Source organism: Amphiprion ocellaris, chromosome 17, assembly GCF_022539595.1.
Source record: "Amphiprion ocellaris isolate individual 3 ecotype Okinawa chromosome 17, ASM2253959v1, whole genome shotgun sequence".
NCBI lineage: Eukaryota > Metazoa > Chordata > Actinopteri > Pomacentridae > Amphiprion > Amphiprion ocellaris.
The window spans coordinates 9,355,461-9,614,774 of NC_072782.1; the positions used below are offsets into that span (position 1 = coordinate 9,355,461).

General features: G+C 39.5%; 13 protein-coding genes and 2 long non-coding RNA genes across 38 annotated transcripts; 5 read left to right on the forward strand and 10 right to left on the reverse strand.

The window, feature by feature from the left end:
* Positions 1-12,429: 12,429 nt before the first annotated feature.
* On the reverse strand, positions 12,430-25,478 carry fbxw5 (F-box and WD repeat domain containing 5). 2 transcript variants are annotated; one of them, XM_023282802.2, is made up of 10 exons: positions 25,363-25,478; positions 21,260-21,455; positions 21,005-21,162; positions 19,931-20,114; positions 19,513-19,661; positions 19,094-19,432; positions 18,819-19,002; positions 18,519-18,666; positions 16,730-16,942; positions 12,430-14,718 (listed from the first exon to the last, which is right to left on the reverse strand). In XM_023282802.2, the coding sequence occupies exons 2-10, from the start codon at positions 21,444-21,446 to the stop codon at positions 14,433-14,435; spliced, it is 1,848 nt and encodes a 615-aa protein (XP_023138570.2). In that variant the 5' UTR covers positions 21,447-21,455; positions 25,363-25,478; the 3' UTR covers positions 12,430-14,432. The 2 variants fall into 2 exon arrangements, with proteins under 2 accessions (XP_023138570.2, XP_054875456.1); XM_055019481.1 differs by lacking the exon at positions 25,363-25,478 and adding an exon at positions 21,695-21,712.
* Positions 25,479-26,499: 1,021 nt separating this feature from the next.
* LOC118471164 (uncharacterized) lies at positions 26,500-27,480 on the forward strand. Its single transcript, XR_004848393.2, has 3 exons — positions 26,500-26,662; positions 27,002-27,085; positions 27,176-27,480. It is a non-coding gene; the product is annotated as an uncharacterized LOC118471164 (long non-coding RNA).
* Positions 27,481-30,848: 3,368 nt separating this feature from the next.
* Positions 30,849-34,657, reverse strand: prdm12b (PR domain containing 12b). The gene is made up of 5 exons (XM_023282811.3): positions 34,278-34,657; positions 32,637-32,827; positions 32,358-32,513; positions 32,054-32,168; positions 30,849-31,939 (listed from the first exon to the last, which is right to left on the reverse strand). The coding sequence occupies exons 1-5, from the start codon at positions 34,501-34,503 to the stop codon at positions 31,482-31,484; spliced, it is 1,146 nt and encodes a 381-aa protein (XP_023138579.2). The 5' UTR covers positions 34,504-34,657; the 3' UTR covers positions 30,849-31,481.
* Positions 34,658-38,882: 4,225 nt separating this feature from the next.
* Positions 38,883-68,034, reverse strand: fubp3 (far upstream element (FUSE) binding protein 3). The gene is made up of 19 exons (XM_023282801.3): positions 67,874-68,034; positions 61,222-61,333; positions 58,567-58,600; positions 57,913-57,962; positions 57,689-57,760; positions 53,402-53,459; positions 53,013-53,175; positions 50,470-50,568; positions 50,158-50,262; positions 49,941-50,043; positions 49,502-49,602; positions 49,083-49,215; positions 43,939-44,099; positions 43,589-43,662; positions 43,402-43,478; positions 43,011-43,067; positions 42,757-42,807; positions 42,513-42,640; positions 38,883-40,611 (listed from the first exon to the last, which is right to left on the reverse strand). The coding sequence occupies exons 1-19, from the start codon at positions 67,967-67,969 to the stop codon at positions 40,603-40,605; spliced, it is 1,683 nt and encodes a 560-aa protein (XP_023138569.1). The 5' UTR covers positions 67,970-68,034; the 3' UTR covers positions 38,883-40,602.
* A 16,311-nt stretch (positions 68,035-84,345) lies between these two features.
* Positions 84,346-112,092, reverse strand: ass1 (argininosuccinate synthase 1). The gene is made up of 15 exons (XM_023282805.3): positions 111,937-112,092; positions 110,403-110,533; positions 109,292-109,360; positions 108,624-108,812; positions 104,915-104,971; positions 104,357-104,431; positions 103,162-103,232; positions 103,038-103,068; positions 97,849-97,939; positions 94,389-94,473; positions 92,560-92,624; positions 89,667-89,798; positions 88,023-88,179; positions 84,850-84,915; positions 84,346-84,750 (listed from the first exon to the last, which is right to left on the reverse strand). Exons 2-15 carry the CDS (start codon positions 110,502-110,504, stop codon positions 84,702-84,704), a joined length of 1,239 nt encoding a protein of 412 aa, XP_023138573.1. The 5' UTR covers positions 110,505-110,533; positions 111,937-112,092; the 3' UTR covers positions 84,346-84,701.
* A 3,716-nt stretch (positions 112,093-115,808) lies between these two features.
* surf4 (surfeit 4) lies at positions 115,809-124,757 on the reverse strand. Its single transcript, XM_023282800.3, has 6 exons — positions 124,545-124,757; positions 122,023-122,209; positions 120,596-120,672; positions 120,351-120,394; positions 119,302-119,488; positions 115,809-117,197 (listed from the first exon to the last, which is right to left on the reverse strand). The coding sequence occupies exons 1-6, from the start codon at positions 124,590-124,592 to the stop codon at positions 116,931-116,933; spliced, it is 810 nt and encodes a 269-aa protein (XP_023138568.2). The 5' UTR covers positions 124,593-124,757; the 3' UTR covers positions 115,809-116,930.
* A 2,633-nt stretch (positions 124,758-127,390) lies between these two features.
* Positions 127,391-130,267, reverse strand: surf2 (surfeit 2). The gene is made up of 6 exons (XM_023282810.3): positions 130,109-130,267; positions 129,767-129,918; positions 129,501-129,604; positions 128,326-128,511; positions 127,902-128,044; positions 127,391-127,777 (listed from the first exon to the last, which is right to left on the reverse strand). The coding sequence occupies exons 1-6, from the start codon at positions 130,181-130,183 to the stop codon at positions 127,688-127,690; spliced, it is 750 nt and encodes a 249-aa protein (XP_023138578.2). The 5' UTR covers positions 130,184-130,267; the 3' UTR covers positions 127,391-127,687.
* A 634-nt stretch (positions 130,268-130,901) lies between these two features.
* On the forward strand, positions 130,902-133,602 carry bbln (bublin coiled coil protein). The gene is made up of 2 exons (XM_023282808.3): positions 130,902-131,251; positions 132,437-133,602. The coding sequence occupies exons 1-2, from the start codon at positions 131,173-131,175 to the stop codon at positions 132,691-132,693; spliced, it is 336 nt and encodes a 111-aa protein (XP_023138576.1). The 5' UTR covers positions 130,902-131,172; the 3' UTR covers positions 132,694-133,602.
* Positions 133,447-143,810, reverse strand: ciz1a (cdkn1a interacting zinc finger protein 1a). The gene is made up of 16 exons (XM_023282806.3): positions 143,557-143,810; positions 142,836-143,090; positions 141,598-141,725; positions 141,275-141,495; positions 140,358-140,481; positions 140,077-140,164; positions 139,691-139,803; positions 139,464-139,543; positions 139,093-139,299; positions 138,821-138,951; positions 137,829-137,922; positions 137,593-137,697; positions 137,353-137,484; positions 137,148-137,226; positions 136,936-137,057; positions 133,447-136,626 (listed from the first exon to the last, which is right to left on the reverse strand). Exons 2-16 carry the CDS (start codon positions 142,994-142,996, stop codon positions 136,105-136,107), a joined length of 2,307 nt encoding a protein of 768 aa, XP_023138574.2. The 5' UTR covers positions 142,997-143,090; positions 143,557-143,810; the 3' UTR covers positions 133,447-136,104.
* Positions 143,811-145,908: 2,098 nt separating this feature from the next.
* dnm1a (dynamin 1a) lies at positions 145,909-211,663 on the forward strand. Of its 13 annotated transcripts, none has more exons than XM_035954029.2 (23): positions 145,910-146,351; positions 159,010-159,083; positions 161,055-161,204; positions 161,396-161,599; positions 162,252-162,350; positions 165,713-165,873; positions 165,987-166,129; positions 166,198-166,333; positions 168,154-168,221; positions 172,649-172,787; positions 177,031-177,117; positions 179,072-179,142; positions 179,234-179,285; positions 180,644-180,655; positions 184,259-184,372; positions 201,891-202,000; positions 203,031-203,142; positions 203,417-203,431; positions 203,956-204,126; positions 204,264-204,505; positions 205,303-205,506; positions 206,436-206,472; positions 209,020-211,663. In XM_035954029.2, exons 1-22 carry the CDS (start codon positions 146,191-146,193, stop codon positions 206,455-206,457), a joined length of 2,547 nt encoding a protein of 848 aa, XP_035809922.1. In that variant the 5' UTR covers positions 145,910-146,190; the 3' UTR covers positions 206,458-206,472; positions 209,020-211,663. The 13 variants fall into 13 exon arrangements, with proteins under 13 accessions (XP_054875033.1, XP_035809922.1, XP_054875028.1 ...); XM_023282795.3 differs by lacking the exons at positions 172,649-172,787; positions 206,436-206,472 and adding exons at positions 169,893-170,031; positions 183,914-183,943 and having other exon boundaries at positions 145,911-146,351; XM_055019056.1 differs by lacking the exons at positions 172,649-172,787; positions 206,436-206,472 and adding exons at positions 169,893-170,031; positions 205,643-205,679 and having other exon boundaries at positions 145,911-146,351; positions 210,938-211,663.
* On the reverse strand, positions 188,698-190,219 carry LOC118471163 (uncharacterized). The gene is made up of 2 exons (XR_004848392.2): positions 189,881-190,219; positions 188,698-189,249 (listed from the first exon to the last, which is right to left on the reverse strand). It is a non-coding gene; the product is annotated as an uncharacterized LOC118471163 (long non-coding RNA).
* A 2,331-nt stretch (positions 211,664-213,994) lies between the features above and the next one.
* Positions 213,995-234,139, reverse strand: golga2 (golgin A2). Of its 7 annotated transcripts, none has more exons than XM_023287291.3 (28): positions 234,023-234,139; positions 232,495-232,653; positions 230,681-230,749; positions 229,568-229,705; positions 229,208-229,254; positions 228,831-228,894; positions 228,154-228,210; positions 226,651-226,731; positions 226,053-226,091; positions 225,880-225,942; positions 225,386-225,479; positions 225,159-225,265; positions 224,864-224,922; positions 224,528-224,669; positions 224,219-224,308; positions 223,750-223,836; positions 223,567-223,654; positions 222,886-223,028; positions 222,452-222,670; positions 221,970-222,083; positions 221,509-221,733; positions 221,157-221,256; positions 220,652-220,743; positions 220,160-220,388; positions 219,816-219,977; positions 219,596-219,702; positions 218,798-218,990; positions 213,995-217,335 (listed from the first exon to the last, which is right to left on the reverse strand). In XM_023287291.3, the coding sequence occupies exons 1-28, from the start codon at positions 234,068-234,070 to the stop codon at positions 217,067-217,069; spliced, it is 3,285 nt and encodes a 1,094-aa protein (XP_023143059.2). In that variant the 5' UTR covers positions 234,071-234,139; the 3' UTR covers positions 213,995-217,066. The 7 variants fall into 7 exon arrangements, with proteins under 7 accessions (XP_023143059.2, XP_023143058.2, XP_023143057.2 ...); XM_023287290.3 differs by having other exon boundaries at positions 219,816-219,974; positions 223,750-223,857; XM_023287289.3 differs by having other exon boundaries at positions 223,750-223,857.
* Positions 234,140-237,429: 3,290 nt separating this feature from the next.
* Positions 237,430-241,270, forward strand: LOC111579823 (heat shock protein 5). Of its 2 annotated transcripts, none has more exons than XM_055019059.1 (9): positions 237,430-237,576; positions 238,095-238,248; positions 238,362-238,593; positions 238,704-238,841; positions 238,929-239,041; positions 239,145-239,535; positions 239,653-239,890; positions 239,981-240,148; positions 240,260-241,270. In XM_055019059.1, the coding sequence occupies exons 2-9, from the start codon at positions 238,133-238,135 to the stop codon at positions 240,826-240,828; spliced, it is 1,965 nt and encodes a 654-aa protein (XP_054875034.1). In that variant the 5' UTR covers positions 237,430-237,576; positions 238,095-238,132; the 3' UTR covers positions 240,829-241,270. The 2 variants fall into 2 exon arrangements, with proteins under 2 accessions (XP_054875034.1, XP_054875036.1); XM_055019061.1 differs by having other exon boundaries at positions 237,434-237,577; positions 238,111-238,248.
* Positions 241,271-241,435: 165 nt separating this feature from the next.
* On the reverse strand, positions 241,436-245,435 carry rabepk (Rab9 effector protein with kelch motifs). Of its 4 annotated transcripts, none has more exons than XM_023287297.3 (8): positions 245,244-245,435; positions 244,771-244,825; positions 244,532-244,686; positions 243,876-244,031; positions 243,506-243,670; positions 242,566-242,715; positions 241,829-241,978; positions 241,436-241,700 (listed from the first exon to the last, which is right to left on the reverse strand). In XM_023287297.3, the coding sequence occupies exons 2-8, from the start codon at positions 244,821-244,823 to the stop codon at positions 241,474-241,476; spliced, it is 1,056 nt and encodes a 351-aa protein (XP_023143065.2). In that variant the 5' UTR covers positions 244,824-244,825; positions 245,244-245,435; the 3' UTR covers positions 241,436-241,473. The 4 variants fall into 4 exon arrangements, with proteins under 4 accessions (XP_023143065.2, XP_023143066.2, XP_023143067.2 ...); XM_023287298.3 differs by lacking the exon at positions 245,244-245,435 and adding an exon at positions 245,041-245,213; XM_023287299.3 differs by lacking the exon at positions 245,244-245,435 and adding an exon at positions 245,053-245,211.
* A 2,053-nt stretch (positions 245,436-247,488) lies between these two features.
* LOC111579828 (endoplasmic reticulum chaperone BiP-like) lies at positions 247,489-250,485 on the forward strand. The gene is made up of 6 exons (XM_035955857.2): positions 247,489-247,698; positions 247,802-247,914; positions 248,018-248,408; positions 248,508-248,745; positions 248,832-248,999; positions 250,028-250,485. The coding sequence occupies exons 1-6, from the start codon at positions 247,489-247,491 to the stop codon at positions 250,468-250,470; spliced, it is 1,563 nt and encodes a 520-aa protein (XP_035811750.2). The 3' UTR covers positions 250,471-250,485.
* Positions 250,486-259,314: the final 8,829 nt, after the last annotated feature.

Below are 259,314 nucleotides of genomic sequence, written 5' to 3' on the forward strand. Positions count from 1 at the left end.
TGTCCAAAAAACGTCATAGTATAGCATGTTGTCCAACAAACGTCATAGTATAGCATGTCGCTCTAAAAACGTCATAGTATAGCATGTTGCTCTAAAAATGTCATAGTATAGCAGGTCGTCCAAAAAACGTCATAGTATAGCATGTCGCTCTAAAGACGTCATAGTATAGCATGTCGCTCTAAAAACGTCATATTATAGCATCTTGCTCTACAAACGTCATAGTATAGCCTGTCACTCTAAAAACGTCACAGTATAGCATGTCGCTCTAAAAACGTCATAGTATAGCAGGTCGTCCAAAAAACGTCATAGTATAGCATGTCGCCCAAAAAACGTCATTGTGTAGTATGCCGCTCTAAAAACATCATTGTATAGCCTTTGGTCCAAAAAACACCATAGTATAGCATGTTGCTCTTAAAACGTCATAGTATAGCATGCCGCTCTAAAAACATCATAGTATAGCCTGTCACTCTAAAAACGTCATAGTATAGCATGTCGCTCTAAAAACGTCATAGTATAGCAGGTCGTCCAAAAAACGTCATAGTTTAGCATGTCGTCCTAAAAACGTCATAGTATAGCATGTCGTCCAAAAAACGTCATAGTATAGCATGTCGCCCAAAAAACCTCATTGTGTAGCATGCCGCTCTAAAAATGTCATCGTATAGCCTTTGGTCCAAAAAACGTCATAGTATAGTATGCCGCTCTAAAAACATAATAGTGTAGCATGTCGCTCTAAAAACGTCATAGTATAGCAGGTCGTCTAAAAAACGTCATAGTATAGCCTTTGGTCCAAAAAACATCATAGTATAGCATGCCGCTCTAAAAACATAATAGTATAGCGTGTCGCTCTAAAAACGTCATAGTATAGCATGTCACTCAAAAAACATCACAGTATAACACGTTGTCCAAAAAACATCAGAGCATTACATGTCGCTCTAAAAAATGTCACACTATAGCATGTCGTCCAAAAAACATCATAATATAGCATGTCGCTCTAAAAACGTCATAGTATAGTATGTCGCCCAAAAAAAGTCATCGTATAGCATGTCTCTCTAAAATCATCATAGTATAGCATGTCACTCAAAAAACGTCACAGTATAACATGTCGTCCAAAAAACATCAGAGTATGGCATGTCGCTCTAAAAACGTCATAGTTTAGCATGCCGTTCTAAAAACATCATCGTATAGCATGTCGCTCTAAAAACGTCATAGTATAGCATGTCGCCCAAAAAACATCGTATAGCATGTCGCCCAAAAAACGGCATCGTATAGCATGTTGTCCAAAAAACATCATCGTATAGCATGTCGCTCTAAAAACGTGATAGTATAGCATGTCATCCGAAAAACGTCATAGTATAGCATGTTTCTCTAAAATTGTCATAGTATAGCATGTTGCTCTAAAAACGTCATAGTATAGCATGTCGCTCTAAAAACGTCATAGTATAGCATGTCGTATAGCCTTTGGTCCAAAAAATGTCATAGTTTAGCATGCCGCTCTAAAAACGTCATAGTATAGCAGGTCGTCCAAAAAATGTCAGAGTATAACCTTTGGTCCAAAAAACGTCATAGTATAGCAGGTCATCCAAAAAAACGTCATAGTATAGCAGGTCGTCCAAAAAATGTCAGAGTATAGCATGTTGCTCTAAAAATGTCATAGTATAGCCTTTAGTCCACAAAACGTTGTTATGTCCCGGCTGTCTGAAGTAGGTGAGGAGCAACACAAAAACAGTCTAAACGCTAGTTTCCAGAGTGTTAGACGAGTATTTATTTAAAAGTTTACAACAACACAACATGTGAGGGGGTTAAAAGCAAATGGGTGTTAGTAAAATAAAAATAAATAAACAGAACTAAAAGTGAACTTCATGTTGACATTGATGGGCATTCCAACCAGGAACAAAGTAAAAGACAATCAATACGAAAAAAACTCTTCCTGTTCACCTCTTAAAACCCCAAAACACACCGCAGTAGCACCCTAAACTAAAACTACCAATGGGTTCCCTGTTTTCCTTTGTGAACAATTCAAAGGTCCCTCTCTATCTCCCCACACATCCACCAACCACTGGAACACATTTCCAAAGTTCTGCCGGGCCAGCTCAGCTTCCCCTCAGAAGAAGTGCCGCCACCTGCCAGATGAAGGAGCCTTTTGAGAGGCAGCTGGCATCGTGATTGGACTGTACTTTGGTCTGTTCCAATCCAGCTTCAGCTCCAGAGACGGCAGGCGGGACGAGTCAACGGAGGCCGGGTGGACGAAGGCATGCAGCTGAGTACAATCCAGAAAACAACAGAGGAGGAGTGCAGCCGCCCAGGGCCAGAATATACAGAGTAGCATCGTATGTCTCTTAGAAAACATCATAATAATGCCTTTGGTATGAAAAAACGCCATAATATACATTGTATATTGTACAGATAACAAGTCAAAGGAAAGAGACATACACTGTAGAATTGTAGTAACTGTGGGCTGACTGATTTACTGATTATCAGTATTTTATTGTATTTTTTTACTGATTTATGATTTACGGTAATTAATAACTTTAAAAATGGCGCTACTTTGGCTCTGAGCCTTTATCTACTTGTGGTTGCTCTGATTTGATTGGTTATATGTCACAAATAAAACTCCTTTAACTTAACATCTGTAAACAAAACAAAAACGTATCAACAAAGTTTTCTGTTAGAGTTTGTGTTCTTCTAAGTTTAACTCCAAGATTTTAAATACTTCCATTTACTGCAACTGAATATCTACTCCAAATGTCACTAATAATCATTATCAGCCTTATAAACCCACAAAACACCCCTCTATACTCCACCACACTTAGTACAGTCCGGTTCACCCTTCTATAAATCTGCTTGGAATCTTCCACTTCCTGTTTGTCAAAGTGGCCTTCTACCTGGACAGGTTTTGTTGGAGCTCATGCAACAAACATTTTGGGTAACTGTACTTTAATATGGATGGATGACACTGAATTAGAGTCTGTTTTAATGAGACTGAGTTAAGATGTGTAGCTCTGTCATTAAATAGGAAATTATTTCTCAGAATTCACAGAGAAAAGTCTGAAATGTTTGCTAGGTTAGCGTCCCACATGTTCTTTGGCTCAGCTAAAGCTAACTCTCTCCAGCTTGTGGATCTCTTGAGTTGCTTGTTGTTAAAATATCTTGCTAGAGGTGCTGAAGCTCAGAAAGTCTGAGATGTTTGTTCAAAATAAGCTCATTCTCAAGTCTTATCTGAACTGTCCTCTTTTGTTTGAACTTTCCCTAAACTTAGGCGTTAATGACAGAGCAGCACATCCAGACTCAGTCTCATTTATGTAGAGATTAAACTTCAGTGTCATTCATTGATGTTAAAGTGCAGTTTTTCAAATGTTTGTTGCACATGCTCCCAACCAAACCAGTCCAGGTGGAAGACGATGTGAAGAGAAAGCTCCAGAGAATTAATATCACACATTTACATTGGAAATAAATGTTCTTTAATTAGACATTGTCATGCAAAAGTTGGATTTTTCTTTAATGATGTTCAAATCTTTGTTGAATGTTTTGTTGATGTTGGTTTCTAAATGTTTTTGACACTCGGCCCCAAAGATTAAAACCTTTTACGGCTCACAAGCTGCAACAATTCACACATTACCAACTATCTTTCTGACTAAACTAAGATAAAAAGTGAAAAACTGCCTGATTCCTGCATCATGATGTACATCTTTTTGGTTTTTATGACAGTAAACTGAATATATTTGGGTTTGACATTTTATAAACCAAAACAAGAAATGAATTAGTGGAGAAAACAATCAACAGATTAATGGACAAAGAAAATGTGTTTTCCAACATATATGGCTGAATTACTCCAACATTACAAGATACATACAATTTTAATTCAATTTTATTTATATAACGCCAATTACAGGTCAAATTGTCTCAAGACACTTTATTTTTATATTTTTTTGTCATATTTAAAATATGACAAAGTAAGAACTTTAAACCTCTTGACTAATCCAATTTATTATTTGGTTTGTAAGAGACTAATGGACAATTAAAATAACGTTCTCCACTAAAGCTAATAAACATGAGGTCAAATAGAAGGAAGAGTTTTAAATACTGCAGTCCCATGACGACAAGAATAAAGTTTGTCAACAAAAGCTACATCTACTGGTGGATTCCATTAAAGTCCTAATAAAGGATAATAAAGTGTGATATTAAAGGTTTGTGGTGCTAAATATGTCAATGTAAAGATATCAAGTTGAACATCTGGATGGAGGTTGATAAAAGTTTCTCTCCCTTCATTTCTCTGGAGTCGACTCCATGGATTTTATGGATGGTGGTTAAAGACCTGCTCTTCTAGTGGTCTTCCTTCTAGTCGCTGTAAAAAGTCAGTCCATCCTGGCTGACTTCAACACCTCTTCATGACAACTTGTTCTGCCTCTGACCTCGTGGAAACTCCAGAAACTCGGGAAAACCAGTCGAGACTCGAAGAACTCGTGGAGACTCGAAGAACTCGTCGGGCGGGGGAAGGTGTGGTGGGTGGTGGTGGGAGGTGGGGGAGTAGAGGGGGGAGGCCGCCACCCACCTCCCCGCCCACTCTCCGCCCTGACTCCACCCAGACTCCGCCTTGGCTCCACCCATGTGGTGACTTCAGCAACTACGATGTCAAAGGGACGACGAATTTATTTCTTTTTATCTGATCTGTAGCTCAGTGAGTTAAGGATTTGCCTATGGAGCTGCAGGTCGCTGGTTCAAGACCAGACACTTCTTAAGTTTTATCAAAGTCCTGACAAAGACAAAGAAAGAAAAGGCCGGTGGCGGGTCTTGAACCTGCGACCTTCCACTTGGTAGTCTGTCTTCTTATCCCCTGAGCTATTCGCTCAGATACTAATTCTTCTTTTTTTTGCGCATTTATCATCTATTTTTTGTCGTTTTCGACTTTTTTTTTTTTCTCGAGTCTCGACTCGACCGTTTTTTTCAGGGGGTTGGACTTCAGCCTTTGTGCTGGAGGGTTGAACCCTCAGTTCCAAGACTTTCCAAGCCTCCAGACCTCCCGAGTCCTCAGGACCTGAGCTTTCACACAGTCTGAGGGCTGAAATTTTCTAAGTCCCACAGTAGATGTCTGTTAGATTTAACTTTCAGACAGTCCAAGGACTGATATCTTCTGAGTTCCTGAGTAGTTCTCTGTTAGTTTGAGCCTTTAGACAGTCTGAGGACTGAAGTTTTCAAAGTTTGTCAGTACTTCTCTGTTAGTTTGAACCTTTAGACAGTCTGAGGGCTGAAGATTTCAAAGTTTCTCAGTACGTCTCTGTTAGTTTGAACTTTCTGGTTAACAGAAGCCTTAAAACTTGTGACCATGAGTCTTGATTTCACATTTAGACCATCCATCTGAGTTCTTCTCAGACCTTCACCTGTGGGTTTTTTAGAAATCCTCAACAAACTTTGATTCTCGTCACTGAACAGTAAAGTTTGTGGAGATCAGAAGGTAACATTAGTTTGATCGATGCCTTCAACTACTTGTAGACTTTATCTGGAAAGCAGTTTTCTGAAATGAGTTCTTAGTAAATCTATCCACAATCAAACCAAGAACATAGAAAGAGGAAATGTTTGAAGAAACAACTTGATGTTTTCATTTCAGACTAGAAAAGGCTTTAATTCCTTTATCTGTTTTTGCTCTTTTTGTTCGTTTTATTGTTTCTTCTGTTTAATTTGATCTTCTAAAGTCTAACTGGTGTCTTTTCAAATGTTTTGTCTTTAGTTTGATTCTTCTTAAATGTTTAGTTTTGCTCTTTTCTCACCTTTTATTCTTTTCTAATGTCTGATTTGATTTCAAAATGTTTTGTCTTTTTAATGTTTAATTGTTGTCTTTTTCAAACGTTTTATCAGCTTGTTTGAAAAATTTCCTTTTCTTTCCCCGTGTTTAATTTTTTTTCAATTAAATCTTTAAGGTTTTTCTTTTTAAATGTTTTACCACCTTTTAATGTTTAATTTTCTTTTTAAATGCTTCATTTTATTTTCTGTTTAATTCCTATTTAAAGTTTTGTCTTTAAGATTTAATTTTCTAATTAAACATTTAATTTTTTAATTAAATGTTTAATATTCATCTTGTTTAATTGTATTTTTAAATGTTTATCTAAAATATTTCATCTTTAATGTTTAATATTTTTGTTTAAAAATTGTTTAATTTTAAAATTACGTTTTGTATCTTGTTTAATGTTCGAATTAAATATTTTGTCTGTTTAATATAGTTTAATTGTATTTAATGTTTAATTTTCTTTTTAAAAGTTTTATTGTATTAAATGCTTTTTTCCTTTGACTTTATTGCTTTTTTCATGTAGTTTTTTTCTTTAATCTTTTTCTGTCAAGATTTTAACCCCAACCTTAAAAATGAAACAAACATTTACATCACAATGAAAATACTTCTGTTGTCACAATCATGAGTTAGTCAATTATTCAGTTTATCAATTCAACTTTATTTGTTTAGCACCTTTCACACAGATGACAAAACTAAACAAGCAAAGGGAAAAAACTATGCTAAAACTATGATTAAAACTCAAAAACATAAAAAAAAAAAGATTTAACATGGTAATAAAATCTGTTGTGTCCAGGGGATAGAGGGAGTTTATTGAAGTCTTCTTGGGCTCACATGGGAAATCATTTAAAATATAAACTTGATATTCAGTCTAAGGAAACTGGAAACTGCAGTGTGACAGAAGAACCAACAATATCTCCTGTTTTCTCCTTTAATGAGTCGGCTCTTCTTGTGCTTTCAGACCAAAGAACTACAGATTCTTCACAACCTGCTCAAACTCTTGGTACAGGACCTCACCACACGGGTCAAGAAGGTTTCCATCTCATTTCTACTCTGAAGCTCACCTTCTCCTGCTCAAACTGCTGACAAATGTTTCTGCTGCTCTAAAGTCTGGTCTCTAGAACTTCCTAAAAACTCTCAAAGTCTCTTCTGCTGCAGGTTGCTTTGTAGAACTGTTCCAGAAAACCTCACTAAACCACATGGAGGGGCCTCAAGACAGTCGTCCAAATGAAACCGTACAAAAACCAAACTAGCACAACCCAAACGCTAAAGTCTCCTGCAGCCTACCAGAGAACCTCTGAGAACAGAGAATCAGGACAGGAACTCTTACCTTCTGGACAACCAACACTGGTTTACAAACAAGAATACAGAATGTGTCTGACCAGAAACCTCTAAAGACTCACTACAGCCAAGATAAAGACACAGCTGCGCCAAATCCACTAATCACTGCACCATGTGCTGACTGTGGCTAAAGAACCAGATTTACCAAGACAACTATCTGGTACAAAGCCCTAAAACACACCAAGAAACACATTAAAGATGATTTTACTGCTGGAAGCTGCAAGTCAACGCCTAAACAACAAACTAAAGCAATGGAGCCAAACCCGATTCAGTGGTGAAGAGAAACAGAGGAAATGTTTTGCTGCAGCTAAATAAAGCAGGAAGACACTGAGCTGCTCAGGTGTTCCTGATAACACCAAGCAGCCACCTGGACAGCCAATAGGTACACAGCTTACTGGTAGTCCAGAGGGCTGGCTTAGTGAAGGAAACTTAGTTTAAAGTTGAAGCAGAAAGTTAACAAAGAAAGTTGAAAACCACCTTCTGATATCTGAAATCTCTGAGTTTTCACACAAAGAACGCCTGAACATGTCAAACTGGTTCCATAGTAGAACCATCATTGTAAAAACATCATAGTATGGTGTGTTGCTCAAAAAACATTAGGACCCGGCTGTCTAGGGTCGCCGAGGAGCAACACAAAAACAGGACAAACGCTGGTTTCCAGGGGGTTAGGAGGATATTTATTTGAAAGAGGAAGTTTACAACAACACAACATGTGAGCAGAAAAATCACAAAGTCTGTCTTTAGTTCAGCTGAAAACATTAGTTTTTGTCTTTTTTATTGACCAAACTTTTCAGGAAGTAGATGAAGAATAATTAAAGCTCTCATGTAGAAGTCCAACTTATTTTGGATCCTTGGAGAGTTTAATCTTTGAGTTTGTAAAGCTGTTGAGTTTTTAGAGTCACATGGATTGTTTTGACATTTAATAACCGAGTCCTGAAATAAAATTACAGTTGTGGATTTCTGTCATTTAGTCTGGAATAAACAAATAACAGCAGCATAAATCTCAAACGTCATTATGAGGAGTCTGGATTGAGGTTTCTCACTTGATAATGATCAAAACATGAAATTTAGGTTGGTTTAAAGGAATATTCCACCTTAAATCTTTGAATGTTGACCTAAAAGGTTGGTTTCAGGAAGTATTCCACCTACAAGGTCCTCAAACATCCACCTTAAAGGAACATTCCACCAAAAATCCTTGGACATGCACCTAAAATGTTGGTTTAACCGATTATTCCATCCAAAATCCTCAAAGAGACCTGAGGGGCTGGTTAAAAGGAATATTCCACCTAAAACCTTAAATATAGACCCGAAAGGGTGGTTTAGAAAAAATCCTTCAATGTAGACCAAAAAAGTTAGTATGGGGGAATATTCCACCTGAAATGTAGACCTGAGAAGTTGGTTTGGAAGAATATACCATCCTAAACATCCTTACATGTAGACTAAAAGACGGTTTGGAAGAAACTTCCACCTAAAATCCTCCAATGTAGACCTAAAAGGTGAGTTTAATGGTATATTCCACCTAAAATTCACTACTGTACACCTTGGAGGTTGGTCTGATGGTATATTCCACCCAACATCCTTGAACATTTACCTAAAAGGTCAGTTTAATGGTATATTCCCAGAAGAACCCTTGAACATCGGGCTTAATGGTATATTCCACCCAAAATACCAAGAAGTCAGTGTAAAGGAAATGTAGATCTAAAAGGATTGTTTAAAGGAATATTTAAACTATTATTTTCATTATTTAATAATCTTATCAGTCAGAAACCTGGCAAACTTATTTTCATCAGTTTTTTTAGTGGAAGTCACAAATAAAGGAGCTCTTGGTTTTTACCGCCATTACCGAGTCAAAAGCTGCTGTTTCAACACAGACACGTTCACTTACATCCACAAACCTCTCAGCACTCAAACACCCACAGACAGGCAGTCGGCTGGGCCGAGGCTCGGCAGCGTCCTCAGACCCACGAGTCGGGGAGTCGCTGAACTTGTTGGTCTGGTTTGAAGGCCTCCGTGTGGTCCAGTAGAAGTCCACATAGTCGGTGTTGGCTTTGAACCGCAGCGACTGGCCGCCATCAGGTGGACCGGCTCGTCCTCGTAGGGCTCCTCCTGTAGCCTTGAGGGGACCACAGGAACATTCAGTAGCTGTTGGAGTTCTTCCTGTCAGGCTCGTGGTAGAACGGCTCTGAAGAATCTTGTACTTGTCTTATCTGGAACAATCTAACAGCCTAAACTGTTAACAGCCGTGTAAAGAAGCAAACACACAGGCATAGATTAGGACTCAAACTAGATTTATTTTAGAAAACAAATCAGCTTAGAGGCATTTGTTCACACGTGGCTGAATAGGAGGCTGTCCAATCAGATTCGAGGTCTTCACTCTGTAGGTTGTTTGTTGGGTGAGACTCTTGGACCTCCATCAGCTGACGTGGATGTTTGATGGTCTTTCTCTCTAGTGCCAGATGATTCATCCATGAATTCAGCAGCTACAGACTGAAATGAAGCTCATGCTGCTGTGATTGAATTCCTGTTCCAGATCAAATGTTCAGAGCTCACCTTGAATGCAGCCGTCTGCTGTCTGATAGTTTTACTCATTCTAGTCTTCAATAAAGTCTTTTTCCTCATGTCAGGATGTGGTGAGACTCTTTCTCAGTCGCTGCAGACGTCCCTCATTGTGCATCTCCAGAGAAGAAACAGAAAAACTGCTCACTGCTTCAGCATCACAAATGCTCTCCAGCATTGAGAGTGTTTTAGGAACTAATTCATTGTGTTGTGAACTTTGTCGGTTACAGTGACGCCGTGTCGGCAGCTATATCTCGCAATGGGAAATCCTTAACAAATCCGTGGATCCAGACTGTAAGCCGCATCACTGTGAGAATGTAATGAGGTGCTCCTTGTGTCATTTCTGACTTCCCCTGAAAATTTCATCCAAATCTGTTTATCTGTTTCTGAGTAATATTTCAGACAGACAGACGTACACTGATCGTGCATAACTCTGCCGTTCTTTGGCGGAGTAATAAATATCATTACAGGGTCTTAACATGGCAATTAGTTAGGCAAATTTATACAATGAATCTTGCAGGGTCTCAAAATTATCTTGTACATTTGTATAAAAATTATATTTAAGGGTCTTAACCTTAACATTTACACTACTCAAGTATATTTGTATTATACTGTATATATTATGGGCAATTAATGTTTACATGTTAGGTATAACTATTATATATGATGTAGCAAATGTAGGTAAACAGCAAGATAAATGTGTGTGTGTGTACACAGCAGTGATGTCAGTATACAACAAACAGAAAACTGTGTAATATATCTATTTTGCTGATTATACTGTACATAATACTATAGGGACTCAGTCAGGTACACTTGTACTATATATAATATTGTAGTAAATGTGAATGAATTTCATTTGTATCCATCTATATATAAATAAACATTGATAATAATAATAATAGTCATCATTATCACAATCATAATTATTGGCAAATATGTTCAATTCAATTCAATTTATTTATATAGCGCCAATTACAGTCAAATTGTCTCGAGACGCTTTACAGAACCCATATGCCTGACCCCCAGAGCAAGCCAAAAGGCGACAGTGGCAAGGAAAACACCCTTTTAACAGGGAAAAAAACCTCGAGCAGAACCCGGCTCTAATGTGGGGGGAACCATCTGCCTGCTGGCCGGGCGGGTTGAGAGGGACAGAAGAGGTAGAGAGGTAGAGATAGAGGGGTAGAGATAGAGATAGAGGGATACAGATAGAGGGGTAGAGATAGAGAGGTGGGGGGGTGGGACACAAGGACCATAAAACACAGCCACACATCTGAAGCATCCAGCATCCAGCTCTGGGACCAGGGACACTCGGAGAAAGGACACAGAAAGAAACAGAGTGAATGTAATGCAATAATGGTATATATAGTAAATACATAGGTAGTTAGAGAAGGGCTCAGTGCATCCAGAGAGGTTCTCCAGCAGCCTAGGCCTATAGCAGCATAACTAGGGGCAAACTAAAGGGATGTCAAGAGGGGAAGTCAGTTTTGCAAATGAAAACACCAGCTCACCCCGTCAGGGTCACCCAGTCAGCCCTAACTATAAGCTTTGTCAAAAAGGAAGGTTTTAAGCCTGGTCTTAAAAATAGAGAGGGTGTCCGCCTCCCGAACCCAAACTGGGAGCTGGTTCCACAGGAGAGGTGCCTGATAACTGAAGGCTCTGCCTCCCATTCTACTTTTAGAGATTCTAGGAACAACAAGTAAGCCTGCAGTCTGAGAGCGAAGAGTTCTGCTAGGGTAATATGGTACTATCAGGTCTTTAAGATATGATGGAGATTGGTTGTTAAGAGCTTTATATGTCAGAAGAAGGATTTTGAATTCTAATTCAAAATCCTTAAATATGTGTCATTAAGCATTAAAAAAACAAATCACGTGTAATAAATCATGTTAATTTTAAATTGAAAATTAAGGACAGAAAATGTGTTTTCATTTTTATTTATTTACTTCTAATTTTATTGGTTATTTCCTGTCATTGCACAATTTGGCACCCCAGCTGCTGAAACATCTGTCTCTCGCTTGAATTTTTCGTCAAATCAAAGTGAAATTAATGTTACCGATTGAATATTCGCTGTAATAAATATCAGCCGAATGTTCAGTTTTCTGGGTTACCAGTTGCCATGGTGATCTAGCCGGGTAAAAAGAGAGCCACCGTCATGACACTGAAAACTCGTTAGGCTGAACACACCTCACCAACCCACTGATCTTGCTTCATAGTACAGCCTTCTGGTGGTGGGCAGAAATTACTTCTATTAACAAATGGTTCCTGTGCTTGAGAACTAATTGGTTCTCCACCCACTTAAGTGGTTCCTGATTGGACGTTAACTAGTCCAGTGCTGCAGAAAACTCCAACAGTCACCACACCTGGATTAAAACTGCACTTAAAGGCTGTGGCTCTCCTTGTTTTTGCACATTTTGTGTTTGACTGGTTGCACCCATCAGTGGAAACACCCAACTCAGAGGTTTAATAATGTGTGTAATGAGGCATTTATTTTGACAGCCTCCACCTCACCCACACCCAAAGATTACTTGTTATTTTGAGCGGTTTACTTCGCATGTTGGAACAACACCCACACGCCTTACTTTCCTTTTCAGCTTTGCCTCCTTTGTTAATCATATTTAACCAGCAAATAACTGCAAAAAATCAAAAGTACCTGGGCTTTTGTGTTGCTTTTCTTTCCTCTGGCAGAGCTGGGACACAACACCGCAACGAGATCAAAAGTTTTCAAGTACAAAAGAATTTAATGGAACACTTTTTCAGACTTCAGATCTTGCAGGGGCATGCCTTTTATTATTTCCGGGGAGAATGAAAATAACAGCAGAGAATAGGAAGAGGAAACATGATCATCAAGACTGAGCTTAATTGGGAAAAAAAACGCAAAAAAACATTGCGACTGTTGTCAAAGGGAGCCGAGGAGAAAGGTCATGACTTATTACACACATTTCAAAACGTGGAAAACACAGTTCAGTCGGTGAAAGATCTCTTGATGAAGTCACGAACGCACAGAGGTTGACAAACAAGTGATGAGACAATAAGAAAGAAAAAGTAGATTAAAATTGGCCACCGCTTCCCTCGGTAGGGAATTTGCATGGAAATGTAAATATTTTACCAGGTAAAGTACCTGAACCTTCTGATGGTTAAACTGCAACTGAAAACACAGTCAAGGCTGAACGTGCTACTTTTTGTTTTGTTTTTTAAAGATCAGTCAATGAGAACTTAAAAAAGAAAGTCTGATGTGAATGTGCATGCAAACATCTCAACACCGTTTGAAAGTCAGTTTAAATCTAATGTGTGCTGTTCTTTTAAACTAATAAAATTCCAGAATTATTTATTAAACCTAAATTAAAGTATTGGGTGACATTTGTGTAACTTGAAATATTTCTAAAATTCGACTACTTGGTGTATAATTTGTAAAAATGGTGTATAATGTGTTCCTCACATCAAACTGCCCAATTCAATAAATATGTTAATATTATAACACACCAATAATTTAAAACAGTGTCTGTGAGTTAAATCATCAAATTTGTGCCATATTAAAATAATCTTCAACACCATCTTGGGGATTTTAAGTATATAAATAAGTAATGTAACATTGCTTGTTCAACAGAGTGTCCAATGTGCGCATTGTTTAATAGAAAAAATACATCCCAAAACAAACCGTGGAGGACAGCAAGGTGTGACGTAAAATCCTAAATTCACATGACCAGTGAGACAACAGGGAACTAAAAGATGGCTGTAGGTTGTAGAGTGCTCTATATGTCGGGATTTTAGGAAAGTAAACCTTCTATCACGTTTAATTACAGGGAAAGTAACATGTTTTTTAATTTAAAAAACTTCAATTCACCTCCATTTTGGAGATTTTTTTCCTCATGTGGACAGAATTTAAAGGTGCACCTTTGTGCTACTGATGAAGGAAAAGGGTTTAAATACATTTTTACATTATATAGGTCCATTAACAAATAGCTACACAAACAACAGTTTTTGTTCACAGTCATGCTTCACGCTAACTGCTCCTCAACAAATCATCTATATTAAACTGCTCAATAATTCTGCATGTAAGGGGCACAAAAACAAACGGGACGAGATATCATTAAAACCAAGGCAGACCACATTAAATGCAGCTCAAATTCTTTCTTTTTTTGCCCCTTTTGGTTATAAACTGTTTAACAATTATTTGAAATCAGGGTTTATTTAAAGGTTTATACTCAAGACATCAATTGGATATATCCATTAATAAGAAAGAACATTTTTGAAAGGATTCTCAGTTACTGCACTTCGCCCCTGATGAGGAAAACGTGACAAAAGTGCGACCACAAACCTCTGCAGTACATTTACACACATTTACAGGTCCATGAGTCCTGCGTCCGACCCGCTCAGACGCAACATCACGGATAAAAAAACAGACAACAACCATCTCTTGGAGAACAGTTTCGGACATCTGTCTTGTGCATTTAGGTGTCGGCTCTACACTACTTCTATCCGTGGTAACGTTGTATATCTCTCCTGTCAGCAGTAACAGAGTCTGCGTGATTTCTCTTCTTCTTCGTCGGTGCAACAGCGCCCTCTTCTGTCTGAACCTGAGTCTCCTGCCAGCTGAAGACGCCCCATCACTGCTTTAGGCCACAACACCGTGAGTCAAACTGACTGTAACCACACTGTACATATACATGGAGTGTATACATATTCAAACCACCACAGAGGAAAAAGATCAAACTTTCCTCACCCCGCTCCCTCCCTACCGCTCTAAGTGTTTTCCAACCTTGACTCATGGTTTTCCGTTGACGCTGCCGGCAGACGAGGAGTTCTTGTTGCGGCTCAGCCAGGACGGCAGGAGGCTGCGGGGCCTCGGCGGCCGGGCGGGGGCCTGCGCCAGGCGGACCATGCGCGGTGAACGCCACACCTTAATGGTGGAGTCGTCGCTGGCGGACAGCAGCAGCTCCTGGTCGGCGGGGCTGAACGCCACCGAGTTCACCACGTCGTCGTGCGCCAGACGAGCCAGACAGATGTTGTAGTGACGATCCCAGATGTAGCCATGTTTGTCTTCTGCTCCACTACAGATAGGAGATCAGTGGGGAAAGTCAGTGAAGGAAGTTATTCTAACCCTGCTGTCAAAGGACTGGCTTTATTACAGTCACTGTTGATTAATCTGACAATGAATTTCATAATTATTTGTCCATTTATTTGGAATTATTTTAAAAAAGTGACATTTCTAGAGCTAAAACTGATGTCTTGAAAGTTCTTGTTTGGCTGATTAACAGCCCCAATCCTGGAGAAGCTTCCTTTACTATCAAATCAAACAGCAAACATGGGTCATTCTATGTGTCAAAATGATTTTTCAAATATACAGTCATTAACAAAATTCAGCAGCTGTAGTCAATCGTAATCACTCACAAGAAGTTAAGAAGCCATGACATGAATAAAATGTAATAAACACCGCTATCTACATCACTCAAATTGATAATTAACTTTGCTGTATGCAATAAATCTATGAAAGAATTGAAATTGATCGTAGTTTTTTTGTAACAAATAAAATTGGTGCAGTTTTAAGGAGTCCATCAGAAAATTAAGAGTTTATAGTAGTCATTGAAAACTTAATACTGCATGTCTTTACAAATATTTTTAGATTATGGGCACAGTTTTCAGTTTCGGTAAAGCATTTGGTAAAGTTTAGTAAAATTTCTGCATAAAAATACATGAATTATGGAAGAAACTTTCAGGCAAATCAGAGATGTTCGAGCAGAAATTGTTGTAAAAATGTGATGATTTGAGATGGATTGATTCACATTTGTAAAGGTGGAACCAGACTATTTTTTTTTAGCATTTTTTAAAACATTTCACACCACCATGAAAGTTTAACAATGTGAACCCAAAGCTGCACAGAAGGGCTGAATTTGAATTTGAATCTTTATGCTTCATGATTACTTGAAACATGCAGTAAATAATAATAAATATACAAAAAGGCTCCTTCTGAAAAAAGGAGCCTCATCTACACACACTGATGAGTCCAAACACTATGATCTATATTAATATGCAGCTCTCCCTCTATTGATCATTAGTGGTCTGTACAGTGACCCCAAACATTTAGTTATTTCTGAGATGCTTAGACCCAAACAACGGCTGCAATAAATGTCAGTGTCGTCTTTACATCTCCCCATTTTCCTACATGCAACGTAGTTACCATGAGAACAGACTGGTAGCTCTTTAATATATACCGGATCATGCTATAAGGCCGTATTTGCTTCATCTATGACTGGTTTTCTTTATGTTTTGGTTCAATAAACTGTGGATGAATGGTACAGTAGCACTTTGTATCTATTATATTTGCAGTCTTACATTCAAACATATTTGAGTTCTTACTAATCTTACAGGTTGTTTTCCAATACATCATGAATCTTTATTAGGTACTTCTCAAGACACCAACTGCCAGCTGTTGTGACTCATTTGGACATTTTCCTGTTTTCACGGCTAATAAACAGCTGAAAATCCCCCTAGCTTTCATACAACGTGTAATCAATACCCCCCCACAGGGCAAATATTCTTATATCTATGGTGGGTGGATAATAAACAAGACATTTTTGCAGTTGGATCAATTTTACACAGAAACGGTGGAAAATCTTCAGAAATGTGTTCAGTTATGTTTTTCATCTCCTGATGCTGAATCATTTCTCACTGTCTGGTAGGATCGTGTAGTTTCTATCTTCTTGTTTTTCTTTTTCTCACACTTACGACTGAGCAGTTCCTGAGCATTAAGTTAGAAAACCCCTAACTTACACCTCTGTGTCTCAAAGCGCCATCTTTGGTCATATAAGCTAGCATTCGGTTTTGATTTATGTGACCATTCACACATCAACACTGCTGCTAAAAAAAGTACGTCATGCGTGCAAAGACGAGAACTGTGATGCCCATTTCCACAGAATATGCCAGCATAGAAACAGAAATTTCTCTACGTCATGGGCAGTCAAATCACAAATTACAACCTACTGCAGCATCATTTCCATGGTAAAGACTGCATGTGTGAAAGCTGCCACTAAAGAGGTCAAATATGTTGGAAAAAGTACACACCTGGCAACAAAGTCTCTGCTGACATCGAGGAAGATAAAGAAGCACTCATCGTTAGGCGTGAAGGCTCGGTGAGCACGTAGACTTCTTCTCTCCTCCCTCAAACTCTTCAGGTCGATGACGTGCAGGTCTATCTCCTCGGCGATGGGAGGTGGAGCCATGGGGTCGGAGATCACACATCCGGCTGGCCAGGCTCGACTATTCACATACAGGTATCTGAACAACGACAGCACAGGAGGGAAGTTTGAATCATATTATCATATATGATCTGCAGAGTCGATGCATGATCTTAGATCGGCACACAGATACAGTGGTCCCTCACCATATCGCGGCTCACTTCGCAGTCTCACTGTATCATGGATTTTTAAATTGCATTTGGTATCGCAGATTTTTTGCTATATCGCAGGATTTTGCGGTACTCTGTAGCTGGCAGATGCTTTTATTTTGACAGGTGCAGAGAAAATGTGACAGGAAGTCATCAAGCACACTGGGCTTCATACTCAGGGTCCTGACAACTTAACACTTAACCAAACTAACTGGGCTGATTAAACCACAAAAACACAATAAAACACTAATAACACTATAACAAAAACATAAACCACAATAATGACATTTAAACCCCCAACACCCCGAACTCCCATGGTGCATTGCAGCACAACAGTTCAGTCATAGCGACTGGCTCTGCGATCACTAAATTTGTTCAATTATTTTTGCAGTAAAATAATCATTTTCTAGCCTAAAAGTTGAAAACAATATAAAAAATACACAAAAAATAATAATTAAAACATATTAAAAGAATATTTAATGGAAATAACCTGCGTAGCGTACAGCGCTGGGCTCTGATTGGCTCAGCGACAGTAGCATCAGTCTCCTCTGTCTCCTGTGTGTAGCGGCATTCAGCATCTCACTTTGTCCATTTCATACAGACGTCTGATCATAGTGTTGCTCTGTGGTATTATATGGTGTGTGGGGAGGGTTTATAAAGCCTTAAAATATATATAAATAATAAAATAAATATTGCAGATTGTCACCTATCTGTCTGGAACGTAACCCCCACGATAGACAAGGGACCACTGTATCTGTTTTTTTAGCAGTGTAAAGGCCCAAGTACAAGACTTTTTGGGTTCTGGATTTTTAAGGCTGATGCCAACACCAATTTTAGCATGAAAAATCCAGATATGTTGTATATCTTGTGATATTATTTACATAAACATACATGTATATATATTAAACTTTCTACAGACGTGATATGTAGCATTGTTAGCTTCATCAGTCTGTTAAAGTGACAGCATTCTGACATAGTTCACTTCTCCATTAATGCTCTTCACAACTTCTTTCACACACACTCACTACAGTAACAGAGAAAGTCACAGTTTGGATGCAATATTAGTCATTCATATGAGAATGAACAGACTATCTAGTGATCTATAATACATTATCAAACTGTACAAATAACAAAAATATTTATGATTTCCCTAATCATTCTAAATTCTGTCTACATTTGATGACAATCTAACTACTACTTTACAGTTAAAGTGGGCCGCTATCTAACAAATGACACATTTAGACACATGCATATTAATCAGCACTCCAGACACATTTTCAATGACCACAGTTTTGTTTACACTGGTGCTGTGATGTTCATGCAGTGTTTCCAAACCTGTTCGACCACAAAGCTAGATAAACACTGTAGTCTCAAATAGTGCTGTGTATTGTATGAACAACAACCACAAAACACAAAAGCATATGGGCACTGTTGTATGACGTATATTTTGCAACGTGATTTATTTACCTGTGGTCTGGTGAAAGGCCCATACCGATGATATGGCCGTGGATATCAATAACATGGTCGAGGGAATCAAAAAACTCCTCTGAACTCCGCTCTTCTCCGAGTACAGGACCAGACGTGGTCATCTGGTCGGGCTTGATTAGCTTAATACCTAGAAAAGAAGAGCAAACACCACATGAGACACTGGCTTTATTGGATTCTTTGTTGTCTCTCTGATAAATCATTTTAAGGATGCGCTGCTGTATATTTAAGGTCATGTCTGCAAACTCTGGTTTCACTGCAGCACTGTGTTAACAATCATACCTATCTGGTGAGGAGAGTACGTAAGGCTGCCGGTGGTGAAGAGTAAATAAGTTTTGTCCTCTCCTTCACTGGGCTCAGAAGGCTCATTGAAGCTGGGGTCTGGGGCCTTCGTGTGGAGTCTGCCCATCATCTGAGCCACCTGGGTCTCGATCCCCAGCTCCATCTGACCCACATTTTTACAACTCTGAGTGGAAAAAGCACAAAAAAAGTAGAATGAACTAAAGGAATGCCTCAAAAAAACTGAACAAAACGCTGGAGTTTTACACCCAGCTCACATGTAAAACGTGCTCCAGGCCTGAGATGGTGGGTTGAGGGATGCGGGCAGATGTTATGCTGCGGCTCTTCGCTTCCCTCTGACGCTCATCTTCCTCGTCTTCTTCCTCGTCTTCCTCTTCACTCCCGGAGGTCCCCAGGTCAAAGAGGAGAGGCTGGTGCTGCTGCTGCTGGAGCCCTTTCTGCCTTCGAGCCTGAGACTGAGCCTCGTAGTCCAGCAGGAGGTCCGGGTTGTCATGACGACGACAGTGGGCCACCATCACCGTACGAATAGTGCTGGCGTTGATGTTTTGGATCTTGAAAAGGCGCTTGACAACGTTGACGTTCTCCGATTCGATATCCTGTCGGGGAAAAGGAAATACATAAGAGAGAAGATTGGTGTGTATTTAAAATGTGTTTCATTCGTCTAACTGGGTCTCACCTGGAAGGCTTTGTTGAGCCACAGCACAGAGCAGGACGTCATGTTGCCGATCCAGTGCAGGTTCCCAGAGATCAGGTGGGTCTCATTCAGCCAGCAGCCAAACACATCATACGGCTTGTTTCTAACCCGCGACAACAGCGTGTAATTTTCTGTAGTGGGGAATCACATGGGGAAATTAAGACTCATGAAAATACACACATTGATGAAACTCTTAGCTGAAACATTTTAATGGACTCTTGTGAGCCATGGTTGACTGTGTCTATGTGTTTCCAGAGAATAAATACAGTGTAGTAAGTTTAGGTGCATGTTTGTCCTCAATAAAAGTGACTAAAAATGATGATTTACCAACTCTGACATATAATACAGTGGTCCCTCGTCTATCGTGGGGGTTACGTTCCATAGTTTTTTTTATTCTTACCCAGACTAATGACAGCAATTTCCCCAGAAGACGAGTGGTGTGGGCCCAGGTAGACGCCAGACACAAGCAGCAGGCTGTCATCAGCGTTAAACTGGGAGAACTGGGTGTAGCCCCAGTTAAACTGCCGCATGCTGGAGCTGTGCACCAGTGAGATATTACCATCTGGACGCTCAGTGTCCCACAGCTGCACACAAAAAGAAGCGAGAGGACAAGTTTGGAAATGAGTGAGCAGGTGATAAAGAAGGCGACAGCTGTAGGAGGGAAATCAAGGACATTCTATAAAAACGATCTGTTTAACGTCACAAAAATAATCATCAGACCCTAAAAAGGACTTTATAAAAATGCCCCAAGACTTTACCTTTAAGCTGACAAACCTGCTATGGTTACTTCTGATATCACCCTATTTTTGCAGCTATTTTTCGAAAAATTATTGACTGGGCTTAAAATGTTATTATCTGCTTTGCCTGTTTCTGCTGCTTCCCAGAAATAGTACCAAAATAAGATTTAGTATAATAGGTAAGGCACTTAACACAGTTGGAAAAACAGTATATAAGAACAGAAATTGTCAAAAAGAAAATTACTGATTTGGCCCCAAAATATGTGCTTTAAAGCAGGTACATCAACAAATTAAGTTAGTAAGTAAGTAAAATTTATTTATACAGCACCTTTCACAGATATAAAATCGCAAGGTGCTTTACAACAATAACAAAACAAGGATAAAAACAAAAACAATAATGCTAAAGATATTAAACTGTTAAAACAGGGGAGCAGCAGCTAAAATAAAGTGCATCAAAACAATAAACAAAATAAAGCAGGGACGTCAACAACAGGCCTGTCGGAATAAAAACGTTAAAAGCTCCGCAGGAGTCGACTGATCTCAGCTGCAGAGGGAAAGCATTCCACAGGTTTGGTGCAAGAGCTTAGAAAGAACAGTCACCACGGGTTTTATACTGGGAACGAGGGACAGCAAGTAAAGCTGTACTGTTATGCAAGAACTCTATTGAACACAGTCCTCGTCACGCTGGCAGGAAGTCAGAAAATAAGAAGTAGCCTCAGCGATCTTTTGATGTTTACCTTCACAGTGCAGTCTTTGGAGCAGGATGAGAACCGGTGGCCCCTGTGAGAGAAAGCCAGGTGGAGGACCTGGTCGCTGTGTTCCCTCAGCGTCTGCACCTCCACACAGGGGATGCAGTCGAACAGACGCTTGAACTCCCGATACCACGACACAGCCGCTGCACACACAGGCAGATTTGGAGTTTATGTGATAACTAACCGTAAACACTGGCTCTGAATTTCTTCACTGTAAAACACATGACTGTAAATGCTAACCTGGGTGTCGGGGAACGCAGCGTGGGATGCGGTAGTAGCTGTAGAACAGCTCCCGCCACAAGAACTCATCTCTGGAGACAGCGAGCCACTGTCTGCAGGTCTGACCGGCTCTCAGCACGGCATCGTGGGGCAGACGCAGGAAGATCTCCAACACCAGGCTGTCTGGCAGAGCTGGGCCACACTCCATCCTAACATCCTGATGGACACACAAACACACACACACACACACACACACACACACACACACACACACACACACACACTTCAAGAAGAGCGCTAGGAAAAAGCTGTAAAGAATGCTTTCAAGAACAATGTCATGGATGGTGGACCATGCCCATTTATTCTCCACTTATCAGGCTGTTTTGGGAGGAAGTGTCCAAAACTATCTCCAAAGCACTCGGCTTTGAGGTTAATATGTCCGTCCCCACACTATACCTCGGACTTCCCTCAGGGGATCTAAACAAGAATGACACATATTTACTAAAGATCTTTATGGCAGCCGGCAAGAAAATGATCACAAGATGCTGGCTTCAAGAACACACTGGATATCTTTATAAATATTGTGAACCCGTTACATGATAAGATAAGTTTTATTGATCCCACAGTGGGGAAAGTTCACCGCTACAGCAGCACCAAAAGAAAAAACATAAAGACAGTACAAGAATAAATAAGAAAAATAGAATGAATAAGAAAAAAAACACAGTACAAAAATTGTAGCCAGAAAACAGCAAAAAACATAACAGCAGTCTCACCAGCTTTACACCAAAGAATGGATGTGTGCTGGAGCAACGACTGTAGAAAAGGAAACAGTAGAGAAAAGCTAAAAGTGCAAAAAAGTCGCTATATACAAAGAAAGGGGTCAGAGCTGCTGCAACTGGCTGCCACTCAGTCATAATCCGAGGCTACAAAAGGACATAGGGGAAGGATATTTTGAAAAATGGACCCTTTTCTTAGCCGAGTAACTTCAAAAACGCTATCTGCTTTAACCTGCCTAAGCGGGTGTATACAGACACATCTCTACTGTGTACTGTGTGCGTATAAGTGCACAGATATGGATGAGCGCATGTATTTATTTTATTTTAAAAAAAAATGTTTCCTATGCAAGTTGTTACTCCCTGACCTTGTTTTTTGTGTTCTGTATGTTTAATCATGTTTGTAACAAAAAATGAGAGAAAAAATAAAAATTTAAAAAATGTCATGGACAGGGTTTTTTTGTTTCCAAGGAAGGTAGGTTGTTCCAGACTGTCTGTCTCAGTTCTGTCACTCTCTGTTCCTGTTGCTGCTGGATATAGTTCTGATGACTCTGGATGTATTTGGGGATGTTGTCTCAAACTACAAACTGAATGTAGGGCCAATCTAATGGCACTGAAAATTATGGACAACAAAGTCTTAACTCTTATCATTATTGGGATATAATTAAAAAGTCTATTTTTGGCATTTTAAAAATGTTTCGTTTAAAGTAAAGTTGTCACAATCTAGCACCACAGCCTGTCAAACAGTTTATTACGCCATGTAATGACGAATCAAGATTAGTGAGAGCCTCCACTAGAGGGGACTGTTATGTTACATATCAATTTAAAGCATTTGTGCAAGTCTGCTTTTCAGTCAGGCCATTTGGGATATGGAAAGCTTCACTTCTGAGTATGACATAGTACAGGACATTTAAACACCTTAAATACAATTTGAAAACATGCCTGATGAATATTTCAGGTCTGAGGATCTGGTTGTTTAGTGCTGATAAAGTGTCTGGGTTTAGTAGTGTCCGGATTGCTGGTGCTGTGTGTGTTTCTGTTGCTGCTTTAGGTGTCCGTTTTTTTCCCCCAAAGTATACGATTTGCATCTACTACAACTGAATGTTATCTCTTATCTCTTTAACCAACGCATCACCGGTAGCCTCCGCCCAGGGACTACACATGAAAATGAGATTTTAGCTAGCTTTTCAGCTTTTGATGACACCTAGTGCAATACTTGTATTGTGCACTGTCTCTACTAAAAGAAAAAAATTAGTCAAGGAAAAAGAAATTCCACCATTATCTCTTAAGTAGCTTTACACTGTGAAAAAAACTTCAGTTAACAGTTTCCTTAACCCTTGTGTTGTCCTGCGGGTCAAAATTTATCCGTTTTAAAGTTTGAAAATGTGGAAAAATATATATATTTTCACAGTGAAACTTCTGATGTCCACATTTTCAACATTTTTGGGAAATATCTGAACATTTTTTGGTGGAAAAAAAATGTTAAAAATGTTTCTTAAGAACATTCACAAAAAAATCAACCAAAATCCAGCTAATTTCGCTGGATTTTGATAGATTTTTATGCAAATGTTCTTAAAGAAAATATTAACAGTTTTACTGATTGATATATATATATATATATATATATATATATATATATATATATATATATATATATATATATATATATATATATATATATATATATATAAATTAAAAAAATCATTTTAGATATTTTTAGGATTTTTTTGAAAGATTTGAATTTGGGGGATTTTTTAAAAATAAAACTTTTAAGGGAAATTTTTAAGGGATTATTGGAATTTTCTTCCTGAAGGTTTTGCAAATTTTCAGAAATTTGGGGAAATTTTTTTGCAGAATTTTTGGATTTTTTCAGACAAAGAAACAATATTTTTGGGGGCCCGTAAATGAGGACAACAAGAGGGTTAACTACTAACCTGTCTGTTTTGTCTTTTTGTTGTTGTATATAAGCTCCTGAATACTTGAATTTCTCTCAGAATTAATAAAGTATCTATCTATCTATCTATCTATCTATCTATCTATCTATCTATCTATCTATCTATCTATCTATCTATCATTTAAGCAAGTGATATGAAATGCTAAAACTCAAGAGTCTGTGTGTTTGTGGGTGCATTATTTAATCAACCCTAAATTTCAAGATTTCCCCAAATCCATCTTACAACTGTGGTGTCTTTATTACCATTTGAGTCTCCACTAGATAATAAAATACAATCCTTGGAGTTCAAGCCCCACTTGAACATCTAGAGTTTGCAAAAACTGCAACCAACAAGCTGGCATTCAGAAAGGCATCAAAACACACAGTATGTGCACACGCGTGACCCTAAAACCTATTCTGACTTGAGTCACTTGAGACGTGGCTCAAGTCATATGGAGTCTGAAAATGCTCTAAACAGACCATGATACTGTGGCATCAGATTTCGTCCAACCCCAGTTTACTGTCGCAGATGTCAAATAACACATCTGAAACACCCGGCAATTTACTACAGTAGAGCAAATGATCCTAAAATCCTGTCAGTATGCAACATAGTTTAACCCTGTGCACCCATAAATAACTTGAGGCTCCCTCTCTAATGGGACTAATTCGAGGCTAACAGCTGTTACAATGTGCTGTCAGAACAGTCCATTAAAGACACCTTCACTATGTTTAGCATGCCAGTCAATCTGCAACTCCTCTGTTAGTTTAAACGTAGATTAGTTCTGTAGCTGTGAAAGAAAACGGCAGTATGACAAGCAAATGACACATCTGAGTCCTCCTCAGAGTCCCTGCTGGAACAGAGCCATGTTAGCGTGGCAACTCGTGACTTACAGGATAAAAAGTAGGGAAAAAATGAAGAATTTCATGCACATTGAATTCTATAAAATACATTCGTCACCATCGCTAACTCGTGAGTGAATTCACTCAGCTGTTCTTTGCTCAACTGCTCCGTCGTGTGAAGATGACCTAACATGGACATTTTTTTTCCGCTGTGCGTGAAATTCATAACAAGTTGCCTTTTCCCCTGAAAGCACACAGGTTTGGTCTCCACGCAAAAAACAGACACGTTAACTAGTCAAAGACCTGATAATTACTGCACGTTTGTATGTTTGTCAATGAAAACCAATAACGAACTCAGACTACAGATGCGCTACACACAGATATCTATCAAGCTAGCGGTAAGCTAGCTAACTTGTTACCATCCAGCTAGCTGTTAGCTGACATTTGTTTTCAACTTTTAGCTGCACCTGACGACGTTTGAATCTGACAGCGTGCTGTTATTCTCATAAATCATAGCCTTCGTTGCACGAGTTAATTGGCTTGGCTAAGTACAAAGTTGATGACAAACTGTGACCCACCTGCTGGATCAAAGTATGCTGGAGAGAAAAATCCAACTGCTGGCTGGCGCTAACGGCTAGCCACAGAAATATGACAACAATCCCCCAGCAGCAAGGCTCGACCAACAGATGGCAGAATAATCACAGCAAGGCCCACTCAATCGATTCAAGACTTAAAGATTGCTGCTGCTTTTTATGTCTAGCACAAAATATTGCAAGATTAAAGTTAGTTTTCCCTTTTACAGAGAAAATTGCCTGTATATCTACACATATAATATAGAGTAAACTGGAGTCAGCAGCCCTCCTGAACACTAGATATAGTCATTTATCTTTTTTATTTATTTTTTATTTTCTGTTTTCTTTTTATAATGGCCTTGCTACTCTCTGTTCAGGCAAATCAAGGGAGCTGGTTTTAAGGTAAGGTGTAATATTCTGACAGTACATAATAAGCATCTGTGCTGTTTTGTCGTTTGTTTTACAGGAATACACATATACAATCTTTTTTAACAGTTTTTGTGAGAGACATATGGAGGTTTATGCATTACTGCAGGGATCTGCCTCCCTATTGGGGGCCTGATAATGTATATCCTTAAATTTTAGTACATAGACTTTAGGCTAACTTTAGATTTAAGTTAAGGTGAGAGTGCAGGTTAAGTTTACTAGATGGGTCAATATATAATTGAGGGACTTTTGAAGTCCATGGGATATATCTTGCATACACTTTTATTAAAAGCAAAAAACAAAAGTTTTTATGTTCATTGTGATCATGTCTTTACAAATTCCATGGCAATGTTCATTTTCGGCCTGAAAACAGCAAAAATGTCAACTATGATACAAAAAGTCCTGCTATTATATATTGACCCAGGGACAAGGAGTAGTTATAGTTGTGGTGAGTGTAAGTCACCACGAAATTAATAGATGTCCCCATATATGTAACCTATGTGATGTTCTTTGCAGTAATGAATGTGGAAAAAGAAGAAAACCCCACAGCTCTCAGTGGTTGTATCTCATATAGTCTCGACGTCCAGGAAGGAAACACTTAATGTGAAAATTAAGGAAAAAGTCACGCCTCAGTAAAATACTTCTTACAATATGCGTGCAGCGCCTCTGGGTTCAGTCAGTGACACCACAGTGAGCATCACTCAGTGGAGAACTGAAGCCTTCGTGGCTGTAAAATGCTGTGTCATTGGCTGTCATTGTCATCGTCAGTGTCCACATAACGTTGGCTGCTGAGCAGGTACAACGGAGCTGCACCTCACGACTGACCTGTAAAGGAAAAAGAAGAGTTAGCGTGGAACCATGCTGTGACTGATATTCTCTGGTAAGCTCTAAAACTTTCTGAGACATATTCATAGCAAGTCTTTGACAGATAATTTTGTAGTTAACATGTTTCAATGTTGGTCACTTTGTTTAAGTGGATAAAAATGTTTATTTTCCTTCAGACAACCTCATTCTTTTTACAGTATAGATTTTTTTAATATGAAGTAAAGACTTCAAACATGAAAATGCATTGTAGGTTAGTGTGTAAACTTGAGAGTGTTAAACCTGATAGGGATGAGCTCAGGTTACCTGCTCTGCAACATTATCCCAGCAGGAAAGTTTTGGCAGCAGTGTGGCTGATACTAGAAACAGATAACAGAAATATTCCTCCTGCTTTTAGCCTTGTCCAATGCTGCCAGCTGGATAGTTTCCTGCTGTGGCTCCTCGGGGAAGGAGTCATCACAAGAAACATGCAAGTGTAAAGGTGCTCCTCACTGAGGGAAAAGCTTCCATTTTATAATAATAACGTGCAGAGTTCCTATAAATAAGCTGTTTTGTTTTGCTCTCTGTGCAGGGCAGAATGTGTGGACAGTCAATTGTGATGCAGCAACATCCAAACCAAATCCCCCATAAATCCTGTGGACAGAAAAGACGTTTCTCCACCTGGTCGTACTTCATAACTGATCTGATTTCAGCATGTTAACGTCTCAGCTCTGTGCTGCTCTGTGCTTGTTATAATGACGGCTTGTCTGAAAACTCCTCAGTGGGGAGTTGGATAATGTCTGACGGCTGATAAGTGCAGCAGTGGCTCGACTGTATTCAACATTCACTGTAATGTGTTGATCCAGTGCCTTAAATAAACCAACTGATGATCCTTTAGATGTCTGAGTGATGAATTCAATGTCTCTTCAGGGGAGTTTTGAATTGCTGTTACCAAACTTTGTTTTTCTGAGTGTCTGGTGCCATCATGTGGAGGAACAAAGCAACTGCAGGCGACTGATTAACCCTCCTGTGGTCTGAACATCCTGAACAATCCCACTCAAAAATGACCCACTGACCCTCTAAAACAGGGGTGTCAAACATGCGGCCCGCAGTCTAAAACAGGTCCTCCTGAGGGTCCAATCCGGCCACTAGGACAACTTTGTAAAGTGTAAATATTACAGAATATTCAAATTTGTAAAAGTAGAAATTTGAAATGATTCTAGACCTGACAAGTTTTTTAGATCATGAACTAAAATCCTAGAATGCTCATTGCTCTTTTTGTCATTTTGTGTCTCATTTTTGTAATATTTTGTCTTGTTTTTATTGTTTTTTGTCTGACTTTTCTCATTTGCCTCATGTTCTTGTCGTTTTGTTTCTCGCTTTTGTCACTTTGTGTCTCGTTCGTTGATCTTTTGGTTGTTTTGTAACTTTTTTCAGTTTTGTCTCTTTTTTTGTTTTGTTTTGTGTTGTTTGTCTCATTTTCTGTCATTGTGTTTCTCGCTTTTGTCATTTTGTTTTTTTTTTGTCTTGCTTGTGTTGTTTCCCTATTTTTTGTTGTTTTGTTTCTTGCTTTTGTCATGTTTTGTCTTGTTTGTGTCATTTATGTAATGTTTTGTCTGGTTTTTGTCATTTGTCCATTTTTTTGTCGCTTTGTAACTTTTTTGTCTAATTTTTTGTCTGTTTTTTTGTTTTTTTTCATGTCGTTTGTCTCATTTTTTGTCATTTTGTTTCTGGCTTTGTCATTTGTGTCTCATTTTTCTAATATTTTGTCTCATTTTTGTTGTTTTCTTGTCTTTTTTTGTCATTTTGATCATAAAGTAAAAGACTATGTCATTCATTTCCAGATAGCTGTGACTAATTGTTTTGTTCTTTTGTAGACTCTGTAATCTTTAAGTTGTAATGTGTAAATGATTAACTGAGGCATCATTTTCAATTCAGTTTAATTTATGTAGCGCCAGTTACAGGTCAAATTGTCTCAAGATGCTTTACAAAACCCTAGTAATGTTGTTGAAATTGAATTTATTTTTTCTTAAGAAATTTCAGGTTGTTCATGATGTTTTCTAAAAAGATAATTCCATAAATGTGAACAGTTTTGCACTAAAACAAAGGAAAAAATGGGAGTTGTGGTTATTTATACGTTATTTTGCTATTGTTTAACCAGTCCAGCCCACTTGAGTTCATATTGGGCTGAATGTGACCAGTCAACTAAAATGAGTTTGACATCCCTGCTTTAAAATAAAGCAGCTTAATTGAATTTTCAACCCAAAATCTATTTTATATGAAGAAACAACCTGTCATGCATCACTTTGTGAATGTCTGGGTTTTTCCTTCTTCAGAGGGCAGAAAGACTATTTAATCAGTGGACACCACTCGCTTTTATTTTTAAACATTGGAAGTTAAATTAAAACTAGAATAGGCGAATAATAAGTAATACTGCCAAAGATACTGAAGAAATAAAGTATTGTTGCACATAGTGAAATATTAGACATGATACTGAAACTGATATTGATTGAACTGTTCAGTGAAATTTGATATCAGGTGTGTGTAAACTACAATGAAAATCATCTTTGCTGCAGTTAATAATTCAAAATAAGCTCCACTTCAACCAACTGCAACAATAAAATTCTGCCTTTATAGTCATGCATGGGCAATAATAAAGTAATCATATAATATAAAGTAGTGTAACAGTCACTGGAAACATTTTACTGCATTGACTACTTTTCCATTTAAAGTTCATTTTCATGACAATATTTACTTTAGTTAATGCAGGACTATTTTTACAGAGAGGTATTATTAGTTTTACTTAAGGAAAGGACGTGAACACTTCCTCCAGCACAGGTACTGAATAGATAAGATGTTAAATTAAAGGATTTCAAAACAGGGTTTGACTGCGTAGCTAATAATTACAAACTTTATGCGCATGGGATAGATTCTCATTCCCACCGTGGTGCACATTATTCAAAACATCTATTGTACATAAAGTGCTGGCTGGCCTCCTATCAGCAGGCGTGAATTAAACTAGACTAACTGCTAAAGAGGGAAAACACACCTGGAAGGGGAAGAATTTTGTCACAGGATAGAAAAACTCATTAACACCTGCAGCATTTTAGAGCTACCAGTGCACCTGTTACACATGTCCAAAGTTACTGAGAGAACATTAATTTAACCTGGTCTGAACGTACAACAACCGCGTGTTGATACAGTTACAGACTAAGAAGATTTGCAAACTTATATATGATAAATAAATGCATTAACAGACAAGTACACAACTCTTTGGACCTCATCCAGCAGATTCAAACCCACCACTTAACCCACCAAGTGCATTTGCTGCCACCTGTCTAATATACACTGATCTGGCTCAAGCCCTGCAGTATTAGCAGCTACAAAATAGATAAGGTCACTTTTGACCCTCGTGTTGTCCTGCGGGTCAAAATTGACCTGTTTTAAAGTTTGAAAATATGGAAAAAATATATATTTTCACAGTGAAACTTCTGATGTCCACATTTTCAACATTTTTGGGAAATTTTTTTTAACATTTTTTGCTTTCTGGTTAAGTTTCTTAAGAACATTCACAAGAAAAATCAACCAAAATCCAACAAATTTCACTGGATTTTGGTTGATTTTTATGTGAATGTTCTTAAAGAAAATATTAGAAGTTTTACTGAAATATATGTAATCACTTTAGATATTTTTTAGGATTTTTTTGGAAGATTTTTACTAATTTTTTGAAAATATTTACAGGAATTTTCTTGCCAAATTTGGGGAAATTTTTTTTTTTTAAATTAAACTTTTAAGGAATTATTGGAATTTTCTTCCTGAAGGTTCTGCAAATTTTCAGAAATTTGGGGAATTTACTGGCTGAATTTTTGGATTTTTTTCAGACAAGGAAACAATATTTTTTGGTGCCTGTAAATGAAGACAACAGGAGGGTTATTGGTACCTTATTATGATCATTTTGTAAGGACCCAAACAAATCTTGTCTGAAAATTATGAAAACTACTCAACATGTCCGTGTTTGCTGCTTAGTCAGAGGATATTTAGGAGAATCTATTCTACTGGCCCTTTGAGCCTTTATGAGTGCCTTTTCCATAGTTCTTAAAGAGTCTGATTACAAGCAGAAAGATTAGTGTTGGTCCGGATTTCCCTCTTTAATTTTAAATCACATGCAGGCAGATCTCGAGAGGTTATATTAAAATAAACTGAACTCTCCTAGTTTATGTGATTCCTTTGAATGTAACTGACATAATGTCACGCTGAGTGTAATATCATAGCATATCATTTATTTAGAATAGAAGAAAGCACAAATGTATTTACATTCACATGTACAGTAGCATACAATGCAATTTTACAGTCACACAATTCTCCAAAGTACCTGGTCTGTACAAGGTTAAAGTGACAATTTCCGTTTACAGTGTGGAACAAAACGATGAATGAATGCGTTTTTCTATTGACTGTACAAATCTCTGAAGGTACTTTTCACCTGAGCTGGTGAGGACGTGATGCCAAATAAAGACGGATCAAAATATAGAAAATATGTCTGGTCTCACATTTATAGCTATATATATGACATTTGTTAACTTCTTATGATTACACAGAGAAGCACTGATAACAGATGAGGTGAAAAATCTGGATAGAATTGTTCTTTTTTTTAAAGTATATTCCCAAAATACAAACATTAAAACATCTTTATGCTGTAATTTTGACCACATGAAAGCCAAAGATACAAGCAGCACCATTAAGGCGGGAACTTTAAAGGTGTTTCACGTGAACTTTTTCCTTAATGAGAGCTTGTTTCGTGAGGAGCTCCTCCACTACAGCTGGGCTCTAAAGTGCAACTGCGACACAGTCCGTCCGCGCGTCTGTCATCATCATCATCATCATCATCATCATCATCATCATCATAGCACCATGGTGGGGATGTGGTGCACCAGGGGCATCTGGTGGGGCATGGCCGTCATCTGTGGGGGAGGAGGGGGAGGAGGGGACACCTGCGAGGGCACCTCCGCGCCGGACGCCACCGGCTTGTGCCGTGCGCTCTTCTGGTGCGCCCTGAGGCCCGCCAGCTGCGAGTAGGCGCTCTGGCACACGTGGCACTTGTAGGGCCGCTCGCCGGTGTGCAGGCGGACGTGGTTGCGCAGCGTGGACGACTGGCTGAAGCGGCGGTTGCAGAAGCGGCACACGAAGGGCTTGTCCAGGGTGTGGATGCGCATGTGGGAGCGCAGGTTGCTGCGGGAGTTGAAGCCGCGGTGGCAGATGACGCAGCGCATTCGACCGGAGGTGGTGGATGAAGAGGAGGAGGAGGAGGAGGAGGATGAAGGAGAGCAGGAGGTGGCGCCGTCACAGGAGTGGGAGTCATCTGGGGGAAGAAACGAGAGAACGGGGTGTTAAAAACGTCATATGGGTGATGTGTTGCTCAGAAGTTTATCTGTTTTCTTTCTCACCAAACCCGATTAAGTTTAGCTTTACGCACCATTCCTGCTTTTCTTCTGGTGTTCCTCATCTGTTCCAGGAACTCCAGGGATTCCCAGGAACGTGTTGTGGGTGTTTCCATACCAGACAAGAAGCTCCTGGTCTGGTGGGATGGTCTGTGGCGGAGACACAGAGCCCAAAAGTCAATTATTTCAACCTGTCATTTCAAAGCATCCAAACTACAAAACTCGCACATCGCAGTATTCTCTTAACCAGCAGGCGGCGCTGCTCTGCAGAATATTTGCATGCTCCCTCGAGTCCCTCGGCCTGTTCTTTTAAACTTTAAATTCGAAGTGCATTCTCACCTCCACAGCCTTGTAGAAGATGCTGCTGCCGATCTGCACCACCTCCAGGTTTTGCTCCTGCTCGTTCCGGGCGCATTTGATGTAGGTCATCCAGCTGCGTTGGTCCTCCTGACTGGCATCGATGAAATAACGCACTGTGCCGTCTTCATTGAACACCTGCGCGCACACAGCAAAGCAAATAGTATTAACACACAGGTGAAAAAATAACAGAAAGTCAGGATTGTGTGTCACATCATGTCAGAATCTTCTGGTGTTTCCTGCAGACAAACTTCTGCTCACCTCCCACATCAGGTTGTTGTTCTTGAACAGGTCCACGTGTTCAGGGGACAACAGCCTCCCAGTGAAGGGGCCCATCTCGGTTCCAGCTTTGATCCACGTCTTTGAGAAGATTCCTAAACCTTCTCCAGGGATCGAGCTCTGTGCGATGATCACCTCGCTGGGTAGCACCAGGCTGGACAGCTTCTGCACCTCTGCAAACACAAAGAAAGAAAAAAGCGTTAAGAGTGGAGATTAAAATAATGACAAGGAATTTAAGATGACAGAAATAACAACTGCAGTAATAATCTTTAAAGGGTTTTAATGTGAAAGAGTGAGAGAGACTCTGTGGTCAGAGATGTTCAGCAGGGTGAGAGAATGCCAAAGCTGGAAAAAGTCCTGAAAGCAGCAATGAACTGGATCTTATTTTAGTCACGAAATATTAAGCTACACCTTATCCTCCGTTTAATTCGATTATCTGGCTGAATTGAAAGTTTTTGTTGTGCAAAACCCCCTCGGAAAGCATTTTCATCCGCAGCAGAAAGGGGGGAAAAGAAAAGAAGAAGAAAAAATCGTGCGTCTTTAATGTCAGAATCAAAGATTTTTTTTTTTATTTCAGGCTGCGAAAAAGCTCGGCCGAATAGGGGTTAAATGGTCCTCTATTGCTCAGGGTCCAGCAATTTGTCATGCTTCAGATGTGATATTCATTAAAGTTTACTGGAAAAGAAACGGCTAATTCCAAATTCATTATCCTTTTAAGAACTTTGTAGCAATAAATTTGCGCTGAATGAAACGAGGACTTGTTTAAAAGACTCAGGAATTTCTGCAACAAAAAAATGGAAAGGCGATTAGATGGTTGACATGCAATGAATAGCATTAGATTTAGCCTTCACGGTGCATTATGCGAGGAACAGCAAATCTTTTAAGGAGAGAGAAAGAGAAAAGCTCCGGAGCCCCATAGCTGCCAAGAGAGGAAAAGAGACTGCCCGGAGATTGATGAATGCGGGATAAAAACCCGGGACATCTCAAAGAAAGGAAACCTTTCTCTCCTCGAGGTTTAAGTGGAAACTTTCCCAGGTCAAGCACAAAGTTAACCAAATGAATTTAATGGCCTGCGTCGTTCAATCAGCGGCAGTTACACGCCTAACAAGCCTCTAAACGAGAGGTCCTAGAGCTCTGAAAGGGTTAACGCGTTAAATGGCTCGAAATAAACGTAGCAAAAATGAGGGAAAACGCAGAAAAAAAGCGAGGAGTTCGTGGGAGAAACTTTGGGAAATAAATTCCGGAGTAGGCCAGTGGAAGTTCTTTTAGTTTCTTAGAGTTGATCCAAATTGTATGCGCTGGTTTTCCTTGAAAATGCACAAATTTAGTTGTCACATTGGAAGAAAATGGCAATTTCAATGTAAGAATTGCTGGATTTTGTTGGAATAGGTTTACAAAAATTGGATACGGATCCAATATAAATGTCTTGTTAATGGAAAATATTTATTTTCTGTAGCAAATTATGTCATCTAAAGCACTTTTACGCACAGCTGGCACGCACTTTACGCAGCGAAAACTGCAATAAAAACTTCCCAACTCGCACACAGCTGTGATTACACAGTCTAGACTTCAGGATTACATTTAAATAAAATGGTTTTAAAGTAAAGCAGCAGCTCTGCTTACCTCCAGCGAAGGACTGAGCCAGCACCTCGGCGGTGAAGGCGGTCTTGGGGCTGGTGCCGCTGCCGCTCTGACGCTCCTCCGCCAGGTGTTCTCCCAGCACGTTCCTCCACCTGCCGTACAGAAAACTGTGCAGGATGTCCGAGGTGATCACGTCCGACAGCGAGCGGCTCGGGCACTTAAATCCAGACTTTAGTGTCAAAGCGTCGGCTGGTAGCACGGAGCCCATGTTGCAAGACGCACAAGACGAAGAAAAAAAAGCGAGAGAGAGCGAGAAAACCCAGAAACGATATTAGCGGCGCAGCTGCAAGAAGACACGCAGAGCTGCTGTTCAGTCCGTCCTTTCTGCTCCAAACTGTGTGCGTAAAGCTGCCCTGCCTGGCTGTGAGGGTCTCTTTATATAAGTGGCTAGTGTGACCCCTGTCTAATTACTTATTAATGACACACCCCTCGCCGTGTGGACCTGCCTGCTGCACCAGCACACACATTAAAACGCGCAGGAGAGAGAGAGAGGAGGGGGGTTAAGAGTGGACAAAACTTTTTTTTTAATTATCTGCACGTCAAGATGCATAATAAATTAACATTTTGTGCAAAGTTGCGCACGCATGCTTTATTAGAATATAATTTTTATCACAAGTTAATGATAGAAAAGCTTCCAAATTGTTGTGCGTAAAAGTGTTAAAAAGAAATGGGTTGTTGCGCAAATAATTAGGAGCCTGTGAATATTAATTAAAACAATTGCATTTTTCTGAAAATGTGCAACAAGATGATTAAGTGCAAAGAAAAGATGAAAAGACAAAGGAATAGAAATGTGTCAGTTTGAAGTTTCTGTGCGCAGAACTGGGTCATGGAGTCTGGGAGTTGCTCGCCCATTTTTTTCTCAGGCATTTCGTATTCATGTGGTGGTAATATTAATTTTTTTGTGAGGAGTTAGCGCGGGAATAACAAGAATGGAAACAAGCTCGACGTGCTGGTGTTTTTTTTTTTTTTACAGCATTGTTCACATGCAAAAAATGCAAAGCTGCTTTGACGTGGTTCACTTTTTTTTCAAGCCCTTGTTGAGGTAAGCGGTTTAATATTCATGGATGTTCGGAGCCCCCTCGGTATTGTGGCAACGTTTAGATGAGTATATATGGCCCTTTTCTTCTCTATAGTCACAGTCCTCTGTGTTTTTTCCTCTCTTGCCTATTTTTCGGGCTTGATGGACTGGGGCTAAATGGGCAGTTTTCCTTCTTTTCCAGCAGAGAGGACATCTTTATTCCATCCCCGGCTCAGAGGTTTCCTATTCAGCTCCCCTCCAAGTAATGTCAGGGCCCTGAAAAGTGCTGCAAATCAATCTTTCATGGTGTTTTGAGGGCAATTTGACATCCATGCACTCCTCTTTTCACTCCAGCAACTACAAGGGGGATTGTCCGAAAAAAAGGGCAAGTTGTGCTCTCTCTTTCTCTCCTGGACGAATATGGACTATGGCAATGTAATGGGAAAGAAGATATGGCAAGTAAATACAATAGCGGAGAGTTTTTTTGAGCAAGCAGAGATAGTGAAAAGGCAAGGTGAGTGACAGGGCACGAAAAAAGATTACTGTGAAACAGCTGCTTTTTATGAGCGGGCCCCTCCTACATTTGTCTCCTTTTCCCAGATGAAATTTCTCCGCGCTTTCAATGGGATTCTTTCTCATCTAGATTGATTTACATTTATAGCATTCATCGCACAAATCCGAGGTAAATGGCGGGGACAGGGGGGTGGGCCGCTTCTTTATTAAAGAGGAATTAAATGAATTGAATTGGGGTAACGCATGGATTTGATTTGCTTATTTATGCATTAACCTATGGCATTATTTGGAGCTGGTAAAGCCGCGGGCATGTCAGCAATAGCAAATCATCCTGCTTAGCTGTTCCATTGTAAAACAATTTAAGCTTTTATTCTGTCCATTTAAAGCTTATCAATTTAATGTGGATGATTGACAATTATTGCACAAAGAATGCGGTAATTGTTGGATTTCAAAGAGCTGCTGGGAAACCTATCAAAGAAAAGCGTTTGTTTGTGGATAAATAGGAGAGTTGATCCGCAATCTGCCCGGAGAAAAGTGAAGAAAATAGAGTCGAGTTTGTTTTTAAAAAAGATTTAAACATCCAAACATTAAAGGGGATGGTTAAAATAGGAGGGGAATGTTAAATTTGGCACGAAAGGTTGCATTTATTTCATGCGTTTTGCAGGGGGAAAAATGCGTAAAAATCTTTTTCTCTTGCGCAGTTATTCACATTAAGAATAACTGAGTCAGGCCTGCTGCAGGGAAACACACACACACACACACACACACTTTGTGCAAACTGCGGCGGGGAGAGAAAAGGAGCGCAGAGTCTCCCGGGATCCTCCGCAGTGTCATTAAAAACAGATTAAGGTAGCTGCCACAGTGTGCTGGATACTGAAGATCGGCTTATCTGTTGCAAAGGTGAGAGCGGTGCGGTCCCTCCTCTCCCTAAAGAGCTCCGTTTTCCTCCCCCCTCCTCCCTTCTGCTGTTGGACAGGACCGGGGGGGAGTCAGGACACCTGCTGGATGTGGAGGAGGTGGAGAGGTGCGCGCAGCGCCTTCATTTACGCAGCGAGGAAAACGCTTTTTTAAATTGTTTGGCTCGTTCCACGGCTTGTTTTCTAAAATATTAAATTGTAAAAGTGGCTCCACCGTCTGCTCCCACTTAGCTATCACACACTGAAGCAATAATTTAATCATTGTAATCTTATTCAATGTAAACCACAAATCCTTGTATGAATTAGATCATAATATGATACTTTTTAATTAGAAACCAATTACTCTCAAAAGGCCATTTTCCCACTTTCAGGAGTATATTTTGACTTACTTGCAAGTATTTCTACACTGTGGCTGCTATTTTACTTACATAAAAGCCTCAATTACTTCATTAATACTGCTCTTTATTAGCAGGATTTAGAATTAGTGAGAATGCACAAAGAGAGTAAACGAATTAATAAGAAATCCATCAATTGCTGCAGAGATTAGTTAGCCTGGAATGGTGCAAGTATTCAGGGGTTTTTTTGTACTGAGTAAATCATAAAATAGATAAAATATACTTTATTACAAGTCAATGTGCATTTAAAATTGTGCTTCAGTAAAAGTGTATTATTAGATAAATGCTTTGACCCATTCCTGTCCATTTTTACTGCAGTATTTAAATATTGCAGTTAGTTTTTTCTGCTTCGTAATGTTGGACAGTTTTATTTCAAACAATGCATCAATTATATTTTACGTTAATCATATAATTTCTAAGTCTGTTTGCAAAACATGGCAAGTGGAGAAAATAATGACGGGGATCAGTTTGAGTGCAAAGCAGCATAAAATAAGTAAATCAACTAGACTGACAGATGTACAAACCATATAACCATTTAAAATAATCTAAAATGTAAATATTTTCTTTGAAATTATTACTAAAAACAGCTGACAGTCAAACGTGTTTAAACCCACTTATGATCCATTTTAGTTTGAGCTGCACCAGTGAAGAAGAAACAGAAGAGTTCTAACTTTTCCTTTAATCAGTTTGCTTAGTGCTCTTAATAAAACACTTCTTACCCCAAGCTTTTGTTGTATTCAGGAGCAGCTGGTCTTACTGACCTGTAAGCAAGCAAAGAATTAAGTTGTTTTTGAACAAAGCAGAAGACATTTCAGTTTTAGCACAAATCTTAAATGCAGCTTGTTACTCTAAAGTTTGTTTGAAAAACCCCACATTGTGAATAAATACTTGTAATTAGCTGCATTATATTCAAATATGTAATGAAGTTACTTTGATTTTTGACGTTTAAAATGACAAATGGGGTGTATTAGATGTACAGCTGCCCCTGTGTAATAGATTAAAAAAAGCCAATGTATCCAAAAATGGCCAGTATTGATAATAAACATGCTTCTCTAACTCAGCTTTTTTGGTACAACTGTATTACTGGAGCGCTGCGGCCACAAAGGAGCAGCAGGTCCAGAGTGTCCGTGGGGACGGCACGTTAAAGAGGAAGAGGATCAAAATCAAGGGCTGGATTTGGAAACAGCTGCACGGCATCAAAGCAGGGGCCGGTATGAGGACAAGGCAGGGTCCACCGTGGCAGGAGCCTCCCTGCTGGGGGCAAAGATGTGCAGGGACAAAGCTGGAGGGGGGTGGAGGGAAACAGACTGGACAGGAGGGACGAGATGCTGCTGGGTGTGGACAGCAGGGAGAGGAAGGACGGAAATATGGCAGGAAATGTTAGGAGACGTGGAAGTAAAGGGACATTTAAGACTGAGGAAACGGTGTCAAGTTAGGAAGCAAAATTCAGTTCAGGACTAAAAAAAATTCACTTATGACTGACAATTTTCCTCAAGAAGTGGCAAAATTTCAACACTTTTGGATTCCAAAAATGACTGATACAGATGTAAGCTTCACCCACAAAAGAAGCAGCAACTTGTTTTTAATTTAAAACCCAGAAACCACCATGTGTTTTAAAACAGACATGCAGCAGATTTACAATTATGCATTTCTACCGGCAGCTAAGACAGTTTAAACTACATTAAACTGCAGCAGCTGGAAAGAGCGTCGCAGTTACCATTAAGAGTATAACTCAACCACAAGAGAGGCTTGCGGAAAATTTATTTGAATTCGAGAACTGGCAGTAGACTATAGAAAATATAGATTTTCTGCTTATAAAACATGAAAACATACATTTGGCCTATATATCCTCTATCTGTTAGTATATACACACAATAGAGCTCTCAGAACGTGAAACTCAACACTTTAGTACAACAAAAGACATCCAAATGCTTAGAATATTCATCAAACAGAGAATCAGCTTAACAGTACACAATAAAGGTAGTCTGGATGTTTTTAATACATGGTTAACTGTACACATAAAGAAAAAAATAACACCATAATTAGACATTTTTGAAATTATATCCCTTTTCATTAAGAAATGACGTTAATACGAGAATCATTTTCCATAATGATGCATCATTTATATCATTTATATTAGATCACACAAAGAAATAAAAAATTAATTAAAAAGTTATTAGCATTGGACTGAGTCCAGCGCCCCACCGAGTCCACAGCAAAGGGCTCAGTGGGGCGTTGGTGAACTGGGAGGTACCAAATAAGACAGTTTTTTGATCATAAAACATAAAAATACTACATTAATTATTACACAGGTACGAATTACAGAAGCTTAGCAGTCTTGAATAGCTCAGGTACAGAACGGAACATACACGAAAGGGAAAAAAAACAAAACTACCACTTCTTGTTTTTCTTCAGAACAAGATGCAACATCAAATTTCAAATCACACATTCACAATCTTTGAACATTTTCAGTATGAAAACAGGAACAGAAAAAGAGGGACAATTTTCCTGCGACACTGATCACAGGAAAAAAAAATTATATAAGTGTATATATATATATATATATGAAACATATATATTTTAAATTAACAGTCAAATATATGAGCATATATACATAGTTTTACAAGGTAGCAAAGGCAAAAAAGCTATTTGCAACATCCCCCTAAATCCTATCATATCAGATCACTGTAATAAATTATCCATGACATTTCCATTTGAAAAAAGAAAAAAAAAAATCTTAAAACTACAAGTTAAAAGTCTGTCAAAATATTAGAGAACCCATCTTTGTTTCAAAAGTGAAATAAGATATTGCACCTTTTTTTTTCTTTTAAACCAGAGTACAATAAAATGACAATGAAAAACAGCATACAATGCAACAACAGGAATTAAATTAGAACTATTGCCACTGGCTGACATTAATCCATTTTTTTTCTTTAAACCTTGTAACAAAAATACATTTCCTGTAACAAAACATCACAGTTTCATTTCACTGAATTATGTAAAAGGAAAACATTTTTAACACACTCTTTAAACATCTCATGACAAATGACAAAAAAAAAAAAAACGCTATTCAAGACTGCTAAGCACATAATCATGGTTTCATTTCCACATAACTAGAAAAAATAGATCATATTGCCGTTTGAAATGTTACAACTCTTGGGTTCATTTTGGCGATCAAGACAGGAAAATATAGAAAAAAACCCCAAAACAAAACAGCTCTCTCAAGTCCAAAAAGGGATCCCAGATACTGTCTATCCAAAATAACAGTGTACATAAGCATTTAGTAACAAATAAATGTTCCTGATTTTTAGAAATATTACCTTTATCATAGAAGTCATTCTACAGCTAGTGTTTCTCACTAAGAAAAAAAGTCTTCAAGGCGTTGTAAATCTAGAACCCCCTCTGTTAAAAAAGGGTCGTTTTCATCCTTGCAGTGATTCAAGTCTTTAACCTGGGCGACTTCTCTAATGATCCTGCAGAGTAAAAACACATTAACACGTTCAGCACAAATCAGGTGACATTTTATAGCCTGCCTATCATCAGATCAGAAACATGTTAAGCTGCATCACTGCAGTTCAGTGTGGTGAGTAATTCTGAACTGTGTATTAAAAAGTACCTCAAAACGGCCCCCAACAGTATATAGTATGTATAAAACAGCAGGGTTGCCAGGTCTGCAGCTTGTTTGGTCGACTTGTTTCGCAACCAAATTACATAAATAATGTCTAGAAATAAAAATACATGTTTTAAATGTAATAATTTATTAATTTCCAAACAACCTGCCACCTACACATATCGTGCTGGAATTCTCTCCACCGCTACGACTGAACAACCAATCGATTTGAACCACAAATTACATATTGAATGTGTCAAACACTTTAAATAATTTCTACACCATGACAAGTTGTTTTGATCATAAAATACTATGTTCATTGTTCTTTTGTCATTTTGTGTCATTTTTGTAAGATTTTTTCTTGTTTTCGTTGTCTTGTTTTGTCTGACTTTTGCAGTATTTTTTCTTTTTTGGTCTGACTTGACATTTTGTGTCTCATTTTTGTAATAATTTGTCTTTTTTGGTCTGACTTTTGACATTTTGTATCTCATTTTTGTAATATTTTGTCTTGTTTTTGTCTGTTTTCATTTTGATCATAAAGTAAAATACTATATCATTCAGTTCCAGATGACTAAATGCTTTGTGCCTTTGCAGACACTTTGATCTGAAAGTTGTAATGTGTAAATGATAAACTGAGGAATAATATTGTTGAAATTGAATTTATTTTTCTTAAGAAATTTCAGGTTTCTCTTGATGTTTTGTAAAAAGATAATTACTTAAATGTGAACATTTTCAGAATTGTTCCTTCTCGCACTAAAACAAAGGGGAACATTTTGGAATTGTGGTTATTTATAGGTTATTGTGCTCTGATTTTACTGGTCCGGCACACTTTTGATGAAATTGGGCTGAATGTGGCCCCTGAACTAAAATGAGTTTGACATCCCTGCTGAATGCTCCATCAAATAAATTTCTAGAAAAGTAAATTAGAAAGTGAATATTGAGCTAAAGCGTCACTATACAAAATGATGGAGCAAATCCAATTGCAACATATCTCACAAAAATCGTAATTAGATATTTTCTCCAATCTGTCTCCCAATCCTAACTCTGCCGGTTTGTTAAGTATCGTGCTGCTGATGTCACACAAACCTGGCAACCCTGCTGTACAATCAAAATGACGCCTTCAGATCTTTAGTCTACTATCATATAGAAAAGAAGAAACCAGTCTTTATGAGAAGCAATGGTTGGTTTTGTTTATTTTATTTATTTATTTTTTTAGTAAGTCTAATAAAACAATGAATGTTTTTTCAAAATACGTTTGGACTAAATGATCCAACGGCTCATTTTTAGATCCACTCCTCTCAAAGTAACATTCTAATTTACTACAATGACTCAAATTCAAATTGAAGCAATATAGCTGAAGCCCCTTTTCACTACAGTCTGCTATAAATCCTACCTACACGTGTTTAAGGTTTGTTGCATCTGTTACTAATGAGGGTAGATTAACTAAAAAACACAACGCAGTTCAACAGAACCACAAATCTATAATGCAAAATGATCATAATGTTGAATCAGCTCCTTTCTGAGCAAAAACTGAACATTAAAACGTTGATTAAAGCACAATTTGCTGCAGGACTGTATTAAATGGCATTAGCTGGAGTTCATTAGAATCAATTAACCAACTAATGCGTGTCTTCAGCTAAAACAAATGAGCTTTGGATGGATGCCATATCTTGTTATTTTGTCTTTTCATGACGTGTTGACATTAAGATAAACACATGAGCCGTATGCTACATCATCTGCACTGGGAACTAAGGTGGATCTCACCTGAAGGCCCGGGGCTTGTGTCTGCTGAGCGCCCTGGTTGAAGAAGGCCATCGGCTGTCTGTAGAAGTCAACCCAGGCGTTGTAGTCAGGATTAGAGGTCTGCTGAGATCCGGGACCAGCTGTCTGGCCTAAAAAGGAGCGGAAAACACCAGTGAAGAAGAAACAGGAGCACAGAAATCAGGCGCAGAGTTCTAACATATCCTTTAATCTGTTTGTGTTGTGCTTATAATAAAACACTTTTTACCCCAAGCTTTGTTGTATTCAGGAGCAGTACTCTGGGCTTGGTTTTGCGGACCTGTAAGGATGCAAAAAAATGTTTTTTTTAAACAAATCCTAAATGCAGCTTGAATTTTTGAACCCTATTGTAAAGACCTCACATGAATAAACACTTCTATATACCAACATTTCATCAGGTGTGTGTGAACAAACTAATGAGATTTAAATCTGAACTTTGTGAGCTGGACAATAAATATTCTTTTGTTCTCGAGTGACACTTGCCTAACTTCTTATAATACTGCTCCCAGTCCATCTGGCCCGTCTGGGATCCATTGTGACCTGAAACCAGACAGAGATAACACCACCATCAGTTACTGAGAGCGGCTTGTGCTTTTGTGCCTCCTGCTCTCATCTGCAATTCTGCTTCCTAATGATTTCCATTGACGGCGAACGTTAAACTTGTATGTGCAGGAAACACGTGGTTCAGCCGCAGGGAATGCGACCGCCTCATCGCAGCAGACTTTGAATACACTGGAGCAACAGGAAACTCGGCAGCAAAACTCAAATTTCAGTCAACTTTATGGATAATGAAGCAGATAAAGATGAAAATATATTTGTTGCCAACTAGAGCTGTGAATGAATCAGCATTCGTGATCTTGGTTCATTTACTTACTGTGATCCTGTTGGCCTTGAGGTTGCCAGATCTGAAAGGTTGTACCCCATCCTCCTGTCATGAACGTCTGAGGCCCACTTCAAGCAAGACAATTCAATGTGAATCCAACAGACACTGATTATTTTTGACCAGAAACACATAGAAATATATTAAAATGCGACACATGAAGACACAAATGGAGCCTTACTGTTGAGGAGGAGTGGTTGGTCCTTGGTTGTAGGGATTCATACCGAAGCTGCTGCTGCCTCCAATTCCTGGGCCCTGGAGAAGAGAAAGGGGAGAGGAGGTGAGTGAGGGACCACACTTGTGTTTAAAGGGAGCCAACAGGCAAGGTCAGAGGGCAGGGGCGAGCGCTGATGCACTCCATTAAGTCCATTTGATGGATTCTTCATGTTTAACCTCTGGTGACATCCTGCCGGCCACCAGGACCACAGCAGCCCAGCATTGACATGTGCGCTCATGAATATCAGGCCAGACAATAGCAGCTCGGGGCGGGGAGGGGGAGAGTAGCGCGGGGGCCGGAGCCAGACCACCTACCCCAATTCTCTCATCGATCAGCTGGCGAGCCTTTTCCAACTGCTGAGGGGTGCCTCGGATGGAGAAGATGCGCACATTGGGGTCGGTGTTGGGCGGCGGGTTTCTCTGTAGCTCCACGTGGGCACGAGACTGCTCTTTGATGTTCTTTATGGTTTCTCCACCTGGAAAAATATCAAGCAATCACACATATTAGCATTTCAGTGCAGCTTATTCATGATTTTCTAACCTTTTATGGTCTGTTTAGCACTAGGGGCCTACATTACCCAAAATCCAACTCTAGATTCAGGCTCATCATGCTAGTGGCAGATTTTGGAGCCTCAAGCAGAGTTCAGGTGTAACATGTAATTAATAATATTTCTTATTTGCTTTCATTCTCAACTTGTAGACTTTCAATAAAAGCTACGTGCAATCAAGTATCGCTTGAGGTGTTTTATCAGGGTTCCTGCTGGAGAAACAACAGCCTTTACGCAACATTTTCACATGTAAATAGACCGATGAGTAAAATCTGTGGAATTCCCCTTTATGGTGTTTAAACTCATCTGGTTGCTGGTTGGCCAAACCCTCGCCCCACACTTTTCCAACCTCAGAATTGTGGGGGTTGGGGGCAGCTTTGAAACATTTTTGCATGTTTTCCAACAATGACGACGACGTTATGCACAAGTAAAAAGCATGATTTTCTCCCTTCAGCTCAGGAAAAGCTGCCTCTTTAGCAACCATCATGAACACTTCTGCCTTCCGACATGATGACAGTCCAACCTTTATAAGATGCTCGTGTAAAATTAGCTTAACTGTAATCAGTAATGTTTCTGACTTGCAGATAAGGTCCATTTCCAAAGCATGAACACAGCTGAGAAACACTAGATTTTTCTGAACGCTTGTACATCTCCCTCCACGCGACATGAACGCAGCATCAGCCCGGACTTCACGTGATGCTGGTACCTTAGGAAAAATCCGGCATGTGTCTCACCACTTATCTACCATTCTCTTGTAACATCCATGCAAATCAGGAAACAAAAGAAGACATCTCCTGCACGCCACCCCCTCCTCGGCATCAGATGCCAGCTTCGCGACGTGTGGGGAGAGCAATTACACCAGCAGGGAGAAATGAAACATAGCTGGCAGGAGAAAAGGGCCAAAATTGAAGCGTATCCTCCTTCTGGGCTATCGTTTGTCTCTTTTTTTACTCTTTTCATTCTTGACTCTGTGTTGTCCTCTGTGATGAGAGCAGGGGGTGCTGAGGGTGCTTCCCGTGGGGGACACTGGGGCTGTCCCAACATCAATTACACATTTGTTCACTTGTGGCTGACACTCTGATGACCCCGGCTGACCTCCGAATGAAAACGCTCATCAAAAACCTCTCCTCCTCTCGTCGTCTATTCCTGCTGCCAACAGACTGCACATGGGCCATTAACCCATTGTCAACCAAATGAAACTTCTGCCTTAATGAAGCCATTATGAGCTCTTCTAGTCAGACGGCAGAGAGCAATGAAGACCCCGACTATTCATTTCATGGACTGGGCTGTAGTGAGGACAGATAATACGGTCCTTATTAATGAGACTGGTTTAGTGAGCTGGAGAAAAGGAGGGCATACAAAAGTGCAACTGGTGACGGCATTCAGGGCAAAGCCAAGGGACTGGTTAGCTGCTGGTGGCCAAGATAAAAACTCTCAAAGGCGTCAGCAGAAAATAACATTATCCAAAATGAGCTTCATGTGAAACACTACATGGAAAATATAAATGTAAAATGTAAAAAATGTAAAATGGCTGATTAACAAGTACTCGTCACCTTCAAAGAATGAGGGCTTCCTTTGGTTTGTGTCTTAGAAAAAAAACTATTTCCAGCCCTGTTATGATTATTTTTCAACACGATAACTATATGTTCTAGCGCTGAAACAACTGAGCAAAGCAACAATTAATCCAAAATAATACTTGTAATCTATTCTTCTTTTTAAGACAATCATTTACAGATTCAAACTTTGTTTCTTTTTCTCACTTGTTTTTAGTCTTTTGAGGCACAAAACTGAACATTTGTGTCACAAAAATGCTGTGACAAGCATTTTTATGACATTTTATGGTCCAAATGATTATCTAAATAATTGAGAAAATAATTAGCAGATTTGTAAGAAAGATTTGTAATGTTTTGTACTGGTTTTGTTATACATAAAGTTCAAGCTATCACATCCTACCATCTCATACTCTTACCGCATGGAGAGAGTCAAAAAAAATAGGTGATAAAAATCATCACATTGATAGCCAGTTCAATGAAGGTTGCAGTGTTTCATTTACCAAAAGAAAATCCTATTGAAAAATAATGTTTCTAGGGAAGTTTCTGTCTTTGTTAGATAAGATACAATAAAAAGCTGAAAAGGTACCTCTTAAAAACATCCTAACACATGGTGCCCAAGTTAAGCAGAATTTACCTGAAAGCATTTATTTGATCAAATGCGTAAAACAATCTGATTATTAAATATCACAACCAGCTCCAGTGTATTCATCTTCTTTATTTCCCTGAGAAATACTTTGAAGAATAAAACAAAAGGTACAGACTTAAGTATAGAAATATAGCAGTCATTCACTAGCATTTTCTAGAGTTTTATACAAGGCAGATTTCAACTTTAAACCAGACAAACTCCATCTGTTGTACCTCACTCAGAGATGTAATTAAATTGAAAAACTGAGTTTAGATATTTTAAGTTAAAATCTCTGCTCGTTATGCCTTTTGCATTGAATTCATGGCTGTAATAAAGTCTGAGCAGACTGGTGGGTGGCTTGATTCATCAAGCTCTGTGTGACTGTGTGTGTGTGTGTGTGTGTGTGTGTGTGTGTGTGTGTGTGTGTGTGTGTGTGTGTGTGTGTATGGGGTCAAAACAGAGGGGCAATGGGCTGCATATGGCATCGTAAAGATATTAATCACCGCACCCTTTAAGGGATGGCTGACAGCACCCAGACCCACCGCCATCTCCACCATATTGGCCCACTTCATATGCTAATGCCCAGAGAGGGGGACGCAACGCCCAGGTTTATTTGTTTCCCTCGCCCCACTACATGCACAAAAGCCACTTGACATTTCTATTGCCATGTTTTTATCTTAGGTAAAGAGGCCCCCCTTCGACCCGCCCACCGCTGCACACACACTCACTCACACACACACACACACACACACACTAAGGCAACGTGCATGCCAGCATACGGCACACACACACACCTCCTTCCAATGCAATGGTCAATGACTTTTAAATAGCTGGCAATAGAGTGGGCATGAATAGCCAATAAGCTAATTCCTCCTATTCATTCCCTCGCTGCACTCTATTGGGCTGAAAGACCCTCATTAGATGCCAGGCAGCCTTCCACATGATTGAGGGCTGTTATTATGCACCTTTAACAATTAATGTCACATTACACGCATTATCCCCGTCATTAAGCCCTTAGTGAAGCCAATGAATGCCACTTGTGCTGTATACATGAGCCCTGGAGAGAGAATAGGAGGGTGGTCACTCACCCCCCCTTCTTCTCATCAGTTTCACGCAGTGGCACGACACCAAACGGCGTCCAGTTATGAAAAGGCAAACGGCAATGTGGTGAGTTGGATACACTCTGATTAACAGTGTTCTTTTTGATGAATGCGAGCAAATCATGAGCACAATTGTTCTTTAAAGTGCATCAACAGGTGTTTAGCCCTCTGAACCAAAAAAAAACACCAGTAGGTTTGAAACACATGCCGTCTTTACAAAATTGCCATAATAACATAATTAGATTTTGAATAATCCAACAGCTCTTGAACTACTAATCAGTGATGTTGGGAAATTTGACCAAATCCAAGCCTTATTGACTCCACATGACTCATTTAAAAACTTGCAGACTGTGTTTACATAGAGCAGACTTTAGACAAATGTGGAAGCCAATTAAAAATGTAAACAGTTACAAATCTGTAGTATGCAGAGTTATATTTATTTCCAGATCTGGTAACACCTATAGCAGGGGTATTCAGCTAAAATTCAAAGAGGTCCAGTCTGAGAAAATTTATTAAAGCAAAGGTCCAGAACATCATAATGTCTAACTTGAATTAGTGTGATATATGTTGATGTAACGTAGTAGTTTTACTAGCGTCTGCTTCTAATCAATAACTGACTGTTGATTCAAAAAAATTCAGTACGGTTCAAAAACATTTTAAAAACATTTATTAATAAATAACTTTTCATATAACTGTACATCTTAAAATAAAGTGCAGAACTTGAAAAAATAATGACTGAACAACCTCAACCAACTTACTGTATATACATCTTTAACAATACCTAAATCTCAAAAAATGTAAAGAATTGAACACTTTTACATCCTGTCCTCCATCACTCCCCTTATATCCCTGCTGCTTAATAGGAGAACTGAGCTGAGGAGTTCATTGGTGAGTCGGGAACAATATTTAGTTTTGATTATGTTCACAGTTGAGAAAACTGCCTCACAGCTGTACGTTGAGCCATACATGGTCAGCATGTGACCGTGGCCTGTCCTCCTCTCGTCTGTCCCTCGCCTCTCAACTGCTTTCTGAACACAGCTGCAATGTTTAGCGCCTACAATACAGAGACTTTATTGGCTGAGTAACGTCACATGGGATGTCTGAACTCGTACCTAAGCGGTCGGTGTGTTTCCTGAGCTGATAACTAATGCCGAAAACACTGGAAAAGTTGTGCCAGTAAAATAGAAATGACTCGTCAAATTTAAAATCCTGATACAATTTTCTGATTACAGGCCCAGGTCCGTATAAGACGGTGTTTAGGTCTGGATCCGGACTGCAGTCTGTCAGTTAGTGACCCCTGACCTATAGGCACTCGAAAATATGTAGGTTTTTTTTCTCTTTTTGTAAAATAAGCTACAAAATAAATTTAGCTCCGTATATTTCTTTTTATGATTCATGGCATAACTTTAACATATTGCACAGAAGACATTTTTGAGTTCTCTGTTCTTCAAAACATCTGTTTCAATATTGGTTCAAGACTTCACATTGCAGTGAAAAATGAGCCCACAGTGAGTAAAAATGTGACGGGAGCAAAAAAAAAAAAAAAAAAAAAAAACGTCCAGAAATTGTTTGGGGTTCAGAGGGTTAAATCAGTAAGCACAACTAAATCAAAATCATAAAACATGTCCCTTACCTTTGCCAATAACGAGGCCACACTTATCAGCAGGTACCGCATACGTCACCTCCTGCAGTCCTCCAGGCCCTCCCATGTTGCAGTCGCCTCGCCCTCGACGTCCCATTACACCACCACCAAATCCATCTCGCTCCTGTTGGGAGGGAATTCACACAAGAGTCAATTATTTTCACAGAGACTGCTGGAGAGGTCAGGGAAAAGCCTGGCATTTGCTGCCTAAATTGCTTTCAACTTAGAGTTCATCTGACTATTCTCCACTGTTTGTACTTTTAAAAACACCTTAAAGAACTTCGACAAGCTGACAGTTTGATTTCTGGACAAGTGTTTGATGGCATTATCTTCCTTCTGAATTAACACTGTTATTCCAAGCCAAAACAATGACCAAACATAAATACAAGTGGATAAAGCCGAGTACACACCTGAGCCGTCTGAACCAGTTCGTTGATGAGGTGGACTGCATGATGGCAGTGGTCAGGTTGACCCATCACCTGAGCAACACGGTCAGGACTGACTCCATCATCTGGGCAACAAGGACATAAAAGACTTCATACGCATTTTCTGACAAGCGATTTTAAAACAAGTCTTTAAAATGGAGAAAAAGCCTGGTTATGTTTTCTAGTAGCTGCAAGGTTTGGATTTCTATGAGTACTGAGCTTGTAGGAAATGTTCAAACCGACAGAAATCACTGTCCAAGTTTGAGTCCTTCTCAATGGCTGACTTTGTTGGATAAGGATTTTTTTTCCCTCTTCTAACTGTGATTTGTGAATGGACACCATCCCAGCGATTAGTTTGAAAACACAAGATTGAATTATATTATACAGACAACCAACAACATTAGGTTGTATTTATTATTTTTACCTTGTTTGAACTGGATTCTGACGCCGGCATCATTCTGAATCTTCTTGATCATCTCTCCATTCCTGCCGATGATGATGCCAACCGCAAATCTGGGCACAACCACCTGGACAGAGAACATAATTCAGGAACGGTTAGATTTTTCTCTCAGTGAATAAATATATAAATAGGTATTTATTTGGCGGTCCAGCATTTGAAAAACAGAGAACCAGGCTCTTACATCCAGACTGCTCCCCCCCATTTTGGATCCAAAGTCTGCTCTGCCAACCCTGAAGTCTCCCTGGTCTTTGTCCCGGATGAGCTTCACCACAAGCTCACGGGCTTGCTACAAAAAACATTAAAAAACTGACAAAAATCAGCAAAAATCTTTAACAACAATTTGACAATAAAAGCTGCATGTGAAACAAAGCAAGTGTCCAGCTGAGATGGTCAGAAGAAAAGATTTTCAAATGTACACTGAGGGCATAAAATGTGTAAAATTGAGTGTAAACAGGAAATACAGCAGCACACACTGAGCTCTTCGGACGCTGACCTGCACTTTGTGGGGATCCCCAGTGATTCTCAGGGGCTTGTCTGCTCCAGTGGGCATCGGGTCATCCTGAATCATTATCATCTGCACTCCTGTTCTCTCCTGCAGGGGTACAATCAGACAGAGGCAGAAACAACCACCAAAGAGTTACCTGGGGCCCAAAAGAGCATTCACTCCAAAGGGGGGGAAATTTTGTCACATCTCAAAGAACAGGTTTTATTTTCTGTGTGGTACTGGCGACCTATTTGTAGGGAAGAATGTGTGTAGATGATTTTAAAACAATATTTCAAGTAAATTTAATGTTGTTTTTTTTTTCTCCAAGTAATCTGAAATGTTAATCTAATCAAAATGTCATGAAAAATAATTTCTGTCAATTGATATTAAAAAAAGTCTCACTTTTTTTTTAGGCCATTTGTACACAGTAGCGTTGTTTTGAAAAGAAACAGAAGACATATTTTTTGGTTTCTGTTTTACACCTCATAGTAGTTGAATGTTATTTCACCAAAAGGCTACAAGCACAATAAAAGGACTCACTTGAAATAGAATTCATAAATATCTTAACACAACAATCACATCCTGTTTCAGGCTGTAAAGTGATTCATTAGTGGAACAACTAGGAAAGTTGAATTTTAAAGTTCAACCAAAGCCAGTATGTGTCTTTAGCCGTCTGATTCCATCAAACTGCTTCAGAAACCTTTAATTTAACATGAAATTATCTTGATGTTTTTCCCTGGACTGTGTACACCTGTATATGCTTTCACCACAGGAATTACTTGACTGCCAGCATAAAGATATCCACTTGATCTGACTCACTCAGACTGCTGAAACACACCTCAGGTGAACAAAATGAAGTCTGTGGCTTGTGTCTTCTTTTTCTTACAGTGTAGTCCTGCTTTAAATGTATCATTTTAAGGCCAGAGTGTGTAGATAAAACACACAACAGCTAACCCATAATTCAGCGCACATATGGCATCAGTGTTGTACCGAAACAGGTTTGGATGCTTTCAAAGTCCATCCTCTAAATGGACCTGTGATTCTTGACCAGAAATTGTGGGCAAAAAATAAAAAAAAAATAAGCTGTTGATAAAAAAAATGACTATTAAGGCCTCTACACACTGCGATTTTAACAATCTTGTAAGTTCACAATGTGCTACACTGTACGACATGAATCTAATAATGTTTGGGCATGACGTGAAGTTTGCTCTGTGCAGATTGCATGAAGAAAACACAAACTGAATCACAGCCTACGTGAGTCAATGTGAATGCGCAAGAATAAAATGCCATAAGCATGCGCCGCCCACCCATGAAAAATAAACAACCGAAGCATAAACGGAGCACCTAGAATCACAGGGAAACTAGCGAAACATGAACGGAGCCCTCGCCCTTTTGACATTCATATGTTTGGAGAGAAATCCCAAAAAAAGGAGGAGGAGAATATGGATGCTGTCGTGGCCCAGAAAGAGAGGCCAATTTGGGATGCCAATTTTGCAAAGGGAGCTTGAAGTGTTATTCATTCTTTTTTGTCCGGTTGTGATACGAGCTGGAGGACACGTCAAAAAGGCTTCTGCTGCCACAACTCTACTAAGATGTCTTCTTTGTTTAAATCCCACATACTTATTTTGATGCGTTTTGCCATTGTCACTGTAAATCATGTGTTTGGGTTCAGCACCAGTGTCGCGTTGATCAGTACGTCATTTCATACTGCATTTCTATTGGTTAGTTGACGTAGGTCGCAGCTGCAGTCACACTGTGAGATGATCACCCCAAATTTCTGACACTGTCAGAATTTTATCACAGCTTGTCTTTGGTCACAAGACCATGACAACGGCCGTCCTTGAACCTGTCTCACAGTGCGACGTAGGACCATCGATGCAGAGCCAAGACTAAAGATATCGCCACGATTCTTTCACAGTGTTATCTTCCATCTGGGACAGCTGAAAATCGCACAGTGTGTAGTGGCCTTTAGATGCTTAAATCAATGTTTTAGCTTTTCCACTTTTGTCGGAGATAATACCTTAAACAGGTAATCCAGTTCAGGTGACTTGGTGCTTAGTTCATTAGCCACTGGATAATACACAAATGGAGCTGAGACTGTAATATACCTTTAATCTATCTGACCTTTGTATCATTTAAAAAAATTCTGCTCGTATATTTACTTATTATTCAACTACTTAGGTGCATCTTTCTAAATAAAAAATTAGAGATATGCACCTCAAACAGGTTTTGAATATCGAAAATACTGAAGTCAAATAATTTTGCTTAAGGAAATAAGTCCTGCCCAAATGAGGTTTAACATGCATGAGTTTACAATCACAAAATGTTTACTTTTATTACACCCAGGGACCTTTGTAACATGTCAGCGAGCAAAACATCCGTCTTGTCTACTCTCTTTAATATAGTCTGCATTTGCACAACCTCTGCAACGAATGTCAGTAAAATGTCACAACAATAAGAATGATGCCGGACTGCAAATATAAGGCTGTCACATGCATAATTTTACTGTAGTGTAAAATGTGCTGCATTTTCAGACCAGTTGACTACCAGACCTGCAACTGTTTGATGGTCTCTCCTCCCTTGCCGATGACCAGGCCGACTTTGTTAGCGGGGATGAGGATCTGTTGGATGGAACTGTTGCCGTCCATGTCGTTGTGGAAGCCTGGTCCATACCGACACTGCTCCACGATCTCACTCAGCAGCCTCTTCGCCTGCCTGGGAGGTGGAGCGAGAGAAGCATTCATCACCAGAGTCACACAAAACCTGTCTTAGTCACATTTCTCTTTGTCAGATGTGACGGATGTGCTCAGGTGATTCAGTACTGCTCATGAGATGTGAAAAGAGATTCGAGTTCGTGCCCTGTGTCGCAACAATGGGGCACACTTTGCTAATGATCTGAGCAGTTTAAGTAAATCTGTCAAAGTTTAGAGCGGAGACTTACTCAATGTTCTCTGGGCTTCCGGTCAGTGTGCAGGGCCTGTCCAACATGCCTCCGCTGTCTGTAACAAAACAGAACATTAAAGAAACTGCACAGTATTCTCGAAAATGAAATGTGTTGCAAACTGTATATTTAAGTCAGTTTTCTTCATCAGAGAATTAAAATCAGCAAATATATACAAACACATACAAAACAATGTGGGCCAGATAAGACGCCGAACAGCATCCAGGTAATATACTAGTTGTTTTCTCTGTAAATTATGTCTCGGCTGTTGAGTTTAAAATGACACTAAGCAAGCAACAATGGCACAAATCATCTCAAGGGTGATAAATACCTATAAATCGTCCAGATCTAGTGTTGAACATTACATCTCTATGACAACTAAAACAGACTAACTTTGTAAGTTATAAAGTAATACTTAGTTCAGTACTTTTATATAAGATCCCATTGAAACCAATTTCATTTCATTTTACGTATGAAGCACTGCATACCATCATAGAGAGATAAAAGAATATGGACACAGTAACAATAGTAGTAAACTAACTTCAGAAAAACATCTGCAAGAGGTGCAGGACATTATCAACAGCTAAAGTGAAACATCAGTGCAAATATTAAAATCCTGTTCCTAGACTTGAGCTGTTCTTTACTCCTATTATTGTGTGATTACAAAACCTACTTGCAGCCTTCTAGGTATACTCCTGATGACTAATTTCAGAGGAAATAATAGAAATAAAGTAAGAAAATACTCAGGAAGCAACTCAAATTGGGCACAATTTAATCAATAATTGTCTGAAAGAATAATGCGTACATTTAAGAGCCAGTTGAAAGCATTATTAAATACAAAAGCTGCTGAAAAGATTAGCACTTGGGTTGTGCATATGAACATTGCACATCATCTTACAACACATAAGCGCTCACTAATAAAACATCCACATGCCTTTGCTGAATGCGGTTAAGTGGTAATATCCCACAGCCTACACACAACCTGATTTTCATTATTTTTAACATAAAAACATAAGATATTATCTGTGTTACTTTGAACATTGGTTGGTTTGCAAAAGCCAGCTAATGACACGTGACAACATTTTAGAGGGTCAATAAATAATTGTGGGACTTTTTGTAACATAATTGACAGGTATCATAGTTGACATTTTTCTTGTTTTCAGGCCTAAAATCAACATGGCCGCCTATAACCAAACACCACATGGCATTTTTACAGAAAGATTCTTCCAAATATTACGTATACAATAGAGTAAAATTGAAATTGAAAGTTATTTCTAAAGATAATATAGTAAACCTGTTGACATGCCATAAATCCACACTTGACTCACACATTACTTTATATTAAATAACTCAGAAAGCCTTGGAGTCTGGCCAGTCTTTTCTTCAGGAGGAAATGACATCATGTGGAGCAGGTCATGTGATCTGGAATTAACACACTTCCTTGAGAGGTGTTTTTGTAATGGGGAACTTAGTTGAAAGTGATTTCTGGGACATAGATACAATTAGTTTTTACAATTTTTGTTACAACTTTCCATATAAAATTTGATATATTGCCAAAAAAGAAATATCTGTCATGATTATCCCAACTTAATAAAAAGAACACAATCAAAACAATTCTTGAAAAAACTCATTTTGGCCCGCCCCCTGGACGCCTCGCCCAGCCTCCCCACTTTTAATGCACCACATGACACTCAGGGTTACACTATCACGGTGCAGGGATAATGTCTCCAGTCTGGGATCGGGAGACATATTAACAGGGAGTAATGGGGGGATCTCACTAATATGGCCTCACTGGTGGGACCCGGCCCCCTTATAGCTATGGTGTGGCGGGGGTGGACCATCATCCGTGTTGCTGTGGCTGGGGGGTCCCCGGGACCTGGGGGCTGTGGTCGGGGGGGGTTCTCCTGCGTGCCCGACGGGTCCGGGCAGGTGCGATGGCTCTTGGTGGGCTGCGGGGGCTGGATTGGCCGTCCTGGTGGGCGCTGTGGCTGTACTGCGGGCTGGTGGCATGTGGTGACTCTGTCCTGGTGGGTTGTCAGGGCGCATTGCGGGGAGTGGGGGCCCTGGGAGTACTGCGCTCACCTGGGGCCTGGTGCGGGGGGTATGCGGGGTGCCTCCCTGTCGGCGTCGCCGGGCCCCACCACACTGTCCATTTTTACCCTCTGGACTCACATCGGGTCCCGGCTCCGATTTCCTCTGGCCGGCTCCCGGTGGCGGCCTGCCTTGTGATGGGCTGGTTGCCATCCCTTCGGTGGGCCGCTCGGCCCCTGTGTCTGGCTTCCTGGCTGTGTGGGGCCGTTGGCCCCCTTGGGGGGGGGAGGGGGGGGGGGGGGGGGGCGGGGGGGGGGGGGGGGGGGGGGGTGGGGGGGGGGGGGGGGGGGGGGGGGTTGGGGTTTGGGTGGCGGGTGGGTCCTCGTGCCCCGGGCCACCTGGGTCGGTCTGGGCGCGCAGGGGGTGTCAGTAGCTGCTCCCTCTTGTTCTCCGGGTTCGCGTCGTTCACGGTGGCCCCGGTGGCTCTCTGGGGGTGCCGCCCTGTGGCTCCTACGGCCCGGGGGGAGGGATGCCCTGTTGACTTGGCCCTGCCTTGCCGTGACTGCTGTTCTGGGCTTCGGGGTTCTTCACACTTGCATGTTTGATCAGGTCTTGCCAGCTACTGCCGAGTCCCATTTCAGCGATTGATGGGTCCCGCCAGAATGTGCTGAGAATTTCTCCAGTCTCTACCCTAAACTCATTCTCTCTCGCACTAGTATCCTTTTCTGGCCTATTCTATTCTATTCTATACTATCAAGACACCCACAATTATGGTGCTCAGTACCATTTGTTCATTTATTATTGAATCTCTTTTTCTTTTGTGTTGGTTTGGTTTTCTTTTCTTTTTTCAAATTTTTATTTATTTATTTATTTTTTTTTTTTTATTGATGGGCAATTAGTAGTTGGGCATAACACACCACCTTACAATCTTTAATTGCAATAGCAGCGCCTGTTATTTTCTATCCCTGTTCATCCTGTTCGTCCTGTTCGTCCTGTCCAGTCTTTGTTTCCCCCACACATCACTGAGGTGTAGCACTGCCCTCCCTGGCTCATAATAGGGAATTCTAATAAAGAATATCTGCTTAGCTTTCAGGGAGGGCCGGTGATGGTCACACACATGCACTAAATATTAAAATATTTGGCTGCAAGACTAAAATATGCATCAATCTCATAAAATGTTGACTCCCCTTTTGTGGAGTTAAACAATGAGAACAAATGCAGACAAAAAAAAAAAAAAAAAAAAAAAAAAAAAAAAAAAAAAAAAAAAAAAAAAAAAAAAAAAAAAAAAAGAAAAAACTCATTTTTTTAATGGTTGTTTTTAAATTGGGACGGTTATTGAGTTGACATTTTAGTGATATCCAGTCATTTATTTATTAATAAGTGATTGTTTCCATAATAATTATGGAATTTGCAAAGACATGACTATAATAAACTTAAAAAAAACATTAGTTGCTTTACTTTTAATAAAAATATATGCAAGATATATCCCATGGACTTCAAAAGTCTCAATTATATATTGACCCTAGACACAATGGTTAGTTATCGTCAGTGAATGCAAAACCTTACTAATAACCGACTGGTATTTGTGGTGCCGGCTAGCAAGGATAGAAAAATCTCATCCCTTAGTCGAGTAATCATGTACACCCCTACAGCCTACAGGGAGTTTTTTTGTTCAGGGAATCTTTAGTTAGTGCCACAGTTGCTCACTTGAATAATTTTACAGCAAAATAGCTGCCATCATCTCCTATTTACAACAAGTTAAAGGTAAGCAGTTACAAAATCTTACAAGGCTAAACCCATTATCACTTAACTATTTTTGTGGTCTATCAGCCTTTTTTTTAACACTACATGCTGTAAATACTTACAAAGTTAATTATCGATTTGGGCCACAATAAGACACTGATGTTTACTTTTGTTCAGGTTCCGGTATATAGTCCATTATAATACGTAGCATATTTGTGTATACTCACATATAAGCCTCATTAGTTTATGTAATATTTTAAGGGCTTTGCATGACCATTGAGATTTGATAAGCAAGACTTTGCAAAGAAATGTCACAAATTATATTTTTGAAAGGGAAGAGATAAAAACGTTACAAGGTCCTTGTGACAATTTAACAGAATTTATTATTTCCAAACTGGCTGCACACAATGAAGAATACCTGATGTCTTTAAAGGCCTCACTGTCACTGTGTTTTAAGCTTATGTCTTTTGACTCTTCGTTAAAGATGTTTAAGTGTGCTTATCTTAAACTTACCTGAAGCAATCTGGATCTTACAACCTGATTCCAGCTGAATTCTTGAGATCTGCTCGCCCCCTTTTCCAATGACTATGAGGAGAGGAGAGAAAATGTCAGGTTTTAGCCTTTTTGAATTTAGACCAAGGCCCTGAGTGGTGACCCAAAAACTGAGTAGAACGTCAATAATGAGGATTACATGTCAAATATTAATACCAACGACAATGAACTCAAAGGCTACTTACTGAATCCCACCATCTTATCAGGCACTTTGAAGTCTTCTGTTGTAAGAGCCCTGAGAGAGATTAGGACAAGATCAATATCGCTTCAACATCAAATTCTTGTTCGTACAAAAAAAACACAAAAAGAATTATTAGGACTGCAAATAATGATTATTTTCTATATTGATTCATCCATTGAATTATTTATTTTCTTAAACATTTATCCTATCAAATGTCAAAAATCTGTGAAAAACATTTTCGTCGACTTAAAGTCACATAGTCCACCCTCCAAAATGTCATTATTTGTTCCTGTATTTGTTTTCTATCATACTGAAATTTATATTTTTGGGTTTGGGACTCTGGGTACATAAAATATGTGAGCTGTAGTCTCTGAAACTATAACAATCGTTTATAAAAATCCATTTCTGATATCTCAAAAAACTAACAATTACGAAGTTTAACTGAAAAAATTTTTTAAAAATCAGTAATTTAATTTAGTTGAATCCATAATGTATAGAAAACAAAAGCAAAAACTTTGTGATAACTTAACGCTATTGCTCTAGAAGGAAAAAAGAAAAAAAAAACAGCCCTATAACAACTTAACTTGAGCACAGTTTAAATATGAATAATACAGCTAACATGGATTAATATGCAGACTAGCGAGTATGTTCTGCTCACCTTTGATGTACCATTGCACCGAGATGGTTTCCCACTGAGAAAAAAAAGGGGGAAAACAATTAACATGTGACAGATAATCAGAGATCATGGTTAAAAACACATAATATTTTAAACATCTGCTAAAGAGATAGCCAGCGAAGCAGCAAAATGAGAGAGAATGAGTTAGTGCTGGAAGCGGTGGGAGCAGATGGATATGGTCCTGCCAATCCTTCATGTTTGTGTCTGACCCACAGCAGGAGGCTTTCAGCAGCATGGAAATCAGGCCCGCGAATGTATGAGTGAGTGTTTCAATCAGAGCCGCTCAGAAAGAGAGAGGCAGCAGCCGGGTGAGTGGCTGCTGGTCCTGAATTGAATTTTGACAGGTAGCACCGAGCAAGGGTCCTGCAGGGTCACTGGAGGATGTGCTGCCATGGACGTGAACACCTGAGTTGATATCTCGCCGGCTCAATCAATTTTATGGCCGTTTGCTCTGATTTCACTTCTTCTGGAAAGGCACTGGGGTTAACGCTTGAGAACGGAACAGCTATGAATATAAAAAAGGGAGGTGTGCTGGCTTCATACAAGGACGAGACTGGACGATAAAGTGTGAGTGGCTGGAGTATTTGTATACCGTTTGATAATTAAAGACTGAGAGCTGACTGCAGCCCTACACAGATACCATCTCCCGCATATTGTGGGACAACCTTGACTGAGAAAAACTGAGGGCAAATTGTCGCCAACATTCACAGTGCATCAAACAAACACAAACCAGAATTGCATACAATTTTCCTATCCATGCATTCAGGGCTGAACTATCATACAAACAACTGTGACAAGATAAGAGGAAGACAGGATAAATGACTAGTGTTTCCACTTTGTGGATATGTAATGGATCAAGTCCTTGTTTTGTGTGCAAGGAACAGCAAAATAGGATGACATTTCTTTCACCACACCGCAGTGTCAGATACTTAATACTCCACACAAACACAAGAATACAAAAGCACGGCTCTCACTTCACAGATTACAGTCTTTCCTCGTGCATAGCTCTAATGTACACTGCCAGATTGTCAACATCTTCACAGAATCATTCAGAAAAAAATGTAGCAACATGTGAATGAAAAGGTGTCATCATCGCTCAGTGAAGAAGAGTTTGACAGGGAAGAAAAGTTTCTAAACCTACTGATGTGTCACAATGCAAATGATTAAGTCAATATCCAATATACCATGATTTATTTTCCTGCCCTTCATAACATCTTTTTTATAAAATTTTACACTTTCCTGGTTCCAGAGCTCCAATTCACAGCCAACTACAGCTGTAGACAACAGTTATTTTTAGTGATGAACACCCTGTCCAATATATTCTGAATCAATTGATTCGTTGTTTGGTCTATTAAATGACTGCCCCAAATGTCATGTTTTGTCCTTGACACAAAGCTATTCTGTCACCGAATAGGAAAAAAATAACAGCTAATATTCAAATCTATGAATCTGGAATCAGAGGCTTAAACTGATTCATCAGCTTTGGCAATTAATCGATAGCAGACAATTAACTGATTGATCATTGCAGCTGTACTTCCACATGTCTATTTATTTACAATAAGTCTGATGCTATACTAATTAGATGTTTCCCAAGTTGGAAGAACAACCAGAGCTGTGAAGACAAGAGTGCGAATAAATAGGTCATCTTCTTTTGTCAGAGTCCCAAAAATAGTAAAATAAAACGACCTCAATGAAAATTAAGATCCTTCTTTACACATTATTTAAAATTGTAACTGTAAAGTTTTACTTTTAGGCTATTTTTTGGCATTTATTACAATTATTTGGCAACTAGGGCACTCACAATCAATAACAGCTATTATCTGCAGCTTCTTTGTCAGCTGAAAATGTTAGAAGGAGAGACCTGATATTCACTTATGATTGGATAATAAAGAGACACAAATTTTGTCATTGTAGCCCGATTGTGATGGTTGGAGTAAAACCTGACAAAGTTGTGCAAACACTCGCAGGTTGAACAGGCAGAGATAACCATTTTGTGTTACTTCTTTCTACAGTGGCATTGATAAATATTTGGGTCCATATATAATTGAGGGACTTTTGAAGTTCATGGGACATATCTTGCATGCATTTTTATTAAAAGCAAAAATTGCATCTGTGCCCAAGAAACCACTTTCAACTAAGTTACCCATTACAAAAACACCTGTCAAGGAAGTGTGTTAATTCCAGATCACATGACCTGCTCCACATGATGTCATTTCCTCCTGAAGAAAAGACCGGCAAGACTCCAAGGCTTTCTGAGTTATTTAATATAAAGTAGTGTGTGAGTCAAGTGTGGATTTATGGCGCAGGTGTACTACAATATCTTTATAAAAAAACTTTCAATTTAACTCAATTGTATATATAATATTTAGAAGAATCTTTCTGTAAAAATACCATGTGGTGTTTGGTTATAGGAGGCCATGTTGATTTTAGGCCTGAAAACAGCAAAAATGTCAACTATGATACCTGTCAACTATGTCACAAAAAGTCCCACAATTAAATTTGACCCATTTAGAGCCCTTATAAAGCAGCATAATGTGTCAAGGAGGATGTCCATGCACAGGAGAAAAAAAAGAGGCTGTGCAATAAGCTCTAACATGTAATAAAACACAGTAGTATGTGTGTATACTAAAGGCTTACCTCCATTGTCTAGTGAACGTTTTTGCCCTCCGAAGCCATAGAGGGAGGGGTCTATGACTGGAGATGAACTGTTCAGGTTGGGCATCTGGTCTCCTCCCATCTTGGCTGCCATCTGGAGACACAACACAGAAGGACAGATGGAATAAAGGTGAAAAGAGGATAAGTGATGATTTTCTTTGAGCACTCGTCGTTTCCCTTCCAAGACATAATCTTGGACAACCCTCCATGCGACGCTTTCTTTTTTCGTCCTGCCTGCCTAAAAGCATCAAGTTTGCTGTGAAGTTTGGCCTCCGCAAAGCCATCTGTTGTGTAGGGAGTCATCATTTTGACAGCACATGAAAAATGCACTTGCTACAATATCAAAGCAGCTTGAGGCGGTCTGCTACAGCTCATGTTGAGACTACCGATGGTGATGCTTCCCTTGAAACATCTCTGACACGCCGACGTCTCACTGACCAACTTTTTCAGCGACCCAAAACTGAAAGAAAAAAAACACATTTCTAACTTCCTATTTAAGCCGAAAGTGTAATAGTAGTAGGTTAAGTAAATGTGCAAACGTGAGCAGAAGGGAAAAGATAAGGGAAAGCCAAATCACATGTTTATCACGGTTTCAAAGTGTCACTTATCGAAAAATAACTTCATATGAACTTTTTTGTTATTGAATACATGCGCGTGACCATGAGTGTGTTGCAATGACCACTAAAGTCATAATATAAATGAGTTAACAACAAAAAACAGCACTTCACACTACAATTTATTATATCTCTAACATAAATTCCACTTTTGGAAGGTTTCACATTAGGTTTTGTTCAGACTTTGACCAAATACATTCCACTTCAACTATATTTTGCGTAAGGTTTTATATTCAACTGCATTCTGTTTCTGTAAGTTTGGATAAAAATTTGACAGTTTACACAAGATACACAAGGCAATGTCATGTTTAGAACAAAAAACTATTCGCCGATAACTATATGTAGTATAAGTTTAGCATAATATTCCTGTACCGATGTATCAGTAGATATGGTTTACATATATAAACACATCTGTTAAAGTAATTTTGTGATGGGAAAATTATGCTAGATTGCTAAATTACTGCAAGAATCTTTTTCTGCATGTTATGTACTACAAAAAGATCATTTTTTTAAATCGCTGCGTCTCAGACAACACATACAGCTGCCGATATATGTTAGGAAGACCAGTATTATCAGTCAACTATTACCCTAATTTTATACCTTAATGTAAAGAAATACACACAGGTTTTTCTGCAAACTCAAAAGAGACTATAAATGTGGTCATACAACCATCTGTACAAGAATTACATTACAGTCAACACTAAAGAAATGTGATCAAAAATAAAAACATTTCACACAAGCAACTGGTATTTCTTTAACAGTTTGTGCACTGTATGAAAAACATAACGAGGCTGAACACTCACTCCAATCAAGCCATGTAAAACAAAAGGAATATTAAAACATTTGGCCTGTATAATTCTATCCACCTCCGACATCTCTTTTCATCTTTTTCTTGTAGTGAACAAAGTGTTCGACCCATCCATATAACTACAGGACAGTGCGGTTATTTGCATTCTAGCTTAGCTAAAAACTAATCTGTATCTACTTTCAAAATGAGTCACTTGTCGATCTAAAGTAGCTGCTCACGTTCTGCGATGATGGACATTTAAATCTTCAGTTACGCTGCATGAGAGCACCAACAGCGTTTTCCATTCCCCATTAATCTGCCACCTCTCCTTCCATACAAAGTATAGCGTTTCAGAAAATTACACTAAATTGACATCTGTGCCTGACTGGAATTTCTTTTTTTTTTTTCACAATATGAAAATATAGTGATGGAAATTAGAGTCTCCCATCACCTTCAGGGATGATTATCTACTTCAGAGCCCACCGGTGGAAGCGAGAGGGGTGCAATGGAAATAAGGAGGCATAAAAGGAAGCAGGTGTGGAGTTGCTGTTTCCATGACATCGCTGCAGATATGTGCACGTCAAGTGACATGAAAAGCACCGTAGACAAAGCCGATACGTAGGAAAAATGCTCAAACTTAATGTGAAATCAGTGTTTCTCTGAGTTCTTCACTACAGGTATGTGGCATGCATCTTCTAAAATACTTGACTGGTTCATCAGCTGCGATCCTGACAGCATGGCTGTAGGCCGCCATGGTTTTGACAGTATTGACGCACTTAGGTTAGTTCTCAAGTCGATACTGTCTCTACCATATTCAGCATGTGTTGCTTTACAGACAGAGTTCACAGTGGAAGCACCGACTGAAATGCACAATCACATTAATCTGTTTAAGCTCTCCATCTTCACTAAGCTGATGATTTAGCTCACCCAAAAGCTGAGATTTTCCAAAACAATGTCCACAGTGGATAAATGAAAATTCTAAGTTCGTGTTCAAGGTGTTACGTGTAGAGGGTTTAACTTTCTGCCCTCTCTTACTTTCACTCTAAACACTCATTTTAAATGCAGATACGGACAAACAGGTCACACATACTGTCGTTATCGTTAATTTATGTCACTTTGTCTAAAATAAGGATATTATCAGGAGAGCAGATTGAGAGTTGGTTAACTTAAAATGCAATTTAAATCACAATTTCAGATTTTTTTTGAAACAAAAATATGTGAACTACTACATTGTGAAATCAGATGCTTTAAAACAACAGAAAGAAGGGAATGACTTAATGAGAAAATGAATGGGCAAAGAAGAAGAGATTCAGCCGTCTTCTTATTAGTTTCGCTGTAAGTAGAGGTTTCTATGAAAATGATAAAGCAGGCGCACGTTAATTTCATCATTGAAGCCTTTGACAAGGTAACTTTGGGTTGCTGTGGTTCAGTAACATTTATGAGAAATCTCTTAACTTTGCTGCAATAGGCTAAATGAGAGTTTACAGTCATGCAGTCTGAGCGATTTTGTTGCCAACTGTCCAACAGCAGAATGCCCTCAGTGTTAACTTAGGCCACTGAGGAGACACCAGTGTGGGCTGGAGTGGCCCCCAAGACAGTTTTACTTCTTGAATGCAAGGTTGTATACTGTAAGACTTGAAAATGTTCTCCCAATGTCTGATTTATCAAAATCTGACAAATGAGATGGCATGATTTGGTCTCTGAGAAAAAAAAACAGGCTATATTTAGGGTCCAAGAATTGATCAATACTGTTCATGATTCTACTCAGTTATTTCTTGATTTGACAAGAAATGGTGTGTTTATTTTGTATTTCTTTGTGAGGGTCAGTGGTTATATTTAGGATCAAGATGGGTACAATTAGCGACACTGCAACACCGGCAGTTGAGTGGTTTAGACGAGTGATTTAACGGACCTTAACATGATTGTGGGTTTTCCTTTTGATTGCTGATGAGTGTTTAATAAAAAACAAAAAAAAAAAAACAACATAGAGCTGTTAACATCAAATGTACCAAAAAGCAATTTCAGCTTCAACATTTAAATGTCAGTAGCTTTCATGTCAGCGGCTGGTGGTTGAGCAGGGAGAAGCAGGTAAGTGACATAACTGCAGCTGTGGTCATGTCACATGCAACAATGTAAAGAACTACGGTACTAGAACATGGCCTCCACTTCCTACATCTCAGGCTAATGCCACATCAGTGTCATATGATACACACTGAAAACTCACTGGATGACTTCTCTTTTCTAGAGCATATCTGGTGACACTTGCATGCCACGGAGAGTCGCGAATCCACAAGTTAACATCAGATAAAAACAAATGTGGCAGGTATTATGGTTGATTTAGAATGTTGGTATACTTTGTGTTATGCGGCCAACTATTCCTCAGGTGGCAGCGTTTTAATTAAGTGAATAACTTCTAGTGAGCAAGCTGTGAGCAGCCATACAAACAAGGGGACAACAGGGGGTTAACTTCAAATCCTCTAAAGGCATCATGACAGCAGCTGTTGAGCTGTTGTGAAATACACTTGCTGTTATTTGCTTATCTGGGTTCAGTTAAAATTATACCAAGTGTATTTGAAGTTGCACATTTACAGGAAATTAGGACTGCACAACAGTAGGAACAGCATTATGAAAAAACAGAGGAATTTTCTCTGGATGACCTGAAGAATTCAATTTGAAAAGAACTAATCGTTCTAGAATGATTGTGGTTATTTTGTAGGGGCGTGTAGCTGCAACAAAAATAGATCAGAATTTTGAGAAAGCAGGAAACTACGGTTTAGAACTCAGTGTAACACTAATGCAACGGCATCCAAATGTGTTGTTTGCACTGTATGACAATCTGATCTGACTTTGCACTTGTCATACGAGCTTCTGGATGCCAGTTTAATGGTCAACCAACTCAGCTGCCTCGTTTAGCTGCAACACCTGCAAGGCACCACTATCAACTTCATCCTTTCTGTAGCCAAAATACTTCCATTCGACTGACTAAGGCTGTGCAAATATTGCCAAACGCTAATCACCACTATTCTAATCAAGGCCGCGGTTATCCTAAACTTATGCTGAATTTTGACTATCCTGAACTTAGTGCGTCTTTAGTTGCAAAATCGAAATGAAATTGCACCCAAAACGCCTTACTTGCTGCACATCTGCTTATCGACAGACACTAGAATTTACCAAAACAACTCGCATGCAGGCTCCAGTAGAAGCTAGCTATGTGGCTGTGCACAGAGAACCTTTTAGTCTCCAGTTACTGGAGTGCAGCAACTCAAAAAACTACGTTGAAAAGAGTGAAATAATACGTTCTAATGTCAGATTAAGTCGAAACTAGGCTCCCTACACCCTGCCTGCACTCAAAAACAGCCCACCACAAACTGATAATGGAACCCTTTGACCTCCATTGGACTAGTCCGCAACCACCTCGGCCTCTTTTCACCTCCGTCCACACCTGCAGACCTCCCCTGGTGGCTTCAGAGATGAGCTCCTTGGTTTAAAAGCACCCAGACGCAAAACCGGCAGCCTAAAAGAGAGCTGATGACTTCATGTCGGGATGCACAAGGAGGATACTTGGTCTGAGCCGTCCATTCTGAACCTTAACCTCCCAAGTGTGCAGTAGCTTCCCTCTGGTTGCTCTCCATGCTTCTCTGCATTCTCGACTTGTCTGTTTATAGGTGAGGTTATTCCCTTTTTCAGCAATTCATTTTATGTGCAAGTGTCTTTATATGCATTTGTTTTTCCATTGCAAAGATTGAAATTGTTACTTGTGCACCTTAATAAATAAGCTTAAGTGGTTAAATTCCATTCAATTCTCAGAAAATAGGTAATTTAAAAATAATCAATAATAGTTTAAACTCAATTACATCACCTAGCCCCATGCAGCCCTACAGAAAAGCCATTCGTGCACACCTGTAGATTTAGATTATCTATATTCAATTGTATCCACGTGTCTATATGTTCATGTATTTGTGTGTTCATAAGACAACACCTGTTTAAACTGTAACATACTGTAAATAATGCACTTTACTGCTCCTGTTGCACTTCTGGTTTTGATGACAAACTGCATTTTGTTGTCGTACTTGTACCCTGTGCAATGACAATAAATCTAACCTACCACACAAAGCTTTAAACCACGCAAGTGTGCAAGTCACACAGGCGGAAGCGAAAGTGGCAGCAGCTATATGACCAAAGTCCACTTTACATATTAGCAGCTGTTGTCAGTAATATGCTTATCCTCTTCAGCAAAACACACAGCTCTACTTTTGACCAGCTTAATGACAGCTTTAAGCACAATGACATCTCTGCAGAGGCCACAACGTGACACCACAAAATAATATCACTACATACAGAGAGGAGCAGGGAAATGCTGATTGCATTTTTATTGAAATGCATTTTTCAGGTGTTTTCCAGGCAGCAATGGAAAAATCCAAGAGTGCTCGACAGGAGGAGTGGAGGGGGGCTTATTTCAACAGATGACGTTACATTACATGGCCTAACTCCAACGCTGCCTGCGAGGACACACAGTACCACACATGCTAGCTAGCTAACACCAGCTACACTCACTCACTAGTTGTTTTTCTGGGCCACATGCGCCACAGATTTAACACACGAGCTTATTATCAAGTCAAGGAAGAGGAACCGTGTGATATAAGCGTCAGTGCTGCGTGTGTTTGCTCCTAAGCTCTCATGGGTGTCTCTTTAACTGGGGCAACAACCAGTTACACTCAAGCTAACTTGGGGACTTCAAACTAGCCAGCTAGCTTGTGGACAGCGTGTCAGACGCTCCAGCTGCTCGGGCTTCGAGTTCAAACCAAATGTTAGCTCCAGTCATGTTGCGGGTCAACCTGCGGGGCGTCCAACTTGCGCTAGTAAGTCGGCGAGCTAAGCTAACTACAACTTCTGTGAGTTGACAACAGGTTGCAGTGTATCGACTTAACTTACTAAAGTAGCACAAACTTCGACACCAAACGAGGCCTCCGTATCTTGCGTCAGACACGACTTGTGTGGCCGTTTGGACAGTTTTCACGCCGACTTAACGCGTCTTCTGCCCACTGCAAACTCTAATCTGTCCGCTCAAGCTATGCTGTCTCGGGCTATTTAATGTTAGCATGCTAGCTGCATGAGGAGTGTTTATAGTAGGGGGTCTGGCTGCCCCGACCAGAGTCCCGGCCTTGCTCCGCATGCAGACACGCTGTTTGTGGTCCGAAAGCACCGCACTCGTGTCGGCTGAAGAGCGTTTTACCTGTCGGACCCGGCGTATCGTGTCTGCGAAGTCATCTTTCGTTCCGGGCTGAGCCACCGAGGCCTGTCCCTGAACCAGCTCCGCCATCATCATCATCCGCCTCGGCAGCTGAGAGCCACACTTAAAAAAAGAGCAGCACACGTGCCAAGCCGAAGCTCCGCGAGCCGCAGGATCTCGCGAGTTGATCGAGGAAACTCACATGTCATGTTGAACAACAGCAGGCAGGAAAACACCACCATGACTGGGTGGTGCATGTACAGTATGAATATCAGTCAGATGTGGAGACAGGAGGTATGTTTGAGAGGACAAATGTAAACATATTTATCTATACTTATGCAACATTTACTTAATTTTCAAAATCTGAAGCTACTATTACTTTAGCTGCACCATACATGTTAGATGGCATACAAATAAATAATTGTGGTCATTTTTATTAGGTTGCTTGATTATTGCCAATGAATGAAAAACTGCTGGGTCTACTCTGTCTCTAACCCAGTGTCAGCTGGGACAGGGGCCGCCCATTACAACCCCCTGTAGGATAAAGTGGGTTGAACCATTTACTGGGAATAATAATGGATGGATACCAGGATATCCAATCTTTCTAAATCTGAGGGTTACTGCTCAGTAGTAATGCAGAAAATGTTGGTGTTTTTTTTTTTTTACCTTTGCAGTGCCACTAATACTATAATGTTTTTTGCAACGCATTTGCAAAAAACATTTAAAATGAATAATATTAATAAAATGGATAGATAGATAGATAGATAGATAGATAGATAGATAGATAGATAGATAGATAGATAGATAGATAGATAGATAGATAGATAGACAGACTACCAGTCAAAAGTTTGGATTCTGTGGTTTTTATTTAATTATTTTGTACATTGTAGATTAGCACTGAAGACATTAAAACTATGAAATAATACATATGGAATTATCTTGTAAACAAAAACTGTTTATCTTCAGTATTAATACAAATAAATAAAAAACATTCAATGAGAAGTGGTGTATATATATATATATATATATATATATATATATATATATATATATATATATATATATATCAATGTGATATGTCGACAAGAAGTACAAATGAACTAATTTAGAGTGTCTAATTAAATCATAGCGGACAACTTTGGTCTGAAGAAAGAAACAAGTCCCCACTGCACTAGTACTTATGCAGCATTTACTTTATTTTAAATATTTGATGTTGCTACTACTTAAGCTGCAACACAAACATTAGGTAACACATACTGAAATTATTTTTTATAAGTTTTTTATTTTAAGATGACTTGATTATGCCATAGTATTTTTATAAACTGACTTGTAAAGGACAAAATTTTTTATTAACATTTATATTTAAATTCCTTCATATATTCCTTCTTCATATATAAATAATGTAAAATCATTAATAAAGAGGGATAGTTAGCCTACAGTAGTAACGAACTGAAACTTGGTAGCTAGAGCTACACCAAGCTAATATAGCTAATAGGCTTAACATGAAGTCAGCTAGTTAAGCTTTTAGACAGATAATACCACACATTTACTGATAGCTAGCTATTATTTTTGTTGTATTGTATGATGGTGTACATCCAGAGTATTAGAAACTGTTGATGTGCATGGAGGTCTTTCTTTAAAACCCTTTTTTTTAGTCATTCAAATATTACAGAAAATACTTTATTTTGTTCACACCCATGTAAAATCCCTTATATGACATTTCATCTGTTAAAAGACCATCTAAAATAATTAAATTTTATTTGAAGATTAGCAAAACCACTACCATCCAAGAAAGACCATTTTTTTGTTTGTGTGTTTGTTTTACTGTTTACATGAGTGTACTCATGAGTTTAAACAGTTTATTTGTATAATAACTAAGAAGAAGACTATTAAGAGACTATTAAGAGAAGCCACCTATAGCCTGTCGCCATCTAGTACAGCTACACCAACAATAGCTTCCCTGGGTAGCCGAGGAAGACAAGATAAGCATAATCAATGCAGTTGCTGATTCATTTCCTTTCAACAGACCACTCAAGTAATCACCCAATCATTCAGCCTTGAATAGCCTACTTAAATTCAAACTTACATATATATGTCAGTATTTGGTATACTGGAAGACAACTCAACCACAGACTTAATGAGCGTTTCTCTAAAGCGGTTTCAACAAAAGCTGAACTTTATAACCCTTATTATTGTACCATTTACAAGGATACATGAGCTATAGTGAAATATACTGATCTCGCTCTTAGTATATGTAAAATAACTGACTAATTCAGACATAATTAGTCTTATACTACACTGGCTATACTTCTATGTTTAAATGGTGTCACTAAAGTACCATTGAATTTGTGAAACTAAACTGAGCAGATCTCACAATTACCCTTAGCTAACTAAACTAGCTTAATTTCTGTATTTAATGATGGTATTTGAGCAGAAAAAAACAAAGACTTCTAACATACGTCTTCATGCTACAGATCTGGCTTTTGCTATTTACAGTTCTAATATTTCAGTGTCTTTGTCAGAATGAAAAAAATTCCCATCTGACATGACAAACTGAAAACTGAGGATTACTGGTTGTCTCCCATGCTGCACATGTGGAAACATGTATTGTTGCACATCTGGAAAATGCCAGCAGCCAGACAGAAGAAAGTAAAATTGCTGCAAATTTCCAAACTGTTTATGCAAAACAGTTCCTGCTCCATAAATCATATCCAAACCTCAATGAGGAAAGTCGAGCAGCGAGACCTAAAACTAATGTGTGGTCCGGTGGAGCAGAGTTGGACTCAGTTCAGTGCATGTATAAAGCTTTGTTGGTTTGTTTCTTGGTATCTGATGAAGTTCTTGTTTAGAATGAATGCATTAAGATACTTTTCTGCCGAGTTCTGAGTGATATTAAAAGCTGTAATCTGTCAGATCTTTCATGTTTGAAATGATATTTTAGCATATATGAAACAGAGGAAATGAACGGGTCTGAAACTTAAGAATTTGTTAAGGTATGTGCTGGTTCTTAAACACTCAAATATCCGTTTCCCCTGAGGGTTACTGATATGCAACATGCTCTTGCAGCTGCCGGGTGACTTGATGATTGACCTCGAATTTGAGACAAGCAGATTGGCATGCTGCGTCTTACAGACATCCATACATATATCAATTTCTCTTCCTAATCAGCCCCTGGGTATGTTATCACCTCAGAAAAAGCAGCAGAGAAATTAACTGGCAGCTGAGAGCTGTTCCCAGACCAGCAGCTCTAAATGAAGACCTCCAATTTAGCATGACTGAAGTCTGATCCGGCCCGCTAACATATTGCTACCATGTGCTGTCAATGTATTCAGACCTGGAGGTGGCTGGGAAATCATTTTCATCGTCTAGTATCAAAGAGTACGTCAGGTGGTGGTTGTCATATGCAGCCAGATGCATACATGCATGACGAGAGAATGGACACACGCAGAGAAACACAGTTATTATGAATTCAGCCTCCATCTGCTCAGACAGCCTGGAAAGTAAAGGCAGTTAAGGCAGGTGTGGGTCTCTGGAGTCCTGCCAATCAAGCAGTGGGAACTGAGTCAGTGTAGATCGAGTGTGTGTTTGGTGTGTTTGTGCGGCGCTGCGGTTACCATAGCAGGCCGATCAAGTGTCACACACACACACACACACACACACACACACACACACACACACACACACACAGCTTCCTCCCCATCATTGTCTTGCAGAGAATAGATGCTTGTTCCCAGGGTTCACTGTGGTAAAACTGCTGGGTCAGTCGACGGCAGAAAGCATGTGAGCACAAAGTCAGAGAAGCTCTTGGTCTCTCAAGAAGAAGAAAAAAAGAAAAGGTTCAAGAAATCATCAACAGGAGCTGAGTAATTGATCCATTTTCCTTTCATTTTCATTTGAATGAAGTGAAAATGTGATGTTTTTGTGGTCAGGCGAGTGGAATGCATGCCCAGCTGGACAACTGAGCATTTAGAAAGAGGAACATCAATATTGGCACACTTACTCTCTTTAACTACAGAGTTTTTGCCTCCTCCTCTTTTCTCCTCCTCAATCTCAGAAGAACAGGCAATGTGAAACTGTAATTGCTTTATAATTGCCACAGTTCTGCTATGGGCATAAATTTCTAAAGGCAGGATGCAAGAAGCGGTTAGTGTTTCATCCAGAGACCTCTGAGGTATCCCAGCACGCCTTTCATTCAGGAACACATTGTACATATGGAAAGAAGCAGTGAATAAAAACTTGGCTGTGAACAATAATCATTTTCATATCGTAAAAACACAGTGCACAGTTTTTCTGAAAAGATTTTTTCTTTAATTTCTTTTTTGAAATCACTTTTTTTGAATGATCCTCATCATTTTGCTGTTTATTTTGTGGTGTTGTAATCATTGCATATTTTTTTCTCCATTTGTGGTACTTTTACACCTCTGTAGTAGAATAGACAGCACAAAACAAATCAGAAATATCATGTTTTATATCATTCAGTTTCAAAACTGAGCCTACAATTCCCACAATACAACTCAACCACTGACACTGAGGTCCTAGATCCATAGACTGCATATACAGTCTATGTCTAGATCAGGCTTTGAGAAGCATTTAGCATTTGGCATCATTTTGCAGAGCTGAGGATCAGTCTACAGGTGTTTGGTGAGCTTTTAAACACGGCGCCTCCACATTTTCCATTTTCTACCAAACAGTACAACATCACAAAATGCGTTACTCAACTTTTTTCACATCCTACATACAATATACAACAGAAGTCAGTATGCCACTGCACAAAATCATTCCTTCTAAGTAGGGCTGGCACTTTAATGCATTCATTTTGAATAGTTAATTACAGAAAAAATAACGTGTTAAAAAAATACACTTAATTGCACATTTCTCAGTTACCTGATTTCTGGCACACCGGTAACACTGATGCACACTCCAGTCCAGTAGGTGGCGGAAATGAACCTAAAGTCTGTTTGCCAGCTGCGAAGAAGATGCACAGGACACATTTTAGCTTCAGTCTGGCTGCAAACTTTCTCTTATAACACAAACTTCAGCAAAAAGTATTTCTGAATTTGCTGTGCAGTTGCTGAATCCATCCTCGTTTAGGTTCGACAGCTAATTTAGATGTTCAACGAATATTTCGCGATGCGTCAGACCCCCGTTGCCCAACACCAAATTTGCATGAAGCAAAAATGAAACTACTTTATGCAAATTTGTTCCGGGGCAATGCGCGCAATGCAGTTCAAAACACAACCAGCATGCAATGCGATGCGTTTCAAATAGATAATGAATGGGATGCAAGAAACTGACGATCCAGTGCACACATTAGCCCTGGTACCGGAAAACGGTGTAGCAATCCCATAATAGACCACTTTTCAAGACATTGAAAGTGCTTGAGTTTACAAAAAGTCTTAAAATGTTGATTATAATCGCTAAAATTGGACTTGAATTTGTAGTAATCTGTGAATGTAGTAGACAGGTGATAAATGCAGATAAATAGAAATGAAACAAACATTTTTGTTAAGTTCATGGATATGTCTATTCATCGATTCAGTCGTCAACCAAAATTTATCTGAACTGAAAAACTTTGCTTATTGTGTCAAATATTGCTATTTAACAATGCGATTAATCACAATTAATTACAAAGCCTGTAATTAATTAGATTAATTGTTTTAATCGCCTCCCACTACGACTTTTAAGTAGTTAGAGCAGGCAACTTTACTTTGTTGAAAGTCCAGGCCTCAAAGTAAAAACTCAAAGCAACAAAAGTAAATACACTTGTGATCACTGACACGCAAATTAGAAAAAAAACTTCACTGAAACAAAACTAAGCACATCTGTGATTTCCAATTAGCCTTAATGTATGGACGTGGTCTGATTTGAAAGTCAGAACTTTCTCAGTTTTGGACCCATGGACTGTGTATACGTCTGCATCAAAAACAATTGCCAGAGTAACTGAAGACATCTGATGGTGTGACTTCACAAGGGTGAAAAGGGATGCAGAAAGATCAATGACCAACTATAGATGATCCACAGCATCTTATCAGAGTTTCTGTGACAGCTTAGGTAGAGTGAAGAACAATGCATAATAATATCCAAGAATAATACCTTTACTTGCTGTTCGGAACAAAAAGAAGCTTGATGGATTTTGGGAGCACCTTCTTTGTTAAGATGAAACCAAGATAAATTTGTTGGGCTCAGATGGACAACCACAGTGAATGTAGTCCTGACATTGAGGCAGGGGGTTGGAAATGTGTTGATATGGGGCCGAAATGGTGTTGGGGAGGTGACATTTATACTTTCAGGTTTAGGCTTCTGAGGTTTTAGTGTATAGTGTAGCTTTCCACAGCATTGTGCTTCTTCAGAATTGATCCAGAATCACTTAAATCAACTTTCTATTCTGAAGCATAGAGTAGTTTTGCAGTGTTTTAGCTGAGTCATGGGTGAGCTGCAGTGATTGGGGAGTGTTAAATGGCAAAAGAGTTGGGAACTTCATAGTTCTGCATATTCTGAAGGAGGCAATTGTAGATATAAGCTTCTAAACATGGATATGTTTTATGTCATACACAGAGAGGAGTTTTTAGGGGTTGAATTATGACCTGGAGAGGGATTTTAATAAGTTGAAAATTGCTTATAATGTAGCTTTCTATATTGATTTACTGGGCAGCATCTTACACTTTACCCTGGAAGTCAAAGTCCATGTTTTTATACGCTGCTATTTTAGCAAGAAAATTTGCAGATGTGGTGTTTGCTCCATATTTTGCTCACATTGTGTCTTTCAGCATGTAAAAAATTCTACATGGACAAGTTTGAAAGGTAGCAGACTTGATTTTCACTGGAATAAGTATTTTAATCATGTGAACCACCATTTTTATTTACACACAGTCATAGTTTCTATATCTAAGACTACCTGTTGCCTAACTATAACAAGTCTTCATACTAAAAAAGTAATGGTTTATATCACATTTATGTCCACACAACATGAGTAAATAAAAGTCCACACACACATACACATCCTGCGTGTACAATTGTGTCATTTTCCCTTTCCTATATGTTATTCTAGCTTTATAAAGTTGTGCTGTTTATGTGGAAATGTGTTTTTGCAACTTTCAAGAAGCGCCACATAGAAATTTACTAACTCAGTTCGACTTCTTTTCTGTCAGATAAAATATATGAAACCTAAAAAAAACCCAAAGTGCAGCATTATAGTCAAATTATAAAAGATCTACTGTCAACAGACTGAAATTACAAAATGAGAGGAAAAAAGCACGATTACTGTAAAAAGTGAAATACAATTCTGAGCGAGTGGGTGAGAGTGAATAAAAAGAATAGCAAAGCAGGAGTATCATGATGGCAGAGAGAGTGTAGCGTAAAGGACAAACAAAAGAAAATCTCTGACAGGTAACATCCTGTCTTGAAAGAGAAGATTGACAGATGAAAAGGATAAACAGACCGGCTTTGCCCAATAATAGGAGAGGCACACTTCTACCTCCTTGTTTTTTGTTTTTTTTTTTGCCTCTTTTCCATTTTACTTTGCAGCCTCCTCCTCCTCCACCACTTTGCTTTGATTCAGCTCTGTATCTGTATTTTAAATGACTCAATTACACGGAATCCCGCGGTGAAAATTACGGATGTTTTCCACTATTTCTCTCCACTGGGACACCGTGACCCCTCCCTGCCTCCAATAACCCTCCCCCCTTCCTCCCTCTTTTCTCCATCCCTCTCTCCACCTGTCCTATTTTCCTCCTCTTCCCACAGTCGGGCCCCCCTTTTATTTTTCTTGATAAACATTCGCTCTGCTGTGTGTATCGGAGACTGAGAGGAAATAATAGCTAAATGGTCTTGTTTGTGAGCTCTCTGCGCTGTGAGCTGACAAAGAGTGTTTTTGCAGGTAATTCTTCTGCTGTCACCACAAAACAAGCCGCCGAAAAAAAGAGTTTCTTAAAAGATGACACAAGGCGCTGTTCAAACACCAGGCATGACATAAATGAAAGCACATCAGCAGGCAGAGCTGCAGAGATGGACAGAATGCTTTTTTATTCATCCAAAGCAAAGCAGTGTTGTGATTCTTTTCGGCACTTTAAGCCCACAGCTTATGGGGCTCTGAGGCATTTTAAAAGTGGAATCGAGCTTTGATGTACTCTGCTGGTGCTGAATCTACTTTCAAGATAAAACCCTCACCTACTGCTGTGTTGCTCATAGTCACTGAGGTGCAAAGAGGCAAGTAATGCTCAACCAAAGCATGCGGCTGGATCAGCTTTAAGGTGGCCTCAGAAGCAAAACAAGTCTTCCACATTTCATGCATACAAAGGAGCGTACTTCTTCCAGTGCTGCCCAAAAGGCACTCGTCATGCAAAACTTATCACTGTGTTGTGACTTTTTTGATCCAAAATCGGTGCTGCTGTCATTTTTAGCACAACTGGTCACATGCTCTCCTTTATACTGAGCTTACTTCTTCAAAACTTAGACCATAATACAGACAAAACAGCAAAAATTTGTCACTCATATCACCTAACAAAACTATTTAAGATGGCAGCATCACAATGCGCATCACTATTCTCTTTAAAGTAGCTTTAATTCTGTTTTTGCATCAACCAATGAAAAATGCACCTATTCTCTTGCTCCCAGAGATGGGCTAGATTGCATTGTACATGAATTAAATACAATATTTTGCTAAACATAACTAATCCCTCTAATGCAATATGAAAGCCAATGTGTATCAGAATGTCATTTTACGGTCAAATGTCAATAAAGAGCCAATTAACATAAATAAAAAAATTTTTTAAAAGTCATTAAAAAAGAAAAATCTTTCGGCAAATGTCAGAAAAAAAGTCTTAATAAAAAAAAATTATTGAATACTGTAATGTTCAAAAACTGTAAAAATTGTGAGAACAGCAGCAGATATATGCAAAGCAATGTTTGTAAAACAATGTACTTTTATTTACTTTGTTAGATTTTGCTATTTGTTTCATACAGTGAGCATGTAAATTAATATTCTGTGATTTGTCTCCTTAATATAGCCTTTTTCTTTTCAAATAACGACAAATATCTATAAAATAGCATTTTTTTGGTCAGTTTAAGAGCAGAAAAAAGAGTGTCTTTTATGGTCAAATGTCAATAAAGACCCAATTAATATAAATAAAAATACAGATTTCCGATGTGGACATCATTTACAGTTTCGGCCTGTTTTCCACACTTTTTCTGTGATTTTATGAAATGCATGCTGACAAACAGGGAAATCTGTAGAATAACAGTAAATTGTCCATAAAATTGCAGTTAAAAAATTCTGTAAAAACATCAATTTTTTGTATGAATGTGCATCTAAAAAAAATTGCTGGTGGTGGTTGAGTTTGAGATAGAAAACGTTAAATGGGATTGCAACAATATCACTGAATGCATTCCGGGTTTAGTTCACATCAGTTGCTGTAGTGACGACTGTGTGAGGAAAACTCATGAGATGCATGTAAATAAAATTGTAGCTGTGACTTAAAATGACCAGTGAAACAGAAAATCCTTCTGCTTCGACTGCGATTTCAGAACACATTTCCGAGGCTCAGTAATGAAGGCCAGTTAAACACCCAACCCAAACAGCCTGCAGACCCTGTGGTGTAATTCAGGCACCATCGGAAAACATTGCATTACCATCCATCATAACACACGCCACAACAACCGAATAACCTGCACCATTAAACATTTAGATCATCTGGGGGATTCGCTGAGACAAAGCTACCAGCACGGCCACCCTGAACCTGATAGGTCCCCTTGTCTATTCAGCACCTCGCAGAGCTAACAGATCGAAGAACATAAAGAGTGTGTGCTCGCCAACAAACCCCAGCAGCAGACCCCCCGGGAGAGGAGGGGAAGGGGAGAGGCACGACGAGATAAACCTATTGATTTGAGATCAATTGGTGCTGCACCAGGGGGTTCTGGGAAGTGGATGGCGGTGTAATGGTGCCCTTTTTTTCTTATTTTTTGATAACTTTCATAGACTTTGATTCAATGAAACAGAAGTCATGTTTAACATTTATACATATGCAGGACTTTCAGCAGGTCAAAGGCTCTCGGTGGGTTTGGAGGCAACACACAGGGCTGCAGGAATAACCTGTTAGGTAGACATATAATAGATACCGAAGCACCAGATAATGAAAAAAAAGAAGCAATGTGTGCAGAATATATGTAAGAATTAGTAATTAGATCAGCTTAAAGTAACTATGAGGTGACAGAAAAGTAAAAAAAAAAATTATTGAATGTATTTTTAATCAAATCAAATCACTTTCAACTAAGTTATCCATTACAAAAACATCTCTCAAGGAAGTGTGTTAATTCCAGATCACATGACCTGCTCCACATGATGTCATTTCCTCCTGAAGAAAAGACTGGCAAGACTCCAAGGCTTTGAGTTATTTAATGTAGTGTGTGAATCAAGCGTGGATTTATTGCATGTCAACAGGTTTACTACAATATCTTTATAAATAACTTTCAATTTTACCCAATTGTGTATCTATTTTTTTTTAGAAGAATCTTTCTGTAAAAATGCCATGTGGTGTTTGGTTTTAGGCGGCCATGTTGATTTTAGGCCTGAAAACAGCAAAAATGTCAACTATGATACAAAAAGTCCTTGCAATTACAGACTGACCCTCATATTTACCAGACAGATCTGAGTTTATCTTTTTGTATGACTCAGCAAGAAAGCAAGTCTTCAAAAATGTCAAACTATTCTGATCTTAATAAGGATATAACATGTCAGAAGTTAGTCAGATGCATCTCAATACAGGCATGGATTCAGCTACATGAGCAATTATAGCAGGGAAACTTAATCCGGCATTCAAAAAAGGTTATCGATTCTCTTTAGCCCCATAGAGCCTGAAGACTCCAGTCTGGTCAATGTTAGCCGGCAGTTGATCTGCATTTTGTTGTAACAGGAGACAGGGAAGTCCTCACACTCATTAACCCTTTTAGACAGGCAACAGTGAGCAGCAGGCAAAATATTTCTATTTTTCCATCAATATTTCATCACCGGCTCAGGACAAACAAAGCCAGGGGCTTTGACCGTAATGGCCCCATCTGTCTATAGATGTTCAGCACATCACTGTATGGGTGTCCTTTGACACCAGAAAATAGGCTTCGACATCGAGGTAAAAACACCACACACACACACACACACACACACCCACACACACACACACACACACACACACACACACACACACACACACACACACACACACACACACACACACACACACACACACACACACACACACACACACACACACACACACACACACACACACACACACACACACACACACACACACACACTCACACATAAACACAGGAACCATGGATGTTATCCAGCCTAGAAGGCAAAGTGGATCCTGCTTTATTCTGCCGGTTCCTCACAGATGGTCTCTTGATGTTGCAGCAGGAGATCGAGTTTCAGGAGTATGAATGAAGACCACATCTGAGCTATTAGAGCTCACAAGTGGTATTTATGCCCAGTATGTGAGCCACAGAATTCATTAACAAATTAATACAACAGGTGCCAGAAACTTCAGCTCCCCTCTCAGCTGATTCAAAGCGGCCTCTTTGCTTTTTTTCTTGTGTTTTATCACTCACACTCAGCCGTCATATCAAGAAATGTTCACCAAAACAAGTTCACATCCTTGCATCCTACTCCATTAAGCTATTGAATATAAAAAGTCTAAATATAAATAATATATTAATAGTAAGCTGGTAGATTTGGCACAGTTGCCCGGCCTGTAAATCTCCCATTGTTTCTGCAGTAAGAGAGTGACCTCATCATCTTTGCCAGGCCCATTAGCTTTCTGCACAAACCTCCGGGGACCAGTCCATTAACCCCTTACCTGCTATGTAAAGTAGCATTAAGTGAAACATTGAAGCACATGAAGCGATTGGCCATTTACTGAGATGTAACTGAGCGCTCTTAATGCAGGTAGGAATAAAACATGGTGCGACTGGTAAGAAAAGTAAGAGAAAATGAGATGTGAACAGAAAACATGCAGTAATACGAGGTAAAACGGTGAAATTTAATAACCAGAAAAGGATTATTTTTTCTACTACGTCGCCTCTACGCTCCACTGTGTGTTACCCTGGAGGCAGGTAAAGGAAAGACTCAGCAGAGACAGCAGGACAGACACTATCAGAGCCTCCACACGGCCGACTGAGCTTAGGTTACACACAACTATAGTGAAGGAGAGCCACTTTGGCCTCTAATTGGTGGTAATTAACCCTCTATGGTCATTGTTCCCATCTCATTGTGTTTTAAGAGGAGAGGTCAGCGAACATGGGAGCCTTCTCCAGTCTGACAGGTAGATGACGAGCACAGATTAAATGACCACAAAATATTCAGACGGCTAGAAGACAGCAGGCATTCACGTGAGCTTTGTTCGGCTAATTATTTCTTTTTTTGCCCGTAAATGAATATCACTGCTGATGACATGAAAACCTGTCAATTCCAAAATTGCTGGGATATGAGTTTTAAATTTAATTGAAATACTGCACACTTGAGATGTTAAGGAAGCACTTTAAATTAAGGGGAAAGCTGTGTTTGCATTTCCTGAAAAGATGAGAGGAAAACTGCAACAGTAATTCTTATTTGCACTGAGCCTGTTTTAAAATTTCTCTTTGGTTTTTGCCTCACAAGATGCATAATACAGTGAAGCAAAAAGCAAGATAAAAAAAGTTGCTCTTCTATTGAACATATTGTGCTACTAATGAGTTGCTCAAAGCAGTTACTTAAAAGGGGATACTGAACATGACCTCATGACAAAGGAAATATTAGAGATATAGGTAAGTAACTGCAGATTAACACACATAATGGCCAATATAAAGCAAAGATGACATGCCTTGTTAATGGGTTATCAATTATTTATTATTTTTAATATGTATACATCAACTATTAGAAGAAATTTTGTGTTGTGCCAGAAAAGATCTGTTGACTTATTTACAGTGTTTTAAATTTCCACATCTTCTGCCTTGAAAAATAGAGTTTAAACCCTTCCTTAATGACTTTTTAACACTATTAATTATATTTTATTACATAGTAGTGACACCAATGAGCATTTATCAATACATGAAAACATTTGTAGCTAATTTATTACCAAATGACATTCAGCTAAAAAGACTTCTACATTCTGGCACCTCAAGTGTTGGTCTTAGAAAGAGTTTATAATCGCTGTAGTAAGTTTAGTTCATTTAGTTTATATTTTCAGGGACGGCACACATTTAAAAGTGATTGGTCCATAGTTAGCTAGCAGCTAATTACTTTGCCAAGGAACGGCGGAGTTATGTGACGATCGGCGTGCGTTTGTCTGTCTGTCTGTCTGTCTGTGGGCAACATTACTCAAAAGCAGACCAACGAATTTGGATGAAATTTTCAGGGAAGGTCAGAAATGACACAAGGACCAACTGCTTAGATTTTGGCAGTGATATGGCTTATAGTCTGGATCCACGGATTTGTTAAAGATTTTTGTATCATTGTGAGATAGCGGCACGGCGTCACTGTAACTATGACAACACGTGAACACTATGTCAGCTGCCTGCTGACGAACACATGATTGTGATCCAACTACAAATTGACCAAGCCTTATCCATCTGAAATGATACAAGGAACAATTGATTAAATTGTGGGGGTGTTTTCGAGTCCCATCAATTCCCACTGCCCACTACATATTTAGGTTGCACATTCGGTATCCGTACATAACGTACACATGCATAACACACGTCTGTGCTCAGCACAAGGTCATTTTGTTTGTGGGTACATCTATATTAAAAGGCCACATTCTGTGCTGTCATGATTTCTGCCACGACTTCTTTCAAGATTTGAACCGTCGCAAATGATACAACGACTGAGCAGCCTTGGCGGAGCACTGCACTTCTCTTGTTTGCATCTGCTGTGCCTGGGACACATTTACAAATACAGTGGCACCAAAAACTATTTTGTACTTAATTTTCATTTCAAACCTTCCCAAATGATAAATTTCTATCATGGCAGCCTCATTGCCAGCAGCTCTGTGCACTTCAACTCAAGAGGTCACGGACTCTCATCGTGAACAATGGCCTCCTTTGTATGTTGCGCTGTCGGAGAGTGACAAGGACTTGAAGGTTAGTCGACCTGGAGGAGTCGCACAGCAGCGTCCATTAAGGCTCGGTCCTGTGACGCCGCCGACTTTCATGTTGCGCTATTGTTACACAGCTCTCCCCTGAGAGGTCGACACCGAGTGGGTAATGAGGGATAATTGGTTCAGGGTCAAGGATGATTAATTCCCTTGGTCAGGTGTCAGCCAGTTGTCATACCTGGCTGGCTGGACAGGTAGCAGGTAGGCAGGAGGGAGGGGAAGCTGGACGGAATATGAAACGAGGTAGATGAGTGATAAGGCTAAATGGATACACACACGTATACACAACAATGATGTGAAGCCGAGAGTGGAGCTCACGTACAAAGAAGCCATCTTACTATCCCTGAAACAAACACGACAGCTATGACATTGCTAAAAAATTCCACTGGATCGTATCATTCCAGAAACTAAGTTGAAAGGTCACCGCAATCCTCCCCCTCCAACCGCTGAAGCCAGATTGAGATTGATAGCTGTCCCCATCCCTCCTGTCTCCCCTTCAGCTTGACTGACTAATCTGAATACCTCTCCATCCATCCCTCCATTCTAAACCGGGCAATTTTGGACACTGATTATCTTGCAACCTGTGTGTGCAGGACAGTAAATGCAGGGGCTGGCTGGTAATTGACCAGGCAAAGACTGAGACGCCTGCCGTGTAATTGAGTGGGGGCTGAGGGGCTCTCGCAGGACTGAAAGGGTCCGAGTATTTCTCATTGCCCATTAGACCTGACAGGGGGTCTCCTTTGCCTGCGGACTCTAACGGGAGGCCCACAGCATACACTGCACTTGGATGGAGGACTGACACCTTTCAGCAGCAGGGATTGTGGAAAAGGCAGAAAAAACAGCTGTTAAGAATGACATATAGAGTCAAGCATAATGCAGGTGAAATCATTTTAACACCTAAGAATATACAAATCTCCAGCACAGCCTCACTATTCTTAAAGGAGGAGAAAGAAAAGCCCCCATTTGTTTACCGTATTAAGGAGTTGGAACTTGTCCTCAAAACTTTTCGTGTTCAGGGAAACCACTTAAAATTATTCAACTTGAATAATAAAGCAATATTAGTTGGAAAATGAGTGAAAAATTACTTCATGTTCTTTATATTTCAACAAGGCAATTGCTAACTGTGAATTAAAAGCTTCTCATTCCGGGAAATCAAATATTTGCCTTTTCTGCTGCAAGTTACGTAGTGTAATGTTCTTTGAGTACGATGTGCTGAAAGTGAATGATGATGTAATCCTGGCAAATGCTATGTGAATTGATGAGTAGTATATGTATGTGTAGTACTTAAAGTTGAATATCCTAATAACCACCGATGCTTTGATTGTATTGAATGTGTGTGAAAAGAAGGCTTAGAAACTGTGTAAGGATGGCTTGAAGGGTTGATGAAAGATCACAAGGTATAATTTGATGCTTTCTAGGAGATGAAATGTGGAGTGCTCAATACATAATGGTGTATACTTAAGGTATTATAACTTTTAATATATATTGGAATCATAATAACACATACAAGTATATTATGCATGAAATATGTCACAAAATAATGAACATGGGAGGTAAAAGTCTGAACATGTCTGGGTATATTCTCTGTGAAACATGGCCTAATGATAACAACTGTTCTGGTGTATTTATCCATCTTATCAGTTTGACAGCACTTCGGAATGAGTTGTTAGAGTTTCGAGTCTGTTTGTCAATTGCTTTATGGCTGATAAATGTGCAAATTTATGTGCATTTGTTCACATTGTTGGTGGATTTAGAAAAGGTGCTGTTAAGGCGACATACAGCTTGATCAGCATACACAATCCATCTAGATAGTATTAAAGCATTAAGTGCACAATGTTTACCTCTTTCTTCATGACTTTTTAAAAACATCAAGTGCACAAATAAAAAAAAAAAAAGATAGAAATGGATCAAATAATACTTGGTCTTTGTCTTTAAAATGCTTCTGCCTCCCTCCTCTGTTCTCCAAGCACGGAGACCCCATGCTGAGCAGTGAAATATACATATGTGGCCAATTGGTTTTCCTTCCATCTGACTTGTGCCATTCAAGCTCAGAAATGGCCTCATCACTTCCGCTCCAGCGGCCACCAGTGAGCCACTGTGTTCACTTCGGCCTGTGCCAAACCTCCGCGATGCTCCTGCTTCATCTGCATATTGTAAATATGATACAGTGTCCTCGGGGCAGCGGTCCCAAGAGTTAAACAGGCAGGCATTAATAAATCGCCTGTCTGCCAAAGACTGGAACTATTAAACAAATTCATACTGACAACAACTGATGCACATCACAATAGTGTTTGCATATAAACTGATGAAAATCCATCAGTAATAATTAAAAAGCTGAGGAAGAAAAAATATAATTCACTCCTTTTTATTTCCATAACAAACAATTCATATTATTGACCAACATGATCGTGTCAAGCATTCATCCACAGTGTATTTTAGAGTTATCTGTGGACTTTATTCAGATGTGATGTTACATGATGTCATATATTTTCTTCCTCCTCTTTTCATCACCTATGAAATGTTTCAACACCAAGAGTCTAGTGTGCTTTTAAGTGTGTTAGATATCCTGATCCTGCTTATACAACTAACACTAGACAATAAGGCAAAAGGTACACATTGGAGGCACAAAGTTTAAACCAATTACTCTCTAGGATACGGTGGAGCGAGGAGAGAAGAAAGGAAGATGGTTCACATGACTGGAACAATTACTTCTTGGTGCCGGAGAAACCCTGCAAACGGTGGTGCTCCCTTAACCTGCAGAGGAAAAACAACAAGATGAATAAGTAGTAGCCACTTATAACTTAATTTTGTAAAGCTGTTGGCCTTTATTCTTATGATTCACGAGCTGCTAACCTGACAGCATTAATCCTGATGAATCCAGAGGCATCACAAGGGTCGTAGTCGCCCTGCACATCCATGCTGGAGAGAAAAAAGAATCAGGTGAGCCAGCAAAGACCAACCTTCAAATTTGAGGTTTGAGGAAAAGAGAGCTGAAGAGCAACCATGAACTAAGGAGAAAAGCTACAGCATATTCTGGCAACCAACCAATTGAAATGTTTGGCATCATCACAGTAAACACAAGCGATGCACAACATATTCGACTACTGGGATAACTGGATCATTGATAATCTGCTCTTTTGAAATAATGCTCTCATCGATCCTCCTCTGAATGCTCTCCTTTAGCACTGCTCGTCCTGAATGACGGAGAATCAATACAGGAGAATGAAAACGCGCTCGTGTACACAAATGCACAAAAGATGCGCATAACCCATTTAAAAACAATCCCATTATAGCAACTGTGAGCTAAGTGTCGGGATGATTTTGTAATCTGATGTTTGTCTTCTAGTTTATCCACTTCTTCTGGAAAAAAAAAAGTAGTGAATATAAAACTTGTGCCGGTGCGTGTTCGATGTCGAGGCTGCTTGTTGTAAAGACATCTCGTCTCAGTGTGTGCGAGTGCCTCACAAAGAGTGCCCGTGTGCTGTGTAATTACAGCAGTTTCTACCTGCAGTGTTTAATACACTCTCTTACCGAGTTCTCTCCTCCCCGTGACACCCCCAACTCCCAACGTACAGCTTGCACTCATTCTTCAAAAGCACTTAGCAAAAGAGGAAATTGCCAACAAATGATAGGATAAACACTATAAAAAGAAAGGCCGACAACTAAATCATCAACTCTCAATACAAGGCTCCCTGCCCGGCACCTGAACACCATTATGAATGAGTGGCCACAAAGAATATGGCACTTTTTGTGTGTGTGTGTGCGAGCATGTGATTGTGTATTTCTTGAAGAAACCCTGCAGTCTAATTGAGAGTGGAGCCAGCCGAGAGCGAGGAGGGTGACATTTCTGTCTCAGATGGGTGCGGTGACGGGCTGTATTACCACTGTGTTAATGACGCCGTTTACTGTTGCCCGCCGAGAGCCAACAGGATGTCAGCGGGGGTTTCATGCCTAATCTGGTCTGTGTGTGTATGTGTGTGATTGTGGTGGGTTTTCATGTGGTGCGAAGAAAGTGTGTGCGTGAGACTGCTGCCTCCAGGTGTATCAGCGACAGGTACATGTATATGTCAAAGTTAAGATAAACCATGACAAGCCTTTTAACAAAAAATAATAATTATACAACAGTGGATTATCCCACTTATACAATGGGCCTTTATCACCTTTTGAAATGTTTTAATAAGCAATTTTCATCTAGATATTGTGAGGCATAGTGTAAAAATATTGATTCTGATGTACATTTTAGCAGCATCTTTGCCTTATTTGGGGCATTTTATGCATTTTATTAGACAATGGACAGCTGAAAGCTGCCTTGAACTACAAGGGCTTATAAATAATTAAAATAAAATGTGTACTGATGAATTTAAATGTTTTTAATTTGCTAGTATTTGCAGTTTCACTTGCTTTTCTTTTAAAAAATTATGTAAATTTCACTGTTAATACACAGACAGCGAGTCCCAGATTCAATCGTCAGTCATTTCACTTCTCTCTTTCCCCATATTTCCTTTCTCCCTGCACTGCTGCAGACAAACAAAGGTATTAATTAGCCAATTTTTTTTTTAAATTAGACCCTTCTACCAGACATATCTTCATTTACAACTCAGCTAATACAAAAATCTGAGGAATACTTGAGGAACTGAGAATAAATGTCTGTTTTGTATGAAAACAAAATCAGAAATTTTATAACATTGTCTTCATTATTCTTGAATATTAATTTTTGCACTGGCCTCAGAAACTGGTATAGTGGTCAGGTTCGGGTTGGCATTACATTTGAATGTCAAGTCAACAAAAAGACCTAGGAAACTGTGTCTGCATGCAAAACTGAGTGAAGTCATATCTACTATGGAGTTCATTTTAGGCTTTAGTTTTTCAGTCTTTGCCTTATATTAAACAGAACACTCCCCAGATACAAACAACTGAGCACTCTTAGTCCAGGGGCATGTTATAAACTTGTGACTCACTGTGTGTGTGACTGCACTCGAGACCGATTCGTGACAGTATTATTCTTAGATGTTTCGAACGAGCCCCTTATTGAGGAACCATTGTGCCCATCTGTCAGAGGCCCTGAGGACTTTGTGATGCTGCAACACAACACTTTGTCACACAGACGTGCTCTTCCAGCTAAGAAAGTGTCTCTACAAGGAGAAGTGTTGAAATAAGAAAATGTGAATATTTTTAGTGATTTGCTGCTCTTAAAGAGTGTTGAGTTGGAATTTATTTGGAGGTTGACAGAGTTAAAATGCTGAACTGAAAACAGAATATTATTCACAAAAACCGTAACAAACCAATAAGGATTAAAAGAGCTGAATGAGTTCCCTGTCTGAGTACAGTATGATCTTTTTTTTTTTTGCTTTCCTTCCCACGGGCTCAGAGGACAGAATATACACACACCGTATTGATTTTTATCTGGCTTTTTCACTTGCGAAACCAGTCTAAGGAAATGAATGGCTGACTGTGTGAGGCATATTTTTTGTCTCCCTCTTTCTGACCTGCTTAACTAGCATGACACCCCGCTACTTTCCTCTTAAAAGCCCAGTGAAATCACCTCTCTCCTCTGGCTGAAAACACCATTAGCTCTCTGACTCTAGGGTACAACTGGAGTGTGTGTGACTTAAGTGGAGATGGAGAGCCATATGGAGGGGTTTTTACTTTGGTCAGTGCTGAGCCTGCCCAGAGGGCATCAGGGGTCATCCTCCTGAACAAACCCACTGTTACCACAGCTAAGAGGCCACGGGGGTGTGGGGTGGGGTTAGGGTCGGGGGCTGCCCTGCAGGAACTGAGCTTGACACTCCTCTGATGTCTTTGTGTACAGGGTCGGCTTAGTATGCCGATGTGGAGGTCATCAGAGAACTTGGGCAAGCTGACCTGACGACAGGCCGACTGGTGAACATGTGGAATAGCAGCACTGTGCCCAGAGCAGCCGCACACAGCTGTCAAGTCAGAACAAGCACGAGCTTTGATCCACTGACACACGGTTGCTTCTGTTTTACAGCCAAACTGACACAGATTTTAGTTTTTTCTCTGCTTACCTGACCAACTCTTCATTGTACAGAGATTTGGACGACTCTCGTCCCAGGATGTAAACCTGACCCTTGAAGACGGACAGCTGCACTTTGCCCTCCACGTTCTCCTGAGACTTGGCTATGCAGTGTCGTACAAAATCACACTCTGGACTGTCCCAGAAACCTGCAACAAACAGTAAGGCTTGTTTGGAATCAAGATATTAGGTTCCAAAGTGTTTTATTTCCCTATTTAAACACAAAAGAGACAAAACCTCACGTGCTTGCTTTTATTACGTATGTAAAAATGCTATATTTGTTGACAGTCTTACTTACCAAATAGTATTTATACAAATAATTTCACGAAGAGTTTTTACATATCAATTAATTTAATGCAAACTTAAAAACCTAACTAAATCAATATTTGGCATTATCTGCCAGATATTGATTTAAAACTGCACACAGTTTTTCAAGATACCTGGCAGGTCAGTTGTTCCAAGCATCTTGAATAAGTTGCCACAGGATATTTGTGTATTTTGGCTCTCTTTGTGTTATTTCTGACTCCATGATGCTGATATCAAGGCTCTTTTATGATATGAGATTTCTGTGCTTTGGGTCTAATTTCAGTCCCAGGTGAAGTTCATGCACCTCTTTCTTTTTTTCCCCATTTTGCCAACCTGGACCATCAGTCTCTGAGACAGATGGGCGAGGGATGTGTCTATATGTTCAGAGGTCAGGCACGCCCCACTCAGCAGGGGTCCTCATCTCATCAGCGGCTGACCTCCACCTCATCGTCTGGCCATGCTCAGAGACACAATCCTTCCCTGCTTTCACTCCTTCGAAATTGGCACAAGGTGACGGCCAGGACAATTGCACAGGCCACGGCTAGATTTTATTTTGATCTGTATGTCAGTTGCGTCTACATGTCACTTACGTCTGTATCAGTGAATGAGAATTGATCATTTTGTCTATTTCTTCTAAAAACAATGACATATTTGATCTGACAGTGCTGCTCCAGAAATTATTGCTTGCTTGTTTTAGATAAACATTTACTTTAATATACATGATTATTCTGAAGCGAAACCAAAAGATTTCAAAATGCCATTTAATGTATTTTAATTTATTTGACCACCAATCAGCTGTTTACTTTCTACTTGTCAAATTCCTGCTGCGCTTCTCTAAATTGCTGCAACTTCTCTTATAAAAAACTGTTTGGGTGAATGGTGCAGTAAAAAGATGCAGGACAGGTGGGTTGTTAACATAAGCCCCACTGCTCACCGTCTGCTATCTGCAGAGTTATTAATGATTTAAACCCACAATGGGTTTAATCTCTGCCCTGCTTCTGAAGGTAGCACCTTTATGTGTGTGTGTGTGTGTGTGTGTGTGTGTGTGTGTGTGTGTGTGTGTGTGTGTGTGTGTGTGTGTGTGTGTGTGTGTTTGCTTCCTGTCTCTGGAGGGTATAACTGAAGCGGCCTATTAGTCGGTCTGTAATGGCACTGATCCTATTATGTGGATGAAGGTGCAGGGGACTGGAGACGGAGCAGAAGGGAGGATTAAGATACCTGAGCCAAGAAAAGCTCGCGCACGCATGAAGACGTACTGAAAGCACAGGGGCGTATGGACACATGTGGCACCGTTAGTTTTCTCTAAAGCAAAAGTGTAACAAGCGCTCACCGTTGTAGACAAGTTCGGAGAAGCGGATACCGAGTCCCTGCTTGATCCTCCGCACCTCTTTGTCCATGGTAAAGGTCTCGATGTCTAAATGGGCCTTCAGCAGAACTGTGCCTCCTGGGGTTTCATATATTCCTGATGAACACAGCAAAAAGAAATCAACATTAAGCAAATTAACACAACTGCAGAATTTTAAACAGGAGATGACAGATCTTGGAAGAAGCTGCATGCACTTCTACCAGACTGAATTTAATCCATCTTGTTATCTACATGATTTTATATTGTCTAACACCTTTTTGAAACCCAAACAATGGAAAATTTATTGTTAGTAAGACATGCTGCAGAAAAACTGGGTTAGTACACATAAGCTCCTCCAATACATCTTTTATTTTACCGCAACCTGTGGCATCATAATCTTTGAACAACATCCACTGGAGATGAAATGACAAGCCTGCTTCATCTGAACTAACTACAAGGAAAAGGCTCTATTAGCCATCAGCCGTCTGACAGACAGGCCTTCATGGTGCTCACAAAACATGGATGAGTATGTCCTGGGTAAATGACAGGGTAGGAGGCCCCTGCCAGCCTGGAGTCTGGACCAGGGCTCTGCCTACCCTGCAATTTACCCCCTCTGGACAGGGAGGGAGGGGTGAAGGAAGAAAAGATGAGGTAGATGACAGGAGAAATGAAGCTGTCACTTAAATGACAGCTAAAACAAAAGGAGGGCAGGGAAAACTGCTACGAGACAGACCTGACAATAGAAGAAGGGAGCTTTATCAATGACAACCATTTTTGTGAGAGCTGAAATTTGGAGAAATGGTAAGTGCTGTTTCCCTATTCAACACATGGTTCCTCACATCATCTGTCAGTTTGAATGGTAGGTGCACCTTTTTTGATTCGAGCCAGGCTGCCAAGCTGCCAAAGAGACTTTTCACTGCAGCCAACACCAGACTGCCAAATCTCACAGTTTGTCTGGTGTGCTTCAGACTCCAAAACTCTTTCCTGAGATTGAACAGATGAATGCTATTTCATCTTTTCCAATCTGGTGAGCAGAGGAAGTCAAATCCGTGCAACCTCAAACACGGGCCCTGATCTGAAAAATGAGAAGCATTTACTTTGCGCTGGCGGGCAAAAACAAAGATTAGTGATGCTGCTAATTGTCTAAAGCTTGAAAAGGTTTCCACCTGAACTAGAATGGCTTGTGGCTTTTTGATGATCCAGGGCCAAAGAGGGCACGTAGGGACATTTCCGCTGGCTCTATCAGATAAATAACTTAAAACTGCCCTCCAACTCAACTAGGCTTAAGTGCTGCAAAAGAGAGCTAGCTTAACAGAGAGAAGCAAACAATGAAACGCTATCTGGTTGAGCTCCAACAGTGGCAGTTTAGCCGGGCTTAAAGAGACAAAACCCTCAGTGGTTTTTGAGGTTTTAATCTTTTACACAGTTACTGCAGGTATGCTAACCCTGCTGCAGGCCTGCAGGGCTTCAGGACAAGAATCAATTCTTCTTAAGCAGATTCCCTCTAATGATGCAGAATAAACAGGCGACATATGTAAATAAATACAGATAACTATCTTACGATGGATCAAAAAAAAAAAAAAACAACCACAATGAGTAGATTTTAACTTGAAACACTTTGCTATTAGTAGTGGAACATTTTTGTATATAATTTCAGCTGATAAAAATAAACAAGTAAATACATTAAAAATGCTTGTGATGACTATTGTAGTGGAGTTTGGCAGCAGTTTGACAAGAAGCAGCCCGTTCATCAGAAGATGAGGTTGCTTTTGATAGGTGCAGCTCTACTGAGGCCATCACCGGTGCACAGGTCAGAGGCCCTACAGCACTGTGACAGGTGGGAAATGTTTGTCGGGAACACGGGCCGTTGAATGCTTTGTAGCACAGTGACAACATTCTTGACAAACCATTTCAATCCCCTCCGCCTCTGTGACCCCACACAAATAAATATGACCCAACACAAATAAGTATGACACGTCCTCCCATTCGATCCCTCCCATCATCTATTGTGATGGCACAACTGCCATTCCAGAGGAGACCAACGTGTCCACTCAGTGGTAGTTATTCAACCACTTGGGCACCTTGCGCTCCACCTCTTCCTATTGCTTCAGTGGAGGAAACAGCTTTGATCTTTTGTTCAGCCGAGGGGAGAGAAAAGTGGGCTTCCCATTTTCCAATTTCTACCTGCCAAGTTGCGCCACAGCCACAGTCTGCTGGCCAGTCAATTTGCCAATCATAGCACATAGTGTCGTGGGGGAAGAGGAGTGTGTGTATGTCCATGTGAGCGCGTCATGCAAGGCCAGGACAGCACACTGGCTTTGTATATTTACTGCGACAACACATGGAGAGAGCTAACAAAGGAGCTTTTCAAGTTGCCTGTTGATGCCAAAGATAAAGAGACAAAAAACATCCCCGTGTGCAGATATGTGATCGACTGTGTATTTGTGTGTATCCAGTGGAGCATGTGCACCTTTTCCTTATTCACAGTGTGTGTGTTTTCTGTATGTGTGTGCATGCATAAGTGAATGGAAGTAACTTCAGTGTCTATGATTCCAGGTGAACCAGAGGAAAACATTTTCTCTTGAGGAGAGCGCCTTTGCCATCCAGCCCACTTTTATGGAAGCAGAATAGCAAGTGTGACAAAAAAGCACTCATGTAAAATAACTGCAAATTGCATGAAAGCCCTGGCTACTGAAAGGGAGGCTTTTGAACGGCTGCAAAATTAAAATATTGAGAGGTATTTTAGTGCAAGTGCAAATATATCAATCTCGCTGCATTTACAGTATATATCTGAAGATGCCTGTCAGACTAATTTGGCACAAATGGAGAAAATGTCATAACCAAGACAGACAAAACAAGCAACAATTTTTAACTTTACCTCGGGACTTCATGCCGATGAAACGGTTCTCTACGATGTCAATCCGGCCCACTCCATGCTTTCCTCTGAGAGACAAAGACAGGTTCACTGGATGCACTCATACATTATTTGAACACTTTATTAGTTTAACCAACAAGAGGAGGCTTCAAGGTTAAGGGCCCTATTATCATGGCAGCTAAGGAACCAGTTCAAGCATTGCTCTGGCACTTTCTTAATTTCCTGATAATTAAAAACAATGCATGTCTGTGGGGTATTTTGGTGACCACTGCAGAACACTCAGGTGAGCGTTTATTTAAATGAGGCAACACAAAGGGACTTGTTGGTGGAAAATACATGTTAGACTTTGTGCTGGGAATAGATGACCAGGAGACACGTCTGTTTCTCATACAATGTCAATCTGCTGTTACTTTGGTGACAATAGGATTATGCTTAAAATCTAAATAAACTACTTACATAAATACTCCTCAGTCAGTAGATATGTCTACATCAGCATAAAAAATGTAGCTTTATAGTGTTCAAATTAAAATGCCAATGTTATCAGACTGCAAAAATAAGTGATTCTTACAGAACGTGTTGCTCACGGTTATTCTATACTGCACTGAACGCTTCTTCTTCAGTTCATAAAATCCCTGCAGCCATCTCAAGGTAGTAGGACACATACATTGATAAATCTGCAGCCTTCACTCAAGAGGGCTGTAGCAGAGCACAGTGCTATTAAACAGGATATTTCACCATGTTTACCTTAATGAATGGCATGCAAATGACAGCAGGCTGCTACAAAGGAACCCCATTTATTACTACATGCATCAAACTGGTCCTTAATTTTGAACTGGTGTCAATCCTGTGTGTAAGTGCCTTCTTTACAGCTTTCCTTTGAGCAAAACACTTTATTTTTCAAATGCATTAGAGTGCTAAAGCTGTTGTGACATATTTCACTGACCACTTATTAAGTCACGAGAAATATACTTGAAAGAAGAGCTTGACATGATGCATATCAACCACACCTTAATATAGACGCATACATTTACATTTTTTGTTGTTTATTTCTGAAATTAAGGGACCTTTTTATCTTTGTTGAGCTGTTGATCTCATGCATCACAGTGATTGGCATAGTTTTTTTCTGAGCGATTAGACTTGCTGACTTGCTGAGAGTAAATTTATAAACCCTGCACCAATACTAAAAATTCCAATTAATGAATTATGTTTCTCCTCATAATATTTCCACATTTTCATTGATATAGTCAGATTTTACATCGTCTATAAATAGGCTCTTTGATTATCTCTTCTCCTTTATTTTTTTTATAGAAAAGCAGAACAAAAATTTCAGATTCACTTAACAATTCATTCAACACTAATTTTTGTGCTAATTAATTCCAAATTATGCATATTATAAAGAAGCAGCACTAAGTTAAACAGATTTGAGGTTAATGTCTCAAGTTAACAACAATTCCCCTGAAAAATAACTTGAGAAAAAAAATCCTCATGCTCAACATCATGCTCAAAACTCAAAAGCAGCAGAGGAAAATAGATTCTTCTGTGGTATCGGCAGGCTCACCTTTAGTACTTTTCATTTATTTTGACAGTTGGAAAGCAGAGAGGGAAGCAAGAGTGGAGGAGACACGGGAGTAAAAACTGGTGGTATTCGATCCCAGGCCAACAGCGACAAACACTCATCATTCCAGAGGTGGTGAACTTAACCACTGCTCTACCTCTGGGGACTCTTACACACTATTCTGATAGAGAAACTTACTTTCACTGCATTTATCACATTTAACAAGGAACAAGTGAGGGTAAGTTTTTTTTTTTTTAACGAAGCGAAAAATGCTTACCCAATCTCATTGAGGTATGAGAAGATATCCAGCGGAGTGTCTTTAGATGTGCTTTCCTTCACATTGGTCACCCTGACAGGGACTCCTAAAGGAATAACATACATATAAATAACACAATAAGTAGTGATTAGTGGGGATTTTTAATCTTTGATTTAAATGACTTATAATGTATTTGTGACCCATTATCTGGTAATGTTTGATTGCTTTAAAATTAAGCAACGTCACAATCTACTTTGCTGTTTTACGTTGGAGATTCAATAAACTGAACAGCAACTGATGTAACATTTTCTTTTCATAAGAGAAGCACGTTAATCATTTTAAAATGAACTAAAATTATATGTATTACAACAACAGGAGGAAAGTGAACAGCCGTTGAAGTGAATTAAATTACTCTTCATCTTCTTTTCTTATCCTAAAATATATTTGCTCTTGCAGGACATAAACAACAGTGATTTTTAACAGGATGAGAAAAATAATCAACACAGAACACAAGGAACAAGATAAAAATGTAACTTCTGCACAGCGTATATAATCAATAACAACAACAAAAACACAAACACTAATGAAATGATCAATTTCAACGGATTGAATTGGCAAACAACAGCAAAGACTTGATACAATCTGCTGACAAGCACTCATTATCAGTCAGTAAAATCAATAGTCGTCAACTAAAAGTGAAAACCTTCACAAAAGGAGTTGGTGAGAAGGGCTAATAAATTCAAAGGCTCTGCTGATTTGAAAGCTGTGAAATTGTGGGCAGGCCTTTACCTAATTCAATTACACACGCAGCTTTGTTACCCAAACTCTCTTTAGCGCTGAGATTTTTTTTGCGCCACCGAGTGCTTGTGTGTTCATGCGCATGTGCAGGAGACAAAACCACCTGCAGATCCATCACTCATCTATCTGGAACATACTGAGGATTTCTCTTCTATAAAGACACCCACGCTCAGTCCGCACGCTTCCTCTGTGAAGCCACTTAAACCAAGTGCACATCAATCACTGTCACAGACCTGCTTATTCACGGCCTTCAATACGGAACATGGGCCAAAGGTGGAGGCGAGGAAACAAACAGAGACACGGGTGAAAAGGAGTGTGTGTGTGTGTGTGTGTGTGAGAGATGGGAATATAACCTTTTAAAGACTGCACAAGGAGGAAATGAGAAGAAATCTGCTGCACTCTCCATCCCTCCAGTGTTGAGCTCTATACATACTTAAGCATGCTTGCAGTTGTCAGTCAAGCAGCTTTGAAGAGAAGAGCAGCACTTCTAGTCGCCTTTCAGGCAGCGTTTACAAAGCCTTAATAGGAATGACATGTGAGGGACTTGACAAATTTTTTTAGACAAGGGCTTTGTTGATGGTCCATTCTCATATCGCGGGAATCACGGTGGCTCCCATGAGAAGAAGAAAAAAGTACCTCCCAGAGCAGGAGAGGGCAGTAAGGATAGTGCATTCTTAAAACTACGCCCCCTCCCAGATATCTAATAATTAGATTAAAAGTTCAAATAAATTAACTGAGTGTCTGAACGTGGGAGTGTAGGGGCTGGCCTTTCGTCCCTGCGCTCTCTTTCTCCTCGCTCTCTCCATGTTGCGGGTTCTATCATTCACTAAAGGGCTCTTTTTCTACTCATGATCCCTTTCTTCAGTTTTTTGCACCCTAACAGTGCAGACAATGGGAGCGCAGACACAGTTGTAGGAAAAATTACTGCTTTACATTTTTCCTCTCTGTCTCTTTTTCCTCCTCACTTCTTTGGCATGAAAGGAGGGAGGGATGAAATTTTTTTCTTAAAAAAAGGGAGAGGAATGGGGAATAGAGCATTTGACGGGGGAAAAGGTTCCTGTCGTTAAATATTCTTTTTTAATCAGTGAGAAAACTTTGGTGAGAAAGGCAGGGATGAAAAGGTGGGAGGGGGAATGAAATGAAACATTCTTGTGCTGATCTTGTGCTCAGAGGGAGGAGTAGGCTTGGGCCTTTGTGTGGACAACTAAAACAGCTTTTGTCATAGGGCGCTCAATAAAGGCACTGAGAATATGTGTGAAAATGGAGCGCAGGGCCGCAAAGAACCCGCGAAACCAGACTACGCTTTACTAGTGCATCACTGTTTTACAAAAGCACATCTCATCCCCTGACACCAACCAACTTGTTTCATAGTTAAACATTTCTTTGGGAAACTGGTAAAGTGAGATCCCAACACTATTTTGCTGCAGTTCCATTAGGACCTGTGAGGGCCATTTCAATTTACACTTTCCAAAAACACTTTTGGCATGTTTAGTGACTGCAAATATCCCCTGAACTCCTCTTTAATTACATTCACAGCTCATAAAGCCCAGAGAATCTAGTGTCTCTTATCTGATTGATGTTCTTGTACTTCAGCCTCCACCAGTGACCAGGGTTGAAGGGACATCTGTGCCATTTGCCTCAGGCCTGGATGTCTTGCCATTTTCTCTTTGCACAAACATGTGACACTTTCTACCATTCAGTCTGGCGCTCGTGGCCATATATCTAATGAGTGTTTCTCTGGCCCCTTAGGGCTCGGTGTATTAGCTGGAGTTAATGCTTCCGGCCTGTGAGTTTGCCCCCAGGCCAAACGTGGCAGCTTTGGACCAAGTAATGCTGTGAAGGGGTTTAGGATAAATCTGGGTGGTCAGAAGTGGTGATAAAGTGCAGCCGGGTCAGCCTCAGAGCTGTAGGCCTGCGGCTATGACCCTCACTGTTAAGTAATAGGAAGAGGCACGGAGTCAGGAGTGAGTAAAGATGGACAACAACACATGAAGTACAGAGGTTCAGAACTGATATCATTCAGTAAGTTTCCTCTCATGTGGGTAAGCAGCCAAATGCATTGGGGCTTTATGGGTAAAGGGTTTCAAAAACAAAGGTTTGGACTTTTTTAATTTATGGTGCAAAACACTATTTGACTCCTAAAATCTTGACACAATTTGGGGGCAAACAAACAGCAAAGACCACATGGGTGCAAATGACTTAAGCAGTGAGTCCTCAGTTGGTTTCTGGTAAACCAAACCTGACTGCATGTCTTTCCCCTGCTCTGTTTTCCAATATTACCTGCTTGTCTACACTATAATATGTCTAATAATATACAAATTGCAAAAAAATGCAAAAATAAAAAAAAGAAGAAGATCCTGACATGATTGAAGCAGTCATGTCAAAAGACTAATGCAAAATCCATTTCACAAATATGACGGAGAAGATTAATCACATGGCTGAGGTTTTCACATTCATTTCAATTTAAGTGGAAATTAACTGCCGATTATTAATTTTGTTGTATATCATGTGCATGTAATTGAATTTGACTGCATTTTCATTAAATCTAATGCATAAGGTCAAATGAATAAGATCATTTTTGAAATTCGAGACAAATATTTCAATTTTCTTGATAACTTATGCATTTTTATGTCTATATCAAACAATCTTTAGGAGTTATCATCAGGTGACACAACGCACAAACCATTTTTGAACTCTATCTCCAGTACGTCCGGTTCATTGGGAGAATCTTCTGGGTTCTTGGTCATCAGGTACAGGTCAGCAGGAGCATGGCTCTGCAAAACACACAAAATCACACACTCACTGTGGCTATTTCAAATATTTTATCCCCCTCAATGAATAACTTGGACCTTCTGAGACCTCATCAAAGAAACTAAATGAGGGGACTATTGTGTGAGGTGATAACGGACAACCTGAGACATGGCGGGCAGAAGAACGGAGAGACTGATGCGTGAAAAAGAAAAAACCTGAAAACAACATCAGGAGTTGAGTGAAGACAAAAAAAAAAAAATCAATGTTCCATTTTTCTCCTCTATGTGGTTTCATTTTCTCCGTGTGGCCCTTCACCACAGGGGAAGGCGGGGAAAAGCAGGACACAGTGACAAAAAGAGGAAAAGAGCAAAAGAAACAAATGACTCACATCCCTGAGAATGGTGAACACTTGACAAGTCAAAAAAAACACCTGATACTATGACAGAACCTATTTGAGCAACAGTAAGTCTTCAGCCTTATTCTGCTTGTCTGTGAAAATCTCGCATCTGCCGACTCTATCATGTGTCTGCAGTTCCTTAGCCGACTTCTCATCTTCCAGTTTTTCAGCTTTGATTTTCTGAGTGACGTTTCCCTTCTGATTTATTTTCAAATGAAGAATTTTCCTACAACAAAGCCTTCAAGTCCACACCCTGAATTCACTAAAGTTGTCCTGAGTGACAGACATTTGTCGTTTTTCCAGTTGGTGGGAGCCGGGAGTGATTTCAGTAAGTCATGGCTGGGACGTAAAAGAGCGTGGCAGTCCTGATGTGTCCGCCCAGCGATGTGCCCCTCCAACAATTACACAGCATTAGGCCAAGACGATGGCCAATGTCTCCTGAGCTGAGGCAAATTGCAGGGGGACTATGCAAAATAACTACTGGGTGCATTTAAATGGAAAGCTTTACCAGACTCTAAATCATCATACAATAACTAATCGGCATCCGCTTGCCGCCTGTCAGTGAGGAGAAAACGAGCAGCGCAATCACTTTCCTTCCTTTTAACTAAACACCAAAATTGACTGGGAAGGCGTCCGACTCCCTCTCCTTTATTTTCTGCCTCAGTGCCCTGAAAGATGCCAAATGAGAGCGAACAGGAGAGGGACAAAATGACTACCCTAAAAAGCCTTTTGATGCTTACTCTTTGAAGGAGGAATGCATTTTTTGGCTGTCTTTTCAACCTTCAAGTAAAAACACTGTAGAATATAAGAGCCATTAGCTGAAACAATATTTATATGTGGTAGGTTGCTAACTTACAGGAAAACTATAAAAGTATTTACCTTTATTTTACAGATTACATATGAATTAAATCCCATTTGGTTTGAAATTAAGCTAACTTTCTCAGTTTAAAATGTTAATTTTACTCCCTGTATTGGTGTCTTCTTTGACTATAAAATGGTAAAAGCTTAAAGAAAGGCGACAATAATCAATTAAAAACACTACAAAATTTAGCATGCTCCAACATGGAAAGCTCAAACTTATACACTATTGGATACAAAGAGGGGGAAAAAAGGAAATGTAAGGGAATAAGGTTGTTTCCAGTGAGCCAGAGATCAATGCATTTCAATTCAAACCCCCTGCAGGTGGACCTGTCCCAAAGCCGTGGCCCTGAAAGAGAGGAAAAGGTAGAGATAGAGAAGACAGGGGGGCCAGGGCTTATTGGTGGGAAATGGGGCGTGAAGCGCACCATCATGTAGCACAGAGCAGCTCCTTTGGCAGTCTTTGCTTCTGTGATATTGTTGTGCTAAACGTGGCCCATACAGCAAAGAAGGAGGCTGACGCATGAACTTAAAGCAAGTAAATTTCTATCTTTCCACTTATTAGTTGCCTCATTGGTTTTCAATCAAAGCCGGAGGGGCCAAAAGACGTAGAGGTGGCAGGAGGCAGAAGGAAGGGGGAAGGAGGAGGAGGAGGAGAAAAAGGAGAGTTGAACAGAAGAGGATGGTAAAAAACATCTTTGGTGCAGCGGTTTGGAAATGATGCTTAAATCACCATGTTTCAAGTCTGTCCTTCTCTTTAAAATGCAAACATGGCAAATTGAGCCAAGTATAAAACAATATGCATATGATGCGATGGAGAGATATTTATATTCTTAACACCTAAGATGTTTTGGTTAATGTTGGACCGTCAGCTGAATTTAATGAGGACAGCTAAAGCTACGGTGATGCTGAGGTGGACGCAGTGAGCCCTCACTAAGTATTACAGGTCAAACTAATGAGACCTGAGGGCAGCGAGGGCACATGACAAACGCTGACCTCTTTGCTTCAAAGCACACATTCACATGTATACATACACCTATGAGCCCACTTCCTACCCCTACAGGCAGCCTTCTGTCCATCCATCTTCTCCAGCAGGCCATGCGACCAGCAGCAAACAAGCTTTCATTTCCTCTAGGTGAGCTGAGCTTTGCCGTTTCGCTCCTTTACCCCTGGTCAACACGAGCAGTGGCCCGTCGGCTCCCTGATCAAAGAACAAAGTGGGCCCGAGGAAACTCACTGACAGAGGCTATAATTAAGACTGAAGTGATGTTTTAATGACTCGGGACGAGTGTCAGGCTGCCTCAGGGTGGGCTCTGACTGCTCATGTGTGGACAGACGAAGAGAGTGGAGAGAGTGAGGAAACTGGAGGATGCGGAAACATCCAACAACTGGCATATTGTTAAACACATTGGAAGAATGCTACAACATCGGAAATACTAGGTAGTAACAAAAAACTGACCTGTTAATATTAACTAGTGGTTGATATACAGTACTTACAATCTTCTCTGACAGTATTAGACATTTTACATCACAACTACACCATGTACTGTTGTACAGGATAATTGATGACATTCAATTGAGCAAGACTTTAGATTTCATTGTTGTTTTTTTTTTTTTTTTTTTTTTTTTTTAATAGTTTGAATTAATACAAAGCAAACCAAGTAATAAAATCCTGTACATCCAGTACATGCAGTTGTGCAACATTGCATTACTGGTCAAAAAGACGCAAAGCTCTTAAAGGTATGGTCTTTTCAATGTGTAACAGCTCTGAATGAAAAGAGACTTTATAACAACCACTAAGTTAATGCAGTTATGACTTGCATGTCAATAGCAATAAATGTGACTGGATAGATATGCTATCAGCTAGCTGAAGTTGCCCTGAGTGCATGTCTTCACATAGGTTAACGCTCCCAGATGGAGATGAGTAAATGAAAAAGGTCTCCAGGCCATTGTGGTACAGGCTACATGGTTAGGGGTTATCAGGAAGGATATAGTGTTAATCACAGAGTAACCTGAACTCTGCTGACTCTTATCTACAGGAGAACATATGAGCGACCATTTGGACATTTCCTAATCTGACGGCGTTGAGCAGAGAAGGACCATTGTACCACAGGTGGGGGGAGTCGGGGCACTTGAATAGTTGAGGTCCGGCCTAAGCCTTTAGGGCAGTAACTGGAGGAGAGAGAGAGGCTGATACACAGAGAAGATACTTAGAACAAGGTGACTTCTATCAGATGACCTTCGAGGTGGATCAGAATCTGACATGTCAGTTTGAGCATGTGGGGGAGAAATTGACTTTGTTGGTTATTTTTGGAGTTAAATTTGCATTTGTATTCACTACTGGTTAAAAAAAACATTTAAATTAGCATTAAATCTAAACATTATACTTTGATGTTATTGTTGTGATGTAAACCCTGACCTTAATTAACAAACAAACTTAGAAAAAGTCCAATTGCCAGAGGGGTTAAGAGGTTGTGGCTACTGAAAATTACTAAATTATTACAGCTCTTTCAAAGTTCAAAACATCATTTTGTTCCAGGGGTAATGTATTCAAATCCTTTTACCACTTTAGATCTCTGAACCATAAATATTTCATTGTATTTCATGCCATTAATTGATTCAATATTGGAGTAAATGGTCCAACACAAAACCCCCTGAATGAATTCAGTTACACAATACTAACATGATGCATCGCTATGCTATTGAGCTGGTTCATCTCATTCTTCTCAAAACATTTCTCCGCAGGACGACCACTAAAGAGGCAGCAGAGGGGTGGGAAAGGGACAGAGAAAGAGAGTGAGAGATAGAGGTCTGTGAGTTACAGTGGCCCTGCCCCTGCATCTCCACTCCAGCAGTGCGGGACCCCTCGCCTCCTTATGACACCCCGTGCATTGGGGACTCATCTGTCTGGCGCACTGTCTTTGTACTTTACTGTTACTGGTGACATTTTGGTGTCACGGTGTCATGATGAAATGGCTCCCCTCCCACGTCGCAGCCTGCGGCGGCGCAACCAGTGGAACAATGAGGTCCCGAGGAGTTGGGGCTGGAACTCAGGAGGCACCAGCTGGGTGCAACGCCCTAACCCTTCCCCCTCCCCCTCCCAGGCTCCCATGAAATCGGGAATTAGTCGAAGCGTTGCTGACGACAAGTCAGTGTCTGTGTGTCCCAGGCTCTTCCCAGGGCCCGGCGAGGACCCGGGGTGAAGAGAGACACAGACACAGACACAGCAACCAAGGGATGGGAGCTTTGGGGGTCACCGGGGGCAACCTGTATGTACTGCACTGACCTCCGACCCATGCAGAGATCAAACTCTTGTCTCAGCCGTGGCACTGTGAGAGAGTGAGTCGTGTTGTGTCAGATGGAGCTGGCACAGTCAGCAGAAGGACGAGTGGGCTCGCTGCTGTGTCACTCCAAGTGTATGATGCATTTAACTGTACAAAAAGTTAAATGTTTGTCTTTTCACAGCAAGCATAGTATGTGCTTGAGAGGAGGGCAAGGTTCAGTTTCACATGTTAAGAACAGGTACCAATTTGAGAATGGCATCAACTGCGAGATGCACTCTCAGATGCACATTTGATTGTACCTGTGCAAACTGTTGCCTCCTCACCAAATTTTATTTTTACAGCTTCTTGAAAAGTGTTGTCAGTGATTAAAGTTATAAATAAACCCTGATGACAACCAGCACTGGCAGTAAACATGCAATTGTACCAACCAATTTAAGACAAGTAGTTCCGACTAGTGACTTTCCTGGTATTTAACTTGTGCTATTTTATGAAAAGATGATGAAGGGACAATGTGAATAGCCACTGGAATAATATGGCACTTGCCTCTTTTTTGTGGATGTTGACTCAACATTGAAAACTTACCTTGGGATTCTCCAGGATGCCAGACTCATAGCTGTACAGGAATATAGTTTAGAGAATTACATTCTGTTTATTTCTGACTTAAAAGAACATGAATCTGAAATAAGAATGAAAGATTCCTACCCACCTTATATGCATGAGATTGGCGTCCATGCTCCAAGGTGCCCGAGGAGTGACAGGCACTGGGATGCCATGTTTCTACAGTTAGACAGAGAAAGCAGTTGTTGTTTTATACACTGTCTGTCTGAAAACGAACTGCAAGTAAGAGTCACAAGAAAGACTTTTACCGAGAGTTATACTTGCCTACAGAGAAAGTTCTTAATGCAAGAAACCAAGAAAACTATGTCAAGCAGCTGGTTTTTAGCGTGCTGTGTGACCAAAATATGTGTATTTCTCCACACTGCTTTTGTTTTCATGATTCCAGAATGAAAATGGTAAAAACAACAAACATACAAAGACTATCTGGTATGTTAAAAGGAAAAGTTTCTAACTCAGTGTTTAAATATTGCATGGTTCCACAAGTTCACCTCAAACCAGTGAGTGAGAGTTGTTGACAAAAACATCATGACCACCCTCTAGCGGGAAAAATTGGTCAAGACCACCATCAGAAGGGACTGTGTTGAAAAGAAACACAGCCAGGGAATGTGTGTGTGGTCTGAGTGCTTTAATCTGACACTAGCTAATGTCCAATATAAGAATAAGTGAGAAATTACACTACAGAAAGAAAGCAGCAATGTAATAATAAATAGAATTGGATTCTTTATTATATGTGTCAACACTCAATACATATTGGTAAAGGGATTTCTGGTTTTGTTCAAAATATTTTTGATATTTTGTCAAAACATTTGGCAAAGATGGCTGCTTATTGATCCCAAGGAAGAAAACTGGATGTTTCAGCAGCCCAAAAGACACAGAAATGATCCATTTACAACTAAATACAGATATGAAATAGGTAGAGACATGCTTTCAGTGAGTGGGAACCAAATCAATAAAACAAACAAAGGACAACTTTACAATATAAAATCTACGGAAGATATTTGTGTTATAATGTAGACACTACTTTTCTTTTGTCTTGATATGCTTCTAATTGGGAATGCCAAATTTTCAAATTGTATAATTAAATTAACTTAAATGTTTATCAGTGACAAATTTAAACATCATTATTCACTTAAAGACGGAACTTCTTCTGCTGGCAGATTTTCATAGGGATGCTTGTCATTTTATTGCCCTTCATTTTGTGAATCTGTATTTCCAAATAGTTACTGGACTCATCAGTAATGAAAGTATGGAATATGAAAATAAAAATGTATTGATGGAGTTACCTGTGCATATTCCATCAGGTCTGTTCTCCCACGGAAGCGATTGTAAAACTCCGGGATCCTCCACGGTGCAATTATCTGAATAACACAAACCAGAGAAAGAGAGAGAGATTTGTCTCTGCTGCACCAGCGTTAATCTATAGTAGATGATATCAACGTCTTCATTGGTATTGGATGAAAATGCTTTTAAAGTAAAATATTGGCACTACTCAAATGCACACTGATGGGAAATAACTGTCAGGCTAAAGTTGTCAGTGCAATGTTGTAAATTGTTGCAAATATGCCATATTTTTCATATAAACTGAAGTAGTTTTCTTATTTTGTCCAGTGAATGTGTACTTAACTTTTGCACTGCATTATATACTTGTGTTTGCCAGGGAGTCATTATGATAAGAGTAGGCAAAATACATGGTAAAAAGGGTGTGTGCACACATTGGTATCAGCACCAGCAATCATCCAAACCGAGTTGGAAAATATCGGTAGATATAATATCGACAAAAATCTAATATTGTACATCTCTATTTCACTGTACGGTTGCAAAAAATGAAACAGTAAACTCACCTTGACCTCAGGGTAGAGGGCGTAGCACGTCAGCTCAAAGCGTATTTGGTCATTTCCCTGAAAACCAACATTTAACAGTTTAAAATTAGTAACGATAACTGAAAGTGTGCACAGAGAGGCTGCAACTAACAAGTATTTTTATTATTAGTTCATATTATCTATATTTGCTTGATAAAGTAAAAAAGAAAGTGAAAAGCCCCATTTGCTATTTCCAAGAGCTGACATGTTTTGCTTTTCAAAATCCAAAGATCTTGAACATTCTATTATAGAAAGCTTAAAAATAGCTCAAATCAGATACTAAAACAGTTGCAGATTATTTTGCTGTCAAAAAATTAAGGTCTTGCTTGCCAAACTATTCAGCTGCAGCATTTACTGAGGGTTAAGCAGCAATGTTTGCATGTTTTTATTGACCTGCCAAGGCCACGTCCTGCCCGAGTGGTTGTTCCTAAAGTTACCTGTACAGTACTCCATGTGTGTTTCCACCAAAAACAGCTGGAAGGTAGCTACATTTTCTAAATTCCACTCATGAAGAAGCCACAGCTGTAGATGGCTAACTTCATGATGTGGTGTTTGTCTCCATCTACAGGTAAAATATGGTTGTGGCATTTCAACCAATGAGGTGGCAGTCTCTAGTTGATAAATTTGAAGTGGAAATAAAACAAGAGAATAACTATTAAACACAAGAAAAACATATTGCTAATTTTGAATGCAATCATAACTATTTTTGATTGAATTGTAAAGTTACTGTACGTAAAGTGAACACAATGTTATGACCCTACACATCTTTATCACCTGACTCTTCAGCTCCACTCGCCTGTTACTGACTTTCATTGTGAGTTTCAGCTCCTTGTTGAGCAGTGCGGCACACAACTTGTCACCACTTTCATCCCTTTCAGCTGCAGCTGGCGGCAGCAGTGACTACACATATTTCTCTTATGGGTTGATGCAGACCAAAAACACAGCAACATGAGAGCAAATATAAATACTTAGTCATCAGGTAGATATAAACATAACTCAAAACTAATTTTTATGTCCCTCTGTTACAGTGGATGCATAAACCATTTGAATTATCTTTAAAGGCGATGTGTCACTGCTGTCTGTACAAATTATTAACCCATTGTTTGAATGTTTCCCCATTTAAACTATAAGGAAGTAGTCTAAATAAATCTGATTTCCATGCAGGCAAATCTGATTTGTTTCTAAAATCAGATCATTAGGACAGACTGTCGACACTGTTACTGGAAGGGATCAGATTGGATTTCCATGTCAAGATGTCAACCTATGAACATTGGTTGCTCTGGTAACAACAGAGGCATCAGTGACTACATAGTTGATTTCTTAACAGCAGACAGTTTATTTTGGCATCTGTCCATTAACTGTTGTCCTTCACAGTGTTTTGATAGCAGCAGCACAGACTCTTTTTAGCACTGTCATGTGGATTTGATGTCGCTGTGTGTAGCATCACATTGCGAGTGATTTAAAACACACTGACATCCAATTAAACCACCCAGAGCATCTGGACTGTGATGCATCTGTAGAAGTAACAGTAGAGGTTCCACGTTAACTTTTAAGCATATTCTGATTCAAGTGATCTGAGAGGAAACTTGACTCCTGCGCCTCCTCTTGTTTTTAGGGTTTACAAAATGTAGCCCTTGATGGCAGATTTTAGCCAATCATAGACGTTTTCACTCTAATAGCAGATAACTTTGTATAAAGAGAAACAAAATGTGAAGGGAAATCAGGATGCAGTGGAACAATGGGTTTAATGCAACACTTTTTGATTCACTGTAGCATATAGAAAGAGATAAGAGCAACATTCTTCACAAAAAGGCCTTGACTCACTGTCTGAGCAAACTAAAATGAAACATAATGTCTAATGTCTGCACAATAGAAGCAGCAAAATACAGTATGTCAGCGCAGGTCTCCTCACAGCTCACCCTCTAACTTTCTCATTTATGGAAAATGTAATTTAATGCACAGGTTTTTTTTTTTTTTTTTTTTTGGTCTGTTTTTTTTTTTGTGTGTGTTTTCCTGTTGCTAAATAACACATCTGTTTTGTGTATTTCCATGCCAACTCACCTAGGACCTCCCATGTGATATCATGGATTTTCCTGAAAAAATCTTGGGAAACAAATCATGCAAAAACTTCTAAGTACGGAATCTTGCAAAATCCCACTGCTCTACTCCAAACACTTTTTGAGTTATGAATTTTTGAAAATAAGCCCTCTATATTAAATTTTATAACTTCAACGATTCTTCTGAAGCATCTTTAAAGCCTCACCAATTGCTTATTTTTCACAGCATTTGGCTGATTTTTCTTAATGAATATCCCAGAAACATCAAGAAAAAGCTGGAACTTATCATGTCACTCGCTAATGCAGAAAATTAAAATAATAAAAAGCTATCATTTATCTTCAAAACAATAAATAGTACTAATACTAGTACTTAGTTTTGTTGTACCAAAACATCATTCAGTGTTACATAAAAAAACGGATAGCCACAGATCTTCCTAAAATTAGCTTTGGAGCTGGAAAATCAATTTTTTTAGGACATTTAACAGTATTTTTTTCCAGGAAGGATAGTTATTGATGTCTTTGAAAGTTTTGAAGAAAATGTCTTCATGTTAATTGAGAGCAAAATAAAAAATTAAAGATGTTATATTACTCCTTCATTATTACAAAAATGACCATTTTGGTGGAAGAGCTCCAGGATGTTTTTTTTTTTTCCTCCAGATTTCCCCCTACTGCAGCTTTAATAGCAACTGCTGATGGAACATTTGTCAGCCTGAGGTCTACACAGCACAGAATATAAGATGAATAAATGTTGGAATGGTCATATAATTTTTTTCTGACCAACTGTATAAACCCTGTCTTGTTATTTTCAAGAATAGTTTAGATACTTGTCTACTTTACAAAACATGAAACTAAAGTTTTACACTCTTCTACTTAAAAAACATTCTATAAATGCTGTAAATGTTTTGGATTATAACAAAATACAGAACACAGTCAACATATCATGTACACATCAAGCAGACATTTTAAGACATGGTAATATGTCTTCCCTCAAAATGTGACAAAAGTGCAATGTGACTCTGCATGAAAGTCTGTGTTGAACTCAGGATAATTAAGTTATTTTTTCACTTATGCCCACTCATGCTTATCAGACAGACATTCTGCAAGGCTCCAAAATGCAAAAGCACATTTAAATTTTAATTTGAGGTGTAGGGATTTGATTAGTTTAGCTAGTGATTCATGCAGTGTGAAGAAAGGTCAAGCAATAGAAATGTTAACTTCACAAGAAACTTCTACCTTTTTTAATGAATAGATGACTGAATAGAAGATAATTACAGTTTCTGAATGAGGGAAGACATAAATGGCTTTAGGGAAGGGTTGCTTTTTAACTTACTGTTGCAGTTTGATTGAGGAAGTTAATATTCAAACACATGACCAAAATCCAAAGTTTATTGTGCTCTAGTTATGTAGTTTTAGAACATTCTATGTGGGATGTCCTAGTGGATCAGTCACCTTGTTTATAAACCAGCATATGTAGGGCTTAATTTGAGAAAAGAAAACTGGTTTCCAGTTTAATTTCATAGCCCTGACACCTGCATTTCTGTCCTAGTTTTAGAACAAAGAAAAATGTGAACAATTTTGTTTTAGCCAGGTGCTGGAATGCAGAGTGTAGTTGTAGTGACGTGTATTTGATTTACCTTTCCAGTGGCACCGTGGGATACAAACTGGGCACCCTCCCGGCGGGCGATCTCGACCTGCCGATGGGCGATGCAGGGCCGCGCTACCGCAGTGCCCAGCGGGTATCGGTCCTCATACACAGCATTGGCCTGGACTGCAGGCCAGATGAAGTCCTCCACAAACTGGGAGCGCAGGTCTTCAATGAAAACCTGAAATGGAACAGAAGCAGGGAAACAGAAGAGGGCTTTGCATTGCATATTTGATTCAATTAATCTCTGCAGCTTCTATCGTGAGAAATATTTAATGATTTAGATTTCCCGTCAAGGAAAAGAAATAACTGTGTACCACAGAAAGGCTTTGTGAGACAAAGGAAAGGAACATTTTTCATTCAAGAATAAGAATAAAGAATCTACTGATTTAAATTCATTACAGTATGATTTGACAGTGGAAATTTGCTTAGGGCAGAGCTTTATCATCATCCTTTTAAAAGCAGTTATTTATTGGTGTATCCAGCTGCTTGGGGGCAGTTCTGGCAAAAAGCCCTACATTCATGAGCTATGACGCTGGAATATCACACCTGGGGAACAAATCAAGAGCAAATATGAATAAAAATATGAATTTTAAAGCATTTTTAGTAAAAAAATTATTATATTCATCCAAAGCAGCGTCACATTTCATTATCTCTCACCTTCTTTGCACCGAGGCTTTCTGCCTTTTTTCGCGCTGCTTCAAAATCTTCATCTTGTCCAATGTTGGCCTGTAGAGACACATTTAATTGCAAGTCAAAGTGAAGCAATTTAAAATATACGACAGAAGCTACACCAACATGACACAAACCAACGTTAGGTTTGAACACTTCTGTAGAAATAAATGCATCGACACACAGGCACATGCCAGCGCAAGTGTTAATTCCAACAATCCACCATCTTGTCATTCAGAACACATGCGTAGAGGAGATGTACCAACTTCGTCACAGCTGAAATCAAGCATGAACACCACTTAAGGGCATGAAGAGGCTGTCAGATCTCCTGAGCTGAACAGGGGATCATTCTTCTAAAAAAACTGATCTAGTAAACACAACTGGCATATATAACTATTTAAGAATGCTTCTGATATTCTGGCAGATTATTATTTTAATCTCAGTGTTTTTTCTGACCATACAGTTGATTATATAACACAAATGCTGCAATTTATAGCAGTACAACTGCACGGCACCAATGTCCTTTATATTAAAATATATCAAACAAAACCTATATTTTGCACAAATAACTTGTGAATCATTGCTAAATATCACGATCATACACATACCGGCACACTGAATTTAAAAACATGCCATTTCTCTCTGCTTCTTGGTTCTGCATTCACTTTGTTATTTTGTAATTTCACGAAGCGCTGCACTGGATCAGAGCAAAAGCCAAAAAGATTTGGAGAGTTGTCCCACGTGGGCCTCAGCAGTGAACTATAGACGATCACCCAACCCCCACACTGACCCACAGAACCACAGAATGAAGTTAGACAACAAGAAAATGTGCCTGCTGTGCACTTCTGACTGGCCACAGGGTGAAAAGTAAATCCAGTGAGATTTGCGCCGGCTTTATGAAGTCAAATCCCGTGGTTGCCAGATAACCAGTTCTGCAGCTCTAACAGGTTGTATAAGAACAGCTCACAGAGGACTCTTATGGCAAATGACAACAAGCTAACCCTTGCAAACTGCAAAACATGATGTGCTAAAGCAGATGGTTTGGACAAATGAAGCCACCTGTCGAGCTGCTGTGCACACACTTGTCCGGAAACCTTACCAAGTATGCGATGACATTGTAGCCCTGCTCCTTGAGCCACACCAGGATGCAGGACGTGTCCAGTCCGCCGCTGTAGGCCAGAACCACCGTACCTTTAGACATGATGCAGGTCCTCTCAACACAGGGAGGAGCTGTGAAGTAGCAGCAGAGAAAAGAACGGCACTGAGTCATTTATATCACTTACTACCCTGCTGAAGTGGAAATGTCAATATGTAACCCAAGTAGACTTACAATGTCAAATCAACTTGTGCCCCTTCCTTTTCAACCTAAAACAGAAGCTGAAGCTACAGGTACTTGATCGAGGTGAATCTTGTTTATTGATTAACGTTTGAGTGATTTATGGTGGACAAAATCCAACATGGATTCAGCTTCTCTTATATGAGCTACTTATGCTTCAATAGCAAATAATGAACAGACAAAACAAATGACTGGATGTTGCCACTATATTCTGATAATTTAGAGATTAAATGAGTAGTTGGTTGAGGCAAATTTCTTGGCAGTTATTGAGAAGTGATTAATTTACAATGGATAAACTTAAACAGACTCTTATATGATCTACTTCAGTTCATACTATTGCACAGACAAAAAAACAAAGAATTGTTGATCCAACTATATTCAGGTATTTTAGAGATTAAATGAGTAGCTGATAGAGGCAAATTTCTCGCCTGTCATTGAGAATTGATTCATTTACAGCGGATAAACTTCAACATAGACGCAGCTTTTCTTATATGACCTACTTATATTTCAATTCATACTATTGCACAGACAAAAAACCTGTTGATGCAACTATATCCTGGTATTTTAGGCTCCAAGATGCCATTTTATACACACAGAACGAGCTTAAAATTGCATTTCTCGTTCTATTTTCCTTATAAGATGTTGCTCGTTTCAATTTTAATCACTTTTTCCGTCCCAGCAGTCATTTTAACTGCACAATCCTGTCATTTCAATTAACTTCCCGTTATTTTTTTGTTTGCATAATAATCACATCCTTTTTTTTCCCAGTTGGAAGTAAAAGTCAAAGGTGTGAGCATGGATTAAAGAGGATGATGACATCTCTGCATGAGTTTTCCTCATATCCTTCCATCTGCCTGTTTAACGGTTTGTACAAAAATGTGTGTTCCCGTAAAATATGTTCCCTCGCCGCTCACAGGGAACGAAAAATACGAAATTATTCCACTTCAGGGTACTAGTTCGGCCTATTTCATGGCACGGTGTTATGAGAAATTTGAGCAGCGTTAATAAACAACACGAAAATAAACGTTGGTCAAACCTTTAGCTGCGTCTCGTGACAGCTAGCAAGGTGTCAAGCTAGCAGCGACTAAATTTAAGCTAATTTACAACAACGACAACAACAACACAAACACTTTTGGTTATTTCTGCCACAACTTAGCTGTTTTTACCGTGCTTTTCTCCAACAAACGCCACTTTGCGGTTGAATTAAACAGACGAGCCCAAACAGGCGCTGTATGTGTGTGATTTTTTTTGAAAACGCTGCCTCAAATATAAAAGCAAAAAAGCAAGTTGTACTCACAGGAGAGAGGTTTTCTGTGAAGCAAACGGACGTTTAAGCTGGTGTCCTTCGCTGAGGGATGAATGCAGCTGCAGCAGCCTGTTGTGTTGGGTTATGCTGGGTTGTGTTGGGTTGTGTTAAGGTCCTCCTCACGTCGCGTCACCAACGACACATTGAGCCGCCTGTTGCTGCTTTATTCACATGGATAGAAACAGTAAAACACACACAGTGACAGAAGGACTCAAATCAAATGTATTTATTATAACCAACAATAATCAGACCAAATCTACCAAGGATGCAAATTCTGTCCATAGACACTTCACACAGACACTTTGCATTTTGTACTTTGTGTTCTTTATTTCTATTTTACTACTAACCCCTGTGTGATTGTACAGTACCTGACAAAAGTCTTGTCGCATAAGGACATAGTAACTTAAAATGGCATGTAACTTTATTTCTAATCAATCAGTTGTTTCAAAAAATGGTTCATTTTAATGTCAAGGGCTTTCACATTAATAACTGGGTGCAAAATGAAACTGTCAAAAAGTGTCATGATGTTCACAGCTTGGTAAAGCCCATAACATCTTTTTTTGCAAGGACAAAAGTCTTTTCCTGTCTTTAAATGATTCAACCAATCACAGATTAGAGCTTCACCTGTGACAAATAATGTAAATAGGTGTGTATAAGAAGAACCCCAGCACACCAGACCCTCATGTGAAATGCACCCTGACCTCTGACAACATGCGAAAGATTCAATCACAGACCAAAGTGCTGATCATCAAGAGCCTGAAGATCAAGTTTGCTGCTGAGGTGGCAGACAGCTTTAATGTATCCAAACGTCAAGTGGAGAGGATAAGAAAAAGATTTGAAGAAACTGGTGATGTTCATGACAAGCCCGGGTCAGGCAGACCCCGTAAGACAACTGTTAGAGAAGATCGTTTGCTGCTTCGACAGTCCAGGGCCAGCCCCTTTTCAACTGCAGCAGAGCTACATGTGAACTGGTCACCAGAAACCCCTTTATCTACAAGAACAGTCTGTCGAATTCTCTCACGTGGTGGTCTCCATGGCCAAATTAGTGCTCATAAACCAGCATTAAACAGAAGACAACAAAAAAAAATCGTGTTGCATTTGCCAAGGCCCACAGCTTGCAGAAAGGATGGACAATGGTAAAGTGGCAGAAGGTTGATTTTTCTGATGAATCATCCACTGAACTGCATCCCAATCAAAAATACTGCAGAAGACCTGCTGGAACCCACATGGACCCAAGATTCACCAAGAAAACAGTCAAGTTTGGTGGAGGAAAAATCACGGTTTGGGGTTACATCCAGTCTGAGGGTTGTCAAGATACATGGAGGTATTAGATCCCAGAATCAGCCACAAGGGTGAGACTCTGACAGAATAACAGCTAAATAAGGGAACATTGTGATATTATAACCTCTGATTCATGATCAAATTATGCCATAACCCAATGAATGTGTTTAAGCTAACTCAAATACTTATTTTTATAATCTTTGTTTAAGAAGTAACTAAGTCAGAACAACAGCTCACTGTGAAAAGTGATGATTTTGATTAATATGAGGAACTGATGCTTTATTAAATGGAAATGCTTTTAAGAGTTTTGATTACTATGAAACTGAGATGTTTTAGAAAGAGTTTTGATTACTGTTAAAGTAAGAGGTTTTTAACCTGGTAATGAGGTGAGAAGTCAAGAGCTAAGGTGAATTAGGGTCAAGTGTTCACAGTAAAGGTTATTAAGCTCAAAATAGATTTCAGAGATTTTTGTGAGTCTGACATCTGTTTCTCCATTTCCTGATCAGGAGCCTGTTTTGAGTTGCAGATGGAAAAAATACATTACTAGAGAAGTGAGACTGAGTGGAAGGGCCCAAACAGTCCAAAATAGATAGTTTTAGTTCCTCAAACATGTGGAGAGAATGAAGTCATTGCTCAAGTTAATTTAGTATGAGATCATTGTGTATGTTAATTAAGTGTGCTGCTGTCATTGCATATGCAAAAGGTTCAGTTGTATAAATTACACTGGATTGAGACACAAGTTAGGAGTCGTTGCGAGGTGGTCACTTGTTGCAAGCCAGGGTAGAAATGCTCTGAGCAAAGGGGATTTTACCACGTAACTCGGACGGGGGATTCAACATGATCTGCAAAGGAATAACTGTTCTACTGGAATTATGGACTAAAGGACTGCGCTTTCTGCACTGTTTGAGGATTACGAAAGACTGTGATCTAAAAATAACGCTGACTGAAGGAACATTACTGAACTCTATTTTCTCTGTAAGGAACAACACCAGAATGGATTAACAAAGTTTTTACTGGCCCAACAACAAAAATGGATACAAGCAGATCTAAATCTGGACCGAACCCCCTCCACCTCCTCCCTGGAGCAGAGCCAAGCGGGGCATCGGTCTTCAGGTGAGCAGCCAGGTGTGGCCACACCGACTGCTCTCCCCCTCCAAATTACATAGTCTGGGTGATTACTTTTCTTAGATAAAAGCATAGTTCCAGTTAGGGGTCACATTAAGCGACTGTTATAAGAATTAATGTTTAATTGATTGTCTGATGATTTATGGGCTATTGCTATTTTCCTGCTGAAATATTATAATAAAATATTCATCCTGCAATTAAAGTTAACAGACCGGAAATTCTATTTATTCCTATCACGATGATGAGTTAATTACATATATCTTCTCAGGTTGTAAAAAGTCAGGTTAATGTGTGCATTGCATCTAACCAGGTTCTGTCAGGTTACCTAGTCGTTGGGGCCGTGGGTGGCCTTTTTTAAACTTATCCTTGGGGTTATCCTTTCCTTCACCTATAAATTGAAACCTAGCAATTTACCAAGTGCAAAATCTGTTAAGAGAAAAGCTGCCGTTAACAGATGTGACTGGTAATTAATTTGACCATTCAAAAGTGGCTACTCAGTTGAGTTAGTTATCAGAGGTAGCAGGATAGGCGTCCGGATGGAGGCAGTTAGAAGCTAGGCGAATTTTCTCGCTAACCAGCTTAAATATTCCTCAGATCTGGGTTAGACCCTCTGGGCTGCAGGAACCGGACCCGTTACATGGAGAGCTGGTCCAGTAATTCTCTGATAGTTAATTGATGAATTTAATTAATTTAGGAGGTTACTGGCCTTAGGATTTAACACTCTGTAGCAAGGGTATGAGTATCCCAGAGATGACATCTTCTGTAACCATGAGATACGTGGAAACAGAAATCACAATTTAACTAAAGCAATGAGATAACTTGAACAAGTTTGAGATTAGTTAACCATTCTCTAAAAGTTCTGGATAGACGACCAAAACGAAGGCAAATACTGCAAATACTAATAAAATTAATGCAATTATTTACATTCATGAAGTGATTACTATAAAATATCAGAAAATGGTTTTGATAAAGTTGAGTTTTTCCTTTGGTTAAAATCCCACACTAACCCTGGTTGCTGGGCCATGGCAGCAGTCTAAAGCCAGCTGTAATATGACAATAATCTGATGCTATCCTGATGTAGAAATGTCATCGTAATCTGTCCCATGTCGTACTTTATCAACAAGGCTTAAAGTGATGAAATGCTCAGTTGCAGTGAACTTTTATCACTTTGCCATTAGATGTCAGCATTTGCTCAAGTTCTCCAGTTTTACCATAAAGTGCTGAGTGGAGGCTGAATGATTCCAACAACTGATCAATAGAACACCTGCCGTATGTGTAACTCACACAATGGTTTCATTCTTATACAGTAGTCCTTTAGTATGGCTAAATCACATTATACTATACTTGATCTTCATGCTGCATGGTGTGCTTTGTTTACATTCATTTGATTTGCTGCTCCACTGACATCCTTCAGCCTCTGAGAACATCACACTTAAAAAGTTTGACTGAGCCAGTGATTTCATATTTTTGAGTATTTATTTCTTCGCCATGTACTTCCAAAATCAAAAAAACAAATGATCAAAAATACAATATAAACTTCTGAAAATCAATACACTGAATATCTTTTTCTCTTTTTTTTTTAAGCTTTTCTTACACAGGGCAAAAAACACTGAGCAAAGACAAAGTCCAGGCGGCTAGTGACTCTGCTTAGTCCTCTTTGCTTTCCTAGATCGCAGAATATGGTGTTTCACAAACGTTGAGTCTCCCCCCCTCTTTATTATCCCCGATCATATACAGTTCACTAGTCAGGCATTTGCCAAAGACGTACAGTACAAAGTGCCCAATAACAAGTCCCGGAGCTAATAACTGTGTTGAAATTTTCAATCAAGCACGACTGCAATCCACCACTTAGTATACAATGTACACGTCCCAACCCCAAGTCGACTCCCCATGAACAACAGTTGTCAGTCAGCTGAAGGTGTACAGATGTACAAGAAACTAGGGTGCTCGTGGGGGGGGAGAAAAATAAAAGAAAAGGAGGGAGATGAAACCTGGAGAGTCGAGGTGAGCTGGTGTCAAATCAGTGCTCAAGTTCTCAGGACTGAGTGTCAGACACTCCATGAGCCAATGGTTGATACAGATCCACGGAGAACCCAAACTGCTGAACTCCATCCAATTCGCCAGTTTCATTCAGAAAATATTAAAGTTAATTTATGATAATTTATGGCATAACACCCATAAAACACAATGAATTATTTTCATTCATCCTCTGCACACAGACCAAATAAATCTTTTCTTTTTACTTATCATCCCTTTCTTGTTTTCTTAGCACTTTGAAATACATGGGCATTTTAATTTTTGCTGTCATGAAAAAAACAGGACACACAAGAAATGTTTTGAAAAAATCCGCTATTATTGTGTTCAACTAAAGAAAAAAAACAGCAGTTGGGAGAAAAACAGAAACAACTGTCCATTGATGGCTGAGATGGTGTCTCTGGATTTGGCCAAATAACAAAAAACTAAAAAAAAAAAACTGTGTACCCTGGTGGAACTGGAGGAGAGGGAGGGTCTTTGTGTCCCGGTCAGTGGGGGAAGTTAGTGGTGCTGCGCAATCCTCTCACCTTAACCCCCTATTTTGCCTACCACTCTTTCTTTTTCTCATCCATGGACACTCCACCGGGCCCAAGCGCCACCACCAGCAGCAGGCCGCCGATGACCGAGGTGGTCTGGAAGAAGTCGTACTTGAGGAAGTCGTGCATGGGTTTGTAGGCGGGGATGGTCCAGAAAGCGTTGAAGTAGACGTTGATAGCCAGAAGCCACACGACGAGGGTCAGCGCTGCCAGCTTGGTCTTGAAGCCAATGGCCACCAGGATGATGAGAGCAGTCCCCACCATGTTCTGCAGGATCTGTGGAAAAAGTCACAGTGGAAGTGGTAAATGACTGCAGTGCGTGCTTAAAAATGATCGAGATGAATCAACACTATGTGCACAATGTAAACTAGAGAAAATAAATCAGTGGACTATTGGATAAACTGCTCCAAAAATATTATACCAAAAAAAAAAAAAAAAAGGCTTCAAGACTTTTTGCTGTTCTTTTCTATGATATTCAGAAATCATACTGGGATTTAGTTACTGAACCCTAATTTATTCAGAGAGGCTTATACAGCTCAAGCTCACTTTATTTAAAATGATTTATGATTTTCTAAATCCCAAGCAGACACCGGTTGAAATTTGTTACGGTACATCATCGAAATTATCCTTAAAAAATCTTAATTTATGTAAGTTCTGCTCTCACATCTGAATTTAGAGTAAGTCTACGACCTGGGACAGTCTTATATATTAAGAAACAGCTTTCTATACAGCACTTTGAAAACAATGATGACATTAGGCTAAAGTGCTTTCCAGAAGCAAAACAAACATCCAAAATCTATCTATTATGATTGTGTGTTATTTTATTGTGCATTTTTGCAGATACGGCACACTATTTAAATTAACTGCAGCAGGGTTAGCCATCAGTTAATTTACATCTTGTAAATTTCCGGGGCAGGAACACAAAAAAAAGTCACAGAACAATAAGGAGGCTATATAAAGCAACACAAAGTAAAACAGCTCCCCACTGTGTGACAATAAATAGAATCAGTACATACAAATAAAAGGCAATTATTGGTTATTATTATGTACTGATTTGCCAAACCTTGGGGCTGGTGTTAAAAACCACAAAGCTTCCCTGAGTCTCTAATGTTCGTAAGGATGGATTTCCACTTCACCATAGCTTTACATGAGAGCGCAGATTGACTAAAATCTGTCTTTCTGAACTGTGGTACCCAGTCACCTCTAGTAAACTGTTCTACCTGCACTGACACTGCCTTGATAAGCCAGGCATCCTCTGAGAGGAGGGAGCCGGATTATCCATCCATCCATCCATTATCTATACACCGCTTAATCCTCACTAGGGTCGCGGGGGGGGCTGGAGTCTATCCCAGCTGAATTGGGGCGAAGGAAGGGGACACCCTAGACAGGTCGCCAGTCTGTCGCAGGGCTACATACAAAGACAAACAAGCACTCTCACATTCACACCTACGGGCAATTTAGAATAATCAATTAACCTCAGCATATTTTTGGACTGTGGGAGGAAGCCGGAGTACCCGGAGAAAACCCACGCATGCACAGGGAGAACATGCAAACTCCATGCAGAAAGATCCCGGGAAAGCCGGGACGCGAACCAGGGACCTTCTAGCTGCAAGGCGAAAGTGCTAACCACTACACCACTGTGCAGCCTGAGCCGGATTATAAATAATTTTAAACATCAGTCATGCATGTAAAAGAGGAAATTGTCAAAAATGAAGGAAGTGTTTTTATCTAATACTAATACTCACTAATTTACCTAATTTTGTTAATATTGATAGCCATTATGTCTCTTTAATGAAAAAATCTAAAGTTATTTTTTCGCAGAATCTGTTTTTCCTTGTACGACTTGTTGATTTCAGACATAAAAGCTAAAGACTGTGCTTCCTAGAAGCTGAATCTAAATATTCAATGAGATTACTAAATTAATTCAAACCCAAGTAAGAGTTTTCAACATAGTCATTATTACCAACAATATTCAATGTGGTAATAATAATGATTAAAAAGCTGATCAACCATAGAATTGTAACTTAAAGTTCATTGGGATGGATTGCTAAATATGAGCAACACTAAGGTCTCTGCAAATTCCCTTAAATTTTGTACTAAAATGAATAAAGACTACCCACTAGAAAGCTCTGGAAAACACCTGGCAGTGATGTTTAGTGTATTTGATGTGTAGTTTAGTGGCTAGAATATATAAAAGTACCTATATGGTTCTTATTATTATTTAAAAACATCTTCTATCCTGAGCTGCTGACATGGGCAGTTTGATGGCGACCTAGATTTCATCTGCGTCCAATCAAATGTGACAAGTTGTAATGACAGGATGTCCATCTGTATGAACTACGTGCGGAACATACGAGTGCTTGTATGCATCAGAACTCACGGAGAAGAAACTGGAGTCAAAGTGCAACAGGGTCATGAACATGAGCACTAGCAGCACTCGACCGCCCAGCTGCATGTACTGCTTCGGTGAACTCTCTCCCATAGACGGGACTCCAGCGAACATGCTCTTCCCTTCCGAACGAGACTCAGCCAGCAGCAAGAGCAGACCTCCTCCCAGGGCCAGGTTTCTAGGGGAGGGGAAAGAGGACAGTTATTTTTGCACAGCTCTGTCAGCCGAGCAGAAAGATGTCGCTGGTGGTAGCTGAAGCCAAACTGTTAGCATCTGATAATCTTATTATTTACTGAAATTATGCGTTGCTGTAAGGTTGAAACTACCTGTTCTGTTCTTGCCTGCTGAATTGTATTAAATGTCAGCTGGTAGTCAGAGCACTGCTTATTTAGTTTGTAAAAAAAGTAAGTAATTTTATCACAGTTGGAATCTTTGCTCTGTCCACAAATTTGTAGATTGTAGAACTGATATATTACATTACACTCTGACTGCATCCTAACAACCAAACAACCAGCACACGAATTAAAAGGACACAGAATGCTTAAACAGAAATACTCAAGAGTAGCATTGCATTCCTCTCCTGGCTGATGACTCATCCAGTCTGTCGATGTTTATAGAAATCACAGGTCTTGTCCACAGTGATTATAGTAATTGTAAGCGTTGGTGTTGCTATGAAAGCTGAGATGCTTTCTGAGACAGTGCCACTACAAGCACATTAAAGTTGCCAGTGCAGCAGCAAATTGTTTTATTTTTCTGAATGATTAAGCTCGGTCCAATTTACGTGAAATTCAAATCTGAACTGATGAGTATTCTTCTGACTCTGCAGGCTGCGTCATACCTTTAATACTAATTATTTGTTTATATAAATGAATCGGGCAATTAAAACAATGAAACAATAATGAGCAATGAAGATTTATGTTTGGAGGGTGGATCAGGTGGTGCTTTTAAAATCATAATATCCCAGTAAAGACAGCTTGATTGCTGAAGTTCATGTACTTTGAACAGTATATTTAGCACCGACTGCATTGAGCGACACTTACCTCATCAAAAATTTAAGGTCCCATAAAATGCTGTATGCAACAGTCTGGAGGGGAAAAGATGAAAACATATTCCAGGTCAGACCCAATTACACATTGCTTGTATATAATAATAATGATAATAATAATAATAATAATAATAATAATAATAATAATAATAATAATAATAATAATAATAATAATAATAATAATAATAATAATAATAATAATAATAATAATAATAATAATGTCAATATAATTATTCTCACCTGTAATGCTATGATGCCAAATAATCCAAAGCAGGCATACTGTACAAAATTTCTACTGAGGATGAGGACACAACCACCTGTTAGGGCAAAGATATTAAAGAAATGTTCACAAAATTCCTTTTATTTTTCTTCGTGTCATCATCTTATCTGAATTGTTCATAAATATTATTTCTGTTAAAGCCACTTAGGCTAAAGAATTTGAGCAAGATGTCTAATTTCACTTGTCCGGATCGAGCACTTGAACATATTCTGTGTTTTTAGTTTCAGTCCTATGAAGAGGACAGACACATTTATCTCCCAGGAACTGATCCTTTCATTTGACAGGAATAATATGTAACAGGATAGGTCCATGGATTTATAGGAACAATGCTGAAGTCTGACTGTTACCTCCAGCAATGGAACCACATTAATCCCAGGAAAAAATTTCCAACCTCACCTGTCTGGCCTCATTGATGTCTAGTTCCTACATGACAAGAATGGAACAGGACATCTACTAGACATGTTCTGATCTTGCAGAAAATTCTTGAATAAAATTAAAAGACTTGTAGTGTATCACTGACATCAAAATGACCAGATTCAAACATAGATGGCTCAACTAAAAACACTTTGGAACCAAACTGATCTGTGTACGTGCGGTCTGCCAGTTGGCTTCCTTCAACAAATTTCAATAATCTGGAATTCTGTTTACATTTCAGGAGTGAAGTTTGTTGTGCTGGTTTTATTTCGCAACTTTCTCCAAACTGTAGATAAGATGTGGTAGAAGTGCACTGGGCTCTTTCATTTAACCTGTACGTCTTTAATTATAAATCACTTTCAAAGTCTCTGATTGATGCAACTGAATTTCCACTTACACTCAGTTGCTGGTTTATTGGTTACACCCAGCTAAAGCTAATGCAATCTAGTCCAACAGTTTTGCAATTTGTCATTTCTTCATGAACTGAACTGCTTCATAGAGAGAGGTATATCAGTTTTTTTAGTCAACAGGTTAGACAGAATAATGAAACCCCCCTCCGTATAACTAAATATATCTGCATTCAACAGTACAATGAACTGCAGTCTCTGAAATGATCATAAGCAAAAATCAACGCCTTTCTCAAACAGTTTCAAGAAAACTGAACATTATAACTTTAATGAAGTAAGACTGAGCGCAGGTTTGTTACACTTGAATGTATTAAAGGTATTTCTAGTGATGCATTTTGGCTTTCCTACTTCAAATATGAAAGGCACTGGGCTTTATTTTTTTTTTAAACTGATGACACTGCTAGCATTACACATGTCACCTATTTCAGTGAGGTGATTTGACTTGCTTCTCCTGTCATCATCAGAATTGATGTCACCACCTCTCACACACTATAGAAACTACAGGAACATGTAATGTCCTACCCCTACACCTACACCTGAGCATGTACTGTCTCCCATTCACTCACCCAGCTGTCCGATGAGGTTAAGCAGCACAAAGCACGTAGCCAGGAAGTAGCCACAGCTCCAGGTAGCCTCGATGTAGTCTCGCTGCTCATTCCACTGGAACCACATGCGGATCCCGTCTTCGAGGAAGGTGCTGATGAGACACAGACGTGCCAGGTGGGGTAGGTACTGTTTGGTTACCCGCAAGAACTGGGAAACAAAGAGGATAAAATTACTAACAAGACAACAAAATCATCTGAAGAATGATGAAAAGTTCTTACTTCAATGACTGAGAATGATTCAAACAGAAAAACAGAGAAATGACAAAAGATCACCAAGCCATAAATTCTGTTATAAACCAACTTCAACCAAAGACTCCTTTAAAAACAACTTATAAAAGACAGATGTGCAAACAGTCAAAAAGATCACAAAGTCTTAACTGTGAGGGAAAGTAGGCTTCATGGCTCCTACTAATTATCATTTACACTTTCAATTACAGGGGTGGGAATCGACCCAGTAGTCATTCGAATGTAATTGTCATGCTAGTAAGTAAAAGTCAAAACAGTAGTCATTGAAACAGACTTTTTAAAAAAAAATCCCAAAGAAGTCTTATTGCCACACATGGATCCCCTTGTAAAATAGCACACTAGTCCCTGAAGCTATGGCAGTGAGGCCTGCTACCTGTGGAGCAAGTTTTTACAGTTTTAACACAGAACTGCAAAGAAGTAGGACAACATGTACATCAGATCTGGTCTTTCTCCAGTCAGTCAGTTCACCCCATTTTTTCAGAGTAGTCACAACTCTTCTCTAAGCAACATTTAAAATAAGCAACATTTAAAATAAAAGGAAGTGACAATCGATCAAATGTTCTTTCCTTCCAAATTACTCTTGTGGAACGTATATTTTTAAAAATGGCAAACTAACTTATGGTCATTGACCTCAAAAGTGTATAACGGCAGAAGAACACGTGCACAGTAGATGTGGTGCTGTGGCCTAAATATCTCAAGACAACAACAGGGCTGTGCCTTCTTGTTAAAATCCCAAAAGGCATCTTTTTCTGGCAAAAGAACAATGCTGAATGTTCAAACAAAAAAAAACCCAACTACCCTCGGCTCCCCTTTCAAAATTCATACAGGCCTCCAGATACTACAGTGACACAGTGCCCCCTGCTCCGCCTCTTCGGCAGTCCACATCAGCACAGCCAGACCTCAGCAGCCTATCAGCGTCCACCAACTCCCACTATGACTGCTGTGCAGGACATGAATGGGCGAACTTGGAGCCAATCTGAACAAGCCCAAGATTGCTGCAACAGCCTAGAAATAGACTAATCTGAAGTGTTATGTCTGAATAAAATTGGGGCTCAGTGCCTATAAGTGAAGGATGGGCTCTCATAATGGGATTTACATAGCATCTTGAAAGGCAAACAAACCAACTGTTGCAGGCATTTGTGGCTTTTTGGAGCTCCTGTTTTTTTTGTTTTTTGTTTGTTTTTTTACAACACAGCAATCGTGATAGGACTTTATAAATCAATTAGGTGCTATTAGATTATGGAATGATGCATTTTCAGGGAAGTGGACTAGAGTTCAGTCAACACAGCTGCCTTAAATATACTCAGAACTGACTCAATGACTTGATTTGTTTAATTTTACAGCAATCTCCAAGGAGATGGCCAACCAGATACCTGGCCTGTTCTGCAAAAACAACACTCTAGCACAGATGTCTTTTATGAGCCAGTAACTTTTCAAACAACATAAGGTTATAAAACTGGATATATAAGCAAATCTCTGGGGTAGTTTTGCAGCCTGCACACCAACATGGGTCACAGAAAGCCCTGAAATGTGATCGTGACATCCCAGTTCACCTCTCACAGACCACTCACACCAGTAGGAACAGCAGAAAAAGAGGAGAAAAGCAGTCGTGGCATGTCAGGTAAAGTGAAAGCAAGGCTTACATCCAGTCTGAGGGTGACCTGGATGGTGGGGTAGTTCTAGCAAGGCCACATGCAGATGCTCAAGCCGAGAAAACCAGGTGTTTGTCAAATTTAGAAAAGCAAAAACAACGCTAAGCAACATGACTATTAAGTGTTAACCAACAACTTGGTAGCTTAGCTAAGATATTTCACAACTGTCTAGCCTGGCTGGCTGGCTGTGACACTGTTAATAAACCGAGAGGCTACAGACGTGCTAACTAGCTGGTATAGTGAAGCAACTAATCAAATTTATTCCTGTCTTACAAGAATTAGTCACTGCCAGACGCCTGTTTGATTTTCAGTGAATTAATAATGCTATCAAATCCATCTTGAGACACATGACAGGAGCTGACATCTCAGGCACTTATCACTCCAATTAAAACACGACTAAAATGCGCTAATTCTCAGTCAAGTTAAAACGGTTGGAAAGCCACTGCCGACTTGCAGGAACTGTAATTAAAACGTTAGAGGAAAAGCTGAAGAGCTTGACGCTACTTCATTCTCCACAAACTAGTTAGCAGCTAGCATGCTAACAGCGGCTAGCCTTGTCAACTGCCGAGCTAAAACTGAACTTACCTGGTCTGCCACGTCTTCGGCTGTGTTCATAAGATCCTCCTGCCCCATATTGGACTAATATTACAATTTGTAATATCTAAGGCTCGGTCGCAACACAGTCTCGGTGTGTTGGATACTTGGCAGGCTGCGCTCAGACTGTTCCTCCCCCCGTTATTTACTTGAAGATTTCCCGATCGCCTGGACGCAGAGAAAGGCCGCCTCCGCCCCACAATGCCCCGCGATTTGACGAGCGAGACGGAGCCCCCCTACATGGTACTGCAACCGCTGTATGCCACGTATACCGAACCGTGCAGTGGCTTCACACAGAAACCAAACGCTGTTTATGGCTTTACACAAACAAACAGGCACAGGTTTGTATCTTCCATCCCACCTGATGTCATCTTTACCAAAAACTGTTACACATGTTGGTGTTCCACTTTCAGGATGTACCCGTTTATGTGTAATATTAATTTGTCCGTGCTGATTTTAACCTTCCTTTTATGTTGTGGGTCAAACTGACCCATTTTTAAGTGAAAAACAATCTAAAAAGAAAATAATTGTAAGTAGTTTTTGTATGAAACTTCTTCTTGGTTTAATAACATGAAAAGGTTTCATTTCACATATTTACAAAGCCACCCTGAACAGAAGAGGTGTCAACATCACTCCATAAAGAAAAAAAAATCAAAATGTGAAATAAAATTCTTTTAAAAAAATCAATGTCATGTAAAACTACAATATTTTATATGTAGGTCTTTCCAATCTACATTTTAAAAAAGTTGTCAACATGCATTTTTTTTAATGAAAAACAAGTGAATTATCCTCATTGAACCATGATCTGTGAGAGATAAAGAACCCCATTGCACTAAATATTGTTTGAAATGGTTAATAATGGAGTTAATAATGAGATATAAACAGTGTTTATTGGGATTTTTGGGATAATCAAACATGCCCTAGGTCAAACTGATTGCTGTTCCTGAGACCCAAACCTAACAGGAGGATTAAAGATGCTTACACTCATGCTTGATGAAAAGTCTGAAATAAAATTTGTTTAAAGGAAAAACACAGCATATTTAGATAACTATGACACCACTACTATTAATAATAGTATTAATTAATAGTAATAATAATAATAATAATAATAATACAGTGCACTTAATCAAATGTATGCATACACTTATTATTGAAAATGGGAATATTGACACTATGTTGGTGAATTTTACCTTCACAATTTAATCTCAGCAACTAGCACATTTCAAATAAATTAAAATTCAATTAAAATAAAAGCCAAATGATGTTCACAAATACTCAAAAACATCACTACTTAACTATCAGCTAAATGTCAAATGAGTCAACATCATATCACCTTACAGTAATCACATGACCTCTAAGGAGGAGAGTAGGGTATTTGCTTGTATGCAAAACTAAAAACTAACAGTCTAGATCTGCTATATTTAAAATATAGGCATAAGAAAAGGAGCTTAATGCAAATAAAATCAGTTTGTACTGAAATTCAAATTCCATATGTCCACCTTTTTTGATGACCTCTTTTCTGAGCTGAATTTTCTCAGAAATTTCTAAGTATTAAGGAACTTTTTTATTATTATTATTATTATTATTATTATTATTATTATTATTATTATTATTATTATTATTATTATGCCGTTCCTTGTTTAAGAAGTTGTGTTGCTCTATCTTTCTCTTTAAAATCTATTGGATTTAACTTAGGAAACATACTTGTCCAGGTCATAGTTTTCACTTTTTTTTCAGAAATTCTTCTGCTGGATCAATATCATGCTGGAACTTCTTCTGCCAAATTTCTGCAGACTGGGAGTCATTTTGTCAGCTAGAATTTTGGAACATCCACAGGTATTCACGGTACCATCTATAAATGTCCTCTTATATCAGACTTCCACACGTGTTTTTCACTATCAGGACTATGCATTCACTGTGGCAGTCCTGGCCAGGCTCATGACGAATGTTTGGACCCGTCCGAACCTAACAAGGTCATTTTTGCTATCATCTGACTCAAGAACGTGTTCCCAGTATTCGTGAGACCTCTTTTCATGTCCTTTGGTATGTCAATTTTCATCTTGTATCTGCTGTCGAAGCACAAGCAAGGTGTTTATATTCTTGGATGCCATCCATAGAGGTTAATGTTATGCAATATTTTTCACACAGTCTGAACCTTCACAGAAACTTTGATTTCCATTGATAACTTCTCTGCCAAGTCTGAATTACTTCTCCATCTATTTTTCAGAGATAAATTGTAGTAGCTCACTGTCCCGTTATTTTAGAACAATCACTCCGACTCTGATGAGTGGTACTTTAGCTTATTCTATACCTTCTAATTACTGCTGCAACGGTGTTCGGTCGCTGATTGTCTTGCATATTTTCCTGTCCTTGTGAAATCTCAAAATCAGATTTTTTTTTCAGTTCCTCCGTCAAATCTCATCCAATGTGAAGCCATGATGCAGATACAGAACACCAAAACTAAGAAAGTTCTAGTGTTCACATCATTACAAACCCATGTTCATGCAATTGGGCTGATTAGAAATCACAGGTCTACTCAGTTTTGTGTCAGTGATGACAAGGTTTTTAACTTGTGTGTTGTTACATTGAGTTTCTACTTTGGGGCTTGGATTTTCAATATAGTCTTTCTAAAGAATTAGTTTTTGATTGTTCATAGGAGGACAAACTCTATGTAAATGTAAACTTACAAATTATGCAGTTATTGAGAGGTAATACAAGTTGTTGTCTATATAAAAGTAACCTAAAGTTGGAAACTTAACATCCACATTTGAGATTTGTCATTCTTTTGGGCTCTTTTCAGGGGATAACTGCAGTGACGGTTAGAAAAAACGACAATGTTTGCAAATCCAAATGGAGCTGTATTTTACACTAGTGCATTTGACTGCAAACCAGACATCATAGTTTATCATGTCCAAATGATGTGTAAACTTTCACAAACCTTTTTTGCATGTCATGCAAACCAGCTTCGTTGGAACTGTCAACAAGACAACATGGAAAATAGAAAGCCTTTGTCAGAAATCAGAAACATCCGTGGTGATGGATGTTCAAAGTTCTTAGATACCAAAGTGACACTCCTGGATGTGTCCTCACAGACAAGCAGGAATAAAAATACTGTACAGATAGGGCTTTGCATTTTATTTTCCATTTCGCGCTTTTCCTTGTTTCTTGCGCCCTGATTTCCAGTTGTTATTTCGGAATTTCTTCTGAAAGCCGCCACCTTGAACCTGAAAGACAATGACATCGATCAATGACAAATTCCGCACCAACTCTGCAGAAAAAAGATTTCTTTGCTGCTTTTAACACCAATTTCAACTTTAATATGTCATTTAAAATGTATATTCTACAGACCTTTTTGCGTTTCTGCACCGCCTGCTTCTCCACGTCCATTTCCTCCTCCTCCTCGTCCTCATCTGTTTGGAAATCATCTTCCTCTTCATCCTTTTCACCCTCCATGCTTTCTTCTGTTGGGTTTTTTAAACTAAACATAGAAGCTGTGGGAACATAGGACACAGTGTTACAGTAGAGTAAAACTGACACACTCCTAGCGCGTTTGACCAATCTAGATGTGCGTATCCAGACTAGTGGAGAGCCAAGTTCTAAAGCTCTTACACCCACATAGACAGTATATTTGTTAAACAGTAAATTCACTTGTGTGCTGCTTTGCCTGATTAAACCCTGGATAGGTTTGGACCTCCTTGACACACAGTTGATCGTACCTGTCCTGATAAACAATGACAGAGAAATCTAAAAGGTGTGTGTGAGGGATACTGACGAGGATAGAGGTCACTCATGCTGTCTTCTGAGTCACTGTGATCCTCTTCACTGGACGACGGTTCCCACAAGTTGTTTCCACGTTTCGAGGGCTTCCCCCGACCGACTTCCTCTCCGGTGTCTTTGGACCTTTTCTGTTTCAGTCTGGCAGGAACGTATTCAATCCCCTGTTTCACACAGTCTTCATCTAGATCAGGCATAAAGCAGACATGTCAGTAATCAAGCTGATAGTGTGCACTGACAAAAACTCAGGTATCTTATACGGATTTTTACAGTTTTGGAAATAAATGTTGGATCACTGAGACCACTGTTTTCTGCCTCTTCCTTTGCAGTTCTTGGTGGAGTCATATTAGGTTTTTTTCTTATGGTTGTAATAGACAGCCGTTTCGCGGATTCCTCTTTGTTAATCACCAAGATGGCTGTCTTTTCATCATTTTGCAATTCTTTTAGGCATTTTTTTTGATTATCTGTTGACTATACATATACAGTTTATGCACAAAATAGTGGTGATTAAATCTGCTTGTTTTTGATGTATAAACACTGTCATGTCTTCCATTTTTATAATTTTCCTGTGCTATATCCCACCATGCTGACGTGGTGGGAATATCCTGTGATAACCATTTCTTAGTTATAGATTTCAATCAACAAAACACTCAATAGATATTTATCCCTTTTTCTCCATTCCTGTAGTAAACATCTAAAATAAACAGTTTTTATTCCAAAAGGAATTACACATTTAAAATGCCTTGCAGTGCTCCATGAACATCTTTCCAATACTGTCTAATAAGTCCCATAAGAGCTGAAAATGCTTTGCACGTTTGTCCCCACAGCATAAAGTCTGTGTCATCATTTAAGGGAATATCAAGCAGCAACAGACATCGAAGTCCATTGGGATGAAATTAAACTTTAGTTATTTCAGCTACGTGTACTTTACTGCAATCTGCATATTTGTGAGCACAGCAAAATCATAAAATATGTCTGAGTATTTTAGTGAGACCAAATTAAAAATGACTGTGTTCAGCATAAAAAATGATAGTATCGTCTGTTTCATCAGATAGCTTTGGTTTCCTTCCTGAACAATGAAGATTGGTTTTGTATAACATCCTCTGTGCTCAAATGGCATAACATAAGCAGCCTATGAGAAAGTGCATGCATGCAGATGAGGGATTCACTGACATTTAGAGAGGGCTTTCTTGAAACGTTTCCCATTAAAATGTCTAAGGACATGGTGCGGCTGCCGGTTGAGATGTCTGAGGGTCAGCTTGCAGAAGAGCTGATTGCTAGAAAACAGACAAGAAACATCAGAAAGTGCTGTACAGTCACTCAAATTCAGTCTTTTTTTAATGAGGCAATTAATGGACAAATACCCCAGTATAATGACAAATCAAAGCAGAGTGAGTTTTAATACAGAATCACTTGTGGGAAAGTAAAAATCTCCTTACGGTTGCTTAGTGCTTGGCACGATGTGTGGCTCATACTGGCTGTAGTTGAACTCTGCTGCTGCACTCAGTTTCTCATATTTCTTCCCTTTTGTGAACTTCTGTAGCTCCGTCAGGTTGCAAGGAAACTCGTGGCCGTTCAGAGTGCATTTGATCTGAGGATAAAAGAATAAAAAAAGATATGGGTGGTGGATTTAATGTTGTAGTCTGGCTTGGTGCAGCGATAAAAGTGGCAATCATTTAGTCTTGGTCATCACAACATCAGTTTTATCAGGTACATTAGCATACAGCTAGCATCACAATGTAAGACTACAAGGGCCTTCCTTGGGTAATTTGCTCGCTGACCTTATTAGCATCTGTAAGCTGAAGAAACGGGTGATTAAGAAGAAAAGCTTTGAGGTCCGTAGGTAATTCATCCATAGCTGAGAAACTCTTCAAAACAGGACATTTAGCGTGTTGATCAGGCCACCCCCGTAACAGGAAACTGTCCACACGTGGGTTGACTGAGCAGACTCTGTTGGATGATTTGGCGCCACCCACAGATCAAAGCAAGGAAAGGCAGCTTAGACGAAATGATCAAGTTTTATCCTATCATCATGGCGGTTGTCACACGAGCTTTTGATTTAATCAATATTAAAGAAAATCAAGTAGCGGTAGAGGTTTTCAGTAGCGCTAGCAGGGAAATGAATGAGATAAACTGAGTGAACACGTGTAAAACTGCACAAAATAAACCAGAGACACATCAATGAATTTAAATCTGCACAGAATTGGCTCTAAATGCGGTAATTTTCAGCCACAGTGCAAAAATAAACGTTAATAGGCTCAAGTCAGGCGTTCACTGAGTCCAGTCAGCTGACTGTCAGTTCATCATCAAAGAGGTTGTTGAAGGAAGAGAGCTCACTCTGCTTGTATTTAGCGAAACCATAAATACAGATTAGAAATAAACTGTAGAGGTGACAAAACTTAAAAGCTGCGCCATGCTCGGAAACGGGCATTAATGATAGTAAAATAATACAGATTTGCAAATCCCTTGTGGTGCAAAATTGAACATATTTTCACTCAACTAGCCATCTGATAATCTACACATAGTGAGACATCTTACTTTGGAGTTAACCCCGCCTACATTCTCCCAGAATTCATTGGTGCAATAAATAAATACTTGACGTTTGCTAAAATGTCAAGCTAGCTAACTGACTCTGTCTTAGAGCGTCTCCTGGATATTGTATCTGAAGATAACGTTAAACTAGACCCTAGATAGCACATATATTGTTACTTTTGTTTAGTTTGAACAGCTTCTCGTACAGGGCCTGTACTAATGCTAGTTAGCTAGCTAGCTTGACAGTATAACAGGAGCGCTATCTAACGTAACTGTTTTTGTCACAAAGTTAAAACGCGTGGATATTTAAATAATGTCTGGGCCAAATGGAGATCCAAACGTCTGCGCTGACGATGGTATCATCGACGACGAGGATGAATTTGGCGAAGAAGGTAACGAGCGTTTGTCCATTCATTGTAATGGATGTTAATAATTACTGCAGTAAAAGATGAAGTCAGCCCGAAAACTGACTTCACTGAGCTACTCTGGTGGTTTTGGAGGTTATTTTAGCCAAAACCTACAAACTCATTAAAGCTGTTTGTTTCATTGTAGTTCTACTGTCTACTATCTGTTTGAATAAAATAATTATATATATACATTATAGGACAGGTAGCATCAGTGCTGCTGAGGACCTTCATCAGATCCCAAAAAAACTCATCCATTCAATACTGTAGAAATAAATATTGCATGAAATGTGTTTAAAAAGGCACCACTATGCTACTGGTATATGTTGTTAACAGCTCTAAAGTGCAGGATTGGTCCAAATTTGTTGTCTATTTCCATTGGGTCTCACATCTTTTATACAGATGTTCATTTTCTAGTTTTATTTATCCATGCAAGCCATTTTCACATCAAATAATACAGTTTCTAATAGGTACAGCAAGTCAAATATTGGTCACTTTGACAGCATTAATCCTGTTTAAATTACATCTATCTATTGTTATCTATCAACTGTATATAAATTGATACAATCTAAAATATACTGAGTAATTATTAAAGGACAATAATTAGAGCAGTACACAGACACTCCTTTGACCTGTGACTATAAAATGCCACCTTAAAGTGCAGAGAATGAGCTTTTGGCCTGCTGGATGCTGGTATGTCAGTTAGGTCCGTAGTCAGCCAGACACGTGGATGTCCAAATCTTCACCACCTGCCATCTAAGACAGCTTTGGATAGACATATCCAACGACATGATCCTGTCCTCCAGAATTTCCAGTAACTTCACAAAGCCCTTCAGGAAGAGTGGGACATTTCACAAGCTTTACAGCATCTACAGCCAATGTAACTGTATGCATCATAAATGTGTAATTCTTTAGTGACTTGTGATTTCTTGTCTATGATTCCACTCTTTATCTGCCTGTTATCATTTCCAAAATAGTGCCTACTTGAGTGTTTCATTATGTCGCATATATGCTGTGTGCTGGGACAATAAATACGGACAGCATGTACTATAATATTAAATTCTGCATTCGTATTTTTGTCCAGTATATATATTTAGTGTCTGTTTACTCTGTGATAGAAGCTCTTTATGTAGCCTGACCGAACCAACTAATCTCTCTGCTGCTCATCCACAGAGTACATTGCCGTCAACTCGATGCTAGATCAGATCAACTCCTATCTCGACGACCTTGAAGAGCGCAACGATGCGCTTAATGGCAAACTGCATGAACTGCTGGAGTCAAACCGGCAGGCTCGTCTGGACTTCAGGGCCCAGCTGCTCAGCCCCAATGACCAGGAGGACTGTCCTGCAGGTGGTGACTCGTCCTCACCCAGCAACGAAGACCAGAACAAGGATGATGAAGGCTCACAAATGACTGACAAGAACGAGTAGGTCAGAGGGTTGACTTCGATAAGAAGCAGGGATAGAAATAATTATGACTGAACTCCTGACCTCTGTGTGTTGGACTAGTGACCTCTGATCTGCAGTCATACCTGTCCGATTCATCCGTCAATTTACACGGCAGTTCTTCCTTGATGAATTGTGCTGATGTGTGGCTTCTGAATAGATTACAGCAGCTTCTCCTACAGGCTGGACATCACTGTTACTTAGCATTCCATTGCAGACTTAAGAAAACAAAAGTCAAATGTGTTGCAAAGTACAAAAAAAAAAAGCTCACTTGTGTCCAGAGATTTGTTCAGGTTCATGTGAAAGATGAAAATCACAACTTTAATGCAGAGAAATGTGTTAAAAGATTTTTTAAAATGCCAATAAAAAAATGCAGATATTTATTTTTAAAAAAAGCTCAAATTACAGAATTTGTCCTAGGATTAGTCGGCTCTTAAAAATCAATTATGTTTGATCTAAATAATGGGGTTTTGTCTTTTCTGGAGCAAGAGATTTGAATGCCATTGATTAGATTTCTAGATTTATTCAAGATGTATTTAATGTTTGCATTGGCTTTGTAAAAGCTTTATTCGCTGTAACTACGGTACTGTCCCAAAAGTAAATATGTAACATTCCCGATGTCTCTTAGTGTATTGTAATGTTTGGTTCAGCTACACTTGTTTTGTTTCTCTTTAGGATAAGTTTAAAAAGTATGTGTTTATCTTAAACTATGAGATATAAAAAATGAAGTCAAGAAAGTGTGGGAATTGTCAGACATTTTAATATAAATTAAGATGACTCCCAAACGGAAAACAAACATCCAAAAATACATTAAACTTCCAGCAGTTAGAAAACATCACCTGTTTGTTCATCTCAATTTGTCAGTAGCTGAATAAAAATACAATAAGAAACATACAGATTTGTTTGAAATTATCCTTTACATGTCCTTTTTCCTCTCCCTCTCCTGCTCCCTTCGGTTTCAGAGCTTAAAAGTACACTTCAGATCATGTCTTGTTCCTTCAGAACTCAAAACGATACTAATCATGTGACAGTCGCCACTGTGAGAGTTGCTACATGTGTCACCCACTTTAAAATATCCTTCTCTTACACGGAGCATGAAATGTTTCCAGAACAGCACACTGGTCATGCAAGAGGAAGTGACACAATCCCAATTCACATCCTAGCAGTGGCTTGCAATCTCAGACATGCCACAATCAAATCTATTATCTGTAACCGGGATCATCTACTGTATGTTACTGGTGCTTCAAATCAGGAGTTGAAAGTTTGCAAGGATTCTTTACACTTCAAGAATTTTCTTTGAAAGCAATTTCGGACCATTAACTCAAATGTATTTCCCTCTATCCAGTGTATAGCAACTTAAATAACCTTCAATGAGAGGGGAAAACAAAGTAAACTGGAGTCAAATAAACACCCTTAACAATATTGTTGTGCTGTGAATGCATGTAGAAGCATTTTAAGTCCATTAAAATGTGAAAAAACAAACATCCCATCGGCATGTGACACCAAGTGTGATTTTGCATGAAACCTCTGCAGTGCTGGCATGATCCATTCTATGCAAATGCTTCTATATTTATGGATTCTGAGCTTGAAACAGCCGAAACCTTCCAAGTGTAAAAATTCGCAATATGCAGACATGAAGCGAGGAGCTCATAAGTTAGATTCAGTGCCTGATTAATAGCAGAAGCCTCCTATTTCTTGATTCAGATACACAGATGAAGCTGTCTGCTGCTGGTCTTTAAGAGCCCCTTTAACATTTTAATACACAGTCAGACTCTTTTCATATGACTGTCTGCAGATTGCTTTACGACTTTTGAACTCTTCATTATACAAAAAAACCTCCCCAAACCTTTGCTATTGCAGATATTAGGCCAATAAGAATGTGTGTAGAACCGTTTTTAAGTGAAAATGCAACAGCAGCTGACAACCTTTTTATGCCCCAAACACCACATCAACTCGAATCCGAAATGTCAACAACTAATTAAAACAAAAAGATAAAATGCCCTGAACCACGCTGTGATCAGACTCAAGAATCAGCATTTCTCAATACTCAGGCCAATATACCATTTTAACACTTTATAAAAAAAAAAAAAATTAAAACCAAAAGATGTCACCTGCCCAAACACTTAATTTAGTTACATTCTACATTTCAGCTTGCTAAAAGCGTGTGCTACGTGGAAAATGTCTCCACTTTACCATCAGTACAGTCCTCTACACTTGAAGGTTATACTAACAATCATCTACCTAGCAGGAGAATTAGCAAAAGCTGACAATGAGCCCTCATCAAACCTCCTGATCCTCAAGGATAGCAGGGTGGAAAATTAACATTTGGGTGAACCAGTCACAGAGAACATCTACAAGCTAGCATCCTTTCTCAAACCCAGCAACATTTAAAATCTGCTTTATTTAGGGGGCAGAGCATTTATACATTTAAACTGGGGGAAAAAATGCTGATTTATCCACATCCATGTATTTAGAAAATTCATGTCAAACCACATTTGTAATTCTGGCTATAAATTAAAACTGTACTCCGCTTGTGTGATTTGTAAATACTATGCCCTAATTTCACACTACATACTACTTGTATACACCGTAAAGTACACTGTAGGATACAGTATACGTGCCACATTTTACCATTTTTGCAGTTAGAAAACAAACACTATGGGCCCTGAGAGGCTGTACTTCAGTGCAGTGGTGCTTTTTGCGAAATGCTAATTATACGAAGAAAATGATCCAATATCAGTGCATGTGAAACTATGATTTTGTTATGATGCTAGTTACACTTCACAATTAGACAACAAAACGTGTACCCAAGAATGTAATAGTTTGGCTCTTGGAAGTTCAAATATAATTTTTTAAAACCATAAATATAATTCATTGGTATGTATGCATTAAAAACTAGCCACAACCTGCGCAGATGTAGTATATAGTGTGAAACTGAGACACGGCATTTTGCATTATACACGGAGCTTCTCCTTATTAAAAAAATTAAACATTTATCATTCATTTGGGCAACATAACTGCAATTTCTATTGATTGGGAAATACTGAAAAGACCGGATGCACATACTTCATAAGGTGGAGGTTGGCCTACACAAAGACACACCAGTTTCCAACTTGGATCCTTACCAAAAATCAAGAATGTTAACCTGTATTTCATAGCTATTAATTTCCCATCCTGGGAGAGCAGTTCACATGAAGTCCTGTTCCACCGTGATTCACCCGTCAGAGTCTTCCTAATTGTAGGCGTGTTTATTTCTGACTTTCCAGCATGGAGAGAGGTTGGGCTGTTGACTTCTTGGTCTCTGGTCCATGAAAGCACCTCGTCACGTAAACTCACATCCTGTCCTGTGGCTGTGATTGTACCAGGTTTCTTTCCCTTCTACATCATATCTTTGACTCAGCGTTTGTTTGCGGCTCTCCCTGACCTGCGTTTAGGTGTGGCTTTTGCCTTCCCAGTGCCAATATTTTTACGTGGGCCAGCAGGAGCTTCCTTCTCTTCCTCTTCATTAGCCCCCTGCTCAGGAGCTCCTGGCTCTGAGTTTGCCTCCTCAGTGCTGCCAGCAGGCAGCTCAGCAGGATTCTCCTGATCCGAAGACACCTGGGATGTGTTCTGTTCCTCCTCGTGATGGAGACTGAGGTCTGCATCATTAGTGCTGGTCGCTGAGACGGAGGTGGAATCCTGTGAGGTCAGTTCTGGTTCTGCTTGCTGGTTTTCTTTCTGCGCTTTCAGCCGAGTGAGCGTGATAGTGGGGTGCTTGGGGCTTGTGTCTGTCGCTAAACCTGCATCATCCGAGAGCAAATTTTCATCTGAACAGTCTCTGGTGGTGTCTGTTGCAGGCCTGAGGCTGTCTGCAGCTTGGAGAGATTCTCCAGAGGACTCAACAGCTTCACCTTTTTGACTTACTACCACTCTGTAGCTCTGAGAAACAAAAGGAGAAAAATACTACAGTAAATCTACAGAATACACTTCATAACATATTCATTTTCCAGTACATTAATGGACACACTGGCCATTTAAGAGCACAGGTATACTTGGATTGGGCATTATGCAATTAATAAAATACAATGGAAACATCTCTTCTATGCTGAACATCAATATTATCAATCTAGTTAAGTTGAGCTTGAATTCCTTCAATAAGTACCAGTTTTAGTTTATTTTCATTTGGACGACAGATATTTAGTTATATTAGCTACCCACTAAATGATAATGAAGACATTAAAAGCTCACCTTTAGGTTCTCAAAGTGCTTCAGTGATTTGCAGTGGGTGTGTGGTGCAGAAGATTCAAAGTTGAAAAACTTGCTGCAGAGTCTGCAGATGAAACCTGATACTGGAACCAAAAAACTGGACCCTGTAATTAAGGAAATAAGAGTTTCACTCAGATGTGTTGCATCAAAAAAAACAGCTGCAATCAGTGCAAGATCAGGAGTTGGTCACGGACCATAGACTGTGTCAGGGTCATACTGCTCATCACTGGCCATGTCGTTTAGAGTCACTTCTTTCAGGGAGGGCCAGCCATCCTGTAGCAGTAAAAATGTTACTGTACAAAGTGATATTAAACTTCACAGAATCTGGGATTGTAATTTCATTTCAATCAAATGCAAATGTTGTGATTATGTCTTTGGAGGAAATTATAAACAAATCACCTGTCTGTCTCCTTCAATACTCTGTCTTTCCTCTACTTCCTCCATCTCATTTCCTTCCTCCTCTTCTAATGAAAAGCCATCGGTATCCAGGGCAGTCAGCTTGGCCAAGGCCTCACAGCCCGTTTCCTGGAGCTATTAAACAGTAACAAGCACAATTATGAAGCTGCATTCCATTTTCACCTTTAAAGAAAACTTGTTGACGCCTAAATCGGGAAGATAAAACGCAGATATGTTTTCTACCTTCTGTCTATGCTCCTGCGACTGCAAGTGCTCTAAAAACATCTGTGAGTTCTTGAAGTGTTTCTTGCAGATTGAGCAGGAGGACATGTCTATTCTACTGGCAAGCTGCAGAGAGGCAGAGTGACAGCAGATTCTCAATAGAGCAACAAGAAAAGCATTTCTTTCCAAGACATTTTGTAATATTTCTTGAACTCTTGAAATGTGTTTATTTGTAGTAGAAAGTGAGCAGTGATTACTTTGTGCTCCTCTGTGCGACAGTGGTCCGTGACGCTATTGGTGAAGTGAGTGTGACAGGTGGCACACCAACGCTTCGAGTCGGATTTTTTCTCTCTGCAGAGAACACAGACCAACATTAGTCATAAAGACCATGTTCTCTTTTTAAAACCCTCCTTCTGTGTTTCTAACCCTCTGAACCCTGAGTGGTTTCTTGGTGTTTCCTGCATAATATTTTTACCTACTGTGGGCTAATTTTTCACAGTAACATAAAGTCCTGCACTTCTATGGATAAAGTGCAACCATGGCTGAAAGTACACAATTCAAAATGTTCTGGTTGTTGCAGTACACCAAAGTTATAATATCATAAATCATAAGTAAAGAAAAAACAAGAACAACTTTATTGGTGCCTACAAGTGTTACCAACACAGGAAAAATGGTGACTCTACATTCTACAGATATTTTACTGTTTACATTTTTATATTGCTTCCATACTTATCTCCTATCTGCTCTGTGTAAATACAGCCTGCAATTCAGCCAAACACTCCTAGAGTTTTTGGCATGTGACTGTTGGCTGCAGCCACTAATGGGTTTGGAGTTGTGCCAAGGTGAACAGGAATTTTTTTTATATAGAATCTGGTGAGAGAAATAATTTGTTGTTGGTGAATATTAAAATTAGACATGGAGATTACAATGGTTTTATTTAGATATCATGATTTTAGGCTTAGTTGAGCTTAAGTTTCCTAACTGCATGAAAGTTCAAAATCCAAAGATTCCTTTTGCTTATACAGTTTCTGCCTCTGAGAAACAGTTTACTTTTGGCGTTTCTTCCAATCTTGCTAGTGGGTTTTGGGGTTCAGATGGTTAAACTAAATATGATACAGTGGAAAACAAGGAGTTTGCCTGTTACGGATAAAATAAAAACGTGTAAATACCTCATATCTTACTTGCAATGGTTTTCCAAAACAAGAACACAAAACACAAGGCAAGACACATCAATGTATTTCAAACTGACCCATCTTTGTTTGCTCCCTGTAGAGACTCCTGCACTCGTGGCAGCAGGGTGACCAAGCAGGCGTTGCTCATGTGTTGGATCTCCATCATCCTTTGCTGGTGGGAAATGCTATTCATATGACTCCTGAAGTTCTACAAAAACACAGGAGAGAACATTAAAGGCAGAAGTAGAGAGTTATGGAAATTAATTTGGAATTTGCTGCATGGCCCATCAACAAAAACAATGATGTACTATTCACTATTACAGTATATCGGTGTGTCTGTTCAACCTACTTGCTGGTTGTGGCAGGTAATGCTGCAAAGGTAGCAGTAGAACTTGTTTGAGCCGTCAGCTACACCCTCCTCTTCTTCATCCTGGTTGTCTGGTGATGCCAAAGAGGCATCTTTGTCCTGTGAAGCCTCTTCTGCTGGTAAATTAACCTGCTGGTGATCGTCAGTCTGTTTGCCAGAGGGTGATGGGGCCGACAAACAGCTGTGCATCTACAGAGAGGACGTCAGACGTGTGCATTTATTTAACCGAGTTATGTCAGACATAAATAGGAATTTAGCAAATACTGCTCACTGACACACAGCCTAATATGAATTAGTGTTATTTGCAGTCATTAGTTACATAAAAATCATTTTCAACGATGGACTCCCCTCACCTCAACAGCTCTCGTCTCCTCTATTGTTTCAACAACATCTGATCCCCCTGTAGAGCCTCCATCCTCCAGAGCAATGCAGTCTAGGAAAAGGTCAGAGGAGAGAAACATGCAGTAAGTGTTCATTTGAATTGAGATTAGCTAACTGTCACTATGTGGATGAACTTTTAGGATTTTTGGGACATGAAAGATCTATTTTCTAAACTGACCATTAGGTTTATGTGCTTTACCTTCAGGCTGAGTGTCCTCTGTGTTGCTGTTACACTCTGAGGAAAGAACTTCCCCATCTGTATCTGGAATATTGACAGCCTCAACAGAACACTGTTCTTTGGGTCTGTCTGACCTGAAGGGAAAAAAAGGCACAAAGGTCGAGGATTTGTAATTAAGCAATAAGTATTAAGGTTTCCACAGTGCCTTCTTTAATTCTATAAATTTCAAATAAGTGAATAGTGACATTTCTATAACCTGAATTTTCTCTCTATTGGTGGAAAATATCCTCTGCAAAACACAGCACCCACTATTTTTATTTTTTGATTAAGCATTTGTTATTTCTACAGATTACAGATTTTCTGAGATAAAAAGCTCAACTACTAGGAATAAAGTATGGTTTCCCCACCCCTCTGTCCTTTGCCTCTTCACTACAGGTTCTCCAAGTTGCTCCTCGGAGATCTGAGTGGGCTCTTCCACTCCTCCCACAGCACCATCTGTGGGCAGAAAATGCAAAACCAAAGGTAAAACACACAAAGGCATATCGACCACTAATTTTATCCAGGTGTGTATTCTTTAGTACTTAAGTGTACAAATTAAGTAACACAGCGTTTAGCTCGTGCTATTTCCTGTCAAGTTCCATTCCCAAACAATGAACACGTTTCAGTACTGGCTGAATCGCAGCTCTACCTGTCTGAGTCTTGTCAGTAGTTTCATCACTGGTACTGGTGGATGCTGCTGGCTGGTCGTCTGTGCTGCCTGCTGCCATCTGCTCACTGTCTCTCTTCCTGTCTGGCTGGCGAGCTGCAGCATCCTGCACACAGAGACAGATAACAAATATAATGCACATTAAATACGCATTAACATAAATTACAGGTTTTTATAAAGCACAAGATACAATTGATTCTAATTCTGTATCTAAAATCAAAATAACTGTTTGATACAAGAAGGTGACAAAGAATAAAATGTATTATTGCATCTGGGGGTGAAATAATTTGTGCTGAGCTCCTTTTAATTATTTTTAAAAAAAATTTAATCAGATCAGGTAAAACCATTTGAGAGCTCCACCAGTCTTTTCAAGACTAAGTTCTGACTTTATTTATTCAATTTAACTGAGGACATTAAAATAAACAATTACTGTATCCTGCTCTCATGAAAGTCTGATTCATTTGTTTATTATTTCCTCAATCAACTGTGAATATTTTGAAAAACAGTCCTCTCAATTAGCCAAAACCCCAAATCCACAAATTTACTTGTATTTATATAAAAATGTAAACATTTAGATATAAGAAGTTGAAACGGAATAACTTAGGCATATTTGCTTAAAGCAATCAAATAAATACAATAATTCTTCCAGTGCTGTCCGCAAAAAAGATATAATAATCGATTCTGGTTCTTTTGGGTGACACATCCCTTCATTAAAGACATATTTAAGTCAAATCATTATGGAAATTTACACGAATCAACAAACACTCCGAGTGCTTCTGACTGCGCCTATCATGAAATCTTGCTGCATTTGCCAGTTGCTCATTCACTGCGAATCATAATAGCTGTAGAGAAAACCTCTGCACAGCTTATAGTTATTATAATGATGCTGTTTTAATTACTGTGGTAAAGGTGGAAGAGGCAGAGGGAGCTGTGGTGGTGATGGTGTTGCTGTTGTTGTAGTAGCGAGGGTGTGGGTGAAAGGGTCGTGCAGCTGGGAAACCCATCATCGGAGATTTGATGGCCATGCCCATGGGAACGGGCCCGAGAAGGGACGATCGGGCCCCTGCAGCGAAGAACTGTCTGAACTGCTGCCCGCCCATTCCAAAGCCCCGCATGTTACCTAGATGACAGCAAGGCATAAAAGGAGATGAATGCTTAAAAAAAATTAGAACCCAACAATCATATCTATGAGACCACGTTTATACTATAATCCAAACTGTACCCTGCATCTGCTGCATCAGGATGGCGCCCTGCAGCATAGGATTGGGGGCGATGATAGTCGTCTGGGTAGCCTGGCAGAGGTTGACCATCCTGGGAGGAGGGGCTGTCTGAGGAGGAACGGGAAGGGCTCTGGGTAACAAATACAAAAGAAATATTTTACATGGCCTTCATTTCATGCATATCCATAATGTTTTGCAATGAGCTAGCATCCTTGTCTTAAATACTGAATGGAAAACAAAATTAAACCTTTACTTGAGACAGACACATGCACGTAGAAGTTCACACCAAATGCAAATGGAAGCTGCTAATAAAAATATTTCACAATATGGTTAATATTTATATATTTTCTCGTTTCCTCACGCTTATGTTCTGAACCAGTCAGCTCTGACATAGACTGTATAGCCTTCATCAAAAGCCATCTTCCTCCCAAATCAGTACAAAGCAAACAACAAATTATTTTTGGCACTCAATGAATGTGACAAAAAAAAAAGACATTTATAACTGCGATGAATACATTTCTCAAATGAAGGCCAATACAGAATATTTCTACAGTGCTGAATTAAATAAGAACAATAAAGAGGTTCTAAATAATAACAGGTTGGTTTCCTAAATGGCTAAAGTAAATACGGCCAAATGTCTGTAGAGATTCTCAGTCACCCAGTGTATTGTAATCCTAAGTAAATAAGACCAAATAAACAAACACCTGGAGAGTAGCACTTAAAGATAGCATGATTAAAAAAGGCACAGCATTAAAAGTCTCTATGATAATACCAAATTGGCTTTTGGTAATATCATGAGGACATGCCTGCTGAAGTTTAATGAGGATTAAAAATTGAGGAATAAATTCTAACAGCTAACTTGACACAAACCCGCGTGTTACTTTAACTACAGGTGACTGAATTAGGCTCTGACTTTGCATTAGTTGTCAGTGCCAGGAGGCCAGAACAAAGGTGATGTGATTATATTTTTGGTCTGAAGCCAGAAATCTTTCAACAGCGTTTTTTATAACAGGCAGTTTGTAAACACTGCCTCAGGGCAGGGTAGATAACAGAGCATGGCAGTAGTTCAACGTAGAATACATATCTCACACAGTTTCACACTAAATCTAATGTCTGAAACCATAAACGTAGTTTTTGTAGGTGGTGTGGTGACAGGGCCTCTGGCTCGGCCACCACCGGTTAGCACATCTGTGATCTGGAGGGCCCTGCGTAATCCCCGGTCTGGCGTTAACGGGCTTACCGCGGCGTCTGGTGGTGATGGGGGACATGGTGTCCCGGAGGCGGCTGTGGCGGCGGAGGAGGCGGGGGCTGCTGCTGGAAAAGTTGCTGTAGCTGCCGCAGGTGCTGGTGAAACTGTTGCTGTTGTTGCTGCTGCTGCTGATGGATGTGTGGATTGAACATCACGGTCTGTATTTTCCTCCGCTACGTTGCACCGAGTTGTCAGACCCGCAGGTGTGAGGTGCCAACGTCTGACGCCGCTGCAAAGATGACAACCCTAGACCGGAGGAAGAACATAGCTTTTGTGATATCGTGCTATGCTGTCAGAATAACTCAATGCTGTAAAGACACACTGACAAACAGATAGCACCTCTTGAGACAACAGGTCGCTCTCGTATTTCATGATTACAATTGGCTAATGTTAGCAAGTGAGCTAACAATAATTTACTTTTGTGTTTTGCTAGATTGACTTTATTTCCCTTACCTAGCCAGTGTTAGGACGAGTACAGTGTGTTAGCCACTTTTTTTGCAAAATGGAAGTGTTATTCCAAAAACACAAGAAGCATTAATTCGGAATTTGTAAATAAAGTACAGCTACACCTGCCATGAAATGAACGAAGCTAATGTTTCATTAGCCACCGCGCTGTTATTGAACCCAGCGAGTTAGCTTAGCCTAGCCTCAACTAGCTAGCTAGCCCACACATAAACTGGACGCGCCTCTGCAGGAACTTTCTCCATTTTACCTTAAACCTCCAGCAGTTGTTGCCACGGACTTCTCGAAGCGGAAGGCGGCGACGTTTGCTGAGTGTTCGACTGAAATCCTCGCTCGGAGGTAAATATTCGCTGTCACGTCCGCGGTGCAACTCGCATAAAGCAGAAACCCAAACCTGCTGAAGCCGGTGGACGCTGCCCCCTAACGGCCGTCTGAAGATTGGCGTCTGCATAATAAGCAGCACTTATAGGTAATGTAGGTTCATTCATTTTGATTGGACATGACTGTTTCTTTCTCAAACATTTAACGAACGTTTATGGCTTTATGGCTCTACATTTTGCACTTGTAAAGCCTGCTAGGTATTATTAAACAGTAAAGATGGAAGAAGTATCCAGATTTTTGGCTAAAGTACTAATAAAAGTACCCAAACAACAATGTAAAAAAACAAAAAACAAAACATAAAATAAACATAAAAATGCTCCTTCAGGTGAAGTACCTGGATATTAGCACCAAATGTATAGAAAGCATTAAAGTAAAAATAAAATTTTGTCTCTTTATGTTACCATATGTGAATTGATTAGATCATTAATAGTAAATAAGTAGCATCAGTTACTGTTGTAGCTGCTGCAGGTGGGGCTAGTTTCAACTATTTTATATGCAGTTTTATGGAAAAGGTCACCAGAGTCAGCAGATGATTACTAGCAAAACAAAGCTTTGATATTTCAGATTAAACTGTTTTCAAATATTGGATCACTTGAACATTTATTAAGATGAAAACCTGTGAGAGGTTTAGAGGGAGGACGGTCATCTGCATCTATCTATCTATCTATCTATCTATCTATCTATCTATCTATCTATCTATCTATCTATCTATCTATCTATCTATCCATCCATCCATCCATCCATCCATCCATCCATCCATCCATCCATCCATCCATCCATCCATCCATCCATCCATCCATCCATCCATCCATCCATCATTTAATAGTCTTTTACACATGCAAATATCACTAGGCATATGACATTATACACTATCTCATGTAAAATTAGGACTAGAGAATTAGTTTTACAGTTTTTTCTCAGTCGATTTGGTACATCTCTCAGATCAGAACTGAAATTCTCAAAACTACGTGTTCAATCTTCACATCATTGTGTCACTTGTGCACATCAAAAAAGCAGTTTCTCATTTCTTTGAACAAGTTGCAAATGCTGTTGTACATCCATGCAATGATTATGTATGTATGATTATCTGCTGTTTCCTACATTATCAATTGCTTATGTCATGTTGATCAAAATGTATTATAATTGGACTCTGTTGAATAGTCTCACCCTCCACAACATTTAGGCATTAGTTCATCACATAAGTCTTTACATGCTAAATGGTTGAACAAGTTGTCATAATATGTCAAGGATATTTCTGTACATTTTCATTGGACTTTTTTTCTAAATCTGTCCTGAATTGGTAAATTGCACCCAGGTGAATCTTGACTTTGTCCAACAAAGGGAAATGTGCATACACAGCATTTTTGGTCTGATATCAACCGATATTCCAATTCTGATATTGTGTGTCAAACTACGACCTCTTATTGAATGATGAGTGGGTTTTTTCTCAGTTATTGTTAGGCTATGACATGTTAGAATTTTATTTGATTTTTGTCCAACCATCAGCTATCCAATCTGTGAAATCTGTCCAATGTCAACCTGCAATGACAAGAATCAAACAATAATTGTCATCAGAACTTTAGCTACAGTTTAGATCAGAACATCCCTCCAGAGTACACTGTTATAATGACAACATGACTAAGTAATTTGACTGTCTTATCCATACACAAGCACTTGTCATTCTGATGGCACTGACATGTTCATTGACACAGATATTTACTTCTGAGAGATGAACTAAGGATTTTGAGCAAGAGACTGGCTTTTGCAGATAATCCATGGTGTTTTTCTATTTGAATAGTTTTGAGAAATGCACTTACTGTTTTGCAAATGTCGAGGATGATTCGAGAAAAGTACCAAAACGACTGAGAAAACTGTAATTATGGAAAAAAGTATACTTTTGTGAGATTTTTTTTTTTATCTACAGTTTTGTTTTTTTTAGTGTCCTACAATATGTCAATATGCATATTGCATGTTTAGGTTATGGATTCAGGGTCCAACACCTTACATGGTGCTGCACCACAGACAGCTCCATACACATTTAAGAACTGGATGGCAAGTCTCCCATCTACACTTCTCTAATTTCTCCCAAACAAGATTCTATTTCAGTCTCAGGTTTAAGAAAATCTATTTGACAGGCTGCACAGAGGAAGCGCCCCAGTGTCACCCCCCAGCGGTGCGTGTGGAGAACTGCAGGGATCTCCTGAGAAAATACGAGAGATCATCCTCATCCTCCTCCTCCTACCCCCCTGCGGTGTTCGGAGAGGAGTGTGGCGGAGAGAGTCCTACAGCTGAGGTGATCTGACACACCGAGGAGGCGCCGTCAATGAGGGAGCCAACGGAGGAGTGAGCCGGTCTGTGCGCAAAAACCCCCCAAAATACAAAAAACGCCCGAGGGTGGCGAGGAGGGACGAAGAGGAAAATCCATAGATATATTCAAAACAGTAAATAAACCCGTCTCTGCTCTGACAAGGAAGACAGCCCTTCTTCCTCTTGCAGCGCAAAGATGGGGAACCGGGGAATGGAGGATTTGATTCCTCTGGTGAACCGCATGCAGGATGCTTTCTCCGCCATCGGACAAAACGCAAACCTGGACCTGCCGCAGATCGCCGTGGTGGGCGGCCAGAGTGCGGGGAAGAGCTCGGTGCTTGAGAACTTCGTGGGGAAGTAAGTAGCTTTTTTTTTTTTTTTTTTTTTTCCTCCCCCCCATCCAGGCTGCAGTGGATGTCGGTGCGCCCCGGTGCATCACGAAAGCGGCCGCAGAAACGTTCATTTTACGCGTCCCCATCCCCCTTCCTGGCAGGTTTAAACCCACCACACAGGCTTCCCTCGAGCAGTTTGCTCGTTTTATACCTCTGCATTCCTCCACGAACACAGCTCCAAGGCAAGCAGATTATTTGACTAGGCCTGCATAAATCCCCAGTGAAGTTTATCTGTTAACTACTGCATGATGCATTCAGGAACCACTAATTCCCCTTTAAATAACTTGGAATTTAACAAGAAAACCCACATCTGCTTATAAGGGCTGAGTAAATGTACAAAGTTCCTCAATTTGGTGTTAAGAAACCATTTTCCACCCATTTTTTATCCCAATAAATCCCGTGACAGGCATGCCAGAGGAGGCAGGGTCAGTTTGGATGCTGACTTCCTGCAACAGCAGATACAGTTACAGGCTGCTGCTTGGTGGATGTGTTGTTTTTATGGCAGGGCTACCGTTTTGTTGCCCAAAGGCTATTTAATCCTGAGCAGGCAAGGGTGCAAAATCATGTTTGCTGTGAGGTTTCAGTCTTGCAAACGTTAATTTTTTACATTCGGCCAGAGCTGACGACGACTATGATGATGATACGAAACAAAACAAGAGGAACAAATGTGATCTGTTATGCTGCAGTGTGACCTTGCAGAGAGAGAGTCCACCTGAGCTTTGAGCCCTTCCAGCTCAGCTCATCCATCTGTCTGCCTGTGCTTATAATGCTGTAAGTGAAGCTTACTGTGTGCAGGCAGCAGCTCTGGTGCCACTATTTGTTTTTCAGCTCTGCATTCTTTGTATTTCACTTGATCTGAAGATTTTTTCTTTTGGGGGGGTGGTGGTTTCCCAGATGTTTAATCCCGTGTGCATGGAGCGTGTGATTCAGCAGTATTTCCTGCTTAGGCAAGGTCAGAGTGTAGGCATACTGTGGCTCCAAGCCAACTCAACCCCCCCCTGCACTGAACAAGGCCTGCGTATTCCACGACAAAATGCTGTTTAACCCGCTGGAGGGGGAAAGATCTGTTTATCCAGCACCCGATTTGAGATTTGTAACTGATCCATCACTCTCTGGTAGATCTACAGGTCTACCACAGTTCACCACATGGCCACTAATCCTCATCTTAACTGGTAGTAAGCGAGGCACGCCTACTCTTTACATGTCAGAGGAGTCTACTGGTGATGTTATTGTAGAGCAGTTTTGCGGTGAATGCTGTGGCCACCCACTACCATCTGGGATATTTAAGAAAGAACACTGTTGGATTCACAATGAACAGTTAAAAAAAAGAATAAATATCACCGCCCACAGATTTTTTAAATTTTAATTTACAAACTCTCTCCAATTTTGTGCAGCTCCTTTGTAACTTTTCATTCCTGTAAATGAACTTCTGCTCCTATTAAACTCCATTTGAGCAGCTGAATGAGCTCAAATATCCTTCATACCTGCCATAAACATAATTGAAAAAGCAGCTTTTGACAGCATCTCCTAATCACTTTTCTAATTTGTTTTACAGCCTTGTTTTAATATATTTTTTTGAGTAATTAGTGCTATTAAGCCAGTCTCTTTATGCTCATGATTGGACCATGCTATGTTGCACTCACTCAGCTGTAGTCATAGAAACAGCTTGTGCCTAATTATCCTGCCTTACCCAGGGGACCCAGTGGGTTGGATTGAAGGAAAGATTTAAACATTATTACAAGGAAAAGTGTCAAACAGATGATTTGTTCGCACGTGTCAGTCAGACCTGCGGTCTTTGCTGTCTTGTAACAGCAAACAGATTGCAAAGTAGCACCCTGCAGCGTTTATGTATGTGTTAATGTGTTCGTTCTCCCCATCCAGCTGCAGTGACGTCGCTCAGGTCCTCCCATCCTCCTGCTCCTCCAGCTTTCCACCTCCCCCAGCGACCCATTGTGCTCGTGTTATCAGCCTCAACCAATGCACACTTACAATACTGTGTGTGTTTACATGTGACAAGGCGTCTTTTTTTCCATCTCTGTCTTCCTTTTTGTGTTTCCAATACGTTCACATCGATTCCTCTCAGAAAGTCTTTTATTCTGGTAATCGCTCTGGCTGTCATTAAGCTGCTTTCGATTTTATGCTGCTTTTTCCAATAGAAATAAACAACAGCGTGGTTGATTTTATTACTCTCCCATACTGCAGGCTTTGTCCTCCCTCTATCTGGTTTTGCAGCTTATGATTAGCTCAGACAATCAATACCAAAGTATAGGAGACGTACAAATGGCAATTGGAATGCGGTTATTTCAGTTCTGCAGCACAGGTGGCTCGAAAACAACTTGAAAAGGAGACAAATTTGTGCAAAAAGTAGCAACTGTAGAATCCAAAAACGCTGCTATAAGGAGCTTTGTTCACTTTTCCTCTCAGGTGGATTAAATTTGCTGTTGCATGTCTAGCAGGTGTGACTCAGAGACAAGGGCAGCCAAAAGCCGTTGAGATGTGTCACGCTGATGGCGTGTGCAAACATCTGAGGATACTAATCGAATCTGTCTGGTCCCCTTTATCGTCTGCCCTTTGCTGTTTTTTTGATCCCACCTTCATAATGTGTCTTTCTTGCAGAGAGGAGCTGTTGTCTTTTGTGTTTACGCTGCTCATTTTGATATTTGTCATTGCAGTTTAAGCTCTCAGCCTTTTGTGTCTCTTCATCTGAATTCATCTCAAGCGGTGATGTGTTGTCATTATCTAGAGAACTCCAAAACAACAGAGGAAAAGTGCTGAACTAAATTTAAATCAGTTCCAGCAATTTAATGATGTCACAAAATGGCATAATTTGTTGATATTTTTGAAATATTTTCTTGTACAGTGACAGGCAAAGATGCATTTAACTGCTTTTAGGTGCTAGTGAATAGAAAAAAATATCAATTCATTTAACTAAAAGACAATTTATGGATATGTCTACATGGCAGCATATAGATATTTTCATTATTGTTTCATCTGTTGGTTATTTTGACTGTAAATTTATTGTTTAGTCTAAAATGTTGCAAAAAATAGATAAATTCCACCTCAGCTCTGTAGCTATCCCAAGAGATAAGTGAGAAAAAGCACCATATTCTCATCATTTAGTTGCTGAAACTACTAAATATGTGTCTTTTATCTTGATAGCAGATTTTAGTGACAATAACTTACTTGTCAGAATATTGTAGATATGTTATTTGTTGTGTGCCACACCTGCACATACCTGCTAAACATGCCTTTCTGTCAGCTCTGTGTCCTCAGGTCATGTCACATTTACTAGCTTGCATTTGGCAATAAAAAGACATTTCATGAATATAAATTCAAACCCAACCGTTGTTTCCCATTTGTGGCTGTCACTCAGTCAGTACTTTAGACTCCCATGAGTCCAATTATCACAGACAAAGGAAGGAGCCAAACACATGCAGTGCCAGCTGGGTGAAACCTGCTAGTGCACAGTCATTGTGGATGTGGGGCTGAATTCAATATTTTTAAAAGCACAGTGACAATTTATCTAAAATGAGACAGCTTTTTTAAAAAATCCATTTGACACATTGAAGACGAAAAGATGCATCACATTGAATTTTGCAGGAAAAAGGTGATCAGAAAGTCAAAAGGCTTCAGGTGTGAGTGGAAAATTCAGTTATGATGCAGATTTATTTTACATAAAAACTTGATTTTTCTTGAACTGTGAGTTGCTTCTGGAGGTTTGGATTCCTAGAGGAGTCGACACAGATTTGTTAACGTGTTGAATCTGTCATGAAGCACAGTGTTTGCTTCCAGGTGCTGCTTTAAAGCTCAGTTAGTTTCAAGGATGTTCACAAAAGCTCAAGTGCAAGTTTTGGTTCAGGAACTAGTTTCAGCACCACGGACAGCTCTTCCAAAAACAGCTGGCAGTTACATCAGGACCACTTCTCTTTAAACACATCAAATACTGAATACATCATCGCCAGTGAGGATTGTTTTTCAATTCATTATGGAAGATTAAATTGCATCACCTCACTTCACTCATTGTGGTGGATTATGAAATCAACATCGGGAATTACACCTTGGTATTTCTGTCGCTGCTTTTTTGGAACAAAAAGTATTTCAGGGTTTGATTAAAAAAATTTGCAGAGCCCCCCTGCACAAATATGGTCTTTTTAAGATTTATTGTATAGGATAAAATTTCAGATTAATAGCTGATTGTAGCAAACAAATACAGAAATGAGAAAACGCTGTTCTGTCCCGGAATGCACTCAATCCCGCGAGGATTTTGTGGTTGCATGGTAGTCGACTTTTTCTGTCAGTGAAGGGCTGCTGGTGCTAGCAGACATATAAAACTGCAACACTGACATTTTTTATTTTCCCTGCCGCCATCACTGCTCCAACCCCCACACTGGGATTAAGCTTATGATATATGGCTGGTTTCATATATTACATAACACCGAGAGGGCTGGAGGTGTTCTGACGAGTAGCAGCAGGACACGATACTGTAGCTCCATTAACGCCTTTATTCTGCTCAAATAAAAGCCTGAGGACGAGGCAGTGAAACAGAAATGCAGAGAAAGATGGTCCTTCACTTGTACAGGATGATTAGAGAAGATTCAGTGTCCCATATGCTGCGTGGTTTCTCTCCTGGTAGTTCTTTCAGTTTTCTGGCAGCTGAAATTTTTACTTGGATTCCCTCAGACTTGAAAGGTTTGTGAGGATTTGGTCTCACTTAAGGCATCTCAGATCAATCTTGTGGTAATACTTTCACCTATAAACTGATATTTAACTTAAAATGAAGATGTGTGTGTGTGTGTGTGTGTGTGTGTGTGTGTGTGTGTGTGTGTGTGTGTGTGTGTGTGTGTGTGTGTGTGTGTGTGTGTGTTTCAGGTCAGTGGAAGTATCCAGTATACCAAATTTGTAATTGTCAAGGGGAAAAAATACTGTTTTAAATGGATGTCTGTTAGTTTTTCAATTATTTACATTTCAGTAATTTTTTTACACATAATCTCCAGCAATCAACATCTGCTTATAAACTCAATATGGCAAAAATAACTCCCTGGGTCTCTCTTTAGAAATGAATAAATAAATGAGTCAGTAGACAAATAAATAAGACATTACTCTCTGTGATTGACACTCTAGCTGTGGCTAACAATTATTTGAATTGGTTATTTGCTCTATAAAATGTCAGAAACTAACTGGCTTGTTTTATCTAATCAACTCTTTACATACTACCAATGAAAGTGGCAAATTCTCACACCTTCCCAACTAAGAAGCTAGAAGTAGGTGGTATTTTTCTGTGAAAATGACGTAGCATTGACTAGAAACTGTTCGACTAATAATTTCAGCTCTAGTTAGTACCAAATTATGTACTTCTTAGGAAATCATTAAGATTTTATCGGACCTGTAAAGCAAAATGTTCCTGCTCTTGTTCTAATACAAGTAATAAAATCAGTTTTAAAGGGTGAGCTAAACTATAAAAACGGAGAGAGAGAGAGAGAATGAACACAGTAAGAGTGAGAGAGCAGCCAGCGATAGCAGACAGAGGGAAAGAGGACATCATTTGTTCTGATACTGCTACAGAGGATTAGCACTAATCTCAGTTTGGGCTGCAGCCCTCCTGCAATGCGTTCTCCCATTGGTTCTGGTCTAATCTCAATGCTCACCATCTAGCAATCGGTCATTTCATTGGCTGCATCCTGCATTGTGGTTCGCATCAAGATATGTATGCATGTGTTTGTGTCTGTATGTACACTACTGTTCAAAAGTTTGGGTTCACCGAGACAATTTCATGTTTTCCATGAAAACTCACACTTTTATCCATGTGCTAACATAACTGCACAAGAGTTTTCTAATCATCAATCAGCCTTTCAACACCATTAGCTAACACAATGTAGCATTAGAACACAGGAGTGATGGTTGTTGGAAATGTTCCTCTGTACCCCTATGGAGATATTCCATTAAAAATCAGCTAAAATAGTCATTTACCACATTAACAATGTCTAGACTGTATTTCAGATTAATTTAATGTTATCTTCATTGAAAAAACTGCGTTTCTTTCAAAAATAAGGACATTTCTAAGTGAACCATACTGTATGTGCACTCTTTAACTCCTGCTTCCGAGACCCAAACTCTGCTGGGAAGGAAAATTGGTTGTGCTCGTTCACAACTGTCAGGGCTTGTAATGCTGCGACGCATTAGAGCAGGATTAGATGAGGCTCAGTGTCTGACTGTGTCCGGGAATCGGAAGTGAGGTGACGCACTTACTGAGACCAGGCATGTTGAGTTTCACTTATTACAATGATTGCATTGTCCTCTAAAAACTAGCTGACAGATCTAACATAACCAGTAGGAGATCAACACTTACACGGCGCAACAAAAAAAGCAAAAGTGAGAAGTGAAAAAAAGAGCTCGAATGCAGCATCTCAATCTGGACAAGTGTAGCTGCTCAAGTATTGCAGGAAAATAGCCTGATACAATACATACATTTGAAATCAATATTTTACAAGTGAACAGGCAATCTGGGTGTCGTGCACTCATCCTGGCTTCTGTGTATATTATTTGTACACTGTTGAGCTGAATGTTTAGAGTTTATGACAGAGAAGCAATGAGTCACTACTACACAGCAGCAGGATGCTTACTATGTGTGTGTAGGTGTGTGTGCAGCACAGTTAAGGACCGGGAATGCATGAATAAGCTTCCAAGAGTTTAATCTATTACGTTCTTTTGTCTGAAATGGGATTTCTTGCATCTAAAACGCTGTGATCCCACATACAGTGACCTGTCCTGACCCCGTGACTCGTTGCACACCTTCCTTAATAGACAGAATGCAGGGAAATGTGGCAGTGCGTGTAATTTTCTATATCCCCATATTGCCCAACCTTGTCCTGGATAGTTCGACAGACAGATCCTTTAGTCCCTCGAGCTGCAGATTTTACTAAATGCTATCAAACAGTAAAGTGAGTAAATGTTTTTGCTGTTTTGCCTGGAAGTGCTTTTAGACATAGACTGCTGAGTGCACTTATAGGTAAGTGCTTGCAGAAGGTATCTTGATGTAACCTTAAAATCTCCCTTAGCGTGACTGTCAGTGTTGTAAAAATATCTCCTGCAGTCCGTATTTGCTTCATTTCATTGTTTAAAATTTTCGCCCTCTCCTCCGTTGGTTGTTTTCACCACTGTGGGGTCTATAGCAGAGGAGAGTGAGAAGCTGAGCCTGTTGAACAGAGAGTGATAGCTTCCTCGCCGTTGTCAAACTTGAAAGGCTTATAGATCTTTTCAGTAATATGACAGAAAATGTGTGTAAAAATTGATTCTCTCTGTGGCTTATCCTCCTCATTTGGAGGGTCTTTGTGGTGGCAGTTTGAGGAGGAGGAGGAGTGAGAGGAAGACCTGCAGTTAAGACCATCTGTCCTCTCTAAAAGGCTTCCAAATGGGACACCTGCACACATAGACAAACTGCACACTGGCAGGCAGGTAGACCGCACAACAGACATGGATACAGGACAAAGAGAGCCTTTGTTGTACAAGGCAGCAGAATAACAACTGAAACTAGCTGCTGTATCTGAAACTAGCAGCTGTTCCTCATAAGCAAACAGTCTGATGTCTTTTCAGGCGTTTGTTGACAATCACAAGCTTGCTGAGTTTCTCCCTCCTGCATTCAGGGACACACTGCAGGTTGGATTCAGAAAGACTGATTTGCAGAACTCAGCAACTGACAGTTTTATGAGATTATCACACTCGCTTCAGTCTTTAGGAGGGATTCATTTTAATGGAGGGTAATGATCCAGCACCACCTTAAAGATCATCTCCAGCCAAAATCAAGTGTTTTTATGACCTCGTTAACCTGTCCATGTGGCATTTTCTTACATGCTAGAGACACATCATGAATGTACCGATGGCAGTCTAAAAAGCAGAATGAGATTTCAAGGGTTCATACATGATAAACCAGAGGAACCAGACTTGCAGTTTGAGGTTTTCTGTATCATTATTTCCTTTCAGAATTAGTTAACAAGTATGGCTGAATTACTCAGAGCTGAAGGTGAGCTGGTGTGCTGAGCTGCAGAGAAAGAGGAAGAGACTTCATTCAGTCCAATCTTCATTTCATTTTTATTTACACTGCTGTTCAAAAGTTTGGGGTCACCATGACAATTTTATGTTTTCCATGAAAACTCACACTTTTATTCACGTGCTAACATAAATGCACAAGGGTTCTATAATCATTAGTATTTCAACACCATTAGCTAACACAATGTAGCATTAGAACTAGGGACGTCTGCCTGATATTGCCAGAAAAATGTAATATTGATCAGTGTCATTATAGTTTTTTTTGCCTATCATGAGAACCGATAAAATAATGCCTGGATTTTGCCGGCACATATGCACAAATGATGACATCATCAAACTGTGTCGTGAAACAGGTAAACAAGAAGTGTGGCTGCAGAAACAAGCTTGCTGTGCCTGACTATGTCTGTGGTTTGGAATTATTTCCAAGCCCCCATATATCAGTTGATATCAGAATCGGAAATTGAGAGTTGGACCATATCGGCATATCAGTTATTGGCAAAAAATTATTGGCAATAAAACAATATCGGACATCCCTAATTAGAACACAGGGGTGATGGTTGCTGGAAATGTTCCTCTGTAGAGGAACCTGGTCCTGGTCCTGGTCCTATGTAGATATTCCATTAAAAATCAGCTAGAATGGTCATTTATCACATTAACAATGTCCAGACTATATTTCTGATTAATTTAATGTTATCTTTATTGAAAAAAAAACTGTTTGTCTTTCAAAAATAAGGACATTTTTCTGTGACCCCAAACTTTTGAACTGTAGTGTATACAGCACAGATTTACAACATGTCATCTCACAGAGCTTAGCATAATAAGATACAGACCTTATGAATTATAAACAGAGAACAGAAAACCCAACAATCCAAAGTTGCCTTTGGATTCCCTATAAGCGACAGTGGGAAGAAATGAAAAAACCCTTGGAATAGGGAGGGGAAAAAACCTCAGACAGAACCAGGCCCAGGGAAGGCAGCCATCTGCCTCGACCAGTTGGGTGAGAGTGGGGGTGAGGGGGGTAGGTGACAGCAGGAGGTGTGGACTCTTAACTGTTGATTCTTTTAAGGGAATCAGCAGTTAATAGTTACATCTTAGCCGTTTAAAGACAGGAATGGATTCTTTTCATGGGAAAGATGTAACTTTGATACACAGAAATGGGGTTTTAGTGGTTTAATCAATGCACAGTGAAGGACTTTCATTAATATGCTGTCTCTGATTGATCGGATGGCTTTTTATTGCTCAGGTTTGCTGTAAATGACTACTGATATTTTAGATTTATAACACAAAACAGATGCAGATGTCTTTAGATAACAACTTATGATGACATGATCAAATACACAGCAGAAATGTCCATTTTCCAGGAGTCATTAGACTGAAACCTTTGTGTATTATTGGTCTGTGTAAATATAAAACAACCAGGAATAGCTTGTTTATAAAGTCCTACTTAGTTCCCTATTTTGAGCTGATGGTAGATGTATTACCCATATTTATAGCAGCAGAGAGCTGCTAAAAGCAATAGATAAAGTTAAAGCTCTTGATCCTCGAATAAGATTAAAAGAATGCTTATGTGCTATCTGGTTGTTATCTCAGTATTATAAAGGTATTCTGCTGGGTTGAGTGCTGCACCCAACAGCTTATAAAATGTCAAATAATTGTCATTTTTATTAATTAAAAAAAAAAAAATAGATTAAAAATGAGAAAACATGTTTATCGTTAAGCTTTGAATATGCTGGAAGGCAAATTTTGTTACCTTTTAGACAGATACATCAACAATATCAACATTTTCGTTCAACAAATGGCAAGAAATAGAAATGGGCATGTTTCCTATTAAAATGTTGAAGCATTTCTTTAAACCTACAGAAGCATGTACATAAGAAGATTTTACAAATGTATTTAATGAACAGTGTGGTTAAACTCTGACAGCTGAACACGACTGGCGCGTTGAAAGTCTAATTGCTGAATTCGCTTTTCCCTGTCAGGTCAGAGTTTTGAGCAAACGCAGCTGAGCTCTGATTAACTCTCAGCTCATGACTCATGGATCCAAACCGCCTCAGGCTTTGCTTCAGGTTCAAACAGAGGCCTCATCTATTTCTTATTCATGTCATTCAGCTGATTAATGTCGAGGTCTCTCATCAGATACTGAATATTTTATCCCCGAGTGTGTAACTTGAACACATTTTAAACTGCCTTCAGATAAACCATTTATTTCTAGGAAGTGAACAAATATGAAAACATCTTGTAGTTCTTTAACTGAATGATTTCATCATTAAGCTACAAGGAGCATAAATACCCTTGAATTCAAATTGTTCGACAGAAAACTAGAGTACATACGTCTTTAACAGGCTCTTGTTATTGTTCATCACGCATCACTGAATGACAACTGTCACGTCAGCGGGTCGAGGAGCTCACAGTGCCAGTGGCCAGTCGACGCTGCTGAAAGCTTCTAAAGAAAACAGTGTCTTGTGCACAAGAACACATGAAGAGTCGCTGGTAGGCAGCCAGCTGTATGTGAACACATGAACACACGCTGTCATGCTGTCACAAGCACACACTGCACACTTCAGACACACCCTGAGAATGTGTTTGGATTCAAAACAGTTGAATTTACACAAACATATGTGATGTTAATAACTTCCAGATAACACATGAAAGCCGAAAAGCACTCAAGCGAATTACTAGTACCTGCTTTATTTGCCAAATGTAGTCATTTTCAGTATTTCTGTGTTCTGAGAATTTGTTCCACAGTAACGTTTTGGTGATTTCTCCATCCTGCTGCAGCTGCTGAGGATGTGTTGATTCTTTATATAATGAGAAACGTCACATAGAGTGTCTTTTTTGTCTATTTTACTAAATATTTCATTCATACTTGTAATCAAAATTGAAAGTTTTTTTGCAGATCACATTTTCAAAGTCACTCATTGTGCTATACAGACACAATAAATATCCAGTCCAGCTGCAACAGTTGGGCAACTAATAGATTGATTGATTGTCAGAACATTGATCAGCAACTATATATATATTTTTTCATCGCAAACAAAAAACTGAAACACCAGTCATTTCCAGCCCAAACTACTCAGAAACTTCCAGCCCAAAGGGTGGGAAAACATTCCCCAACAGCCCAGAAACAGACCCAAAGAAACGCCTCAGTGCAGGGGGAAAAAAGTAAGGTGAGTAACATGGGAGGACTCAGCTGATGTCCAGGTCTCAGAGCCCACCACAGTGGAGAAGCCAGAACACTCTCGAGTCCCAGCAAATGCTCTATCTCCCTCCAAGTTCTCTCGAAATGCTCCATCCATCTTTTCATTTCTAAGACCAAGCAGTCCAACAAGAAATACGTCTTCTCTTTGCTCTCCTACCCCAAAGACCTCCAGCATACAGATGGGCAAAGGAGGAAAATATCGCTCTTTATCTTCTGACTCTGCTGATTTAGCATCCAGAGAGAAAAACAAGCAAAGAAGTGGTGACATGATGATCTTTGACCAGGGAAAGCAGGACTTAACCACAGCCAGACAGGAAAGGACACTATCAGTGGAGTCTGACACAGTTCAGTGTCGTTCTTCTGCTTCCCTCTCCCTGCCTCCTGACTTTTCAAGTAGTTATATGCACCAGGTTTTCAAATGCTAGGCTTTGCTTTTTATTATGGGATATGGACATTTGACTGGACAAAACAACATAATTAATATTTCATTGAGAAAAAATTGACAGAATGATTTAGGGGGTTAGAAGCAGAGTGGTCTAACCCACAAAGAATCCAAATTGAGTTTTAAATAATTTCTGTACTATTTTATGGTCTAGATTTTAGTGGCAAACTGGTCTAACCCACAACCCAAATGTAGCGTTACAGTGGCACTTTGAATGTTCGAACACGAAACTTTGAACCCATTTCATCAGAAACTGCAGAAAGTGGGTTAGACCACTCTGCTTCCAAACCCCTCAATCGATAATGAAAACAATCATGAGCTGGTGAATTAATCTAGTGCAGCAGCATTGATTTTACTTTGTTCTATCTATAATTTTTCAATAGAAAGACAAGAAAAGACAGAAACATTTAAGATGATCTGTGCGAATGTTACCTATTACTGATGCAGCAACGAAACTATACATTTTTGGTTAGTGCGCTATTGTCTGATATTTCACAGATTCATTGATCCATAATAAATAAAGATTAATTGATAAGGTAGATATTGGTTCGTCACATCCCGTATTATAGTGAACAATGTTTAACTGTTCTTCTACTGATCAGATGAACTCTTCAAGTTGATTCATGCAGAAAACAGTTAAATGGCCCGGTGGGAGCACAGCTGTTGTGTGAGGATTTGTTGTTTTTCACGCAAACACACTCACACACACACACACACACACCCACACACTTCTTGAGGGAATAACACTGAAATCTTCACAAAGCTTCAGGATGCTGATTATTATCACCTCTTTGTCTCCTTTTGTCTCTTTACTGTTTGATGATGCACATTATTAATCACAGTTGTTTGAATGTGTTTACATTTTGGGTGATTTATTTTAGCTGTGTTGCATTCTTACTCATTTTACAAACCATCTCTTGTTGTGTGTGTGTGTTGCAGGGATTTCCTTCCCCGTGGTTCTGGTATTGTGACCCGTCGTCCTTTGGTTCTGCAGCTGATGAACTGCCCCACAGGTAACACTCATAATATTTCTTTAGAGGTTCTTATCATCCATAACATGGGATATGTTTAATTCAAAAAGACACTCTTAAAGATAATTGCAGGATTTTTTGTATCATAGTTGACATTTTTGTTGTTTTCAGGCCTAAAATCAACATGGCTGCCTATAACCAAACACCACATGGCATTTTTACAGAAGGATTATTCTAAATATTATATGTACAACTGAGTAAAATTGAAATTGAAAGTTACTTGTAAAAATATTGTAGTAAACCTGTTGTCATGCCATAAATCCACACTTGACTCACACACTACTTTATATTAAATAACTCAGAAAGCCTTGGAGTCTTGCCAGTCTTTTCTTCAGGAGGAAATGACATCATGTGGAGCAGGTCATGTGATCTGGAATTAACACACTTCCTTGAGAGGTGTTTTTGTAATGGGGAACTTAGTGGAAAGTAATTTTTGAGACAGATACAATTTGTTATTTTCCACATAACATTTAATCTATAGGAAAAAAAGAAATATCTGTCATGATTATCTCAACCTCATAAAAGAACACAATCAACACAATTTCTGAATAAGCTCATCTTATTGTTGTTTAGCTAATTAGAAGGTGGTTGTTACTAAACTGGGGCAGTTATTTAGTTGACATTTTAGTGATATCCAGTCATTTTTTATTAATAAATGATTGTTTCATAATAAATAATTATGGAATTTATAAAGACATGATCATAATGACCATAAAAAACATTTTATTATTTTTTTACATTTAATAAAAATGTATGCAAGATATATCCCATGGACTTCAAAAGTCCCTCAATTATATATTGACCCATCTGTTGTTTTGAAAGGCTCAAGCTTGATGCTTGACTATCAAACAAAAATATGATTTAACTTTCCCCCCTGATGTACAATTTTTTTTTTGCAGCTGTGCAATATTTTGCTTTGTAAATTACAAACAGAAATAGTTTTTTAAAAATGGAAGATGTGACTTCACATATTTGACTCTATTTTATTGTACAGTTTTGGCATTTTTTCTTTGTTTGATACGTACAAATGTCTTGTAGTTCCATGTAGGTAGGGCAAATTATTTGCACGGCAGAGATAAAAACTAACCATCTAATTAATTGCCGTCAATAACTATAAACTCGCAGAAGCTCTCATGTGACGTCAAATTTAGAGCTATTTAAAATGTGGATGAATGTCTCAGTGAAGGTCACCCTGAGGTTTTTGAAGGAACATTTTAAAACCTTCTGAGGCTTTACACAATCTTGTAATGGAAGGTTAAAAGGGAACTCATCACTCACTTTAATTCTCCACGTTTCCAGCATCTAGTGGCCATTAAACGTATTGCATCTTAAAGCACCTTTTCACTGATTTTACCATTGAACAGTTTTACACAGAGAGTCCAGTTGCCTTTAGTTTATTACTACAACATCTAACTCTTCCACTCCATCCTTCCTGCTGCCTTTAAGACACGTGAACACCTCTTAGTGCCCTCATCCAGACCCTTTTTATACCGTCCTTGTGTTTTATTTAATAATAAAAAAGCTGCCTGGTTTCTTTTGTTTTTTTTTTTTTGTGAAAAGAAACAGCAAATGAGAAATCACCACATATCTTATACAGCCCTCTTCTCCTCTTCCTCCTCTGCCCAGGGAAAACCATCCAAGCTAAAAGTGGGTCGACAGGCCACCCTCCCCAAAAATACCCTGGAAAGTAGTTGATATGTCAGACTAAAATTTCACAAATGTCTTTATAAATATCTGCATTTTATACTATTAAAATTCTTGCAAATTAGAGATGCTTAATCAGAAATTGTTTTGAAAATTTGATGGTTTGAGTAACTCTTAAAAGTGACAATATTAACTTATATTCTAAATGAAAAGGGTTAAATGAACTCCCTTCTCATTTCGGTTTTCTCTTCCGCCTTGTTTTGCTTTTATCCACCTTTCATAATCCAGAAATTTCCCTGTGTCTTTCAGAATATGCTGAGTTCCTCCACTGCAAGGGAAAGAAGTTCACAGATTTTGATGAGGTCCGGCAGGAGATCGAGGCAGAGACTGATCGTATAACCGGAGCCAATAAAGGAATCTCCCCGGTGCCCATCAACCTGCGGGTCTACTCTCCTCACGGTGAGGCTGATGCAGCTCTATTTCCTCCACAGTTTGGGATGATTTGCACGTTGATTTGATTTTATGTTGATCCAATTTGCAAATTATGCCCGTCTTGCATCGATAAATTCTGCACCACTAAGCTTTCTACTTGGCAGCAGCACATCTTAGTTTGTGTTTTCTTAGTCCATCTGTTCATTTTCTGGTCACAGTGCTGAACCTGACGCTGGTGGACCTGCCGGGGATGACCAAGGTGCCAGTGGGCGACCAACCTGCGGACATCGAGTCACAGATTCGAGAGATGCTAATGCAGTTCGTCACCAAGGAGAACTGCCTGATGCTGGCCGTGTCCCCGGCCAACTCCGATCTGGCCAACTCTGACGCTTTAAAGATTGCCAAAGAGGTCGACCCTCAGGGTGAGCGCAGGCTGCAAGAGCACACACATGTATCCACACATGACAGAAATGTCCAGAAGCAAAATTAATTTACTGAACTCAAGTAAAATCAAAGGTTCTCCGTTTAAGCATTTAAATCCTAACTGTTCTTTTAGAATGGAATTAGGTTTCAGGCGAATTACTGGACTTTTTTCTTTCCTCACAAAAGTTATTTAATAATTATTGGTTATTTCTCAGATTTAAAATATATTTTTTATAAACTCATAGTACAGCAACACATTACATGTTTTTTTTTCCTATGGCATCGCACATTAATAATCTTTCTTGCACTGTCCCAATCATTTCTGCTTTGTGTTTTTGTATGTCTACTTTGCTTTTTATGAGATGCTTTGCAGCTTTGATTTGAAATGTGAGATACAAATAAAGATTATTAAAGAAGCAAATTAAAGCTACAACATTAAACTTCTGCCAGCGCATAAATGCATCAGAAGCAACAGTTCTGTAATGTAAAACAATATTTTACAATAAAAAAGTGTAAATTTTCTAATTACTCTGTACTTTTATTTTTTATAAAATTTGGATATTTTTTTTTTTTTTTTTACTGTTTTTAGTTTAGTTTCTAGGATTAGTTGGTGCATATGATTATTATTTTTGAATGTGTGTCTCCACGTAGGTATGAGGACCATTGGTGTGATCACCAAGCTGGATTTAATGGACGAGGGGACGGATGCTAAAGACATCCTGGAGAACAAGCTGCTTCCGCTCAGGAGAGGTGGGCACACAAACACACAACACACACACACACACACACACGCACGCGCACACACACACACACACACACACACACACACACACACACCTCTTTATACTACTACATTAACACACACACAGTCACGTACCCAAGACTTTAGAGGATATTACATTGACTTACATTCATTTCCTGGAGAATTTGACAATTTAAGGAGGGACTGGGGGGGATTGCATCCACTTCTTAGCAAAAGTCTCAAAATTTTTCCTCCTTGCCATCCCTCCTGTCCATCCCTCAGCAGCAGAAAGAGTGCACTAGCAGAGATGCATATATTAGTATCATTAGCCTGACTCATTGATCTTGTATCTGACTGAGGTCTGTGCGCTGTAGAATCTATGGCGCCGACCATGACTCTGAAATATCAATACGGTTGATTCATGGTTTCCACATCTCCATGTGTAGATCAATGTGCATACCAGACGCAGCTTTGTTCAGACCATAATAGATGCATGCTGGTCTGTATTGATCACAGAATGACAGACGGGGCAGGAGGTTTCTGACTTTTTCCAGGATTTAGCAGTTAGTTACAGTTTGGACTGTAAAATTGTCGATAACAAAGAATCTCCTCGCACAGCCTCTCCTCAAAACCAGTATTTCTTTTGGGTGCCATTTCTACATGGACTCTAGCAAACAAGCGGAAACCAAAAGCATGAATCCGTCCCAGAGGCCGATTCATGCTTTTCATTCATGAGTATTGATAAATCCATGGTGCTGTCCGTGGTGCTGAAGAGCAGATGAATTCGTTTTTATCTCAGTTCCACTCTTCTGTCAGTTTTGTCTCAGATCTATTTTATTTTTTTTATTTCTTTATTTTCATGACATGCACACAATCATGCCCAACCATCATGGATTTACAAGACACCAATATACTAGCATTGCAGGGATACATCCAACATACTGTGTGTGATTCAACTAAATTCTATACTTTATTGTAGCTCATATAATCTAATTTTCTCTTTTCAATTGGAAAAAATCCAAGGACTTGTGTGTCATGTAAATAAAAATTATCCTGCTTGTTGTGTATTGTGAGGAACATGAAAAATCCTGCTTGAATAAACTCAGTACGCTGCATGCAGTTTCTGAGCATTTTGTTGCTCTGGTCTTATTTTACTCACTTTCGGTTCATTTATTATATTTGTGGAAACAGTGCAACCATGGATAGAGGTAGACAAAATCAAAAATACCTTTAAATCTGTAGTGCATACCATGTATAATATTTTTTGAATTGCCCACAGGTGTTACCAATATTGGAAAAAAGTTGGCTCTACATAATATAGAGATTTTACTACTTGCATCTCTCATTTGTTTCCATACTTGACTCCAGTCTGCTGTCTATCTATTGATATCTGCTTTGTAATCCCAATATTGATTCAGCTGAAAAGTTCCTCAATTTTTTGCCATGTGATGGATGGTTGCAGCTAAGTGGCTAAAGGCTCCATGGTTTTACCAAGAAGCGTGGAACTTTTGTGTTTGTTTACAGAACCTAGTTAGAGCAAACAGCGTATTTTTGGGTGATATTCTTGATGAAGCATTGAGAATAAAATAATTTTAACTGATTTAACTTAACATTAATCAATCAAGGACCATTTAAAAGTATAATATCTGACAGGTTTTTTTTTTGTTTGTACAGTTTCTGGCTCTAAATTAATGTAATTTTGGTGATTTTTTTTAAAAGATATGGTGCATTTCAAAATGATATACAGAGGAAAAATGTTTTCAGACACCCTTAAAATTTTACAGAATTTCAAATATTATCATGAAATATTTGTTTAAAAATCTTTTTTGTGTTTCAAAAGGTGCGGCTGTATTAGACAGACACAAGCAAATACAAATGATTTTTTTTGTGTATTGTTTATAAGAAAAACTAACAAAGCTAAATTCTACCAAAATGAGTCAATACTCAAAGTTTCTTATTTTTATGGAACCAATCAATTTTAAGTTTTTAATGTTTTTTTTTTTTTTTTGGATTTCTTTAGTATTATGGCTGTGATTGTACTAAAAGAAACTGCACTTGAAGACCTAAGAGTGATTCTTAGTGCAATATTTCACAAATGTATGGGGTATCCAGAAACTTTTTTCCACCGCTGTATTTAATTTTTATAGAAATGATATATTGATATATTTCAAACCCGACTGTGGGGTTTGAGGTTCAAATAATTAATCTTTAGAGAGACAATTGTAACTGAGAGAGAAGGAAATTACATGCATGAAATGGAATTGTAGAATTAGAAATGTCACAGTTATGGGTAGTGTGTGTTGGCTGGTGTGGTGGGAGCGAAAATAACAGATCATCTACTGCCTAACTGTAACTCTAACCTTAACATACTATTAAAACATGTCTTCTTCTTAAATTTAATCATTTACATTCTGGGGTTTTGCTTTAACCTTGGTAATGGACCAACACTTCTTCTCTATTTGAGGGCCACCGCGGTGACGCACTGTTTCCCTCTTGTGGTAATAAGGCAAAGCTGTTCAATGCTGGAAAAGTAAAGAAAAAGTAAAAAAAGGGGGCGAAGGGAAGGAGGAGGACGGCCAGACGGGGTGTAAGAAAGCAGTAAGAAATCAAAAGCCAGACACACACACACTGAAAAAAAAAGTGGTAGAGAAGAAGAGTTGGAAAGGAGAAACGGGGAGGGGGGCAAAGAGAAAAACACTGTCTTGGAAAAGAGCTTGCATGTATCTTGTGGGCTGCCCTTTACTGCTATGTGCTGATGTGGTGCTTTTCTTTTCCATTTGCACTTGGTTAGAACCCAGGCATGTGCTTTTGAATATTTTCCACGTCCTTTGTTTTTTCTGTGTTTTTTTTCCCCCCACTTCTTTCTCTCCCTCCGTCTCTCCGTCTAATCCAGTGGATGTTCGCATTTACAAGGCTGCTGGCTCACAGTTGCCTTAGTTATGGAGCATGAAACAGCTTTTAACTGAGTGATGCATGAGGAAACTTAACTGGAGGTGAAATGGGATCCTTGTGACCTGAACTCTCCCACTTATTTCACCCTTTTTTCTTTTTCTCTGCCTTTAAAACTTTCAGAAATTCCCTCACATTTATTTCTCTCTTACCCCATTTTCTTCTTCTCTGCGTCCTGGGTCTCTTAAAATGTGGTTTCACACAGCTAAACATTATTAAACACATTTAAGGCGGGTGGGTTTGACTGTTCAAACTGAGTTCATGAGTAGATAAAAAAAAAGGAGCCCAGAGCAACCCAAGTTTGCTTTAATAGAAGACTATATTACCTTCCAGACGTTTTTCCAGCCTGCTCTCAAACAGCTTAGGGAGTGATGAAAGGAGTTGGATGGTTTTCTGTAAATGTCTTGTCTGCCATGTCCAGGTTACATCGGTGTGGTTAACAGAAGCCAGAAGGACATAGATGGAAAGAAAGACATTACTGCTGCTTTGGCTGCTGAGAGGAAGTTCTTTCTCACCCATCCTGCCTATAGACACCTGGCCGAACGCATGGGCACCGCCTACCTCCAGAAAGTACTCAATCAGGTGTGTGAAATGTCTGTAATGAGCTTATTCCTGTATTTCCCAGCAACACAAGGTCTGCTTTCCAATATTCCTTGTATTCCCAGTGATCTTACTCTGACCTTTGACCTGCACAGCAACTGACCAACCACATCCGGGACACGCTGCCGGGTCTGCGGGCCAAACTGCAGAGTCAGCTGCTCTCCATAGAGAAGGAGGTGGAAGAGTACAAAAACTTCAGACCTGACGATCCGTCTCGTAAAACCAAGGCTCTCCTCCAGTAAGTAGACAGACACACGGATAGATATATAGATAAGGGAAGTTGTTAAAGCCTGTTTCTGCCTCCAGGATGGTGCAGCAGTTCTCTGTGGACTTTGAGAAATGTATAGAGGGTTCTGGGGACCAGATCGACACCGCCGAGCTGTCAGGTGGTGCCAGGATCAATCGCATTTTCCATGAACGCTTCCCCTTCGAACTGGTCAAGGTGCGTGTTCACCGCATTTTAAGCGTATGCGCAGAAGTGGGTTTGATTCAGCTACTCACAATCCCCAGGTTAACTTATTTAGTGCCAGGCAACAGCAACTGCTCTTCTCTTGATTTCAAAAGATAATTAATTGTTGTAATCCTACAATTGGCTGCACTCTTCATGCAGCTTCCTCCTGCCTTTTTGCTGTTTTTATGTTACAGTTTTCAAAACCCCCTTCACTATTGAAATAAACAACCTCTGAGCGACAACCTACCACACAGAGTATTTCAGTCATGCACGAAGGCAGCAACTTTTTGTAACATACTTTACAGGTATCATAGTTGACATTTTTGCTGTTTTCAGGCCTAAAATCAACATGGCCGCCTATAACCAAACACCACATGGCATTTTTACAGAAAGATTCTTCTAAATATTACATATACAATTGAGTAAAATTGAAATTGAAAGTTATTTATAAAGATATTGTCGTAAACCTGTTGACATGAAACAAATCCACACTTGACTCACACACTACTTTATATTAAATAACTCAGAAAGCCTTGGAGTCTGGCCAGTCTTTTCTTCAGGAGGAAATGACATCATGTGGAGCAGGTCATGTGATCTCGAACTAACACACTTCCTTGAGAGGTGTTTTTATGGATAACTCAATGGGTAACTTAATTGAAAGTGATTTCTTGGACACATATATAATTTGTTATTTTCCATATAAAATTTGATATATTGGCAAAAAAGAAATATCTGTCATTATTATCTCAACTTAATATAAAAATCACAATCAAAACTGTTTTTGAATAAGCTCATTTTATTAATGTTTAACTAATTAGAAGGTGGTTGCTATTAAATTTGGACGGTTATTTAGTTGACATTTTAGTGATATCTAGGCATTTTTTTGTTAATAAGTGATTGTTTCCATAATAAATAATCATGAAATTTGTAAAGATATGATCATAATGGACAGAAAACCCTTTTTTAAAAAACTTTTAATAAAAGTGTATGCAAGATATATCCCATGGACTTCAAAAGTCCTTCAATTATATATTGACAAGAGTCTGTCTCGTAGCCACAAGAAGTCTGAGCTTCCTCCTTCCAACATTCCTCCCTTCCACTTTAACAGCTGCCTCTCCCGTCGTCACCTCTTCACTCTGACTCCCCCCTCCTCACCTTCCTCTCTCATCCCGTCACCACATGCATTCACAATTCATCCCTCCCCCTCGCGTCTCCTCTGTCCACCGTTCACATCATCTTTATCCCGAGCCTGTCCTCCCCTCATCCACTTCCCCCGACCTCTGCCTCTCTAAGCCTTTTACCTCATCCCCCCCTCCTTCTTCCACGTCTGATCCCTTCTCGCTTTCTCTCGCAATCAGCCATTACCCTCCTCGTCCTTCCTCCCCCCGCCTCCTTCCCATGCAGTCGTCTCACTCTGTCCTCTCTCGCCCTCCCTCTGAGGACATAAAACTTATACTGTCTGTGACCGAGGCCGCAGAAAAATGCCCCGTTGGTTTCCCACCGAGAGGATGGAGCAGGTTGCTTCCTAACCAGGAGATTGACTGAAAACACAGAAAAGCCTCAGTGTCTGCCAGACACATTAGAGGTCGATTCATCACGATGTTTTATATGTTTATAGCGCATGCTTCGGAGAAAATATTAAGAAACTGGGGAAGAATGTGGCATTGCAGTAAATAAAGCAGAGATACTTGGACAACCATATTAAAAACAGATGGTGCAGGGATAGTGGACCAGGTTATATAAGCGTGCAGCAGAATGTAGTCTTAGTGTGTGCATGTTTAACCAGCATCTTCTCTTCGTCTGCGTTTCAGATGGAGTTTGACGAGAAGGAACTCCGCAAGGAAATCAGCTACGCTATCAAGAACATCCACGGCATCAGGCACGTCTGCCCTCCGACTCACCCCTCCGTCCTTCCTCCCCTCCTCCTCTGCTTCACCTCCCTCCATGTCTTTGTCTCACTGCTGCTCCGACTGCCTCTCTAATCCGAAAGCACCGCGCCGAGTGCATACTGATATCAAAAAGTGCACTCAAGATGCAGAGGAGATTTGAGAACACACATTCTAGCTTTTCCATGTGCTTTCTGTTTGTACGTCCCTGCTGGTGTGTGGCCTGTTTGTCTGCCATCATGTGTGGTTGGTGGAATCCTGCATCTTTAATCTGGGATGTGTGGTAGCTCCCTTCGTCCTTGTTCTCTCCTCCTGTTTGCATATGGATGATGTGTACAAATGCACAGTATCATCCAATTAGGCTAAAACATCAGAGTGTTTGGTTTGTTTAAATCAGGCAAATTTAGAGTACTTGCACTCTACAAGCAAATGGTGTTTAATTTATTTCCATGAAGGACAGAATATTTTTGGTTTCTACCTAATTTCTGGGACTAATAACAGTTTGTTCTGGTTTCTAAATACCAGCTAGATGTTTTGGTGATAACTGGGTGTCAACAGCATCACCTGAAGTGCTGTGAAAATCCACATTTGCCTTGACATTTGTCATTAACACTTATATTTGATTACACGGCAGTAAGACAAGGTGATGGGTGCCTTTAACCCTCGTGTCGTCCTGCGGGTCAAATTGACTCGTTTTAAAGTTTGAAAATGTGGGAAAAAAATTATATTCACAGTGAAACTTCTGATGTCCACATTTTCAACATTTTTGGGAAATCCTTGAATATTTTTTGGTGGAAAAAAAGAAATGTTTAAAATGTTTCTTAAGAACATTCACAAAAAAATCAACCAAAATCCAGCGAATTTCACTGGATTTTGGTTGATTTTTTTTTTAATGAATGTTCTTAAAGAAAATATTAGAAGTTTTACTGATATATATATGTAATCACTTTAGATATTTTTAAGATTTTTTTTAAGCTTTTAACTCATTTTTTGAAAATATTTAAAAGAATTTTCTTGCCAAATTTGGGGGATTTTTTATTTTTTTTAAATAAAACTTTTAAGGGAAACTTTTAAGGAATTATTGGAATTTTCTTCCTGAAGGTTTTGCAAGTTTTCAGAAATTTGGGGAATTCTTTTGCTGAATTTTGGGTTTTTTTTCAGACAGGAAACAATACTTTTTGGTTCCCGTAAATGAAGACAACAGGAGGGTTAAAAGATTTAATAGTTTACTTTGAATCACGGTTAGGTTTATTTCACATCTAGTTTAACTGATAAGCTATTTAATATACTGTATGTTGGATCATGATCTGTTAAATCCATTCTCATGTGAATCTACTCTCCATTAAATCGAATGGATTTTCGTTATCAGATGAGACTAACTCTGAACAGCAGTTCACTGGAAATGGCTGCATATCTGCAGTGAAAGACAACTTTCACAGAATTTCCAACTGTTTTTAATCTCCATTCCCTTTCCTCTGTCTGTCTACTTTGTGTTTGTTTATGTTTTTGGGGGGAAAAGCTCAGAAATGGAGAGTAAATCTTTACAATTAACACTCTTCTCTCTGCCCAACCCTCCTTTTTTCCCCTCCTTTCTTTCTTTCTTTTTCTCCACCACCCCCCCTCGTCTTTTCGGCCCTGTGGCTGGTTCTCTCTGTGTCGGGCAGAACTGGCCTCTTCACCCCGGACATGGCCTTTGAGACCATTGTGAAAAGGCAGATTGGGAAGATAAAAGAGCCTTGCACCAAATGTGTGGACATGGTCATTTCTGAGCTAGTCAATACGGTTAGGCAGTGTACCAAGAAGGTAAAAACAACAGTAGCAAACAGCGGATAGCGATTTTGTCTCGTTTTGCTTTCAACCCTCATCCACAAAGTCCCTCTGCTGTTCACTCCCTCCTACTGTGACCGCCCGGCTCTCTCCAGCCCTCGTTGTTGTTGGACAGCGAGGGGTCACCTGGAGAGGCGGGGTGGGCTGCGGTTTACCTGCCTGCCTGCCTGCCTACTGTACCGCTTCGGACGGGTTTGGCTGGACAGGCTGGCTGTGGTTGATAGTTGTGCTGAAGGAGTCCAGTGTGGAAGCTGAGTGGTCATCTCAATATGGCAGCCAATAAAAGACGACACATCAGAGCGCTAAGTGACGCTTGAGCTTATGGGTCGGGTTGATTTTTTAAAAAGCATTTCTGTTGTGTGCTTACTGTAAGCAACATTTTGAAGAGGCACTGTACATAAAGTACTGCCAAAAAAAAGCTTCGGTTGTGCAAACTCAGGAGGATCATTTTGAGCCGTGTCCCAGCTGTGTTTTAACCGTCTGAACCCCAAACAGTTTGTGGGAGATTTCAGCCACTGTGGGCTCATTTTTCACTGCAGCATAAAACCCTGCACCTCTATGAAAACAGCACAAGCATGACAAGATGAAGCTGTAATGTCATAAATACAGAAAGAGAAAAACAAAAGTTGGAATTCTATGATTATTTATTTTTCAAAAATTGAAAAAAAAACGTGAAATTCAAAATTTCTATCCTAATGTTATTGGAGGACATAAGACTTTTTAAAAATTTTTTACTTTTGTGACATTTTTCAAAATGTTTTATTTTCATGTTGAAATTCAAGGTCAGTGAAGTTACCATATATATGGTTCCTTGCCTGTTAGTGGTTAAAAAAAAAAAATAAAAAATTCCAAGAAATGTATGTATCATCACTTAGCACAACTACGCAACCATAAAATGTGTGAGTTTCATCAACAAACCACGGTTAGTTTTGACGTTTGACCGCAAATATGGAAGAGGACCAAATCACAATTCCGTCTTGTTAAAACTTCAGAGAAAGTTTGATACGTCTCAGGCCTCTTCTGATTGGTTAAATGACACAATGCAGTGTGCTGTAACATAGAGTGATCTCTGCTGATTGGCTGGGTGAAAACCACACGATTCTCCACCTCACTAGGAGGCAGAACTGCCATATTTAATGTGTGCGGAAGTTACCAAATATGACCACATGCCCGATGAAGGGTTAACATGTACAACATTTTTCCAAGTGCACAAATACTGGAAAATTAAAATGGTGACTTTACATACTCTAGATAATTTACTACTTGCATTTCTGTTTTGCTTCCATATTTGTCTCCTCACTGCTCTGTGTAAACACTGCCTGCAGTTCATCCCAGATCAATTTTCGACACATAACTGTTAGTCACACCCGAGTCAGTCATGGCTTCATAGTTGTGGTGAGGAGTGCAGAATTTTTTGTTTTTTACAGAATCTGGCTTTAACAAATTATTCATTTTGGCCATTTTCTTTAAATGAAGCCTGCAAAATGAAGTGATTTTGATGAAATATCATGATTTTAAGCTTGGGTGTGGTTAATTTTCCTAGAGAAATGGTATTTTTACAGGTTCTAGCTCGTGTAGTTTTGGCGATTCTTGAAAGACAACATGCCTTTAATACCCACCAGTTTGTTTTGGGGTTCAGAGAGCTAACAGTCAGTAGAATTTCATGGGAGAGCGTACCTTTCCACTCAAGCAGTCTTAGTGTTACTTCAAAAATATATACTCTTTCCACCTTTTCCTGTACATCATGCAGAATACCCGGCAGCCATACTGAATGACCTCAGAGTCCAGACTTTCTTGTGCGTGAGATCGCAGCCGTGCACCTGCAGCCGACAGGAGCCATGACAATCACAGCTTAACTGCCTCGGGGGCTTCACTCGCAGCTAAAGAGGCTTGTAAGTGGGGCCAAGAGAAAGAGCAGTAGTCTTTATCCAAATAGATCCACTGTGACCAAACAACTTCAACAGCGGTTGGACTGCAACAACATGGAGGCGTTGGGATAATAAATGTTGTGCTTCGGCTCCCGCTGGGAGTCCGAGGAGAAGGAGGGGTGGGTGGAGAGAGGGTCAACACTGGGAGGGTTCAGGGTGTCTTGGCTGAGCGGTGAGGAGCACAGCTGTGGTCTTGGTGCGTTGCTTGGAGTTTTTTGGCTGGCGGAGATGTGCAGGCTGGGAGCTCTCTCTATTCTCTTCTCTTTCTCTTCCTCTCTGCTCCTCGTTCGTAGAGAGAGACTCCAGCTCTGTCCTGTTTCAGAATGGCTTCAGGGGAAACCAAATGTCTCACTTGCATTTTCTTCCTTCTGTGCTGTTTATCTTTCCAACCCCTGCACCTCTTCTTGTCTTTCTCATCTTCAATCTGTTGTGTATTCTGTTTCATCTCCATTTTTTTTTACTTATCTCATCTGTCCCTCTCCTTCACCATCTGTTTTCACTCCTTTTGCTTTTATTTTTCTCACTTTCGTTGATCCCTTTATCTCTTCTTACAACTTTCATTTGGTGCTTTTACTCCCCCCCTCCCTCTCTGTCTGTTTTCTATTCTTTCTTTGTTTCTTTCTTTTTCCCCCTCCCTCTCTCGTGCCGCCTGCCTATCCCTACAGGACGGGGCTATTCACCCCTGATCTGGCCTTTGAGGCCATAGTGAAAAAGCAGATCCAAAAGCTGAAGGAGCCCACACTGAAGTGTATAGATATGGTAGTGAGTGAACTCACCTTCACCATACAGAAGTGTAGTCAAAAGGTAAAATGCCAAAGAGAACCAACCACTTTCACTATCTCTGTTAACACACAGGTAGGGGCAGACTGATGGCTGGAGATTTATTTAAACACAGCTGACATCCGGAGATGTATGAGAGACAAGCAGGATTTATGATGTAGTTTAAAAGTAGTAGATACGTAGAGTCACTTTGAGATTCAGATAAATATAGTTTTTTCTTTTGCAATTGGAAAATCTTCCCCTCGAAGTTAATGTGGAACTGCATGGTTTTATTGATTTGCAGTAAATTAGGTTCTGTATTTAACATTCAAGTGTAAACTATCCTCAAAGCCAAGACAACTTTTGAATACACCCTTCTAAAAATAGTGCTAATGCTAAAAATTAAGGAAATGTTCAGAAATGAGATGCCTCTAAAATACTATCGGCCATAAATATATTTCATTTTTATTATTGTCTAATATTAACATATTATGCAGTTCAGATTTTAAAAAAAGTTTTTCATTTTTATTTTTTAGCTGTATACATGATACCCTCTTATAAGTTGTAACTGGAACCAAAAATGGTTCTTTGAAGAACCATTTGTGCAAACAGTTATTTAAAAAGGCATCAAAAATGGTTCCTTTATATACCATAAATTCATGTCCAAAGAACTTTGGTAAAATAGGTTATTTAACTTCCTGAGACCTGAGCTTTGGTTGGGCTTGCATTTTAGATTTCTGCTAGTTATTTGGGATAAGGAGTAACTAATAAATATAATAACTGGGTAATATCTAACATCTGATTGTTATGTTTATTATATTTATACTATATTCATATTCACATTCATATTATTATTATTAGTAGCGGTAGTATTATTATGAACAATATGCTCTTTTTGAAAAAAATTATGTCCATGCCAGGTCATAGGAGGTTTTTAAACAAGTTTTTTAAAGAACTATTCTCAAATGTTTTTTCTAATCAGATTGTTCTTTGAGCATTTTAAGTTACATTATTATGTGTAGGTGGAAAAACAAGCACAAGCAGATAGTTTTGGCTATTTATTAACATTTCTTTTTACTTCATTCAACTACAGCCACGTAAGGTGTTAAAATGTCAGTTTAAGAGAAGCACCAATTAAATTAATTAGTGGATTCCTACTAAAACTCAAGAAAGGCTGAATGTATTTGACAGCTATGATTTCAAGAACTTTTATGTATGAACTGTAAATATAGAATTTGTGGCAGGAGGTTCTTCAGTCGGTGATGGAGCTTTAAAGAACCATTTCAGAACCGTTGTTTTTCTGACAGTATATTAACAGATAACAGCTAAAGTTAGTGCCCAATGTCATTGATCCTGCAGGACATTAAAATACTCAATAGATGAATTTTGTCCTGAGGGTGGTGCTACAGGAATAGTCATGTGATCAGCAAACTCAATCAGCTTCATCCTCTGAGAACCATGAATATCTGACAGGTTAAATATTGGACCACAGTGGTGATCAAACAATAGAGCCATGCAGCTGATGGTCAAAGCATCGTCCTGCCCATGATTTATTTATTGACATGAATTAATCTAGATTAACTGACATTACACTGGAATTACTGCAGATTTAACGTACTCTAAAGCACTTCATCCAGCAAATATCAGTCTATCCTTACTCCAGATGTAACCATTTAACCTGCATTTTAGTGAAGCTTTTTTTGTCCTTTGTCTTCTGTCAATTATTGGCCTTATATTGACAATTTAGCAGATTGCATGTTAGATAAGTTTCTTTCATATTTGATCTCATTATGTCTAAAAAAATCATTGATTTAATTTGATTCAAACCATATTTTTCTGTCTTTGTCGGTATGGTTTAATACTCTGGAGTGACTGGTTGTGTAGTTCCACTCACTGACTAACTGACATACTCCGAGCGTCTCTTTATTTCCTCTTTTTGTTTCTCTTTCGTTCCTCTCCATCCTCTAAACCTTTGAACCGGGCTGCTTCCTCGCAATGCAAATGATCTAAACAGAGTAGCAGGACCTCCTTTGGATTTCTCTTCTCTGTCACACTTTTATCTCAATTTCACTTTCAGAGACAAACTGTATTTAAAGAAACTGTATCATAATATACAGTGTTTGGGAAAATCCACAAAGGGGTCAGTTTGAAGTCTTCCTCCCCGTCTCTCATCCTTCCCTCCTGCCTCTTTGCATTGCATGTCGGTCTGAATCAACGTGACTGCCTCTGCCTGATGCCTTTCTTTTTTATTTTTCATTCAAACTAATTGCTTTGCTCCGCTGCCTGTCAACGACGTTGTGTTTCTGTGCCCGTTTTAAACACCACGAACACAGATTTTGACAGACTGCGTTTGTCTTCAAGCTGCAATGCATCTTTCTAGCTGCCTAAATTAAGTTCTTTTCAGTTGTTTTGATGTGGAATACATCCACTTTTTATTGTTTTGTTTCGTTTAATTTCATGGTTTTCATAACTTTGCACTATTGATATGAAAACCATACATATTGTTATCAGATAATAGTTTGCATTTGAAAAGGGACAATGTTGACAGTGCTGACTACTAAAGGAAAGTCAGTTTTATTTCTACACTTGCAGAAGGAGAAGAGCCTCAAGGAACATTTTCGGTTTCCCCACAATTGCCACTATAGAGGAACCTTTTTAGTATAAAACGACCACAGAAATGTTCTTTTAGGAACTGTTTTGTGGCATTTCAAACTTAATTATTGTCATAATTTCTTTAATTACTATCATAATGGGGTTTTTTTTAACCTCAAAACATAAAAAATATGTTGGACGATGTGTAGATGTTCCTAAATATAACAGACAGGCTTTTTTTTCTCATTTTAAATGCAAATGGAGACTTAAGAATTAGTGTTTAGAATCATTTGTTCACAAGTCTTTTGGCAGAAAGTCAGACAAGATCCTAATTTGCTCAATTATACAATGTCACTTTCTAAACTTCGCATTTACTAATACATCTGATATTGTTCATAAGACTATAATCTACCATAATTTCTTAGTATGTTCTTTTAATTGTTAGTGATTTTTAAAAAAAAAATCCCTCTTTTTATATTAGACTAAAACACAGAATTATTCATTTATCATAAATTTAACCAAACTAATATTCTTAAATGCATGTTGAAATTCTGTAATGTACAAATTGATGCTAACTTTTTAAAAGAAAATCAATCAAACACAACATCAGTGCAAGTTTAAAGTGTCGGTTAGGCACCTAACTCTGAAAATGAACCTCTTTTGAGTTATTGGAGGTTCCTGCAGCATCTTCTTCTGTAAATGTATCTGTTAACAGTTCCTCCAAGAAACCCCCAGAGCAAGCAGGGTTCTTTAAATATCTCCAGACTTCCTTGAGGCTCTCCTAATATCATAAATCCCAAATTTACCTCAAAATGTTTTACAAACTCTGTCCTGAGACACTTGATTCAGGAAAGGAAAACCCCTCGCTGAAACAATTTAGTGGTGAGAAAAAAATGAAAGAAATCTCAGTTTGAAAAACATGCCTCATCATCATGTGTTTTAAACAAAAGTTTTAATGCCAGTAGTTCGACTGTCACATTCTGACCCATTATTTTCATGTATCTATTCTTTATGGCTGTCTTCTGCTCTGTAATTGGAGCCAGGAAGCACTAAATCAACTTGCGAACCTGAAAAAGAGGCCTATTGATACCCCACTCACCCCTCCACAAACCATCCAGCGGACATGAAAGACGCATTGCAACATTGCACGAAAACAGCAGATATTTTTTTCTCTTTCTTGCGCTGTGATTTTGGTTTTAGATTTTTCTCCTCTCCTCACACTTCTCCAAATGTGTTTGTGTCACATTGGAGGCCCACCAATGTCTGCGTTCGTGGGTTTGCAATGAGCTCATGGAAAAAAGACCCACAGTGTGCTGGGAAAAGAACGATTTTCTGCCAGGAACATTGTTTATCCTGTGTTTGTGTGGTAATATCACAGACTTTGCACTATTCTTTTGCATTTCTTCCACATTGGCAACTAACAGACACATAAAAGTCCAATCTAACACAAATCCACCCACTGGCCTGGGTGTGCAGGGACTAGAGCTGAGTCTGGGATAAACCCGGATCCCTCAAAACATATCATGTTTAATTGTGTTTCTGTAACGTATTTTGTTGTGTCGGTGGAACTGTGTGTTGTGGTTCAGTGAGATGCGGTTTAGTAGAGCTTGTAAGTTGATGTATGACGGTGTATGTGTGCTGGCATGTGTGTCGGCGTGTTTTTTTGCTACCTACCTACTGTTTTCTGTGCTCACAGCTGGCTCAGTATCCCATGCTGAGAGAGGAGATGGAGAGAATCGTCACTCAGCACATCAGAGACAGAGAAAATCGCACCAAGGACCAGGTAACACACAAAATCCACACAAATGGCACAAAGAGGAAGTGATGTCGTTGTACTAGTGAAGATAATGTTCTTAGTACTTTAAAACAGGCGTGCTTCACTGTGTTTGTAACATTTCTATGGCTGTTATGTTTAATGTCCCTATAATTATCTCTGAAGTACATATAAAAAGCACAAAATGACCAAAAAACAATGCAAAAAGATGCAAAAAACTTACAAACGCCGTGTGTCAGAGGTATTTGCGACCTTTTACTGAGTCAATATTTAATTGCTGGACTAGCTTATGTGTAGAGAAGTGTATAGAAATTGTAATAGAAATAGAAAAATGTCCCCTAGGAAAGAATATCTGGGTCAGTTTATAATTGCAGGACTTTTTGTATCATAGTAGACATTTTTGCTGTTTCAGGTCTAAAATCAACATGGCCACCTATAACCAAACACCACATGGCATTTTTACAGAAAGATTCTTCTAAATATTATATATGCAATTGAGGAAAATTGAAATTTAAAGTTATTTCTAAAGATATTATAGTAAACCTGTTGACATGCCATAAATCCACACTTGACTCACACACTACTTTATATTAAATAACTCAGAAAGTCTTGGAGTCTGGCCAGTCTTTTCTTCAGGAGGAAATGACATCATGTGGAGCAGGTCATGTGATCTGGAATTAACACACTTCCTTGAGAGGTGTTTTTGTAATGGGGAACTTAGTGGAAAAAGATTTCTGGGACACAGATACAATTTGTTATTTTCCATATAAAATTTGATATATTGCCAAAAAAGAAATATCTGTCATGATTATCTCAACTTAATAAAAAGAACACAATCAAAATAATTTTTGAATAAGCTCATTTTATTATTGTTTAGGTAATTAGAATGTGGTTGTTACTGAATTCGGACGGTTATTTAGTTGACATTTTAGTGACATCCAGTCATTTTTTATTAAGTAATTGTTTCCATAATAAATAATTATGGAATTTGTAAAGATATGATCATAATGAACATAAACAACATTATTATTTCTTTTTACTTTTAATAAAAATATATGCAAGATCTATCCCATGAACTCCAAAATCCCTCAATTATATATTGACCCTACTTGTCTGTGTCCAGGTTACAGTTAAGCTGCTTTGGGTTACAAATAGCTGCTATTTACTGATATTGTTTCATATTAGATTATGATTTTTTTTAGTATTCATTTATTCCACAGAGTTAAAAATATAGTTATTAATGATGTCGAATTAAGTGTTCCCAAGAGCCAGGGCTTAAAATGTGAACCTTAAAAACTCGATCCAGAGATAATTAAGTGTTTTTACCTTGTTAATATGTTGATATGGGGTTTGTTACATGTTTAAAGCATATCATGAACTAAATAAGCAGTCAACATTGATGACTGCTTCAAAAAAACACTTTCAGACTTTATACGTAACAAATTTACATAACCATGAACATGCAGGGTGAGTCTTTATGTATCATTAATCAGTGACTGGAGACGGAATTTGACACATTTGAACTCAACAGGTTTTAGCAAGCAAGTTCTTAAAATGGAACTGTGTCATTCACAGAGGTTTTTCAAAGTGCTTTACAGGAAAATGTAAAAGATAAAAATAAAGTAAAAGATGTAATCAAAATTAAATTAAATTAATAGATTACATTAATCAAATACAGTACAGACAACTTGGATAAGATGCAGACAAATTTATATAATAATTAAACAGTGTAACAGCTAAAAAAGACAAAATAAAAGTATGAAAGATGAACAATTAAATGATTAAAAGCGCAGAGAGATTGACTTCAAAACAACTTTAAAAACTTTATCCTGTGTGCTAAATGTGAAACCAAACTATTGTCTTAGGAAGTTGTGAATTTCCTGAGGTGAATATGATCAATTAATGTCAAACACATGAACATTTATTAATAACATCTCTCTCTCTCTGTCTCCTCTCTGCTCAGGTGCTGCTGTTGATAGATATTGAATTATCCTACATGAACACCAACCATGAGGACTTCATTGGATTTGCCAAGTGAGCTTTTCTCTTTTTTTAGTGGACTCATACGGTTCATGTGCAGTTTTAGAAAGAAATAACATCTTTCCTGATGTGTTCTGTTGTGCAGCGCTCAGCAGAGGATCAACCAAATGAACAAGAAGAAGGCAGCCGGCAATCAGGTACTGTGATCAGAAACATGTTGGCTGTTCTGTTTTACAGCTTGTAGAACAGAACCGAGTGGTTCTGTTCAGGCTGCAGGAACATGAGGCCTCCAGATTGAACCCATCCAACTGTGTTTTGTCTGTTGGCCGGCAACATGACATCTGAACTTCATACAGTCGATCCCTCAGGCTCTTTTCTGTTAGCACTTAGCTCTCTGTGTTTGCTCATGCTAAATGTTGCAGAGCTATACAGTATTCTGTTACCCCGGGCAACCGTCCACATCCTGCACAACGCGGCCCTGTGCAGCTCTTGTACACACTAATGGACAACAGTTGTCTGATCGTGAAACAACTTGTCCTTTTTGGTGAAGGCCTCACTGACGTCGAGGTCTGCTACAACATACGAGGGATATATGATAGTTCCTGTGGTTGAAAGCTGCACTAACAGCACCAATCATGATATTATTATCAAATAGAGAGCCAGGGAACATTGTTTTGCATACATCTGGATCTCAAACTGCATCAGAAATAGGCACAGGGACCCACAATGATGAGAAAATATCAAAGTTATTGTTAAAGGGGCTAAGCCAATACTTTAATCCACTGAGAGCCTCCAACCAGGAACCATAAAAACGGAACTGACGCGCTTAATAACCGAACTAACGAATGACAGTCCAACTCGTTTTAACTTGCCTTGAACACAGTGTCTTTATTGGTTTCCCAAAAACTCCAAAGTGCACAAATTCCCATTCAAAAGTTGCAGTTCGGCATACAGCACTCCGCGTTCGGTGTTTAGCAGTCAAAAACTGATTTGTCCCTTTCCAGCTGGAAACCCTACCTAGCCACAAAGGTTCCTACCTTATATAGGTAAAATAGGCAATCAGTTAATTACAAGTGAAACCCACTGACACCAATATAAATTACAGAGCGTATTTCAAATCTGCTCCTACAGTTATTTTTTTAAAAAGATGACAATGTAAATAATATCCTGTAGGAGATTCCAAGAATTGCACAAAAAATGGCAAAGTGTCCAGAAAATATTTACTGAAATATCGAATATTTTTAGAATAATAGGAAATAAAAGCATCACTTAACTAAAAGTGTATGCGTGCAGTAACTAGATACAGTGTAAGCATCATATTAGTACATATTCACGGTACAAAAACAGATTTTGCACGATTTGCACTCTGCTTTTAGATGCACTTTAAAGCACTTATTGTAGCTTCTTCTGCTCTTTACACGTTTGAATTCTGTTCTTTAATCTCTTCAGCTCCTGTTTTCTTGTGTCTGTCACTTTTTTCTTGCTTTTACATTTCTACTGAGTGTTTTCTCTTTTTCCTCCCTTCCTCCTTCACTCTGTGGCTTTTCTGCTTCAGGATGAAATCATGGTGAGTAGCGTGTGTGTGTGTGTGTGTGTGTGTGTGTGTGTGTGTGTGTGTGTGTGTGTTTTAAAGTATGACTCTGTGCATGCCTGCAGGTATAGGCTTCCATACGTATGAGCTCATGTTTCAACACTTTGCATATGTCAGGATATATATGTATATATATATATGTTTAAACTTGTATGTCATTTATTTGTTTTGGGCTTTAATTGACAGTAGATATATGAGTGTGTGTGTGTGTCTGGAATAAACTTAATATTAGCTGCTAGTAGATGAGCAGGTGGCTGAAGTGGGAGATGCTTGGCTGCTTCCCTTTCCTCTCTATTTTCAGCTACGTCCTTCCAGCAGACACAAACACTTAAACTCATGCACACAGTTACACCTCAGTATGGTAAATGTTCTGTAAAATGCTGGTTTTATGTGGTTAGCCTGCAGAAAACCTAAAGGAGTTAAGTTAGGATTTGCTTCTTTGTTATATAACGTTCTTTTTTCAGCATTACATGCATATGTCAGTCATGTGGAAAGGCTTTGGTTTGGAGCTGCTTACTGTATCTTTATGACTGCACTGTAAAAAGAAAAAAATCTGCAATTTTATGGAATTTTTCCTTTATGTTTTCCTTTTTTTTCCTTGTATTTTTGAAATATATGAAATTATCAATCAAATAAATAAAAAAAGAGAATTCAAATGCAAATTAATGTGTTAAAAAACAATTAAATTTCCATTTTTAAAAGATATTTTAAATAGTTTTCAAAACACATGTTAAAGTACATTTGCACATTTATTGTAATTTCACAAAAGTGATTAAGAAATTTATTTGTTTACTAAATTAAACTGTTAAATATGTTTTAATTGCATAAATATATTCATAAAATTAGATAAAACTAGTAACAGAAAAAGAAGATGTGTTAAATAGCTATCTATCTCTCTATCTATCTATCTTTTACTGTATGATTTCTGGCTACTCATCTGCTGGAACATTATCATGTTTTTTCATACATACATGTTTTACAGCGTGAGGTCGGCTTGTGTTGGCAGTAAATAGACGCCCTCCAGCAATAGTTTGAACTACATAAAGAGAAAATCACTCATCTAGAACTGCGTCCAAGAGGGAAAGAGAGTAAAAACCAAAGGAGGCAACAAAGTCATAAAAAGATTTTCTTTTCTTGAAGACATTTATCAAATAAGTCTTCCTCTTTTATTCCCTCTCTCTCCCTAATTCATACAAACTAGCAGAGGTCCGGGGAAGCTGCAGACCTGACATATGGCAGCTCCATAGTTGTCAGTTGTCATAACAACCACCCAGATTAGGGTCAGAGGTTGGAGGCACATAGTAAACAAAGTGGTGAACTTTACTTCCTGTTTATAAATGGATGTCATTGGCCCTTTAAGACCTCGCGGCTTCTGTTCTCATTCAGCAGCTCTTAACTGGGGACTGTAGCACCCCCGAAACCCAAATGTATGACCTCAACACTAAATATGCTGCCGGAGAGAACCTTTGCTTCTTCATGAATAACTGCAATATCTAGCAGGATTCATTGGATGAAAGTATATGCAGCCACATGTTGTTCAACATCAACTGAAATTTTTCATAACCCTCTGAACCCTGAGCAGTTTCTGTGCACTTTTTATTCCTGCCACATTTTTACTCAGTGTTGGCTCTTTTTTTCCTGCAATATAATTCCAGTATTTCTATGGTAACAGCAGACTAGATATAAAGATCATTCAGAAATGTCTTCCTATATGACACAGAATGTCTTAAATGAAGGTACAAAATTTATAGTGAATTTCATTGATTATGTCAATACATAATTATGGGAGTTTTTGTATCATAGTTGACATTTTTGCTGTTTCCAGGCCTAAAATCAACATGGCTGCCTATAACCAAACACCGCATGGCATTTTTAGAGAAAGATTCTTCTAAATATTACATATACAATTGAGTAAAACTGAAATTGAAAGGTATTTCTAAAGATATTGTAGTAAGCCTGTTAACATGCCATAAATCCACACTTGACTCACACATTACTTTATATTAAATAACTCAGAAAGTCTTGGAGTCTTGCCAGTCTTTTCTTCAGGAGGAAATGACATCATGTGGAGCAGGTCATGTGATCTGGAATTAACACACTTCCTTGAGAGGTGGTTTTGTAATGGGGAACTTAGTTGAAATCTGGGGCACAGATGCAATTTGTTATTTTCCATGTAAAAACTTGATATATTTCCAAAAAAGAAACATCTGTCATGATTATCTCAGCTTAATATAAAGAACACAATCACAGCAATTTTTGAATAAGCTCATTTTATTATTGTTTAGCTAATTAGAAGGTTATTTAGTTGACATTTTAGTGATATCCAGTCATTTTTCTTAATAAGTGATTATTTCCATAATAAATAATTCTGGAATTTGTAAAGACATGATCATAGTAAACATAAAAAACACTAGTTTTTTTTTTTACTTTTAATAAAAATGTGTGCAAGATATATCCCATGGACTTCAAAAGTCCCTCAATTATATATTGACCCGATTATTTATTTTACAAAAATGTGCCCATAGGTGTTACAGTAACTCCACATACACCAGATATTTTACTATTTACATTTTTTTTTTTCTGTTTTTACACTTTCTCGATGGGATTAAATGTGTAATGATTGGAGTTTTTTTTTTTTAAGATAGCATGCCTTTCAAACCCAGCAGCAGGTTTTGGGGTTCAGAGGGTTAAATTCTCATCCAAATCACAAACTTTTTGAAGTTACTGAATGCATTGTAACATTATGTATAAAATTGTTCACAGTGGAACACTGTTTTTTCCCTTCTGTGGCATGAGGGTTGTTGTTGTAAGGCTCTGAGACTAATCAAATTTTATTTACACAATAAAATCAAGCCTAAAATCTAAATATTCCTCTCAGTAAAACAGTTTAAACCTTAACGGATTTGTCTGATGTACATGTGCAGTTTTCTTACTGTGAAAAGACCAGCATTAATTGGCTGGAATGCCTCCCAAACACTGACATGCAGTTACCTTATGTCTCCATTTACATACAGTACAGTGTAAAACACTCCCTGCATTTTGCTGCATGATCTAAAAACATTTGACTTGGGCCATTCTTATCGTAGCCTCCTTACTTCCCTCATCCCGCCCTGCTTGCTGTCCCCCCTGCTGCCATCCCAGCAGCCAGCTGAAATGTGCTGGTAAATGACCAACCTTTACTAAATGCCCTGCGTTGGCGTAGCTTTGTAATATTCTCTCCACATTCTCATTCAGCCGGAGAGAGGAGTTAACGATCGGTTCAAGGTAAATAACTCGTGCACCACGTCCTGTATGTGTCTGTAGTGTCTGTGAAGTGGAGAGAGTGAAATACAAGAGTAGTAATGCAGAAAAAAAAAAGAGTGCGAGGGATGTTTTCAGTCATGTAGGTTGAGAGTTTTTGTGCCAGTTGCTTCTCGTCTTCACTAGAAGCTGTTTCATTACACTTTTACTGTGTAGCTGTTCAGTGCACAGGATGACAAATGTGATGCCAAGTTTGTGAAATATAGAAATAGATGGGTGACTTTTACCTGGTTGTTTATAATCGCTTTCTGTTTCTGTGTGCCTGTGTGTCCGTCTCAGGTGATCAGGAAGGGCTGGCTGACCATCAACAACATCGGCATCATGAAAGGAGGAGCCAAGGAGTACTGGTTTGTCCTCACCGCCGAGTCTCTGTCCTGGTACAAGGATGATGAGGTGAGTTCGTGTCAACATACACAACCAGACAGATGCAGAAAGAGGATGTTGTGTGTTTCTACGTGTTTCTGTATTTGTACACTGGAGGATCATTCAGATTTATGGTAGCTGAATCATCTGCCAATCAAATCTTTAAAACATCGGCCAGCTGCTTTATGGCGTCTGATAGACCGATAAATTGACGTGACACTAAAAAATGAAGCATAGGAAGTACACTGTAAATCATTTTAAATCCATTCAGCTTAGAAACATGAGTTTCTCCGCTGCTTTAAAAATGTGAGTTAACTGTGCTTCAGTTAATTCATTAGCTTAAAGTTGTCTTATAAATTGTGAAAGTGCAAAACCAGCTGAATTACATCAACTAAACTTGAAAAAAAAGTTCAATAAACTCAAAATATTAAGTTGAATCAATTAGTCACAGAGACAACAGTTGCAAACAGGCATTACTTTTACATTTTGTAAGTTTTAAGAGTCTTTTCTTCATATAACGATGAGTTTCTGGATTTCTGAGTTTCCATCATATTTAACATTTTAAACTACAAATAGCAAAAGTGTCTGGAGAGTTGTAACTCTCTAGCGATGCATCCTGGGAAGTGTACTGTAATGCTAGTTTTGTTTCTTATTGACTGAATTTATTGAGTCGAGGGAACTCTCAGCTGCTCAAGGGTCTGAAGATAAAAATTTGACATTTTAAGTTAAGAAAAAAGCAAAACTCATTTTAAAATCAAGTAAACCAGAAAACACAAGTTGATTTAACAAAAAATCCTTAAGATGTTTTGCAGTGTAGGATTCAACTGCAGCAAATTACACGCAAAGATTTGTCTTCAAAGATGATTCTTTAAACAAACAAGATTTTTACTTTCTGAATATTTTGCAGGAATATTGATTTTTGGGCTGTAAAGTAAAGTCTGACTGGATTTTTAAGGCCGATATTAAAGTTTGAAAATCTGCACAATATATATAGTTTCTTTTTTGTTCTTTTTGAAGCATAATGTATAAAAACATTTTAGAAATGGATCCTGAAATTAGAACATTAGAGAGTTATGTATTTTACAGTTGAAAAATAAACAACACAGTGCCCCCTGGTGGATGAACTGTGAACATGTTTGGAAAAAAAGCTTTCAATGATTTTCCAATTATCTCTGCAACCCAGTAATTTCCAAAAGATGAATTGTCATATTGAAATGCCATTAAGCAGCATTAATGGCTGTGTAATCTCATGATCTAATGCTGTGATATAACGCTTCATTACATTTTACTGTGGCGGCAATCTGCACAATCTAAAAAAAAAACAAACAAAAAAAATCCCTGTCATCCCTCACGCCATCTCGTTTATAACAACAGCACTTTTTAAATGTTTTTTTTCTCCCAACAAATTACAAAACCAGGAGAACAATTTCATGTGTTTATTCTCCGAGTTTCTTTTCCACTTTCTGCTCCAAAATTCATTCCAGCTCGTCCCGCTGGCAAATGTGACTGTTGGTCAAGTTCGGCGGTCGTCTCCTGCACGCTGAGACGATTTGACCCGACCCGCTTTGTTACTGGACCGACTGGTCAGAGTGGTGTCCCATGATGCTTTGCAGGACTATTAGGAGCTAGCCACAGTCTCAGTGTCTCCAGGCCTTAGCCACAGCCGCTCAGTGTGTGTGTGTGTGTGTGTGTGTGTGTGTGTGTGTGTGTGTGTGTGTGGAGGCTTGAGAGGGCCTTTTCTAAAAAGTCAGGACCCCCCAGCATGTCAGACACCGAAGCTGGCACACACATGTGCATACCAGAGCCCCCTGCCCTGCCCTGTTACCAATTACACACACACATACACACACACACGCACACATACACACACACACACACACACACACACACACACACACACACACACACACACACACACACACACACACACACACACACACACACACACACACACACACACACACACACACACATACACACTCATTCACTCACACAAGCTGCTTCCAATAAACTTACTTCATTTCAAAGGAAGGACACAGAGCGAGAGTGGTGGGACTGAGAGGGGAGGAGGCAGGAGTGTCTCTTGTTAGCTGGTTAGCAGCGAGAGTAACAAGGTCCATGTGAAAAGGGGAGAAAGTGGGAGAAAAGGTAGCACAAAGGGGGGAGGAAGAGGAGAAAGTCTTTTATCGTCCCACCCTTGCTGCCTCCGACACCCTCGCAGGTTCATCCCAAACGCTGAAGAAACGCTCCGTCATCCTTCCCTCCCCTCATCCGTTGCTCCATCTCTGTTCTTTTTGTCTCAGTCTTTCCCTCTCCTTCTCCCCTCCTTCCCTCCCTCCATCTTTCCCTTCCTTCTCGTACTGTATATTTATTTGAACGTGGAGCAAGTGAGAGTGCATGGAGACCTAAAACCAACACTGGTGTTACAGCTCAGCTCCATGGCATGGGTAAAAAAAAAGAAAAAAGAAAAAGTAAAAAGAGGAAAAAAGAAACTTTCCATTATGTTTGTATAGGCTGCTCACACACGCACTAGAAGTTAAAGTGCTCCTGAGGGCTTATGCTGAGCGCCGGCGTGGATGCCGGCCAAAAAACACAGTTGATCAAATTTTTATGCTTAGATTTTTATTTTTTTTTAATGCACCACCGCGTGGTTGGCAAATGCAGCTTTTGCGCATCTTTTCCTTCAATTTTTCGCAGCTAAATTCAGACACATCGACATGTTTCTTGACACCATACTCGCAAAACAGCGCACCGCCGTTTTATTGGCTGCCTCTTGTCATGGGGAAAACCCTTGTCGTAGTCTGGCAACACACAGTCACAGAAACACACACACACGCACACCACCCCCAGACACTAATAATAACTTTCAACCCAACTAGCGGTGCCAGGATGTTTTGGTTAGTGTGTGTGTGTGTGTGTGTGTGTGTGTGTGTGTGTGTGTGTGTGTGTGTGTGTGTGCACGCTCTCAGAAACCTTCTGGTCCGTATTACCACAGGACATGCCAATTCTTTGAATCAGGCTTCTCTGTAGCTTAGAGCTTCTCAAAGCAGAGCAGGGAAACTTGAATGGAGCAACAAAAATGGTTGAAAACAAACAAAAAAAAAAGGCTCATACAACTGTGATTTTATAGCATGTGTGATATTCATGTATTCTTTGTGCATTTATACATGCATATAAGTGGCACAAGCAGAGATGAATGGCAGATATGACTTTTCTCTACTTTAGCGGCTGCGGGATGTATTTTCATTGGGTGCCCTTTTGTGTTTTGTGTGTGTGTGTGTGTGTGTGTGTGTGTGTGTGTGTGTGTGTGTGTGTGTGTGTGTGTGTGTGTGTGTGTGCGTGCGCGTGTGTGTGTGTGTGTTTGGGTTTCCCTGCTCATGCTGTAATGCTGCCAGAAAGCCAGACTCGCCTGGTGATCCCAGCTGTAAACATCCTGGGGGGAAACAGCAGACTGCAGCTTTCAACACACTCGCCAGTAACATATCTGCATATAAGGTGTGTGTGTGTGTGTGTGTGCACGTTCCTCTATATATATATATATATATATATATATATATATATATATATATATATATATATATATATATATACAAAAGTTGTGTGCATGGTTGCAGGGCTCTAAATGGAAACAGGTTGGTTTGCGGTTTTCATTCTTGCAGACGATGCTCTGTGATGGGACACCGTGTGAATGTTTCCGCCTCCCTCTTTTGCTTTTTGTGAGACAAGAGTTCAAAATGGTACGCTGCGGGTTCGCTTTATCAAAGACAGGCTGGCTGGAAGGCAAACTGCGGCCCCAGAGAAGAGGTGGAAGAGAAAACAAAACGGGACGCGAAGCAGGGGGTCCAGCTAAACTTGTAACGCTTCACATGACGTCACCTACAAACACTGAAGCCACAAACAATTTTCAGCGTTTTTTTTTTTTTTTTGCGAGGGGGGGGAGATTGCTATACAAAGACTTGTTTAAAAAAAAAAAAAAACAAAAAAAAAAACGGTGAATAGACAATGACAGAGTGGCTGCTCTTTCAACATTTTTGTATGGTGGCTTCCTGCCTCTCTGCACATTACATGGTCATTTGAGGTAAAGCAGCCACAAGCTGATGCAGGAAAAGCAGAGACATAATTGTACATTTTCATCACGAGTGCAGTGTGATGCTGGGGGTTTACTGTGTGCTTTAGTTATCTTTTTGGGTAAGTGTTCATTTTTTTTTTTCCTGTGTGGTTGAAATTTTTGGTTTCAGCTCCGTATTTTGGGTAGAAAAATAAACAACACCTCAAGAATAACATGCAACCATCGTTTCTATGTGCAAATCTGTACGAAGTGAAGTGAAAAAAAAAGAAAAACGCAGAGAAACAGATTGGAATCCAAGCATCTTTATTTCAACTATTTCCGATGAATTCCACAAGCAGCAGATTTAAATCTCGGTTAGATGACAGCACACAACACTTTAAGAGCAAAATGAACCTTATGGCTACATTTTTAGGACGTCTGTCACTCATAAATCCATGCTGGGCGAGGGCTAGGCCTCTGTGGTGGGGCCTTTGGGTGCTTTATTTAGGCTTGTGCCCAGGCTGGTCCAGATGGACGAGGGGTGGTGCTGCTGTTTGTTCCCACAAATGTGCTCTGGAAGCCCTCTGCAGCGCTTTTAGTTTCTTTTCTTCCTTTTGGACGCTTTGTCCCGTGCTTCCCCGGCCAGCCTAACCAATGTGCAGACTACTGTACAACCACTACTTCCTGAACAGGTAGTCTGAACACTGGGCAGGCGGGCTGGGCGGCTGGAGGATGCTGTGGAGAAAGTTTAGGCTTCCAGATTGAACCGGTACTCACCGCCAGACTCCCAGCTCCTCGCAGTCTGGCTACAAAGTGCTGATCAGGCTGAAGATGGAGCGAGCCGGAGGAGAAGAACGGCCTGTAAAGGGATGGATGAGGGGCGCCGGCAAGGAGGTAGAGGAAGAGGAGGAGGAGGAGGAGAGGTTAGACAGAGGTGATAGCCACTGATTGGCAGATTCAATGACATTCCCTCCTGTTTCCCGCTGTGAGAAGCAACATTCCACACCGAGCTCAAACACAAGACGCAGGGAGGCTTGTTAGATTTACCAAATGTCACAAGCAAAACATTGTGAGAAATAATAAATCCCATCAGAATTTCAATCAATCAGCCGTGGTCTTTCAGCCCGAGATTTAATTTCTTAAAAGACGAAATGAGTTAAAGAAGACAACATGACTAACACACACAATGGATCAAACCCCATTTAGCCCAAATTTGTACAACCTAATCTCTGTTTCCCTCTGCTGAACCCCAGGCCAAGACTAAATAAATAAAAGCCAGGATATTTCGTAAGAGCTTTCAGAGTTAGAAGCATCAACAAGCTAAGTGCTCCTCATCGCTCTTGGTTAGAAACTTATCAGGGAATATTTGTGGTCAGCTGAGATCACGCTAAGTCTGACCCAACACTTCCTACTGAAACGCCGGAATAACTTGTGTCTCCTTGACACAAGCAAAAAAAAAAAAAGAACTTTCCTCCTCGAGGAGGGAATACCTGCGACTTCTTGACTGATGTTTCTTCTTCTTCTCGGCTGATGTTGCTCTTCTGTCCACAGAATCTCCTTTCATTCAACGCTGCCGCACTGTTTAGGAGGCAGAAGCAGCTGCTTGATGGTGTTCTTATTCTACTTCCTAGAGCCAAGAAAAGAAGAAGAAGAAGAAGAAGAAGAAGCGCTCCGGTTATGAGCAAGGTGGACCGGCTGGAGGTTCGACGTGGCAAAAGAACTGGCCACCAAGTTTCCCCTTCGAGAGACAGAAGGAGAAAAGGAGCGAGAGAGAGAGAGGAGATATGGAGGGAGAAAGAGGAGGAGCTCGCCGGCCCCCCATTTTTCCTTTCTCCTCTCTTCTTTCTCTCTCTCTCCTCCCTCTGTCTGGCTCCCCCCTCCTCCCCTTCTTCTCCTCCTCCTCCCCTCTTTTCCTCTCTGTCTTTCTTCTTATGAGGAGAAAGTGTAAGGGTCAAAGGTGAACAGGAAGTGAGATGCATTCATTTGGCGCGCTGTAAAGTTTTGGAAAAGGGAGTGAGCGATTGGCTGCAGAGGGAGGGAGTTTTTTAGTGGGAAGACATGAGGATGTCTGTGTTTTGTGCTCACGCGGAGGCCATATATGTGTTCCGTAAAAAAGCTCCTGCATGTTCCTCTATTTCATGCATCCCCTGCGTTCAGTGCATGTCAGCGTATGCGCGTTTTTTTGGGGGGTTTTTTGGACGTTTTGAGTGATGGATGTGTGTGTAGGAGTGGGGCTGGATGAGAGCAGAGGCTCCACGGTCTTTGTAGCAAGGGCAGGAATGTCGGCGTTTTCTTGGCAAGCGGGAGGAAGCCTTGTAATAACTCCAGATGTGCAGCCCTGTGGTCTCCATCTCGCTCTTGCTCCCTCTGTTTTTACTTCTAAAGCTGATTTCCTCTCCCTGTCCGACTCGAATAAAGAGCCCTTTATGCAGCTCTGCAGCAACACACACACACACACACACACACACACACACACACACACACACACACACACACACACACACACACACACACACACACACACACACACACGCACACACGTATACACCTGGAAACACTAGCACTGATTGCTCCTGTCTGCCAGGAGTCAGAATGAAGCCTCGGAGTGTGTGTGAAGCGAAGAAGAAGGTGAAGGAGGCAAACTTTGAAGACTCACATCTCAACTGTGAAATCACACAGGCTTTTTCCCTCCTCGTTCGCACACACGCACACACACACACACACACACACACACACACACACACACACACACACACACACACACACACACACACACACACACACACATCGCCTCTCGCTCTGGTTCTGATTTACCAGTAGTATGTCACCCCTCCAACCAGTGCCTACATCTCCCCCCTCTCTCCGCCGCCACTCGGTGTGTGTGTGTGTGTGTGTGTGTGTGTGTGTGTGTGTGTGTGTGTGTGTGTGTGTGTGTGTGTGTGTGTGTGTGTGTGTGTGTGTGTGTGTGTGTGTGTCGAGGTCGTGTGTTTGTTTTAGCTATAGTTTCTGAGCTCCAAATCAAAGCAGGCGCGATCCCAGGAGAGACGAGTCAGCAGTGCTGCTAGAGACGGAGGGCCGTGGAGGCAAAGCGAGGAAAAAAATTTAGAAAATCTGAAAAAAATTGCGGGCAGAAAGATGCCCGGTGAAGCTTCGACGCTAAAACGTAGCTGAGAAACGAGCCAGAAAAGAGAACGACAGACATCAATCCTTGCAGGAGATAAACTGGATGATCATTGCAGTTGAGTTTCAGGGTTTGGGGATTGGAAAGAGTGAATTTTAATGGGTGGGTGGGGGGAGTGCTGCGGTTGCACCAACATTGTTTCCACTGTTTGGATGACCAGGCAGGCAGCTTCCTTTATAAACTCTTAGTCAGTAAAGCCAGAAGTACAAGGAAAGTATGCACACACACATCCAGTGTAATCTATGATTCTGTGTTATTCTGTCTCCCCGTGAAATACGACTCGTTAATACGGACATGAAAAGCCTCCAGTTTCTGACTTTGTTTTTCTTGTCTGTGTGTTTAGATGTTGCATTAAAGCGAACAACGCCGTCAGTTTATGTGGGTGAAACTGTACCTTTTATGTGTTTGCATCAGTGCGGGGAGGATTCGATTTTGAGCGTAGATTTATTTGAGACGCTCCAGCCAAACCCAGAGAGGCAGCCCCAAAATATGATTGGCTATATTTTACACATCTGATGTTTCAGTAGAATCTCACGACAAGTTTTAAAACTAGAGGTAGTGTTTCAGTCATTCTTCCTGTTGGATAACGTAGACGTGAACCACATAATAGCTCGGCCTTATTATCTTTCTCTGTTGTAATATCATATTATTATTATTACTTATTTGTTGGAAGGAGAAACAAGGAGATCAAATGTTTAAAGTAGATGCCTGAGTAGAGGGTAAAGGGTCAGGAAACTTTTTTTTTTTTGGAAATATGCTTTCTGGCGAAGAGTGTGATGAGAAAATCAGTACTGCTTTTGTATTTGTCAGTTAAATGTGATGTCGCTGCCAACAGCTGGTTAGCTCAGCTTAGACGGGAAACAGAGAAATAGTTTGTCTGGCTCCGACCAAAATCCATTTACACTCACTGATTAATGTGCCATTTCTTCTGTGTTTAATCTGTAGAACAAAAAACACTGTGAAAATAACAATTCAAGGTTTTATGAAGAGTCGTGTCTTTGCAGTATTTCTCTGCTCATGGCTATCTTCAGGTTCCAAAATGTAAATTTTTTCCTTTATGATACACTCAAGTAACTCTCCTGGAGGAGAAATGGTTATTTTTATTCAGCTTTATTACAATTTCCTTATTGTTTATAACCATACATTAGATTTTTTTTAGACTGTGTATTCTAAAATAGTTCAAATAGTTGGTAACATGAATCTTTATTTTAAAGAAAGCACCCTCAGAGATAGAGAAAGGTAGAAAAATAGCTGAAAGATTCAATCATTAGAGTGATTAATGTCTGTTTGAGGTGTAAAATCTACTGAATTTTATGAAAAGAACAGAATTAGAATGAAAGCAGCAAATATGTGAGACCTTTTAAGGGAGAAAAGGAAAGGTTTAATGGGCAGTATGATGGAAAAATGGTGCCAAACCCTGTAATTAATAAATTGCTGAGTCTCATTGTAAAAGAAAATAGTAGAAAAGTGGGTGAGAGATTGTAAAATAGAAATGAGATGAGTGATGACTGCAGCATGTTGCAGACTGGTTAGGGGATAATTCAAAGTTTATTTTGCCCGTCTGATGAGATAATGGATATTTTATGCTGTTCTGTCTGTAAATTATCATTTTTTTCATTAGTTGTTCCACACTTACCCAGAGCATATAGTCGGTACAAAAATCATTACGGGAGCTAATTCTGGGAGTAAACCCAAACGGACAGAATAGACAGAAAGAAACCACAGAGATGTTTATATTTGCTAAAGAAACCAAGATTCAATCCCATCCCTCCCTTCTGTTACAGTTAATCATCACCTGATTGATTGCAGTAAATTCAGAAATGATTTCTCTGAATATTATTATTGATATCAATTCATAAGGCAGTGGAAAAGAACTTGCATCACCCCAATAAATTAAGAAATGTGAGAATATAATTTAAAAAAAAAAACACACAAAAAATAGCTGTAACAGTGTGGGGGGGTTTGTATTACTCATGTTGTGAGGACATAAATCTTTCTCTGCAGTCACATTGTAAGGATCTGCTTCTCTTCCTAAGACAAAAAGCAAGTGGCTATAATGTAAATCATTAATAATACATTAGTTGTAGCTTAAAGATGAGGTTTAAGGTTCGGTTTGGGTTTGGAAAGTAGTAGTTACAGTCGGGGTTTTGGCGAAGTTTCCAAGAAATGAGCATAAATCAGCGTAAAGTGATGGAAAGACAGCTGTGTGTGGCAGTGTTGTCCTGTTATTGTGTGTATGTTCTTTTGACAGACATTTAAATGTGCTTAATGAGACACAACATGATTTTTTCACACTCGCTCGGCTGTTTTACGGCTTTTAAATAATATTTTCTCACATTGCAAATATTTGTATTTATGGCTATTTGATACGATTCTTATGTTTTTATGTGTTCTTTTAATGACTGCCTATTCCATGATTTCATGAATGAAATACTACTGAATCCTTAAACTTGACATAAGTGAGAGATTTTTATGCTCATAAATATAGTTTTACAAGCCTGGAGTTACTGTAAATGCGTAAGTTTAAAAAAAAACAAAAAACATCCCTTTCCACACTTGGAACTGCCCATCATTGGTAGAATCTTAAAAATATACTCAGGCCAGACACACCCTCTGTCTACTATTCAAAACAAGCGGGTTGTAAAGTGCAAATTTTATATTCTGGCTGTTCATTTTGCTGTATAAAAAGACAAAGCCAGTGCTAGCAGTTCATTTATGTCTGTCCTGTGTTAATGCAACTGGATTACAGCTCAGTTTAGAGAGAAATAGGATGATTTCATTATGCAGAGCTCCTCAGTTCTGGGATTTTCTAATTTTTTCCATAATTTTTCCAAAGCAAAAATACACGTTAGGGCTCAAATATTCGCTACTTTACTCGTGAGAAACCAAAAAGTTGCACATGAAAACCACATGTGGCTTTAAAGAATGTTTACGTTTTACACTCGGGTTGGTTTACACATGTGAACGTTTTACCTCGATGTATTCTGACATGAGAGACGCGCTGCTGCATATCTTTTGTTGCCTCATTTTTGATTTTTTTTTCACAGAAGAAACATCAACTTAGTAGTATATGTGCATGAATTCAAATTTGTGAGGTTCTGTGATTTTTTTGTAAGTGAAGTCGAATATTCCTCAGGTTTTCTGCCACCATCTAGCTGGAATTCTCTTCCACTCAGAGCTTTGTAAAAGTCTCCTGAACATTTGCCTTCCATCAAACCAGAACCGCTAGACGTGTGGGGATTTTCACATGTGTTTATACGGTTAGTCAGCTTGGGTCCCCCTCCTCCTCCTTTCTCTACTCTTTGGTGGTCACTGGTGATTGATCACGTCCTGGCCAGCCCCAAGGTTGTTACACCGACCCTCTGCAGACGTAAATGCCGAGCAGGTAATTAACTGCTCAGCAATTAGCCGCTAAACTGGAAGGTATCGCTGAATTTCCAGCCTGTGGAAGTTTCATTTCTGCACCTTTCTTCTTAATCTCATTCCCACAGGAAGAGCTGAGCAAAGCAGAAAGAAAAATTAAAAATAAAAAGACAAACTGAGCAGCCAAAACTTTGTCACAACAAGGAAATGTGAGAATTCATGTTTCTATCCCGGTGAAACTGGACACTTCAGATTGAATTTGTTCTCCTGAAAAATTTGTCTGCAGCTGACGGGCCAGCTAGAAAAAAATCTTCTTATCGTGACTCTTATCAAGTAGCATTTTGCACGATAGATGAAGTATAAGAGAGTGTGGACGCTGGCGCCCTGCCCGAGGTGATTTGTTATGAGCGTTATTGCACAACCTTGTAGCTCGGTGAGTCATGAACAGCTGCGTGTTTTTTACACATTGTCCCAGAATAGCTCCAATCTCGCTGTTCCCAATTGTAATTCTCTCAGCTAAACCGTATTCTGTTCCTGATTTAAAATTTGGCAACATGAGGGCCTCGCTTTAAATAAAGTCCAAACAGCGTTAATTCAAATTAAATTTTCTCAAATGCTCCTTCTGCTGTTTTTCAAAGACCAAGCATGGGCTTTGCATGCGTTAGTGGGTTTTATGATTATATGCGATGCTTGTAAAGTTTTCTTCTTGCAAAAGTCGATGGCAAAAATTCCCTATAAATTGATTTAAATGCGCTAAACAAGTGCATCAAACCCACTGATGTCTCATCCCATACAACTTTCCCCCGCCCCCGTCGTGTAAGAATCACAGAACTCCATTCTGTGTTTAATTTTTTTCAATAGGGGAATGGCAGAAGAATGGAGGGAAAGAAAAACGGAGGGAGGTGAGGAGGAGGGTTGTAAAAATTGCCGTTGGCTGCCACCCAGGGCCCAGTCTTTGTGGTAATGAAGGGTTAGAAGCAGCGTTATTGCTCCCAGATGCCGTGCGGCTTCTCCGCAGCCCTTTGATGCATGGCCCAAGTCACCAGGACTTTTCTATCAGACTCCCATCAACGTACACACTACCACACACACACACACACACACACTACCACACACACACACACACACACACACACACACACACACACACACACACACACACACACACACACACACGCACACGCACACGCACACACGCACACGCACACACACGCACACGCACACGCACACGCACACACACACACACACACGCACACACACACACACACACACACACGCACTACGACACGCAGCCTTTTAAAACAACATGGACGCTGTAAACGAGTATCCTCTCGGTTTAGCCAAGCCAACTCACTCAGATTTGTTTCAGAGTGCTAATTGGATATGGTTTGTGTAAGCTCGCCGTGTATGTGTGTTTAGCACTTCCATATGTGTGTGTGTTCGTGCAAGGCCGTATTTCATCGGCGTTTTGAAATTGTGTTTGAGTCTCTGAGATGTTTTTTTGGATGGTGTGCCGAGTGGTGAAGTGCCTTTATGATTCCTGAAGTGAACTTCCTCTGGCTTTTCATAATGAGCCTGCTATTACTCACTAGCAAAACAAAACCATGAAAAGTACTTTGTTCACACACTGCTGCAAACACCAGCCGCCGAGTGCAGCGAATTAACTGCCGCACGTGTGTGTTAGGGGCAGAAAATGTTGGATAAATAAAGGTTCTGACAAAGATGAGGATTCGCACCTGTGATTCACGTGTAAATACGCAAAAACTCAACATCTCTGGTAAAAAGGAACACTTTCACGGCTAGCTCTGGTGGTAATGAATCTTGTTTTTAGAAATCTGCCTCAAATACAATGGAGGAGATCGAAATTTTAGCTTGTGATGCTAATGGAATTGAAAAATTCTAATCTAAAAAATTGAAGTGAATTACCTACAGTGACAAATAATCAACTGAATAATAGAATGAATCAACGCTGTAGTTTCAGTAGTCTCATCAAAACAGATGCATGTAGCGGGACTTTAAATATAGCCTCCTTGCTAATGTTGCATTCCCATGCAGCACCTGCAGCGCCTCTAAATAAGCAATCAGGAAAGTCAATGCAACCCAGAAAGCTTAAGATGTCTTTAAAGAGTACAACTTCCAGTCTATCATTGGGGATAACACCATTTTGCCATCTAAAGCTGGAAACCACCCTGATAGCTACTGGAATTTCAAGACACTGGGGTAATCAGAAAACTCCTGTGTCCAAGATTGACTAAATGATTTGTAAAAACCGTGATGAGGACAGCTTCTGGTCTATCATGAAAAACTGTGCCGTGTTTTTGCACCTCAAACAGGAAGACTGCAAAGTGGCTGATCTGATTGCTAGAGAATAGGGAAGTCAAAGATAGCTGAAGTCCAAGGTTGACCTGCAGACCTGAGAGTTTTTTTGATGAGGACAACTTCTGGTCTGTCATGGAAAACCCCAAGGAAGAAGCTTAAATAGTGGTTGATCTGATTACCACAGAAGAATACACACAAGACAGATCAGAAAACTCCAGAATCTGCTGAGCAAAACTTGTGGATCTTGATGACGGATGAGGCTATTTGAGCTCATGTGAGACAGGAACCCTTTAAGGTGTATGAGATGATTGTCTAAGACTGGAAGTCCATGTCCAACAGCTCTAAGGACTCTCTGCACAGTAAAGGTTTAAAGTCTTCCTGAAACCATCTCTCTGCCATCTTTTGACTCCACCTCTCCTCCTTCTCCTACCACAGCTGAACTTTCTCCACCCTCCCAAGTGAGACTATCTTCCCAAATTTCTGACAAAGAAAAGAAGCGACTGCAGGAAAATTCCAGTCAAAACATAAGACCAGATCATATCTTGAATCTTCTTAACTCTGATGGTTTGACATCTGTCCATGATCTGGCAAGGAACCATCCCGAGGCACTGAAGCAAAAGCTTTGTAAGATCTACATAGGTGTCACTGAGGAGATAAAAAAAAAAGTGCGCTCACCTCCAGATGACCATGGATGACATGGTGGGGGAAACAAACCATGCTCTGATACTGAAACTGTCTCAGTCCAACACCTTTGTCCAGCACCAAGCAAATGTTTTACTGGACACTGTGATGCAAAACTGCAGCTTAGATTGTACTATGAACATCCTGCTGAATGCCAGACTGAGTCACCACAGTGCTGCAGCTAGAGCTAGTGCAGGTCAGCACGTCGGCCAGTTATGCGACATCCTTGGAGCCAAACGGATACTTGCAGGTGGCAAAAAGTTTACCAAATGCTTCCTAATGACTCTCAGAAAAATATGTGTGGACTCTGCAGGAGACGTGAGGCGCCACGGACATGACATCGTCAAAAACATTTCCAACCACAGCACCTTCCAGAAACAGTGGAAAAAGGCGACTCCAGAACGGGCTGGACACCCTAATAATGAGGAGGCTGAAAACAGTGAAAGAGACCCACAGGGAAGGAATGTATTTTTATCTCTCTTTTAGTTCACTGCGCTTGTCAATATACAAACTTCAGCGAAATAAAGAAACAAGATTTAAGATTATATCTGTACGGCTTTAAGGATTCAAAAAATCTGACTAATAAATGTAGGAATTTCTGTCTTTGGGCATTATGAAAACTATACGTGCTGAATTTGTTTTCATGAACAGTGGTCATTTTTGGGGTCCTTAGCCTGTCATCAACTAGAATTTGCATGCCAAGACATCAAAATCAGTTTTACAGATTGTTGACATAAACTGAACACATCAAAGTTTACCCATGGATTCTTAAAAAAAAGGACATTTGTCTGTGGCCATCTTTGTCTTGTGAAAGCAGATGTGATGAGAGACGGACAAACTGGACTAAGAACTCAAGCGGCTTTATAGGAATAACCTGTTAACGCTAAACCATATCTCTGATCTGTTGTCTGTTTTACTCTGAATGGCACATTAATTTACAAAATGAGCATCATACTGTATGGAAGTAGATGTGAAACTAGTGATTGAGGCCATAAATTCCTTAGAAATTGTTCTTTGAAGTATCAAAACAATGAAAAATTTTTTTTTCCTCCCATAGCCTTCTATACAATCAGACTTCTTTTTGCAGCCACAGAAGTCGCCTCCTGCTGGACATTAGAAAGAATGCAAGTTTAAATCCCTTTGTATTGACTTCACAGGCTATTTCCATCTTTTACTTACTGTCTTTAGTTTAACCACTGATAGCTGATGTTTCTGACAGTGAACACTGCAATAGTTTCTTAAACAAAAAATAATAATCTCACAGTAAATATGTTGGATGTTGTTTTATTTTCAGATACATGACCAGAAAATCTATGAATGCAAACACATGAGAATATTGTGATGGTGCTGTAAAGCAAAATGTTTTATGCCGTGTCTCCTTCCCCTTTAATGATTTATTGTTACATTTATCTTTTCTCCGCTATTCATATTTTTTTCAAGACTACAGTGACTATTTACAGCTTGCAGCTGTATTCCACACATGTTAGAAAAGAGAAAATGGCAATATTGGAAGTAAAAATAAAAAGTTCCAGGCTTGTAAATGTCCTATAGAGGTTTTAAATCCAATCTCAATAATGTTAGTATTTTGTCTGATTTTGTAATATGACCGATGCAGCAAACAAAGGGTAGATTTTAATCCAGTACAGGATTACTGGTTTGTTTCTGTGGCTTTGAGCAAAACGTAGTGATGCTGCTTGATAGAATGGCTTTTATTATAATTTCTGTTCTCTTTAGTGTGGCTTTTAAATCTTACAAACTTCTCATTTCGCTCAAAATTTTGCGTAAATGTTCTGTAAAACTTGTTCTGCATTTCAGAATATTGCTCATCTCTTGCACATTAGTCACACACAGGCACAAATGCATTAAAAAAACAAATATATTCACAAATGACCATGGACACACGCATTTTTCTTACACTTCAGCTGTTTCCAGTGTGATTATTCCTAAAAGACGTCTCCCGACAGCCCAGTAATTTCTTTTATGCTCTCCCACAGAGGTTGGGTCCCGTGCAAGTAAAGTGCAGCAGACAAAGGTCAAATATAGTGTGCATACTTCATACGTATCTTATATACTTTATGCATATCGTGAGTGCCTCTGCCTGCGTGTAGGTCTGTTTTCTCTTGTGTCCCTGTGAGTGTGCTTAATGTCTGAAATCTGTACCGTTGCCCACTCATGCTGACTGGATTTTATAGGAGCATATGGGAAAGTACTCAATCCCCTGCTTCCCCAAACACCGCACATGTAAAAACACACATGAAAAATGGGCTGCTGGACCGAGACAGAGAGAAAATAATAATCTGATTTGATGTCGCAATAATGCAAATTCATCTCAATGGATACCTGGTGTTTATTATTTTCTGACAATTCCTGTTGCTTGGAGATGCAAAACTAATCCTTGCAGTCAGTCTTTGTGGGTGATAAGTCATCACTGTTGTCGTACACTTCACCTTTTCGCCTCAGCTTTAGTGCGTTTTACTTTCCCCGCATCATGTACACACTCACTAGTCGCCCCCCCTCCGCCTTCCTCTTCCCTTTCCAACTCTCCTGACTGGATTTACTGGCCAGAGGAGAGGAAAATGTATGAATCAGTCCAAGGTTGCTCACTCCCAGGGAGAGGGAAAGCCAGAGAGCGAGGGGAACAAGGGAAAAGGGAAAAAAAAACAACTAAGACAGGAGAAAAGGAGGACGATGGAGAAATACTGAGCAAATAAAAAGAAAAAGAGAAAAAGATGGAGGACGGGGACTCACCAGCGCTATAAATGATGATGTCAGCAGTCTGGGGCGACTGCTTGTTTAGTTTTTTTAAATATTGTGGACACCGGAGTATACCAGCGAATGTGTGTCTGTGTTTATATGTGTGTGTGTGTGTGTGTGTGTGTGTGTGTGTGTGTGTGTGTGTGTCTGTGTGTCTGTGTGTGTCTGTGTGTGTCTGTGTGTGTTTGCGTCTGCCAGGGTTTTTACATGCATTTAGGGGATATGACCATTTGGCTGCACAGGCCATAAATCCTTTGATGAAGGAGTTTGGTCACACATACAATCCCCATCTCTCTCTGTGACACACACACACACACACACACACACACACAAACACACACACACACACTCACAGTGGGTTGGGCAGGGCAGGCCCGCGGTTAGCCATCCAGATGGTTTTAAGGTTAGTTAGAGACTACGCTCAAAGGTGCTGTTTGCAACCAAAGCAGAGTGTATGTATGTGTGTGTGTGTATTTTTGTGTGTGTGTTTAGACAAACTCGCTCACCCCGGGCTATTTTTAGAACCTCATTTCTGCTCATTCTTGTCCATATTAAAACATTAAAGCTGTTCTTTTGTGACAGACACTAATGTGAGATAAAGGAGCCCGGTCCTGGCATGCGTCAGGCTGAGCTGACTAACTTTGAGGTTCCCTGATTCATAAATAGTTGGACGTCTGTGTATCGTGTGTTGTGTGCAGATTTACAAGTACAAGAGATTTCTACACTGGAACACAGCTTTTCTCTCTCTCTCTCTGTATGTGTGTGTTTCTCATTTGTTTCTTGCCTTCCCCCCGTTTTTTTTTTAACTCGGCACAACTGTAATCAAAACCACAGACTCACAGACTGTATATGACTTTCCCATCCATCTCCTCTACTTTTTTCTTGCGAGAGCTCCTGATTTCCCCTGAGTTTCCCCCTTTTTGTTTCTTTTGGTCCAGTTTCTGTCATTTTCTCTCTGTGACTGCTTCTTCTATGAAATCTTACCCACTCATGGAACATATTTGTACATTTAGCTTTAGGTTTATTCGACCTCAGTGATCATGATACAGCATCTACACTTGTGTTGGCTCCTCGAGCTGCTTTGGTCTCACCTAAAGTGTCGGTGCAACTCTTATGACCAGTTTTACTCTTTAACCAGATTCCTCACCTTCACGGTGTCTCTCTTTCCCCTCACCGGCGTGTCTCTCTTTCTCCCCCTGCAGGAGAAGGAGAAGAAGTACATGCTGCAGGTGGACAACCTGAAGCTGCGCGATGTGGAGAAAGGCTTCATGTCCAGCAAGCATATTTTCGCCCTCTTCAACACCGAACAGAGGTTTTATTCTACACAAACACACATCAGAAACATGTTACTGCTCACATAAGAATAGTAATTTCTCTGCTACATTAAAATTAAATCCTTTCCCGACTCAATTTTTTGTTCAAATACTGGAAAAAATATTGACTCTATATGCTCTGCGTGAACACATCCTGCAGTTCAGCCCAGCTTAGCTAATGGCGCAATAGTTGCACTTTTTTTAAATTATTGCAGAATCTACTTAATGTCATTTTTGTTGGTTTATGATCTGAATTGTAAAATGAGACATGTAGAATAAAATGAATTTGATTAAATATCATGATTTAAAGCTTAGATTTGGGTCATTTTCCAACAAAATAGACGTGACAAAACAGGCAGTTGAAAATCAAATGATTCTTGTAGTTTCTGCCTCTGATAAATAGTGGCATTTTTAATTTTATTTTAATTCTGTGGGCAGATTTTGAGGTTCAGAGGGTTAAAATATATGCGTGAGAAGATTATAGAAAAGTAAGAAAGAATTTTTGATGAAAAATCCAGCTTTTCAGCTTGGAATTGGATGGATTTCCAGTTAAAAAAATGTCTTTCAATCCCGCAGGCAGGTTTTGGGGTTCGGAAGGTTAAAGAATAAGTCAGATACATTCAATATTATACCAATGTAAAAGTACAGAAGGATTAACAACAAATTTTACTACAATTTATAAAAGTAAAGGTATTAATTATGCAGAATATTGTTGTCAGTGTCATATAATATTAATGTTAGACCTTTTTGAAAGCGATAACATCGAAGCAGTTGGTTTGGGAAAATAAATAGAATTCTTTACATTATGAAATGTTCAGCAAAAAAAGTAGTCGTGACTGTAAAATAAATGTAGTGTAGTAAAAAAAAGATGCTTCATTCAGAGTGGAGTCCTAAAACTAAATATAATACTCAAATAAAGTACCAGTTACTCAAAATTTTACCAAAAGAAAGTACAATTATGGCACCACTAGTAGGGATATGTGTCGCTGCTCACATTTAGCGAGCTGTGATCTCGTTGTGTGTCCACAGAAACGTGTACAAGGATTACCGTCAGCTGGAGCTGGCATGTGAGAGCCAGGAAGACGTTGATGCGTGGAAGGCCTCCTTCCTCAGAGCTGGAGTTTATCCTGAAAGGGTCACGGTAAGATTTATTCAAAAACACTTGCACACAAGCGTAAAATACTTCCAGTGTTTCCCTTTTTACACACAGTGTGACTATACATGTATTGCTCTTAAAACTTATATTTACAACCAAAAGCAGCATTTTTTTCACAGATCACATAAACATGTAAAGTTAGTTGTTCAGGTTGTTGTTCTGATGTTTATCTGTAGTCCATTTTAATGTTGTCATGTCTCTCATGTGCTATCTGTCCTTTTCAATGTCTTTTATCTTCCATTGCTGTTTGACCTTGTAGGATAAGGAAGGAAAGGTATGTTCTTCTGGTCTACAGCATACGTTTTCATCATCTTTGTGTTTTTATACATAATAGTTGACCTTAAAAATGTATTTAAGAGGATTTTACCTACATGGAATTGCTATTTGATTAATTAGTTATTCAGTGTTACCAGCAGAATGTAGTTTTGGTCTGGTCAAAGAGTTTGGTTCTACCTAATTACAATTATATCCATAACAATTATTCCAAAATACTACTTCCACTGATAGTAAGTTTTAATGAAATATTACTTTAGTAATCCCAATCATAGCAATCATAGTTACATGTGTGAATCCCTCATGGTCTTATTCTAACCATGCAGGTGCAATAACAAGCTTAAAATAGTTTGGGATGTGTGGTTGTCTCCACATGCACCGGCTATTCTCAGCAATCATTGTGCACACAAAACATCCAGACACAAAGACTGTTTTCTGCTGTGCAATTATTCTCTTTCTGTCTAGCTTGTACTGTCTTGCGATGATGTTTTTCACCACAGTCAAGGTCTAAATTTATCTCCACAGAGTGATGGTGGTGATGAAAATGGCTCCGACAACTTCATGCACAGCATGGATCCTCAGCTGGAGCGGCAGGTGGAGACCATCCGCAATCTGGTCGACTCCTACATGTCCATCGTCAACAAGACCGTTCGTGACTTGATGCCGAAGACCATCATGCACCTCATGATCAACAATGTGAGTCATCACTGTGAGATGCAGCAACGCTATTGTTAACTGTGACATGCAGAGACAAAAAGACAGAAAACTCCCCCCCATAGTCAGATCTAAAAGTTGCGTTTTTGAACATTTCCAACACATTTTCCTCTCTTTAGACGAAGGAGTTCATCAATGCTGAGCTGCTGGCCCAGCTGTACTCATGTGGTGACCAGAACTCTCTGATGGAGGAGTCTCAGGAACAGGCCCACCATCGCGACGAGATGCTGCGGATGTACTTCGCCCTGAAGGAAGCTCTCAGCATCATTGGAGACATCAGCACATCCACCGTCACCACTGCCATGCCGCCGCCTGTGGACGACTCGTGGCTGCAGGTGCAGAGGGGCGGCTCCGGAGGAAGGTAAGCAACGTCAAAAATGACAAGCAGATGGGTTAAGATTCAGCATTGATGTCCTGACATCCTGAGCTGCTGTCCAGTAGCTCTTGGGCAGGGTCGGTACACCTGGCGCCACAATCAGGTTCTGAAACCCATCGCGGGAGCCATCAGCGTCGGAATCAGCAGCAGCAGCAGACGGTCCCGTTCCACCACCCAGGTGATCGCCTTCGTAAAGGCTGGAGAACAGCTGCATAGAACTGCAGGAGCCAGGAACCTACCAGGACTCCTGGCAGCTGCACAGGACTGGCAGCTGTCTGTCGACCTGGAGAAACAGCTTAAGTTCCCCCAGCACATTGTTGCGACCACCCTGAGGCCAAACATCCTCCTGGTTTCAGAGGAGACAAAGAACATTATCCTGATGGAGCTGACAGTGCCGTGGGAGGACCGTCTGGACGAGGCCCACAAGGGAATGAGGACTAAATATGATCGTAAAGCAATCACTCTACAAAACCTTGAGTGCACTGGGCATCACCGGAGTGGAGAGGAGAAGATCCAGCAGGAGCATCATGGAGGAAGCAGAAAAAGCCTTGAGACGGCTCGTTATTAGGAGAGGAGATCCATGGGGGGTAGCAAATGCCACCTGAACACAAGCCGGGTCTGATGTTTAACCATGGCTGGGTCACCTGGGTGAAGGTCTGATGTTGAAACACTCGAAACACCCGAGGACCCCAGGTTACATCACTGATGATGTGTTCAGGAGCATCCAAGAGATGTATTCTATCAGTCAAGCATTGATGTTTTTTTCTGATCCACTCCTCCAGGTCTCCAGCCACCAGTCCAACCCCAAACCGCCGGGCCCCACCAGGACCTCCTGCACGTCCAGGCTCTCGTGGACCTCCACCTGGGCCTCCTCCCGCTGGGGGACCTCCAGTCCCTTCTCGCCCCGGAGCTTCTCCGGACCCTTACAGTGGGCCTCCACCCACCGTGCCCTCCAGGCCTAACCGTGCACCCCCAAGTGTGCCCAGGTGAGTGAAGGCATAAGATCTTTCAACCTTTTCTCAACTCCAGCAGCAGATCTTACCAGGACACTGACATCCAAACCATAGCTTAAACTACTTTAATGTGATCCAAGCTGAAGTGTGGATGCTCTCTGTTACTAAGGGGGATGTGAAGACACCTGGATGATGGGATGAAGGAGGTAAATGAAAGTGTAGAGCACTGGTTGTGATAGAAAATAGATCAATAGATCAATCCCCAAATACATGGATAGCAAGTGATGTAACTGTAACTCATAATCAGTGGATTCTTTGTCCTCTTCACTTTTGGTTTGAGTAAACATCTCACTGCCTCCCTTCACCTGCACCTGTTCTTATCTTTCTGCCACTTTTGAACTTTCAACACGCTGTGAAGCATCACCAGCAGCAACACTGTTCATTACTTACATCCACCTCACCACAGACCTCATCTGAATAGTTGAGATATTTTTGCTTCAGAGCAAGTCAGTGACTGTTGAGGGTTAAAAGGGAATTTAACAAGTGAGGGTTTTCCTTTCTGGTCTCCATTAGCTGTCTGTGGCTTTGCTCCTGTACAGTCTGCCTTGTGCCTGCTTGTGTTTGTGAGCTAACCAACTTATTTTAACCATTGTCAGAATAGCAGCTCGCCTATTTTACTGTAGCGTTTCTCTAACGCCGCTGAGCAAAGCTCTCACTGGGAAATGCAACCTAAAAAAATCTAATTGGAGGATCTCAGTGAAAAACTTTTAGAAGCCTTGATTTTTTTTTTAACCAAATCATTTTATTGTGTTTTGATTCGTCCTCGGTGGGAGCTGAGCACAAGCGACATTGGCCATTTCCTGCACTGTAACTGTTTGCACTCCCTTTCTCTCCTCCTCTTCCTCCTCTTCATCCCTCCCACTCCCACTCTGTCCCACACATAACTATGGTTCCTCCTACAGAATCACTATCACTGACCAATGAGGACTAACGTTTCTGGTACGTTCGGTACTGTCCCCCATCATCAGCATCATCGTCACCAACCTGACATTCTTTCACCGCATGACATTCCAGTTTTCTCACTTTTCTGTTCTCTTCTCAGAGCGCTGCATGAGCAAACACAGTTCAATCAGTGTGTGTGTTTGCATCAGTGTCTGGGCTGGTTTTGGTCTCTTTAGGATTTGAATTTGTGTTTTGCGGGGTATCAGAACAGAAAAGCGGAATTTTGTCTGTGTGCAGCAGCAGCTTGAAAATAGGATTCGACTCAAATGTCTGAGATTGTTGGTTTTGTGTTGTATGCAGCAGTTAAGTTGGGATTTGTGAGGAGGGGGAGCTTTGTCGAGTGACATCTGAGGTATTTCCTCAGTAGGAAATAGTTTTAAAGTACACACATAGATGTAGATTAACAAAGACTGCTTCTGGATAGCATTTCAGAGTTGAATCTTAAATTAAATCTATGTAATTAGCCATATATCACGAGGTAGATGCCAGAGCATTCTCATTTGTATTTATTTGTATTTATACGTCATACACCTTTTGGTAACTTGGATGAAACACATTAAATGAATGAAGAGGAAAAAATAAACAGAGACAATGGACCGCTTTCTGGTAGCTATGCATTAACTGCACAGACCTGAGAGTGGGAGCTATTGAGCAAATTCTCTGCAAGAAGTAAACATTTTTCCATTTATGAAACTATTTCCTTGAAAACTTTCTTATATGCATTATATTTTTACTGTACAATGAGCTACTTGTTTGGAGAGTACTTTCAATAAATGTTCTTTTATCTAAAATTTTCAGGGTTTTTGCTCTTATATAGCAATACTATCTATTTATTCATAAGTAATCTTTAAAACTGGATGTTACTGTACTTAACTCCTTGAACCCCAAGAGGTTTCTAGATAGATAGATAGATTTCTTATTTCTAATTTTAAAATCTAAAGAAATACTAAATGTAATAAAATTCAATATACAATATTGACGCATTTCTGGGCGTTTCTTTAATCTTATCACATTTTTACTCACTGTGGGCTCATTTTTCACTGCAGAATAAAGTTGTGCACCTCCATGGACACGACAGTTGCTAGAAGTAGAAATAAATTTGCTTCTATGAATTTTATCATGCCCTAAATCCTAAAAAAACAAACAAAAAAAAAAGATTCTTTCTTTCACAGAAATTGAAAACAACCTGGAATCAGCATATATAGCATTGTTCCTGGGGTCCTAGTTGCTACTAATACTGGAAAAAAATACAGCAGACTATAGATATTTTACCACTTTCAATTAGTTTCTATACTTTCCTCCTCTCTGCTCTGTGTAAACACAGCCTGCACTTCATAGGAAAAGTTACAGAATTTTTGTCATGTGACTGCTGGTTATAGCTGTCACTAATGACATCTTTGTTTTTTTACAGAAAGTAATTTTTGGGATTTTTTTTAAATGACACATGTAGAAAAATAGTTTTCCATTAGAATGTCGTGTTATAGATGAGTACGTCAACTGCTGCTGGAAAGGTGGAAATCTGCCAAGTTTTTCTGTTTTTACAATTTCTGACTTGGACATAGGGTGCATTTTTTGGTTTTATTTAAAGATAACATGCATTTTAGCTAGTTAAAGAACAGTAGGCAGTAACTCTACCTTCATTTGGCCTCAGGTGCATACAGTATCTGCTTTGAGGTCATGTTAAATGAGCCTGATATTGTGATATTGGTGGGTCAGTATATAATCAAGGGACTTTTGAAGTCCATGTGATATATCTTGCATGCATTTTTATTATAAGTAAAAAAACAAAACAAAAACACTAATGTTTATTATGTTTATTATGATCATGTCTTTACAAATCCCATAATTATTTATTATGAAAACATTCATTTACTAATAAAAAATGACTGGATATCACTAAAATGTGAACTAAATAACCATCCCAATTTAATAACAACCACCTTCTAATTAGCTAAACAATAATAAAATGAGCTTATTCAAAATAGTTTTGATTGTGTTCTTTTTTAAAGTTGAGATTATCATGACAGATATTTCTTTTTTGGCATTATACCAAATTGGAAAATAATCCACGTCATTTCCTCCTGAAGAAAAGACTGGCCAGACTCCAAGGCTTTCTGAGTTATTTAATATAAAGTAGCGTGTGAGTCAAGTGGCATGTCAACAGGTTTACTACAATATCTTTAGAAATAACTTTAGATTTTACTCAGTTGTATATATAATATTTAGAAGAATCTTTCTGTAAAAATGCCATGTGGTGTTTGGTTTTAGGCGACCATGTTGATTTTAGGCCTGAAAACAGCAAAAATGTCAACTATGATACAAAAAGTCCCACAATTATATATTGACCCTGGGGGTGTTTTTGGGATTCCTCCATGTGTTATCTTGTGATCTAAATGATCGTTGTGAGTGGAGATGAAGAATCTCTGTGCATTTGCATGATCGTCCACATGGGGGCCCCAAAACCTGTCAATGAAGACAAACAACCCTCACTTTTAAACACTAACCCGACCTCTCCTCTCTTTCTGTCTGTTCCTGTGTGTCCAGTCGGAGACCCCCGCCTTCTCCAACCCACTAGACCTCTGAGCTCCTCCCTCCCTCCTCCACTGTGTGCTCCCCCTCTGGATGAGGGGCCACAGACAACAGCGCCACCTTCCTGCCGTTTTCTGCCTCATCCGACCTGCACCGACCTCCCCTCTCCCGCTTCTTCCCCTCGCAACAAGCCATGTCTCTCCTTTGGTTCCCCTCAGCGCTCTGTTGTCACACGGAGATGCGGAATACTTGAAACACACTTGCATGACTTACATTCAGACACCCTCAGAATTGAAACAAACTATGTAGAGACTCTGAAGCAACTAGTGTATGCACAACACACACACCTGCTTTCATAAACACACACATATATAGTATATACGAGCAAATATACAGAATATTTTTCCTGCTTTTAAGGTAAGGGGTTACACAGATCTAGCATGACGATATGCCTGAGTATTTCTAATGGGTATTCTGACTTATTTTCCCTTCATTAATCTTTTATCTCATGTTTCTTTCATGTTTCTCTCTCTCTGTGAAGAAATACTTCATCTGGAAAGTCAAATTTTATATCATACAATCACCCTGTTGTGCTACAAATCCAAAAAAAAAAAAAAAAAGAAATCAAATGTGTCGGTTATTTTTTGCAGAAAATGACATTGGAAACGAAACAATACATCCAAAACATATTTAGTTCTGTTTTTGCTACATATTGACTGATCTTACACTATACTAGTAGCTTGATGCATGTTTTGAAATTGTAAAAACTTCTCTGCATCTCTGCTCTCTATGTCTACTTCATACATATTCCTCCTTTGCAGCATTTCAGGCTAAAAGTAGCAAACCAGAGGTGAAGTATTTCTTTAAGCGGGGTGATGCAAGCTGTCTCATTTCTCCCTGCTGTATTCGGGTTTTGATCTGTAATTGTGGTCCCCTGAAAAATCACAGGCGAGGACACACTTTTAATCACATTTAATCACAACTAAACACCCAAAGAGAAAAGAACACTGGGCATTTACGCATTCATCTCGCAGGTTAATGCCAGAAGTTTTGAGCTGGAGACGGTGATTTCCCTGGTGTCTCCTCACCTTTATGATTTCGGGATGTTTCTCACATGTCCATCCTGCCAAATGGGATGTTTTATTGTCTCAATTTTTTTGTCTTTTAATCTTAAACAGCCGGCCAAACAAAGGCGGGTCCTCTCGCCCTGAGAGCCCCCTGCCGCCATTCGACTCTTAGAAGAAACCCCCATTACCTCCTCTCTTCTAAAACTAAGCTTAACTTCCCGCCACAACTATGAAACACCTCTCGCTCCATCACTTTTATGAGGGAGGAGGGTTCGAATGAAAAAAGGGAGGAATGATCCTTCCATTTCTTCCTCCTCATCCTCTTTCTCTGTTGCAGTAGGACAGCAGGGGAGTCGTCTGAGGGATCTTCTGTCTTTTTTTTGTTAAATGCGCCTCTCCTGTGCAGTAGATTAATACACAACTGTCACAACCACATGCTGTTGTCTGTGTTTCCACAGAATCTATGCAAGAAAGTGGTTTCTCAGTCTTTTCTGACATGTAAAGGATGCCTCCCGTGGCGCGTTTCTTCCTCTCATTTTCACATAAAACATTTTTACAGCATTATCTTATGGAGGCTGGATCTAAATAGAATGTGCAATATAATAATCTATACATCTGTATATAGGATGTCCATCAGCAAACATTACAATATTCACATGAAACATTTCCAAGCCTGAGAGGAATCCGTCGCCTGGGTGGCACCTTGAGACTGTTAGAAAGCTCTTTATACGTGCTTTTCATCCGCAGACAGTGAGGAATATGTATCGAAATTTCTGATATGTTGGCAGGAAAACTTTCCAGGTAGATGATTTGTCATTTCTTTTCTTTTTTTTGTTCCTCTTTTGTTCTTTTCTTCCTTCTCTCAGTGGTCACGGGGGTGAGTGAGAACATGAAAACAGCCACAGTCTCTATGCATAAAACTAGCTCCTCGTGTGCCCCCCCCCACATCGCTGTGAGTCCATCCCACGTTTTCATCCCCCTCTTTTTCTACCACCGAACTCCACTGTCGGCGTGACGTGTTGTATTTTGACCCCCAACCCGCCAGCCACGAGAAAAATCCGCCTCCCAAATGATGTCATTCTAGCCATTTAAACACCTTTTTGAAACACCGACCCCCTTTGTGCATCACGGTAATGCAAAGCAAGCATATTCTACTTTTTATTTAACGGTAAATAGTTGATTCTGGACATATCTTAATGTGTTATCATGTATATGTGTGGTGCATCTTATTGGACTTGTACTTCCACTGTCTAGAGAATTTAGTCTGCAATGTATGAAACTGCTGAATATTTAAATTATTATGAATAAATAAGTGTAAGGAAATAATGTTTCAAAAACCTTCAAAAAAAATGATAATACAGTGATGTATATGGACGTTGGCAGGTTGATTGATACCTTTTGCTTGTAGCCGAGAGGGTGTTTTTGTTGTTTTTCTTGCCCCCTCTGTGTTTAGAATAGCAGGGAGGGATGGTGTGAATGTGTGAAGTCCTGCAGAAACCAGGTCCTGCATCTCGTTCAAACTGATGAAACAATGACTTTAACGTGCAGGACTGCTGTGCTCTGTCAACACATTAAAAACCTCAATGTAATGAGTGGAGTGTCTGCTTTCTCTTTTTTTTAGTGGTAGACCTCAGCATCACAGCTACACGGAATATGATACCAGCAAAACAAACCAGAAAAACGGCCAATTTAGTAATCAGTATGGTCAATATATAATTGAGAGACTTTTGAAGTCCATGGGATATATCTTGCATACATTTTTATTAAAAGTAAAAAAAAAAAGTTTTTTATGTTCATTATGATCATGTCTTTACAAATTCCATAGTTATTTATTATGGAAACAATCATTTATCAATAAAAAATGACTGGATATCACTAAAATGTCAACTAAATATACATCTGAATTTAATAACAACCACCTTCTAATTAGCTAAACCAGGAGTCACCAACCTTTTTGAACCTGACAGCAACTTCAAGGGTACTGAGTAGTACGAAGGGCACCTTGTTTGATACAAACTTCCTCAATAGCAAACTTGCGCCATCATCTTTAAACAATAATAATAATGAAAATAATATGTAAAAAGACTGTCTGATCACATTTATGCTAATTATTCCTTACAATAATTATTAACAACGATTTCCACAACAATGACGGTAGGAAAAACACACACACACACATATATGAAAATCTGTTCCAATATTTAAAAGTCAGAGGTATCCCATCTCTGAAACTTTTGTAAATATCTTTCTTGACAGTTTTGTATGAATCAGCATATTTGCAGCATTTTGTTCAAAATCACACCAGTTACATTTCTGTGCAAATTATCACTTCTAAAATTTTTAGGAAATCATTAACTGTCATCAAATCATGCTTCATTTGTGCAAACCACTACTTTTGTAACATTTTTGAACAATTCATGAACTCTGTCTCATATTTGTACAAATTATGAGTTATCTAAGAAAAAAAGCAACTCTTTCACATTTTGAAATGAATCCTATCACATTAGTACTAGTCACCAGCATTTTTCACCAGCATTGCAACATTTTTAACAGATCATAACAACAAATCATTAAATGTTTGCAACTAATTATTTTTCACATATTGTGTAATGGCAGTGTTTTGAATGACAGCATATGTTACCTCTTTCTTTGTCTGCAAATGTGTGTTAGTGGGAAGCCTGGCATTGCAGAGCTTATCATGTCTTACCTTTACCTTGCAGCTCACAGTTCAGATGGTTCAGTTTCCCAGTGATGTCCGTTAAAAATGCAAGGGCAAGAATCCACTCAGTGTCCTCAAGCAGCAAGGTGTCTTCCCCTTTGGATTGCAGGAACTCTTTGATTTCGGCCAACAGTGACAAAAAACGTTGTAAAACTGTTCCCCTGCTGATCCATGGGGTTTCTGTGTGTAGTAACAGGTCACCATGTTCAGCTCCTCCAGCAGCACCTTCAATGTCCTGGTTGTTTGGCTTTGGAGCCATTTATGATCTTTATGTCAGGACTCATCACATGATCAAATCCGGCCACTTTTGTACATACATATGTCCTGCTGGTGAATGATGCAGTGGTAATGTAGGAATGTTGGGAAGTCTGGATCACCTCTGCATCGTACAATGTAGCCTGCATGTCGACCCGTCATGGAGGAGCCCCGTCTGTCGCCACTGAAACAAACCTTTCTAATGGTACATTTTTCTCCACGAAGAAACTTTTTGCCGCGTAGTAGATGCCAAAGCTGCCTTTAAGTCCCGGGCTCTTTCTGTCCGTAGTGCGCATACAGTCTATGTGCGCTAGCAGGTGGCTAGTTAGCATGGAAGCTTTGTAGCGGCTAAAGTAGCATCTCTCCACATTGTGCCGCTTTGCCGACGCAAGAGTCGCCCCGCAAATAGGACACATACATTTATCTTTCACTGTCGTGAAAAAGAACTCTTCCTACCAGTCATCGTGAAAATAGTGTTTTCTCTTTCACTTCTCTGCCATGTTTTGGGGGTAAAAACCACATCTAGCTTCCCGAAGTGTCTGCGTCCGGACGCTTCAGCAGAGTGACATGGTGGTTTGACATGCGCAGTGAACGCTGACTCGGACAAGGTCAAAGTTCATTTACACCAAAGACATTTTTGTTTTTAAAAAAAATTATAATAAATATTGTAATTTAAAATCTGCATTAATGTAAGTATTTCTGATTTAAAAATAACAGCAACTATAATTTTTTATAAGGAATTTCATGGTGACTAGTGTTATTTTTAGAACATGTGTGGTGGGCAACTCACATGGTCTCTGCAGGTAACCAGGCGCCCGCGGGCACCGTGTTGGCTACCACTGATATGTACTTTGCTAAGGAACGCGACAGAGTTATGTGATGATCGGCGTACGTGAATCCTTCCTTACTTCTGTCTCTGGAGCGTAAAGATTTAAATCCAGACACACTGTTTAAGTTGCTCAATCAGTTTTATTCAGGAGAACAGGAGAAAATATTACTCAAAAAAAAAAAAAAAAATCAGAAAGCTTCTGTCAGAAGCAGCACTCCAACAAATCAGTTCTCTCGATGATCCTTCATTTCCAACCTACACTCACTTCTAGTTTGCAATTAAAACTGATTAGTTGAGAAGCTAACTTAATCCAAATAAATAGAATTTTTTTTTTTAAGTCAATCTTTGTATTAAATCACAGCCAGTCAGTAACTGCCGACACCCCGACTCTGTACTAACAGACACACAATCCATACTGCCAGGAAACGCGGCAGCTTCTCCCCACACACCAGGCATAAAGAATATACAATATGTTACACAGTTACAGTATGTACACCACCTCTTTTACAGTAAAGACAATAAATGCTTTCTCATTTGTTTCAATCGCATAACATATTTAACAGTGAATTAGAAAGCGTGGAGAAATCAGTTTATCCACATTGTTTTATCTGTTATCTTACAAGATCCCAAAGCAACACAAAAAAGGGTTTTAATGTATAATCTTGGTCTGACCACAAACGAAAGCAAAAAAAGAAAAAACTAAATAAAATCTGTGGCATCTTCAAAGGAAACCAAACCGTGACAGAATGCTAAGAAGCGAGGAATTTTAAAACGGAGAAGAAAAAAAACACCTGTTTCTACCAAAGTGCTGTGGTTTAGTTTAGGTGCTGTTTACCTTCCTCAGTAAACAACACTGAGTACATACGGCAACCACATACTTTACATTTCAATTACATTTTTGCTTTGTATAATACGCTTAAAATACCAAGCTTCGCACAACCGCTTTCAGTCCCGTTGCTTTTAGTGATAAATATCAAGTGTGCAATTTAATAATTTATTAAATGTGTCCTCTACGTCAAAATAAGCACAACAGAAAGAGCCTCACAATTCAGAGATGTCCAAATAGAAAGGCAGAAACACCTTAAAGCATTGTCTGTTTTTTGTTGTTTTAATTTATTTTACAGTGAGACTCCCAGGGTCCTTGCATATTAAAATCATGGACTCTCACAAAACAAGACGCTTCTGCCAAGATTTAATGTGAAATTGAAAGAAGAGATGCTGCGACAGCATCTCTGGTATTAATTGTAAAGGGAAAAAAAATCAACCAAGCCACCTCCAATCTATATTTGTGAACACGAGCATCTCTGTTAAAGCTGAACATCTGATCTCATCCTTTATTCCTCCATTTAATGCCCCAAAAGAGATTTACTCAAGCCAATACAAAACTACAGAATACTAACATGACAAATGTGACTCATTTTGTTTATTCAAAGAGAGTTGTTCATTTTCTCCAAATCCAATTGGTCCCTCACCCTTTGGAAAGAATTTCTTGAAGCGAGCGTTCTCATTAATGCATCTTCTATCCATATTTACACACCATATTCACCCTCCGAGTGCACAAACAAGCACCAACGCACTTCCAATTAAACTCAGTGGAATCCTCAGCTTAAGCGTGAGGCTTCATAGGATCCCCCCCGACCTCCAAATAAAAAGCTAAGAGGCTCTATGATAGAAACACTTCTGCCCAACCAGCCGGAGAGGACAGAGCTAAATGAGAAGCTTTGTACAGTTTTAGTGCAATCATACTTATATAATCTGATAGAACTCTACAAAAAAAAAAGTACAACAGATGCAATTTTGGCTGAAGAAACAGTTTGGATTCCACGCATAAACACACGCTCACACAGTCCAGTTGTTATCAATGTGCATTGATTCATCTTTGATATGTAAAACTACGAGTAAATGTAACAGAAAAGAGCCGACTCTCGTTAAATGTCAATTTGTTGAGAAACTTAAAGACCCCATGAAACAAAAGTTCACTTTTATATATATCTGAGGAACAAACACAATTTAAAACTGCAGATATAGAAACCAAACTACCTGTAACTTCTCCAAAAAAATTGTACCTTAACTTGTAGAAACTTGCAGAATCAATAATATGGAAAGCAGCCAAAGCTATATCGTTTTTCTGAATGGAAAAGATGCCCGTAATGCCTTCATACCTTTGACTTAAAGTGTTTTTTTCTTTAAACTTCACAGGGTCTTTAAATTGCATCTATACCCTAAGATTAATCTGAACCACCAGTTCCCAGTGGCGGTGATTTCTCTCAGTCAAAACAGACAACATTGTGACACAAAAACACTTCACAATTATACACACACACAATTAAACATATGACTTATTTTCAGTGTTTGGAGGAGAAAGACGATGACGAAAAGGTGGTTTTAGGAACAGTACCAATCAGCAACATCTGCCTCCATCTTCCTGAACTTTAACTGCGTAACTTAGCGAGCTCTCGACTTCAAAACGGAAGAGCAGCTACAGTTCAAAAGCTATTATGTGCCCAAAGTTCCTTTACTGACTTAACTTTACCTTTCGTCTCACTCTCCAGTTACTAGTTCGGCCACCCAACCCGACATCCTCTCGCTGCTCCCTTCTCATCACTTCTCTTCACATTACGCAAACATACAGGTAAATATTCGGGTTGTTACATTCAAAAAACGTGATGCTCTTTTTTGGCATGTGTACAGTGAATTAAAACTGAGATTTGCACTTGAATAAAGTCGCACACAAACAAGCTGCTAACTTCTGACAGCCTCTAAGTGCTGTATCAGCGAGGGGACACAACATACGGCCCCTTTATTGCACACGTGTGAGAGATGGGTGCTCAGAATTGCGGTAAAGAGAATAATCGAATTGCATTGAGGAACACTGATTCTCTCCTCTCGGGGAAGAGCATCATAGACAAACAAAAACATAAAAACAACAAATAGAAAATCCTCTTTCGTTTTAACCGTGCACACAGTGGTGCCGACACACAGAACAAAGGGGGGGCATTTCATCGTAACCAGGCCAAAGGTATTGTTACATCTGTGACCAGTTTTCTAAGTCGATCTTCCTTAGAAGTGTTTGTGAATATGACCGATAAGCTACAAACTGTGGACTTTAATTTTCCCCAGACTTCAAGACATGTCCAATATCTCTAACATACACACACATACACGCAAACGCGCCTCTGTCACATCCAGACCTCACACCACCAGGATCTTGACTTCGTCCTGTTCGTCAGGCCGGTAGAAGAAGGGGATGCAGGGGTTCTCCCCGAGGAACGGGGGTGATCTTGGAGCTCCCTGGGGGTTCTGGATCTCGTGGAGCAGCTGCATGATCTGCTGGGCCGTGCCGTCCTCTTTGGGCACCAGGGGCTTGGAGTCAGTCTGAGCAGACCCAGTCAATAGTGCCTGGGAGGAGGCAGCTTCCAGTCCTGGGGTGGGATCCGACAGAGGGATGACCTCCATGGCTTCTGCAGCAGAGAGAACGAGTAAGAACAGAGTGGTGAAGTTATCTGAAGAAAACATAGAAAGATAAAGCAGCGAAAAATCGTAGAAACAGAACTTCCCTTCCTGCTGATTTTAGTCTAAATAAGAGATACAAATGATGTTTTTTTTCACTTAAGACAAACAGTTCGACTAGAAAATTCCAATTAATGAACACGACATTTTGTTCCACTCATTCTAGCATTCAACCTTGTCCCTAAAATCGTCTCTGTACCTTGCAGAAACATCATGCTTTCTGTCATATATGCTGCATGAAGCTTCACAAAAGACGGCTTAAGTACTCTTAAAGAAATAAAAAAAAAATTCCTTAAAATGTAATTAAAAAAAAGAGTATTTGATGTGGAAAAAATATTTTTTGTGATTTCAAAAGAGAAACCAAAACAAGGCAAAACAATTTAAGTTTAGAGAAGTAAACAGTTTGCTTCATGTTAGGATAAAGGAATGTTCCATGTTTTAGTGAAATCTGCTTATTGCCTTTCTAATCAGAGTGTATGCCGTCCATCTATAAGGTAAATATCAACCTGCAGCCAGTTGAGTGTTAGCTTGGTATGGAACTATTTCCAAAAGTCACAACAGCAGCTTTTCAAGGACTACTTGCATGTGTCTGCTTGAAATATAATCTTAGATTCCTTCTGATCCATTCGAACAGTTTGGTCTGGTCCAGTTATAGAACACTGCTTTTTTTAAAAAGAAACACTCTGCAAATACTATAGAACGTATGGCACATTGTGTGATGCATTCGCTGTTCAATATTTATTTTAAAAGGTTGAACTTAGGTCTGTATGGCTGTGACTGTGGGGCTGTGGCTGGATATATGGTTGCTGTCCAGACTTTGATACTGGGGTTCAATCTGTGGTGCTGCTGATATGTCCAGCTGCTGCTATGTGGTGCTTCTTTGACAGATGTGTTTGTTTACGTCAGAGTTGTGTTTCAAAAACACGTCAGCAACAGAAATATGTCTTAATTCGTTTGTTTTTATGGGACTATAAGACCAGATTTCACCCCTCCTCTTAAACTCTGATATGTGAAATTACGACTGGTCTTTCATTCATTTAATACTGTTTATATTCTGGCTTTATATACAAGGCCAAAGATTCTTTTTGGCTGCTGTGAATTCAACGACAGTGACTAAGATTAATAACAGTACCCCACCCATGCTTTGCCTGTCCTGCTTGACTTTGTGCTACAACAATCGAGTACATTTCACCTGATCGAATCTGACTTTATTGTGATTAATGTTAATGTCCTATGTTCATGTTTTCAATGGAAAAATATAGAAAACAAAGAAATGACAGCCCGATATGTACATGTAGCTTGAGAGATGACACACTCATTCAATCATCTGACCATCCTCTGGACCTCAGACCAGCTATTCAGTTCAGTTATTTTTGCATTTCTGTGTGACGTAGCGCATCTGGTTGAGCTTACCTGCTCCACTGACAGCATTAAGTTCTGTCTGTGTGTGTGTTTGGTGCTCTGGGTGAGTGTGATCCTCCCCAACAGGGAGCAGGTCGGGGTTTACTGTGCTGGTGTTGGTGACAGCTCCAGTGTAGCGGTTATACCAGTCGTTCCTCTCAGCCACAAGCCGCATCACAAGATCCTGCAGCTCTGCCAGCTTTGCCTGATGGACGGTACAGACACAATGTCGACTGAGAGTTGAACATAAAACCACTGTATCTTCTATTAAACATTACTACTGATGATATCTTTAAGACATCAGAGGAAAAAATGTTTAAGAAGAATAAGCAGGTTTCTGCAGACTGACTTCTTGAGAAATTAAATGGCATACTGGAATAAAGTGCACCCATTTTATTTTGGAGATTTAAAATAAAACCCAGAGGACATTTTTCTTGATTTATCTTTCCCAGTGCAACTGTTAATCTTGAAAACTATCTAAACACCATCATACTAAGTAGAAGACCATAATTTTTATTGCAATTTAATAATTATTATTAAAACAACACAGTAAAAGTGAAGTTCAAGAGCAGACTGAATGTTTTGATCACAATAAAACCAAAATAATTTCAAGTTATAATGAAGTACAGAAAATCCATCACTAAAGGTCACTAGAAGCTCCAAATGTTGAGAAAGAAAACTTTGAAACAACATCCAAACATGAGCAAGTATACAGGACAGAATTGTCTATGCATATATGGCATCACATTATATTGTGCAGAGGTTATTTCCTGTACTACATCCTCTACATTTGAAGTGTGTAGACAGTACCTTCATTTCCTCCTTGTCCTGGGCCAGCATGCTGATGTATTGCTCCTTCTCCTGGTGTTTTTGCTTCATGATTGCCCGCTGGCTCTGGTAGAGGGCTATGTACTCCCCTGGAAACACATTCAGACAACTGATATGAGTATGGTAATAAAGCATTTACATATGAAGAAGCAGATAAAGTTGACATTCAGAACTTTAAAATAAGGGTATTATTTAGTGTCACCTATAGTGTCGGTCTCTCCAGACAGCTGGATGCAGCGGTGCTCCAGTTCCTCCACCCTCTCCTTTAGGTCTGCTTTCTCTTGCATGAGGGAGGTAAAACGCTGCTGAAGCTTCTCCATAGCAGCTTGCAGGGCCTGATGAACTTCCACTGGCACACCTCCTTCTAGACAGCAGAGCACACTGAGTGTTTACATAATGCACATCCCATAATCTTCATAATCAGAAATTATTACACAATGTAAACAAGTAGTTAGTCACACACACTCTACTCTTTAGTGTAATCTTGGGCTTATTGCACAAACATTTGCAAGCTTGCACACAAACACACCCTTCTGTTTTTCTAACCTGAATGCTCATGACTGTGTTCACAGTGGCTGTGGTGGTCGTGACTGTGATCATGATCATGGTCATGGTGATGAACAGGCTTGTGGCTGTTGTGTTGCTGCTCAAGACTGAGGGCCACAGCGGCCTGGTGCCGGGCTGCCATGTGGAGCCTGTGCTCCTCTTCCAGTTGCCTTCTGGCCTCGTCTCTCTCTGCTTCTACCTGAGCCAGAGCTCCACGGATAAATTCCTCCTGTGGGTGGACATGATGAGGCAATGATGATGAGAAGGAGTAAAGGAACATGGTCAAAAAAGGGCGAAGGACAAACTTTGTTGTAAAGTAGTCGGCATTAAAAAATTAAGAAGCATCTTTCACACTGGTATTAACATGGAAATGTCAACTTTAAACTTGATTTGTCTTCAAGATGTGTAATGAAAGGTAATGAAAAAAGACACACAAATAAAACATATTTGAATTTGTTGGTTTGGAGGTACAACATTCATCACCCTGCTTACCATTTCTTTCTGGCTCTCAAAGTCCTCAGGGATAACTATGGAGGAGGACTGTTTTGGGCTCTCTTCCAGGGACTGGCTTTCAACTCCATCTCCTAAATGGCATGACAAAGCGAAACACCTCAAACACTAATTTGCCACATTTGTGGGAACACTGCCACAGATACGACTCTCCTTGTTTACGACAGCATGCCTTTGGAGGTTAGAAACTGCTGCTCTTTGTCTTTAGTTAGTACATTTTCAATTCAAACTGCAGCTCTGCTTTTAGTGTCAGGTGCTTCACATCAATGACACAGAATCTTTCTTAAAAGAGACTGCAGTTTACAGCTTTATTTCTTTCAAATAAAACAAAGCAAAACAAGAAAGTCATTAAGCTGTTGAACATGTCAGTCACAACCACAATAAATAACAAACTTCAGTCGATTTTGGAAACATTTCAAAAGGAGGGGGGTAGAAAAGGCTTCAACAGGGACAGGAAATAAACACACCACTAATAGAGTAAACTTACCCTGGTCTCTGGTTGATGTCACAAGAGCTGAGCTATTGAGCAGCTCCTTCACCTCAGCCTTCAGCTGCTCATTGTCTTTGACTAACTGTTCTAAGTGCTCCTGTAGGAGTAGACAGAAATTCAAAACCATATTGGAAAAACAAGTTCATGTGTTCAAAGATAGTGACAGGAAACACATTTTTAAAATTCACATTTACTCTATAGTTAAATGACTTGGCAAAATATTAACATTGGTATACAGTGACTCCAGACCTTTTGAAACAGTCTGTACATAGTTTTACATACTGGATAAAGTTTACAGATTGATCACCAACGGTCACATGGACAACGTCTTATTTGTTGACATACACACCTGGGCTTGTTTGAGCTGATTGTGACTGATCTCCAGCTGCACACGGCCATGACTTTCATCGTGCTGCAATCGATCCATCAGCTGGTTCTGCTGCAGATACTGTTGGTGGAGCTGTTCCCTCTCTGAGGCCAGGGCCTGGTAACCAGCACAGTATTGCTGCAGGTGGGCCACCACCTGATCCCTCTGCTCCATCAGACCCTGAGTCTCGTTACATTTCAGCTCCAGCTAGAGGCAAGGAAATGACGGGAGGAATAAATAACAGAAAGAGGCAGATACTTGTCCATTGACTTCACAATCACTGTTGTCAAATACAAAGAAAATAAATGTCTCTCTGGTGCTATTATCATATGTTGTGTTAATCTAACAGAAGAAGAGATGATGGATAGTACAAATAAGAAAAAGCTGCTAATGCAACAACATGAAAATCCATCAGCAGACTTAAGTGATGTGTATGACCTTACCTGCTCTTTGGTGTTGTGCAGCGCTTCTTGCAGTTCACCCATTCTGCGAGCCAGTTCTTTTTTCACATGTTGCTCTGATTGGATAGCAGTAGTCAACTCCATGTTCTCATTAGTCTGTCAGAATGAAGGAGCAACAGGAATTTTGGCTTAAAGACAGCAGTCTTACATCCTCAAAGGGAATGCTGAGGTTATGATATGAGTGCACTTAACTAATTTATGAATAGTCAGCTGTTTTCACAGAGCTATTCATCAAACTAAAAACAAAGACATGAAAATGATGACAGAAGATAAATTCAGACACAAAACTAATGAAAAGAGGGCAGCAGGACATAGAAAGATGAAAAGCTGAAGAATATGATCACTGCGTTAAATTGGAACAGAGACTGTGAAATATATAAATAACAGAAGAAGCAGAAATATGTAATCACCAGTATATGTGTCATCTAAAAAGAACAGATGGACAGTAAGATTGTCAGTCTCACCAGTTTGACAAAACCGTTCTGTAGCTCAGCCAGCTGGTCCTTCAGCGTTCGGTTCTGGGTGAGAGCACGGCTAATCGTGGCCTTGTCTGACTGAACATCCTCCAACATGCGCCGGCGGTCCTCCGCCTCCTGGGTTTGGTTCTCCACCTGCCGCTCCAACTCCCCCAGACGTGTCTCCTGCTCTGCACACAGGCGGCTCAGCTGCTCATTATCTCGCAGCTGGGGGAAATATCACAGAGGAGGATTAAGAAAACATTCCTTTCGTAAGTGGTACAATGGAAGCACTATGGATCTTTGAAACATTTAGTAAAGAGAAAGTTAATTTGTGCTGCTTTTAAAAGGTTAAGAACAGAAGACAATTATAATACCATATATGGATCACATTAAATTCCTTTATATAACAAGACTTTTGGTGAAAACAGTGTTATGCATACCTGTGCCTGGTACTGCATAGTAACAGCATCTTTCTCCTGTTGTAGACTGTTGAAGGCCTCCTGCAGAGCCACCCCACTTTCTGACGGCCCTGAGGACTGAGGCTTTGCCCCATCCTGAGCTTCTTTTTCCTGGGCCAATAATGCTAGAGGCAAAAAATGACGGTTGTCAAGTTTAATCAGTTTAGTACAGAGAAATACACTGGACTACAGTAGCTGTGTCATCTGCATGTTGCAATTATATTGAAAGCTACAATTTTTATGCTAAAATTTTAAATGACATTTAAACACAGAAAAAGTATTGTGTATAAAGTTTCTACACTGCTACAGGAATACTTGACAATAAATGCATATTTTAACCGAAGTAATCCTACTCTGAAAAGCAGACAACTGGTGCACACTGGCTGATTTACTGCCTTTTAGCAGACAAATGTTTTGGCATTATAAACATTCTGACACTAGCAAAAAAGTGTCAGTGTATCAATATGGTTAAATTAAGGTTGCAAATCCTTCAGTATGCTCCACTTTGCTTTTTTATGAAATTTTCCACCCTTGATCGCAGAAGCCCTACAGTTAGGTGTATATTACTGGAAGAGAACTCTCTCTGGCAATATTTGTCAAAAGTGTTCTCCACATCAAGAAGGGGATGAAAAGTATTGAGGTAAAAGAAGGAGCACCTCTTACCTGCAGCATTTTTTAGCTCGGCGATGCTGGCTTCCAGTTCTTGAACTCGGTTAATATTTCTGTCCCTCTCCTCTGCAACCAAAGACACCTTCATGGACAGAGAAATCGACACATCAAAAAATGATTCAAATTTACTATTTTCAAAGTTGTAGTCAAACATAATCCAGGCTGATGTTACTATACCTGTGCTAGCAGCTGTTCCGTTTTGTCCTTCCATACACGGCCCTCCTCCTGGATCTGCTCCGCGTAACAGTCTCTCTCTGTCTTTAGCTGAGTGAGAGACTCCATGAGCTACATTACAAATGTAAAAGTTAAAACAGTTTTAATTAAACAAGATTTTACTTTTATAATCAGGAAGGAGTTTAGACATCAGTTTCACAGTATTCTATTGAATCAGTTTTGACCTTTATGTATTTCATTATCAATTTTGGAAGAAAAAGAAAAGATAGAAAGGGTAGATGACATCTCATGGATCACAGATAATGAAATGAGGATAGTGTGAACTATAAAGGAAAGGTTGCAGCGCTATCTTTGGGTAGTTAATCTATCTTGTGCTGCTGCAATCCCTGACAATCGTTCACAGTCATATCCACACAGACATGTAAGTGGTACAACACATGCAGATAACTGTAAGAGAAAAGTCCTTGCAAACCTGGTGACTGTGTGCCTCAATCTGCTGCTTCTCTTCTAGCAGTAACTGGACCTGCTGGTTGGCACTGGTGGGATCTGACTGACTGGAGCACTGGAGGGATATAACAAGGAAAAAAAATGTTGGAAGTGAAATTCAAGCAACACATAAAAGTGACATGTGAGTACACTGTCAGCAACAAATGTTTAAGGTCATAGACTAAAACTCTTTCCAAATGAGTTTTGTGCACAAACAAAATGTAGAGTAATGCCATAACTTCCAATTACTAACAGCAGACAGATGAATTTAAATGTGTTCTGTAATTTAACACACCTGTTGTAACATGAGGTCAGCGATCTCGAGCCTCTTACGAAGATCTTCTAGCTCCAGCTTCATCGCGCCATTGTCATGTGTACTCAATTTTAACTGCTCTGACAGCTCCGAACTCTGCTGCTTCGACTCTTCACTCAAATTGCTGTGAACACACATATGGAGAGAATATTTATAACCTATGTGAGTCTAATAGGATTCATGTCATCTGCCACATTACATGCAATGAGATGCAACTGAAATACCATCTTTAGTATCTAAGCAAATTTTAGCAAATATTCTGCTGTGAAAATGTCAAGAGATACGTGTCCTTGAAGATGTGTGGCTAAAGTGACTTACTTTAATCTGAACACTTCTAGCCTCAGATTGTCTCTTTCCTTTTCAAGATCTTTGTTGTGCTGGAGACAAAAATAAAAACATATATTAAACATAACATAGACAGTGTGACAAAAACATTGCAGAATGCCAGTTTAAACAACTGAAAAGAAGAATGTAGGTAAGTGAGTTTGTGTATTGCATGCATGCAGTTGACTGTAAATGAAGTAGCTGTGTCCTATATGTTATATTCTAACTGCAGAACTCATTTCTTAGTGAAAGCTGTATATAGGAAGAAATTACTGCAGTATTTTTTTACCTTTTCAAACTGTTTCTGCTGTGTTGAGACAGAGGAGAGAGTTCTCTCCAGCTCTGACACTCTCTGCTTTGTTGCCTGTAGACGGTTATTTAGCTCCTCTGCCTCAGCTACACACACACACACACACACACAACCGAAGACAAACATAGACGCACAATGTTAAGTAACTGCAGTGGGGGTGAGATCCTGCCAAATTCATCATAAGACACACACTCACACACACACACCTGTTTTCTGCCGTGCAGCCTGCTGTGTATATTGTAGTGCTGTTTGTAGCTCCGATTTCTCTGATACGAGAATCCCAATGGTCTGGATATGAACCTTGAGAGAGGACAAGTGAACAAAGAACACAGTTCTTTATAAGACTGTAATGCAAACTGACTTCACTACAAGTCTCTCAGCAAATCACAACACCAACTAAACACAACTCTTTACTGAGTAATTACACTGAGTGCCTCAGCCTTCCAATGCAATTTATTCTGGTCAGGGTGAGCGATTAGGACAGGGAGGGTTGGAATGGGGAGGGTGGGTTCGTGTATCACATTTATATCCATTTTATATGAAGGTAACACCGTGCACTCTGACATTATACACCAATATGTTATACTGCAGTACAATGAGATTTTTTACTAGTTTTTCCTGTAATGTCATTGCTTCATAAATGCAAAAAATGCACTATCAGACAAATTCAATTTATTTCAACTTGGGTAAGAAAATTTACCTGTAATTGCTCCCGCATGGCTCCCTGCTCTTTTGAAAATCTCTGTTCAAATTCTTTTCGTTCCTGAATGAAGAAAAAAAACAAATGTCATGAACTGAATCCCCAGCAGGTCAGACAAAACTGCAGACAGGAATGAACCGGCAGTCAAGCAGAGAGAGAGAAAAACTGTCTACCTTTTGCAGCTGTTCTGTGAGCTCCTGAGATTGCTGTGCCTGCCAGACAAACAGGTTACAAACTTAGGTTTAAGAAAGATCAAAGCTTTTTTTTTTTTTTTTTTAACATCATCCCAGCAGCGTTACACAACTTATAAAACACAGCTATAATTCTGGCAAAGACCTCATCTGCATGCCAGACAGGACACCAATAGGGTAAAGTGCTGAAATATTAAACCTGTTCTGTTATTTATGTTGTGTTAAACTCTTGTTTGTTTTAAGCTTTGAGATTATTGTGGTTAGTGAGCTAAACTGGCTTTAAAGGACCTCACAATTAGGCATCTACCATCAAGTCATGACAGCTCTGGCCAAAATGTGCACCCAAAGAGCCACTTTGTCTGTATACTAGCAGAAATGTACTTTAGTCAACCTAAATAAAAAGATAACTCAGTAACATGAAAACCATGCATGACTTCTTCTTGGTTGTGGTTACTAAAGATGACATGCAGAATGCATTACAACACATGCACTGATGTAACAAATTATGGAGGGGTAGGAAAGGGGTTACTCCAATCACACAAAGGTGCACACATGAATACGCATACACACAGCTTCTTACCAGCTGGTCTAGCTTGGTATTGAGCTGAGAGTTTGTTAGGTTGCTGGATTCCAGGGCGGCTGCCAGCTCCTGGTTCCGACTCTATCACGTGCACACATGCATCCGGGAAAGGCAAAAGAATAAATAAATAAAAAAAAGAAGAGAGGGATAAAGTGCAGTGGCAAAAGTCAAACAAAGAGAACATGAGAGGAGGAGGAGAGAAATTCAAATGTGAATTATTAACATGGACGCAAACAATAGCACCATTATAAATGTGTAGAATGTGCTTTCAATAATGACAAGTAAAGCAAATAATTAAAATCCATGATGGCTGTTAAACTGAATAATGGAGGCAGGTAAGAAGCAGTGAACCTTTACAACAATGTATTTAAGTATCTTCTGAAAGATGTACACAGGATCCACATAACCTTGACTGTAATACAAAGTCCCTCCCCAGTGCAAAATGCTTCCAAGTGCCATTTAATGGGCCAAAATCAGCGTCATCCTGCAGTGTGGTAATTATGATAACATTACCAAGTGCAAAAGCACACAATGGAGATATCTGGATAACAGCGTGCTTTCCTCTACTACAGCCCTCACCAGAGAAACCACTTACCACAAACATAAAGGGACAAAACATATTAGCATACTGTCGTTATTCCCAGAACCTCCATTTGCTCCACTCTGTTGATTTACAAGAGCTTTAATGCTTTCATATCTATGTTGTCTTTCGAGTCTCATCTTCCTTACTTCCATACAGGCTCACTTGGGGGGAGTGCATGTGATGAAATTTGAAGGGGGGATTAATTAAATTGCACCAAGCAAGAACGGAGGCTGCACAGTGGCATGGTGGTTAGCACTGTCGCCTTGCAGCTCGTGTTTTCTCCCGATCTTTCTGCATGGAGTTTGCATGTTCTCCCTGTGTATGCGTGGGTTTTCTCAGGGTTCTCCGGCTTCACCTCACAATCTAAAAACATGCTGAGATTAATTGGTGATTCTAAATTATCCATAGGTGTGAATGTGAGTGTGCTTCTTTGTCTCTATGTGTGGCCCTGTGATAGACTGGCGACCTGTACAGGGTGTCCCTTGCCTTCACCCTAAGTCAGCTGGGATAGACTCCAGCCCCCCGCGACCCTAATGAGGATTAAGGATGGAAAGCAAGAAAGGTCACCCTCATGGTGAGTTTGGGGTAAATTACACTGCTAAAACTGGAAAAAATGAGGCTCACTATCTCAAACAACCAGGTATCATCAACCAATAAATAAGCAGTGCCCTTGAAAATCCATTCTGGGCAAAGCATGTTGATACTGAATTACCTCTCACTGTATATGGTAGCACTGTGTCTTCAAACAATCCTATTTACAAAGTCCTGGTTAGACTATGAAGCAAAAACTCTTGGCATTATGTGGTAGGCATTTTACTGTACATGACACAGCATTAAGTTTATATTGTATGACTGAACATATTTCAAAAACAAGTCACAGAAAACATTGGTTAACAGAAACTGTATGGTTTCCATCTTACCTCCAGTTCTCTTTCACTGACAGTAGGTGCATCTCCATTCACATACGCAGCAGATGACTGGAATTACACAAAGACAACTACATTAATGCACTTCCAGCACAGACGATTTCTCATGTGCTTTAAGTTCATATGCAGCAGGAAGATCTTGACAACATGGTACATACCTATTTAGAGTTTGACTATTTAGAGTTTTAGAGTAATAAAAGTGCTTCACTGAAAAATTCTGTTGCTATAAGCCTAAAGCGAAAACACAGTGAATACACTGCAGATGGATAATTTGATTAGGAAGCTGCAGCAAGACTTGCTTATCAACAAAATGGGGGGAAAACAGTATCAGAAAGACAACAAGAAAACAATTTAACATAAACTGTGTCTCTAAACCTTCACATAAAGCTGCTGACTCACAAAACCAAACCAGGTTCTGAGAGGATATATCGAGCTATTTTTTGTTTTTTTCTTGCACCAGTTGATGCTCTCTGTGTGCTTGAGGCCACTGGGAATGACTGGCAAAACTGAAGCTGCTTCCAGTGCATTCCTGCCAAGAATAGATGCAACATACCCTGGTTGAAAGTGCACATCAGTGTTGGTGTGTTATTGTTAAAAGCCTAACTGTGTATGACAAAGAAATGTGTGTGTGAGAGAGAGATGGGATGACATTGGTGGCTGTGACACTGTACCTCAGAGACCAGGCCGTTCAGTTGCTGTGAGAGCTGCCGCAGGCTCTCTGTGGAAGACAGCGGTCTGCAGACACACAAAAACATTTGATCACTCACACTACGCATTTTACTTTTAAAGCAAATATATTGCTACACTATGTGGATATACAGGAGGAACAGTACTATTGCTTGTTTATCTGAATTAATAAGAAATGCAGGCATGTTGTCTAACTCTAAACATATAGTAGCTGACAGAAAAAATCTAGGTAAGCACACATTCTGCAATAGCTTTTTCTTTATCGGCAACTATACCCAGTTCACATGCATAAGTAAGCAATCTCTGTTCTACGACTTCATAAAAGCAAGTAAGTACATCAGTGAGGAGTCTAATAACCCACCTATTTTCCTCTAATGAGCTCTCATTGCCATTGGTATCAGGGTAGTCCTGCAGAAAGAGGGAAAGGTTGAACGTGGTAGAAAGAGTAAATGAGCCAGATAGATAAGAGAGAAATGGGGGACAGTAAGCACATTTGACAAAACAGAGTTTTTGTGATAGTAGAGCGTATTAAAACATCAAAAAAAGGGCTGTACTGAATCTGCTGTTTTCGGCGCACAGATAAATTATTAAAAATGCAACAAATGACAGTGGGATTCTCAATTTTGTGAGAAGGTCAGACTGGGGTAAGAATGACATAGACGAGATACGTTTTGAGAGGCAGAGAAAGAAAGAAAAAGAAGACTGGAAGGGAGACACACACCTGCAGGTCAGTGTTGTGACCGACAGACTCAGGGTTAGTAGCAGTGTTAGCGCTAGAGGGGTTAGACACAGGCTCGCTGTTTGGCTCCTCCAGCAGCTGTGGAACTGAAGAACCCACAGCGTCCACGTCAGTGAAGGTCTGAGACGACACACACAAAAATGCACACACTGGTTTAATGTCCATGAAAAAGAGCAGTTACTGTACAAGCAACAGAAAGAGCACAAAAATGTTGCAAACTTTATGCGTGAAAATATTTTGAATACTGCACTGATTAGGATTACGATGATGGTCTGCTAACGTTGCCATTTACATGTCCAAAAGATTGCATTATGGCCTACTGGCAAAGAGGAAATAAGAACAGAATAAACAGATGGAAAGACTTTGCTGCCATTTGTTTTTGTGTTAAATGTATTAGCACCCTCATGCAATCCCCACTGCTTGTGATAATAGCTTTAACTGGAAAGTAGTTTTGGTACTACATCCCCAATTTTTCTCACTTGCTAGCCAGCACACATTCTGTAAAACATTTGCAAAATGAAAGCCCTAGAGGCTGTGTAAATGTAAGCTGTAATTCTAATGACTGACAATATAACCATTCTCCGTTACTTCAGCCACACATACTGACAAGCACCTTAATGGCAGGACATTTGCAATAATCTGCAATCTCAAGATAACTCTTTAACAAGTGCAAAAGACACATAAGAGACATAAGACATGAAAACACACATAAATTCTTGTTTTCCCAAATACATGCCTGTAAGATGCACTCAACTACAGATATGACAGTTATCAGCCATGCAAAATAACTCCTTAAGATCACCTACAAAATTGGGATCAACACTGAAAAAACCTATACACATTATCAACCATTAATTGTCTCCCTTGACATGGATTTAAAAACAAAACAGCAGAATGGCAAGAAATGTTCACTTAAATTTATCCATGCTCTCTGATCTGTGTGACAGAAGTGTACCTGATGTAAGAGGGAGGTCAGAATGGGGAGGCAAGGTACAGTATCACCACAAGGGGAACTGCTATTTACAGCAGAGGGATGCAAAGAAAGAAAAAAAGTAGACAGCGACGGAAGAAAGGACAGAAAGAATAGAGGCTCACCTGACAGTTGCCATAAGGAGGGAGGACTACTCCATTGCTTTGACTAAGTGCTTTCAGAATACTGTCAAACTACAGCAAACAGAAACAAAGGTAGAGAAAGAGATGTGAAAGGGGAGAGAACAATTTAGAAAGTGAGAAAGGTAAACAAACAGGTACTGAGAGGCAGCCACTACAAGGAGGTCTAGAGAAGTGAGTGTGAAATGAGAAGAAACTGAAATGTGTGCCCAGTCTAAGAAGTCCGTAGATGCTGACAGGATTTTTCTACAGCCTTTAAAATAATCACAGCAACCCAATCTGAAACAAATCATGTAAATCACACCTGTAAAACATCAGCAATAATAACTTTTTTTCCCCAAATGTTGAAGTGACATAATCTTTGAATACAATAAAGTCAACAGCAGTGACGGTAAAATGTCATGTGGCTAAATGGCTTTAAAAAGAGGAGAAGCGACAGTGACAGCAAAGGACACAGAACAGGTAACCAAGCTGTGATCAAGAGAGAGGAAGCATGTAGAAGGACAGACAGGTGAAAGTAAAATGTCTGTCTGGTAATTACTGGATGTAACTCAGTGTAACTCTCAGGTTTTATCAGGGAAGTGTGTGGAACTATGCTGCAGGCTGGAGTCTGTGATAACGCTGAGAAGTAGTGGGACAGCTGTCTCATGAATGGGTCCAAACACGGGTCAGATGTCAATCAGCAGACCCACGTCATATGTGCATCTGCTGTCCAAAAGTGTTAGATGGGTCCTAAGCACTTTCAGTTTCATAAAAGAGCTTCAAGTAGACGACACAGTGGGAGACGGGCTTGATACTAATATGTTAAGAAGTGACAAGTCGTGAAAAAGCAAATTATTCGTTTTACTGAGCTCAAAGCATACAATTCTACTACTGACTTTTCCAAAACCACCATCACACACAATGAATTGCTAGTTTTTATGACATTACACATGGTCTCTAGTGCATTACTGACAAGTCTAAATTCTAATTTTGACAACTGAGTAATGATTCGCTGCTTCCATGATCAGAATTACATAATTATTAATCAGATATAAACATGCTGTTGATAAAGACGGATCCCTCTACTTCTGCCCAAATTCTGTCTTTGAAATCACAGCACCATACATGACAAAACAAGCTGATAGTCATAGAATAAGCAAAAGGATTGCTACTACTGATGGCAATATTGAAAACCTATCAAACCTACAGATAAATGGTTTTATGATTACAGTTACAATTGCCCTATACTATAATGTCCATAATGTTGATGCCAAAACATTTCTCTAAGTGCACGTCATCATAACAGGCTGTCTCAGTTTTGGACTGATGTGACTGTCCAAGGTCCTTTTCCTTTACAGCTAAAAATGATCGTCACAGTAATGTCTCCCGTCAAATAGGTGTGAATGATGCTACTGTGCTGGCATTATGTGTGTGTTTGATACAAAGGATCAGCATTTGTAAAGCTCATACTATCTCACCTATACAATTCCACAACTGGCAAACTAATTTGTGCTCAGCAGCCAATCAGCCCATTACAAATCACTGCCACTGAAAAAAACTATAAATGACTATCTATGTGCACGTGGAACTTTTATCAATCATAGTGCATTTGCTAAGTATAATATGTACAACGTATATAAAAACAAAGAATTTTGTGTTCCTTTTGCAAACTGGAAATTGTGCTGTAGAAATTAAAACATCATTCATGTGGTCACACTTGGTAACGAGACATGACAAGAGCACAGACTTACTGTCAAGCATGATGTGATTGTTATCTGAGCACTAAGAGCAAATAAATGTAAAGCCAACTGACTTACATTATCTGGAGAGTTTCTGTCTGATGAAGGTGCATCAAGTTGGCTCAGTCCCTTCACCTTTCTCTTCTTCTTGGCTCCTGCTCCTCCACCACCTCCTCCTCCTCCTTCCCTTTCTCCTCCTACAGAAGCAGGGGAGCTCTTCTGCTGAAACTCCTTCAGCTGAGCAGCACAAGACAGAAAAACAAGAAATGTGTCAGCAGGGCTGTAGTAAGACAATCTCAACTGTCAGAAAGAACACTGCTAAAGTCAAAATGTATATATCATTACTCTTTACAAATCCAGTAGTGGGCCACAGGATTTGTTTAAAACTTCTTTAACAACCGTAGACATTGTTTAGATTAAACTGTCTCTAAGCCTTAAAGAGTCTTGTCATCCTAAATGAATTAGGAAATCTTGATTTGGTCTAAGATGATGGAGCAGGATTGCAGCTTCCATTCTTTGGCAATACACTAGATAGCTATTTGAAAACAAAGCTGGAGTCAAATGTAGATTGATAGAAATAGCTACAGTATGCAAATTATTGCCACATCGACAGAGAGAAGTTCCCAACTTGTCGTCTATGTAGAAAGCACCCCACTGATCGTATTAACATAATTTGTATTGCTTCTATGTTTGGCCATGGGGCCTATGGCAGCTGTCGTAGGGGAACGGAGAGCATCATAGAGTAACCACTGGAGCTACAATTTCTAAAATACCGGGGTTGAATCGCAGCATAATGTCAAGTGCCATCACCATGACCACTCTTGCACGAAAACTGTGAGGCAGCAAGGAATGCTGACGAGCCACATCCTGAAGCTAACATTTCACAGCTGATAAGGCCATCCTTCTGACTGGCCGAACAACACACCTAGCCAAAGCGCACAGCAGGACGGGAAAGAGGGGTGTCAGCTGTCAAAACACCCCCAGCTCGTTATATCTATCCGGCTAACTGTGCTACAATGCTAACTTGCTAGGCGCAGTGTTTGTTTTATTCTAGAGCTGTTGGCCATTTTCTTACATTATTAAAATGCTGCAGACAAGACAGAGAGCTAGCCGGCTGCTCTGTTGCATTCTTTACACTCACAGCCAACTATTCATTAGCTACTAAGCGAGCGTGCTAAAGCTAACTTGTCTTAGTTAGCACGTTAAGCTTTGCCAATAACTGTATTTAACATTAGCTGCAAAGACATGTGAAACCGTTGGGCAAAGAGAATCAGTTAAGTTAATCGCTGACAAACTAAACGGAGTGGGATGCTATAAATGCCTGTCCGAACTATAAATAGTCTGCATAATCTGGAAAAGTTCATGCTAGCAGCAAAGGCCCAGAGGAGACAGCGGTCTCTCCTGAGCAAAGAAGCCAACACGGCAGCGAGAGAGGCGGGACACGCGACAGCGCAGAGGTCGGACGACGTGTAATGACAACACCCCTGCTCCGTAAAGAAATTTGGAACCAAACGACACAAAACATCAATAAAGCAGACTCGCAGAGTAGAACAGAGAACAGGAATTTCATTTGACGTTGATCTTGGGTCGTTGTAAGATACTTTACCTTTTTCTTAGCTGCAGCGAGCTTTATTTGCCTACTCTGGTCGGCCATCCTGCTGCTCTGGTCAACGGACCGAACCACGTCATCAGTTTGGTGCCCGTAGGTGTCTCTGCCGCTAGGGGGCGCAGAGCTGAGGCTGGGTCGTGATCAGGATCCTAAAGATATCCAAAATTTATTTGAAACAAACTTTATTCTGTATATGACATGTAAGGTTGCAACAAGAGTGAAAAAAACAATACAGAACAAAAAAAGCAAAACATTATGGAATAAAATCCATGTACCCCATTACTACTGATTGTCTTTTTTTGTAGATTATTAGAGAAAATGACTAAGTACTTTTTTGTGGGAACTGCTTATATAACAGTTGATCCCATTCAAAGTTTTTGAAAAAATAACCAAAAATATAATGATAAACATAAGTAAAAAACAACATGTCCTAGGAATATAAGCATAAAACTTTATTTCATTTCATTTTATTTTATTTTACCTTCACTTTATACCCGACCCTAGTATTCTGTGTTGTCTTGCTGTTTACCCCCTTGTTGAATATCCAGCCGCTGTAACAACAGAAATTCCCTCTTGGGATTAATAAAGTCTGTCTAAGTCTAAAATGTATAATGTGCATTTTCTAAGAAAATAAAATGCAAGCATAAAGTGCAATAAATATCTAAATAAATAAAATACATGTGTTAATCTGTTTAGCACAGAGCACCATTCATATCTTAGCAATCCATCAAAAGGCTGATGTACAGTAGATGAACAGAGCAACAATTTAAAAATAATATTTGTGGTGTTTTCAGTGCAAGGCTTGTAAATTAATCTTGCAATTAACAAGTCAATGGACGAAACTGGGACATAGGCCTATCTATGTGACTCTGAGTAGAACATACAAACTCAAAGAAATATGAATAAGAGAAGGTTAAAGATTTGAATTTGTGGCATGATACTGACAGTGATAATACAAGAGTTCTGAAATTGAATGAAATGTAGATCAATAATCTGCTGTTTGTGATAAAGTGGTCATTTAATTACACAGAGGCACAAATGTTATTTGCCAGTAAAAGCTGTAGTCTACCAGAAAAGCAGCATAAATTTGTCTTCAAAAATATGGAACAAAGACATATCTGTGTCAAATATGAGACAGAGATTTGTGTAAAATCTTAATCTTTGCACACGTGTAGCAAACAAAGAGGTATTCTAGTTACAGCAAAGCAAGATAAGTTAGAGTACCCTTTGGTTGAAACTGTATTATTGGAAATTAGAAAAATGCAGCTGATTGTGATTAGGTTTGTTCCTGCCGGGAATCAAGCATTCCCGAAAATGATTGGTTTCACTTCCTCCATCATTTAGCCAGCAGGATAGCTCCTCCTAGAGTTCATGATGGTGTCCTACTCTAAGACATCCAAGTCAAAGGCCTTTAAATGTACTGAGGAAAAGGAAATGCAGAATTTCTAGATCTCCTTCGATCCACTGCTCAGTCTGAGCTGTATCAGTTCTTAAGACAGTCAGTTTTTTCTTTTGTGAACATAACTTTTTTTTTTAACCCAAAAGAAAACATAACAATACACACATTAGGCTAGAAATGAGAAAGATTTCTCCAGGTAGAGATCCTAAGTATGGTTTTCTTTAAAGGAAAATTCTGGTGATTTGAAAACAAATGCAAAATTCTATCACCAAACAAACATCATGAAAAGACAAAACAAATAACTATTTGGCCATATAGAGTAAATTACAGCTACATCACAGATTTTTTCTTTTACCTTTTATTTAGCCTATTCATCTGTTCTATAGGATGTCCATTGCTGTCCAATAACTATAAAGAACACATCACTGAACCACATCACTGCCTCAGATGACTTAAAGTAAACTGCTCCACAGTGTAATAACAGGCAACTCAACTTCAGAAGGTAAACTGATGAAAGTGAAAGTGGGAAGTGTGTGTTCTCCAGTTTCTCTTTGTCAACATTTGTTTCAAAAATCAGTGTCAACTGAACAGAATCTATTTAATCAGTATCAAGTGTCATGTCTTCTTATGTTTAATTTTAAACCTTTTTCGTCAAGTTATACCAAATGAGGGTTAGCTTTAATTGATTTTGGACTGTCGGCCATTAAAAAGCAATGTCTATAATATTCCAATCTGTTGTACTCTGTGTTAAATCAGTTAATCTTTAGTAAAACAAAGTCTTTACTTTGGAGATCCCTTCAACATAATCCTGAGAAATAAGTCAAAGAAGATGAAAAGACTGGACTTACTTGTTATTTGGGACAGAAAAAATATAGTTCCCCCGTCTCTTTTAAATTAGGAATGTTCAAGAAATGTGTATGTATGTGTGTTGATTCAACAAGGGAAAAAATGGATAACTGTACTTCTATCAATAAAATGATTTGGATTCTGGAACATTCTTGATATAACCCAATCTGTTTGAACACAATCGGACCCCACTGGCAGATTTTTGTCCTCAGAATAAAACAGTACAGTTGTAATTCACTGTGTTCTTTTTCATTAGGGCTGACTCACCAAATATCAGTAATAATAATGACAAGGCCTTTAGCTGCAACACAAGAGGACACTGTATGTTCTTTTCAAACACACAAATTGGGTGGATACTATAACCAAGACAAATACAAGAGGCACATTGCACATTTGAAAGGCATCATGTAGATACAGTATGGATTTGGCAATCAGTTATCTAACCTTGACCTATTTAGGCTTCTGGGATTATTAACAGAATGCAATATATTGTATCAGTGATTTCCTTTGTCTCATGTACGCAATATGCTTATGGATAGCCCACAGTGTGCATGATAATTTAGTACATCTGTAATCAGTTTGTAATCAATCAGGCAGCAAGTTGCAGTGTGCTCACTATAAAATTAGATAAATACAGTCTGAATTTCAAGATGAATGTTTAAGATAAAAGTCTGTAGATTCATCGATGAGACATGCAGAGAATCCAGTTCATCTGATGTAACCTTCTGTCAGGATATTTAGTCATAATCACAAACAAGGTTTGGACATTTGTTATTAGTCATTCTAGTGAGTCATCAAGACACAAACACATATTAGCACAATCTCGTCCGTTCAAACAACAACACACCACTGTCTATCTAATATATGAAGAACAGTATAAAAAGGAATGCAGAACAGATTTCAAAATGTATGAAATGTGTAAGTGAACCCCTCGCCGGCCATAAGAGTGGCGTGTCGTTGCACCAACTGTGTTCCTGGTTTCGGCCGACAGACAGCCAATCAGCAGCGGCGCAGTAAGCACAAGCGGTGACGTCGCCTCGACCCGGCGTGTGCAAATCAGCGGCGGCCAGCATGCTGGATGCAACCAATGAGCGCCTTCCAACGAACAGCCGCTCTGCCAATCCCGGGGCTCCACGACGGGAAAGAAGTGACGGCTTATATATGGAGAGAGCAACGTTCATTCAACATCATTTCACAGAGGCTAGAGTTCAGAATAGACAAAAGAGGAGACACAACTTGCAGCGAGAGGCTAGTACCAGTTGAAGCACCGCCAAGGCCGTTTTTTCATTAACAGTTTCTTCATTAAGGTATGTATGAAAATTGTTATGAATATGGTAATGCAGCATCGTAGTATTTTGCATTTTCCACAGCGTCGGACATTATTTTAAAACACTTTAATTATAACGAAGCCAGTTAAGCTAACGTTTTAGCTGACCGAAGTTTAACGTTACTATAGCTATGTAAATGAAGTGGATAGTCGGTGTTGTTTTAATATAACATGCAAAACATGATGTTCTTTTTGTGACTGCTCATTATGGGATGGTGTGTTCCCTCGCATGTCTGCAACGCATGCTAACGTAGTTAACGAGATACCGCCGGATGTAAGAAAAAATCATTCATTACAGTCGGTTCATCCGTTTTCTCCCAGCGACCAAAAATGTGACATTTTTACGAGGATTTATCGTTCAAGGCCTCGCTTAAGTCTGTCATGGGTTTAAATGACATTAAGCATTAGCTGCTAGCTACATGAACTTGCGAGGAAAAGCACACGTCATGAACACAAGGCCACGTTTTTTTTCTTAAACATGGTTTCTATTTTCCGCTGGTATTTTTCTGATAGATTTGAGTACAAAGCAGCAAAGATGAAGCTGTTGTGGGTTGTTCTGCTGGTAACCGGCACCGTGTTTGCCGATGACGACGACAAGAAGGAGAGTGTGGGGACTGTGGTTGGAATCGATCTGGGCACCACCTACTCCTGGTAAGAAATAACCAGCAAACAATCAGGTCTGATTGTTTTAGAAGACAGTGTGATGATGCCACTTTATAATTAAATGCCACTTTTTAAAATTATTCTCAAATGCTTTCCTGTAGTGTTGGAGTGTTCAAGAATGGCCGTGTGGAGATCATTGCCAATGACCAGGGTAACCGCATCACCCCCTCATATGTGGCCTTCACCAGTGAGGGTGAGCGTCTGATTGGTGATGCTGCCAAGAATCAGCTGACCTCTAACCCGGAGAACACTGTCTTTGATGCCAAGAGACTGATTGGTCGCACTTGGGGTGACTCCTCTGTGCAGCAGGACATCAAGTACCTGCCCTTCAAGGTGAGCCTCTCCTCTCTGTAGTTTACAGTAATAGTTATAATTGTATCATCTTTAGATAATTTTTGAGTGACAAACTTTATGTACTAATATTAAACCATGTTCTTCTAAAGGTCACTGAGAAGAAGAGCAAGCCCCATATTCAAGTTGACATTGGTGGTGGCCAGATGAAGACATTTGCTCCCGAGGAGATCTCTGCCATGGTGCTGACCAAGATGAAGGAGACTGCTGAAGCTTACTTGGGCAAGAAGGTACGAAAATATCAAACAGTATACTTCTGAGAATGTAATATTAGTAAAATATGAGCAGAGAATTTCATTTAATTTTCTCTTTCCCAGGTGACACATGCTGTGGTCACTGTCCCTGCCTACTTCAATGATGCCCAGCGTCAGGCCACTAAGGATGCTGGAACCATCGCAGGTCTGAATGTCATGAGAATCATCAATGAGCCGTAAGTGTACAAAGAATGATTTAATAATTTTTTCATTTGAAATTGTGAAAATATGTACTTGCATTCGTCTCTAATGACATATCATGATAATTTTCTTCTTCAGAACTGCTGCTGCCATTGCTTATGGCCTGGATAAGAAGGACGGCGAGAAGAACATTCTGGTGTTCGATCTGGGTGGTGGCACCTTTGACGTCTCCATCCTGACCATTGACAACGGTGTGTTTGAAGTGGTGGCCACCAACGGTGACACTCATCTGGGAGGTGAGGACTTTGACCAGCGCGTCATGGAGCACTTCATCAAGCTGTACAAGAAGAAGACTGGCAAAGATGTGCGCAAAGACAACCGCGCTGTGCAGAAGCTGCGTCGTGAGGTTGAGAAGGCAAAGAGGGCTCTGTCTGCCCAGCACCAGGCCCGTATCGAGATCGAATCCTTCTTTGAGGGAGAAGACTTCTCTGAGACCCTGACCCGCGCCAAGTTTGAAGAGCTGAACATGGTAAGTTATCAGTGTAGTTATGGTAAAATACTGCACAATCACAATTGTAACTATTTTTTAAAAATAAAACTTAATGTTTTGCAATGTTTTTAACCTTATTATTTTTATCTTATTTAGGACCTGTTCCGTTCCACCATGAAGCCTGTGCAGAAGGTGCTGGAAGATGCCGACCTGAAGAAGTCTGACATTGACGAGATTGTCCTGGTTGGAGGCTCCACCCGTATCCCCAAAATCCAGCAGCTGGTGAAGGAGTTCTTCAATGGCAAAGAGCCTTCCAGAGGCATCAACCCTGATGAGGCTGTGGCATACGGAGCTGCTGTGCAGGCTGGAGTACTTTCTGGAGAGGAGGATACTGGTAAGTTTTCATACTCGATTAAGTATTTATTACAATTGATTTGGCTGGCAAATTTTATCTTGTTTATTAAATACTTTTCTGCTCTTGCAGGTGATGTGGTTCTTCTGGATGTGTGCCCCCTGACTCTTGGTATTGAAACTGTTGGAGGAGTAATGACCAAACTGATCCCCAGGAACACTGTGGTGCCCACCAAGAAATCCCAGATCTTCTCTACAGCTTCTGATAACCAGCCTACTGTCACCATTAAAGTCTATGAAGGTAAAGAGTTGGTGTGAACTTTCCAAACAGGACTTTATCATTTGCATTTTCCCTGTATATACAGCGAGGGAAATGAAATGTGGCACAAGCCTAATTATTGACTCTCTTTAGGTGAGCGTCCTTTGACGAAAGACAACCACCTGCTGGGCACCTTCGACCTGACTGGCATCCCCCCTGCCCCTCGTGGTGTACCACAGATTGAAGTCACCTTTGAGATTGATGTAAACGGTATTCTGCGTGTCACTGCTGAGGACAAGGGCACCGGCAACAAGAACAAGATCACAATCACAAATGACCAGAACCGCCTAACACCTGAGGATATTGAGCGCATGGTGAACGATGCTGAGCGCTTCGCTGATGAAGACAAGAAGCTGAAGGAGAGGATCGATGCCCGCAACGAGTTGGAGAGTTATGCCTACTCCCTGAAGAACCAGATCAGCGACAAGGAGAAGCTTGGTGGCAAACTATCCGATGATGATAAGGAGGCCATTGAGAAGGCAGTGGAGGAGAAGATCGAGTGGATGGAGTCACACCAAGATGCTGAGCTGGAAGACTTCCAGGCCAAGAAGAAGGAGCTGGAGGAGGTGGTCCAACCCATCATCAGCAAGCTTTACGGTAGTGCAGGTGGACCTCCACCTGAGGGCGCTGAGGGTGAGCACGATGAGAAGGATGAGTTGTAGGCAGGTTTGAAGTCTTCTGTCGCCCCTTGCCCCTCTAGTAGTGGCATCTGTACATATTGAACTGATGGGACTCAAATAGTGAGAGGAATGGCAGGGAAGGGGTGACAATGATAACAAGCAACCATACTGAATCTTCCGAAAGACTTGAAAATAAGTTTCAGTGTGTAAGAGGTGTTCTCTTCGCTGGAAGGCGGAGATATTCGTCAGCCCGGATATGAGGCTTGTTGCTGCTGTTCTCAGGCAGTCCTGATGGGGTTCTGTAATGGGGAGGGACTTAGAGGGGTGGATGGTTGGGAGGGCAGGTATTTGTGGGTACATTGAGTAGAGTGTCTGTGAGATCAAGGGCTCTTCATGTTCACAGACAATGCTAAAAGTTATTTATTGAATCTGGTCCCTGTACTTCTGGAAAGACATTGAAATAAATGTTTGATACAAACTGTTACTTGGCTGACTCCTGTTACATTAACTTTCAAGTTTAGGTTACAAATTTCAGTATTACTGCCAAATGTTTTCATCCCACACACATTCACCACTGGCTCAAATGAGAGCAATTTAACTTTTTCTGTCGGTATGTGTAGCACAATATCTAAAAAAATCACTTGCTCTGTAGAACTCAACAATATTTTATTACAATATCAAAGTTCTTCATGTTACAACAGTCACAACACAGTCATTAAATATGACACCCTGAGTGTCCATCCCTCCAAACACGAAGGCCAGATTTATTGTCTGAGAGGCTGCTGTGCTGTTGGCCTGCTCTTCATCCCCATTTCCCACACCACACATCTTCCATGGCAACACACACATGGAGTGGTCAAGTCGATTAGGTGGCATATCTCCTTCAAATTTCATTAGGATCCATCTACTTTTGTCTGGAAGTAGAAATATAACATTCATACTAACTTTTTCAAGGAGAGGTTTTTCATTTATGTACAGTGAGTAGAAATAAACACAATGACTTAACCAATATTCAGTCTAATAGTTACTAAAGGCAGCATACCAGTGTTAAATCTGTACATGGAGTTGGTGGCTCCAACTGCAGTCATCCCTCCAAATATGTAGATGTTTTTGCCCAGCACTACAGCTGAGTGGGCTGCTACTCCTGGTGGGATATCTCCTTTGGCCTGCACCTTCTCCCACCTCATGCTCCCTTTGAACAGAACAGTTCAATTACGTTTAGCAAAAAATCTCAAAGCATCCCAGCACCATGCTCTGATACTCTGAATCAGGAGTGTGAAACTCATTTTAGTTTTAGGGCCACATACAGCCCAATTTGATATCAAGTGGGCCGGACCAGTAAAGTCATAATAACCGATAAATAACCATGACTAAATTTTTCCCTTTATTTTAGTGCAAAAAAGTACATTCTGAAAAGGTTCACATTGAATGAACTATCTTTTTACACAATATCATGAACAACCTGAAATTTCTTAAGAAATTTCAACAATATTATGCTTCAGTTTATCATTTACACATTTCAACTTACAGATCATAGTTTATCTACAAAAGGTACAAAACATTCAGTCACAGGTATCTGGAAGTGAACAGTATAGTATTTTACTTTATGATCAAAATAACTTGTCAAGATCTAGAAATTCTTTTAAATATACATTCTGTGTAGTAATCCTGACCACCACACCATGCAAACTAAAGTGAAAACTATAAAGAAAGAAGGTTAAGTTGTCCTGCCTTGTAAATGTACTAAATTTATACCTAAAAAACACACAAATCACTTACTTGAGTCAAAAGAGTACATGTCACTGTGGAATTTATCTCCAGCCATGCCTCCATGAATATAGATCTTTAAACCCACTGCTACGATAATGTGGCCATGTCTGGCTGGAGGTTGTCTGCCTTGTGTTTCTGGTTGGGACCAAGTGGAAGACACTAGAACACATTTCCATAAAAATTATTATTATGCAGCGTTGATTATTGCTGTCATATAAAAATAGACATTGTTTTGGCATTTCATGACACTTATTATGAACAATAACTGGAGCAAAATAACGGACACACCATCAAAGGAATATGCTTTATTTTAGGACAACTTTTAAGTATGTCCACTACAACCAAAAGGATCTGATGCTGTGAAAAGTGACCAGCTATTACAGAACTGATCTGTTACGAAGTAATAAATCTCCGGGCATAATATGTTATCAGGTTGCATCACACAATAAAGCTTGATTTGACAACATTTTTTCAATAGCTATGGATCTCTCCATAGTTATTTTCAGTTATTCTTTTAAATTAGATCTCTGCAGTCAGTCCTAATAAGTTAATTCAGCCAAAAGAACTGAAAACACCTGTTTTTACAGGATCAACACCTTTAATGAACGACGTCCGCACTTACCATGTTCCTTTTTATATGTAATATAATCACACTGAGATTTTTAACACAATCTCCTGAAACATCCAAAATGGTGATCAGCTTAAACTAACACAATCAACACAAATTAATTCTGACTTCTTTTTATTTCTTGGCTTATTCAGTCAAAATGCGATCTTGCCTTGAGGATAATCTAAATTGTACGACTAAATATCTTCATTTTGGTGCAATATAATGTTTGAAACATTGTGACCTTTGATCATCAGGAGTCCATTTGGAATAAAGGCTAATTTCATTGCAAAGCACTGCTTATTATAATTATATTAAGCAACAGTTTAATTTGACACAAACCTGTATTGAAGACATGTAGTTTGGGGTCTGAGACAGGTGCAGCTCCTGCTTCGCCACCAGAAAAGACATATAGTTTGTCTTCCAGACAGGCTGAGTTGGTGTGGTATGTCCTGGGACTGGGGAGTTTCCCATTTGCCACTACATTTTTCCAGCGAGGCTCACTGTCTGGACACACACAAAGGTAATGAATGGTTCACTTAATCTTTTTGGCTATGTGACGGCACAGAATATGCTGGTTTTCACTGCCACCAAAAACCACAACACAGGATTTCAAAGACTGACCTGTCCTCTTTGACTGAAGACTTGTGTATTTGTGAAAGTCACTATTATAGATGACTATAATACCAAGATAAATTTGATTGGAATTTACCTGTTAGTTGTACATTCTGGATGCAGCTGCGATTGCCAGTCTGCTGTGCCCCTCCAAACACCCACAGACTCTGTGGGCAGCTCTCTGGTACAAAGCTGCAGTGTTCATACCGCGCCTCCAAACCTTCCCACTCTGCCGTGTCCCATTCATGATTATCTGGCAAAAGAGGAAAGTAAAAGAACATGCAAATAAAGCCTTATGCCATCAGTCTGAAGATAACACACTCCCAAGTACATAGCAAATATTGATTGTTTCATCAATATGGAGCTGTGGCAAGTGATTTAACAAACAAGTTGCTTTATCCCAATATCAACGTTAGCCCCTGGCAGCCTCCTAGTTAATGGAGATGGACTATGCTGATAATAAAATATATTAGAATTTAAAAGCTTAAGACCAAAACATTCAAATTTTTCCACACCTTTGTTTCCCTAGAGTTTCTGTAAAATAAACCTTTGTTAGCAGTGATTGTGATTTCGTAACAAATATATCTTACAAAGACCTGAGTTAGGTCATATTTATTGTTAGTGTGACTTTATATGTCCTAAAGTCTGATGGTTTCCACAAAATTAATCAGAATTAAGATGTAATTTGCCTGATGTCACTTAAAAAGCTCTTTGTAATACTATAAATGACTAATTGTATATTTGTGTATTTACCTAGATTTATAATGTGTGAATGTGAGAAACTGCCACTGGGATTGGCTCCCCCAACAATAAGGATTCTTCCTTTTCCTCCATCTTCAGATGGAACAAATGTGCAGGTGTGACCCACACTAACACCTGCAGCATCTCCACTGGGTATTAAAGAATACCTGTTGACAACAAAACAGTTTCAGAAGACACACGCTTTTATTTTTAATATTACAAGTGCCATGATCTTATTCCTATTTACTTACCATAATCCTTCCTTGGGCTTTTCTAGAGGGTCAAGCACAGGGAGAAACTCCATGGCTGTAAGAGATACATGAATAAATGAACCTGGTACTATTGCGTCCTTGTGTTTGTCTTGTCACTGGTTATATTACACTTTGGGTGGGGTGGTGATCAGATGAAAGACAAATAGATAATACAGTAGCAGCCAGGGTCAAAATTTGACTAGAATCTTACTGCCTGATGTAATTTTACTATGATCTTAACGTGTATCTGAAGAAGCTAACGATACGCACAGAAACTCTTACGTGAAACGTAGCCACAAACGAAGCAACACAGATATTTAGGAAGGTATTTTACAGTGCCACTTCAGGTAAATGGTGGCTTGTAAAACACAGTGAAATGTAGCTTAAATTAGAAACAATGCCACTGAACTGTGAACACACTGAACACCACCAGTCCTCATTTTGAGTAAAGGAAATGCTTCATCTACACTAACCTGTTCTTCCGGGTCCCTGATATTTATCCGCGTATTTAACTGAAGTCAGTATTCTTTAGACCCATTTTCTAACGTCTAAACACGACAAAGGCTTGTTTTTATATGTACAACGGTTAATAGGGCTAAACTAAATAGTAAAACGAACTCGCTAGCGTAAACACTAAACAGCTAACACGAGTGGAATACTACGTTGAAAACAGCACGTAAAGAGTTACGTTGGTTCCGTTGTGGCGTTCGAAACGTAGTTGCCCTGGTTACGGTGCTTCCTGGAGCACAGGCCCACAAGCAGTCCAACCGTTCTTACCATTTAACCACTGAGAATAGCATCAAAAATAAAATATAAACGTGAGTTCCTTGCTTGCAGAGAAGCCTGTTTCAGTCTGGACACTGAAAAGTGTGCCATCGTGTTCCTTGAATTTAAAAAAATACGATGTCCTACTTCAAATGAAAAGGTAGGATACACACTTTATTGCAGGGAAAGGTCGAAGCTAGCTTATTATGCTAAACGCACCTAACTACACGTTAAATTATAAAACACCCTGCAAGATATCTGACGAGGAGTTATGGCTGGCACAAAAAACGGCCATCACACTGTACACATCATCAAGATTTCTAACAAAACAAAGATGCCATGAGATAGCTCCATTGGGAAAACTATAGATTGTATTCATGTTCTGTATTCTGTCTGTGCTTCAACAGTATTGCAAGAAAACCTATAATTGCAGTTTTCTAATACATTTGAAACAAAAAATACATGGAAACTGCAACGGAACCAACATTTCAAATGCATGTAATAAATGCATGTTAAAGTAATGCCAGTGTTTTTTTTTTCTTTCCTCGAGTTATGTTTCTTCAAGTAGTTACAGTGGGTTCATTTGAAGTGCATTTAGCTTACAGTGCTCAGTCACAAGATTGCATTTTATATTATGCCCAGTAGGCTGTGCCATTGTACGTTTTTGGTAAAACTTCAACTTCCAGTATGTACCAACTTCAATAACATTCCTACAAAATCTATTCTCAACAGGGCATGTGAGGTGTCTGCTACTGCAAAAAAATAAAGAATGGAATATAATGTATTAACCCCTATGTTAAAGGACTGTCCTTTATATTAGCCTATTATAATTAAGTATAACCTTGTTACCTACTGTTCTTAGAGATTCAAATTTGGGGCTGAGGTATGACCGAAAATTATAAAACATTCAAACAATGGCATTTATTGCTTACAGGACAAAGAACTGAAAAATGTCATTTTTAACAGACTGTAAGTTTTATCTTGGGTATTTAATTAGAAGGGAATGCCGATTTAGAATCTGCTATTTGCAAAAACAATATAATCATTTCACACCATGAAACCACCGATAATAGTTCCTATTGACAGCTGTATTCTGTCAGAAAACCAATTAAATTTTAAATTAAAACACAACTGTGTCAGCCATGAGACAGAAATATATGCAAAATCTTAATCCTTGTACACGTGTGGTGAACAAAGACGTCACAACAAAGACAAGGCAATAAATTAAACCCTAAAAGTAGTCTTTTGTTCAAATTTATCCATTAGAAATATGTCTAAAGTTTGTCCCTGCTGGGAATTTGCTATTCCTGCATCTGAGCTGTTTCACTTTCTCCATAATTTAGCAAGCAGCATAGCTTCTCCTAGAGTTCATGATGATGTTCTGCTCTTTGATGTTAAAGTCAGGAGCTCATGTCAAAATTTCAAATGTAGAAGAGGACATATTTCTGAAGAAAAGGCAAAATTCCGCCAGAATTTCTAGATCTCCTTTGATCCACTGCCCAATCCAGGATGGACCAGTTCTGAAGACAGTCAGCTTTTTCAGTTCAGTTAAGTTTAATTGTTTTTCCTTTGTGATTCTTAGTTTTTACTAAAAAGAAAGAAAACAGAACAACACTCATTGAAGGTCAGCACACACATATCACTACTCAAGAGATCAAGTAAGGCCACAGAACATTAAAACAGATAAAGTGGTGCATTATTCCTTACAAGATAACTTTGGTGGTTTTCTATATATTTCTTGCAGTTGACAGATGCCAGTAGTATGTTTGTAATACCAAATGAGGGGCTCATGGGAAATACATTTTCATAGAGTTCTGACCATCAGTCATTGTGGTTCAGTGGGTTAAATCTGTTTCTTTTTCATTAAACAAAGACTTAACTTTAGAGACCGCTTCAACTTAGTGCCTAGAAAAAGGTCAGATAAGGAGTTCAAGTTAGTTTAAAGTAATCGATATGATTGTATCATCTTTGGATAATGCTTCAGTGATGAGTGGTATACTAATATTAATCCACATTGTTCTAAAGGTCACTGAGAAGGAGAGCAAGCCCCATATTCAAGTTGATATTGGTGGTGGCCAGATGAAGACATTTGCTCCAGAGGAGATCTCTGCCATGGTGCTGACCAAGATGAAGGAGACTGCTGAAGCTTACTTGGGCAAGAAGGTACAAACATGTCAAAAACATACATTAGAGAATTAAACTAGTACTAAAAATAGTATTATATAGTTTTTTGATTCAGTGTAATTTATTTTTCTCTTTTTCCCAGGTGACACATGCTGTGGTCACTGTCCCTGCCTACTTCAATGATGCCCAGCGTCAGGCCACTAAGGATGCTGGAACCATCGCAGGTCTGAATGTCATGAGAATCATCAATGAGCCGTAAGTGTACAAAGAATGATTTCATAGTTTTTTCATTTGAAATTGTGAAAATATGTACTTGCATTCGTCTCTAATGACATATCATGATAATTTTCTTCTTCAGAACTGCTGCTGCCATTGCTTATGGCCTGGATAAGAAGGACGGCGAGAAGAACATTCTGGTGTTCGATCTGGGTGGTGGCACCTTTGACGTCTCCATCCTGACCATTGACAACGGTGTGTTTGAAGTGGTGGCCACCAACGGTGACACTCATCTGGGAGGTGAGGACTTTGACCAGCGCGTCATGGAGCACTTCATCAAGCTGTACAAGAAGAAGACTGGCAAAGATGTGCGCAAAGACAACCGCGCTGTGCAGAAGCTGCGTCGTGAGGTTGAGAAGGCAAAGAGGGCTCTGTCTGCCCAGCACCAGGCCCGTATCGAGATCGAATCCTTCTTTGAGGGAGAAGACTTCTCTGAGACCCTGACCCGTGCCAAGTTTGAAGAGCTGAACATGGTAAATTATTCAGTTTTGTTATGGTAAAATATTGCACAATGACAGCTTAAACTGTTTTCATGTTTGATAACATTTTAACCTTATTTTTGTCTTATTTAGGACCTGTTCCGTTCCACCATGAAGCCTGTGCAGAAGGTGCTGGAAGACGCCGACCTGAAGAAGTCTGACATTGACGAGATTGTCCTGGTTGGAGGCTCCACCCGTATCCCCAAAATCCAGCAGCTGGTGAAGGAGTTCTTCAATGGCAAAGAGCCTTCCAGAGGCATCAACCCTGATGAGGCTGTGGCATACGGAGCTGCTGTGCAGGCTGGAGTGCTTTCTGGAGAGGAGGATACTGGTAAATTTTCATACTTATACAGCATTGTACTGGACTGAGGTGGCAAACTTGACCTTGTTATACTAAATGTCTTTCTGCTCTTTCAGATTGTTGTTGTTATTTGGATCTGAGCCCCCTGGCTCTTGGTATTGAGACTGTTGGAGGAGTAATGACCAAACTGATCCCCAGGAACACTGTGGTGCCCACCAAGAAATCCCAGATCTTCTCTACGGCTTCTGATAACCAGCCTACTGTCACCATTAAAGTCTATGAAGGTAAGAGTTGGTGTGAACTTTCCAAGAAGGATTTTATCATTTGCATTGAAGGTAAGAGTTGAAACTCACAGTCTAAACCAGGGGTAACTAACTGACCCAGATGCTGTCTGATTCAGACCCGGACCTGTAATCAGTAAATTGCAGCGGGATTTTAAAATTGACTGGTCGCTTCTATTTTACCGACGCAGCTTTTCCAGTGTTTATGGCATTGGCTATCAGCTCAGCAAACACACTGACTAATTATACAAGTTCAGCCATCCCTCGTGACATTACTCAGCCAATGAAATCTCTGCGTGGTAGGCGTTAAAGCTGTGCGTTCAGAATACAGTTGAGAGGCGAGGGGCAGACGAGATGAAGACAGGCAAAAAAGCAAAATAAGTAAAGCGACACAGAGGAAGAAGCTTTCTCAGCTATGAACATAATCAAAACTAAATATTGTTCCAGACCAATCGATGAGCTCCAAATGTGTTTGAGAATGACCCTGACACCATTCAGGCCACGATTTAAAATTCTGGCAGGGCAAGCTACAGCTCAGTTCTCCCATTAAGCAGCAGGGATATAAGGGGAGTGATATAAGACGGAAAAAAATGTAAAAGTCTTTAATTGTTTACATTCTTGGAGATTTAGGTATTGTTAAGTATGTATTTAAGTTGGTTCAGGTTGTTCAGTCATTTTTTCAAGTTCTGCACTTTATTAAAGATGTACAGTTATATCAAAAGTTTTTAATAAATATTGTCAAAATGTTTTTGGAACGTACTGAATTTATCTGATTTGACGGTCAGTTATTGATTACATGCAGACACTAATAAAACTACTAGGTTACATCAACATGTATCACACTAATTCAAGTTAGACATTATGATTTTTCTGACCTTTGCTTTAATACATTTTCTCTGAATGGACCTCTTTGAATTTTCGTTGAATACCCCTGGTCTAAACTGTGACAGGACCTTGTTATTTGCATTTTCCCTGTGTATAAAGAGAGGGAAATGAAATGTGACACAAGCCTAATTATTGACTCTCTTTAGGTGAGCGTCCTTTGACGAAAGACAACCACCTGCTGGGCACCTTCGACCTGACTGGCATCCCCCCTGCCCCTCGTGGTGTACCACAGATTGAAGTCACTTTTGAGATTGATGTCAACGGTATTCTGCGTGTCACTGCTGAGGACAAGGGCACCGGCAACAAGAACAAGATCACAATCACAAATGACCAGAACCGCCTAACACCTGAGGATACTGAGCGCATGGTGAATGATGCTGAGCGTTTCGCTGATGAAGACAAGAAGCTGAAAGAGAGGATCGATGCCCACAACGAGTTGGAGAGTTACGCCTACTCCCTGACGACCCAGGTGTTGGACTTGGACTTTCCGGCCAAGACGGAGCTGGTGGAGGTGGTCCAACCCATCATCAGCAAGCTTTACGGTAGTGCAGGTGGACCTCCACCTGAGGGCGCTGAGAGTGATGTTTGAAGTATTATGACTTTTCACCAGGGCTGCACGGTGGCGTAGTGGTTAGCATTTTCACCTTGCAGTGAGAAGATCCCTGGTTCACGTCCCGCCTTTCCCAGGATCATTCTGCATGGAGTTTGCATGTTCTCTCTGTGCATGCGTGGGTTTTCTCCAGGTACTCCGGCTCCCTCCCATAGTCCAAAAATATGCTGAGGTTAATTGATTATTCTAAATTGGCTGTAGGTGTGAGTGTGATTGTTTGTTTGTATGTGTAGACTGGTGACCTGTCCAGAGTGTCCCCTGCCTTTGCCCAAGTCAGCTGGGATAAACTCCAGCCCCCCTGCGACCCTAGTGAGGATTAAGCGGTGTATAGAGAATGGATGGATGGACTTTTCACCACTGGGAATCAAGGTGGAATTAATGCTACTTTCATTGCAAGGCACTGCTTGTTGCAGTTATGTTAGGTATTAGATTATTTTGACACAAACCTGTATCGAAGATATAAAGTTTGGGTTTTGAGACAGGTGCATGTCCTGCTTAAAGACATACAGTCTGGCCGCTAGACAGACTGAGTTGAGTGATATACCCTAGGACTCACTGTCTAGACACATATATACATACATATATTGAATCTACAGAATTGATTGGACTGTTTTTACTGAAACCTGTGGTCACAAATTGTACAGTCAACCTTTAAGGTCATATGACGGAAAACCCACAGCAGATAATTTCACAGATCATTGTCCTCCTTGATTGAAGCCTTTTTTTGGATCTGTGAAAGAACCTGAGGTCTCTATGTCAGGTGAATTTAAATTGGAATTTAAATTGTACACTCTGGATGCAGTTGCCATTGCCAGTCTGCTGTGCCCCAGCAAACACCCAGAGACTCTGTGGGCAGCTCTCTGGTGCAAAACTACAGTGTTCATGCCTCCAAACCTTTCCACTCTACAAGGTCTCATTTATGATTATCTGGACAACAAACAAACAAAAATTTTTAAATAAAGCCCTATGCTTCCAGCTTCAAGGGAACACACTTTCGAGGGCAGAACAAATGAAAAATTTCGCTAAATATTCAACTGACATACACAATGGAGCTCTATGTTGAAAACAGTATGTTTTTGTAAATTGTTACAATGGTTATGTTGTGGGTTGACACCAATTCCAAATGTAGTTGTCCTGGTTAGAGGGTTTCCTGCCCAGACGGTCCACCTATTCTTAACATTCAACCACTAAACATAGCAACTAGCAACTGTAAAGTTCCTATTTTATCACACTGTGAATTCCTTGCATGGTTTGCAAAGAAGCCTGTTTGGGTTAAGACACTTAGAAGTGTCTCTTCAGATTCTGTTACTCCTCAAAATCTCAATCTATTACTGGTGAAAAGTGAAACGGCGGCGCTATGGGTAAAATGTGCCACACTATTTTTGCAGTGACATTTTGGAGCCCAGCTAATTAAACTTTACCCACTTATATGTAACTCAAAGTTTAAAGCATCCTGCAGGATATTTGACAATCAATCATGGCTGTTTCAAAGATGTTTTCTTGGTAACAATACCTCCTAGATAGCTGGAACAAAAAAATACCTATAACACAAGGTTTTTAACCACGTGGCTTGTAAGATACTGTATGTTGGTTTAGCCAAAAAAAATGGTGAGACATCACTCGAGTGGCAGTACAAATTTTCATTATTTATCTTACAGCATAGTATTTGTGTTTTTCATGCTTTGTGGAAGAGAAGCTACAAGTCCACCACTTTAAAAATGTTGCAGAAGAGGGAATATTTGAGTCTTTGAAGCATCTGGAGATGCTTTAAAATGTAGATATTTGTTAACCCACTTGTGGGTTTTTAAAAGCTTTTTAAAAATGTTCTCAGATTCAGATGCATCTTGGGAAATACTGTACAACCCTTCTTCACTGTTAAGCAGCGGGCAATCATTTTTTTATACTTTTTATCCACTCACAGGAGCAAAATCCGACATAATCATGCATCCAAACTTTACCAAAGGTCATAAGAAACAACTTTTTGTTACAGTGCCGTTTATTATTTGGATTCATTAAGACCAAAAAAACCCATTAGAGTAGTCTAGAATAAAATTCTGTTGCCTGTACTTCTGCTCACATCATAAATACAAATTTTGACATTTCAAAGTCCCCTTCTTTTCCAGTAAAATGTGTAAGAATTTGTGGTCAATGCTGCGTAAATGTGGATCAAATGTAGAAAATGACAGTGTAGTGAATCAGCATTTAAGCTGGAGTGCCAAAGCCCACTTCACATCAGTCTTGTGGTTTTGTTGCTGTTGCAGGATCTGCAAACGCTTTCCAGAAAAGTATACCTAAACGGACATGACTTTAACATTGTTACAAGAAAATTACAATTACAGTTTTCCAGCATATTTGAAATATAATACACTGAGCCTTTATAAAATGCATGAGAAGGGAGATTGCATGCACATTCCAAAATCTCAAACGAGTCAATACAGTGGATGTATGTTAAACAATGTATTGTCTAATATTTTTTACTCTCTGTGTGTCGCGTGAGTTGTGTTTCTCCAAGTAGGTACAGTGTGTTTATTCATAAGAGTGCATTTCAGAGTGTCCCCACTAGGTTGTGCTATTGTATTTTCTGTTTAAACCTCAGCTCAGTGAGATGCTTAAAGCTATTAACCTTTACATTTCCATGCACTGCTCCTTATTATATTTACATTGTGTGAGTTAATGTAACATAATGAAATATGAACAAAAGATAAAGTATTATGTCCATTTTTTAAAAGGATGTCATCAGCAACAAGCATCAGCAAGCAACACAAATGTGCGTTGTTACATACAGCTTTGTATGCTTTGGTGATTTTGCTTTAAGGGTAAATACAATGTTTTTCTAAAAACATGTTTTTGTCTGACTTCTTTTAAGCACTACGTTAAAAATCCATAAAATAGTAACACTGTCAGGAATTAAAAACCACAATGAATATGAAGATGTACCTGTATGAGATATATGAAGTGGAGTGTGGAATAATAAAGATTTAATCTCTAACAGGAAAAGGCAGTATAACAAAGTCACATACTGACACATTGTAATTGTAAGGCTTTCTGCACTGTTAGAAACGTTTCAGCGGAATTCAAATGTACCCACACCTTATCAAATGATTAAATAAATGAGTAAAACAATGAAAGGATGAGCATATGAAAATCCCAAAGGAGAGAAACAAACATTTGGATGATTTAATCCTCCCAAATGTTTGTAAGAACTGCAGTCAGATTACTCGTATGCTCAAATTTGTGCTGAATATGTGAGCACGTTATTCTGCAATTATTGGAAATCAGTTTGTAAAGATATAAAATAATAAAAAATCTGGGAGATAAAGGTAGGATGGTTCCGCGTATTAGAAAGAATAAACATTGTCATTCAGTGTGCCCTTTATAATTCACTGAGAAGCAGGAAGATTCTCTAAAAAGGCTGCTTCTCTCAGTTGTGGGTTTAGAATGGGAGTAGGATTATATTCCTATGTGAGTTTGTAAATGCTTCAGAACTGTTTATACTTGCTCTTTGAGGCACATTTTATTGGATACTGCCATCATAAGCTCAAACAACCTCTAGTTTTAAGAGTGAAGTCCCATCTCTCCTATGTTGACCTTCCATTTTATGAACAGTTAACACTTTAGACTGTTCTTTCACTGCTTTATGCCTTGCCAATGACATAGTTTAGATTCTGTTTGTCACATGAATAGACTAAAAAACATAAAAAGACTAACAAATAATCTGATTATTAAACTGAGGCAGATCAAGGGTCAGCAAATGTTAATTACATCATACACTGCTGGGTAGTTTGAGCTAATGTGTCATATTTTATTAGGCCATTAGAGGTTCTGTCGAAGAAAATAACCTCGATCTGCTAAGAAACTACTAACGAGGTAGCAAATCTGTCTAATGAATGTGGAAAGTGGGCTGCACTTCCACGCTGAATAGCTAGCAGCTCGTACTGGTACGGCAAGCGGAGGTTTTTTCGCATAGACCTGGGGGATTTACAGCATCATTGTGGAGCCTTCCCAATCCACGCCCTGAAATGGATCACAGATCCATGGGGTTTCTTGAAAGACGTCTTGGCACATTGTAAAAAACAAGACTGGTTGCGAACAGGAGCCAAAGCTACAACTCAGTGTATTCAGGGAATTGTAGTGTACAGCGACACAAGTTTGTGTACAAGAAGACAAAAGAGGCTTTCTTAGATAAACTAGAATTTTATGCTCGTGCTACTCTCCAGTCAGTTTCTTCCTCATGTTAACAGTCCTGATGAATACCTACATTTAGTATTTTAGTAATGGAACAAGTCAATGACTCAAGTAAATTCAGGTGATCATAGAGTGTAATACTTGAGGTTTAAGACTTGGAAGTAGCGAAATACGAAGTCTTCAAATTTTGTTATTTCTGGGATAAAACTTACAGTTCAAGTAGCATTCATGATTCTCTGGCCAAATATCAAACAAAAAATGTAAGAAAGCCCCTATCCTATCATGTTGATGTGAACACACTTTCAAGGACATAAAAAATAATAAATGAAACAGTCATTCAAAATGGAGCTCGCCGTATTGCATATTTATATTGGATTCAGGTCTCTTTTATAGTTTTATAGTTACTACAACTTTAAAAACCAGTTTTTTTAAATGCTTAAATTCTATGGCATTCTATTATTACCAAGTGAAACAGGTAGTAAGACATCAGAAAGTCAGTTTTTAAATATATTCATGGTCACTGGGGTTTGTTCTTGTGCTTTAAAATCAAAATATTAACAGATGAACTACACTATGCTCTGTTCGCTTTGGCCTTTTCATGGGATTTGTTGGTAATAACAAATCAGAATATCACCAACCTTATCCTTTAAATAAGAGAAATTCAGCTCGATTTTTTTGTCTTGTCTAACGGCTTATCGTCTAATGCTTGAATTGCTTTTGAATGTAAATTTTAAAGTTTGGGTCTGTAACTTATTTCTTGCGTCTGTTTATTGCCTCACTTCATGATCTTGTTTCATTGTTGCTAGCTGTGTATTTAATAGACTTATAGTGGGTGTCAGTCATTGAATGGACTTTAAAGTCTCACTCTCCAGCTTGTCCCCACCAGGAGCTGAGCTGTCCCCTCTGGCAGTCTGGACTCCTCTCTTCTGATTCCACAAAGATGGAATTCACCCCCAGTCAGAACTGCACAGTCATCTCCAATCTTCCAGCACAAATTGAAAATTCATCTCCCCGGGGAACACGTCCCGCTCTCACCTACTTATCGCCTCCATCTTAATTAAGTCTGCCTCGCCTTTACCTTCCTCTTCCAGTTGCACCTGATATTGCGCCTTCCTTGCATTTCTCAGCTTTGCACAAACTGTACAGCCTTCACCTCGCACTTTCCTTATCATGCCCCAACCTATTAGGGACACAGGAATATTTGTTACGTCTAATAGCTGGTGCACTGTGGCTTTGACCCACAACACGTAGCTTGTGATACTGACCATCCAGAGGCTAAAAATTACTAAACTGCTGCACTCCAGTCACTGTACATTAGGATTTGATACAGAATATTAGCGTGACGGACTAAAAATTAAAACTATTTTTGGGTTTGCTCAAACTTTGTCACAGAAAGTGCTTATGAAAGGCTAATGAAATGCACAAAACTCATCATGAAATGGAAGTGAAATAAGAACAGAAAACAGCATCACAGTTAGAGAAATATGCAGTAAATAGACAGTAAAATAACACCTTTCAAATGTGCCATAACTTATTCTTCTTGGTGAGTACAGGAGAGGAATCATGCAACTTTTTTTTTTTTTTTTTTGCTTTGGAAGTGGTAGAAACATGACACATTGGACTTTTAGGTTGTTTAGATTACCTCTAGTGGGAACACTTTCAGGTATTCAGGTGAACTCAGTATTCCCTGATTGCTATTGAACTCACCACCTTAGAAGCAGGTGGACTCCTCCCATGACCCAGCCCCTAACTGGGGGTATTTAAAGCACCTAAGGCAACATGGCTACTGTTTGCCTCACCTGTTAGTTGCCACATGTGCTCCTCTCTCTCATCACATGGTCTGTTTGCCTGAGGTTTGTCATAGAAAAAGTTTGTCTGGCTTTGGATAATGTGGATGCTGCTGAGCCCCTCAAGTCCGCTCAGCCAGCACACCATTATATCAAAGTTTACATTGGTTGTGCCTTGTTAGTCTTTACCTTCATTTTTAGATAAACCCACCTGTTTTTGGTCATTGTTCTTGTGTTTTTGTTTGTATTTGCAGTTATTTCTCTGGCTGGTGGCTGAAGCTAGTGTAGTTCCCTTAGGCTTATAGCATTAAGAGCACTGGGGACACTATATTATACAATTCCAGTGAGCTCACAAGCAGTGGGTAAGTTGTTGCACTCCCAAAACACACTCTTATGTAATGAGCTACCTCCTGCCTGCTGCCTTTCACTCCCTTTTCCTTTCTCTTTGCTAGTTTTATTGTACTGGAAGTGTTAAAAAGAATTGCATTGTTAAACAGAGTTAATCTTTTGGTGCATTTTTTTAAAAATAAAGATTCAGTTTATTCGTTTGTATTTTTTTTAAGCAACTCTCTCTGCAGGCACTTCTGGCTATCTAGAATTCAATCAATTATTTAATGAATTTTCTTTGTCTATTTTGAACCATGTGTCTATTGTGTTTCGGTTAACAAACTTGTGCAGCCTGTGAATGATCAAGGTGGTTGTATTCTGGTTTTCTCGCCACATCCTTGTACTCTGTCACATACAGTACATACTTTTCTGAAAATGGTGACTATAAACATCCTAAAAAGTGTCTCTTTGTGAAAGCCTGACATGTGGAAGTGCAGTTCTGTCCCACAACACGGACCGTGCTGTTTCACAGGAGAAATATCTGGCCAGCTTCCACTTCAGGAAAGCAGAGTACGAGTTTCAGAGAGCTCCTTTGTTTTCCACTTCACTGTAACTGATAAGGACCAAATGAATCACTGGCTTTCTGTGGAGGGACAGAATGAGAGGAAAAAGGAAAATGATTATGATTTTTCAAAGTCCTGAGGAAGGGACAAGAGGCAGAAGAGATATTTGGAGATATGATTTTTTATTGTCAGCCCGAAATAGTTTCTTTGAGTGCACGCTATTGTTGTGAGCATACTGTGTGTACGATACTTGCCCGTTTGAGTTTGAACACTGTGTGTGGTAGGCAGTGGTAAATCCGTCAACTGGATTTTTTTCATCTCCGTTAAATAAAGCTTGATTTGGGTGCCTTCGTGCCCGGGCGTGCAGCTTGGTAATCGGGATTAATATGGAAAGTTCATCTGTAGGTTACTGGTTCACTGCCACTGGGGGAGATGTCAAAACAATGTGCTGTCACTGTTGCTGTTGTGTCACATTTCACCTGGAGCTGTGTTAAATGATGCTCTCAAGTAATCTGGATTATTGCCACAAAACATAAAACTGGATTAGTTTTGATTATTCTGCGCTGTAGCCTCGGTGATTATTTAATCGCTGATTATTTACTCTGGGCATTAAAAACATGTTTTTTGTCTTATCTTTGTTGTTTGCTCTAGAGGCAGCTGGAGGTTGCTCTTCTTTTTTGTCCTTGCTGATTTTAATAGAAAAGATCACCAGATTTTAAAAAAAGAACAACCTTTCTGTTGAACATTGTTGAACTAAATGATGAAAATAGCTTTAATGTTAAATGGAAAACAGGACATGGAAGTTAAGTAGGCTTTATGTGCATCTGGGAACCAACAAATGCAAACTTTGGGAACTAAACAGATGTTGCTAAGTTAACCTTGCCTTTAACATTTTCTTAATACTCTTGTCCATATGCATTTGTCAAATGGTTGGAAGTCCATGTGGCAGCTGAGAAGTACAGCTGTAACCAGTACTGTGATTGTTTCCTCTACAACTCTGGTCAGCTTTGAATTATGCTAAACCAGCCGTCCCTAGAAGACATGGTATGTAACTGTTGTATTTTAATAGAACACTGATGTTTTGATTTTTACTCTGCCAAGGAACGCGGCAGAGATTTGTGATGATCGGCATACGTTTGTCTGTGAATCTGTCTCGCTGTCTGTGTGCAACATTACTCAAAAAAACATATTTTTATTCACTGGCTTTTAACACAGCATGAGACTCTGCTTCTGTTTTATTGTGCTGCTGTCTTAATATGTGTATGTTTTATTTATTGTTTTAATGTTTTAATTCATTGTTTATTGTACAGCACTTTGTTTCAGCGGCTGCTGTTTAAAGCGCTTTATAAATAAAGTTGAGTTGAGTTGAGAGAAAAACGGACCAACAGATTTGGATGAAATTTTCAGGGAAGGTCAGAAGTGATACAAGGACCACCTCATTAGATTTTGGCAGTAATGGGGCTTATAATCTGGATCAACGGATTTGCTAAGGATTTCGAGATATAGTGGTCGGCACAGCCTCACCGTAACTATGACAACAAGCGAACACTTTGTCAGCTGCCTGCTGACGATCATGATTGCGATCCTACTACAAATCGACCACTGCTGACAGATCGGAAACGATACAAGGAACAACTGATTAAATTGTATAGATGTTTCCGAGTCCCATAAATTAACGGTGGCCGCTACATATTTAGGTGACACGATTTGGTATCCGTATGTAACATACACATGCATAACACACGCCTGTGCTCAGCGCAAGGTCAGGGAACGAACAGTCTTGGCGAATACTGCGCTCTCTGAGTGCTTTTCTTGTTTCAAATGCAAAGCTACTACCACTAGACAGATTATTAGTAACAATAAGCAACAAGCAGAGTTCACAGAATTAATCACACTAATCAGATGAATCATGCATAGCATTATACTCATATATATTGAATGGCACTTATTTTTAATATAGT

What these genes read in the sequence shown, in the direction of transcription:
- fbxw5 (XM_023282802.2), bottom strand. Translation starts at nt 21,446, where the DNA reads ATGGAGTGTGGCCCAGCTCTGCCAGACAGCCTGGTGTTGGAGATCTTC. An exon ending in AATTGCTGTCATTAGTCTGG is followed by an intron (nt 19,662 to 19,930) that starts GTAAGAATAAAA and finishes TCCCCACTACAG; the next exon opens with AAAATTACACGCTGTTGTCG. An exon ending in GCCTGGAGCACGTTTTACAT is followed by an intron (nt 19,003 to 19,093) that starts GTGAGCTGGGTG and finishes TTTTCCACTCAG; the next exon opens with AGTTGTAAAAATGTGGGTCA.
- prdm12b (XM_023282811.3), bottom strand. Translation starts at nt 34,503, where the DNA reads ATGGGCTCCGTGCTACCAGCCGACGCTTTGACACTAAAGTCTGGATTT. An exon ending in TCTTCTACAAGGCTGTGGAG is followed by an intron (nt 32,169 to 32,357) that starts GTGAGAATGCAC and finishes TCTCCGCCACAG; the next exon opens with ACCATCCCACCAGACCAGGA. An exon ending in CCAGAAGAAAAGCAGGAATG is followed by an intron (nt 31,940 to 32,053) that starts GTGCGTAAAGCT and finishes TTCTTCCCCCAG; the next exon opens with ATGACTCCCACTCCTGTGAC.
- fubp3 (XM_023282801.3), bottom strand. Translation starts at nt 67,969, where the DNA reads ATGATGATGATGGCGGAGCTGGTTCAGGGACAGGCCTCGGTGGCTCAG. An exon ending in TGGCCTCGTTATTGGCAAAG is followed by an intron (nt 44,100 to 49,082) that starts GTAAGGGACATG and finishes ATATTTTTCCAG; the next exon opens with GTGGAGAAACCATAAAGAAC. An exon ending in CCAACCACTCCTCCTCAACA is followed by an intron (nt 43,479 to 43,588) that starts GTAAGGCTCCAT and finishes TCTTGCTTGAAG; the next exon opens with TGGGCCTCAGACGTTCATGA.
- ass1 (XM_023282805.3), bottom strand. Translation starts at nt 110,504, where the DNA reads ATGTCTAAAGGTACGGTGGTTCTGGCCTACAGCGGCGGACTGGACACG. An exon ending in ACCTGATGGAATATGCACAG is followed by an intron (nt 103,233 to 104,356) that starts GTAACTCCATCA and finishes GTCTAACTGTAG; the next exon opens with AAACATGGCATCCCAGTGCC. An exon ending in TCATACCTCAATGAGATTGG is followed by an intron (nt 92,625 to 94,388) that starts GTAAGCATTTTT and finishes TTTGTCTCTCAG; the next exon opens with AGGAAAGCATGGAGTGGGCC.
- surf4 (XM_023282800.3), bottom strand. Translation starts at nt 124,592, where the DNA reads ATGGGGCAGGAGGATCTTATGAACACAGCCGAAGACGTGGCAGACCAG. An exon ending in CCGAAGACGTGGCAGACCAG is followed by an intron (nt 122,210 to 124,544) that starts GTAAGTTCAGTT and finishes TTTGTTTCCCAG; the next exon opens with TTCTTGCGGGTAACCAAACA. An exon ending in GACCTTAAATTTTTGATGAG is followed by an intron (nt 119,489 to 120,350) that starts GTAAGTGTCGCT and finishes CCCCTCCCCTAG; the next exon opens with AAACCTGGCCCTGGGAGGAG.
- surf2 (XM_023282810.3), bottom strand. Translation starts at nt 130,183, where the DNA reads ATGGATGAATTACCTACGGACCTCAAAGCTTTTCTTCTTAATCACCCG. An exon ending in CATGAGTGACCTCTATCCTC is followed by an intron (nt 128,045 to 128,325) that starts GTCAGTATCCCT and finishes ATGTTCCCACAG; the next exon opens with CTTCTATGTTTAGTTTAAAA. An exon ending in CGGTGCAGAAACGCAAAAAG is followed by an intron (nt 127,778 to 127,901) that starts GTCTGTAGAATA and finishes ATTGTCTTTCAG; the next exon opens with GTTCAAGGTGGCGGCTTTCA.
- bbln (XM_023282808.3), top strand. Translation starts at nt 131,173, where the DNA reads ATGTCTGGGCCAAATGGAGATCCAAACGTCTGCGCTGACGATGGTATC. An exon ending in GGATGAATTTGGCGAAGAAG is followed by an intron (nt 131,252 to 132,436) that starts GTAACGAGCGTT and finishes GCTCATCCACAG; the next exon opens with AGTACATTGCCGTCAACTCG.
- ciz1a (XM_023282806.3), bottom strand. Translation starts at nt 142,996, where the DNA reads ATGTTCAATCCACACATCCATCAGCAGCAGCAGCAACAACAGCAACAG. An exon ending in AGGAGACGAGAGCTGTTGAG is followed by an intron (nt 139,300 to 139,463) that starts GTGAGGGGAGTC and finishes TCCTCTCTGTAG; the next exon opens with ATGCACAGCTGTTTGTCGGC. An exon ending in TTACCTGCCACAACCAGCAA is followed by an intron (nt 138,952 to 139,092) that starts GTAGGTTGAACA and finishes GTGTTTTTGTAG; the next exon opens with AACTTCAGGAGTCATATGAA.
- dnm1a (XM_023282795.3), top strand. Translation starts at nt 146,191, where the DNA reads ATGGGGAACCGGGGAATGGAGGATTTGATTCCTCTGGTGAACCGCATG. An exon ending in GCTGATGAACTGCCCCACAG is followed by an intron (nt 159,084 to 161,054) that starts GTAACACTCATA and finishes TGTGTCTTTCAG; the next exon opens with AATATGCTGAGTTCCTCCAC. An exon ending in AAAACCAAGGCTCTCCTCCA is followed by an intron (nt 166,130 to 166,197) that starts GTAAGTAGACAG and finishes TTCTGCCTCCAG; the next exon opens with GATGGTGCAGCAGTTCTCTG.
- golga2 (XM_023287289.3), bottom strand. Translation starts at nt 234,070, where the DNA reads ATGGCCGACCAGAGTAGGCAAATAAAGCTCGCTGCAGCTAAGAAAAAG. An exon ending in GTCACAACACTGACCTGCAG is followed by an intron (nt 229,255 to 229,567) that starts GTGTGTGTCTCC and finishes CTCTTTCTGCAG; the next exon opens with GACTACCCTGATACCAATGG. An exon ending in TTGAGGCACACAGTCACCAG is followed by an intron (nt 223,858 to 224,218) that starts GTTTGCAAGGAC and finishes TTTGTAATGTAG; the next exon opens with CTCATGGAGTCTCTCACTCA.
- LOC111579823 (XM_055019059.1), top strand. Translation starts at nt 238,133, where the DNA reads ATGAAGCTGTTGTGGGTTGTTCTGCTGGTAACCGGCACCGTGTTTGCC. An exon ending in CTGGGCACCACCTACTCCTG is followed by an intron (nt 238,249 to 238,361) that starts GTAAGAAATAAC and finishes GCTTTCCTGTAG; the next exon opens with TGTTGGAGTGTTCAAGAATG. An exon ending in TCAAGTACCTGCCCTTCAAG is followed by an intron (nt 238,594 to 238,703) that starts GTGAGCCTCTCC and finishes GTTCTTCTAAAG; the next exon opens with GTCACTGAGAAGAAGAGCAA.
- rabepk (XM_023287297.3), bottom strand. Translation starts at nt 244,823, where the DNA reads ATGGAGTTTCTCCCTGTGCTTGACCCTCTAGAAAAGCCCAAGGAAGGA. An exon ending in AAGCCCAAGGAAGGATTATG is followed by an intron (nt 244,687 to 244,770) that starts GTAAGTAAATAG and finishes TGTTGTCAACAG; the next exon opens with GTATTCTTTAATACCCAGTG. An exon ending in TTCACACATTATAAATCTAG is followed by an intron (nt 244,032 to 244,531) that starts GTAAATACACAA and finishes CTCTTTTGCCAG; the next exon opens with ATAATCATGAATGGGACACG.
- LOC111579828 (XM_035955857.2), top strand. Translation starts at nt 247,489, where the DNA reads ATGATTGTATCATCTTTGGATAATGCTTCAGTGATGAGTGGTATACTA. An exon ending in TTCTGGAGAGGAGGATACTG is followed by an intron (nt 248,746 to 248,831) that starts GTAAATTTTCAT and finishes CTGCTCTTTCAG; the next exon opens with ATTGTTGTTGTTATTTGGAT. An exon ending in CACCATTAAAGTCTATGAAG is followed by an intron (nt 249,000 to 250,027) that starts GTAAGAGTTGGT and finishes GACTCTCTTTAG; the next exon opens with GTGAGCGTCCTTTGACGAAA.